The 272641-nt window shown below is 37.6% G+C and overlaps 43 protein-coding genes and 1 non-coding gene across 54 annotated transcripts; 30 read left to right on the forward strand and 14 right to left on the reverse strand.

The window, feature by feature from the left end:
• Positions 1 to 7173: 7173 nt before the first annotated feature.
• On the forward strand, positions 7174 to 9877 carry LOC147284674 (uncharacterized). Its single transcript, XM_086244982.1, has 4 exons — positions 7174 to 7940; positions 9206 to 9295; positions 9438 to 9505; positions 9742 to 9877. The coding sequence occupies exons 1-4, from the start codon at positions 7293 to 7295 to the stop codon at positions 9875 to 9877; spliced, it is 942 nt and encodes a 313-aa protein (XP_086101108.1). The 5' UTR covers positions 7174 to 7292.
• Positions 9878 to 10255: 378 nt separating this feature from the next.
• LOC147284675 (DNA glycosylase superfamily protein) lies at positions 10256 to 11408 on the forward strand. The gene has a single exon (XM_086244725.1). The coding sequence runs from the start codon at positions 10378 to 10380 to the stop codon at positions 11224 to 11226; it is 849 nt and encodes a 282-aa protein (XP_086100851.1). The 5' UTR covers positions 10256 to 10377; the 3' UTR covers positions 11227 to 11408.
• Positions 11409 to 20031: 8623 nt separating this feature from the next.
• On the forward strand, positions 20032 to 22365 carry LOC147284676 (zinc-finger homeodomain protein 5-like). Its single transcript, XM_086243606.1, has 2 exons — positions 20032 to 20152; positions 20272 to 22365. Exon 2 carries the CDS (start codon positions 20982 to 20984, stop codon positions 22107 to 22109), a length of 1128 nt encoding a protein of 375 aa, XP_086099732.1. The 5' UTR covers positions 20032 to 20152; positions 20272 to 20981; the 3' UTR covers positions 22110 to 22365.
• Positions 22366 to 26793: 4428 nt separating this feature from the next.
• On the reverse strand, positions 26794 to 29341 carry LOC147284677 (late embryogenesis abundant domain-containing protein / LEA domain-containing protein). Its single transcript, XM_086245721.1, has 3 exons — positions 29229 to 29341; positions 27591 to 27700; positions 26794 to 27479 (listed from the first exon to the last, which is right to left on the reverse strand). Exons 1-3 carry the CDS (start codon positions 29339 to 29341, stop codon positions 26794 to 26796), a joined length of 909 nt encoding a protein of 302 aa, XP_086101847.1.
• Positions 29342 to 31707: 2366 nt separating this feature from the next.
• Positions 31708 to 36681, reverse strand: LOC147284678 (uncharacterized). Its single transcript, XM_086243660.1, has 8 exons — positions 36276 to 36681; positions 35850 to 35945; positions 35258 to 35368; positions 34556 to 34865; positions 34144 to 34234; positions 33139 to 33481; positions 32739 to 32887; positions 31708 to 32420 (listed from the first exon to the last, which is right to left on the reverse strand). Exons 1-8 carry the CDS (start codon positions 36546 to 36548, stop codon positions 31892 to 31894), a joined length of 1902 nt encoding a protein of 633 aa, XP_086099786.1. The 5' UTR covers positions 36549 to 36681; the 3' UTR covers positions 31708 to 31891.
• Positions 36682 to 38579: 1898 nt separating this feature from the next.
• Positions 38580 to 40094, reverse strand: LOC147284679 (protein RADIALIS-like 4). Its single transcript, XM_086243661.1, has 2 exons — positions 39670 to 40094; positions 38580 to 38813 (listed from the first exon to the last, which is right to left on the reverse strand). Exon 1 carries the CDS (start codon positions 39941 to 39943, stop codon positions 39695 to 39697), a length of 249 nt encoding a protein of 82 aa, XP_086099787.1. The 5' UTR covers positions 39944 to 40094; the 3' UTR covers positions 38580 to 38813; positions 39670 to 39694.
• A 6272-nt stretch (positions 40095 to 46366) lies between these two features.
• On the forward strand, positions 46367 to 52088 carry LOC147284680 (ARM repeat superfamily protein). Its single transcript, XM_086245329.1, has 6 exons — positions 46367 to 47069; positions 47715 to 47792; positions 48264 to 48449; positions 48934 to 49041; positions 49498 to 50660; positions 51031 to 52088. Exons 2-6 carry the CDS (start codon positions 47736 to 47738, stop codon positions 51797 to 51799), a joined length of 2283 nt encoding a protein of 760 aa, XP_086101455.1. The 5' UTR covers positions 46367 to 47069; positions 47715 to 47735; the 3' UTR covers positions 51800 to 52088.
• A 675-nt stretch (positions 52089 to 52763) lies between these two features.
• TRNAN-GUU (transfer RNA asparagine (anticodon GUU)) lies at positions 52764 to 52837 on the forward strand. Its single transcript has one exon. It is a non-coding gene; the product is annotated as a tRNA-Asn (tRNA).
• Positions 52838 to 53044: 207 nt separating this feature from the next.
• On the forward strand, positions 53045 to 55081 carry APC10 (anaphase promoting complex 10). Its single transcript, XM_086244803.1, has 6 exons — positions 53045 to 53339; positions 53446 to 53506; positions 53582 to 53674; positions 53825 to 53895; positions 54501 to 54605; positions 54688 to 55081. The coding sequence occupies exons 1-6, from the start codon at positions 53161 to 53163 to the stop codon at positions 54755 to 54757; spliced, it is 579 nt and encodes a 192-aa protein (XP_086100929.1). The 5' UTR covers positions 53045 to 53160; the 3' UTR covers positions 54758 to 55081.
• A 729-nt stretch (positions 55082 to 55810) lies between these two features.
• On the reverse strand, positions 55811 to 58590 carry TLP2 (tubby like protein 2). Its single transcript, XM_086243301.1, has 5 exons — positions 58261 to 58590; positions 57335 to 57691; positions 57161 to 57248; positions 56727 to 56856; positions 55811 to 56636 (listed from the first exon to the last, which is right to left on the reverse strand). Exons 2-5 carry the CDS (start codon positions 57689 to 57691, stop codon positions 55967 to 55969), a joined length of 1245 nt encoding a protein of 414 aa, XP_086099427.1. The 5' UTR covers positions 58261 to 58590; the 3' UTR covers positions 55811 to 55966.
• A 16461-nt stretch (positions 58591 to 75051) lies between these two features.
• Positions 75052 to 77449, forward strand: LOC147284684 (laccase-11-like). 2 transcript variants are annotated; one of them, XM_086243019.1, is made up of 5 exons: positions 75052 to 75188; positions 75305 to 75456; positions 75652 to 76025; positions 76208 to 77131; positions 77311 to 77449. In XM_086243019.1, the coding sequence occupies exons 1-5, from the start codon at positions 75075 to 75077 to the stop codon at positions 77439 to 77441; spliced, it is 1695 nt and encodes a 564-aa protein (XP_086099145.1). In that variant the 5' UTR covers positions 75052 to 75074; the 3' UTR covers positions 77442 to 77449. The 2 variants fall into 2 exon arrangements, with proteins under 2 accessions (XP_086099145.1, XP_086099146.1); XM_086243020.1 differs by having other exon boundaries at positions 75305 to 75444.
• A 41-nt stretch (positions 77450 to 77490) lies between these two features.
• RUG2 (Regulator of chromosome condensation (RCC1) family protein) lies at positions 77491 to 80145 on the reverse strand. The gene is made up of 4 exons (XM_086243021.1): positions 79823 to 80145; positions 79002 to 79218; positions 78542 to 78854; positions 77491 to 78458 (listed from the first exon to the last, which is right to left on the reverse strand). The coding sequence occupies exons 1-4, from the start codon at positions 80143 to 80145 to the stop codon at positions 77974 to 77976; spliced, it is 1338 nt and encodes a 445-aa protein (XP_086099147.1). The 3' UTR covers positions 77491 to 77973.
• Positions 80146 to 81347: 1202 nt separating this feature from the next.
• On the forward strand, positions 81348 to 84744 carry LOC147284686 (Galactose mutarotase-like superfamily protein). Its single transcript, XM_086243783.1, has 10 exons — positions 81348 to 81479; positions 81558 to 81692; positions 81863 to 81976; positions 82286 to 82337; positions 82771 to 82908; positions 83049 to 83147; positions 83525 to 83622; positions 83847 to 83954; positions 84049 to 84130; positions 84461 to 84744. The coding sequence occupies exons 1-10, from the start codon at positions 81412 to 81414 to the stop codon at positions 84524 to 84526; spliced, it is 960 nt and encodes a 319-aa protein (XP_086099909.1). The 5' UTR covers positions 81348 to 81411; the 3' UTR covers positions 84527 to 84744.
• A 644-nt stretch (positions 84745 to 85388) lies between these two features.
• Positions 85389 to 86285, reverse strand: SYP112 (syntaxin of plants 112). Its single transcript, XM_086244894.1, has one exon. The coding sequence runs from the start codon at positions 86283 to 86285 to the stop codon at positions 85389 to 85391; it is 897 nt and encodes a 298-aa protein (XP_086101020.1).
• Positions 86286 to 87461: 1176 nt separating this feature from the next.
• On the reverse strand, positions 87462 to 89887 carry COAD (4-phosphopantetheine adenylyltransferase). The gene is made up of 6 exons (XM_086244895.1): positions 89532 to 89887; positions 89364 to 89435; positions 89115 to 89174; positions 88292 to 88386; positions 87905 to 87974; positions 87462 to 87807 (listed from the first exon to the last, which is right to left on the reverse strand). The coding sequence occupies exons 1-6, from the start codon at positions 89649 to 89651 to the stop codon at positions 87700 to 87702; spliced, it is 525 nt and encodes a 174-aa protein (XP_086101021.1). The 5' UTR covers positions 89652 to 89887; the 3' UTR covers positions 87462 to 87699.
• A 1098-nt stretch (positions 89888 to 90985) lies between these two features.
• Positions 90986 to 93073, reverse strand: LOC147284689 (alpha/beta-Hydrolases superfamily protein). The gene is made up of 4 exons (XM_086244781.1): positions 92410 to 93073; positions 92227 to 92329; positions 91556 to 91770; positions 90986 to 91445 (listed from the first exon to the last, which is right to left on the reverse strand). The coding sequence occupies exons 1-4, from the start codon at positions 93045 to 93047 to the stop codon at positions 91181 to 91183; spliced, it is 1221 nt and encodes a 406-aa protein (XP_086100907.1). The 5' UTR covers positions 93048 to 93073; the 3' UTR covers positions 90986 to 91180.
• Positions 93074 to 93312: 239 nt separating this feature from the next.
• On the forward strand, positions 93313 to 99005 carry LOC147284690 (alpha/beta-Hydrolases superfamily protein). Its single transcript, XM_086244377.1, has 7 exons — positions 93313 to 93450; positions 93553 to 93654; positions 93745 to 93883; positions 94262 to 94432; positions 97739 to 97985; positions 98224 to 98315; positions 98569 to 99005. Exons 1-7 carry the CDS (start codon positions 93351 to 93353, stop codon positions 98840 to 98842), a joined length of 1125 nt encoding a protein of 374 aa, XP_086100503.1. The 5' UTR covers positions 93313 to 93350; the 3' UTR covers positions 98843 to 99005.
• Positions 94499 to 97647, forward strand: LOC147284691 (uncharacterized). Its single transcript, XM_086245196.1, has one exon. The coding sequence runs from the start codon at positions 96201 to 96203 to the stop codon at positions 97026 to 97028; it is 828 nt and encodes a 275-aa protein (XP_086101322.1). The 5' UTR covers positions 94499 to 96200; the 3' UTR covers positions 97029 to 97647.
• Positions 99006 to 100164: 1159 nt separating the features above from the next.
• On the forward strand, positions 100165 to 104190 carry LOC147284692 (uncharacterized). Its single transcript, XM_086243438.1, has 11 exons — positions 100165 to 101502; positions 101674 to 101784; positions 101875 to 101907; positions 102243 to 102420; positions 102513 to 102694; positions 102992 to 103128; positions 103212 to 103307; positions 103689 to 103758; positions 103846 to 103920; positions 103996 to 104041; positions 104132 to 104190. Exons 1-11 carry the CDS (start codon positions 100165 to 100167, stop codon positions 104188 to 104190), a joined length of 2325 nt encoding a protein of 774 aa, XP_086099564.1.
• A 1927-nt stretch (positions 104191 to 106117) lies between these two features.
• Positions 106118 to 108939, reverse strand: LOC147284693 (Rer1 family protein). Its single transcript, XM_086243439.1, has 4 exons — positions 108786 to 108939; positions 107931 to 108307; positions 106608 to 106788; positions 106118 to 106453 (listed from the first exon to the last, which is right to left on the reverse strand). Exons 2-4 carry the CDS (start codon positions 108275 to 108277, stop codon positions 106433 to 106435), a joined length of 549 nt encoding a protein of 182 aa, XP_086099565.1. The 5' UTR covers positions 108278 to 108307; positions 108786 to 108939; the 3' UTR covers positions 106118 to 106432.
• A 1452-nt stretch (positions 108940 to 110391) lies between these two features.
• On the forward strand, positions 110392 to 114139 carry PPA2 (pyrophosphorylase 2). Its single transcript, XM_086242992.1, has 9 exons — positions 110392 to 110517; positions 111333 to 111488; positions 112094 to 112122; positions 112336 to 112401; positions 112572 to 112679; positions 112785 to 112850; positions 113147 to 113267; positions 113531 to 113612; positions 113720 to 114139. The coding sequence occupies exons 2-9, from the start codon at positions 111347 to 111349 to the stop codon at positions 113760 to 113762; spliced, it is 657 nt and encodes a 218-aa protein (XP_086099118.1). The 5' UTR covers positions 110392 to 110517; positions 111333 to 111346; the 3' UTR covers positions 113763 to 114139.
• A 2705-nt stretch (positions 114140 to 116844) lies between these two features.
• Positions 116845 to 118973, forward strand: LOC147284695 (gamma carbonic anhydrase 3). Its single transcript, XM_086242975.1, has 5 exons — positions 116845 to 117184; positions 117365 to 117508; positions 117703 to 117828; positions 117942 to 118093; positions 118329 to 118973. The coding sequence occupies exons 1-5, from the start codon at positions 117070 to 117072 to the stop codon at positions 118605 to 118607; spliced, it is 816 nt and encodes a 271-aa protein (XP_086099101.1). The 5' UTR covers positions 116845 to 117069; the 3' UTR covers positions 118608 to 118973.
• Positions 118974 to 124454: 5481 nt separating this feature from the next.
• LOC147284696 (Chaperone DnaJ-domain superfamily protein) lies at positions 124455 to 130924 on the forward strand. Of its 2 annotated transcripts, none has more exons than XM_086242973.1 (8): positions 124455 to 124973; positions 125767 to 129382; positions 129472 to 129538; positions 129674 to 129756; positions 129845 to 129910; positions 129996 to 130085; positions 130330 to 130506; positions 130683 to 130924. In XM_086242973.1, the coding sequence occupies exons 1-8, from the start codon at positions 124588 to 124590 to the stop codon at positions 130716 to 130718; spliced, it is 4521 nt and encodes a 1506-aa protein (XP_086099099.1). In that variant the 5' UTR covers positions 124455 to 124587; the 3' UTR covers positions 130719 to 130924. The 2 variants fall into 2 exon arrangements, with proteins under 2 accessions (XP_086099099.1, XP_086099100.1); XM_086242974.1 differs by having other exon boundaries at positions 129481 to 129538.
• Positions 130925 to 131423: 499 nt separating this feature from the next.
• LOC147284697 (Tetratricopeptide repeat (TPR)-like superfamily protein) lies at positions 131424 to 133720 on the forward strand. The gene has a single exon (XM_086245179.1). It carries the CDS (start codon positions 131711 to 131713, stop codon positions 133322 to 133324), a length of 1614 nt encoding a protein of 537 aa, XP_086101305.1. The 5' UTR covers positions 131424 to 131710; the 3' UTR covers positions 133325 to 133720.
• Positions 133721 to 135663: 1943 nt separating this feature from the next.
• Positions 135664 to 137195, forward strand: LOC147284698 (auxilin-related protein 1-like). Of its 3 annotated transcripts, XM_086242978.1 has the most exons (5): positions 135674 to 135790; positions 136024 to 136085; positions 136261 to 136396; positions 136633 to 136809; positions 136910 to 137195. In XM_086242978.1, the coding sequence occupies exons 3-5, from the start codon at positions 136265 to 136267 to the stop codon at positions 136943 to 136945; spliced, it is 345 nt and encodes a 114-aa protein (XP_086099104.1). In that variant the 5' UTR covers positions 135674 to 135790; positions 136024 to 136085; positions 136261 to 136264; the 3' UTR covers positions 136946 to 137195. The 3 variants fall into 3 exon arrangements, with proteins under 3 accessions (XP_086099102.1, XP_086099104.1, XP_086099105.1); XM_086242976.1 differs by lacking the exon at positions 136024 to 136085 and having other exon boundaries at positions 135664 to 135790; XM_086242979.1 differs by lacking the exon at positions 135674 to 135790 and having other exon boundaries at positions 135894 to 136085.
• Positions 137196 to 139300: 2105 nt separating this feature from the next.
• LOC147284699 (uncharacterized) lies at positions 139301 to 143824 on the forward strand. Its single transcript, XM_086245877.1, has 4 exons — positions 139301 to 139632; positions 140068 to 140864; positions 142027 to 142467; positions 142937 to 143824. Exons 2-4 carry the CDS (start codon positions 140072 to 140074, stop codon positions 143110 to 143112), a joined length of 1410 nt encoding a protein of 469 aa, XP_086102003.1. The 5' UTR covers positions 139301 to 139632; positions 140068 to 140071; the 3' UTR covers positions 143113 to 143824.
• Positions 143825 to 143984: 160 nt separating this feature from the next.
• On the forward strand, positions 143985 to 153023 carry LOC147284700 (GTP-binding protein Era-like protein). Its single transcript, XM_086244983.1, has 9 exons — positions 143985 to 144431; positions 144531 to 144676; positions 145149 to 145289; positions 145363 to 145479; positions 145595 to 145720; positions 151729 to 151827; positions 151966 to 152067; positions 152421 to 152501; positions 152684 to 153023. Exons 1-9 carry the CDS (start codon positions 144032 to 144034, stop codon positions 152768 to 152770), a joined length of 1299 nt encoding a protein of 432 aa, XP_086101109.1. The 5' UTR covers positions 143985 to 144031; the 3' UTR covers positions 152771 to 153023.
• A 994-nt stretch (positions 153024 to 154017) lies between these two features.
• On the forward strand, positions 154018 to 156962 carry MAN7 (Glycosyl hydrolase superfamily protein). Of its 2 annotated transcripts, XM_086244023.1 has the most exons (6): positions 154018 to 154264; positions 154401 to 154777; positions 154869 to 155063; positions 155260 to 155382; positions 155788 to 155990; positions 156245 to 156962. In XM_086244023.1, exons 2-6 carry the CDS (start codon positions 154454 to 154456, stop codon positions 156699 to 156701), a joined length of 1302 nt encoding a protein of 433 aa, XP_086100149.1. In that variant the 5' UTR covers positions 154018 to 154264; positions 154401 to 154453; the 3' UTR covers positions 156702 to 156962. The 2 variants fall into 2 exon arrangements, with proteins under 2 accessions (XP_086100149.1, XP_086100150.1); XM_086244024.1 differs by lacking the exon at positions 154018 to 154264 and having other exon boundaries at positions 154372 to 154777.
• A 2869-nt stretch (positions 156963 to 159831) lies between these two features.
• LOC147284702 (putative pentatricopeptide repeat-containing protein At3g47840) lies at positions 159832 to 162754 on the forward strand. Its single transcript, XM_086243630.1, has one exon. It carries the CDS (start codon positions 159832 to 159834, stop codon positions 161962 to 161964), a length of 2133 nt encoding a protein of 710 aa, XP_086099756.1. The 3' UTR covers positions 161965 to 162754.
• A 202-nt stretch (positions 162755 to 162956) lies between these two features.
• Positions 162957 to 165018, reverse strand: LPPEPSILON2 (Phosphatidic acid phosphatase (PAP2) family protein). 2 transcript variants are annotated; one of them, XM_086243631.1, is made up of 4 exons: positions 164619 to 165018; positions 164206 to 164431; positions 163335 to 163408; positions 162957 to 163242 (listed from the first exon to the last, which is right to left on the reverse strand). In XM_086243631.1, exons 1-4 carry the CDS (start codon positions 164949 to 164951, stop codon positions 163015 to 163017), a joined length of 861 nt encoding a protein of 286 aa, XP_086099757.1. In that variant the 5' UTR covers positions 164952 to 165018; the 3' UTR covers positions 162957 to 163014. The 2 variants fall into 2 exon arrangements, with proteins under 2 accessions (XP_086099757.1, XP_086099758.1); XM_086243632.1 differs by having other exon boundaries at positions 164206 to 164373; positions 164615 to 165018.
• Positions 165019 to 176993: 11975 nt separating this feature from the next.
• Positions 176994 to 178114, forward strand: LOC147284704 (tRNA-methyltransferase non-catalytic subunit trm6MTase subunit). The gene has a single exon (XM_086245217.1). It carries the CDS (start codon positions 177016 to 177018, stop codon positions 177928 to 177930), a length of 915 nt encoding a protein of 304 aa, XP_086101343.1. The 5' UTR covers positions 176994 to 177015; the 3' UTR covers positions 177931 to 178114.
• Positions 178115 to 184995: 6881 nt separating this feature from the next.
• Positions 184996 to 187638, reverse strand: LOC147284705 (putative methyltransferase TCM_000336). The gene is made up of 4 exons (XM_086245091.1): positions 187441 to 187638; positions 186943 to 187347; positions 186321 to 186593; positions 184996 to 185466 (listed from the first exon to the last, which is right to left on the reverse strand). The coding sequence occupies exons 1-4, from the start codon at positions 187591 to 187593 to the stop codon at positions 185134 to 185136; spliced, it is 1164 nt and encodes a 387-aa protein (XP_086101217.1). The 5' UTR covers positions 187594 to 187638; the 3' UTR covers positions 184996 to 185133.
• A 2064-nt stretch (positions 187639 to 189702) lies between these two features.
• Positions 189703 to 191950, reverse strand: LOC147284706 (putative methyltransferase TCM_000336). Its single transcript, XM_086244286.1, has 4 exons — positions 191561 to 191950; positions 191070 to 191474; positions 190715 to 190987; positions 189703 to 190353 (listed from the first exon to the last, which is right to left on the reverse strand). The coding sequence occupies exons 1-4, from the start codon at positions 191633 to 191635 to the stop codon at positions 190021 to 190023; spliced, it is 1086 nt and encodes a 361-aa protein (XP_086100412.1). The 5' UTR covers positions 191636 to 191950; the 3' UTR covers positions 189703 to 190020.
• A 3413-nt stretch (positions 191951 to 195363) lies between these two features.
• LOC147284707 (heavy metal-associated isoprenylated plant protein 43-like) lies at positions 195364 to 196572 on the forward strand. The gene is made up of 2 exons (XM_086243596.1): positions 195364 to 195633; positions 196243 to 196572. Exons 1-2 carry the CDS (start codon positions 195549 to 195551, stop codon positions 196530 to 196532), a joined length of 375 nt encoding a protein of 124 aa, XP_086099722.1. The 5' UTR covers positions 195364 to 195548; the 3' UTR covers positions 196533 to 196572.
• A 1229-nt stretch (positions 196573 to 197801) lies between these two features.
• Positions 197802 to 202259, forward strand: LOC147284708 (TIM-barrel signal transduction protein). Its single transcript, XM_086243593.1, has 9 exons — positions 197802 to 198084; positions 198167 to 198817; positions 199211 to 199417; positions 199539 to 199754; positions 199866 to 200067; positions 200419 to 200666; positions 201105 to 201283; positions 201373 to 201626; positions 201899 to 202259. Exons 1-9 carry the CDS (start codon positions 197950 to 197952, stop codon positions 202048 to 202050), a joined length of 2244 nt encoding a protein of 747 aa, XP_086099719.1. The 5' UTR covers positions 197802 to 197949; the 3' UTR covers positions 202051 to 202259.
• Positions 202260 to 202375: 116 nt separating this feature from the next.
• On the reverse strand, positions 202376 to 206251 carry LOC147284709 (abscisic acid 8'-hydroxylase 1-like). The gene is made up of 9 exons (XM_086243595.1): positions 205918 to 206251; positions 205123 to 205447; positions 204815 to 204964; positions 204098 to 204349; positions 203679 to 203765; positions 203452 to 203530; positions 203094 to 203200; positions 202885 to 203003; positions 202376 to 202686 (listed from the first exon to the last, which is right to left on the reverse strand). The coding sequence occupies exons 1-9, from the start codon at positions 206226 to 206228 to the stop codon at positions 202593 to 202595; spliced, it is 1524 nt and encodes a 507-aa protein (XP_086099721.1). The 5' UTR covers positions 206229 to 206251; the 3' UTR covers positions 202376 to 202592.
• Positions 206252 to 216086: 9835 nt separating this feature from the next.
• LOC147284710 (AAA-ATPase At3g50940-like) lies at positions 216087 to 218760 on the forward strand. The gene is made up of 2 exons (XM_086245109.1): positions 216087 to 217229; positions 218064 to 218760. Exons 1-2 carry the CDS (start codon positions 216213 to 216215, stop codon positions 218553 to 218555), a joined length of 1509 nt encoding a protein of 502 aa, XP_086101235.1. The 5' UTR covers positions 216087 to 216212; the 3' UTR covers positions 218556 to 218760.
• A 2542-nt stretch (positions 218761 to 221302) lies between these two features.
• Positions 221303 to 224081, forward strand: LOC147284711 (AAA-ATPase At3g50940-like). Its single transcript, XM_086243985.1, has 2 exons — positions 221303 to 222348; positions 223405 to 224081. Exons 1-2 carry the CDS (start codon positions 221359 to 221361, stop codon positions 223924 to 223926), a joined length of 1512 nt encoding a protein of 503 aa, XP_086100111.1. The 5' UTR covers positions 221303 to 221358; the 3' UTR covers positions 223927 to 224081.
• Positions 224082 to 224617: 536 nt separating this feature from the next.
• On the reverse strand, positions 224618 to 227747 carry LOC147284712 (HECT-like ubiquitin-conjugating enzyme (E2)-binding protein). Its single transcript, XM_086243984.1, has 5 exons — positions 227303 to 227747; positions 226754 to 226844; positions 225871 to 226644; positions 225392 to 225652; positions 224618 to 225138 (listed from the first exon to the last, which is right to left on the reverse strand). Exons 1-5 carry the CDS (start codon positions 227709 to 227711, stop codon positions 224979 to 224981), a joined length of 1695 nt encoding a protein of 564 aa, XP_086100110.1. The 5' UTR covers positions 227712 to 227747; the 3' UTR covers positions 224618 to 224978.
• A 2666-nt stretch (positions 227748 to 230413) lies between these two features.
• On the forward strand, positions 230414 to 232176 carry LOC147284713 (AAA-ATPase At2g18193-like). The gene is made up of 2 exons (XM_086245722.1): positions 230414 to 231397; positions 231733 to 232176. Exons 1-2 carry the CDS (start codon positions 230414 to 230416, stop codon positions 232174 to 232176), a joined length of 1428 nt encoding a protein of 475 aa, XP_086101848.1.
• Positions 232177 to 250330: 18154 nt separating this feature from the next.
• Positions 250331 to 252134, forward strand: LOC147284714 (AAA-ATPase At2g18193-like). The gene is made up of 2 exons (XM_086243400.1): positions 250331 to 251354; positions 251506 to 252134. Exons 1-2 carry the CDS (start codon positions 250332 to 250334, stop codon positions 251932 to 251934), a joined length of 1452 nt encoding a protein of 483 aa, XP_086099526.1. The 5' UTR covers position 250331; the 3' UTR covers positions 251935 to 252134.
• Positions 252135 to 260112: 7978 nt separating this feature from the next.
• On the forward strand, positions 260113 to 263552 carry ZAR1 (HOPZ-ACTIVATED RESISTANCE 1). The gene is made up of 2 exons (XM_086244654.1): positions 260113 to 260307; positions 260775 to 263552. Exon 2 carries the CDS (start codon positions 260786 to 260788, stop codon positions 263327 to 263329), a length of 2544 nt encoding a protein of 847 aa, XP_086100780.1. The 5' UTR covers positions 260113 to 260307; positions 260775 to 260785; the 3' UTR covers positions 263330 to 263552.
• A 412-nt stretch (positions 263553 to 263964) lies between these two features.
• LOC147284716 (thioredoxin domain-containing protein PLP3B-like) lies at positions 263965 to 266167 on the forward strand. 2 transcript variants are annotated; one of them, XM_086244656.1, is made up of 8 exons: positions 263965 to 264248; positions 264367 to 264568; positions 264681 to 264728; positions 264811 to 264953; positions 265057 to 265129; positions 265289 to 265350; positions 265732 to 265829; positions 265911 to 266167. In XM_086244656.1, exons 2-8 carry the CDS (start codon positions 264410 to 264412, stop codon positions 266015 to 266017), a joined length of 690 nt encoding a protein of 229 aa, XP_086100782.1. In that variant the 5' UTR covers positions 263965 to 264248; positions 264367 to 264409; the 3' UTR covers positions 266018 to 266167. The 2 variants fall into 2 exon arrangements, with proteins under 2 accessions (XP_086100782.1, XP_086100781.1); XM_086244655.1 differs by having other exon boundaries at positions 263971 to 264248; positions 264405 to 264568.
• A 1022-nt stretch (positions 266168 to 267189) lies between these two features.
• On the forward strand, positions 267190 to 272142 carry LOC147284717 (phosphatidylinositol/phosphatidylcholine transfer protein SFH12-like). Of its 4 annotated transcripts, none has more exons than XM_086245904.1 (15): positions 267190 to 267462; positions 267637 to 267810; positions 268074 to 268326; positions 268424 to 268523; positions 268661 to 268927; positions 269188 to 269265; positions 269367 to 269468; positions 269548 to 269597; positions 269823 to 269922; positions 270039 to 270101; positions 270260 to 270352; positions 270645 to 270798; positions 270908 to 271293; positions 271610 to 271696; positions 271810 to 272142. In XM_086245904.1, exons 2-15 carry the CDS (start codon positions 267783 to 267785, stop codon positions 271819 to 271821), a joined length of 1773 nt encoding a protein of 590 aa, XP_086102030.1. In that variant the 5' UTR covers positions 267190 to 267462; positions 267637 to 267782; the 3' UTR covers positions 271822 to 272142. The 4 variants fall into 4 exon arrangements, with proteins under 4 accessions (XP_086102030.1, XP_086102032.1, XP_086102031.1 ...); XM_086245906.1 differs by having other exon boundaries at positions 270911 to 271293; XM_086245905.1 differs by having other exon boundaries at positions 267656 to 267810.
• Positions 272143 to 272641: the final 499 nt, after the last annotated feature.

The following is a 272641-nucleotide window of genomic DNA, read 5'->3' on the forward strand; positions in this document are numbered from 1 at the left end:
GAGTAATCTAGTCTGTGAGTCAGTCTCAGTGTGTTATATACTTTATATATATAACTTATAAAGGGTAGGGCATGAGCAACAGAGCAAGTGTGTGTGGATGTGTTAACTCTTAATATTGAGGCATAATATATATAAGGTGGAGTTAATTATTTGGCAGATGAGGTGCTCGTAACAATGGGTGAGTGGTGGGTGTAGTCATTGGGTAGTCAAAAGAGTCCCACGTGACTAGCGGGAACAGTCTTCCATAGATCTGCCTTCTCCGATCACGAGGCGGCCCTATTAGAGAAGTGAGTCCAGTCTGGTCTCAAACCCAATACATCAAAAACCTCTGTCCGTATCCGTATCTCTGCCTCTCTCTCTCTCTCTCTCCTCTGTCACTGCCACCTCCCAAGGAAAATGGAATAGTATTAATCAGTACCATTCGCACTCCCACACACACTCCCTCTCTCTCTCTCTCTATGACTATCCCAACCCCCCTAATCCCAATTCTGAATTCTCGCATATACCCCTCTCTGCTCTCCCTGCCACGGTATATTCATTTATAATTTATTCATATCCATCAAACCCTTTGTCAATTAATCCCTCTTAATCTCTACCTTAACTCTCACGCTCGATCTCTTCTCAGCTTCGACTACAACTATTTTCAACAAATCAATGACTGGAATATACAATGACCATAACAACATCTCAAATGTGGAGAGAATCTATTTCATCTGAATGTAAGGATAAAAAACATGTCCACATAACATGCAGTGTTTGAATATATAACCATCATGAAAATATTTCAGCGTGAATATTATTCTTGTAAGTTTGTAACATATTTAATGATGAAAAATTTATAGCATAGAATAAAAATGTAAATTCGTTTAAATCTAAAAATCGAAACTTATTTACACATTCACTGTTTGCACCACATTATTTGCGAATGCACCACGTAACATACTCAGTACTCCGTTTAGGGGGGGTCAAATCCATCAAAATCGATCTATACAAAACAAGCTCCTAATATTGGTCCAATACCACAATAAGAGGCAGTTTTTGAGCTTACCGAGTACTTCTACAATTGTACTAGCTAGGTAGCCGTACAATGGAGTCACGTGAAGTAACCAAACAAAGCCAATTTGGTCATGATAAGCACCTCAAGGCTGAAGGGCTATCCGAATCAAGAATACCCATCACAATAGCTAGCTTTTGGTAATAGTAGAAGATCTGGGATTTTGATGATATCAGAGACAGAAAAAAATAAAGCTAAAGAGAGAGACTCAGAGAAGAGTGATAAAGGTGTACAAATATGACACTCCGCAATCATCAAAGCAACACTCTTACTCTTGCTTGCTTGTGTATGGGGGAGGGAGAAGTATTTGGATTTTTTTTGTTGGGTCAAACCGTCAAAGATTGAAAACTCAAAAAAGGAAAAAAAAAATGAATTACAGTGAAAAAAGATATGGGACCCACATCCATGATGGGAAGCAAGCCCCAACAAACTTCTCTGGAAGCCCGACCCCATTTTTTGATCAAAGATTCAAAACGACACCGAGACGCAGAGAGAATCAGATCGTCTAGAGATTGGTGAGAGAGAGAGAGAGAGACCAACAACAACAGTTGGACAAACGGGACGACTACCGCTTTCCAAAAGATGCTCTCTCTACCTATTCGCTTTGTAAACTACGAGACCAAACAAAGAAGCAAGCAAACTACGATTAGCCCAAGACAATATAACACATAATTACACATGCATTTCTCCCATCCCCACGCGACCTCACTCAACGTGGGTTTCAAACTTTGTCTTTTTGTATACGTTAATAAAATTTTATGAATGATCTTGACACTTCATAAATTATTTTTCTAATAAAAATGAGATTTGTTGTGTGAGTTTCTCTTCTTTAAAAGAGATGGTTTACAAAATAGTCAGGCTTCTATAAAAGAGATGGTCTATAAGATAATTAGTTGAGATAATTTTCAAAGTGGTCAATTGAATTAGTCAGTTGCACGATCGTAATAACATTATTTAGGTAACTGAATCTTAGAATTTGTGTTTGATTTAATTACACGCTCTGTGTGGAGTGTATGGGATTAGAAACAACTGTGCTCTGTTGCCTATAAATTCGAGTAATTAATGCGGATCTCTGATTATACTCTTTTTAATGCAACTCTGGGATTTGCTCAATCATCCAAACCAAAGAATCTAATTAATGTTTAATTGGTCACCGCCTCTCTGTCTCTCTCTGTCTCTCACACAATTAGTCACATAAATGAATAAAATGATGTATACGTGCACGGGGTTCTGGGTACCATGCTCGCTCTCGTTAATCATGATCGTCGGATTTGGTGGGACCCACTAGCCTAATTATGTGACTAAATAAGGTTCCACTTTTCCAAGGTACCCAAAAAAAATACAATCCTATATCGTATGATCGTATCCATATTATCTGCAGACATTAAATTAATTATAATAAATAATCATCACTATCACTAATGGAGCTGCCACGTGGGAGTCGTGGAGGGATTTACTTGCATGCATGCATGCAAATGTTGTGGTTTGTAGGCTAGCTAGCTGCTGTGGCCTTAAAATTATTATTATGATGAGCTTTGCTTTGGGAACCTATAAAAATATGCACATTCCTCAAAAGAACCAAGATACAACTGGAATGTCTGTCCCTTAGATATATATTTATTTTTATTATAAAGTTTTTTTGAATATGATTTCTCATAAGGTAGTGAGTTTGTGGTTGACTAGAGGATCTTGTTGGCTGCCAGGTAAGGTTAAAGTAATGATATTTAAATGGGTTTGGGAGAAAAAAGAAAAAGTAAATAGTGATGGCCGGATAGTAATGGGAAAGGAGTAGTTGTGTCACTTGTGTGTGGAAGGAACCCCTAATAAGCCGTCCTATGAAATGAAAATTAAATCCTTGTCAGTATCATATGACATGTATGGGGGACACTGTAACCTCTAATTGTCTCCTCTAAGGAGGTCTATCAACTACATAAAGCCCAAATATAGTACCATTTTTCCTTTATTTTTTTAGGTTTCTTATGTTTTCTTACAGATATGGAGCATACCAATAGTTGATTCAACAGTTCATATTCTAGAATCTGGAATAGGATTCCCTATTCATCTTTTTGGTACCCATAAGAATTGGACCTTTTTTTTTTTTTTGTGTGTCCAGGATAAGAATTAGACGTTTAAATCATATAGTTTTAGAGATAAATATCAATTATGGGAGTGAATTACATAACCGTACCTGATATATGTGTATTTATATATTGTAATTGAAGTGTATTTTATTTAGGGTGACGATTTTTGTACTCAAATTTTGTACATTTGTATTTTTGTCTTTATTTTTTTGTTTTAATGATTGAACAAATAAAAAAAGAAAAATAAAAGAGAATAGTGCAAGTGTACAAAATAAGAATACGAAAATAACTACCCTTTTATTTATACATATATATACTTACATATTAAGTCTATTAAATATAAAATTATTTTATATTTTAAACTCAATCCATGTCGCATCTTTTGTTTTCTTTGCAAGTTGCACATCTAAGTCTATGTAATTTAACAACTGATTAATATATTGTACCGTACAACATCAACATGAAATATGGTACAAACACAAACAATAGGCTTAGAAATATACCTTAAGTCTTTGAGATTAGTTCAAAGTGGTAAAAATAAATGAAGTAGTACGTTAGTTAAAATTAAGATAAGTCCATAATTTAATTTTCTCCAAAAGCATAGTGCATAAAATAACATTTGTTTCCAATTAAGCAGCTTGGTTTCTCAACATCAAGTACGTACTATATAATCTAAAATCCTTTTATTATTCAAAGATTCAAAGAGGGAATATGTAAACAACTTTTCTCAATATTCTACCTTTTTAGTTAAGCGAATAGTACACTGATTTGCAACATAAGGCACCGACATGATGCCGAATGCCAAAAACAAAGGAGTAGATAATACGTTATTGGCTCAGATCTAGTCAATTCATAATATGCATCTTCTTTACGGCCTTATAAACCATGCTTTTTTCATTCTTCTCTCTGCCTCCTATAAAATCTTCCTCCTCTCTGCATACACTTTGAATCTCTTTTGAACCTTTTGCAGAACATCAAGACTAAAACATGCATGATACGTTTCTTTCCAAGGAATAATAACATTCCTGATCTGGTCACTGTTCCACTTTTCATTTTGCTGAGGAAGATCTATCGTCTTGATCTAGATCTTGACTGCTGAATCTTCTTTACATCCCCTCGGAAATTAATTAAATACTTCAATTTTCTTCATAACTTGTTTGTGAAGCCCTCTAAGGATAAAAGTACCATTTGTAACACATTTTCTTTTAAGTAGTCATAGAGGCGGGATCCACCTATACACAGTGGATCTTATTACATATATGGTATAAGAAATATAGTAAAAAAATTTAATGTCACCATAGGTGGTGTTATTAAATTAAGTGTTATAACATGCGTAAACAATGTTTACGAGTTTATACTTTTAGAATATGGTATTAATAGATATTTACATATTATAACATAAGTTGATTAGTAATATCACGTATTATATGCGTCTTGAGTATTATGGTCGCACCTAAAAATTACTCAGAAATATGGTATATTAATAGTTGGTGCAACTCCTTTGTGCTCAAGACGGATGCCCAAGCTAATATATCCAGGCCCATGTTGTGGGCCTAGTTCTTTCCAGCTCCCATATATGAGTGAATTCATCTTGGGCTGTTTTTACTGGAACCTTTAGGAAATAAGACCATATATGGATATGGGCTCTACTGGACTCTCCTTTTTTCAGGGGATGCTTCTAAATGTACTCAGATACCCCCATTATTTATTTTTTTTCAATTCTGTCTTACCTTCAATTTTTAGAAAAAGGAAAAATTGTTTTTAAAATGATAGAAATCTCACCAGTTTCTCAACTACGGGTGGTCCATGGTTGCCTTTGTAGATGTGGGTTTTATGGTTAGATCGAAATGACTTTTTTTGACTCCTAAATTCTCAATATTAATGAGTGGTTGAGGTGAACATAGGTCATCCCCTAACTTAGATCACCTAATACGCATTTTCAGGGAGGCAACCTATATACTCCGTCAAGCTCACTTTTTTTGGTAAATATGACCACCATGTCGAGCCCACTCTTATACAAATTAATGAGTTAGGTAAGCTCTAATTTTCAATAAAGTTCTCAACCACCCTAAAAACCCTAACACATGGCATGGATAAAGGATTACAGAAAAATGATTGGTTAAACTATATTTTTGTTCTTCAAAGATGACCTTTTTTATGTCTCATACCATGCACATGCTAGTCATTTTATTAAGAAAACCAGAAAATCAATTAATTCATAAAAGAAGAAAAATCAATTAATTCGTGGTAGCATGGTTGCAATCGACCGGAGAGAGATTCACAAAGAAGAGAACCAGAGAGAGAAAGGGAGAGAGAGAGAGAGAGAGAGAGAGGGGAGGCTGGCGCCCACTGGAGACAGTGGCCGGGATCTGCATCGACGTTAGGGTGGGGTGGCTGGGTGTGAGGTGATAAATGAGTGTGTAGTGAGAGGAAAAGAGGTGTGCATTTAGCAACCCTCAAATATAAAAAACTCGAGTCAAAATAGAATATGTAAAACCTTATTAAGACACTAACAGATAAAAACATACATTACTATCTATTTCTATTCACGCATATATGTAAGAGGCGGATCCGTGACACCATATTTTTTACATAAGTTTTGACACAAATTTTCAATGGGGTCTATTTCATATAAGATTTTAACGATCCGAACTATCTATTTATTTATTTTTTTCATTAAACGATTATCCTTATAAAAAATTAGGTAAATCGGAAACTATTTACCTACAAAGATTAAATGGTCAATATTAGTCAACAAAATAAACATTTGAAATGTTGACAATTTAATCTTTGTAGGTAAATGATTTTTAATTTACCTAATTTTTGTAAAAATGATTTTTTAATTAAAACATAACAAATAGACGGTTCGAATCGTTAAAATGTTATATGGAATGAGCCCTATTAAAAACTTTGAAAACTTGTGTAAAAAAATATTGTATCCTGGATCATCTCGTATATATAAGATCAAAATACATTATTTACTTGACAAAAAAGAAGAAGTACATTCTTAATCCGCTACAGTTTTAGAAGGTCCATTCCCACTCGAAAGATGACGTGGTCCACACTCGACAGTAGTAGGCGGTGCAGTTTATCAAAACTCAAACAACCTAGTTGTACCTGAATAGGAATAAATAATCCATATATATCCTACAAAATAATGAGAATATTATAAATTTATAATTATCTACATATTGAATCACAATCAAATAATTGAATAGTTTATTCATTGTCGTTAAAGTCTAAATATAACCTAAAATAAAACATTCGTATCCTCAAAGCACATTGTATGATGGATGAATTCACAATATGATCTCAATAACCATAAATATTCATAAGTATTTTCTAATTGTTGGATCAAAATCCAACAACTAGTGATACAATGCTAACCGTTAGATAATTTTATTACAATGGTTAGTGGCCATACATTTTCATGGTTGCTAATGCTCATATAATGAAGAGTTAAATAACATAATATTCTTTGATTATAAAATATCTTATGTTAATTTATATCATATATTCAAGTAAAAATTTATCTAATTATTAATTTAGATTAGTAGTCTGACAACATATAACATGTCAAAACAACATTTTTGTATGCGTGTCAAATGACAAAATAACATTTTTTATTCATAAAATTAATTTGAATGATCAATTAGTATATTATTATTTTTTTTTTTAGAATGATGGATTAGTGTATTCTTATTTAAATGTATGATTTAAAATTCTTATAACATGAAAAATTGTTTAGCAAAGAGAATCCAAGGGTTGATTAAACAAAATTTGCACTTTGCACTAAAATAGAAGTGAGATTTCGTGCAAGAAACCATGGCCTCCGAATCTGCTTTATAGATTCATACACATGGCCAATGGGGCCTTAACCCTTTGATCTGGCTCTCATTCATTCACCTACAAATCAAGAAAATAAGAAATTCATATTATACTAATATGGAGACCAAGTTTCCAAAGCTGGCGTCCAATACTAATAATAATACCAGCCTTCGTGTTCAACTTCACATTCCACTACTGACAAGCTATAACAACCCAGCACCAACCCTCAATTCCCACCTCCTTTTTAAACCCTTCTGAGGTGTGAAGCCAATTTATCAAACACATGGTGTGCGTCTCTGAGAGAGGCTGAGAAAAAAAAAAGGTCGATCATGGTGAACTTAGTAGCTCTACAGAGGCCATTGTTGCATGGGCTAATGAAGATGGCAGGAGTTCAACCCTACACGGTGGAGATCGAGCCCGGGACTGCCATGAACTTCTGGGTCCCAAACGAGACCATTGAAAAGCCTAAAAAGGCCCAAAAGCCCAACATCAAAAAGCCCACTAAGCCCGTGGTGGTCCTAATACACGGGTTCGCCGCCGAGGGGATAGTGACGTGGCAGTTCCAGATTGGCGCGCTGACAAAGAAATACTCAGTCTACGTGCCCGACCTCCTCTTCTTCGGCGGCTCCGCCAGCGACAAGGCGGACCGTTCGCCGAAGTTTCAGGCGGAGTGTTTGGCTGCGGGGTTAAGGAAGGTCGGGGTGGAGCGGTGTATTGTGGTGGGGTTTAGTTACGGTGGGATGGTGGCGTTTAAGATGGCGGAGCTGTACCCGGAGCTGGTTGGTGCCATGGTGGTCAGTGGCTCCATCGTGGCTATGACTAGCTCGGTCCGCGATGCCATGATGGAGCGGCTCGGCTTCGCTTCGTCTTCGGAGCTTTTGCTGCCCAGCTCTGTCAAGGGTCTCAAGGCGCTTCTCTCTGTTGCCGTGCACAAGAAGCTGTATTTTCCTGATCGCCTTCACAAAGACTTCCTCGAGGTTGGTGCTATTCATTTGTATGTGTTTAATTATTGATATTTAAATTTTTAACAAAATAGGCTCTAAATTTAACTGGTAAAATAATATGTCGTTAACTACATTTTTACACTTACTACACAACTTAGATCCAATAATTTAAACTGTTAATTTAATTTGTAGGTCCACATTCAAATATGAAATTATTTAGCTATTTTAATTATCAGCACAATTATTTTAAAGGTCTATTAATTTTAATTAACTACTAAATTTCAATAATTTTTTAGTTTAAGTATCAAAATTAAATAGAATTTTAGATTAGGTACTAGTTGAAAAGTTAAACAAAATAATAAAGTAAAAAGTATTAAAATTTACAAATATATTACATCACATGCTACTACAATAAAAAAATAAAAATAATATTACATCACAAATATTATATTAATTTATACTATATTGTTTTGGTAAATTGAAAGAGACAACTCACACCACTATACCATATATTATTTTGAGTAAAAGTATTGTTTTGACCTCTATTTATACTATATTGTAGTATAATTTCTCTAAAAAAAATTTAATTAAGTCACAATTTAACTGTGACTGTCTCACAATTTATATGTAACTGTTGTTCAGTCACAACTAAATTTGAAGTTGTGAATGTCGTACAGTCACAATTTAATATGAAATTGAGATTACATTAGCAAATTTTCAAGATAATATAAAAGCCTCAAGGGCAATTTTGTCAAAATCTTATAAATTTTAACTAACACTCATCATATGTGGGTAAAAGGACAAAAATGTCAAATGGAAAAGACTCAAAACAAAGGGGTCAATATGTTTGTGACATAATCTAAAAAACTACATTTAAATTTGGTAGTTCAATTAAAATATTATATGGTCTTCATGCTATACCAAAAAATTATTAAGATTTGGTATTTAATCCTAATTTTCTATTATTTTAATGTTTTATCAAAAATTGTGTTTGTTTATTTATTTGAACATAATTAGCTTATTAATAGTTGATTAAACGATTTTCGATTTAGTTGATTTTTTACAAGGATGATAATTTGAATGAAGATCTAAAAAGTGAACCATTTATATTATGAAATTACGTTATGTAGTGGGCCCAAAAGGATAATTAGTATCGTATTATTTTACTAACTCGTTAATTCTAGAACACTGTTAATTTTTAACAACTGTACACATATTATATAATTTGGGCCTTTGTTAATATTATCTTTAAAGCATAAAATTTTTGGGCCTTTGTTAATTGTTATGCATGTTCATAGGTGATGTTCAACCACAGGAAGGAGAGATCAGAACTCCTTGAAGCTTTAGTCATTGATACAAGAGACCCAACCATCCCCAAATTCCCACAGGTAAAACCCCTGCATTCTGTTCAGCAAGCTAGATGCTTCCATATTTTTGTTTCAGTTAGTATTCTTTATTACATCATCAAATTTATCCTCTCCAAAAGTGGTAGCGTTAATTTTCATGTTTTTCTTAAACATATCTTTGCAGAGAATACATCTCTTATGGGGTGAAAATGATCAGATATTCAAGCAGGAGCTTGCCCATAACATGAAAGAGTAAGTGAAAGTCCAATGAAACTACATCATGTGTCAGGGAAATCAGGCTGAAAATTAATGCATTATATTTATATTTTCCGAAATGTTCATTTGCTAGATTAAATCATTAATTAGATTGATTCTTAAGGAATGTGTGGGCTGAATTCATAGTCCAACAATATAACATTGTTAAGTGCTCGATCATAATATAGAGGTGCTAATTGATGGCTCTGAATGGTGTTTATATATATATGCAGACAACTAGGAGCAAATGCAACATTTGAGAGCATAAAGAAGGCAGGTCATTTGGTTCACTTGGAACGACCTTGTGTTTACAATAGGTATCTCAAGCGATTCCTTGCTTCCCTGCATGAAGATGGAGCCCAAAAATAAGACTATCATTCCTCACTATCTCATATACTATATAATATTTCACTGCCTATTGTTTGAAGTAAAATGAAAAACTGTATTATTGTTTAATGTTTATGAGTTAAATAGCTTAATCTTGTCAGCTGGTTGATTAAAATTTAGATTTAAGATGATTATTCTGAGAATTTGAATGAAGTTTCTTCTCTTCCATTAATTCATCTAAGCAAAGCTTTCATAGAGACCTTTAGATGATAATAATCAAACAATAAATGGACACTACAGCCTATTGGACCCGAAAGCCCAATGAACCGAAGGCTTTATGATGGCATTGGGCCATTTCCCACCTTAAAAGAGGCGGTTACTAACAGATATTTTTGCTTCATAAAAAAAAAAAAAAAAAAAGGACATTTTTGGTAAACCCATTCATAGAATTTAGAACATCGTCTCTTTGGTCTTTACCGCCACCAACCGTCGTCGCCATCATTGCTTATTCACCTCTCCGACTCTCAACTCTCACTCTCTTCATGGCTAAGCGAACCAGAGCTCAAACCCGAACCCGAACCACCCAAACCCAAATAACCCAAGCACCCGAACCCGCCACCGCTTCTATTTCCCAAAACCCCTCCACTTCCCCCAAAATCCCATTCCGACCCCGAAAAATCCTAAAACTCGCCACCACCCCCTCCCCCACCGCCAAGCCCAGCGACCAACCACCCTCCTCTACTTTCCCCAAAACCCTAAACCCATTAACCTCTCAATCCGAAATCAACCTTGCCCTCCACCACTTACGGGGCTCCGACCCGCTTTTAGCGGGTCTGATCGATTCCTACAACCCTCCGGCATTCGATTCAACTCGCTCGCCATTCCTATCCCTCGCGAGAAGCATTCTCTACCAGCAACTCGCCACCAAAGCCGCCCAATCAATCTACACCCGCTTCGTCTCGCTCTGCGGAGGCGAGGCCTTGGTCCTCCCCGCCGCCGTGCTCTCGCTCTCGGCCCCCCAGCTCCGGCAGATCGGAGTCTCGGGCCGAAAAGCTTCCTATCTTCATGACCTGGCAGACAAGTACAGTGATGGGACTCTATCGGATTCGTCGATTCTCGAAATGGACGACGAGGATTTGCTCACAATGCTCACTGTGGTTAAGGGAATTGGGGTTTGGTCGGTGCACATGTTCATGATTTTCTCGCTTCGCAGACCAGACGTGCTTCCGGTCGGCGATCTCGGTGTGAGGAAAGGTGTGAAGCTGTTATATGGTCTGAAGGAGCTGCCAAAGCCTTTGGAGATGGAGCAGCTGTGTGAGAAATGGAGGCCTTATAGGTCTGTTGGGTCTTGGTACATGTGGAGGTTTATGGAGACTAAGGGGATCTTATAGCAGCAATTCTGGTAGTTGCTCTTTTGCTCTGAATTACACTTTTTTCACATTATTGATGAATTACTCTGCATATTTGATGGTTTTCCACTTGTTGTATCATTATTGAATTTCTGTACTAGTTCACTGAAACTTGAAATTTAGTTCCGCAATCTTCAACATTATGTTCCTGTGTAATCTATTGTTTGTAATGAAGCATAGACTTTTAGTCTTTGCTAGTTATACTTCAAAGTTGTTCCAATTGAAGCTTCACTTTAAGTAATGACTAAGGTTTGATTGGGGTTCGTAAGAATCATAAACAAAACACCAAGTGTGGATTATGCCATGAAGATATAAGTTACCATGATACCATCTTAATCATATGGCTTACAATGGGAGTTTTCAGCTCCTTCTTTTGGTAATTTTGGTTGTCCTGATATTAACTTATCCTTTTTGTGCTTGAGCTCTTGAGTCTTGACTGAAACCTCAGTTGTCTTCTAGCTAGGTTCTGGGTTGATTTCAGTTCTTTGATTCTGGTGTCTTGATATAACTGATCCTTTTTGGGATTGAGCTCTATACTGAAAACCTCAGTTGTCTAGCAAAACTTGACCTTTATACTTGCTGGTATCTTAGCTTCTTACCAAGGCCCTGTTGGTCTAGTTGTTAGTGGGTTTTAAAAGTGGTCTTAAGAGTAAATGCTCGAGGGAGGTGAGAAGAGGTTTTGTGTAAGCTGCCTAATGGGTAGTTTTTGGGTGTTATCTTCTAAAATTCCATTTTTCATGTTGTTATGCTGTTGAGAGAAAAATCTCGCATTGAAAAATAATAGCCTTGCTTAGTGGTTTATATGGAGTTGAGCCTCTCCACCCATCAACAATTCGTTTTTGGATGAATGCCAAGATTTTTTCACGGTTTCAGCATACGTGTCCCAATCTAAGCGCAACTTGACTATTCGGTTCTAAGACACAAGTTGTAGGATTTATCAAGTTCTATAGTGAAGTGGGGATTGATCTACAATTCGGAGTTCTTAATAGTTTAAAGTTTTTTTTGTTACATTGAAGATATGAGTAAATGAGTAGGTTGTTTCATATAAACCTTCATAGTTGATAATGCTCTTAATCTTTTCGTATTGAGTAGTGAATTGACTTTGATCATGTGTATCTTATCATCACTAGTTCACTACATGCTCGTAGTTGGGCAATCTACTTCAAGGCATGCAGGACCTTATAGAGGGAATGTAAGTCACTTCCCTCTTATGGTAGCCAGTCATAGGACACAATACTCGGCCTGGGCCTTAATGACCTAGGATTGGTCTAGACCGACTCATTTTATACTCACAAATTGTATGCCGGCCGACACTTGTTAGTAAGTGTCGGTTTGGGCAAATTTCAAACCGATTTTGACACCGTCAAAGACGGTTAACCGACAGTCGATTGGGTCGGATTGGTATAGGCCTTGACCGACATTGATATTGGGTCACTTTTTGGCCCAATTTTTAAGGCCTGCATTCAAATTCTCACTATTGAAAAAATATTGGCATTGGCAAGCTTTCAAAAATGGGCAACAATGCATTATTCATAATATTAGAATTTAAACCTGATTATAATTACAAATTGTTAACTACTTAACTTTAAACCTACTTACAATTACAATCCAAATTGAAAAAATAAGGCCATTATAAATTTATAACTTATAAGACCATTAAAAATAAGAAATTATTGTATGTATTTGATACACCGCCACGCGATGTAACTAATTCAACGTATTATAATATAGGTGGATGTTATGAATATTATATACCATACTAATATAAGTATATCGTCCAATAATACTCTCACACATTTGATTGGTTACATCACGTGACGGTGTATCGGATATACACAATAATTTTTCCATTACAACCCAATTACAACCTAATTTTAAGACCAAGAATTTGAAATGCCTTCAAACTTCTCTCTCTCTCTTCAAATTCCAAATATGAAGAAATGCGAGATTGAGAGCATTTTGAAAGGGTTGGTTGCGTTTTGGTCCAAAATGCAGACATCAAATGGTGTATGGTGCATGATAATGATCATGCACCCTCTATTTAACGACCCACATTCAATATAAATATAAATAATAATTAAAAAACATAAAAAATAATATATTGGTTCGATTCGGTAAATTGACGGTCTATGACTAACAGAATTGTTACCGTGAACCACAATGGTTGATTCGATTCTCGTACCAACGCTGACTCTCTCGGACAACCGCCCAACTCAATTTTTTGCTAATCGTTGGTCTGCTTGTCAGTTATTTCAACCCAACCCTAGTTCTGATGAGGCTGGTGCCATGGCAATCGTGTTTGAAGAAATTTTTTTAAAAAATAATGTAAAAGAAACATAGGATTATAGTGTAAGTGTGTTTTAGGATTGAGGAGTTGAGTAAAGCTATTTGTTTTTTAAGAGTACTAAAAATCAATGAGAATAACTTGACTGCCTGCCCTTGTGATAGGGGTAGGGTTGTGTAATGGAAGAGAGAGAAAGAGAGAAGGAGGAGAGGAGAGGAGAGGGAGAGAAGAGAGATAGAGAGGTGGTATCCGTGTTATGTAAGTTCCTCTAATTATGGAAGGCTAATGAGTGGAACTGTGGAATTCTTGTTATACAGGAAGAGAAAAATATAAAGTTGAGGCTTTGAGGCAATTGGTGGGTTCGCACTTGGCACTTGGCACTTGGCACGATTCACGCCTTTTGTTAGATGCCACATTCCACCACCAATGACCATAAAACTATAGACTACTCATCACACCATTAAACCGTGCATGCGGTGATGATGTGACTGATTAATCTATCCGTACGATTTGCCATCTTTATTCTCCGCACAATATTGGTGCGAAGAATATTGGTGTCCAATGTTCCTCCAAATTGGAATGGCCATTCCTCACGAGAATTTTTTTATTTGACTGATTGTTCCGTGATATTATTAATTTACTTCAATTATAAGATGTGTTCAAATATTAGAGAAATGTTATTTATTTATTTTTTCTACATTCTCTTTTGATAGTTTTCTTCATTATTCTTATTCTGTAGTAAATATATTCATTCTTTTAAATCACCCTTTAAACAATATTCTTTAAAAAAAAATTAACCAAATCAAAAATTATTCGATTAAATAAATAAATAATTTTGATAACAGTTAAATTTATCGTCTATTTATTTTATATCAGTTACATAATTAAATAATTTTTTATTATGCAAATTTTATAGATGATTTTTAAAGGGTGATCTTAAAAATGAATAGTTCCGATCATAATACTACACTTCAGAATCAGAAAAATAAAAAAGATGAGAAGGTCAAAATGAGAAAGTAAATAGTATTCCTCTATATATTAATATCTAAATCTTACATCTTAAACTCTTACCCTTATAAATTGTATGTGTTATAATTTGAGTAAATCAGTAACACCACGTTAGCATGTCATATAGTGTTTTGATCACACCAAATTTTTTTTTTTTCTTTCGTCACGGTAAAAAATTATTGCATATAATGATATTGTATTAATGTTGAGAGAAATATCCCACATTACTTAGTAATTTATAAAAATTTTGACATCTCCATCTGTTGCTAATTGAATTCTATTTAGTCCTTTGTAAGAAGTTAGGTTTATTCACCTAAGTCGTGCAAATTCACTCCAATAAAAGATAGGAGTGTCATCACATAAGATAATTCATCACTCACCTAACCCGCCAAAAACAGAAACACAGAAACGAAAAGGTAAGATTATCTCTGTTGGGAACTTGGGATGAGAGAATATTGACTTTTACTGCTACTTTCTTTACCACAGGATGGAAAAAGAAAAATACAAGTAAGCCTTCGATTTATGGTCCTGAATCTTGATCGTATGGAAGCAGAAGCACCTATTCCAGGCTCAATTATTTCTTGTCTGTACTTGTGTATGCCATCACTTGGGAATCTAATTTTTTGAGATGGCCTTTGGAGCCTCGGACATATTTCAATTTATTTCAATTTTGGCAAACTTCATATTCAAATTATCACGAATTTTAAACAAACCCAACCCAGAAGTTGGTTGGTTAGGGATCCAAGTTAATAAGAACGATTACGTAGCATTAACTCAGCAGATTATGCCTTACGAAAAGAAAAAAAAAAATATATATATATATATATACAAATTCAATTAGGTGTGCACAAACGAACATGCACACATATCATTGAACGCTCGACAATATTTTTTTCACATGGGCGAGCACTGCAGCGCTCGACCCTGCTTCCTCCTCAAGTTTTAAGGGTAAACCCTCATTTTTTCACATCATTCTCTCTTAGGGTATATAATGAGTTTAGTCCTCTCAAAATTTTGCATTACCAAGTGCTTGGCGACCACCGCCAAGTACTCGACGTTTGTACCTGAATGTAACTATGGGCCAGTTTGGTATTGCTGTGAGGAAAAACAGATGTGAAGTAAAGTAAGCTGTAAAGTAAAACAGTTGAGTGTTTGGTAAACTATGTTTTCAAAAGTACTGCGAGTATAAAAAACAGTATCAAAGTGTTTAATAAATGTTAATGTAAAAGTGCTGTGACATGTATAATTGCTAAAATGGACATGATGCTGAAAGTGTCTTTCATTTATTTATTTGGTAAAAATAAAATGTTTTTTTACTTGTTTTTGAAATTTTTATTAGCATTAATTTTTCTAAGAACAACATTATTAAATAAGTATGCCTATTATTTTTTAGGTATATTATAATTTTAATTGTACAAATAAAATATCATAATTAATTATCATAATATAAAATATAATGAACATTTTTTTAATTTAAAATAAACAAATAAAAATTATAGAAATCAATGAGGGTATTATGGGTAAAATAAAATATCCATTATTGCTGTGATTCACTGCAATTTTCAAAAACACCTACCTGCTTTTTGTTTTTGTTGTGGGGAATAGAGAATTGTAGGGAAAAACAGTTTTTAATTTTTTTACCAAATACCAAAATTTGTGTAGGTGATTAAAAATTGTCATCCACAACAGCTTGTAGGTCCTTCACCGCAATCCCAAACGGGGCCTATATATATATTCTACTTAATAGTTACAAATTGAAGCATTATTTGGCCCACACTAATAACTTATTTTTCAGTCAAAACACTAATAACTTTAGGACAATGCTTGGGTCACCCCTAAAGGGTACCTGCAGGTCACCTCATTCCCTAAAAATGCTTATTCGGTAGTGCATACTCAGGATCAGAATCATTTTTTTTTTTTTTTGATCACCTATTAAAGATCATCTCTATAAAAAATTAACTTAATTGAAAATCGTTTGATTATATAACCGTTATCGAATAAATAGATGGTTTAGTCAAGAAACTACTATTTAAATATAAATTGTCCATTTATTTTATTTTTTCGATAACAATGATGTAACCAAATGATTTTGATGAAATTAATTTTTTTCAGAAATAATTTTTAATAAGTGATCTAAAAAATAAACGGTTTCGATCTTAAATCTGTACTACCGAACAAGTATTTTCTGAGAATCAGGTGTATATGGATCGAGGTCATCCTGGGTGGACCCAATTTAAGTATTGTCCATAACTTTATGACCTCAAAACCATGAATCACTCTCGCGAATTAGAGCAGCTCCACCCAACCTTGGGTCCCTAGCTGTGAGATACCAGATTTGAAAAGAAAAAAGGAGAGAGAGAGAGAGAGAGAGAGAGAGACTTGGATGGGCTTCTGCCACGTCTCCATAATCCTAGCAATTACTATGTGCATGCACTGATTAGGAAAGAAAAGCTCGTCTGATTAGTTTAATCATGCATATATCTTGTTCCATTAATTTAATGAAGCTTAATATTACTTGAAAATTGTTGCCTCAAACACATCAACAAAGAAGGTGGCTTAAAAAATGTTATAGAGGGATCAAGAAGCTCACGAAATATTCTTCCAATATATAAAACCCAACCATAAACCATTATCATATATAGTAATTAATTAATTGATCAAAAGAAATATAGTAATTAATTAAAATTAACAATGAAGATTGCAGAGGTCTTGTTTCCTAAATTGTCAAACAAAACATTGTGTCAGAGAGACCAAAGAAGGTGCATGCAACTGACCCAAACACTAGACTAGATTAGATGCTTAATTGATAATACTCGATCCATTAAAAATTTTCTTTTTCTAATTTTGGCCTTTTAAAATAGTATTGGGATCTAAAGGACATTAAAACTTCGATGAGGTTGGCTTGTGTCATCTATCATCATTTTAAATGAAGTGATATGCATTCTAGGTGCAACATTTCCTAAATTTAAAAAGATAAAAACCCAAAATGGAAATTCAACTAGAAGCTTGATTTGATTAATTATATACTAGAATTTATTTAAGCTTTTACTATACAACCGATCAAATTGCTGAGGACTAGCTCTTAAGTGGCAACCTAACTGATATAAAAACTATGCAAATCATTGTTAGCTAAGCATATGGTAATTATACAATTTAAGAACTATCGGATTATTAGATATAAAGTGATAACTAAGATCGATCTCAAGTAAGGCTCCCACATCATACTATTTAAATAGGGATATCTTTTTTTGTCAAATAATTTAAGAGAGGGAAGATTCGAACTCATACCTTGAGTATATTAACTAGTAAAATTTTAAACCCCACATTTTATTAACAAGAGATTTTTTTTATTAGCTTCAATTAAGATAGAAAAAAAAAAAACGAGCCTAGCACTCTCTAGAATTCCCAAACATATTTTGCACTTTGATATAAAAGTATCAACATTACTACAATGACAATATTAGTGTTTGACCAAAAAAAAAAAACAATATTAGTTGTACTCTGCCATAAGAGTGTATTATCTCGAAATCATCATAATAGTAGTCTTATTTGATGAAATTTAGAGCCTGTTTGGTATTCTATTCAAATTGTTTTTTAAAAAAATAAAAAAAATTAAGTTTTAGTCAAGAAAACGTGTTTGGTAAACTATTTTCAAAAACAGTTCTTAGAAAAAAAATTCAAAAACATGTTTTTTTTTTTAATGATAAAACATCGTTTTTCTTATTTTTTTTTTTACACTTCTTTCTTTCTTAGCTGTCATCATTTTTTAAATTTAAAAATTATTTTCAAATTTTAATAATTGATTTTGAAAACTCACATTTTTTTAAAAAAATTTGAGTAGGATACCAAACGGGTCCTTAGGTATTCATTTCAAAACTAATTAACAATATGAGGAGTAGTTCAAGATTATTATAAACTACTATGCAAGGCCCCACATTGATCTTTTCTCTCAACATGTCCATGCTCCGCATGTGTGTCGTCATTCAAGCATAACACGTGAACATCATATTAGGTGACGTAGGAGTACACGTGACCGTTGGGTATAACACGTAGATAACCTGCTTTGATACGATGAAAAAATCTAGCTATTTATCGAAAAACCAATTATTAATACGAGTAAATCAAAACTCTTATAAATCACTATACAAAGCTAAACATTAATCTTTTCTCTCAATATTGTTTACACTTTGCATAAAAGTGAGAGGCCAATTGGTGCTGTTCACCAAATAAGAAAAAGAATCTCTAAGCATACAATTATTATATGCAATCGCACATTCAACTATTTGTTTATTCATATATAATTTTATTAATTTTGTGAGAGAAAAATCGTATATAATTATTATTTTGAAAGGATTTCTTCACAAAACAAAGGTTAATGTAAAATGTAAAATAGTTGATGAAGTGTTGTGGACTAGAAGGAAAACAATGCGGGGCCTAAAAAAACAAGGGAGTCAAATATCACAGTGTTTTATTTGAGAAAATGAGTTTTCGATCTCTTTAGATCATAATATGTGCAGACACAGAAGCAGCAAACAACCACCTTAATAGTGCAGCACGATGGATGTCTGTGGAACAAGTAAAAGAGAAGAAATGCCAATAATGGCAGCAAGAAAAAAAGAAAAAAAGAAAAAAGAAACAGCATCAATTTGCAATGGGAAAGAACGAAAGACTCTGCAGCAGGCGCACAAACAGCGTCTCTGATAGAGAGAGAGAGAATCTGACACACACACACTACACACTAAATGCTGTGATGTGGACCAGCATTCTCTCACTTTATTAGTTCCCTCTCACACCCACCCAGAGAAACAGAAAGGAAACAAAAAAGAAGAAAATCTAACTCTCTGACCCTTTCATTATCTTTGCCTAATCCCTCTGACTCTTTCATTATACTTGGTTAAACACATAAACCCTTGTCTGAGATCCGTTTAATTGGTAAAATTTTTAGGTAGGAATGTAGGATATATATTCATTATGTTTGCCTTTTTCTCTCATCACGTGTGGCAACTGTTAAGAAAAATGGACACGTAGGAACTTGTTTTTGTAATTGGACTTTTATGTAGAAAAGTTTCACCTTGTAGACACTACATATTATATAAACTTAAAATGTTATATAGACGCGTTTTTAATCTTTTAATCCAGATGGGTTAACTTTTTTTTTTAGTAAAATATAAATTATTCACCATTAAATTTGTAGGCCACAAAAAGGATGTTATTAATATACATGTTCTCATTTATCTCTCATTATGAAAATACAAAAAACAGTTTTATGCTGGGAATTTGAGGTGTGCAGGAAGATTCCAAGCAAGGCAGAGTGGGCAGAGAGAGTAATGTCAAGTCTGACAAATTTCTTTATTTTTCTTTTCTTTTTGCTTTCACTCTCTCTTTCTCTCTTTTTCTCTCTCAGTGTTGCACATAAAACACATTAATTTTGTGGTGGTTTAGGGTTTCAGAGAGCAATAATTAGGAGCTGGACCAGGGTGCAGGGTGTGGGAGAGGACTAACGTGACCCTGTCGGCTGTTCTGCAAATTGAGTAGCAGGTGTAGTCATTCACTCATTTTGAGTACAAACCAAACCACCTGTTCCTTGATCAATAGATTTTATGGGTTGGATGGGTGGTAGGAAACACAAACCATTCTCTCTCTCTCTCTCTCTCTCTCTCTCTCTCTCTCATTTCTCACTCCCCATCTCTTTATTGGCTCTATCTTCTCACTCTCTACTTTCTCATAATCTTCAGATTTTAGCCAGCTACTCTCTCCTTAATCAAATTCCAGAGCCATACTCTCTCCTTAATCAAATGCCAGAACCAACTGCTGCTTCTTACATATTTGATTTCAATGGTGGTGCAACTACAACAATCTTTCTTCAATTTTACAATCTTACTAATTTATAACTAAGGTAACATTTATTTATTTAGTTCTGGTTGTAGGTCCCCCCCCTCTATTTTCTTTTCCTGTTTGAGTTCCAAGATCTTTATATATATATATATACATATATTTTTTCATTTGGGCGTTTCTTCTATTTGATTTTTAATTAATACATCAATCTTTTTATCCATCACTCTATCTAGCACTGCTCAATCACCTGCTTGTGTCTTTGGAAATAGAAGGGTTGAAACGGTTGGTGGGTTTAGCACCCAAAATGTCAAAATCAGATAATACAAAAAGAAAAAAAAAAGAATAATTAATCTTAAGCTAGTGATTATTTTTTTGATTAAGTTTTCAATAAGGTTAGATACATGGTATGAATTAGGGTTGAGGAAATTACAAAAAGATCCATATGTATAATTTGAGAGACAGATCATAAATAGGATCATGATGAAGAAGATAGTTAATGAAAATACCTTTGTTTACCTTTATTAAAATAAAAAAGAATAAAAAATTAAAGGAGGCTGGCTGAGGCTGAGATCAAAGCCCTGTATAATAGAAATCATCATCAGCTGATTTAATGGAGGTGAGAGGCCAAGATAAGGTAATAGGGATGCCAACCACTCTGGACTACAATCCAGCCAATAGGGACTCTTCATCCAAGTTGTCTTCTCCAGCTCTACCATCATCAGAAATAAGAGGAATAGACCAAACTGGTCTTGGTACTCTTGCTCATGGTAACAATACAATCTTCATCCAATCCCAAACCCTAGACCCCCATCATCATCCACTTCATCTTTCATCTAAAGACAACCACCACCACCAATATCATCATCAGCCTCAGCAATTGAATCCACAACCACCACCACAGAAACCCAGAAGAGATCATCCTGACCCAAACCCAGATCCAATCCCATCTCCAATAGTTGTCTGTACCCCAAGAGCAACACCAACAACAACCCCAATTGCTGGTGGATCAAACAGCTTCAAAGCACCGCCAGCACCGCCAGCACGAGCTTCCAAATCAGTGAGGTACAGGGAATGTTTGAGAAACCACGCGGCCAGCTCCGGCGGGCACGTGCTGGATGGCTGCGGAGAATTCATGCCGAGCAGCAGCGCAGAAGAAGAGGTCGACACCCCAGAAGCATTGAAATGTGCGGCTTGTGAGTGCCACAGGAATTTCCACAGAAAAGAGGTGGAGGGTAGTGGTGGTGATCATGATCATGATCATCAGTCTAATTACTACATCTATAACCACAACAAAAACAACATGATCACCGGCCGTAGAGATCATTATTCAGAACCTGCAGTAGCACCCCCACCCCAACATCCTATCCGTCATCATCACCAGCAGTACCACCGCCACCAACAAATTCCCCCTATGATGATGGCCTTCGGGGGCGGCGGAGGTGGCGGCGGGGCGGCGGCTGAGTCCTCCAGTGAGGATCTCAACATCAATGTGTATCAGTCAAATTATGCGGCCGCGGTGGGGCAGCTGCAGGCAAGGAAGAAGCGGTTTCGGACCAAGTTCAGTCAGGAGCAGAAGGAGAAGATGATGGGGTTGGCTCAGAAGTTGGGGTGGAGGATCCAAAAGCATGATGAGGAAGAGGTGCAGCAGTTGTGTGCTCAAGTGGGTATAAAGAGGCAGGTCTTCAAGGTGTGGATGCACAATAATAAACAGGCCATGAAGAAGAAAGAAGCAAATTAATGTAAGCCAAGACTAAATTAACTTACTTTATTATCATCACAATTAGTACCCTTCTTCAGATTGTTGATAAATTTAATGAATAATTAGATCAGAGATATTAATGTATGTTCATAGTCAAATAGCTAGAAATTGGTGGTAGATAAATTCAGTGACCACTACTACTATTTTTACTTCTTCTTCTTGGATCTTCTTCTCCTTGTTTGGTTGGTTTCAAAAATTAACATTTGCAAATACAAACAATTACTTGTGCTGGAAATTAATGAGTGGGTATCTGTCTCATTCTCTCGCATGCATGCTGCATATATAGTACCTTTTCTTTTTTTTTTTTTTCTAGATTTTTTTGCTGATGAGCTCGATCTTTCAATAGGAAAAGATATAAAAGGAAGAAAAAGAGAAAAAAGAGAAACCAGCTTTTGGTCGTGTGGTGGTCAGGTGGTGCATACGTTAGTTCAGGGTCTCTTAATTGTTTCATTTCCTTGTTTTTATGCTTTTGTTATAAGTTATAACGTATGATGTTAACATTAAAAGTCAAATAATACTTTTAAAAAAACTTGAAAAACCGGTGCGTTTCTATATAGGAAAAATTAGAGTTTAATTACTTTAACATTTTAAATAAAGTTCTTTGACCATTGTCTTGTCAAATAAATATATCATTATTTTTTTTATTTTTTGAGAATATAGGGTACGAGTTTACCTATTCATATCTTTCTAGGGTATAGAATGAAGTTTATGAAAGTTGCATGTTAGGTCCGCCTAAAATCTTAGAGTTGAAATTTAATATAAAGTCAACAAACCAGCACTTAAGAAAGAAATAAAAATGCACTATCGAACACTCGAAAATGACCGCCGAGCGCTCCGCGCTTGGTATGTGTGAAAAAAAAATATAAACTAATAAACTAATATTATGTAACATGAAATTGTCACAATATTATTAGAGTTTAGTTAGAATTTTAAAGGACATAAGACTTTAGTCAATAAATTATAAATTAAAGAATTTGAATGAAAGTCTCCCTATGTATTATAACATGACCTACTGAACATATAAGACTTCTATAATTTCAAAAACTAGGTTTCATATTAACATAAATTAATCAGTCTACTACATGATTTATATAAAATTAACAGTAGTGATAGATATATGCAGATTTTGGATAGATAATTTTAGTAATTTTTTTAATATCTATAATTTTTCGGTAGTATATATAGCATTGCACTGTATAACAGTGTCTACCTTAGTTTGGACGTACAGTTGTTCCTTACATTCGCATTTGTATTATGTTCAAATGTAAAATCCTGTATTCCTAACAACATAACATATTAAATTGTCTGTGAAGTAATTATACACTGACACTGTATATGAAACTTTACCAAATGGTAAAAATATACATGCGGCGTTTTTGTGTTCAGTGATTTGTAGTGAGAAATTGTTTCTGAATTGTCCATAAACTCTAGCTCGAGTGACATTGAAAGATTGAAAGCATGAATGCTGAAAACATTGTACCTTGACGGGCAAAGAATTAATATACACATTTCTAAAGCCCCAGCAGGCAATTAGTAACAAAATATATATACAGTACACAGATCGATTGATTTATAACATTTTTTTTTTTTGCCATGAGATTGATTTATAACATTAATTGTGAGCCTAGAAGGATCGAGGGGCGTTGGTCAAACCTTCTCTGAACAGCCATCTGGGGAATATTAATGATGAAGACAAACAAGAGTAGCTAGCTAGCACGTGCATGAATGATCAGAGGACTTGGGCCGTATATGCAGACTTACTAGAAATTATTGTCGCAAAGCTAGATTAATTCAACATCACCAATTATTTTAAACTTTTTTTCGACCCAAAAAAAAAATATATATATATATATATTTAAAACTTTTCAAGTCACTCAAAACTACAGAGCTCCTAAGGGGAAAAAAGAAAGAGAGGGTCAACTCATGTGTGTTGGAATAAAAGAGAAATTCAGATGCAACTGCATTTGTACACACTTCAAAATTTGAAAATGCATATGCCACATATGAATGACTAAGCTGATGGAATAGATATTGATATTAAGAGTCCAAAAGAAGAAACTTGTTCTCTTGACTACGTAGAAAATTTTGTATAACTGAAAAATGCTTATGATATTGATTCAGCAGTAGCATACAAGACAAGCTTTAAATAGCTAGACTCTCTAACAGATAAGACTGCCCACACAACATTAAATATTACATAGAAAACTGAAAAGACACATAAAGAAAAATAAAAACACAGCTAACACTTAATTAATTTCAACCATCAGAATAACTAGAGAAGTCTAGATTATTCTCAACAGCCCCCCTTAAGCTAGACTTTTTTAACTCCAATTAAAGTCCTCATCTTGACGAGCAGGTCCTTCTTCAATGGTTTAGTGAATAAGTCTGCAAGCTGGTCTTGAGACTTGCAAAACTGAACTTCAACTTCTTTTCCCTTGATTAATTCTCGAATAAAATGGAACTTAATCTTGATGTGCTTACTCTTGCTGTGAAACATTGGATTCTTGGATAGACATATGGCAGATTTGTTATCACAAAACATCCTGGTAGGACCTTCTTGAGCTTGATCCAATTCTTCCATGATGCTTCTTAACCACCTAGCTTGACAACCAGCAGAGGTAAGAGCAATATACTCTGATTTTGCAGATGAGAGAGCCACAACAGGTTGTTTCTTGGATGACCATGAAACTGCACTTAAACCAATGCCAAAAACGTAACCTGAAGTGCTCTTGCAATCGTCAACACTTCCAGCCCAATCACTATCATTGTAACCTATCAAATTTGAATTTTTCACAGAATAATAATGAAGGCCATAATTGAGAGTTCCCTTCACATATCTCAATATCCTCTTTCCAAGCTCCCAATGAACATCTCTTGGTGATTCCATAAACCGACTAAGGAAGCTCACAGAAAATGCAAGGTCTGGTCTTGTAGTAGTTAGAAACATAAGACCACCAACAAGACTACGAAAGAGTGTTTGATTCACTTTTGAATCTCCATCATTTTTCCCAACTTTAACACCAACTTCCATAGGAGTACTGACTGACTTAGCATCTTCAAGTCTGAATCTCTTCACCAATTCCTTGGCATATTTCTTTTGAGAGATACAAATACCATTTCCATTTTGTTTGACTTCAATTCCAAGGAAGAAATGAAGCAAACCCAAATCTGTCATCTCAAATTTTTTGGACATGGCTAACTTGAAATCATCACACATTTAAACACTACTTCTAGTAAAAATCAAGTCATCCACATACAAGCAGACAAATAAAATCTCACCTTGGGAATTCTTCTTGCTGTAAAGAGTGTGTTCATATGGGCATTTGTGAAACCCATATTCTTGAAAGAATGCATCAACTCTACAGTACCAAGCTCTTGGAGCTTGTTTTAATCCGTACAATGCCTTCTTCAATCTGCACACTTTTCCTTCTTCACATTTCTGCACATAACCAGGAGGTTGCTCGATATATACTTCCTCTTCCAAGATGCCCTGCAAAAAGGCTGACCTCACGTCCATTTGAAAGACATTCCACTAATTTTGGGCAGCAAGAGCTAACACCATACGAATGGTGTCAAAGCGAGCAACTGGAGCAAACACTTCATTGTAATCCACTCCATAATTTTGCTTGTAGCCCTTAGCTACTAAACGAGCTTTGTATTTCTCCACTTCTCCTTGGGCATTCAACTTGGTATTATACACCCATTTCACACCAATGGGCATCTTTTCTTTAGGAAGATCAACCAGCTCCCATGTGTCATTCCTTAAAGAGGAATGACACAAAACCACTTTCTGGCTCCACAAGGCTGTTGAGTGAGGTCTTCTTGATTTTCTGGCTCCACAAAACCACTTTCAACAATCTCCCATAGATCTTGAGCAGCATACAACACCTTCATTTGAATGCTCCACTGGTTATAATTCTTCCCAGTGAACTTTGGAAGTTGGGGCTGCATCATGTTGTTGTTTGAAGCCATGGATTTACTACTGAGCTCTAATACCACTATGATGGAATAGATATTGATATTAAGAGTCCAAGAGAAGAAACTTGTTCTCTTGACTACGTAGAAAATTTTGTATAACTGAAAAATGCTTCTGATATTGATTAAGCAGTAGCATACAAGACAAGCTTTTTTTTTTTTTTTTGGTTACAAAGGGAGGAGGCCAAGGAAAGAGGCCTAGAGGGGGGAGGGGGGGATCGAAACCCGGTGAGGTGGGGGCAGCACAACTGCTTGGCCAACTGGCCTACCCCAAGTCCTCATACAAGACAAGCTTTAAATAGCTAGACTCTCTAACAGATAAGACTGCCCACACAACATTAAATATTACATAGAAAACTGAAAAGACACATAGAGAAAAACAAAAACACAGCTAACACTTAATTAATTTCAACCACCAGAATAACTAGAGAAGTCTAGATTATTCTCAACATAAGCATCTTGTGTTGCACTTGATGGTTTTCGATCGTTTCCCAATTTTACCACAATCAGTTAGGAAACCCAAGAATTTTACATTCAACAGATCAAAGAGAAGAATAGGGAAAAATAGAAAAGAAAACAAAAGTGAAGTGTCTTTCATTACAAGATCCAAAACTGCGGAAACTCATTAATTACTGCTTTGGAGAGCAGAGAATGAGAAAACAAGAAACATAACAATAACATAAATAGCTTAAAGCTCTGGACGACCAGTATTCCTCATCTCAACCCCAAGATCACCAGCAGCCTCATAGTTATGCCTGGTCTTGCTGCTCAAACTATCTTTAGCTGAGCTGTAAGACTCCCCCACCTTCTGTTTCGCTTCATCATATGAATTGGCTGCTGTTTCCTTTCCATAATCAATTCCTCCCGTCACCATATCTTTGGCTTCATACGCTTTATCTGAGGCCATGTTCATTTTCTCCTTGGCTCCATCATAGGCATTGGAGGTTCTCTCTTTTCCATATTCCATTGCATCATAAACCTGATCAGAAGCTGTACTCGTAGCCCTTTGCATCGTCTCATAGGTATTCGCCGCTGTGTCCATTCCAGACTCCATTGCCCCTGTCACTCTCTCTTTGGCATCATTAGCCTTATCTGAAGCCATGCTTGAAGCCCAACTCATTTGCTGCTTTGCTTCCCCAAACATATCGGCTGCTGTATCTTTTCCATACCTCACAGCTCCTGCCATCATGTCTTCAGCATCACCGGCCCTATCTGAAGCCATGTCTTTCGCCGTGTTCAGTTTCTCTTTAGCAACATTGTAGGCATCAGCTGCTTTATCTTTTCCACCTTCCATCGCTTCTGACATTGTGTCTTTAGCATTGACAGCCATATTCGTAGGCATTCTTATAGTGTCATAAGCATGCTTGGCTATGTCTGCAGCCATATTTGTAGTACAGAAGCATGAAATCATATAATTGTTTGTAGAACTAACTTAATAATTAACTTAATTCATCAATAAAATAATTAAGTTAAATTGATAATTACTAGATCCAGCAGAGTTCATTCCTTCCGCGACCTTAGAGGCTGCATCCCCAGCTTCGTCCTTCATATTCTCAGCTGCCTGTATTGCATCCTCCTGCTTAAATCCAAGTCCCCTAAATAGCACCATCACATAACATAAATGATCACAACTATTCACACACACACACACACACAAAGCTTTTATTTTTGGTCAAGACACTCAAAGCTTAAGATCGAAGTCAATATAAATAAGAGAGCGGCTGAGATTATTGAGAGAATAAAGGGCTTTCGATTTCGATCCCCTAATGTGTAAAAGGGAATTTTGTTTAACTGTTGTAGCAAGTAAATAATGATTTGCACAAAGGAGTTTGACATGTTATTAAGAAACATACAACATTTAATAAGGCATACAATCATTTCCCTCCCTAAATCTACTCAATGGAGTTCCCAAAAAGAATTAACATATGTTATTATTAAACGACCCTCACAGATTGCTGCCAAAATATGAACATCTATTACAAAAAGAAATACTGCATGTCTCTATGATTATTAAGGAAAAGGAAAAGATAAAGATACCACGACCATCTTATGAAGAAAAAAATGAACTGATAAAATATCACCACCAACTATGATTCAACTATCAGAACGTAGGAATCATGATTGGCCAAATTCATGCATCTAGATTTTTTTATTTCAAGAAGGGAAAATGACGAGAATGGAACCCTTGCCACAATGGATTATATCTACTTTTAGAATTAAAGTTTTAAGAGAAATGTCACCAATAGAAACAAAAAACACTAATTGACCTACGTATTTAATTTTATTGAGAGGTTTGATTTTTTTTCAAATGTATGAATTGCGTATAAAATATTATTGACTATCAATAATTGTTGCTTCTGCAAAAAGAAGTTTTTCAAAATTAAAACTAATAAAACCTTATTTATGGTAAATTATATAACAAGAAAGATTAAAAGATTAATTAAATGGGTTAGCCATGTTATCTATTGAGAATTTTGAACGAGGGTGTATGCTGTAAGGCTGAAGATCTATCATTGAAGCTATAAGTCCCGCATACCCGAAATTCTTGTTATCATGTATAATTAAAATTAAAATATCAGACGAGTAGTTTCAACTCCTAAATATATGATCAAACATCATACATTATTAGAAAAGTATTTAAAAGTTACAAAATGACAAAAACCACTGTTTTCACAAACTACAAACTCTAAGAAATAGTAAATCCAAAGGAAAAATACATGGTTAATCAGAAATACTGAGCTTCTAATACTTAGTCAACTTGCACGTGAATATAAATAAATCAAGACAGTTTTTCTATATAAACAACTGCATAATGTGAGAGAATCCGCAACAGAAAATTGCACCATATACACACATATATATATATATATATAGGTAATCTCTAAAAAGAATGTCCGCACTTATTTTCTCCTAGACATCAATTATTTCATCCTATACGCATTAAAAAAAAAAGTGCATATCATTCGCACTGAGAATTTTCATATATATATATATATACCTGCATAAATGAAATGCATGGTGGGTTTGATCAAAAAGCAGGGGATGATTAATTAGATGTAAAAGGGAAAGAAATTACAAAACTTTTATAATAGAAAAAAAAAAAGCAATGATTTTGTAAATTACTCTGAGAATTTGCCAGTGGCCCAATCAGACCATGTATCACTGTTTTCCATAGCATTATGTTTGGCATTCCCGGTGGCCAAGTTCATCTCATCACTCCAAGTCCTTACCGACATAGTCAGCCATAACACCACCACCAACAACGCTCTTCTCATTCCCATCTTTTAATCTCTCTCTCTCTCTCTCTCTCTCTCTCTCTCGGAGACTAAATTCTGGGTTACTGATCAGAGTATGAAAAACCCAGTTCAGATTTTTTTTGTTTTTTTGTTTTTGTGGTCGGTGCAATTGAGATTGACAATTTAACAGTAATGGGACAACGAAACACGCCTACGAATTGTTTGTATATATGTCAATCAGAATGTGAGAGCTTCTTTTGTGGAGGATCGGAGAGATGATTTCTCAACGTGGCGCGTAAGGGGGTCAACGTGTCAGTTATTCAGACCGTTATGGAAGAAGGCATTGCTGCATTCGCTCCACGTGTTGCATGTTGGCCGCATCTCGCGTGGCTTTGGCAAGAGGCCATTAAAATAGGTGAAATAAGTACGGAATCAATGGGCAAGGCAATAATTAATAATGCTTGTTTAAGGTTAACCTTCTTCTCTTGGCCAAAAAAAAAAGGTTAACCTTCTTCTACCCCAAAATCCTCCGTCGTTTCCTGTTCTTGCACATAATTTTCTGAGAAACTGAGAGTGGCCAAATGCTTAACATAAATATTTTTTTACAAAAAAAATATAAATATTTAGACTTGAGATTTCTCTATTATTACGAACTAAAATATCATTAAATTAATAATATAGTAATGACTAAACTAATAACTAATTGACTAGTTTGATCACATTTTCCTAATAGGAAATTAGATGCATAATGCACGTAATATGTGTGTAATATAATGCTAACCACCGAGAAAATGAACTAGTTTAGAATATAAAATGTAGGATAAACTACTTTTTTTGTCCAGTGTTTTAGTTCGATCGAAATTACATTTGGTATTCGTGGTTTTAATTTTTTCAATGTGGTTCATGTGTTTTATGTTGTTTGCAATCTTAGGACAATTTTAACAAAACTCAAATCTTCAATTTGGGGATAAATTATACACTTGCTTTTAAGAAAATTTTGTTGGGGGATTAAAGACCATCTTATGAGTTTTCTAAAACTAATTTCAATTTTTATGTTTGTATTTATTTGCTAAAAAAGTTAGGGCTCACAAAAGTTTTAGGGTTTGAACTATAAGTTTGTGATTTCTTTAAATTTTTGTTTGAAAATTAAAAATTCAAGGTTGTATATATGATTTTTAGTCATTCTTGAGTAAAACTTGCTACTTTAAATAAGTTATTAATTTTGCTTTGAGAAAAGTTTTCATGTTAGGTGCATAATGTCTTAAGATTGTAAAAAATATAAAACACAATGATCAAATTGGAAAAATTAAAACCAAAAGGACCAAATGTGCTTTTAGGTCAAAACACAGTGACCAAAAATATAGCTTACCCTAAAATTTATAATAACTAGAGCAACTTTGGTTTATAAATATAAAGTAGAGATATAGTTGACATTTCTTATATGATGGTTGATTTATAAATATGTTACTGAAATTGTTTATTGAAGTAAAGACATAGCTGACATTTCTTATATATATGACTGTTGACAAGCAGTATTCTCAATCAATTTGAACATATATGTATGTATACATCCATTCAAGTTATAAATGAATTATACTTTATTATAACACAAACAATTTCCATTCAACGGATGGAATGAGAAGAATAGAGAAAAGGAAAAAAAAAAAAAAATTATTATAGATACTGGTATTTGCTCTTGAAACTCCTTTTTAAGGAACAAGTGAATGAAGAAACAAAACCGAAGTGACTTGAATAGAAGATCCAAAATTTTGGAAATTATAGCCACAAAGGGCAGAGTATGAGAAAACAAGAAATAACAAAAGTTGATCATCACATTCACAGATGGATGGAAGGCTTGATGGAGCTAACATAACATATTTACGAAATCTGCAGGGCGGGGTGCAAAGTGCAATTAGCTTACAGCTCTGAACCAGAAGCAGTCTTCATCTTACTTGCAGCCTCCGCGGCCTTGTCCTTGGCTTCCCCTGCCTTTTGTTTTCCCTAATCAATTCCTCCGGCCACCATGCCTTTGGCTTTATCTGTCACTGTCCCTTCGACTGCTTTTCTCCATTTGCTTCTATTTGAATGCAAGTAAAAATCCCTCGCAAGGCACCTGCAGTTTTTCTTGATTGTCTTGTTGCATATACTTCTCAGTTTCTTTAATTAAGACTAGGATGAGAATTAGAGGCCAAAAATAAAAAGACTAGGATGAGAATTGATTGATTTGAAGGGAAATGAGAGAAACTAAGAAGAAGAAAAAAACCTTGTGTCTAACCCTTCTTAACTTCTTGTTGCGCTTTCATGCCATTATCAAGCGACTACAAAAGTAATGAGTTGATACCAAGGGGAAGAATAGACCAGACAAGGAAACATGAAATTCAATTCTGTTAGACAATATGCTTCATCAATTAACAAAGACTTTTGAATCAATGACATATATTCCAATACATGGACTGTAAAATATAAATTAATTAACACGAAAAAAATATATTCTACCATATGGGATTTTGATAGATGTTTAATTCCTACTTCTCTATGATCTCTATCCACTCAAGCCAGGGCAAAACTTCCATCTGGTATACCACCTTCAGCTGCTAGTTTCATTCTCTGGTGGTGCTCTGCAACTTTATAATCTACAATTTCCTTGAACAACTGGGAATCCAATACACAGTCTGGGCGCCCATACACAGCTGCCTGGACACCAGCCATGAGTTTGGCTATCTCACGGCCAGAGAACCCTTCTGTCTTACATGCAGCCTCTCGGATCAAGTCATCAGACACATCCTTTATTGTTATTTTTTGTGGCTTCTTCTTGAGAACAGATCCCCACTTGGAGTCGTTGCCTTCCTCAGAGGAAAGATACTTGTTCAAATAGAGCTTCAGAAGTTTAAATCGTTCCTCTTCCCCAGGAAGTGGGAACTCGATCACTTCATCTATTCGATCGGTGATAGCACTGTCAAGGTCACCTGGCCTGTTTGTGGCAAGTACTAGAACTATGTCTCTTGACTGGTCTCCAGTTCGGAAGAGCAACGCATTTAGAGCACTGCGCTGAGCTTCGCTCATGTGTGTACTGTTACGCCTGCATGGGATCAAAACATTCATTAGAGGGTTGAACTTTCTCACGTATGATATATGACACTAACAGAATATATGAGCTTCGCTCATAAAGTAATGAAAATCTTGGTTGTACTATAATAACGATGAGAAATTTGGTTGTAGACTATAAATTATCCTTTGTTTTTTGAATGACTCTGAAACCATAAATTAATGAAGTTAACTAACAACCTTTGTCAACAAAAAAAATTTGACCTCAACAGATAAAAAAACCAGACAGCCAAAAAACTTGATATAACAATAATATGTAGAATACAAAAAAAAAAAAAAAAAATTTACTTACTCGCATAGAAAAGCATCTGCCTCGTCTATAAAAAGCAGTAGGCCTTTCTTTGATTTTTTTGCCCAATCAAATATCTGATGGATCTTAGTAACAGCCTCTGGACCCAAGGGTGCAACATCTCCTCCAGTCATCATAGCATAATCCAAACCCTGTATTCAAAGGATCAAAAATTGTCACGTTAAGAAGTTACAGTTTCCTTCAGAATAACCCCCATATATAAAGTAATAACCATATAGTCATTTATATCCCTTAAACACTTTGATACAAAGTATAAAGAAATTCAATTGCTAAAACAATTTAAAAATTTGATGAAAATAAGCATCCTTTTAATTGATAAAAATATTAACCTCCTAATTGTTAAAGCAGTTCAAATGTGCAAGGCCATGAATCAAGATAATACCGATTTTCGAGCTATTTCTCTTGCAACCATGGTTTTACCAGTGCCCGGGGGGCCATAAAACATCATGTTGCGGAAGGGTGCCTGGTGAGACTTGGTGTTTGCTGTAGCCCGAGCAAGTTGCTCTATTCTCCTCTGCAATGAAGGATGGAGAACAATATTTCCAAGACCCTTCTTACCGTGCAGAGATCTAGATTCTGCAGCAGCTGTACTATAATTTAGAACTTTATTCTTTGCTTGAGAAATTATCTCTGAACCTGGAAATCTTGCAATGGATGATTCTCTAATCAGAGATGGCTGCCCTAGTATCCTGTTGACATAACCCCAAATAACTCTAGAACCTTCTCTGCAAAGAAATAAAAGACAATTAGTTGGCACATCCGATAAACAATACAATCATCATTAATCATGGATGAAAAACTTGATATCAGTTGTGTAATTCCATTAAAAGTTAGATCAACAAATTAAAAGGCATTATTGAGTAACTTGATATCTTAATTAAGAGAGACTTGTCATCTTTTCTATCCATCTGTTTAATTGGACACAACATATATAATGGTAGCAGTGCAATGATTACTACAAAATCTAGCAAAAACGTAGCATTTCCGGAAGGTACCAACTGGTTTAGTTGGTAAAGTCTCTTGTTGTCATACAAGAGGTCTTGGATCAAATCTCATCTTCACCATAGGTTAAAGAGGGTTTATGGGATGGGAGGGGGCTACCTCCCGCTGTAGGCCTCCAATAGACCCAAAACACAGCATTTTCCATTCCCCCGCTTTAAGTTTGAGTGAGGAGGTTATGGAAGTAGCAGTATCAACCTATATACTCTGTTCTTCTTTTCTTCAACATAAAACCGATTTGCATCCTAATTAACTCAATATTTGCCAAGAAAAAGAATATATATGGCAATAAAATAATATCACATGCATAAAGAATTGCAACCTGAAGCATCCTTGTTTAAGAAACTCAAAGTTAAATTGAATGAAATGAAAAGAACAGCGTACGAACCTAGTTGTATAAACACCTGCAGCCAATGCTGTAGCACCTCCAACGGTCATAACCAACTTATTCCTATCAGTCAGTAAAGTTCTAAATCCCCCTGCATACAGCAGATGAGAAATGATAATATCATCAATATTCACCTTAAGTCAAAAATATGAGCTCAACCAAAGTTTGTGTACCAATGACGTTAATCTAAAAATGGCGCTAATATCACCACTCTGAAGATAATGATGCAGAAAACAGAGGAATTTAACACCAATAATCTGACTGGCCAAACAGAAAAACCGGGACTGTCTTATGCAACAGTTGCTTATTCTTTTTATTTTTTGACCTGAAAACAGTTGCTTATTGATGTAACATAAAATGAGAATCAATTTTTGTTCTTATAAAATAAAACAAAGCTACTGATTTTGCATACCTTCAATGTGACTAAAAGCTGTATTGATTGCGGCAAGCCATTTTTCCTTTTCACCATTCATCCGCTCTATAAGCATTCTCCTGTTGTGGTCCTCCGTCAATTTTGCTTCATGGGCCCGACCTTCAGCCTCTGCTATGGCCTTCACTCTTATGGTCTCCCGTTCTATTTCAGCTCTCTCTTTTTCGGTTTGGCGCTGCTGAGCTTGGATCTGTTCCTCAGTAGTCTGTCTTGCTCGCTCTTTTCGCATAGAGGACTCCTCTTGCATCCTAGCCAACTCAACATTATTCTTCCTCTGGGCTTCATGCTCTGTCTGTAAACAACAAGACAATGAAATGCTCAGACTTTACCAAGGTTTCACTAAGCGAGGAGCTAGAATGCATTGGACTTTTTATTACAGATTTATGTAAGAGAAAACAAGCCTATCAATTTTCTTTCTCCACAATTAGAGAGTAGCTACTGACTTGACCAAGTTTCATTAAGAGAGAGAGTAGCAACTGGTCCCAAATTCAAAGGAAAAAACAAAAAATATAAGCAAGACTAGCCAATACTTATATAGATACATTTTCAAAATGTTCCCACCATCATTGAGAGCTATCAGTGACTCCCTAGTCCCTTCACTGACAGCAGCAAACTACAACTTGTCAAGTCTTAATCCCATAAATTCTTAAATAAAGAACATATAATTTATTTCACATCTTGCACCTGCATTCTTTTCCTAGCCAGTTCATCTTCATATCGCAGCATTTGTGCCTTTGCCTGTGCTTGTTGCTGATCTAGATTTCTTTGTTCCTCAGCCATTTTCCTCTGTCTTTCCTGTCAATTACAAAATTACGATAGTATAAGTTAAAATGCATAGAGGACTGGTAAAAGAAAGCAAACCACATTTATTCTCTTACAAGATTGATCAGCCTGCTGGCTTCAAAAATTTGCTAAGCTAAATGCAAAAAAATCTAGAACATTGTCTGATTCATTAATTGACAAGAGAAGACCTAAACCATGCCACACAACAGCAAAGGACCAGGGTCCCAATCAAGTGATATTATTGTGCACATACAGAAAATTCCACACGGATGCATACGTCAACCATGAAATCCAATACAGTGAGAACACCAACTAAACCTTCTTACAGAGAAATATTCCCACAAGATAGTTATTATCACATTTTAAACATAGAAAATGCTCGGGAGCTACAACTTTTTACTATGTTTATGTTAACAATAATCTAGTTTGGTAGTTGTGTTTAAAAAAATAATAACAGAAAAAGAATTAAGTTCCAATATAGATATTAACTTACAATATCAAGTTGAGCTTGTATTGCATCATGATGAGCCTTCTCCGCCTCCAACTCGGTAAGGCGAGTTTGTTCCTGCTTCCTCATCACTTCAAAAACCTGGGGAACAAGACAACATATGACCAATTTAACTCCTCTAACATACTCCAAATAAAGATTCATCTCGGGTCCATAACTCAGTTGCCTTCAAACCTCAGGCACAATAAAAATGAAAAATAAAAAACATTTTGATTCATATGCCTCTTGTCACTTTGGTTCCAACCATATTACAGGTCGATATTAAAGCTTAAACTGAGCCAAACATAGAATCGTGAGTATAAGTATTGTATGAACTTATACAAATAAAATTTAAGGTCCTATCAAATTGCAATTTTTTCTCAGAAAACAAACAGCAAAAATAAATTCAATTTCAGCACAAAAAAAAAAGACCTGCTTGGCGTATTTAGAGCTATTGATTTCCCTGAGAGCTTTGGCGCCTCTTTCTAAAGACTCGGGATCGAACCCCGAGCCTCTCGGCTCTTCGGCTTGAGAATCCGATTTGGCATTAGAGCTCTGGTCGTCTGGAGCAGCAGAAGAAGGAGAAGAAGACGAGAATGGATTAAAGCGAAATGGAGAGTCGGCGTAGGCGCGGTTGGAGAGCGTGGGCATGGAAGCCGCCGCGACCGCCATTGCGATGCACGTAGACAGTTTGGAGGCAGCCATTGGTTCAAGATTCGAGCTTTGATCGGATTCTTAAGTTTGAGAATTCATGGATGTAAAGCTCCACAGCATAAACCTTGTTCAGCCTTAAACCCTGTGTCTAGGGTTTAAACGGAAACATTGAAAGGGGCTCGCTCGCTCGCTCGCTCGCTCGGGCTCTTTCTAGGATGGACGGCTTGCGTGGAGAGTAAACCAAATGAACCAATCAACAAAATGGGACTTAAACGTGGACCCCACTGTAGGTGAGGTACTGCTTGTACACTACAGTATTGAAACGGTGCCGGTTTATGCCTAGATAATCAAGAGTCCAAGACTTAGGTCCGGCATATTCATTCATACTCATAATGTGCCTTAATCGGATTGGACTTATGAACTTGTTTTTTTTTTTTATTCCTTTCTGGATTTGGAAATTCTCTTATATTAAGCTGCACAGCCTGCACCTACAACATGCAGATGCGACCTCACACTGCGTCCTAAAACAAGCATGTATAATCTAAAATATGTCCTTAAAATTTGGATATACAGATACAGATAGAGGATGCACCAAGCGCTCGATAGCTTATTTATGACATTTGGGCCCTCGCATGCGAATAAATTGAGTTTAATTTAATATTTTATTTGGCTGGATTTTTACTTAAAAGTTTTTGAAAAAATTTTAGCAAAATGATTCTAATTATATCTCATGTTTCAGTTGAGGATGCTGAATAATTTTTTTCCAATTGAGGACTCCAACTTTCTATTTTGTTCAATAAAGGATTTTTCGTCAAAAATTGATCATGTGCCAATCACATAACCAATTTTTGGCACATGATCAATTTTTAAGGGTAAAAAATAAACGAAAAGAAAAACAAACAAATAAAGTGCAGAAACCCCCCACATCCCACCTTCACCTCCCTCCCCTCTTCGGCGAGAGTTTCCTTTTTATATGTTTTTCTTTTATTTTGATTTTTTAGATTATTTTATTATTTTAAGGTTTTTTTATTTTTTATCTTTATTTTTGTGGTAAATAGATATTTTTGTTCCTAAATATTGGTCACGTGCTTGGCACGTCATCAATTTTTTACGGAAAATTCTTTTATGAACAAAATAGAAGTTGGAGTCATCAATTGAAAAAAAAATTAATTGGCACCCTCAACTCCAATATGAGGTATAGATGGAGTCATTTTGCTAAAATTTTCTCAAAATTTGTTAACAACTGGACTTGGGAGTGATCTATTAAAAAAAATCATTTAATACATGCTACCTTATGAAAAAGAAATATTAAAAAAAAAAAACTTACGAAAAAAGAATTGATTTTTTTTTATAAAAAAAATACATGTTAAATTGTGATTGATTTGTAAATATAGGTGACTTCATATATGCACGCAGCCAAACATTTCTGTTATGGAAAAGACTATCATACATTGTGGTAATTAATGAACACTTCTATAATTCAGTTACTCGGATTGCCATAGCCCAAAATTATTAAACATTTTGTTGTTACGGTAATCAAATTCTTAAACTTAACTTAATCCTAACTCATTACTGCACCCAGCCTCACTACTTAGACTAACCCCAAGAATTTTAAAATTACTAAAATATAGATTCCTCACATGACCACATTTCTTGGTTGAATACTTTAGTCCAGAATCTATCAGGTCAGCCATCAAACTTCCACAAACTTTTAGTTTTTTAGATTCCATGAAGTTCCATTAGAGGTCATATTGTCATTAATTATCATGATTATGTTGATGTTGATGTATTAAGTAATAGATATTAGTCATTTCCATGTTCCCTCTTTAAATTTAGATCAGTTAATTGCATGCTTGATTGTTTTGTAGTTCAAGTTTTTGTTCTCCTAAAATTCGAGGAGAACATCTTCATTTTCTAGCAAGGAGTACAAATATGCTGTTTGCAGTACAAATCTCTTGATTCCCATCCCTAAAGGATGGGGAATTCTAGCTGGACAACAATATTAGGAATGGATGGGATTTGGAAAGGGAAAACTAATCCATTTGTGGACTAGATTACAGATTAATAAAAAGGAAAATAATATGCTTAATTTGATAAACATCATAATCATAGTAGTATTTAATTTCATAGACAAATAGATTACACTTGGTACAGTGATGAAAGCCATAACAAATTTCACCAAAAAAAAAAAAAGCCATAACAATGGTTAACTTAGTTGCACAATACCCAACTGGTTCCTTTACATACATATCTGCATCTGCTACTTTTCACAATTTGCTTCTTCAACTTCATTGAAACTTCAGATACTTCAAGAGCCTGCAGTATGGAAAAATTATTAAAAATAAAAGATAAAAAGTTTTTGTCTGCAGAAATGTGAAAAAGCTTTCTTTCAAGGTATCAGTCCAGCCAAAAGTGTTAGATGGGTTGGAAAACTGGCTCTGAATGAAGACAAAGTAGTAAATAGAAAAAGGTTGCTAGGAATGTAAAGAAAGGATAAAATATTGAGTTGGGTTTGGCAGAGAATCCTCATATCAGGCCAATGTATCTCACATGGCATTTGTTTCAAGTAGTAAATATAGGTCCTATAGGACCGTTGGCATATTATCCTATATTTTAGGATCAGATCACATGTGGGATTTCTTTGGCCTAGAGAGACAGGATAACAAGTTGAACCTAGTGTGGTGAGGTACTTCCTGTTTGCTTTAAATATTTTATAATGATAAGTAGTTAGGTGAGTAGGATGTTAGCCTATTTGATCAGTTGCAGAAACTGATTATGGACCACACAGAAGTAGCACTGCACAAGTACTTCTCAATTTCACTTTCCTGGACTGTTCCAATGTCCCCACAGAAAAAGTTGTAGGGGGACCAGGCAATGGAGATTCACAACTCAACCCTTTTCCAGGGTTAATGGTGCTTGCAGCCCATCTTGTTCGTGTGGACGAGTAATCTTACATACAACTGGTGTATACAACTTCCATCTCATAATAATAATAATAATAATAACTGGTCACGTGACCACCACGTAAAGAGTTATTATGAGAGGAGCGTTGTATGTATATAAGAATATGGCATGCCGAGTATATAATAGCATAAACTTTTACTTTCTGCATATAGTTCTTTTATGGATTACTAAAGCATAGGCTGAAAGGGAAAAGTAAGAGTAAAAGTACCCATTTGAGCCTCAAACTTAAGGACTTAGTCGTTGTTCCTGTAATCAGGACATGGGACTCTTCCAGACTCGATGTGCTGGACATCCTCTAGGAGGATCTCATAGTGCCTCTTCACCTCCTCTGCAGATTTTCCACCCACAGCTCTGGCAACCTTCTGCCAGCGGTCGGGGGTATCCTTATCATACAAAGCCAGGGCCTTCTCGAACTGTTTGTTTTGCTTAGGTGTCCAGGAGGAGCTAGAGCTACGCGAAGAAGTGAGTGAGTTGGAGGCCATTACAAGGTATATATATCTAAAAGCACTTCTAAAGAAGAGGTGCTGGATATATTGAACCGAAGAAGGAAGGGAAAGAAGGGAAAAGAATGGTTGTTTTTCAGTCAAGAAGAGTTACTATACTTGAAGTCAAGGAATGGCTTGGGAAAAGAGATGGCCAGAGGAGCTCCTTATAAGCAGGAGGAAAAGGGGTGGTGGGGTTTTGCCAGTTGGGAGAATTCAGAATATATCTTCCAAAAGGGCAGAATATGAAGTGACCCGTTCCCTTAAGAGCCACAAGATGAAGCAGGACAAGGAACACCAAGCGCAAGAGGAGAGAATCAGTATGAAAGGACACTCCCTTTATTGTTTTTTACCGGAACAGTCGATATTCCTTGATTAAATGGACAGCAAGTTGGACTCCCTTTATTAGTGACTATGGTCAGTGCTTAAAAGTATCGAATGTACCATGAAGCAGAGTTGTAATCTTCTAACAAATGACATGTTTTGCATTTACTCTTCATTGTACTGGTAATTGCAGCAACTGAAAACATAATCACTTGGCTGGTGTAAACTCAAAGCAACTCAAAAGGAGTTTCTGGCTGGTTAAAGAGTGTTGTGGACCTGTGGTCATTCCTATCAACTGGCAAAGATATTTCTCTGTCATTATCTCATTATATTGCTTTTGTTTGACACCTCAATTGGAAAGCCTGACTGACCTTTTAGCCATAAATTACTTCAGCAGCTAAAAGGAAAATGGGCCTCTTCCTAATGAAGATATAGTACTTAAAGCATTATTAGTGGTGCCAAAAGCTGTATATATTCCAGCATTGCTCCCAAACAAGGATAAATGAATAAGCCCAAGCTTTGAAGATTTTGATAGCTGCATACGTTTTTAGTAAGCAATAGCCCTTGTCGGATAAGGTGGCTAGTGGTCTCACTTCCTTGTCACTCTTAAATGTTGATTTTGACATCAATTTGTTTGCCATCGAGTGTTAATTAATGGCTAATAGGATTTTAACCATTGTCCATAAATGGGAAGCTTGTGCAAGAATATTAGATAACACCTACTTGAGATTTTGGAAAAGGCAAGGAAATTGACATGGCTTGGTCAGAAATAAATGTCAATTTTGCAGAATCATTAAAAAAATACAATAATTGCTTTCAAGGCCAGTATGGATGATTCGACAGAGACAACAAGGTAAGATTTGTTTCTGGTATTCATAACTTCATAAATCTAGTTACACACATTGATCAAAGTTTTCATGTTCTGCTCTTTCTCTTGCTGTCTGCCAGGTGAGAACTTAAGAGGGACAAGTTGTGACATTCAGTCATAATGTTTTACATTGTAGTTTAAGCTCAACTGCCATTTTGAAGTGCCTTTTGCAGGTGCTAATGGAGCCATTGTCCTGCTTGTACGAGTCTTCTTCGCGTCATTAAAACAATTAAACCTCAGTAAGCAAGCTTAATTTGGGTGGACAGATCACTCTATTCCATGAAGAATTAGTACAGAAATGCATCAATACATGGTTTAAAGCATAGCTATTAGTTCACATTTTGTCTTTTGGGTTTAGATTCCAACATTGTCTAATAACTTACTACGAATATGGTGGTAATTAACCTGCTATACAATCCATGACTCTGTACATTTTGAGTTCAAATGCTGATAGCAACTTATTTGGGTCAATGTGCATTCAATTGGACCAAATTGGAATCTTGGACAACCTCATTGCTGATATTGTTTCTTATGGTATTGTGCTCCTTTCTCATTTTCATTTCTTTGGTGCACATATCTTGGATCTTGATTCTTCCACTTGCTATTATTCCAAACAAGATATGGAAATTATTTTATTGTAGCAAAAGGTATGGTTGCTTGGAATGTTTGGTATATTCTTGAGATAAAATTGCTAATTGGCAGATACTAAGAATTCACTTTCCTGGCTACCAAGCAAGTTGGTTGCAGTGACTGCCCTTTTGCATGCAAGTGGAGTGGGGATATTTTTGTTTCATTGCTAGCAATAGAATCTGCAATTGTTTATTTAATCTCTGGGGACTAATTAACAAAGCAGGCTGGGAAGAAGTGAAGAACGAATTTCAACTCTCAATGACCAATGTTATATATATGACATATTTTTTTATGGTTTGTCGGTTGATGCATATTATGCATGATTTTGACAATTTGACTATGTAATTAAGCATCATCTGATTAAATAATGCAAACAGATATATATGTTTTGGTTGGTTTGTTTTGTCACACATGCCTAGAGCTTTTGCTGCAGTCTCTCAATTAATTATCCTCATAAAACTGCCACAAAAATCTAGTTCATTTGATTGTTGAGGGGGATTTTGATATCATTGGTTGAGACTTGAGAGGGACTTTTGGAAAAGTAGAGGGAATCTTTAGTACTACTGGCACTGGTCCTTGCATTCAAATAGTACAGAAACAAATCTTGCAGATTTATATATTTGGAATCCTTATCATCATCAGTATTCAGTAGTTCTACTTCAAGTCTACATCTATCAAAGTAATGACAATTATAGATTCCTTTTCTTTTACCCCTTCTTGTAGTCTTGTAGAGATTGTTCTAAACTCCATTGATTTTAACTGATAGGGGTTAACAAGTTTTATGAATGGAAAATGTCTCAATGGAGTCCCTGAATTCAAACTTGATTTTTCCTTATCCTTTAAGCTTTGGTTTATTATGCTGCTTGCTCTTGGTCGAGGCATTTGCTATATAGCATAAGCATGAGAACCACTTTTTAAGGGGAATCTTTGACACAATGATAATTCCCTAAAAAATATTATATGACCTGAATCTGCATCTGGTGATTTGGTTGATTTGGTTTCCTATGGAGAGATGGTAGCGGATAGATGTATGTATGTGTAAGTTCTACCATGATAGAACAAATAGGTGTGTCGCGGACAACTATTATGCTCCAAAACCTTAAGCTGTTATAGAATGGGCCAATAATATACGTCAAACTAACAATCTCTAATTTTAATTTTAATTTTGGTGCGTTAAAAAAAGTGTTAAAAGGTATATGGCTTGAATGAGTTGGATAAGATAAAATACAATTATTGTGAGGATATGATATTGAACTTGCGGAACCTGACATGAAAGTTGAAGATAGTTGAATAGTTGAATTGAATCATATATCGATGGATATGATGAAAACCAAGACAAACCACTTTTGGGTACCGACTCAATCTAATTTCAAACCATTATTAATGCTTCTGTTTTGTAAGTTCTAGAACCATATCTAGCTAGCTTTTGAGTGGCTGGTTGATTTTGGGTTCTGAACTGAAGTTTGGCTTCGTCGTATAGCCTACATGTGCTGATTTGTGGAGCCACCAAATTTTTGCTACTAGATACAGTCAACTCACATTGACTGTCTATAGTTTCTTAGAATTGCCAAAGATGGAGGCCCATCCATACTAGCTTACTATTGGATCTTCACTTTGGGTATTTGGGCCTGGCTCTTTAGGCCTAATTAACTGTCACCTCCTTTCTGGCAAAAAAAAAAAAAGACTATCACCTCCTTTTTTGGGCTTCCACAAAGGCCCAAACATATATGAGAAATGGAAAATAAGACAAGCTGGTCTTTGAGTTCAGCTATAGTGCTACCATGTCAACCTGGGCATTTTTTATTTTATAATTTAGACTCAGTAGTCTCAGTCAAATCTTATAAAGGTGAGCTTGACCACTGTCTAACTCGTGAGAAATGCTATTATGCTAGCAATGAGTTTTAGTGAGGATGAAGTATGATGAAGGCCCCTTTGTAAGCAAAAACAAGGTTGAAATACCGGGTTGACCAAAACAATGGGTTTTGGTCATAAGTCATAACTATGCATACCAATTGGTTTTCCATAGGATATTCATTTTTATAGTTTCTCAAATCAAACCCTAATCTCAATAAATGCTGATCATTAGATTAAGGATTGGGAAATAAAAACATTATTCTTTTACATAATGAGAAAAATTTCATAATTCATTTTTTCATCAATGATAATGTTTTAAATTAAATTTTAAATACACGCAATCTTTCAGATACACAATCTTTTACGATTATATATACATAGCATTAGCATATGCATCATCATCATTAGCATATGCATTAGCTAATGTTTGGGTGGACCAAGGCTCTTTCCAAGAAAGGTATATGGCATTAGCATATGCATCTTCACCATCATCAATCACCTGTTCCCTCTACGTTATCATATTTATATTATGTCCATATGTTGGGCCTAGAATATCTTCTTGAGCTCAAATTTTCTTCCACTAAACTTTCAAGTAGACCCCACATGTTGCGAATAACTTCTTCACTTTTATAGGTTCCTTTTGCTTTTGATAAAGCTACATGGCCCATCCAAATGAAAAATAGAATGGAAAGAAGAATAAAAAACAAAAACAAAACGATTAGAGAGAGGTTCCAAAGACTCCCAACAAGGGATGAGTCTCATCAGCATCATAATTCCCTTTTGGCATTAAATATAGGTGTGTAACAAACATACGCTACAACCAAATCTTTTGGTTTATCCTAAATTAAAAGAGAATAAGTAAATTAGCAAAAAAATCACAAAAAATTGCAAATTTCACTCATAAATTTATGTAAAAGATTTATTTATTTTTAAGCCACAAACAGTAACTTAAAATTAAATTTTTTTCCTGACGACGTATGTAACTCTCACAAAGTTACAATTTATTTGTTATGATGTAATATGTAAAAAGTTACATTTTATTATACTTTATTGAATGATGTAATATTGTTTTAAGATTTAAATATTTAGAGTTTAGATTTTATGACTTCATATTTACGGTTTTAGGGCTTTAGTCCTAAATTCTAAAAACTATACCATAAACCCTAAGCTCTCAAAAAAATTTAAAAATTAATTTAAGTAAAACTTGAGAATGCTTGAATACATTATTGGGTATGCTTGAGTTTTTTTTAGAAGTAAATGAGAACTTTTATTAACTTAATGTTGGATTACATCATTAAGTAAAAGAGACTACTGCCATGTAGGCTCGTCTTCAATCCAGACAATGAAGTCCTCACATGAAAGGGCATTTTTAGCCATAGCATGAGCAACCTTGTTGCTATTTCTAGGCCTCCATTGGCAGCTGGCAATAGGGAATTGCTGGAGAAGATCACAGACATCAACTGCTAGCAACCCTCACAGTATTCAATGCTACATACTTGATTTTTATTGAATTTTGACTTAGAAATATATTTTATGGCTTAAAAATAAATAAATTGGAAATTATGTTCGTTGACTTTAGGTTCCAAATTACAATATTTTTTCATTTTAATTACCAAAAAGTTTATGTCATTTTACTTTGGATATTAAAATTCAGTTTAAGTACTAATTTTACAAAATACGATTATATCGAGCTGTGACTGTTTAACAGTCATAATTTTTTTATTGATTTGTTGTTTTTTCAATATTTGTAAGGCTTAAACTTTAATATTTAGTTTTAGGTTATATGACTTTATCCCCCAAACCTAAATTAAAGTATTAAATTCTTATAAATTTTGAATTTTTATGAGTTTGAAACAATTACAACTGTATAGCAAACTGATTTGTAACCTAATCCAAAATGTCTTGGTCTAAGTTAGTACCAAAACTAAAAAAAAATTAGTGTATTGTTGTTTTGCTGAAAAACTATTAATATTTGGTATTTAGTCATAATTTTCTATTAAAAATTTGAATTTATGACTAAAAAAGGTTAATATGAGCCTTTGATCGATTCAAGAGATTATTTAGTGCACGAAAACTAATCCAGAACACCCTAGGTTACAAAAAAAAAAAAGGGTTAATATGAAGATTATATATGCTACCTAACATATTGGTGCAGTGTATGAATTCGGTCAAGTTACAATATTGCATATAATCGAAAAAAAGTCAATATTTAGAGTATAAGATGTATAATATGAATATATGATTGTATACATGTTATAATATAATAAAAAATTTATAAATTTATAATATTAGGTCAGCCGTCAGCGTACTATAAGTCTATAACACGTAATATAATTTTATGTTGAAATGGGTCCCACTAAAATCAGAAATATACTAGAATGGACGACCCATGTTACTTAGATTAGTGGGAGCCGCAAAATTATTTGATAATTGATATTTTTTTGAGATAATAATTTGTGCCAATATTTTCATAACGTGTTTTCCTTTTGACTTTACTGTTGGCCTTCAATATAGTTGCGCCATTGAAATGTTAGCTTCTTTTTACATTTTACCAGTGGTCAGCTTCCCAATAACCCACCATCAAAGGCATAAACAACCCCTTTGATTGCAATTTACAATCAGATTCCAAAGTGGAACCCACAATACCACCAGTATCACCATCCATTTCATATGCTGAAAATCATCACAGCCTTCACAGACCGGTGAGAAAGCCATGTGATGATATCTGAGTCACTGAAGAGAGAGTGAGAGAGAGACCCAATTGAGCGTTTTTTTGCTTGGAAGACCAAGAAAGCCCCATATTTGACTGGTCTTTCTATTATACCAAGTCTAACACTACCAGATACAGGTTCTGTTTTTATTTGGGTTTTCGTTTTGTAGTGCAAAGACTTGGTTGCTCCAACTGTTGCTCTCCTTTGTGGGCATGCTTTACTTTCTGTAATAATTATTTTCTTTACTCTTCCTTTTTCTCATTTCTGGGTCATTTTCTGCTTTGGATAGACAATCTACGTGCTTTGATTGGTGTTCCTTTGGGGTCTCTTGCTATTCTTGGCTCTGCTCGACTAGGTGGTTGTATTGATTGTGAGGAACCTATTCTGGGTTTCTGGGGCTTTGTTTATCTACAAAGTTTGTGTGAAACTAAACTACTGTCTTCTGTTCTCCTTTCTCATGTATGGGATGGCTTCACTACTAGAAGCTGAATTCTGCTTGAAATTGGACAAATTTGTGGGAATTCTTGTAGTTTAAATTAAGAGCTAGGCTGTGGGCAGGTAGTTTGTGTTAGTATAGGGTCTTGGGATTGCAAGGTATTGTAAAAGTGGATATATTGGAGGTAGTATTTTTTGTGGTGTATTGAATTGGGTTGTGGTTATTTTCAATATTTAGCCTATCCATCTGGCTGAAGACTGAGGAGGAAGCTTGTGAGCATACTTCTGCTTTCTGTGTCACTGGGTGAGTCCCTTTTTTATTCTTCTCTTCTTCTTAAATTGTTATTATCAAGTTTGGATTTAAATGACGACTTTATAACAATAGTTATTTAGGTGGGAAATAGAAAATCTTTAATATAACGGCTAGTCCATAAAGAAAGATCGGCAGAATAAGATTGCATGTAGATAAAATTGACAGGCACGATTACCAGTGGTATTAGTATAGGAATCTTTGCGGTGAAAAATGATTCCTAAGGGGGTCATTAAGCAGTTGAAGAAATCAAGTTTGGTCCTCTGTAATGATTGTTTTGTTCCCAAAATCAGTTAGTGGTAAACAATTCTTTTATGCTGCGTATAAGTGAATATGTTTTTATTAAGACCTCTGCTAAACTCGGCACGTATGGTTCTTGATATGGCAATACTATACAATTTATAACCTAATCTTATGTTGGGTGCTTCTTTGATGAATTCTTGACCGTTCTCAAACTCTGCAATTTTCAGTTTGCTTAGAAACTTGTTCCCAAACTCATCGTTTTGCATACAGAATGCTCATTTACAGAGTGTTAAAATGATGCAGTATCCAAATATTAGATTTTCTTCATAATATGGATGGATAGTATGTCAGAAACACATTAAATTAACCATCTTTTTCTTGTTATTGAATGCCCAGATATGAGATAATTCCTTTTGAATGGGTACTGATGCTGCTGAAGTAGTGGAGACAGTGAGAAAACCTCATTCCTTTAAGGTATAATGCACAGCTGAAGTCTCTTATTTTAGTTTCAAGTGGAATATTTTGAACTTGAATATGCATTTTTTGTAGTTATGGCATCAGTGTCTGATCAACTCTTATCATATACGACAAGAGACAACTCTTTTTTAACAGAACCAACAACTTGTGAATTTTCTAGTTTGTATTTGATGTGAACTTGGGACAAGAAAAGCCACGTGAAAGCTTGTTCTAATCTTTCTTCAAGAAGATAGAATCTGACCCTAATGCTATTTCTGTAGTTTGGGTGAAAAAATGTTAGGATGCATTGAATTGATAACTACTTTTAGGAAAATTACAAATGATAATGTTCCCTTGTAAATACTAATAGGTACTCGGTAGAATCTCAGACATGAAGCTGTTTTGTGTCCTTGAACTTTTTGAGTGCATTAATTTAAATGTGTTGTCATAGTAGTTGGATTACCACATAATTGTTATTCATGATAACAGGTTCATCATTTAATGTGCACGGAACTTATGAAGTTGGTGGATAGAATCTCAAGGATATTTCCAGAAATAGAAGCTGCAAGGCCTCGGTGCTCATCGGGTATACAGGCTCTATGCTTGGTAAATCGTGCAATTGAGAAAGCGAAGCTACTTCTTCAGTATTGCAGCGAGTCGAGTAAACTCTACCTGGTTTGTATTTTTGGATGATTCAGTATAAGAAAGTACACAGAGTGAGAAGAGTTTTTCTGAATGTGTCAATATGGTAGTCATTATTCAAATAAAAATCAAAGAAAATAATGGAGTATATTTCTAAATTTGTTGTTGGAACAGCAGCAAAGATTGCTCATGCTGCCTTGCCAAATAAAGGATAACAATATTTGGTTATCCTGCCTGACTAAATAAAGTGGGAAGAAACATAAATAACTGCGTCTTTCTTTTTTTCTCTCTAAGATGACTTTTTCTAGGCAACCTATACACAGCTGTTTCCACGTTAGATAGTCATTTTCTAATGGAACTTGACCTTTGAGCAGCTCTTGCTCCAATGCCTACAGGTTAATTGTTATGTTACCAAGGCGTTTTTAACATTGTCGTAAATACTCAGTGCATTTGTGCATTATGAACTCTGTAGAAAGCTGTCATTCTATGGCTGATGGTGCCCTTGAATCACTTGCAGGCAGTTACAGGGGATGTGATAGTCACAAGGTGTCAAAGATCAAGGAACTTGTTGGAGCAAAGTTTACTCCAAATTCAGAATTGGGTTCCAGTGATGTTGGTAGCAGAGGTTTGTCAATTTGCATGCCTTCTTTCCTATTAAAAAAATTTACTTACCCTTTTGATATTTTCCTTTTTCTCCCCACCCTACACTCTCCTTTTATGGGACGCTGGAAATAGACCTGTATTCCTCCTTATATAAGTAATTACTTGATCAACCTATTGTTCAAGTCAAACATTTATATCAGTCCAAAAAAATAAAATAAAGTCAAGCATTTATAGGTATTCTCCATGAGATCAAAACAATGTTGAAGATTATATATCCTCGGCTTCTAGCAGCTTGTCATTTATGAGTCTTCTTCTTTTTCCAGCAGCATGTTCTGTTAATAATTTGGGGTATATAGTTTAAAAGTGATGTCAGCATCAACATGTTTCTGAGTCAATTTTTGCCATGTAATTTCTTTGTTAGATTTCATTCCAAAGTCACAGCTATTTGGTTTAGCTGCTAATGAAATGTGATTTGCAGATCTCTCAAATAGTTGATGATCTTAAGGATGCAACATTTATTCTGGATCCATCTGAAGAAGTGGCTGGGAAGGTTATCCGAGAATTGCTCCAACAAGGTACTCATGCATCAAATTCAATAGAAGATTCTGAAATCAAGGCTCTCCAACTTGCATCTTTGAGGCTCCATATTACATCATCAAAGGAAATCTTAGTAGAGAAGAGATCCATTAAGAAGTTGCTCGAAAAATTTGGTGACAGTGATCCTCCAAAAAAGAAGATTTTGACATATTTTTTGTATCTATTGAAGACGCATGGAAACTTAATAATGGCTAGGCAAACAGAGAGTGCCTCTGTGCGGCAACAAGGATCGTTTGCATTTGAGAATTCTGGAAATGGTTTTGAATATAATAAAAAAGCAGAAGTGGAACCTCATGTTGGATGTGGCAAGTATGAGGCACAAAGTAACATGTGGCATAGATCTGTACCTCCTGAGGAATTTTTATGTGGAATATCTTCCAGGTTGATGTACGACCCTGTTGTCATTGCTTCTGGACAAACATATGAAAGGATGTGGATACAGAAGTGGTTTAATGAGGGTCATGATACATGTCCAAAAACTAATATGAAACTAACACATCTGTCATTGACTCCAAACATTGCCATGAAGGACTTAATATCAAGGTGGTGTATAAAGTATGGAGTCTCCATTTCCAACCCAAGTATGCAACCAGAAGCCCTTTCCTCATGGGAAACCTCTTCCACTTCCATTGCTAGTTTAGGCAGTTCTATGAATGATCTACGTCTGCAAATGGATCTCAGCAATATATCACTTGGATCCATAGATGCTAGTTACAATTCAGATTCTTCACGCACTAAGACAGAAGATGGCTTCAGTTTGTTGCAGAGTGCTGACAATTTTTTGAAATACCAATATGCTAAAAAATGTGAGACAGATTTGGAATTTCTATCTAAGCTTGGTGAGCTCCAATGGGAATCCCAATGCAAGCTTGTTGAAGATGTCAAAAACCATTTGAAATGCAATGATCAAGCTTCTCATTCTATGTCATCTCAGAATTTTGTTGAACCTCTCATCAAATTTTTGAGGGATGCACATGACCTGGATGATGTAAAAGCTCAGAGAGATGGATTTAAATTATTGTTTACCTTTGTGAGCAAAAGCAGGTAAATTTATATTTCATATCTGGGAATTAATTACTTGTGATATCTTAGTTGTGGCTCATTTCTTTAACTGTTTAAAACTGTTATGGCAAGTTTGACATGATTTTTGTATCCTTCTCAGTATTGGGTTCAAAATAGGAAAGACTCAAATTCCACCTTTTTTTCTGGTTGACATAATGTGATTTCCATGAAAATGTTTTGGCTTTAAGCTCATAGCCACACACTTTTGGGTTGTTTCTACCATGGAATTGCATAAAGTTTGATAGTCTGAATCCATATTTTCTTTTCTATATGCCTGTGCTCTCACTCTCTTGTTGACTCTGTACTTTTGCTTGTGGAAATTTTTTAATTTCTGTTTTGTTACCTATTGTAGAAACGGAATACCATATCTACGTGAAGATGCATATAGTTTGTTGGCATCTTATCTTGATTCAACAGTAACTGAAGAAGTTCTTGCCATGATGGAAATTCTGTCTGGCCAGCAGCACTGCAGATCTAAAATCTCAGCATCTGGTGCACTTACATCCATTGTAAAACTCCTCGACTCCCAGATCAGAGATTTACAAGGACAAGCCATTAAAATTTTGTATAATTTGTCCTTGAATAGAGACATTTGTTCACAAATTGTTTCTTTGGAGTGCATCCCAAAATTGGTTTGTTTCTTTAAAGATAGTGATTTTACAGGGAACTGTATATCTATATTGAAAAATTTATGCAATGCTGAAGAGGCCAGGGTTTCTATTGCTGAAACTAATGGATGCATTGCTGGTATTGCTGAAGTACTTGAGACCGGCAGTAGTGAGGACCAAGAGCATGCTGTTGCTATCCTTCTTTCTTTATGCTCGCAGCGTGTTGCATATTGCCACTTGGTCATGCACGAGGGTGTGATCCCTTCTCTTGTCAGTTTATCTGTCAATGGGAAAGAGAGAGCAAAGATAAGTGCATTTGAAGTGCTACGGCTCTTAAGAGATATCAGTTATGTAGATGAGCAAGAATGCTCTGGATCTTCTGACCTTGATGCATCAAGAGACACTGGCAATCACTCTAATGGAAAGAAATCGTCGAAAGCAACGGGATTTTTTGGAAAGAAGATGTCGATGTTCTCGAAGCCAAGTTCTCTTGCACCAAAAAAGAAGAAATGAAAGCCTGTAGGATCTGCCTGGTAAGATCCATTGCTTCTAGTCTGGAGAGCTTTTCGGTTTCTTAAATTTAGGGAAGGTAGCATAATATCACAGGTAAATATAGTTGGGGGTTTATGGGTTTTTGCTCTGATACTAATTTCAATGTAGTTTTTGTCAGGTTTTTAGGTTTCGGCTAAGATTGTGAGCTTTTATTCTTCGTTCATAATGTATCTTCTCCCCACTTTACTTGCTAAAGATGTATAGCTTTATGTGATTTGATGTGATTCTGAAAATTGAATCCCTTTTCTCATTGCTTATGCTTATATATATATATGTGTGTGTATCTGTTACTTGGGATTTTGCATTCATTTGTATTGCTTGATTTTGTGAAGTTTTTATGTTTGTTTCCGTTAAACCAATGAACAGTCAACATCCCAATTGTTAGGAGTCGGCAAGTACAGACCTGCTGAGCTCAGTGTATCAGAACTGCCCCGATAACATTTGATCACAGGATTTGACTTATCCATGGTGCAATCACGCAACGTTTAAGGTTTTGACATGGTGAAGAAGGATTTTTTTTTTCTTGAACAGTAGATAATAACCGTGGATCTAAAAATGCAAATGTTAATAAAGTTAAATGAAAAAAAAAAAAGATTAGAAGAAGATGAGCTAATTTTCCTCCCATTATGTGACATAAACGAATTTTACGTAAGTTTAATAATATCATGAGTTTGGTTTACGCCGTGCAAATTGTAAAACAAAACAATAATAATAGAGAGAAAAAGTTGGATTGTAAAACAATTTTCAAAAGAGAATATGGTTGTAGCTTGGGTCCCAACTCCCAAGTGTAATTTTTTCTTTTTTGGGCCGAAAATCAAAATCCCAAGTGTAATTCAGATTGAAAAATAATAAAACTCCAAACTGTTGCAAAAAATAACAATTTGTTTACATTAGTAAAATATTATTGGGAAATCTAGCATCAAAAGCTGGAGTAGCTCAGTTGGTTAGAGCGTGTGGCTGTTAACCACAAGGTCGAAGGTTCAACCCCTTCCTCTAGCGCTTTTTAATTCTAATATCTATTCTTAAAACTTAAAAGCGCTAAATTAACCAGCGTCTTTACTGTCAAATATGTCTTCGTAGAACCCGCTAAATTGGCCAGCGCCTTGAATGTCCAATGTCTTTTTAGAACCGCTAAAGTAATCAGCGCCTTTAATATAATGATTTGGTATTATGCTACCCGTCACTGAGGCCTGAACACTACGAAACCAGAAATTCAAAATCGTCAACTGCAGGATGCTCTAGCTAGGGTTGGGGTTTTAGGTACTTGATCGAATTAGGGTTTTTTTTTGGTTTTTAGAGTCAGAAGAGAAGAAGAAGAGGCAATGGCGACAGAATCATCAGAGGGAGAAGAGGAAGGGAAGCTGACAGGAAGGAACCAGGTGCTAATGGTGGATGATGATCTCAGAGAAATGGGCAAAAAGGCCGCTTGGAGTGTCAGCTCTTGCAAGCCCGGCAATGGCGTCTCGTCTCTCCGTGACGACAATCTCGATACTTTTTGGCAGTCTCTGCTTCAATTCTCTCTCTCTCTCTCTCTCTCTCTCTTTTTTCCTCTGTCCCTCAATAATGAAAATTTAATTTTGGTTTTTTTTTTTTTTCTTGGTTTTCAGATCGGATGGTGCGCAACCCCATTTGGTGAACATTCAATTCCAGAAGAAAGTGAAGCTCCAAGTATGTGTGAAAGTTCAGCTTTTAGCCTTTGAAAATCCAAAATTTGATTCTGATAAATTGGTTTTTTTTATTCAGCTTGTTGTTCTCTATGTGGATTTCAAGCTTGATGAGAGCTATACGCCCTGTAAGATATCAATTCGTGCTGGGGATGGCTTTCACAACTTGAAGGTAATGTGTTTATCTCATCTTGGTGGTACCATGCTTGGCTTTAACAGAGAATTGTTACATATTTTCTTTCGTATTGTTACTGCTATAATGCTATGTGGTCTTGGATAAGACCCCATTTGGTTAATTTTGGCTTTGTTGCTGCAATTGTAGGACATAAAAACTGTTGAGCTCGATAAGCCGACCGGTTGGGTTCATATATCATTGTCTGGAAATGATCCAAGGTAAGCAGTGAAAGTATTATTTGTTTTTTAAGCATTAGTAAGTCACCTGCATGTTTCTCCTTGTTGTTCCTGGGTTGTAATTTTGACTACAATGCATTGTTGTATCATTGCATCTGTGCACGAATTTGTAACTTAACAAGTGGTAGCTCAACAAGGTTTCATGTCAAGAGCTTGCATGAATAATAAGAAATTCAAAACATGTTAGCTGTTGTATTCATCTTCTTGATCTGATCTTTAATACTTAATTGTAAAGACTTTCAAATCCAACTGTCTTAGATTAGGTGGAGCTATGATACTGTGGGACCCATGTTGACTTACTCTTTGTGAGAGAGTTGAGAAAAATGTTGGGTATATAACATCTTCCAATTTCATTTTATTATATCACAAGTAGATGAATCAAAGACATACCAGTTGAATGACTGATATTTTCTTTTTCCTTTAGATGTAGTTCAAACAGATGGTAGTGAAATATGCTTAGTGTTTGAGGAATGGTGAAGATATGCTCGAAGAAATCATTGGAAAAATAGATCCATATGGTGATGCTGTTTTATTTCTTAAATTGAATTTCTTGTTTTGAAACCTTTCATGCTAATTTTGTTTGGCAGGGAAACTTTTGTCAACACTTTCATGTTGCAAATCTCTGTGTTATCAAATCACCTTAATGGCAGGGACACTCATGTGCGCCAGATCAAAGTTTATGGCCCCCGACCGTGCGTCTCCTTATCTTTTCTTTCTTGTTGATTGCTGATGATGAGGAATATATTGTGTGATGTTTTAAATTGTACACTGCAGGAACTCTATTCCGCATCAGCCATTTCAATTTACTTCAAGGGAGTTCATTACCTATGCTTCTGTTAGATGAGAAATGTGAACCGGCCGAAAAAGAAATGAGAAATGTTGGACCTTGAACTGAAACTGGGGCTGCTTCTTTGAGATGAGAAATGTGACCTTGAACTGAAACTGGGGCTGCTTCTTTGAGATGAGAAATGTGACCCGGCAAAAGAAAGACTGAAAGAGATGGAAATGTTGGACTTCGAACTAAAAATGGGGTTGAATCCACAACCCAAGGCACTATGAGGAAGTTTCTCTATGTAATATTTGTAATGATGATGTATTAGTCCACTGCCAAAACAAACCGAGTTTTTCTATGTAATATTTGTAACATTTCCATAATATGTTGTGCGTTTATTCCATGGTTTCAAGTTTCAACTGAGTTCTCTAAAAACAAGCTTTGAACTTTTGTTTTCTTCTTTTGGTGGGGGGTGACTGTGCACAGGGCTGCATTGCCCGCATAAATATTGCCTTGCAGCATGTTCGTTGACCAATAGTAGTAGTGAAAACATCGTTGACCATCAAGCTCTGACTTGACCTTGAAGTAATGAGCTTTTGGATCTACTATTAACGAGATGCTAAACCACAAGATAAAGCAAGAATCCATGTCAGTTTCCAAGACAGAAGTCTATGTCACCTAAAGTGCCACGCATAACGCATAACTCATATGCAAATCTTCCTGAACTTTTCAATAGTGAATTTAATTTACACAATCCAACCAAAATAAAAAATTAATTTACACAATAAAATACCACATTCTTGCACCATAATAAAATACCACAGTCTTGTACCATATTGTGTACATCACTAATAGATTCTTGTACCGTATTGGGTACACAACTAATAGAAGTAAAACTCACCATTAAAAGTGAATCTTACCTTTACTAACTATACAATATGACAATTCACCGTATTGTACCATGCTATTTATGGATAACATTCATTCAACTTCTTTTTCTTTTAAGTTTTGGCCAAAAAAACTTCTTTTTTTAAGTTTAATTGCAGTCATGCCATTCGCCAAAATAAAAGGAAAAGAAGAAATCAGTTGTGCACTTGTGCCACATAAAACAGAAAACTAGTTAAATACGTGAGCTCTCGCTATCAGAAGAGTCAATGGATTGCATAGCTATGATTTTCAGCAGTACATGATCAAGCATAACGAACTTGTATGTAGAACATATATAGTTCAGAATTTAATGACAGAATTCAGAAAATGATGATCATGTTCTACAACCAAGTTTCATTCACAAGCTGGTTTAGTGTCAAAGCTGCTTAAGCAGATTGCAAATGCTTGGAAGCATGAGAGCGGGTAGCAGTAATCCATGGTGAAGATGTCTTTTCCAATCTTTCCAAACTGTAGGATTACCCTGTCTTGCTCTTCAGCTGAGACATTGTGGGACGGATTAACAGCTGCCACAAGCTGGAAGTTCTTAACAGAGGCCACTGTAACACGTCCTCTAAAATTAAGGCACCAGCACTGTAGCTGCTCATGCCACCTAGGAGACTTGTTTTTCAAAACCAGCGGTTCTGCACCCTGGGCTGATACATGTGGCTCCGAGAGGCATGTAGAGCTGAAATCTTTGACCGACTCCTTTTCTTTTAATCTTGGCGAGGGAGAAAATTGTTCCTCATAGGCTTGTGGTGACCATGTTGGTGTTGGGGCGGTACCCCCCTCCTGAATAGAAGAGACAGGAATAGAGTGCATAGCACAGTGCATTCTTCTTGGGCCTCTTGTTCGGAGAATATTAAGCTCATAAAACATGGTGCCAACATTGTAGTTACATGCTGGTACTCTTGGGGATACCTGCTTAGAATGGAACCTCCGAGATGATCGATTATTTGGTTGAGCTGCTGTATCACATGGAGGCTGGCTGTCATATATGGTGAACTTGGTACCCAAAAAGTTGGACCTGGCAAAAAATTTGTCGAAAAAGTTGTCAAGAACACAAATAAAGAATGGAATGACGAAGATAATTGCAGGTATAATAGGGTACACTTACTTCAATTTACCAACATATGCACTGCTGGCTCGAGAAAAATCATCTGCAACCAAAGATATAACGAACTCTGTGCTTGTTGCCTTTCTGAACCTTTTGGCTGCTAACAGTAATTTATCTTTCTCGGCCTCCGCTGTCAATTTAATAGCATAAATTAACACCACATAGCAACTGATAACAATTTCTGTTCATCAATATATTTAAGTCAATTTGTAAGTGGCTGATATTTTAAGACTAGAGAATGTTGAAAGGAACAAAATTAACCCCTAGATGAGGTCAGCCTAAGAATTGTCACTAATATCCCGATTGTACAATATATTTCTATGTGTTTGGGAGATAACATATCCTTAGAAATGCTACACAATTTAACTAGCTCAGTTCTTACCGCAATCAACCAACAACAGGGTTACAATTTCTCTAATAAGAAAAATACTTACCAGGCACCAGACCCAAGTACAGATAAAATGTGGAAGTTGCTCTATCCCTTTTAATGAAGCACTGTATTGGAGACTGGCGAGGTCCCGGCTACACACACCAAAATAACATTAATTCAGAGAAGGCAATCAGTAAAAGAAAACACAAACTTCAGAGAAAGAAGAATAAAGCACTACCTGCTTCAATGAGATTGGAAAAGTGAGCCTTCCACATTGCTCAGGAGTTTTGACGATCTCCCTCGTAACAGCCCTCCATGACTTACAAACTGAAGCACAAGAAACAATAACTTTTCTAGCAGGCCAGTTGGTTTCACTTTCTTCTACCCTCTGAATTATGTCCAAAAGCAATTCCGGAGGTAAATTGGCCCAACGACCCTGTTGAATCAAAAGAGTTGGAGGCTTTGGGGCCTGATCAGGAGCAATATGCGACATTGTCCGACTATGCCAATGCTTCCTTTCACCCACTCGCTTTGAAATGCTCCCCATCCCATCTTTCATCTCCCTCAGCTCACGAACAATGCCTTTGAACGACATCTACACATAGCATATCAATCCTTCTCTTCAATACTCAAACCAAAAAACAAGAAACAGACAATAAAATCAAACCAAAGAACCTTAAAAAGGCCTTCAGCACCAAAACCTTAACCAGCTGGTAGATTTGATATTGGTATCCTAATATTCGTATTGTATATGACTATAAACCCATTAGGTTATGAAGAAACTTGGCTCAAATTCAAAATGAGAACAAAACCATATACTTTTAGGCTTTTAGCAATAACATTGCATCAGTTCTCTACATCCCAAAATCAAAGCCTTTTTTCCAATACCTATTAAATTTCTCTCAACCATTCCATAACCTCTTGAACAATAAACAATATCTATACAGATTATATGCATTTTTTAAAAAGAAAACAAAAAGGCTTTAACCATCAAAATGCTGAAATAAAAATCCATAATTTTTATGAATAAAAATAAAAAGTTCAACAAAAAATTATATTATTTTATCTTTTTCACTGAAAGCTACAAAGCTTCGGCGATCTGCAAATTAAACAATTCACAAAAAAAAAAATCTTTCATCGCAAATGCGGAGAAGAAGAACCAACCCGATGAACAAGCTCGGAAAGCTCGAAGCTTTATCGACGAATACTCCAGAAACCGCAGGACCGAGAGAGAAGGCTCTTCTAGAACGTTGTTCGTTTCTGGATCGCAAATCGGAGAACCACGGCCACGGCCAAAGCTAGACGACGGCGACCATGTGTTCTCCGACTTGGTCTACTTCACGTCCATAGATCACCTTCGCATTGCCGCCACGTCAGCACCGCTACGGCCACCGGAGAGCTTCGATCCGCGCGGCCCCCAGAGTATTCGGTATTCGCTCGCTTAAATCGGATCCAGGCGCTTTTTTTGCTTTTCGCATTTTGCCTGATTTTAATAGTCTGTTTAAAACGAACTCAAATTGTTTTTTTTTTTTTTTGAGCTGTAATTTTGTGTATTTTTAATGGAGGGAAATCTAGTGTGGGTTACTCGTATGCTGGAGCCACTGCTTTTCGCCCACGTGGCAACAAATTCTCCAGTTGTGATTGATTTGACTTTATGGGAATTTGTTCTTTCCTTTTTTTTTTTTTTCCTTTAAATGGATTTGTTCTATTGTTAGAAACTTAGAAGTTAGAAGTAGGACATTAGGAGTTACAGCAAAGAAAAAGTTATTTCAGGAATTTTGTTTCCTAAATATTAGGGGTGTAAAATAAATATTATGGAAATTTTAGTACACCCTAATCACATGCAAGTATGCAACTACGTGAGGATTGAACCCTTTTATGTTATGCTTATCCACCATAATCCAACAAGTTATAGCAAATCTAATTGGAAGAAATCCAAATAGGGACTTAATTAGTATACATATAATTACAATTTTGTCAAGTTATTAATGTTTGATTATTATCTATTTCTCATGATAACGAATACAAAATTCTCAAAATTGTTCTTATCTTTAATATACATTGTATTTATCTATATTTTTAAGGATTGTTTTTGGTCAAGTTAGAACATATAATGGTTTTTAATTAAAAAAAAAAACATATAATGGTTTATCATTCACTACGCATCCTGTAATAATACATCCTTAATTTCAATTTGTTCCAACTTTCATTGTGAAGCAACCTTTTTTAAACATGGGATTTTTTCAAAAAAAAAAATATTTGTGACATTTTTTGATAATAAATTTTGATAGAAAGTATAAAATCATCATAATTATGGAATAGGATTAACCGTTCAAAGAATGCCATATCTTGAACATAGAAATAGTACAATTTTAATTTCTATACACATCACTTTTCATAATGAAAGAATGAATATTCAAATTTTATTGTAAGGTATGAACATATATATGATCTTCTTCAAGTGATTAGGCTAACTCGATGTGCGTGGTATGATAGTAATGTCAAAGTTTTTTATGTAACTTTTTGAATTAGTTTAAGTGGGGATGATAGATATGATAATGAGTAAAGATTATAATAAGTATAGAATTCGATTTCTCTTATATATTGTAGTAAAAAATATTGTTCACGTCGTATAGAATACACAATGGGCCCCCATTCCGGGTAAGGGCCTACCGGGTCACACTTTAATTATCTGGTGTGACACTGCTCAATGGATCGTGGAACATTCAACATATTGATGTACACAGTAGATGTCTATGCCTTATCTCTTTTATAAGTACTTGATTAATTAGGATTTAAGTACCGTAGAGAACTTCTTGTAATACGTTATAAACAAAAGAACAAAAACAAGTAAACAAAAAACTTCTGATGACCGATGCTGGTGAGTTTTACTTGTACTTGGTCAACAAACTGACTTCGCGAACTCCAACATTGAAACTTGAAAGGTACTACAAGTCTACAATATATAGTGGCAGGCAAGTTTTAACTTAATATGCTTTGGCAATATCGAACAATGAGAATAAAGTAAATTTAAATGTACAGTTTTAATTCAGATAACATCAGATGTATAAAATACAATTAATTTGATATATCTTATTATTAAACTATTTATTATAAACATCGATTTAATACAATCATGTTACACTTAAACACGTGTGATCCTAGTTGACAATTTGCAACATAGTATAGAGTTTTTGGGAAAAAAAAAATCACTTATATATCATATATGTAATTTTAATCTATTACTCATATACCAAATCTATGTTCATCACCACATGATCAAAATTTACTTGTTAATATCCAAATCTCAATAAAGTAGTTTATTTCTTTAGAAAATGTTATAACTTTGGCTTCTATATCGATGGACATGAAATCCAAATTCAACTTTTTTTTTTTGGGTAGAAAATTAGGATTAAATATTAAATATTAATAATTTTTTAGAATAGTATGAAAACTATATAATATTTCAATTGAACTACCAAATTTAAATATACTTTTTTAGGTCATAAACATGTTGACTCATTTGTTTTGAGCCTTTTATATTGTTTTGAAAGTTGGTTAATGTAGTCTAATTGTACTTGTGAGCATAAAATTAAGTTGCCCTTAATTTAGTTTAGGGTATAAAAATGTGATGTATGATATAAAAATAAGGTACAAAGTATATAAATGAAGTTTAAGGTTTAGAATTAGGGTTCCGAGAGCTAAATCTTAAACTGTTTTGCTAAATAGCAGTCAAATACAAACCTAGTATTTTTTTATTTGTAATTAATTATATTTTTTATTGTAGTAGCATGTGATGTAATATTAGTGAATTATAATACTCTTATTATTATATTTGACTTTTTAACTAATATCCAATCTAAAATGTTATTAAATTTTAACATCTAAATTGAAAAACTATTGAAATTTGATAATTAAAGTCAATAAATTTTTTTTATATTTATTTTGAGAAGGCAAATTAAACGATTTATATTCAATTTTTTTTTTAAATGCCAACCATGATATTTTGTGGCAACTGGCAAGTAAGAAATGCACTATTATAACACGTGTTGCACGGTAAGCTTTGTGATTAGTGGATTGATGAAGTGCAGCCCAAGTGTGTAAAGCAAGAATGTTCTTGGCCTGTGGTTTGTTTGAATTAATAGGAGGAGACTGGTAATTAGTTGGATATGGGGACGACAGGCCTCGATCATTGGGCATGCCGCGTGTCAAAATTGATTGACTTGTCGTTTGTCGTATTGCATAAGTGTTTCCAGCCGCTGGCCAGCTGATCATCATTATCGACGGAACTCTATTAGGCCATCTGCCTTCTTTTTTTTCTTTTTTTTTGAACCATCTAATCTGATCTGTCTCTCAGATTAAATTCTTCTAGACCCAAATGGGCCTAGTAAACTTCTCATCCTTGATTAAGTCCAATCCATAAAAGGAACCAATACAGGCCCACTAAGTCGTGCGATCTCATGCGCGACCATCATTAATTAATTGGACGGAGTGCTGCTGTTTCCATATTTTTTTTTTTCTTACACACCCTCTACTCTCTTATAAAATTTAAAATATCTCTTACCACACTCCTCCAATTACCCTAATGCCCCTATTTTATCCATTTCAAAAAAGAAAAAAACACACACACACACACCCAACCCTTCCTTCTTCCTCACCGACCACCTCCCTGTGAAATTGTAAATTGTTTATTAATCTGTCTTACATCCAATACTACAATTTACAAGATTTTATATACAACCTATACATAAACTTAGAAGAAAATATAAGAAATACATAGCCTTAATTACAGGGATTTCCTGGTCTAAGAAAGGAAGTAAATAATCTACATCAATCTTCTAATATCACAGAGATATGATATCGTAACACTCCCTCTCTCCCTTTTTGTCTATGTCCAGCTTTGGCGTCAATTTCGGCCCACCCCTTCCATGCCCCTCCGGCGACCACCTTCTTCATTTATCTCTTTCTCTCTCTCTCTCTCTCTCTCTCTCTCTCTCTCTCCTTCCATCTCTCCTCCAAACATCCACCGTAAAAAAAAAAAATTTGCAAGTGGTGGTTGGTTTGGCGGGTCAGTGCCGAAACCGGTGGTTTCACTTGGCATGTACTCGCCGAACAGAACAAGATATTTCGGCAGGTACCTGATGAACGAAACCATAGGTTTTGGCATTGGCCCGCCGAACCAGCCACCATCTTCTCCGATGAGTTCATCGTTTCTGGCGGCGTCGGGAAAGAAGAGAGAGTGGGTTCGGGAGAGAGAATGAGAGTGAGAAAAGAGACTGGGTTTGGGAGAGAAGAGAGTGAGAAGAAAGATGAGGCTGGGGAGGGAGGTGGTCGGGGTGAAATCTACACCAAATATTTGCAAACATCCCTATGTTTCTTCCTCTTTATTATTATGTATTTTTTCTTGCAATATTGTCTTTGGCTCATCAATTCTCTCTTATACATCTAGCAGTAAAATGGCGTGAATGAGACAAGTTCAAAAGTATTTGTAAATCAAAATATCCAAGATTGAAAACAAGTGCAAGTGTAGTTGTAGATGATTCTACATATTTAGAATTTTAATTCTAATTTAATGAGGCTGTGAACTTATTATCCAAAAAAGGTGATGGGGAGGTGGTGTCGCGGTGACGGGGGAGGGGTTGGGTGGTCCGATGACTGTGAGGCAGGGGGGAGGGAGCTTGGTGGGTCAGGTGAATGGGTGTGTGTGTGTGTTTTTTTTTTTTTTTTTGTCTTGAGTGTGTAAGGATTGTCCTTTTAAGGTATTTTTCCTTTGTGTCAATTAGGTAAATTCACAAATTAATTAAGTTTTGAGGGTGTGCAAAAAGAAAAAAAAAAAGTGCAAATAACAGCTCTCATTGGACGATGTCTGCAAGATGTTATAAGTTTGGATTGCTGTTGTGGGTGTAAGGTTTGGCCTAGTGTTTTTATTCCATATTAAAAAGGTTAAACATGTGTTTATAGAGAAATTTCAAGTGACATCTGTTCTGAAAATGCTCATTCATTAGCAAAACTCAACAGACTGTATAAGTAATTTGGGAACAATCTCCATTTTCAAGCATGATTAATGTACTTCTCTACCTTTAGATGCCACTTGATATCACCTTCTCTTCATAAACATACGTGGGTTTTGATAGTAATTGCCCCAAAATAAGATTGATGTAAAATAATTATGAGCATTCACAAGTTCTAAGATTTACTTATATGTTAAATTGTGGGGTTGATAATTTGTTCATGAGCTCAATATCTATTTGAGTACAGAGTACCTGAATCTGGAAATGTCTTAAATCATGAGATATCTGCAGAAAAAGAAGAAACAAAAAGATCAATTCAGCCAATGACCAAGGAAAAAATTTCAAATTTATTGCATGCATCACCATATGTTTCTCTTAGAAAAGCCATTGCTAGAGCTTTTTTCCCAGAACCAGATGGTCCAGTAAACAAAATATGGGGACAGGTATTATCAATTACCTACAAATTCAACAAAGTATGAGATATAAATTATGAAGGAAAACTTATATATATGAACAAGGCCTGCATGCAGAATACACAAAGCAAATGAACCACAATGCATGCATTAATAAGGGAAATCAGCTAATATATAAGAAAAGAGAATTTTAGAAAATTGCATCCCAAAATGACTCACAAGTTGCTTGAGAAGTTGAGCTTCTTGTTTGTGGCAAGTGAATCCATTCAAAGAACCCGGCCGATGCTTATCAGCCCAAAACTGTCTGACATTTTCAACCACAAATGCCTTCTCAATGTATGCAGTTTCATTAAATGTAGGAGGACGCTCAGGTGATTTTGTTTTCCTGCAAGACCCCTTTCTCATACAAGCAAACCATGCCTGAGTTTCGCTCTCTAGCTGCTGAGGCTGGCTAGAATATGCAGCAACTAATGACAAATATTTTGAAAAGGGATGCGTGGAAACAAAACTTGTGAACGACAAACATTGGCTTTGGCTTTGTGTTGTATACAGATTACAAACTTGGATATATAGATTAGATGTATTTTCGGATTGATCATTTTGAGTTCCCTTTTCTTTTACCATTTATCAAAAAAGAAAAAAAAATCACTTTTACCCAAGTTTATTTGGCAATGATGATCTCTTTAGCCATTTAAAAAATGTATGAATTTTGTGAATGTGACATATATTTTATTTGGATATTTTTTTTAATAAATGGGGAAGAGAAGATTGAACTTGGGTGCTTAGGGAGTAATTATATGGCCCTTCTAATTGAGTTACTTTAAAAACTGCACATTTCACGTAGGCTTGAAATAACCAATGTTAAATTTTATAATTACAATGGATTCATATTAGGTCATAGGGAGGTCAATGTGTCAATTGTCACAATAACTTTTTATATTTATCTTTAAGCATATAATAAGTATGAGTTAATTACATTTACACCCCCTGAGGTTTATCGTCTTTTCACATACACCCTCTGGGGTTTCAATAATTACACATACACCCCATGAGGTTTTAAAACTGTTACATATAACCCCTTATAGTGAGACGAAAATGATGAGAAATTATGCAAAAAAACATGCTAAGGGATTAAATAGCCTAATAAGATAATTCAAGGTGTAAGGTCCAACCTGAATACAAATATTTTCTTTTTTATTTATTTTTTTTCTTGTAGGGGTTATATGTAACAGTTTTAAAATCTCAGGGGGTGTATGTGTAATTATTGAAACCCCAAGGGGTGTATGTGAAAAGATGATAAACCTCAGGGGGTGTAAGTGTAATTAACTCTAATAAGTATTAATTAATTTTATATGTTGCCTCTTTTTTATAGGTTGCATTCATGAGATTTAGTGAAATTTTTTGAAACTCTAAAAATATCATTTATTTAATAAAACTAGCTATTAAAAGTGCATTATTTCATTAAATTATTTCATAACAAAACAGCTATAGTTTGATGTCATGTTAATTACATGTGCCATTAAGTCCACTAAATTGTGCAAGATTTTTTAACACTTTAAATGTGATTTCTTAAAGAAAAATTGATCGTCAATCACTTTTACATGATATGTAAGTCATAATAAACTTATTTTTCTAACTTATAATAACTAAATATCAATTTGTGTCGCGATGAGCTAACGTAAAAACTACCAATATAAGTGCTTTTAAAAAATACTGTCAATTAATGTAAAGAAAAACTTGAGTTGATATGAAATGATTCATTATTGATATATATACATATATTTAAGATATTGGAAGAAATTAAAATAAACTATAGTTAGGAGTTAAAACTCGCTTCTAATGAGTAAAATTCCTAGCTACGCCACTGACTGTGAGTGCTGCACTCACAGATAACTGTTATAACTGTGAGTGCTCATTGAAAGAAAGATAGAACAAGATAGAGATAGAGAGTGCAAAGAAAGAGAAAGAGAAAGACAATGGCAGACCGAGCTGCTGAGAGTCGTCGCCGGTGAGAAATTAAGAAGAGCCGCAAGACCCACCTATAGGCACCTTGCCAACTACATTGCACCCGCCGTGCTAGCTGGAGGAGATTGCAAAGGCGCCTTCAAAAAACAAATCACTGTTTGCGATGCCGACCGTCGTTGGAGTTCTCTGGTTTTGTGGCGGTGCGACGTTGAAGCTCATGTCTTTCCACTCTTGACTTCGGCTGAGATTCAAGCCGGTGATGTACCGCTTCGCTTGTTTGATGTCACCGGCCGTGAGTTCGTTGGAACTCGACTCGTCAGGTGGAACAATCCCCATGACGAAGACGATTTCGTGCGCGTCATCTCCAATGTTTTTTACCTCAACATGTTGCACAATGGATCCGTCTATGTCGTCGAACACCAACTTGTAAACCTTGAAGAAGCACTGTATTTTCATCTGCAACCCCTCCTTATCATGACGACCTTGCTTTGGTTTATTAATTAAAAATTTTCTAATATGCAATATCTCTCCCTTGGTTGATCCACCATATATGCCCTCTTACAATAATTAAACAAATCATCACTTATAGGCTATACCTTTGCTTTGCGCTGCTTTCCGCATTAATTGATACAATTGTTCCTTTATCGGATTCAACTGTGTAGACTAGGCCTTTATAGAAAATAGCATCAGAAAACACAAATTTAGGCTCCCTGATGTAAGTCCAATTCTTTTGTCCTCCTTAATTTAATGAAAACAAAATCAAAGTCATTAATGCAGAGTGGGATCAGCAGACAACATAACCTTGACGATATATCTTAGACTGAGGCCTTTCACGAGAAGGAGACGAATGACCACTGATCCTTTTATTATACGACATCGAGCATGGTCAATATATATCTTTGGGGATCACCATATCTAAGATGTAGCACTAGCTAGTTTGGCCAACCAACCATGGCCACAGCCACAACAGTAGCTATTGGTTATAATCACACATTGCTAACTCAATATCATCGTAAATTTTGGTTCAGAAATGCTGCGCATGCAATACTCCTCTTAGCTTTTTTCGGTCGTTAGTACTAGGATTATTTCTTTTGGGTATTATTTCTTTAGGGATCATGAGCATGGGAAGTACCTTACGTCAGCGTCTAGTCGAATGATTATAGTACTTTGCAAGAAAAAGCCATTACTTACAAACGACAGCAAATCGAACAAGATCAATGGGTTCCAACAACTTGTCCAAAATCGAAAATACGACTGGTGCGGCTCATTTTGAATCAACATGAGACTGTATCTTCTTACGGGAGGCCGTGTATGATACTATGATGTATCAATCTTCTTAATTAGAGATGGAGGCAATTTTTTTCTGGTCCAAGAGATGGCTGGTTGGAGACAGTTTGTGAATATTGAAAGAAAGTAAGAAAAAAGCCAGAGAATTAAGAAGAAAGCTTAATGAATTGCAATTGAAAGGGAGTGACCTTCTTATATAAAAAATTTAGAACAAAATTAGGGATTAGGAAATTATAGTCTCATAAATACAAGGACAAGAATTCGATCTCTATATGGATGTTACTTCCTAGATGACTATTGAGGAGGTTTGTGTGGGCCGAAACGAGCCTAGAACACTTGCCGTCCTTGGCATTATCAACTTGAAAAGTGAATTCGGTTAATTGTGGAACTCTTATATCTAAGATAGAGGGTTGACCCAAAAAAAAATAAAAATGGGACGAGTTAATTACACTTACACTCCCTGAGATTTATCGTCTTTTCACATACACTCTCTGGGGTTTTAATAATTACACATACATCCCCTGAGGTTTCAAAACTGTTGCATATAACTCCCTACAAGAGAAAAAAAAATAAATAAAAAAAAATATTTTTATTGAGGTTGGATGTGAAAAGACAATAAATCTCAAGCAGTGTAAGTATAATTAACTCAAAATGGGGCATGATTCCCGCTTCAACTGCACTTGGGTAGACTCAATCCGTAGTGCTATATATTACTACAAGAAATGTGAGACAAACTCCAAAATTAACTAAATCGTAATTTAATAAAGAGGTTTTGACTAATAGGGTTTAATAGACTTTTAAGCTACCAAAAAGACAGCCTGCAGAGGTTTATCAATTTTTTATTTATTTATTTATTTATTATTATTTTTTTTTTGTAATAAGAGATGCATTTTATTAAATTAAGAGGAGTCTTAAGTACAACGCATCAGAAAGCCAATTAGGCAACAAATCCATCCATAAACTTACACCAACATGCTTCAGAGCATATTGAGCAAGAAGATGAGCAACCCTATGTCCCATGCAAGCCTGCGTGCATTCTGGAAAGTCGCCATGCAAGCCTTGACTGGACGTTTTCCACCAAAAACATGCACCATCTGCAGCCATGCATAAGGAAGCGTCATTGATAGTTGGAACCGCCGCTTCTGCATCCATCTCAAGATGCAACCCCAAATCAGAAGCAAGCTGTAAAATCCGCTGTGAGCTAACCACCCCACCATCGACATTTATCTTCGATCAGATTATTCACCAAACCCGGCTCAGGTTGAGAACCAATGCATTCGTAGCTCTAAAATCAGCCTCATACTTCACTAATCTGGTATAGGAATCAAGTGGCTCTTCAACGTATAACACCATTATGCTCTCATTCATACGCAAATTCCATACCCCCCAACAAACATAAGCAAAATCTTGTAATTCAGATTGGCAGAGAACCGTTTGTGCATACCTGCAAAGGTCCGTGAAGGTGCCGCAGAGACAGGCGAGCAACTCCAGACCTTACGAGCAGCAGAGCAGCCCCAGAGTGTGTGAAGCACCGACTCCGGTTTTTTACTGCATCTGATGGATTGATGCTTTGGCGTCAATTCCGGCCCACCCCTTCCAAGCCCCTCCGGCGACCACCTTCTCCATTTATCTCTCTCTCTTTGTGCATCTCTCTCTCCTTCCATCTCTCCTCCAAACATCCATCGTAAAAAAAAAATTTGCAAGTGGTGGTTGGTTCGGCGGCCAGTGCCGAAACCGGTGGTTTCACTCGGCATGCCAAACATAACAAGATTTTTCGGCATGTACCTGACGAACGAAACCATAGGTTTTGGCATTGGCCCGCCGAACCAGCCACCATCTTCTCCGATGAGTTCATCGTTTCTGGCGGCGTCGGGAAAGAAGAGAGAGTGGGTTCGGGAGAGAGAATGAGAGTGAGAAAAGAGACTGGGTTTGGGAGAGAAGAGAGTGAGAAGAAAGATGAGGCTGGGGAGGGAGGTGGTCGGGGTGAAATCTACACCAAATATTTGCAAACACCCCTATGTTTCTTCCTCTTTATTATTATGTATTTTTTCTTGCAATATTGTCTTTGGCTCATCAATTCTCTCTTATACATCTAGCAGTAAAATGGCGTGAATGAGACAAGTTCAAAAGTATTTGTAAATCAAAATATCCAAGATTTGAAAACAAGTGCAAGTGTAGTTGTAGATGATTCTACATATTTAGAATTTTAATTCTAATTTAATGAGGCTGTGAACTTATTATCCAAAAAAGGTGATGGGGAGGTGGTGTCGCGGTGACGGGGGAGGGGTTGGGTGGTCCGATGACTGTGAGGCAGGGGGGAGGGAGCTTGGTGGGTCAGGTGAATGGGTGTGTGTGTGTTTTTTTTTTTTTTTTTTGTCTTGAGTGTGTAAGGATTGTCCTTTTAAGGTATTTTTCCTTTGTGTCAATTAGGTAAATTCACAAATTAATTAAGTTTTGAGGGTGTGCAAAAAGAAAAAAAAAAGTGCAAATAACAGCTCTCATTGGACGATGTCTGCAAGATGTTATAAGTTTGGGTTGCTGTTGTGGGTGTAAGGTTTGGCCTAGTGTTTTTATTCCATATTAAAAAGGTTAAACATGTGTTTATAGAGAAATTTCAAGTGACATCTGTTCTGAAAATGCTCATTCATTAGCAAAACTCAACAGACTGTATAAGTAATTTGGGAACAATCTCCATTTTCAAGCATGATTAATGTACTTCTCTACCTTTAGATGCCACTTGATATCACCTTCTCTTCATAAACATACGTGGGTTTTGATAGTAATTGCCCCAAAATAAGATTGATGTAAAATAATTATGAGCATTCACAAGTTCTAAGATTTACTTATATGTTAAATTGTGGGGTTGATAATTTGTTCATGAGCTCAATATCTATTTGAGTACAGAGTACCTGAATCTGGAAATGTCTTAAATCATGAGATATCTGCAGAAAAAGAAGAAACAAAAAGATCAATTCAGCCAATGACCAAGGAAAAAATTTCAATTTTTTGCATGTTACAGAAAGAAATTAACTTAATTACTTCCCAGCATGCATCACCATATGTTTCTCTTAGAAAAGCCATTGCTAGAGCTTTTTTCCCAGAACCAGATGGTCCAGTAAACAAAATATGAGGACAGATATTATCAATTACCTACAAATTCAACAAAGTATGAGATATAAATTATGAAGGAAAACTGATATATATGAACAAGACCTGCATGCAGAATACACAAAGCAAATGAACCACAATGCATGCATTAATAAGGGAAATCAGCTAATATATATGAAAAGAGAATTTTAGAAAATTGCATTCCAAAATGACTGACAAGTTGCTTGAGAAGTTGAGCTTCTTGTTTGTGGCAAGTGAATCCATTCAAAGAACCCGGCCGATGCTTATCAGCCCAAAACTGTCTGACATTTTCAACCACAAATGCCTTCTCAATGTATGCAGTTTCATTAAATGTTGGAGGACGCTCAGGTGATTTTGTTTTCTTGCAAGACCCCTTTCTCATACAAGCAAACCATGCCTGAGTTTCGCTCTCTAGCTGCTGAGGCTGGCTAGAATATATATGCAGCAACTAATGACCAATATTTTGAAAAGGGATGCGAGAAACAAAACTTGTGAACCACAAACATTGGCTTTGGCTTTGTGTTGTATACAGATTACAAACTTGGATATATAGATTTGATGTATTTTCGGATAGATCATTTTGAGTTCCCTTTTCTTTTACCATTTATCAAAAAAGACAAAAAAAAAAAAAAATCACTTTTACCCAAGTTTATTTGGCAATGATGATCTCTTTAGCCATTTAAAAAATGTATATGAATTTTGTGAATGTGACATATTTTATTTGGCTTTTTTTTTAATAAATAGGGAAGAGAAGATTGAACTTGGGTGCTTGGGGAGTAATTATATTGCCCTTCTAATTGAGCTACTTTAAAAATTGCACATTTCACATAGGCTTGAAATAACCAATATTAAATTTTATAATTACAATGGATTCATACAAGGTCATAGGGAGGTCAATGTGTCAATTGTCACAATAACTTTTTATATTTATCTTTAAGCATATAAAAAGTATTAATTTTATATGTTGCCTCTTTTTTATAGGTTGCACTCATGAGATTTAGAGAAATTTTTTGAAACTCTAAAAATATCATTTATTTAATAAAACTAGCTATTAAAAGTGCATTATTTAATAATAAATTAATTCATTAAATTATTTCATAACAAAACAGCTATAGTTTGATCGATGTCATGTTAATTACATGTGCCAATAAGTCCACTAAATTGTGTAATATTTTTTAACACTTTAAATGTGATTTCTTAAAGAAAAAGTGATCGTCAATCACTTTTACATGATATGTAAGTCATAATAAACTTATTTTTCTAACTTATAATAACTAAATATCAATTTGTGTTGGGATGAAATAGTGTAAACACTACCAATATAAGTGCTTTAAAAAAATACTATCAATTAATGTAAAGAAAAACTTGAGTTGATATGAAATGATTCATTATTGATATATATATTTTAAGATATTGGAAGAAATTAAAATAAACTATAGTTGTTAGGAGTTAAAACTCGCTCCCAATGAGTAAATTAAATTCCTAGCTACGCCACTGACTCACAGATAACTGTTATAACTGTGAGTGCTCATCAAAAGAAAGATAGAACAAGATAGAAAGAGAGAGACAGAACAACAGAACCTTGACGGCATATCTTAGACTGACGAATGGCCACTGATCCTTTTATGAAAGGTTTGAGTAGAGTTATACAACATCGAGCATGGTCAATATATATCTTCTGAGGATCACCATATCTAAGATGTAGCACTAGCTAGTTTGGCCAACCAACCATGGCCACATCCACAACAGTACTTATTGGTATCCTTCTAATCACACATTGCTAACTCAATATCATCGTAAATTTTTGTTCAGAAATGCAGCGAATGCAATACTCCTCTTAGCTTTTTTCGGTCGTTAGTACTCGGATTATTGCTTTTGGGTATTATTTCTTTTGGGATCATGAGCATGGGAAGTACCTTTGTCAGCGTCTAGTTGAATGATTATAGTACTTTGCAAGAAAAAACCATTCCTTACAAACGGCAGCAAATCGAACATGATGTATCAATCTTCTTAATTAGAGATGGAGGCAGTTTTTTTCTGGTCCAAGAGATGGCCGGAGACAGTTTGTGAATATTGAAAGAAAGTAAGAAAAAAGCCAGAGAATTAAAAAGAAAGCTTAATGAATTGTAATTGAAAGGGAGTGACCTTCTTATATAAAAAATTTAGAAAAAATCCATTAAGGATTAGGAAATTATAGTCTCATAAATATAAGGACACGAATTCGATCTCTATATGGATGTTACTTCCTAGATGACTATTGAGGAGGTCTGTGTGGGCCGAAACGAGCCTAGAAAACTTGCCGTCCTTGGCATTATCAACTTGAAAAGTGAATTCTGTTAATTGTGGAACTCCTATATCTAAGATAGAGGGTTGACCCAAAAAAATTAAAAATGGGGCATGACTCCTGCTGCAACCGCACTCGGGTAGACTCATTCCGTAGTGTTATATATTACTACAAGAAATGTGAGCAAAGTTCATCCTCATTGGTGATATAGAATGAGATGACAATTGGAGTAATAGGGACTGAAGTGCTTCGATTTTAACAAAAAATGGTAGCAATTGAGCAATAGGGACTAAAGTTCCCAATTATCACCCCATTTTGTGCCATCAATAAGAGGTGCTTTACTTATATTTCTTGTAGTGTATCCTAGGATATTGTTGTGGGTGTAGGGTTTTGCCTAGTGTTTTTATTTCATCATAGTAGAAAATTAAATTAAAAATGTGTTTTATAGGCCAACTGTTTTTGTCATGTGTGTTTCAAATGAAAGTATATATATATATATATATATATTTTTTTTTTCCTATATGGTCATATGATCGATATTATACAATGCATGTAAGCGGCTGAATATGGTGGAGGTCGGATAAATGGCTGCAAATTATACTGTCATTCTCAAATATATAAAATCTGGATCTATGCACCTTAATTTTATAAGGGTTCCACTCCATTTGACAATGAACGTATTAGAAGGAATTGAACTCTATTCATTTTTTAATTCTCCTTCACCATTTTGACAAACTCCAAAATTAACTAAATCGTAATTTAATAAAGAGGTTTTGACTAATTAATAGGGTTTAATAGACTTTTAAGCTACCAAAAAGACCGCCCGCAGAGGTTTTTCAATTTTTTATTTTGTAATAAGAGATGCATTTTATTAAATTAAGAGGAGTCTAGTCTAAGTACAATGCATCAGAAAGCCAATTAGGCAACAAATCCATCCATGAACTTACACCAACATGCTTGAGAGCATATCGAGTAAGAAGATGAGCAACCCTATTTCCTTGACAACGGCGAAAAGAGCAACGTGCATTCTGGAAAGTCGCCATGCAAGCCTTGACTCGACGTTGATAGTTGGAACCGCCGCTTCTGCATCCATCTCAAGAATCACCTGCTGCAACCCCAAATCAGAAGCAAGCTGTAAAATCCGCTGCGAGCTAACCACCCCACCATCGACATTTATCTTCGATCAGATTATTCACCAAACCCGGCTCAGGTTGAGAACCAATGCATTCGTAGCTCTAAAATCAGCCTCATACTTCACTAATCTGGTATAGGAATCAAGTGGCTCTTCAACAACACCATTATGCTCCCATTCATACGCAAATTCCATACCCCCCAACAAACATAAGCAAAATCTTGTAATTCAGATTGGAAGAGAACCGTTTGTGCATACCTGCAAAGGTCCGTGAAGGTGCCGCAGAGAGAGGCGAGCAACTCCAGACCTTACGAGCAGCAGAGCAGCCCCAGATCGAGTGTGTGAAGCACCGACTCCGGTTTTTTACTGCATCTGATGGGTTTTCACCACATGGGAGAATTTCATTGCAACCTCTCCACAAAAAAGTTTTAATTGTAAACCCCATAATTAATTTCTTCCAAAACGAGCTATTTGCCCGCGAATAACGTAAGCCAGTAGCCACTTTTAACATTAATTAATTATAACAGCCATTCTTTGTATAGTGCCAGATTAACATATATATCTCCTTGCTGTAAGTGACCCAGGGGATACTTGCTATCGTATCGGCCTCATCAATCCTGAAATGGTTGTATAGAATCTCATAATTCCACGACCCCGACGGGCTAATCAAATCACAAACTATCAATTATACATCAAAAACCCATAAACTCTAAAGCATACTCTTACGTACATTATCACACACACAAATAACCCCTAAAAATAGGAAACAATTATTGTAATATATTGCACCTTTTAGTTTTATTATATTAACTGCAACTGTGGTGCAAGTGCAACACTGCAGTGCAGTTACACAAGAAAGAAAGGAAGAGCTAGCTTTTGAATGTTTTTTAGGATATTTGTCAATCCTTGCTGAAGTTTTAAAAAAAAAAAAATTACAAAAGCATTTTTACCATCTACAGTAACAAGTACATCTACAGTGCAAGATTTCCTCTTGCTTTGGCTAGAAGCAAGAGGAAATCGCTTTCCGAAGTAGCTTAATGAAAACAACTTTGAAATACGCAAATCAGCCACGTACAAATCTGATTACAAAGAATCAACTATATATATATATGCCAGGGAAGCTTACAAGTAAGCTCTTTTCTGAATTCAATAATTTATTCACTTTCATATGTGATATAGTTAAAAAGTTAGGTTCTGAAGTCCTCTGCTATAAGACTGTAAGAAACTCCTTTGGAGAATGACATCTGACCCACAAAAGCATAGCAGTAGTAAAGCATTTCCATTGCATAGTTGTCACTTAATTTGCCAAAACTTCATTTTACTTTGATGACAAGGAGAAGTACCTTAGGTGGTCTCATATATTTTAAAGCTATATATTCCTTTTTCTTAACGGTAAAGCCTAGCAGTGCATTTGGGGTTTAATTAGTTGGTGCATATATGCATGTACCTTCCAAACATACCCTTTATCCATTTTAAAAATATGAGGTTTCTGAAATCCTCTCCTTGGTTTATAGCAATCCCAGCCTTTAAGTCAGTCAAAGGCAATGTGAGTCCCTATCAGTATTTTGCTTCCAAGGTTTCATGTACAACCCCTTCACTACATGCAATTCCTACCTAATGAGCCACAACCCATTTAACAAATTAATAGTAGTGCACCCTTTACAAGTTTTCATATGCATATAAATATTTGACATCTTTGATCTTCATGCCTCATCTCATAAACACCACAATTGAAGTTGTGAAATACAACAGAGAAAATGGCAAGCAGCTGCAGGAACAGATTCTTCACTTGGTTAGCGTTTGTTTTCTTTGGGTTTCTTGGGTTAATCACTTCCCCAGCAGAAGCTGCCATAAAGAAATACCAGTTTGATGTGAGTTATTTCAATGCTTTTTGTTTTTGGAAAAAAAAAAAAAGAAGAAGAAGAAATTGAAAAAGTTAGAAGTCTGTGGTTTCCATTTGATGATAACATCCTTTGTGTTTTCACAGATCCAAGTGAAGAATGTGAGCAGATTGTGCCATGCAAAACCCATTGTTACTGTAAATGGAAGGTTTCCGGGGCCTACCATCTATGTCAGGGAAGGAGACAGAGTTCTTGTCAATGTTACAAATCATGCTCAATATAACATGTCAGTTCACTGGTAAGAATTAAACTAGTTAACCAATGGAATCATGGAACTGTTCTTTTGGGTCACATTGTTTAACATGTTATATTGTCAGACTCTCAATCTAAACCATTGATCATGTAGAACCAATCTGCAGACAACATAAGGTGTCATATATCTAGTGAAAATTAACATGGTATATCTCATTGACATTGGTTTATATTCTTACAGGCATGGATTGAAGCAGTATAGAAATGGTTGGGCTGATGGACCAGCTTATGTAACACAATGTCCCATCCAGACTGGAAGTAGCTACACCTATGACTTTAATGTAACAGGCCAAAGAGGAACCTTATGGTGGCATGCGCATATTCTTTGGCTAAGAGCCACCGTCTATGGTGCAATTGTCATCATGCCTAAACCAGGCACCCCATTTCCTTTCCCACAGCCAAACAGGGAAGCTGAAATTATACTAGGAGAATGGTGGAATGTGGATGTGGAAAACGTTGTCAATCAAGCAAACAACATGGGCTTGCCACCAAATTCCTCAGATGCACACACCATTAATGGCAAGCCAGGGCCATTGTTTCCATGCTCCGAGAAACGTAAGCAAACCCTTTTAAGCAAACTCCAGATGATTTTTATTTATTTTTCATTTTTTTTATACTGATATTGTGCTTATGTTCAAAACTATGTCGTTGTTTTGGACACAACCACAATATCAGCCCAAAGGTGGTTGCCATGCAAAAGTTCTAATTCCAATTTTGTTCTGTTTTCCTTGGTTTAGATACATTTTCAATGGAGGTTGAGCAAGGGAAGACATATCTCCTGAGAATCATCAATGCTGCTCTCAACGACGAGCTTTTCTTTGGCATCGCCGGTCACAACCTGACAGTGGTGGAGGTTGATGCAGTTTACACAAAGCCATTCACAACCCAAGCCATACTAATTGCACCAGGCCAGACCACAAACGTTCTGGTCCATGCCAATCAAGCGGCAGGCAGATACTTCATGGCTGCTAGGCCTTTCATGGATGCTCCACTTGCCATAGACAACAAGACAGCCACAGGCATACTCCAATACAGAGGCATCCCCAACACTGTTCTTCCAATCCTTCCCCAATTGCCTGCTCCTAATGATACAGCCACTGCTTTAAGCTACAACAAGAAACTCAGGAGCTTAAACACTCCAAGATTTCCAGCAAATGTGCCTCTCAAAGTTGACAGAAACCTCTTCTACACCATTGGTTTTGGCAAGGATTCTTGCCCAACTTGCCTTAATGGAACAAGATTTGTTGCTTCCTTGAACAATATCTCTTTTGAGATGCCCCAAGTTGGGCTTTTACAATCCCATTACTTCAATGTCAAAGGGGTGTTCAAAACTGACTTCCCTGATAAGCCACCAACACCTTTCAATTATACTGGTGCACCACTCACAGCCAATCTTGGGACTACCTCAGGCACCAGACTGAGCAAGATTGCCTTCAATTCGACAGTTGAGCTGGTGTTGCAGGACACCAATCTTCTTACAGTGGAGTCACATCCATTCCATCTCCATGGATACAACTTCTTTGTTGTTGGAACAGGGATTGGGAATTTTGATCCTGCAAAGGACCCAGCTAAGTACAATTTGGTTGATCCTGTTGAGAGAAACACAGTTGGAGTTCCCACAGGTGGTTGGACCGCCATTCGTTTTAGAGCTGATAATCCAGGTACGATGACTACATTTACTGACCATATTACTAACTACATTATTTTAAGTAATGCTGAATGTGTAAATAGTTCAATAAAACTATTTACTAGCTACATTCTTGATCACATCTATCACATAAATAGAATCCATGTTTATTTATTTTATTATTATAACTTTGATTCTTGTTTGAATTTCTAGGGGTTTGGTTCATGCACTGTCATTTGGAGCTTCATACCGGCTGGGGATTGAAAACAGCATTTGTTGTAGAAGATGGACCAGGCTCAGATCAATCTGTTCTGCCTCCACCTACTGATCTTCCACCATGCTGATGATGCATGGACCAGGTTCAAATTAATCTGGTTTACATTGGAGTTCCACCTACTTACACTTCTTGCAAAAAAGTTGCGGAAGGTTTCTTGAGGATACAAACAAATACCAAAGCAAATCAAAAATTCAATTTGTGCGCTGAAATTGTAACAAATACACCCATACTATGTAATAATTGTTTTCTTCCATTATATTTCTTATAAATGATCCTGGAAAGATTAATATAACCACTGTGCATTTTCATTCTGGTGCATCTTTACATTGCCACTTTCTTGAATTTCCATCTGGACCAAACATGCATCTGATCGTAATGCAAAAAGGGATAAGCTTTATCCTCTTCAGTTCATGCAGGAGCTGCACTTCTTAGAATGTACTATTCAACAATTCGTATCCGGAATAATGCTATCCTAATGGATGCATTAATGTTAAAGCTCAGATAAACTTACAAATATATGCGAGCATAGAAGCTAGAAAAGAGAAAATCATAAGCAAACCCACAGAAATGATGCAATTACAATAATTCTACCATGCACATCATTCGGCTATTAGGACAAGATTATGATCAAATCCTGACACAGCTTGTAAAACTTCACAACCCTCTACAGAGTCTAGCAAAATTGGTTCAGCTTCATCACAGGAGCTTCCTAACCCAAGCCTTCCATTCTTGCCACAACCCCAAACCCACACTTCTCTCTTGGATGTGAGAGCAATGGAATGCACACGCCCTCCCGACACTGATACAGGAATTTCCCCTTCCAATCCTTCAACCATCAATGGAATATTATGTGGCCCACCCCTTCCGAGCTGAGAGGTCTGATTCCACCCCCATGTAATAATGCCTGTGGCCCCTCCTATAAAATGTGATGATGGAACCTGGCAAATTGCCAAAGAATGGCCAAGCCCTGATGCTATAGACGTGGGACGGAAGCTTATGTCAACAGGGAACAATCCCAAATCTTGTTTTTCCCTGCCCAACTGACCATATATGTTGCTCCCACAGCTTAGTAGTGTTCCGTCACCTGAAACTGTAAAGTTAGAACATGCATGCACACATAAATATCTATATCAGCATAAGCATATGAACGCACACAACACTACCTACCACAAAGAATTAATGAATGATCAAGACCACATGCAATGTCTACAACCTCAACACAATGTAGTTCTCTCACTAAACTAGGTTCCCAAATTATTGGCATGTTATTCTCCCTCGCCATTCCTTCTAAAACCAGCTTCTCAGCAGCTTCCAGTGTTGAACTTGACAGTTCCCTATTATTCAACTCTGCAACTGATTCCAGTGGAGATGTCTCCAAAGATTCTGTGATGCTTCCTAACCTACTATCAGCTGAATAACCCCAACCAAACAATTTTCCGTCCTCAGTCAGTGCAAGAGCATGCCCCCAACCAAATGATACCTGCCAAAGAACATTTGTGCTCCAAAAACTTCCTTCTTATGAAGTAAACAACATTCAAGCAACCTAGACAAAGCTCTTACAATTTATTATCTATTTCTGGCCAATTGCGAGTCAATAGTTGTACATAGCTTAAGCATAAGAGTGCACCTTAATTATTTTCTCTCCTGCAAGTGCTTCGACTCTTGAAGGCACCACAGCCTCCATGACTTGCTTTCCAAGACCAAGCTGGCCACGCTTTGACTTTCCCCAAACCCACAAAGAACCATCGTCTCCAATGGCCACAGAAACGACACCAGATGCAGATGCAGCACAAACTTTGACTTGATCCAACCCGGTTACTCTCTTTGGTTCATTCCATGAATCTCTGCCAATAACAAAAGCTTAAAATGCAGTAATTTACCATAACATAATTCATATTAAAGGCTGATAGGAACTAGTTAAACAAAAACTCTAAGTACGCTCATGATCATTCATTAGTGAGACAACTATCACCAACTCCATTCAAAAGAGGCTTCTCATTAGAACCCGAAAAAAGAAAAAACGCATTTTCTTGGTTACACATGGCCATACATACAAAACATAGTACTGCAGCACTGTTGCAAATTATCATAACTATGTCCATTTACTCTTATTTTTCAAAGTCTTTTCAATATAAGACTCCTTCAAAACAACACAAGCAAAACATATGGATTCATCATTCATGGAAATGGTTAAAAGGGTCCATCTGAGTTGTTTCTTAGAGCTCAAAGAAGCTGAAATGTTTCAAGCTTTACAAAGCATAGCACTGCACTACTGTTATAAATTAACATAACTATGTCCATTCACTCTGATTCCTCAAAGCCATTTTCTCCATAAGACTCCTTTAACACAACACACAAGAAAAACATATGTATTCATGGAAATGGTGAAAAGGGTCAATCTGTGCTGTTTCTTAGAACTCAAAGAAGCTGAAAAGTTTCAAGCTTTACCTGGGAGAAGGAGACCCGCGGCCGAGCTGGGCTTCGAGGTCTCGGCCCCAAGCCCAGAGCTGGCCCTGAGAAGTGACGGCGAGGGAGTGGTAGTGTCCGGCAGTGACGCTGGTAATATCAGATGGCAGAACGGGGACCCGAGTGGGCTCGTAAGCGTCCACGCCAAGGCCCATTAGGGAAGTGGGCAAGCCCAGAGCGCCATGGCTGCCATCCCCAAAGCTCATCACTACGCCGGTTCTGCTGCTCATGCGACATCTTTGTAAGCTTTGGACGATCACACTGACTGCACGCCGATCCGTCAGCAGCGATCCCAGTCCCAGCATCGATTACATATGAAAGTTCGTTTGAGAAACTCGATTGATTGGTGGTTTTGTTCGGCAATTGTTTTGGCTGATGTTGGGCTGATGGAGCCTAAAAATCGTGTAGGTGGCAGGCCTTGTTCATCATGGCCCATGGGCCTTGCAACACACCACCACTAAGCTAACGGTGGTGGTCTTTGGACATCCCATTTCTTTGAACACCAGTGCAACACCCATATTCCACAAAAAAAAAAAAAATGCCACCCATATTTACAAATTTGCTCAAATGAAGGACAAATTTTTGAGTAATCATGAGACACGGGAAAAATTATTTTACGTAACCGTAACACCACATGACATAATGACGTAGTGTTACCAATCTACTAAAATTATAACATGTGAATTTTTTCTAAATTTTATGGGGTTTTTTTTTTCTTCTATATTTTAAGGATTTTCCTAAATTTTAAGATTTTAAAAATTAATTATTATATACGTATTATAATTTGAATAAATTGATGACACCACGTAATCATGTCACGTAGTGTTACGGTCACACATTACTCTTAAAACAATTTAAACTACAAAAGCTAAAAGATAAAATATAGAACCAAAAATTACAAAAGGGTTGCAAGTACCTTCTTCTTGCCTCACCCCAACTCCCTACCCTATCCTACCCCTTTCCCTCACCCGACTCTCCTCGCAAACTCCCCTCTCTTTATTTCTCTCTTTGACCTCGGCGGTCTCTAGATTGAATTATATGAGTCAGGCTAATGGTTCAGGACTGGTCTTGAGGTCTGAAGGTAGGCGAACGAGGCAGCGACATTAGACTCCTAAATGTTGAGGACCAAATATACTTATATACTATGTTAGGTTCAAGTAAATATATATAAAGGGTCAAGGGTCCCATTCTTGTGGTTTACCTCAGGCCATCAGAATCACAAGCCGGTCTTTACTACCATACTTGGGAGAGTTGGAAATAAATTAATTGGGTCGGCCAACGGGTCGATGTTGGGCCAAAAAGGCCTGAACAATAGAAAGTCCAAACTTGCCCGACCCACTACCACACTTGGACCGACCATTTGAACTGGATTTGAAGCCCAACAGGTCATGGGCCACGGTTCAAATGGTGAGGTTGACATTAACAAGCAGCCGACAAGAAGAATATCCGAATTTTGATTTGGATACTGGGCTTGGGTGGTGGTGGCGCCCAGTGAGTCTCACGAGCACTCATCGAAGATTATATGCAATGGAACCACACACTCAAACCAACAACCAAACCGCTCGAACAAGATGGCGATGGTTTCTATGCTCATTTCACTCCCTACCTTGTCTCCTCCAAATGTTCGCCGAGTCAACCGGTGAGTTTCTTCTCTCCTTGTACTCGGTAATTCTTCAGCTACTTGTAAATGTAATTCACAAAACACACTCTCACACAGGAATTGGCAGGCCCCAAAGAGGTCGTCTGCTATGGCTCTTGCAAGCGCCAGCAAAGAGGGTGCTACTTCGGGAGTGAGAATTGGAGAAGGAGAAGGCAATTTGCCCAAGGTTGTTTTGACTGGAGCTAACGGCAGGTACATTGTAGCTGAATTCACATATGCAAAGGGAAATTTGACTTTTTGATTCTAATCGATCATTGAATATGTTGCACAGTGTACTGATTGTTGGTTGTAGCTGAATTCTCATAAGAAATGGAAACTTTGACTTTTTCATTCTAATGGGTCATTGAATATGTTGCTTGCAGTGAGGCAGATTTATATCTATTTGGTGGGTGCATTACATCGTGGAAAGTCCCAAATGGGAAGGACCTCCTTTTTGTTCGACCTGACGCTGTGTTCAACAAGAAAAAGCCAATCAGGTTGTCTTGGATGTGTGGATTTATTTTCTAATATAATTTGGTTTCCTTTTTGTTTAAATTTGAGTCATTTAAGGCAATGAACTTAAATTCGTGTAGAATATGTGAGCTAAAATGAGAACAATTTAAATGATCATTCACAAACCTCACTTGGGTAGTTGTCTTATGCTAAAAATTAAGGGTCTGAAATTCCTTTGATTTATTTGTTAAAGAGCACGTCTTGGATGAACAAGAGCATGTGTCTTTGAATGATCTTGTTGCCTAAAAGCTTGGGATTTTCGTCAGATACTGACTATATCTCTCTTGGGATAGTGGAGGCGTTCCACATTGTTTCCCACAGTTTGGACCTGGCCCCATGCAGCAGGTACGTTCCTCTGTTTCTGTTCCTATATCCACTAGTAGTATCCTCATTCTTTGTGTCCTTTTTTTTTTTGGCCAATTCTTTCTTTGTGTCTTTAAAGTTATGAGTTCAGTCAATTTTTAGTGAGCTATCGGATACGTCATTCTAATGCGTGCAAATTAAAAATCCCAGACGCTTAAACCTTAAGCAAAATGGATATTTCTTTGATATAGACTACTAGGATTTAAAGTTTGATAATAGGTTTGATTGATATCTTGGTAAATGTTGTTACAAAATCACACTGCTTAATGTGATATGGCAGTAGTGACTTGTTGCTGTCATTAAGGATTCCCTTCTGGAGATCCAGATCTTTGTTGTGGCTGCATTATATATATCACTGCATTGTTCAGTCTTTTGATATTCTTCTGAGGCTTGGAGATGTTTATTCAATTAATAGCATGGATTTGCAAGAAATCTGGACTGGTCCATCATTGATTCTGAAAATAAGGAAGGAGATCCTGCCGTAACTTTAGAACTAAAGGATTGTCCTTACAGTCGTTCCATGTGGGATTTCAGCTTTCAAGCTTTGTACAAGGTCAGTTGCACAAAACTATGTTAGACTACATGCATAAATGGTAATTGGGTAATTGATTTTCTTGACTACTCCATATAATATTGCATTCTGCATAATGCATATTGGAAAACAAAACTTCTAATGCGTTCTACTGGTTGCAGGTCACTTTGCAAACAAAGAGCCTTGCCACCGAACTTGTAATTAAAAATACAGACAGCAAGCCATTTTCATTCAGTACCGCATTGCATACATACTTTAGTGTAAGTATAATCAATTTATGCTCAGGGATTCAGTTATTATTCTGGCATAACCAAATTACGATATTATATTTTGTACTTTGGTTGAAAATTAATTTTTTTTTTTAAAAAGAGGCAGGGTTGAAGTGTCATTTGGGAAGGAAATAATTTAGATATAAAAAAAAGGCAGAAAGAGAACTAAAGATTGATAGAATCTGGAAGGTAATGAATCATAGAACAAAGATTAGGGTAAATTCATATATTGTTTCTAATAACTCCAAAGTCTGAAAATAACTAGGAATCATACCCTCAATATACATGAAGACATTTTGAAATTGGTTGCATTACATTCCACGGATGAATGATTGTAAATCATTAACAGTTTAGCCTTTATCACGCAGGCTTCTGTATCAGGGGCATCAGTTAAAGGTTTGAAAGGCCGCAAAACACTGAATAAAGATCCTGATCCTAAGAATCCACTTGAGGGAAAGGAAGAAAGGTCTGTATTATTTTCATGGCATACTTTCGCATGACAAAAGTGAAATGAACTCAAAATTTGCTTTATGTTATAGTCTATTGGTTGGGTAAGATAAGGTATTTGGGCAGTAGGTTTTATAAATAACATGCTTTTATCCTAGCTTATTCATTTTATGAAATATCTTAACTAATGTTTTGGCAAAGGTTATTATGCATTTTCTGATTGTTATCTTAATGATGACACAGGGATGTAGTCACTTTTCCTGGATTTGTGGATTGCGTATACCTGGAAGCCCCTAGTGAGTTGCATCTCAATAACGGCTTAGGTGATATAATAACTATCAAGAACACGAAGTGAGTGTGAATCAAAGTTGATTGGTTGGCAAGATTTTTATCAACGTGTCTTTGTTTCACATATTTGGCTCCCCTGTCATTTTTCCCCATGTAGTTGGACGGACGCTGTTTTGTGGAACCCACATCTGCAGATGGAAGCATGCTACAAAGATTTTGTTTGTGTGGAAAATGCACAGGTAATATACTTCTCTGTTTCTTCGGTAGTGACTATATGAACTTGATCAAAGAATGGGTGTGTCAATGTGATACTGTCTGCCTGCATTGCTAATGTAATTTAGACAGTACTCATCAGAGTGCTAAATTTATTCTATTTTTCTGTTAAACTTAAATTGTCCATAATTTAACAGTTGGCAATGCACTGTTATGCTAATTGAACAATCTTTAAATATTCTCCCTCATGCATCATATCATAAATTATATACTGACTGTACCTCAAAAATAATCTCTCTCTCTCTCTCTCTCTCTCTCTCTCTCTCTCTCTCTCTCTCTCTCCATGGTCATTTCAGATTGGAAACGTCCAGCTAGAGCCCGGACATACTTGGATTGCTACACAACATCTTAGTGTCAACTGAAGAGTGGCCGATCACTGTTATTCAATTTTGTAGAAATAAGACATCATATAATTTTTATTTGAGTCTTTTATTTGGTGTTATGCAAAGCTTTGAAGCTACAAAAGCAAGTAAGGCTTACTAATAATGGTTGATCCTGTATATGCTTTCATTCTGAATATAATGTTTCCTTTTCAATTGATGGAGAAGAGCAAGAAGGGTGCCATTATGTTTCCTTTGAATCCAAGAATTGCTTAGTTGCCATTATGTTGCTAATTAAGTGGTAGAAAATATATGAACTTTTAAATTGAGGACAGTGAATAAACTTGTGAACGTTAAGGCTTCAGATGATTTATCAGTTTGACAATAGATAGAATCATAATTTTCCATTTCATTTCACGGCTTTGAAGTTGTATTATTGTTTGGACCAGAGACTCATAGTTGGAGAAAGTTCACACTGATTTACTGATTTTCTTACCTAATTCACTAGAGGGACCCAAAACTGAACGCAAATGGCAGAGAGAAAGATACACATAGAAGAAACAAACCAAATAAGCTTAAGGGAAAAATAACTCATCAGAAGAAAGTTTCAAATGCTTAACTCAGTTAAGCAATTCTACCTCATTAACATGTGCTGTCAATTACAGAACCTCACAATGCATTAAGAGAAGTACTCTACCTATCTAGACCTATGAATCAAAAGAAACTATATCCAACAAGGCAACAAACCTAGAACCCCTCTATGAGCAATAAAGCAGTATCTAAACCACTCTATGAGCTCAGAAAGCTCAGTAAGAAGACGTGTATTCACAGACCTAGAATCCCTCAACACTACTCAGCCACTCCAGTCAATCAGTCATCATAAAATACTCTGACTCTGCTCTGTTCAAGAAGCTAAAGTAGAAATGACACACACCAGAAGTATAATCAGCACAACAGCCCAAACCCAGTAAACCCAATTCTTATTCTTCTTCTTCATCTGGCTTGCATAGTAAAGACTGTTTGTGCCACCACTGATAAAATTTCCTGCAGTGGCAACATTCTCTTCAATGTTGTCTATCTGTTCACCTTGTGTCTCAACCAGAACAGCCATGTCAAGAAACACCTGATGAAGCTTAGTCAGACTCCTCTGAATATCCATCACTGCCTCATGTCTAACTTTGCTCCCCATATCCAACTCTGTCTTCCCCTCAAACAATTGAACTTTCACACTACCCGAAATCATCTTTTCGATCACCTCCTCGGAGGGTAACTCACCCATTGCGCTGTAGTACCTCCTTCTGAGATCCTCCTTGTGATCCGAAACAATCTTTTCTCTCAAAGACTGGAAATCGTTCATCATATCCCTCAGCTTGACTCTCAAGCCAGCAGTGATGGATATCCTAGTCCGGTCAACAGTGCTCCCTTCCTTATAGTCCTCGGACATTTTTCGACTGATCACATTGGACTTATCAAGCGCTTCAAGCCTTGCCTTGACAATCCTGGCTTTGCGAAGCACTGCAACCATGTCGGACTCCATCCTGTCTCTAAGCCCGCGAAGAATCTTGGTACTGTGAGTGGACTTTGCCTCTTCATTCAGGCTCTGAAGATCATATAAGAGATTGGTGATCTCTTCCATATCTGCCTTGACTGCATTGACTTCTTGAAAAAACTGAGAGAGGTTTTCCTGGTCTGAGGGGTTGAGTTGGCCTGCTTCAACATCAAGGTCCGCTTCCAGGTCCTTCTGTGCCTGTTTCTTCAGTTCCACATAATTTAAGAACGACTTTGTCATCAAATCATTCATCTTTGCAAAAATATTGCAAAACCCACCTGCAAAATTGTTCAGAAAAATTAAACTTTGCATAGAAATGCGCTTATTGATAAAGCAAGCAATACGAAAACCCAGTAGAAATTGAAGAAAGATTCACTGAGTAGTACCCTCATAAAATTCAAGAATCGAATCCGCTTCTCAAGATGACCGCACTTCTTCTTCGTTACTACTCCAAGAGATCTAAAATTCACAGAGAACGGCCATGAGAAGTGAGACAGAAAAAAAGTTAATGAAAAAGCGCAACAAGAAAACGCATCAGCGATAGAAACCCATCAGTTTCAGAGCCGTAAGAATTTAATAGAAACATTAAAAACCAAAACCCACGAAGAATATGTACAGGAATCCACCAATTTTTTAAAAACCCTTGAAATTTCAAGGTTTAAGACCCATTAGAAACCAAGAAATGAGAGTGGAAACAAAGAAATAGAAAGTGGGGTTTCGTGAAAACCTTGATATGATCGATGGGTCTCTGTTTCTAGCCGAAAATCTTTTGTCTCGAACTGTCGCTGTGATATTGACGTTCGGGTTTCGGGGATGAGTGATCCGAGTCAGAGAAGAGAGAAGAAGGAACTCGCCGATGAATGCGCGAGAGAGAGAGTGAGTGAGAGGAGGGTTCGCAATCGTTCGGGTGGGTGGGTTTGTTTGACGGAGTTCCTTATATAACCGCCTAAAATTCAAATTCTCGTCGATGATATATAGCCGTTTATTTATTTTTTGAAAGGCGGTGGGCATGGTTGTGCCCTACGTTCAAACGATGCCGTTTTATGCAGGTGTTACTTTGTTAGTTAAAACGGTTTTTATCATTTCCTTTTTTTGTCTTTATCTATTCCTCAAAAAACATGATATATTAATCAAAATAATTACAAGATTGGTTAAGCTTTAATTTTCTCCCACCTATGATGATGGACCTCCAACTCATTGGCCAATATTTATATGCTATCATTTACTAGAAATCATATTGCGCATCAAATTATTGATTGTTCTTAACCCACTGCCTAATCGGCTAATCCCACTCTAACCTTTTTTTTTTTTTTTTTTCTCAATTGGTATGAATCGTATGATTAGTGTTCTTTTTATCAATATTAGTATAACACTATTGGATAATCATAATGCAGTTTATCAAGCCTTCATATTATAAGGAGACCAGTGTTTTCATATTAAAAGAAAAAACCTTCATTATTTTTTCCGCAATTATAAGGAGACCAGTTTTTTTCTCAATTTTTCTTTTCTACAACCTTTACAATGTGAATATGCCAAAGTGATTGCTACAAAAGACAACTTCAAGGAGCCTGTTCTTGATCTTATTTCCCGACCTGTTCACCCTCAAGCCTTCCATGTGACACATTACAACTAGTTTCAAGTACATTTACAGAAATAAGATCTTGGTTTATGCCGGCTGTTGATTATTGATCTTCTCTGCCTCAAGCTTCCTTAATGTTGTTGAACTAAGCTTATCTCCACTATACTCTTCAGAAACTAGATCTACAACTTCAACCTGCACAAGGGGATGCACAAAATTAAGGCCTAATCATCATAATGATTTTAAATAAAAAAATGTCTACTTTTGATATGTTAATAAAACCAACTCAAACCTTAAGTTGTGAAAGGCCTCTGTCAACTCTCTTCTTATTAACAGACAGCCCACCTGGTAAAGTCTCCTTGCTGCCAGAAACCAAATCTAGAATTAATGAAGAAAAAACTCCTCTACGAAGGAGACTCAACAATGAGTTTTATGCCCGATACAGGCCGAGGTAACTCAACATATTCCCTTTTTCAAAGGTAATCAACTCAGCCCAGTTCAGAGCCAGACTGATCAGTTTTAAATATTAAAGCAGGTGATGATCTACTTCAAAGTGCACCTCAAGATTCAAGAGAAGACAAACATGTCAAGCTTTACATGTACATTTTGATACAGTTCTACACAAACATAATCACAGAAGTAAAAAGACCAAAAGAAAATATGTAAATATGGAACAAACCTGACAACAATTGCCTCCAAATTTTCATCAACTATTGAGGGGCCATAGGGGTCTGTGATGGGTTCAACTTGCACTGCCAACCCCTGCTTGACAGACTGTGTTCATATTGGCAAGAGATTGAGGACCAGAAGTATCAGTATAAGACATAAGAGGAAGAAAGGGTTTTCTATGACACAACCATGCCATGGGAAAACCTTACAAAAATTATTCAATGCATCACCCCTAAGGTAGCATGGTTGATGGTCCATGTGTTGCCACCTAGTCCATTTTCAATAAGCTTTACCAACAATGAAATACTTGCAAAGGCCACCTCCTGAAATTGAGACATAATGAGATGGGTATGGGTATGGACGTATGGTGGCGGATCACATGAACCTGTTCGAACCCACAATCTCAGCTACAACAGGGTGAAACACATTGTATAAAGGAATAAATTCATGAACTGCTTGCTGACTCACTATAACAACTACAATAAGATAAAGTTGCACTTGGATATATGGATTTAAACTGAAGGATTTAGAACTAATTAGTTTTAAATTGTTTGCATCAAATGTTTAAAAAAAGATATCTAAATATCTCTAGATAGATGGAGAGTTATGATCCATTTTAGTTATGGATTGAGAAGTAAACTTTATTGATTATACTACTGAGTATTTGAAATCCACCATATTTCAAATAGTCAACCACATGTGGATTTCATGAACCTAAAAATTAATACTTCTGAATTCTCATTAAACCATTTCTACTAAAAGAGCAATCCAAATATCTTCTTCTAAATTCACTAATCCAATTCGAATATAAACAAATTCCTTGAATAGAATACCTTGATGTAATTTTCAACATTATGCATCCTTTCCTCAATGGGTTGTATCATATCAGCAAACTGCCAAAGTGGAAACAAAAACCACAATATCAATATCAAATCTACTTTATGACCTAAACCCATGTCTTCCAATCTCCCACACACTAGTTTAGCTTGCCATATCTTACATATATGAATTAAAGTTTTCAAATTGCAATTCAACATAAACCCACCAAATTCGTAAAAAGCTGAATGAGTATTGAATCAAACCTGTTTTTTAGCCAACATGGGTCCGTCGCAAATTCCAATCACAATCCGATCCCTTGCCAACTCCGCCGATGCCTGATTCCAATTTCCACCACACCGTTCATTTTCAGCATTTTGAAATTCACAGACCCAACCATGAAAACCGAAAGAAAAGATGGAGAAAGAAGAAACCTTGAGAAAAAGGCGGTGACCGTCGTGCAATCGGTCGAAGGTGCCGCCGAGAACCACCGCTCCATATGTATTCGGCGGAGAGAGCTTGGGACTGACCAGCGAGTCCTCCAAAGTCGCCATTTTGACGCGCGAAATGGGTTTTGGGAAGTAGTTGGGGAATGAAAATGCAAATATTTTTTTTTTACCGGGAAACACAATTAATTGTTGCCTTTTCAATCTCAGGATATGTTAGGCAACTTAGGTTAATCACAACCATTGATATGTCTGGAAAAACATCACTTGTTTTGTTTAGGACAAATGGCTCAAAAACATTACTTTATGTACAATGAACCTGGATGTTTTGCTGAGAAGTGGGATTTTTATTATTTTTTTTCTTGAAACATATTGTTATAAAATAAGAGAGCAGAGATGAGAGAATTAGAGTGATTTTTCTATTAGCATAAGACCTATAAAAAGACCTTTATTTATAGGCACTATGATAATAGAGATATGCTCCCACCAAAGTCCCATGTTTTACATGGGATTAAACTATATAATTATCAACATAATTATTTTCTAGACAAAGTATTTACACTTAAAACGACATAATTGAGAGTCAAATTTGGATCTAAAATAACCTATTTTTTAATATAAGTACAATAACAGCGTAAACAATAAGGAACATGACTCTTTTCTTTTGTTGGGTTGTGACTTGTGAGTTCAAACTGAAATTTATCTTAATTTATCTTTTTTTTGCTGCCTCGTTACTGTTGGAACTTAGAATACATTTACACTATAACACATTACCTGTGTTATACCCAATGATTCTCACCCCTTTTTTTAGTGTTTGTGTTAGGTAGAACTAGAACAAAGCTTCCCTACCAGAAAAGCAACTCCATTGTCCAGTTTGATTAGGCCTCGCTATCATAATTTCACAAGCCATCAAATAGTATGTCATGAACTTTAGGGCAATTGTGCCGCATGTACGTAGTATGTGTGCTTATTTCAAATAAAGTTTATAGTTTATCAAAGCAAATAGAATACATAGCACTATAGCACTTGGTCACTATATACGTGGTACAATTGCCCATTCAAAGCAAACTTTAGAAGATGCATGAAACAACCTTTGTTTTCAATGTGATACATATTTTGAGTTCTAAAGCTTTTATAAAGATAGGATTAAATATAAAAATGATCCACGAATTTTACATTGATTTTCAATTTGATCCATTAATTATAAAAAGTGTCAATTTTATTCACGAATTTTCCAAGTTGTACTTAAGCAATACAAACGACAACTTCCATAAAAAAATTAACGGAATTGGTCACATGAAAATATAATGAACAGACTAAAATGCCCCTCAAAATGTGGTTACTTGCTGTACACATGACGAGTTTCTATTAATTTTTTTGATGAAAGTTAACGTTTGTACTGTTTTGATACAACTTAAAAAGTTCGTGAATCAAATTGACACTTTTAAAAAAAAAAATAAACTTTGTTATTGACATTTGCTGCACTAAGTGAACTGAAATGTCAACTCATTTATAACCTCATAATTTGGTATGTATATACCCTGGTGAAATTACTCAATGAGGTTCCCATTGCCACAACACCAGCAGGTACAGACATCAAGTGACGATGCTACAAAAACAATCTGCATTTGCAGAATTTACACCTGCTTAACTGTAGCAAAACAATCTTTCAAGAAATAGTCAAGCTGTGAAGAGTATAGGTCGGGGAAAGTCCTGAAGTGGTCCACATGGGGGGATAAGCCGAAATTAAAGGACCTTACAATTCTACCCATCCTCCTTTGCTCCTCCATGAACAACTCGATTGACTGATATGGAACCATTTTATCACCAGTACTATACAAGTAAAGCTGCGGACAATAAGGAGGGTTTTTTGAGAGGATGAACTTTAACTTTGTGAACCTCCTGCAAAAAAAACAATAAATAATCACTAAAGTCAATTATCTAGGAATTACAAGCTGTCTAATTCAAAACAAATATGGAGACAAATGTTAGAACACTTAAAGAATACCTACTTATTCACATGAGGCAACTTTAGAGTAACTGAGAACAGCTTCTCTAATACCAATAGAAGCATGGTTTCAATTATTAGAGGTTTCTCTTCTTCTTGCATCTTTGACAAGTTTATTGCACGTCCAGACTCATCATTTAATTCTCCAGCCTTAACCGCAGGGCTTATTAAAGAGCTGCGTTTCATCAAAATTGCAGCAGAAAATCCCGCTGCCCACACCTGACAAAGTTAAAGAGAGTTATAGTTTGCACACATTACCATCAATGCTAAGCAAACAGCATCCTCTTAATTAGAGACACATAGCTCAAGTTGAACTCAAATTGAAAAAATAATCATAAGAACATAAACAGTCTATAAAAGCAATTTATAGTTGACCAATTAGATTAAAATACATTCCTCAGATTCGATTAAGTACAGTACAAATTCAAATGAAACATGACACACAACTGAATCACCAAGAAAAACTACATTGCAGGGTGCTATGTTCCATCTAATGAGGAGTGAGCCATTCAGCTTCTACCAAATTGGGGTGATGCCATACAGCAAATAACTCTATTTGATTAAACGTTAACCAATCAAAAGCATATGAAACATTCAATTTAAGCAAACAAAACCATTCAATTTCCAGAGCATGTCAATATTTCAAATTTCTGATAAAACCATGAACAAAAAGACCTTTGTATCAAAAGGGTCCCCTGCTCCTGAATCAACAACACACCCTTTAATCTTCTTCACCACATCTTGTCTACCCTGCAGAATGTCAAGAATGGCACCATACCTGCAAACAATTAACAACCATAAACAAAGAGTAATACAAAGCACATTTTCAAAGCAAATACATGAACAAAGAGTACCTACACAAGCCAACCCGTATAGCTAAAAGTGTGAAAAAGCAAACACCGTTCTCTGCCATCCTCTACCCTCTCTGAGACCCACGAAACGAGCTCGTCGGCCAAAGCCAAAACCCGTTTCTCAACTCGGTCCCCAAAATCGAACCAGAGTACCTCCCTCACATCGACAACGAAGGTCACAGCGTGAATGCCCCTCGAATTGTACCACTCCACGTACCTCCTCAGGTGGTTGGTCTTGGCCCCGAGCCAACCCAGCAAGACCACCGTCACTTCACGCTTTTGGGCTCCGAAAGCACCCGCATTACCATTAATGCCACTCTGGAAAGCTCGGTTCCATGCGAATACGCCGTCGTTTGAGTGAGAGAGAGAGTGGTTGAAGTGGCTGAAATGGTTGATCAGGAATGGAGAGTAAAGAGGGAAGATTAGGGATTTGAAGGGGTTAGGGTTCGTGGAGAACGAGGACTGTGAGTGTGCGTGGGAAAGGGAAAAGGGTGCTCTTCGAACGACGCCGTTTTGGGGGAAATTGGGAAATGAAAGTGAGGAACTTGAGGAGCGATGAAGTTTGGGAGAGAAAATGAGAGCAGGCGACATCGTTTTGGTGAAGAGGTGGCGATTGAGACTGAGAATTCTCGCGGGGTTTTCCATGGCGCAAATCTCCGATTCGGAGTCTGAAAAACGGTTGGAGTTGGCTTATAAAGTTATAAACGAAGGGGTCGCTTCGGGATTATCGACAAAACGACGTCGTATAACTGGAACGACGGACTTATAGCTTTTCTATCTTTGCTAGAGATGCAAACGACAGACCGTTTGATCATGAGAGCCTCCTAGTCCTGGTTTAGCGTCCTCCACATCTCGAAACGTACACCAACCACAGAAAACGACAAAACGTTTTAAATTCAAGAGTCTCCTCCTTTAGCACTCATTCTGAGAGCTTTCACACGCATTCCAATGTCTTCCTCGTGTGCTGTACCACATTCAGTTAGAAGAGAGCTCTTCAACCCCATAACTGAGAGCAAGTTCATTGCCCCCACAAGACCATTTCACCACAGTAAGCTCATGCTGCACTTTATCTTTGCATTTAATCAAAAAAAGTTTCAATTTTTTTTTTTTTCTGGGTATTGATTGTTGGGTGTGTTGCTTTACTTGGAAGCAAGCAAATGTGGAATGAACAGGAGGGGTTTTGCTTTTAGAGGAGTTGCAGCTTCGGGACTGTCAGTCATGGGCTCTTCTTTGACTGCTCAGCCTGTTCAAGGTTAGTCTCTTTACCATCTATTTCATTTTTTTATTCCCTGTGTTTTAGCAAATGGGGAGTTTGGTTTAACTGGGATTGTTTTAACTATAGGTATTGAAAGACTGCCATTCAAACCTGAGGGGTACAATTTTTGGTCATGGAGGGGTCACAAGATTCATTATGTGGTGCAAGGAGAAGGGCCTCCGGTTGTTCTAATTCATGGTTTTGGTGCTTCTGCATTTCACTGGAGGTTTGCTACTTTATGCTCATCAACTTCTATTTTCTCTTCAGTTATATGTTTATGGTTGCTTGCATATTGCAAAGTCCTTTGGCTTCATCCACCATATGGGGAGTTGGTGGTGTACTGGTGTGCATCTAAACTGAGAATGAGAGCTTTAAAAATCTGTATCGAGTATGAAATTCAAGAAACCAGGGGAACTTTCCTTTTTCCTTTCGTGATTAAAACCCAGTTGTCCCCAATGAGCCTTAAGTTGCATGAAGTTGGGCTTTTTTAACCGTTAAGTTTTGTATTTTCCATGTGAATTTAGCTAGACATTTATGCTAATGGTGGCTGTATTTTTAGTATAATTTTATGCTAATAATTTGTTCTTTTCTCCCATATGCACAGGTACAACATACCAGAGTTGGCTAAAAGATACAAGGTTTATGCTATAGACTTGCTGGGATTCGGGTGGAGTGAGAAAGCATTGGTTGAATATGATGCCATGGTTTGGAGAGATCAAGTAGTGGATTTCGTGAAGGAGATAGTGAAAGAACCGACAGTTTTAGTTGGAAACAGGTGATAATCTAAAATTTAAATGAATACATATCTTTTTATAATTCATCTATGACCTAGTTTCATAACTAAAAGACTTGTGAATGGGGATGATCAATTGATCATGGCTTTTGAACCATCAAACAATGTTATCCAAATTTACAGGCTCACAAAATGAGTATGAGGTTTTCATGAACTTTTTCCAATTAAGGACTTTTCTTTGACATCTGTTCTTAACTTAAGAAGGCTAATTTGCATCAACTTCATCATTCCAAGCTGGACAATGTGAATATCATCCTATTTTCTTTTGAGATGACATTTGAAATATGTTAAGTATACAGCTGTCAGAATTCTAGTGGCTCTAGTTGTTAAAAGAATTACTCAGTTAGAAAGGAATGAGTTAGTTGGAATTATTGTTAGTCTTGTTAGTCTGTTTCGTTGGTTTTAGCTGGCTCTTGATATAAGCTTTTTGTACTTCTCATTCTCTGTAACTTCATCTCATTAATCAATCTAAGAGCTTCATTTCTTTCTTCTTCTTCATCCATTTTTCTTTGCTTCTTGAATATTCTTTTGCTTCTGTTCATCTCGTGATCATGGTATCAGAGCCCCTAGCTCACGCTTTTGGTCCATGGGTCTTGAACTTCCCTTTGCCTTTTGCTTTTGTTGCGAGCTTCGACTTCATTTTTGTCTTCGTCTTCCTTTTTGTTCATTTTTCCTCTCCGTCCGTGGGTCCATGGGTCTGATCGTCTGATCTTCTCCGATTGTCTTCTCCGATCGTCCGATCGTCTCTGGTTTCTGCAGCGTAGTAAAGGTGTTGTGCTTCGTCTACTAATTTTGCAATTTGTTCAGTGCTTGGTTCTCTTCGCAATATGGGTTGTACTTTGGATTTTTCGAGTTCTTTAAATTGTGATTGCGAACTTCGTCATCTGTGTTATCGTTCGTCATTGGGTATTGTGTCTCTCTTCTTGTCTTTGTTAATTGATCAGAGACTTGTGATTTCTTGGAGTATGTTCTTGTTTTGCTCAAGTAATTGTTCTGATTTGGGATCATATTGTTCTTTGTTGCTGTGATTGATCTTGGTTGTGTCAATTTCTAATAAATTCGTGACCGTATTGATGTTTCTTGAAGTATTGTGCGTTTTCTTGAAGTGTTGAGTTTTCTTGAGTGTTGGAGTGTTGAAATATTGTTGTAAGTGTTGTGAGATTGTTATTGGAATAGATCTGTAGCCATGGCGATTTCAAGTAGAGTTCATGGTTTGTTTCCTTTTCTGACCTTGAGGTTGAATGATTCTAATTACCTCAAATGGAGTTTTCAAGTAAAAACAGTATTATGAGGTCATGGTCTGTTTGGATATTTAGATGGGTCAATTGTTTGTCCACCAGAATTTGTCCTGGATGAGAATGGAATTAGTACACTGGAGGTTAATAGAGCTTTTACTGAATGGGATCAGACAGACAAGGCTTTGACTAGTTTGTTGATGGCATCTGTTACTGAAGAGTCTATGGAATACATCTTAGACTGTTCTTCTGCTCATGAAGCTTGGATAAATGTTAGGGAGAGGTATAACACTGATTCTCGAGCAACCATTATGCAACTCAAGACTGACTTTCAAACCTTGTAGAAAGGTGTTGATAGTGTTGAGAGGTTTTTACTGAAAATTAAACATGTCAGGGCTCAATTAGCTGCTGTGGGGGTGCAGGTTACAGATGATGATGCTTATGTAGTTGCCTTAAATGGTCTCCTTGATGAATTTGATCCTGTGAAAGCTGTACTGCGTGGTCATCAGGGCTCTATGTCTATGAAGGAGTTTCGATCTCAACTTCTTGCTGCTGAACAAGACATTAATAAAAAGCTTTCTCTTGCCTTGATTTCTAATCACACAATATCTGCTATGGTTGCCAAACTTCCAGTGCCTAAATCAGGTTACATTGACAGTTCTAATGGTCACACTGATCATACTACTCTTGGTTCTGGTGGTTCTCATACTGGTACTGGTAATTCTGGGAATTCTACAGGGAATGGTTCTCATAGAGATGGTGGTTATGGCAGTCATTTGAGTAATGGGTATTCTGGAGGTTATAATAACAGTGGTGGAAGTTATAATACTGGTGGTGGAGGTTATATTAGTGGTGGCAAATTCAATTCTAATGGTGGTAGAGGTTGGAATTCTGGAGGAAATGGTGGTAGGCATATCAATTGGGGTAACACTAATGTCAATAATTGGAACAATGGGAGTAGACAGGTTCCTGAGTGTCAGATTTGTTCTAGGAGAGGACACACTGCTGTGAACTGCTTTGATAGGGATACGACATCTCAGAATACTGCTTCCTCTGTTGTGGAATGCCAAATTTGTGGCAAAAGAGGTCATGTGGCTTTAGATTGCTTTAATCGATACAACTATGCATATCAAGGCTCAGCACCACCTCAAACTTTGAATGCTCTTACTGCTCGGGCCAATGTTGGTTTTGCAACTGAAGATGTTTGGATTGCACATACAGGAGCTACTCATCATATGACAGCTGATCTTACCAATCTCACAATGGCTGAACCTTTTGAACCTGGTGAGAAGATTACAATTGGAAATGGTGAAGGCTTGGGAGTCAAGCATATTGGATTCTGAGTTGTAGTTGATTGGGTTCTAAGTTGTAGTTGTAGTTGTAGTTGTCATGTGGTGGTTTCTTGAAGTTGTCTTGCAAAGGAGTTGTAAAAAAGTAAAAACAAAATAAAAAGTTGAAGTTGTCTTGCAAAGGAGTTGTAAAAAATAAAAACAAAAATAAAAAGTTGAAGTTGTGCAAAGGAGTTGTAAAAAATAAAAACAAAATAAAAAGTTGAAGTTGATTGAAGTTGCAAAGGAATTGTAGTTGTAGTGGATTGTGTGGTAGTGATTCTTGTAGTGTAAAAATTGTTGGTCAGGAGTGTAGTAATGTTGATTGAAAGCAAGGTTGAAGAAGTGGAGCACACAATTCTTGCTGGTAATCCTGTGTCATGGCAACCTCAGACTTGGTCCCCTTGCTGAGGTTGAGGGAGGATGTTAAGTATACAGTTGTCAGAATTCTAGTGACTCTATTTGTTAAATGGATTACTCAGTTAGAAAGGAATGAGTTAGTTGGAATTGTTGTTAGTCTTGTTAGTCTGTTTCGTTGGTTTTAGCTGGCTCTTGATATAAGCTTTGTGTATTTCTCATTCTCTGTAACTTCATCTCATTAATCAATCTAAGAGCTTCATTTCTTTCTTCTTCATCATCCATTTTCCTTTGCTTCTTGAATATTCTTTTGCTTCTGTTCATCTCATGATCAAAATAATGATTATATGATTGCTGTAAATTTTCAGCCTTGGAGGTTTTACTGCTTTGGTTGCAGCAGTTGGGTTGCCTGAGCAAGTAGTTGGAGTTGCACTACTGAATTCTGCAGGACAGTTTGGAAATGCAAATAATGAAACCGAGAAGTCTGATGATGAGGAAACAGCCCTGCGGAAGTTTATCCTAAAGCCACTGAAGGAAATTTTTCAGCGGATAGTACTTGGTTTTTTGTTCTGGCAAGCAAAGCAACCAGCTCGAGTTGAATCCGTCTTAAAGAGTGTGAGTCACTTTCTAGGCTTCTTCTCCAAGTCTGATTATAAATGGGCAGGCTTTTCTACCATTCTTGAAATTTTTCTCTCAGAAAAGAGAGCAACTTCATCCCAATCCCCAATTCCCATGATATTGCAAGTTGATGTTTAATAATGCTAAACTTCTTTAATCATTATACATTTGCCTACCCAAATTCATGATAAAATTTTATGACTGTATGTTTAATGTTCTTATTTTTGCAACACAGGTGTACAAAAATACCTCCAATGTGGATGATTATCTGGTGGACTCCATAATAATGCCCGCAGCTGACCCCAACGCTGGAGAAGTCTACTACAGGTATATGAGATCTCTTCTCATATACCCTTCATGTATCAAACTTCTGTGTATGCTTCACAAGTGTGGATTTATATCATTTTTCTCTTTCACCATTAAAGTATCTAATACAGATGCACTGACTAAGAATGATGCAGATTAGGGAAATCTTGAAAATTTGGTGTCTGATCCTTTAGTATTGGTGGTTAACATTGTCTAGTAATCTTGGTGTCTGATTCCTTTCTATTTACCATGTTCCCTTATTTGTTTTGCGCAGATTGATGACCCGGTTCATGTCAAACCAGACCAAGTATACTCTAGACCGTATCTTAAGCAAGATGTCTTGCCCACTATTGTTGCTTTGGGGTGACTTGGACCCATGGGTAGGTCCTGCCAAGGCCAACAGAATCAAAGAGTTTTATCCAAATTCAACTTTGGTAAATTTACAGGCAGGGCACTGTCCACATGATGAGGTTCCAGAGCTTGTCAATACGGCTTTATTAGATTGGTTGTCAACTTGTACACCTGAAGCCTCTCTCCAAACAGTCTGAACACGTACAAATTTCGTATAGCACTACTCCTTATACTCAGCTTTGAGGTTATACTTGTAATAGGATCGTAAATTCATTTATCAAATAACTACTTAAGGTGGTCTTACCTACCTTCATCTATATGATACAGTTTCTGAACTTGTAAGTTCAGATAAGAGCTTCCTTCCTTGCTGTTTAGAGCATTGCACAAAGTGTTTTAAAGCTCGTTTCATGGAAGAGGAAAATGTGAGAGGGTGAGGTTAGAGAGATCCGTGAGTTTAAACCCAGAGTACTGTGCATTTCTTGAGCCTATAAGTAGGAAGGCATTTTCTCTGTGAAAAGAGGCAGTTCATCAGCCAGAAAGACAACATGGGAGGAAACATACAAAGAAAAACCTTCAAAAGTCTCCAAAACTACCATGAGTTTTCCAACGACTTCCATTTATGCTGACCAGAGCTACCCCATCAACACCCCTTAAGATTTTAGTCACCGAACACCCTACATTTATTGTCTATATTTCTCAAAGGAAAGGCCCACTTATATAGACATGTCTAGCCTTTATAAAGATTTGGTCGATAAATTTGATAAAGATAGTTTTATCATAAACAGTAGAATTCTTCGTAAAGAAATAAAACTATTTGGATCAACTTTCCCGATCACTTCTCTAATAAAGATGGAGTCCGCCTATGTTTGGTCCACTCATATGTGTCTCACCTCTAATTAAAAAGATTATTAACAAAGTGGGTAAATGCAATCCAAATAGCAACGCTCTTCTTATTAATATTGGGAAATAAACGACTTATGGTCTAACCTGCAGAGGCCATTCCGAAAGGACGATTTCTTGTCCAAACGACAAGTCGTGTATGAAGGAAAAAAAATACTTAAACAAAACGTTACATGCCGTTGTAGCCGCCATGCCGCGCAATTAATCCATTCAAAGTTCCACCGGTAGACAGGAAGAGAGAGGAGACACGACAAAGACAAACAAACCCTCGACAGCCCAGCTTAGAAATTGCAGGAAAAACAAAGACCTCTCCTTTTCTTTTCTTTTTCATAGCTGTAGACTTAACAATCCCACCATATTCATCGACCTCGTTACCATCACCAATTATTCTTCTTTGTAACCATCGCATATTCTTACGTTTTAAGCCTCTCCCTCTTCATCAACACCTCGAATGCCACTTTCTTCAGATTCCCATTTCTTTCATCTTCTTGTTGTCTCCCATCATTATAATAATACATGTCAACTCCTACAAACTCCAGAAATTCAGCTTCAATCAGATTCTGGACCTATTATGTGTTCAAATCAACCTTGAAATCAGCAGAATACTGATAGTGTTCAAATGGAGAGTAATTTGTCACGGCATAGTAGAAATTATCAGAGCTCAGTGAAGCAGAGGAGGAGTGGTTATGAACCGTCTGATGCTGAGACTGAGTTCCCAGGAAGTCCTTGGCATGGCGGCAACATAAAGATTGCAGAATCGGATTTAGCAAGAAACATAAGCCCTTTGAAGCAGAGCCGGAGGCACTCTTCAAGATTTGAATATGATGGCCCTTCTCCTATAAACAACTCTGCAACAAGCCCCCTGGTTCGAAGGCGAACCAGCAGTAAGTCACCCTACAAACCAAGGAGAGATGATGGTAATGTTCAAACTTCGCCGCTAGCAGGTTCTGATTTTCAGAGAAATATCAGTCCCTTGTCAAAGTCTGAGCGCAGGAGACATGTTTCTTCTTACAAGGCTGAGAAAGAAGAGCATGATCTGAATGATGTCGATGGGGTTGAAAGCTCAAACAGAAACCAACATCACAGAAGGCTTAGCAGAGACGAGAAGAAACAACCAAGTCACAGCAGGAGATCAACAACTGCCCCAAGAGTTAGAGCAAGATTAGAAATGGATCAACTAAGCAATTATGATCGGACACCAACTAAAGGGGAGAGAACCCCATCACCATTGTCAAAGGGTATGGTTCAGAAACAAAGACACATGAAGTCACCCTCAGTTGGTGAAATCAATGAAATGATTGCCAGTGCAAAGATCGCGAAATCTCCTCCAACGTCTAAAGCTCCAATGTTTGGAAGTTCAGACTCTATTGCCCCAGGTGATATCTTCTTTTCTCGAGAGTGCACAGTCATGGCACTGCCTAAAAAATTAGAACCAAAGAATGGTGGTTTTGAGAACCACCCTTTTATTCCCAAGCCCAAATTGGTTTCCCTAAGAGACCAATTTGGGAAACCAATTGCCTCTCAGCAGAGAAGTAGAGCAAATGGTAATTTTGATCATAATGTTAATGCCCGCGGAGGAGGGACCACTCCATCCAGCTATGGTTTGTCACAGACAACCACCACCTCCAGCTCTGCTGTGAGCAGGCAGAGCAGTGGTAAGCTCAGCACTGGAAGCAGCAAAACGAGTGATGCAAGTGGGAGGACAAGCACGAGTTCGAAGAAGTTCACAGTCAACTTAATGAAGAGTGAAACTCAGGCATGGTTTGCTTGTATGAGAAAGGGATCTGGCAGGAAAACAAAATCACCTGAGCGTCCTCCTACATTTAATGAAACTGCATACATTGAGAAGGCATTTGTGGTTGAAAATGTCAGACAGTTTTGGGCTGATAAGCATCGGCCGGGTTCTTTGAATGGATTCACTTGCCACAAACAAGAAGCTCAACTTCTCAAGAAACTTGTGAGTCATTTTGGGATGCAATTTTCTAAAATTCTATTTTCTTATATATTAGCTGATTTCCCTTATTAATGCATGCATTGTGGTTCATTTGCTTTGTGTATTCTGCATGCAGGCCTTGTTCATATAAGTTTTCCTTCATAATTTATATCTCATACTTTGTTGAATTTGTAGGTAATTGATAATACCTGTCCCCATATTTTGTTTACTGGACCATCTGGTTCTGGGAAAAAAGCTCTAGCAATGGCTTTTCTAAGAGAAACATATGGTGATGCATGCTGGGAAGTAAGTTTCTTTCTGTAACATGCAATAAATTTGAAATTTTTTCCTTGGTCATTGGCTGAATTGATCTTTTTGTTTCTTCTTTTTCTGCAGATATCTCATGATTTAAGACATTTCCAGATTCAGGTACTCTGTACTCAAATAGATATTGAGCTCATGAACAAATTATCAACCCCACAATTTAACATATAAATAAAGCTTAGAACTTGTGAATGCTCATAATTATTCTACATCAATCTTATTTTGGGGCAATTACTATCAAAACCCACGTATGTTTATGAAGAGAAGGTGATATCAAGTGGCATCTAAAGTTAGAGAAGTACATTAATCATGCTTGAAAATGGAGGTTGTTCCCAAATTACTTATACAGTATTTTGAGATTTACTAATGAATGAGCATTTTCAGATGTCAATTACATAAACCTAATATGGGGATAAGCTCACATTGTCATATACTGATAGGAACAAAGGCCAAAACAAGTAGTGGTTCCATTAACATCCAGTGGTCACCATGTAGAGCTAAATGTACACTTGGAAGCAAATGCTAGATATGCAATAATGGGTTTAGTCAGGGAAATAAACAATGAGAATGCAGTTGCTCCTGAAGTCAGCACTCTGAATTTCAAGGCAAATCATAAAGGTCCAGTTCTCTGAACACATGCATAATCCTCCTTAAGCAAGTTTGACCCAATTCACTCAAAGCTAATATGGTTCCATCTTTTTTTATTCCAGTGATGATTCTTTATGACATTGACAAAGCAGGAGAGCACATTCAGCATTTGATCAAATGGATAATGGACTGTTACTCTGAAGCTTGTAAACTCATACTCTGCTGTGAAAATGATGCAGACATCATTGAATCAGTGAGAAATCGGTGCAAAGTAATTAAGGTTGATGCTCCTGTAACTCATGAAGTAAGTATTACATTGATTTTAGAGTCTCATAGTTGAGAAAGATACTGTTTTAATTAGGATAATCTTAAAGGAACCACGTTTTTTTACTACAATATTAGCTGATCGATCATATGATGTATTCGGTTGATGTGTACTTATTACACTAACATTATATATGACTGATTTTTAATTAATGGATCAACTGACACATTATGTGGTCAACTAATGTGATATTGTGTCTCTAGCATTACTCTTAATTTTAATTATGTTTTAAGTTCTGACTTTTTTCTTTACCTTTACCCCCACGTTAATTTCCAGATTATGGAAGTTCTTATTCAGATAGCAAAAAAGGAAGGCTTTGACCTATCTATGAGCTTTGCTAATAAGATTGCTATTAAATCAAAGCAGAACCTGAGAAAAGCAATCATGGGTCTTGAAGCATGCAAAGCACACAAGTGAGAACTTATTAAAATTTCAGTGTCCGAAATTTGATTTTATTGTATGTTCAACTTACGTGGAGCTATACCCATGCATGCAGCTATCCTTTTGAAGATGACCAACCAATTCCACTTGGATGGGAAGAGGTACTGCTTGAACTTGCAGCAGAAATCCTGGCCGATCCATCACCTAAGAGGTAATTATAATTTTATTTTATTTATAATTAATTGCTCATGCATCTTAAAATAAGGTGAAATTGACGTCAAAAATGCTAGTGTCAACCAACCACATGAATAGATGATTGAAAATCGTTGATTGGTGTAAATTCACACGATCGTTGATTAAGATAAACTTCATAATGAAGTTCACACCAATCAACAAATCATAATCGCCCACACGCACACATATGGATGTGGACGATCAAGACTAGTAAAGCTTTTAACACTGATCACCCATGGAGTCCCTTGAGTGAGAAGATTTTCTAATTGACCGTGGTAGAATTGATTAACATGCAATTAGCTTTCTTGAACTGCTAGTAATTAAAAGAAAACTGATGCTCCAATCAATGGTTTCTCAGATTATTTTTCCTCCGCGGAAAGTTTCAAAAGCTTCTTGTGGATTTTGTGCATCCGAAATTGATTCTACTGGTAATGCATCCATACCTCAGAATTGTTCATCTACTTATTCACCAAAGAGTACAATTTTTTGATAGAGTAGCATTTTCCAACATGCAGAAACTGGTGGAACAGTTCCTCAAGGGAATAGATGCTAGTTCTAAAAGGGAAGTTTATTATTGGCATGCTTATTATGTAAGCTAGCTTTCTCCCTCAATCCTTATTTTGGCTTGTTGGGAAGGTGAAACTAACTTAAGGCTGTGTTTACAGGATAAAAGACTCCCAGCAGGAGCGAGCGCTTTGCTAAAAGTCGAAGGTAACACATACAACCCACCAAAAACCCCTATTTAAGCACATCCATGTTGTAGTTTACTGCTTAATCAATAATCATGCACTTCTTTTGCAGAATTTGTAGCCAAGTTCATGAGCATATACAGGAAGAGTTCTAATCGTCAATATGTGTAGTTTACATGGCCTCGTTGAGAGTTGATCGTTTCTTGCAGCTCTTTGTCAAGACTGTCTTGCTGCAGAACTGGGAAGATTAGAATGGGACAAAGACATATGCCCTATGTTTTTGCCTAGGGTCACAATCAGCGACGGAGATAGGATTCTACGTTAAGGGGAGGCTGAAACATAACTATTGAGTGTTCACCAATTAATATCTCAAAATACTTTACAAATAAGTCTCAACAGTATTTAAAAGTTAAATTTTATTCTCATTATTAAAAAAAAGTTGTGTACATTATATTTATATTAAACCTTCGTATAATGAGTATAAATAGTATGACACACTTTTTTTAGAAGAAAAAACTAAAGCTTTTTAAAAATTAAGATTAGTTACAGGATTTACAGATTGAATACAATTTGTAAGGCATACAGGGTCATCCTCTAACCAAAAGAGCTAATATTCTCACCTCTTCCGTTGGACTACTAACCATTAAACACGCTTGAAGACAACAAAAAAAAAAAAAAAGAGCATTCCACAATAAAAGACAAATAATTTGAATATACAGCAAATTGCACATCATTTTTACTGCTAAGCAATCCAAAACAAAAAACCCTTGAATCTTCAATCGATCACGTAGTTTCCCCAATTGAATTGCATTCATTCTTGATTCAATAGGAAAAACTACAACAAGCTTCTTGTCAATATGCTCCATACTCAATACATTTCTTCGTTCTCACTTCAAGGCTACAGAATACGACGTAGGCTTAGGAAAAGGCATAACCACACAACACTCAAACAAAACAAAACTAGAGTTTATGATAAAACTCTAGACAACACTTTCTAAGATCAAGGAAGGACAACACTTTCTCTCTCATTATGGCACATTTTGTGTATTCATCTAAATATCTAAAATTAGAGTTTATTCATTATAAGCATGTTAAAAAAAATTATTGTTGATATTAGATTTCACACATTTGGTGCACAAATCATCATCACAAATTGTCAGTTGATGTTTAATTGTATAACATGCATTAATATTTAGGTCAAGAGAGTTTTAAACTAAGAAATTGGGCTTTACAGAGGTCTGGGTCAAGAATAAGATATAAAAAATTATAGGGTTTATTTCATATTTAGTACCTAAACTTTGACCATTGTTTTAATGTGGTACATAAACTTTTATTTGTCTCAATTGAATACCTAAACTTTTATTTTGTGTCTAATAGGTACCAAAATGAATTTCTGTTAAAATTGTCAATAAAAGTTAGGGGCAATATAGTCAAAGTATATTTTAATTATTTTCTTTATATGTTTAAAATTATTTTAAAAAAAAACACAACAAACAAAAAAAATAAAAAATTATAATTAAAATATAAATATAAATTTTTTGAAGTGACTATATTACCCCTAGCTTTTGTTGACAATTCTAACAAAAATTCATTTTGGTACTTATTAGACACAAAATAAAAGTTTAGGTACTCAATTAGAACAAAGAAAAATTTAGGTATCACATTAAGACAATGGTCTAAGTTTAGATATTAAATATGAAAAAAAAAAAATAAACTCAAAATTATATAAATAAACCAATTCTTAACCAAAAAAAAAATGCAATATTAATCACTTAAATATAAAAGAAAAATAAAATCGTATACTCTTAATAATAAAGATCAAGTATCTAAACAATGTCCTAAGGTTTGAGTTAAATGGTATTTGATTTAAGGAAATGCAAACTACTTTTCCCTCTAACTTTCTTTCTTATTATTCTCATTATACGATATAATCTAATAATCTAAACCATTCATTTTTTTCTATCACCTTTTAAAAATTATCTCTACAAAAACTGAACGGTAGTATTTAAAGGGTGATCTAAAAAATTAATGATTTCAATCATAATATTACACTGCAAAATGATTAAGATAAGAAGAGAAAAGGTTGGAGGGGAAAATATATTGGGAACTATAACTAGCATTCCTCTGTGCATTTTAAATGACACATATGCTAGAAGAATTGAATGGTATTCTTTTATCAAAAACTTTGCCCTTAAATGTTCCGCCCCTGCATCAGAGCATCCGGCATCCCAATAAGTCCTGTCATCCACTTCTTCTAAACGAGAAAATCTAACCCATGTTACAAATACACCATTACGTTCAAAAGCATTAAGAGCCCTAACTTTTAACATTTTCTTTGGCACAAGGTCTACAAATCAGCAGCATCTTTCTTGGTTTTGTTAATAGATTTGTAGAGAAACCGCTCCCCTTCTGATTACTTCTTCCCAGTGTACCGCTGTCAAAAAACATATGGAAACAGTATAATAGCTTAAATCCATGATAAGCGATGAAGGACCTACATATGAGAATATCAAATATGGACCTACATATGAAGGACCTAAATCTAAACCACAAAGATGGAAAGAAAGCACTAAAATATGTTTACTCACCTGCTTTCCAATATCAAAAGGGACATATTTGTATTTGATCATGTGTAGGATCTGCCGTTTCATTGTGAGGACAAATAGAACGATCCAGTAGCATAGCAATATTGGCCAGAAAACAGGTACATCCAACACAGAGAAAAAAGTCAAGACAAATGCAACAATGAATGCCTTTGTGATGGAATACCTGAAATCATTAAACAACTTCATTTTTTAGGAAAAGAAAAGGTCAAAATCAATACAACATCAGTACATTAAACACTCCAAAATTCAAACATTTGTGTATATAAAATCAATAAAGAACAATTGACAATTCACATCCCTACCTGCTTGTCATTTTATGAGGTGAACCTGCTAAAACAACCCTCAATCCCCCAACGTATTAGGACAAGGAAAGAAAGTCTCAACTCTCCTATATAAAACAACCCCAATGCCACTTTGAAAGGGAAGAAGGAAGAGAACACTCTAAAGTCACCTCTCCAACCTTGGACAGGAACATCATTCTTCTCTTAAGCTAAATAAATTCCTTGTAATAAGAAACTCCGTGAACGTGGTCCAAATTGGGGTGACTAATATCTTTGTTCTATAGCTTCAGTTTGGTCCTGAAGCTAAGGTATAGGACCAATGCAGGCTACTACCCAGGAAGGTGAATCAGGTTGCAGCAAGATATCTGAAATTTATTTCTTAATTATATTAACTAATACTCCATGGCATAAACACCTTGTCGACTCGAGGCATTTAATAACTCCCACAAACTGATGGCTATAAACCATGTTAGCTAGGAGATCATTTCAATCAGCAGAGCCATCCTTCTGTAGATCAGAGCTAATCCCACAGTCAACTGAGGATACAGTTAAAATCCGATACTCATTATTCAAAGATAAAACGATTTTCTACCACTAAATTAAAACCCATCAAAATCCTTCAGTAAAGAGGGAAATATATGGTTTACCAACATTCTAAATAAGTTAAACTAAATACCCACAGGGAAATTAGTATACAAGCTCCCCATCCCCGCTGCTCAACAGTCAACAATTCCATTCCATTCCAGTCAAGGACAAAGGGCACTATTAGAAGATACTCCAAACATTTATGACTACTGAGAGATGTATTTCTATTTTCTACAACCATTCACATACACACAAACAAATGGAAAGAGGGGGTTCCATCACAATGAGGGGCAGACCAAGCATGCCGCACACCAAGCCCCATGGGAAACATAAGGAAAAAGGAAAAGAATCTTCAATAATGTATCTACAGAAATGGATAATACTAATTATTTAGATGCCATTATTGCACATATGAACTAAAAGAATGAAAGATATTTACCAGAACTTAAATTCGGGAAGGCGGCGAACAAAAGGCCTAAACTCATCAGCACCTTTTGTTGGCAGCGAAGCCCCATCCAAGGCTTCAAGCTCCGGGTCAACCTTTGGTGAGAAAAAACCTATCAAGAGATTCAAGACGTAGATCCCCAAACCATAGGAGATAACATAGAACCCCTGGACATAGTACACACGCAATATGTAAATCATTGCCACAGCAAGGGTGCCTAGCCACCTATGAAGTGTGTGAGGAGTGGACCGATCCAAATAGTACTGGAATGCTCTTGAAAAATCGCTTTTCCATTGGGCAAGTGGTGCCACAGCTGCTCCATCACTTCCAAGTCCCTCCATCAAAACCGGAATGTAATTTGTGACGGAAATCTCCATAAAACCAAAAACATAACGTCAAGAAGAAAAAATTGCAACAATACAAAAACTAAAGCATGTCATGGACCAAAATGACACTCATTTTTGCCTGATCAGGAAAAAGCGTGTGAATCAATATCCCAGTTCTTCTACCTCATTTTCTCAGAAACCAAACGGAGGGCTACAGATTGCTCTTGTACATAAATGAATGAATAGTTACAGTAAGATAAACCTAAGATTCCAACGTAACACAAAGTCCCGACTGGTTTGAGGGTTATTAAAATTCAAGTTACATTGGATTATCAATGGCTTTCGTTAATGAGCATATTCTACAGTTCCCACCAGTTTTTTCCTAGTAACCAAACAGCGGATTAGCAAAATTTACAGAAAACCCAAAAATAAGATACGAATTATCGTTTGGCCAAAAAGATTAATCAGGGTCTAGGCTAAATTAAGAATAAGTGAATATTCGATCAGCGAAAAAGAGAATTACCTGGTGAAGATTGAGAACCGTTCGTAACTCAGTATTGGAAGTAGGGTTTCGAAAGTAGACAATACGAGGAAGATGATGAATTTACGACGGTTGATGCTCAGCGATTGGCTTGTGGTCTCTTTTTTGGTTTTTCCCCATAAAGCTCTGGGTCCGGATCGTGAGATTCACCCGCGTCCTAGATTCGTCAGCAGGCCTAACAACGGGTCGGGTCGGGTCAAGCAATTCAATATGAAAAACTTCATTAAATATACTTTTTAAATACAACTCTAACTTTTTTTAACTCTATTTAATGAAATTTCCCGATTACAAATAACTGATTTGATGTCAGTATGTCACCAATCTTAGAAATATGACAACCACTTGCAAGGGATAAAAGAGGTATATGCTAAACTGCTAAAGACAATTAGAGGGGATCTAAAGATTGAAATAAGACTGAGGATGGTAGTTAATGTCCAACTATATTTGGCTTTAATTTGAAATCAAATAATTTACATCAATCATAGCGGACTCTTACCCACTCAATTATCATTACCTAAACAGGCTAAACTATATGTCATAGTATTATGAGGTCTATATTGAAAGGAAAAACTAGTAAACTGGAAAAATAAAGTAAGGTTTTATTAGCCTCAAGGTTCATGTTTTCATCATGAAATAAATATAAGTAGATGATCTACTTTTTTTAGACTAGTAAATTGCCAAAGCAACTCATTTTAGTGTTAACTCATTGTGAATACAAATAAATATAAGTAAATGATCCATTCTCTTTTAAATTAATAGAGATATAATATATAAAACATATATAAAAAAATTTAGGCATTTATTTCAAAATCAATTAGCAATGGAAGGAGTAACTCAAATCCTTATAAACTACTATGCAAGGTTATATTTTTTCTAATGTGAGATAACGCTTTACATTCTTACACGCTTCCGCACGTGTAGCGTTACTTAAGCTAAACACGTAGACAACTCATATTGAGTGACGTGGAGCATGTGTGGCCACTCGACCTAACACCTTTGAACAAACCTGCTCTGATACTATGAATAAATCTTGTCATTCATCCAAAATTAATTGGTAATGAAAGAAGTAGCTCAAATCTTTATAAGTCACTATATAAGACTATATTTTTTTTTCAATAACTTCATATTCTTACAATATAAGACTTACGAGAATAGAAAAATGACAGATAACTGAGATAAGAGTAAAAAACAAATAAATGAATTTCGTATATATTATAATTAATTTTCTAAAGTTTTATCAAAATTATTTAAACAAGTACTGTATTAAACATTTTATAAAGCAAATTTTTAATTAATAACATAAGTTAACAATTATAATGTCCCGGAACGTCTGGACAGTTGCAAGTGGTGCTGTGGTGGATAGCAAGTTTACGCAAACTTCATCGAAAGAAGAAAATTCCTAAAACTTGTCCACGTGTAAGTTTATTATTGGTTGTTCATTTTGTTTAGTGAACGTAAGAGAAATACTCATTTCAACTCTCGCTGCCAATCATATGTCATTTCGACACATAGCCGAAAGAACAGCCGTTGGATTGATTCCGTCTCAATCCAACGACTCGTATTGACTTATGACTGACCGCTGCAAGAAGTTGACAGAAGCGTCTTCGTCCATTCTCTCTATAAATTAAGCTCAAGAGCTTTCTCAGTCTCCTTCTCACACATAAACAAACACAAATCTATAATCCATTTTTGGCTGTGCATTACTGGTAGCTATGTAAGTTCTTCTTATCCCTTCTTCAATGGCTTCAGAGATTTTCGTTTTCGTTTTCGTTTTCGTTTATTTCTCTTTTTCTTCCAGTAATCTATGTGTTGTATGCTTGATTTTCTGTGACAGAGCAAAATTAAGTGATACCCATTTGATTAAAATATTGATGACTGCATCTGGATGAAGATTAGTAATGTATCTGTTTGATTTTTTTATATGGGATTTGCTGCGTTTGAAAAAGCTTGATGGTCTGCATGTGGGTTTCTTTGATTTCTTTGGGTCCGTTTTGAGTATGCATGAACACTTCAATTTCGTGGGTTTCTTTAATCTTATTGAACGAGTGTGATTTTTTTTTTTTTGTATTGATTCTTTCATTTTCGAGACTTTAATGGGTGGTAATATTTACATGCAATGAGTATAAAGTTGGGGAGTGCCGGAGTGGGGTCATCAAACAAACACACTACTGAAGTAACCTTGCCATATCTACCCTTATCATATCTTTCTGTGTTGTGGATCATCAAATTTGACGTGCCTTCTGTGTCTTTTGATTTTGTGTGAAAAAAATTTCCATCTAATTTTCGCTTGTTTTCTAAGATACTTGTTATTGTTTTTGTATGTATATTTTATAAATTGTCCCCTTGATTTTGAAAGAAGTTCCAATTTGTTGATAGCAGATCATCTTCTCACCTCTAGGTCCTTATTAGTTCTTTGTTATGATTTCCACCAAGTGTAATTCACTATTTCTCTGTAATTATTCACTGGAGGAATTATGATTAATTTCAAGAAGATTATGTGGTTACCTTTTTGTTTTTCTTCAATGCTAGTTGAAGTGGTGAATATGGATAACGATGCTGGGGAAGGGAGTGCAAAGCATTCGGGATTCCCTCATCCTCATCCTCCAGTTAAACTCAATGAAAGAATCCTGTCTTCAATGTCCCGGAGATCTGTTGCTGCTCATCCCTGGCATGACTTAGAGATTGGTACGATTTCCTTGCAATTTTTTACCTTCTTTTTAAAACTTAGTGTGCTTGCTGTTGTAAGTTGTGGTGTTATCTTGTTAGAGAGATTCTTTCATCACTGACTCTTTCTCTAGGTTTTTCTAGAGAGATCTCTCTCTAGAACAGACACACACTCTCTCTGTCTCTATCAAATTCTCTAGATTGTCTCATCTGGAATGTTTGACTTAATCCATGATTGGATAGGTTTAAGCTGCCACTCATTTTGACATCATTAGCTGCAAATCTAGAGATCTCTCTTGCACCTCTCATTTTGATTGACTGAGCATTCCTTAAGTCAGCAAAATTCAGACCCTATTTCTTTATGTATAGATAGAGAGAGAATTTGGGTTCTTGTGTTACTTACAACATGAGAGAAAGTGAGGTGCAGTCAGTATAGGTACTAGTGAAGTGAGATGAATATTTGTGAATGGGTGTGAGTAGCTGAGAGAAGCTTAGGTGCCCTGTGTGAGTATGGTAGTTAAATGTGTTGTGTGTGAGAGGCTATTGTTAAAGGGTTCCGTGCAAGAGTTAAAACTTAAGAGAAACTTACATTTGGTTAATAATGCTTGCTTTTTTCATCTATGCAGGACCTGGTGCGCCAGCAGTTTTCAACTGTGTAAGATGTTGTTTCTATTAGTCTTTATTGTTGATATCTTTGCCAAAGGGCCTTTAAAAATTGATAAATCCAGGATAAGGTTGTGTAATGCTTCTCTTACTGGATGATGAACTACATATTCTACCTCCCTTATTTAAATAAATAATTATATACTCTAGCTCAAGGTTATTTATTACGCCTGTATGCAAATCCAAATGTGAATTTCTGTGGCAGGTTGTTGAAATTAGCAAAGGCAGCAAGGTTAAGTATGAGCTCGACAAGACAAGTGGCCTCATAAAAGTGTGACTCTTATACTTCTTTTTTGAGCCATGTTGAACCATGTTTATTCTTTATATCGTTACCTTTGTTTTATATACATTGTTATCATTGTGTTTGCTAGGGTGCTGGCATATGATGTGAAATTTATGCCTTTCATGGAAAATTCTAATGCATGAGGTTCTTGACTGTAGGTTGATCGTGTTCTTTACTCATCGGTTGTTTATCCACACAACTATGGTTTCATCCCACGAACAATCTGTGAGGATAGTGATCCTATGGATGTCCTGGTACTGATGCAGGTAATGTCATTTGGATACATAATTATTTCCACAACGAAATAACATCCAATTTTGTATATTCGGCTGAGATTGTTAGCCACAACCTTGGATTTTCCTCCTGTACAGGAGCACGTGTTACCTGGTTCTTTTCTTCGTGCTCGTGCTATTGGATTAATGCCCATGATTGATCAAGTAAGAGTTTATCCTTTTGTCTCATGTTATCTTATTTGACTAGAAGATCGGCACACAATTATAGAACCTTTGGGAATAGATAAGATCTTGACATCACTCTTTGGGGGGAAGCCAGGGATTTATTGTAGAACAATTGAAGTTTTAATATAATAAACAAAGGAAGTTTTGTTTATTCCACTGGTTTTTCACTAGCTTCCAGAATTTCAAATTCACCCACTTGTTTTTCCCTCGTGAGGATCTGATTCCATACCATCTAGAAGTGAATGGAGCTATTGATAACATGAGTTCTATTGCAGGGTGAAAAGGATGACAAAATTATTGCAGTATGTGCTGATGACCCTGAGTTCCGCCATTACAAGGACATCAAGGACCTTCCTCCACATCGCCTTGCAGAAATTCGTCGATTCTTTGAGGACTGTATCCAATTATCTCATGCTTGCTAATAATATTTCCTTTTGGCTAGCTTTTAGTCCTGAAAAAATTAATTACATTGCATTGAAGCAGTTGGGACTCCTATTAAGATAAATTACCTAATACCCTGTTACATCTTCTAAGTTCTAACCACCCAGTAAATTGATTGCAGATATTTACTGGATACTTAAATCTCTTTTGTAATCTGCTCATCCTTTTACAATATTTACTGGTTTTGCTGTATGCCCTTAACCTCTGCATCATTATAGACAAAAAGAATGAGAACAAAAAAGTTGCTGTTGAAGACTTCCTACCCGCTGAGGCTGCCATTGATGCCATCAAATACTCCATGTGAGATAAAAACTTTAGTTTCTCTCTGTTCATGATCACCTATAAATTTTGCAGATGGAACTTGAATTTCATTTTATTTTTTCTTAAAAGGATGCATTCTGTTGCAGGGACCTGTATGCATCTTACATTGTGGAAAGCTTGAGGCAGTAACTAACCTGTAGACTAATGATTGATATGGCTGGAACCACGAGTATTGAATAATATGGTGAGGCTGATAGACTTCTTGCTGAATGCCTCTATATACAAGTTCAAATGCTTGGAACCATCAAACTGTTTTTCTTGGTTTGAATTGATCTTATTCTGCACTTTTGACCATATATCTCTTGTACGGGATACCATGTGTTGAATGTTGTTTCTGGAAGGTAGACTTTTTTTTAAGATAGGTTCTCAAGTGGTAGTATGGTTTTATATACTACCTTTTAGGTGCCATTTCAATATCGGCTTCGTCAGTAGCAAGGATGAATATTGTTTTCCCCCACAAATGTGGGGAAAAAAGAAAATTGAAATGGTAAAAATAATTTCGTGCATTTTTTATGCAAAGATCGACTTTCCAAGTTATTTCCCATATGCATTCTAATTGAAACAGGAGATATTATCGAAACTTAATTTGATCTATATATTAAAATTCCTATCCACCTCACTCGTCAAGTAAAATGTCTATTTCTTCTTAAATGAATAGAGATTTAAAACATGATAAGAGTTAAAGCATGAGAATAGGAAGAGAGATGAAAGACGAGAGTAAAAGACAAATATCGATTAGAAAGTAAGTACATTTAATGAATATATTTTAATTAATTTTGGCTAAATTTCACCTTTAGTCCTTGTAGTGTGAGTTAGGTGTTACTTTGATTCTCGTAATTTCAATTGTTCTGATTTTGATCATGTAGTTTATAAATCGTTGTAATTTAAGGACATATTAACATTTTTGTTCATTAATTTGTTAAATTAGTCATTAAATCACTAACGGTATGTAAAGTACACGATAAAAAACACAACAAATTTAACGATTTGATAAATGAAAATATTAACATGTATTTGAATTGCAGCTATTTGTAAATTACAGAATTAAAAACATAACAATTGAAACTACATAAGTCAAAGTGGAATTTGTCTCAAACTATAGGCACTAAAAGTGAACATTGACCATTAATTTTTTGAAGTATTAACATGCACGTATTAAAATTTTTCTAAATCAACTTTTTATTTAATAATATACATTTAACAATAAGAGTAAAACTGCATTTGTTGGGTAATCCAGTTAGAAGGACCGTAGAATTACTCATAATGCACCCAAGTTCGATTTCCTCTCTCCCAACTAAAAAAAACCAATAAAAGTAAAACTTTAATGTAATAGTTGTACATACCTTATATGTATATTTATCTCATATCTCATCATATGACTAAGTGTCTATTGCTCTTCACGTGATGAGGCATGTACACTGGAGTAAATTTTTCTCTTAACGATTGTAATGACCCGAAACACTTGTAAAGTCGTAAGTGATGTTTGTTGTATCTAGAACAAAAAGGCCCATGAAGCTTGAAGAATGTGTTATATGGTATATAACTCCAATTTTGAAGTATTTCTCTCTATAATATTGATACCAAGTTTGAATCTCATTCTCCATACCAGACATTTTTTTTTTTGTTACATTGTAAAGAATTAAACTTGTATCTATATTAATCATATCCTAGTACCCCACAGAGTCACACACCTTCATCATTTAGAGCTAATCTCAAATCATTGACTCAAAAGTGACCGTAATTGTTAACTAGACGTTTACTCTATCATTTAATAAAGGGTTTTTTTTTGGTTTTTTTTTCATTTTTAGTAGCTAAACTTTGATCATTGTCTCAATGTGGTACCTGAACTTTTATTTGTCCTAATTGAGTACCCAAATTTTTATTTTGTGTCTAATAAGTACCCAAGTAAATTTCTGTTAAAATTGTTAACAAAAGTTAAGGACAATATAGTCATTTCAAAAAAGCTATATTTTAATTATTTTCTTTTATATATTTAAAAGTAAAAAAAAATACAAAATTACAAAAAAAAAAAAAAACAATGTACCTTTTGCTACTACCCACTCACCCACCACTCTCTCTTCCATCTCTCCTCCATGGCCCTCCCCCCTTGCTTTCTCTGCAAATTGTGGAAAAGTGAAAAAACAAAATCAAACCTCTCTCCTCCTTGGACAACCCAGCCTCCCCAACCTCTCTCCACCATCGGCAACCTCTCTTAACCTACCCACCTTCCCTCTCACCACCATTTGCACTGGTCGAACGCCTTCTCTTCCCCTTCCCTTTTTTTTTTTTTTCTTTCTATCCTTCTATTTCTCTCCCCCTCTCATTCTGGATTTGTACCAGCCTCCTTCCCCCCCTCTGCATCGGCTAACTCCGACACCATCAACGGCGACAACCCCCTCTTCCCCCTTCTCTCTTCTCTCTTCGCCCTCTCTCTTTCCCTTTCTCCTTTAAAATCTGCAAATTCGATTCAAAAACAAAAATCTAAACAAAAACCCCACAATCAACTTGCCAAAATAAAAAATAGAGAAAGAGAGGGGCGATGGAGGAGAAAGGAAAGGGAGACTGGTGGGTGGGTGGTAGCAGAAGGTGGAGAGAGATTTAATTTTTTTTTTTTTACTTTTAAACATATAAAAGAAAATAATTAAAATCTAACTTTTTTGAAATGACTATATTGTCCCTAACTTCTGTTAACAATTTTAACAGAAATTTACTTGGGTATCTATTAGACACAAAATAAAAATTTAGGTACTCAATTGTGACAAATAAAAGTTCAGGTACTACATTGGGACAATGGTCAAAATTTAGATACTAAAAATGAAAAAAACCCTTTAATAAAAGATAAAAAGCAATAATTATAGGCTCAACATGAAACATGAAACATGAACCATGACTCATTGAGTCATTGACCTCAAGCATCAAATAACGAACCGTGATCCATGGGTTACATTTCATGGTCATGATGCACCATGAACCTGACAAACATGGGCTAAGAACGACTTCCCCAGGACTCCACCCCAATGCCCAAGCCCCAATGGGCCCAATCCCCGAGCCACAGTTTCGCGAGCCTCACTGTCTCAGGTACTAGGCTCAAAGCCTTAAACCTTGAACCTTGGACCCGGATTTCATACCCGGACATTTTACATTTGTCAGCGACACGTGGCATAAAGTGAGAAATGAGCATTAGAAACTGTAGGCAAAGCTAGCCGTAGACAAAAACTCACTCTGGTGGTGTTGCAAATTGCAGAAGTTTGGATAGCGAGTGAGTGAGTCCAGCAAGCCCTCCCTGTGTTCCCCAACATTTCCATTTGTCACCGCTGTCTCTCCTTCTCCTCAAAACTCGATGCTCTGCTCCCACACCCTCAGCTGAGAGACTCTCTGAGACTGCCTTCCCCAACACACTAACACACACCACCGCCTCAATCTCCGAGAGACCAAGATGGGGACCTTGGGAAAAGCAATCTACACCGTCGGAATCTGGATCCGCGAGACCGGCCAAGCCATTGATCGTCTCGGCTGCCGCCTCCAGGGCAACTACTACTTCCAAGAACAGCGTACGTCTCCTCCCTCCTATAATTACCCTCCTTCTCCAGCTCCAATTCAATAAACCCTAGCTTTATACACACGCATTACACACAAATTCACAATCTCGATTCTGGGTTCTGCTGCTTTGTTTATCGAATCGAATTTTGAGACTCACGGAGGTTGTATACTTTGTGATTGCTTTGTTTTAGTGTCGCGGCATCGGACGCTGATGAACGTGTTCGACAAATCTCCTGTGGTTGATAAGGAGGCGTTCGTGGCGCCCAGTGCGTCTATTATAGGCCAGGTTCAGGTGGGACGAGGTTCTTCCATATGGTATGGATGCGTTTTGAGAGGTAAGCTCTCAGTCATCGTCTGTGTCTATGTCGCAATTCAAAGCATACCCATCAATTAATTTGATCATTTGCTCTATAATTTCTGATTCTTGTTGTTATCAGCATTGAAAAGTAGGCCACGTTGTTGTTAGGATTAAAACAATAATTATGTATTTATTTTTTGGGTTTCTCTGATTGTGATTCCTGGTGTGAAGGTGATGCTAACAGCATCAGCATTGGCTCTGGAACCAATATACAAGACAATTCCCTTGTCCATGTAGCAAAGTCTAACTTGAGTGGGAAGGTTTTGCCCACTATAATTGGAGATAATGTTACCGTAGGTGAGTTACATGTGATCATGTGTGTGTTTCCGGTGATTTTAGCGTAGTCTTGATGTGGGTTTCGTGTAAGGTTCTTATTCTCATGGTTATGGTTTTCGATATGAACTATACAGGTCACAGTGCTGTCTTGCATGGATGCACCGTGGAGGATGAGGCATTTGTTGGTATGGCTGCGACCTTGCTTGATGGGGTTCATGTTGAGACACATGCCATGGTTGCTGCTGGAGCCCTTGTAAGGCAGAATACAAGAATCCCCTGCGGAGAGGTTTGTCGACCCTCCTTTTATTTGCTTCAAATTTGACAGTTCTACATCTAGTTAGACTAGTCTCTTGCTTTATCTCATATTGTTAGTACAAAACAAAAGCTCACATAGGAAGTGCATTCGAGTGACTCAGTGAGCTGACATCTTTTAAGTGAATGCAGCTTTCAGTTTGTTTATCCTACATTTGTGACCAACTAGAAATTTTGAAAGTGGTTGGTTACTGATTATTTAATAACAGGTATGGGGAGGTAATCCCGCAAGGTTCCTGAGGAAGCTCACAGAAGAAGAGATGGCCTTCATCTCCCAGTCAGCCATAAATTACTCCAACCTGGCTCAGGTTCATGCAGCTGAAAATGCAAAGAGCCTTGATGAGATAGAGTTTGAGAAGGTGCTGCGAAAGAAGTTTGCGCGCCGTGATGAGGAATATGACTCAATGCTGGGTGTCGTTCGGGAAACACCGCCAGAGATTACTCTTCCTGATAACGTACTGCCAAAACAAGTACCTAAGGCTGCTTAAAAGTGTGACTATAAGGATGCTGGTAATGGTACCTTTCTTGAGATTTAGTGTGAGTATTTTGTTTATGTGCGGATTTATGGAGAATGGCTGCTTTACATTTCCAATAATTTTGGGGGCCATCTAAAATGGAAGGTCAAACATGGAGTATATTTCTGGCCTATGGCTCTGCTCATCCTTTATGATTGGTCAGCAACTTCATTTTTTATTTCCGAGAAAAGAACTGCGATAATGGAACATATATGTTTGGATGTTTTCAAAGCATCCTGGAAGGTCCTTTTAGATTTGTAGTTTTGGAGCTTACTGTCATTTTGCATTTGTTTTATGAAATAAAGAAAGTGAAATCAGGCATCGGAGCCTGCTAGAACCTTTGGTTGAGTGCTATATAGTGGATGGCTGGATGCGTTTTCTCACTTCTCAGGACCTGTGACTCAAAATCAAAGAGGTCTCTACCTCTATTAAGAAATGAAAAGAGACCTAGACCAAATGAAAGTTTCTCCCTCTATTAAGAAAATAAAATAAAAACCAGATACGATATATATTCTTTTCTTTTGGTTATTTTTCCCCTTTACCCAAACTTGCTTAGCTTAGAAAGTGACCTTGGTAATAGGTTTGAAACTTTGAACAGCAATCTAGGAGAAGCAATAGGTTTTTCTCCTGGTAATCGGGAGAGAGTTTGTGGCATTACATTTATAGCTGATTAAGCTTGATACAACTCAAATATGAATAACTTGATATTTGACTCAGCTCGACTCATTTTCACATCTCCATAGCATTGTTTGATAAAATGATATTTGCTCGTGTGTGCTCAACTGCTTATGGGGAAGAGTTGGGGCCTTGGAGCTAATGACCTAAGAGCTTTTGCAGTAACTGGGGTCTTGAGAGAGAGAGCCATGTTTGCACTGGGTCGATCACCTGGGCAACATGGGCCTTTCTCTAGAGTTGGGCCTCCCCTGGGTCCTTACCTTAAGGAGTGTTTTCCCATTCTAACAGAGCCTGCTAGACTACTTCTGTGGGCTGGTTTCTGTAGAGCTATTATTGATAACATAGTCATAGTGTACGGCTATCATCATCGTTAAGTTAATAATGACCTTGCTTAGAGAAAACGAAAAAGTTCAAAAGACCTATTCTATTCTACTACTACTTGCTAACGATATAATTATTACATTATAAGAAAACTAAGGGGCATCTGTTTTCAAAACTTGAAAGTAAAAGGTGTCCAAGGCCCCTTATGAGTACTGCTACTACTTCTAACATCATGTCTAATTTTTATTGCAATTACTTCTCCAATCCAAAAATGTAATAATAAGTTGACAAGTGAGATTGTGAGAACCCAACCTGGTGATCAGAACTTTGAAATGGAACTCATGAGGTCTTGATTCCACACAATGCTCTTCTTTTCCGCCAATTTTGAATTCTTGGTAGTTGGTATTACACTATTACTTGTACATTTAAACTGTTCCATTTTCAACTGGTCAGGTTAATAGTATTCATTTGTTTTTTGAACAAAACCCGCTCTCTCTGTTAGTTGACAATCACTTGTAATCTCATTTTCACATAAACTACTTTTATACGATCAACCTACACACACATATATATATTGTAGAAAATGTCACATATGACTATCACATAAAAAAATTCTTTCAATTTAATAAATATTTTAAACTCTTAAATCGAGTGTCTACTATACCTTTTGAGAACTGCAAAACTTTACTATTACAAGTATATTATATCCTTCTGTAACTAATCACTTGATCTAAAATGTGAGATTTACCGTCATTACATGAAATTTTTACTCACAACTTTCCATTTGCTTCTTTTTATAAGCCATTCTTCACTATTTTTTCAATAGATATACGACATTCTAAATTTATGTGTCACCCACTAAGCATGCCAACCAAGATGACTAGCACGTCTTATACAGACTTCACTTTGTAGAGAGCACCAAGCCTGTATTTGCGCTCTTATTACGGTCTTACCCTCTCTTGTACATTAATATTTCATACTATAATGTGTATTCATTAGTATATGCATATTTTTGCATGATTACAAACAAATTCATTATTTAAGAGCAAGAATGATGACCTTTTGTGCTTTGCTGAATGTGACTGTCATAAAGTGGCAAACACAAGGGCCCAAAAAAGAGAAGAAGAGCCCCCTTCTTTACTGGTATTGGTAATTGGCATGAGGCTTATGGGAGAGCCAACCCTGGGTTTAATAATTCAAACTTTTGAACAAGATAAAAGAAAAATGTGTCAGAAGTTCAGAACCACCATGCAACTGTTCGAACTTCAAACACATTGTATACAACTCGTTTGATAAAGAATTGAAGCAACCCCACATTTTCTTTTCTAATTGTTTAATTATGCTCAAGACCGGACTTGAGATTCAGATGGCCGAAGTAAATCATACAAATACTGACCTCGAGTCTGGAGATGAATATTAATGTGATTTTATTTTATAAGGGATCGATAAAATTTAAGAATTCTAAATATTTAAAGAACCAAAGTGTTTGTCTCATTTGTTAATTTTCATGAATCACGAGTCATGAGCCTCTTATGTAACAAATGGATATCGTTTTAGTTTTATTAGTAAAAAAAATGATGAACATAACAAAATAAAAGTAATTTAAAATATATAACGTAATTTAAAAAGTAAAATGAATTAAAATAAGTTTCGAAACAAAATCCGACACACACGATATAATGATATAACTTAGGTGATATGAGCATAATTAAGGCTTTTATTAATTTGCAACATTTCTTTGAATCTTTGAACCAGGAAAAGCAATGAATTTTACCTGTAAGAAAAGGAGAAGCTGCTTGACAGGCCATACGGGGACAAGTGCCAAAGTAATCAAAAGAAGATACGGTCCATGTTTGGCTAATAAATTACTAAATTCACATTCGGATTCCCAGAACCTTGTTTTATTGTTTTAATCCTTTTTTTTATTTTTTATTTTTTATTTTTTTTGTCCTGCTTTCAGACAGAGAGAGACAGACAGTGTTGTTTCTTTGGAATATGAATCTTAGGCAGGTCTTCAAAAGAAGAACATGGTTTTCTTTATTTTTAGTTGGGTATCTTAAAAATAATAATATTTGCTGCCCAGCAAGCTTTATGGGTCTTTATAAAAAAAAAAAAATAATAATAAAATATAAAAAAACATATTCAAGTAACAATGGGAGCTTGTGCTTGCTTCTTTGTAAAGATTGTATTTCATTAACATACTCATGGGCCAAAATTCCACTTTCGCCCTTACCTTTATGGATCGAGATTCCTTATTTGTTTTCATTTGATTCTTAATGTTTTTTTTTTTTTTTTTTTTCATCTTTTGATTCTTAATGTTAATTCTGTATTATAAATCTAAGGACATGTAAGTAAAAGAAGAAATAAATTCAAAATATTTTTTGAGTGTGTAATTATATTTAAGGATATGCGTGGTGTCATACTCATAGTTATTAAATTTTTTATACATAATTAGGATTTTTTTTTTTTTCTGATTGGGATAATTAGAATTGGACAAGTATATCAAAGAATCCAAAAAATGTCATCTTGGTGATAAGTACTTAACTACCAGTGACAATTGAATCAAGTAGTACAAAACTTTTATTATGAAAATTGTTAAAGCGATTTATTGTCAATCTACACATCAACTAGTGATTGTCTGACAATCATTCATGTGTAAAATTCATTATAAGATCTAAAGACAAGTAACACTGTAACAGTGCTAGCTTGTGATTGTCCTCATTTTCTGTTGCAGGAGTGAGCAGTTGAGCTTAATGCTTCTACTGCTGCCAGGGCCATGTTAATAATTAGCCCCAAGGTCAATTTGAAGGCAAATTGGTGCAACCAATTTGAATGATTGGCTTTGGCCCCCCACAACATTGAGCCAGGAGGACTAATTGCCTCACTCTCTGTGAACAGCTTGGCTTATAATTAATGCCATAATCTAATGTCTCCATCAAAACCCTTCAAATTGTGGGGAAAGCATCAAAGCACACACATTGCATGCATATAAATTATCCACATTAAATTGCTCCAACTACCACTCTTTGATGGGTTGTTTATGCATTTTTAATGTTGACACCTAATTTTTGCTTGCAAGCTGTTGACAAAACTTTATTCCTTGATGATTGGATGAATTTAAAAGTGGTGGATTAGGTAGAGAATATAAAAACAAAATTGGGTTTCAATGCTTTTCTTTGTTGCAATTTGTGTTGGGAATATTATTGTACATGAGCAATTTCCAAAGTTGATGATGATTTTTGTGTCAAATTATGAGAAATATCTAAGACAGTTTTCCATTTTCTAAGTGAAATCTTCTCAATCACACCTTAAAAAAAAAGAAAATCCAATGCCCAAAACTCATACATCAACTCTATGGTTTATTAACAAATTCATTCCAATTTCACGTTATCGTTGATTGCTTGATTAGCAATCCTCTTGTAAACCATGGTTATGCATTAATGTTTTTACACTATTGGAAATCTGCATTGTAAATTTGATGTTTCTCTTTATGCAATATGAAAGCTCTTTTCTAACCAACATTTTTTACACTATTGTGAAAGCTTGTCATGTGACTCATGTCTTAAATTATGATTGTTATATTTATTCAAAGAGGGGAAAGTGAAAAGTTGAACTTTATTCTTAGATATATAGCCTATGAAAATGTTCTAGTACTATGTACCCTACTAAATTATGAACGTATTAACTCTTTTGAAGTTGGTATAAGTGGTGAGGGTATGTAAGATAATGAGGTAGGTTTTGAATATGTTGAGAGTAAACTTTAAGCGCTCTACTTTAAAGTTGTACTCCACTAAATTACAATTGTACAATTAATTATTAGTATTTCAATTGAAAAGACTGTAAATTATCAACAATGCACTCAAGTTCGATCTTTCTTTATAACTAAAAAAATATATAAAATTGTACAAATAAATAAAAACTTCTAAATGGCCCATGTGTAACTCTCTCTTAAGTATTTATTTTTGGATTAAAAATCAACCGTCCACAACTATTGATCAATTGACGATGGACTAAAGCGTGTTGTAAGATCATCACAAGCAAACATCTATTCTATTTTCTTCTCAACTTGACTGTTGTAAACTTGTAACAATAAAAAAACTCGTTAAAGTACATTGTTGATTGGTGTAAAATCTACGTAAATCGACAGCCCGCACTTAGATTACTGACCCATGATATTCTCCTCCAAACAAAACATGACAAACCATCTTTCGCCAAATCGAATCAAATGATGTCATTTAATACCTAAAAACTCCTACCACTACCTCAAACTACAGCCTCTACCATTCCTAAAGGGGCAGTCTAAGAGAAAATCTCAAAAACTCAGGACCACCACCATTCGGTCCATTCTAATAATTTTACAAATAGAAGTAGCTAGTTGCTTGTTGATGGCCAACTTTTTTGCCATTGAAGTTGATGATATTTACAACCTCACCCCACAAATAGTCAAATACCACCAAACAAGGGGTGTCCACAAGGCACAAGCGTACACATACCCAAGTCCTTGCCAAACCATGAAACGACCCTTGTGTGGGGAACCAGGTTAGGTCTTCGTACCCAAATTGGGACAGTTCGGTTGGGCACTTGGACGCATAGGACGATATCAGAGATTCGAACCCAATATAAAAATACCCAAATTCCCAATGGCACTTTGTCACCGGTTACCGGATAAACCGGTCATTCCAAAATTGAAAATTTCAAAAGGAAAAAGAAAATTCGTCATGCAAAAAATGCAGTACAATTATACGAGTCCTTTTCCGTCATTTCACACTTTTCCTTTTATTTTCCTCTTTCGTCGTCCTCTTTCTGAGTTCTGAGGAGTCCTCAGACTCTGCAGCAGAGACTCAGCTGCAGTAGAGAGAGAGAGAGAGAAAACGGAGCGAAGAAAGCCAAACGGTTCAAAAAGCAAACCCTAGGAGGCCAGGAGTAGGAAATTTTTTCATTTTCATTTTTTTTTATCATGGAGAATCTTTCGCATACTCGCCATCCAAACAGGTCGTCTTCGAAAATGATCAACAATGGCGGCTTTTTGGCCAAGACGCTTTACGACGACGTTTACGGAGGCCCGCCAAAGTTTGGCCTTTCGTCTCTCTCGCCTCGCCTGGAGGACTACAGCGAGATTTTTGGGAGCTTCCACGCGTCACGCGCTTCCTCGATTCCGGTGCTGGATGTTCCCGCCGTCGACGAGAACGAGGTCTTCTTCGATGTGCGGAGCTCCGGCTTCGACTACAGCGAGGTCTTCGGAGGCTTCAACGGTCTGGATTTCGCGGTCTCCTACGATGACTTGGTTAGCCAATCCAAGGGTGGAGATTGTGATGTTGATGATGATTCCTCTGACGAAGCTTGGTATGATCATGCATTTATTTGCTCTTAAGTTGTTAGCTTTTGGTACTTTCATTGCTTAATTCCTAGTCAAATGTGTGGAGAATGTGTTTTTAAAGTAAATTTTTTTACCTGAAATGTGTGGATAATTACTGTGTAGCAGCTACATGTGAGCTCGTTGAACAATGTCTATGGTTTTTAGCATTTTGGGGAACACATATATTTGTTTCAATGTTTTGGGTTTTAAGTCGAACTAGGTGACCAAAACAAAGAAGCCTTGTAGATTAAGGTATATGGGCAAATTTTGACGAGGTAATTGACAGCCAGTGAAAACTGTGATCTGGGGCTTTTTGGGTTCAATAAGTTAGAAAAAATGTCTAAAGGGAGGTTTTTAATTTAAAAAAATTGGGTTGTAAGTAAATTTTTGACCTCTCTGATAGTAAATGAGGCTAACTAATGTGTGTAACTGGGCTTCGAGATTAACTTTTCTGTTGGGATCTCTGGGTGGTTTTGGTTCAAGGTTGTGACACAAACCTGGGCTCAACACCTTTGCTCTACTCCTCTTCTTGAAAAACTTCTTGATCTTAATGGCCATTGCAGACCGGAAGTCTAACAATTTACCACCTATACAAAAATATGTACCAATCTTGCTGAATGAGCGTCTTTACACATGAAAATGTTGAAGAATTAAGAAACCTAACTGTTTTGTCTATATTTGTTTTATTAAATGAGGAAAAGAAGTTGTTTTACCTAATTTGAGCGTAGCAATGTTAGAATTTGATGTTAGAATATGTTTGTCTTGCTTCCTCGTTCATAGGACTCCTGCAGAATCTGGGTCTCTATCAGAAGGGTCAGATCATTCTGGCAAGAACCAGTACCAGTGCTCTTCAAATGGAGATCCTTACCTGTCCTTTGATGGAAGTACAGAGTTCAACATGTCATATCATAAAGCTCAACAAAGCAATGAAGGTTCTTTGAATGGGATGAAACATGTAAGCCAGGTACATGTCGTCCCTGGGTATTCATTTGTGCTAGATGAAATCACTCCCTCGCAACAGACAGAAAATGAGAATCCAATCTTCCACGTGATTGATGATAGCAAGTTATATATGAACTATAATGCGGAAATGGTGAATGAAAAGCATCTCAAAAAGACTCTGTCACACCCACCTAATGGTAGTTCTGGTGGACACACATTTGGAGACAACCGTAAACCTGAAAGAGGATATGTTAGAAACAGTCCTCATCAAAAAGAGCCGTTTGTAACTATATTGGACATAAATCTTAGAACTCAGCCCTCTCAATTGCCACCACCCTCTCGACCACCGCCCATACTCGATGGAAGCAGTGGAGATTCTGGTAGATTGTCTTCAAATTCTAACACTGTTGCTTCTGACAGGACTACAGGTGATAGTTCTCCCCCTTTCTTTGATGTACAGGTAGATGCAAGTTCATCTGCTGCAGCCTCTGCAGCAGCTATGAAAGAAGCAATGGAGAAAGCTAAAGTACAATTGAAAAGTGCAAAAGAGTTAATGAAGAGGAAGAAAGAGGGTTTACAAAGCCATACAAAATCGAGGTCAAAGAAAGAAATAAAAGAGAAGGAAGGAAAGGTGGGTAAGATTGTTGATGGTTCCAATAGTATGAAAGATGATAGAGTGCAGGGCAGTTCTAAAAGGGAAGACAGTGGGATGAAATTTTCTGTTAGGGAGGGAAGGCAAAAGGTTTTGAAGGCATCCAGAGAAGTTCCAGAAGCTTTAGAAGATGAAAAATCTCTAAACGTGGCTGGAAATTTTTCACAAGAGAAGTATGGGAAGGGATCCTGGTCATCTCAAGGGTCTTTTAAAATTGATGAAGCTAGTGAATGGCAAGAAGCGACGCAATATTTTGAATTGGTGGCATTACATGAGTCCAAAAAGGCTTTTGAGCAGGCAAACAAAGAAAAGATTTTGATTCAGAACACAAAAAGTCATGAGTCTAGGCAGAAAGATAAGGCAACCATGAAAGCATTGGAGCAGCAAGAAGAAAATGGTAGGAAAGTAAGAGCAGTTATAGAAGATCACAATGTGGAAGAACTTGAGAAGAAACCTCATGGATGGGAGGAATGCAATGTAAGATCAAAAGCTACTAAGGAGGCACACAGGCGAAAAGAGCATGAGAAAAAGGTAAAAGTGGCTCAAGAAATTTGTGAGAAGGCACAGAATGAGATGAGCTCTATAATGGGCAAGCTGCCTGCGGAACCTGAGAAGCAAAGAGATGGATCTGAAAAGTCAGAAAAACATGGCAACATGGTAGAGGTTCAAGATAAAGAAAGTAAGTTCAAACTTAAGCAGGCTAGAATGAAGGAAAATGAAGCAAAGTTGAAAGAAAATGATAAAAGAATTAGAAGTGAGAAAAGACTCGAGGAATCTTGTGGAAGGGAAGACTTTGAAAATAGACAAAAAGAAGCTTTGGAGGAGGAAGAGAATGAAAGAAGGCTTGAAGAGGCATTTAAACAAGCAGAAAATGAGAAGAGACTGAAGAAGGTTCTTGAGCAGGAAGAAAATGAGAAGAGGTTAAAGGAGGTTCTTGAGCAGGTAGAAAATGAGAAGAGGCTGAAAAAGGCTCTTGAGTTGCAAGAAAATGAGAAGAAATTGAAAGAGGCTCTTGAGTTGCAAGAAAATGAGAAGAAATTAAAAGAGGCTCTTGAGTTGGAAAAGAAGAAGAAACAGGAAGAGGCTACTCAAAGAGAAGAAAATGAGAGGCGGCTGAAAGAAGCTGTTGAGAGGGAAGAATATGATAAGAGGCAAAAGGGTGCCCATGAAAGAGAGGAAAATGAGCAGAGACATAAAATGGCTAATGCTTGCGAACAGCAATATGACATAACAAGATTAAAGGTAGCTCAGAACAAAGAAGGAAATGAGAGAAGATTAAAAGAAGCATTTCAGCAAGTAGAAACTGAAAACACATTAGAAGAGGCTAGAGGGTCAGAAAAGACTGAGAAGACTGTTGAAGGTGCTGGTAACTGGGAAGAACTGAAGGTCCTAAACAAGACACATGTGGGAACAGAGTGGAATGAAAATGGTCAGGAACTACGTTCGGTTAAAGGAACACTGCCCATGGAAGGGGAGCATCTCATGGTATCTGATGAGACATGTAACCAGGATTGTAATAAGAACTGTCAAGCAACTCGAATGGCTAACAAGAAAGATGAAAACAGTGAAGCAATGGAAGTAACTCAGCAGGCCCCTGCTACTGGAAATAATGGAGGGCAAAGGACTGAATACAAAAATAGTGGTACACAACCAGAAGTAGTTGAACCAGTTAGTGTGTTGATTGATTTAAAATTCAAAGCATCTGGTGTGTCCCACGAGGATTTGGAAAATGGAGAGAACCAGTTCAGAAGGGGAGATGCTAATGAGTCTCTTCCCTTAGATGACAGTGAGGAGAAAGCAGGGGAAGAAATTAGTACTGAACCTAAAGTTAGCAAAAGGGAATTGGAGGGATTTGAAGTGGCAGATCTTCCGGTTGTTGAAAAGTTCAAAGCATTTGTCATGGTCCAAGGAGATATAGAACATGAAAAGAGCCAATTAAGAATGGAAGATGCCTATGAGTCAATTCCTTTAGACAACCACGTGAAGAAGGCAGGAGATGCTGGCACTGACATTGGACAACCACATATTGAGAAATTTAGGAGTACCTCTCGACTGGACCTTGATCATGAAACTCAAAAGAAGGAAGTTGCTCAGGAATGGAAAGAGAGAGAAAAGGACTTGAAGCAAGCAGCCTCAAATCGGGAAGAAAACTTGACACCTGAACGGGTAAAAGAGTTTGTTGAAAATAAGAGGAAAACAGACGCAGCTCATCCAGCTATGGCAGAAGTAAACAGCCAGAAATCATCTCAGCAGGTTAATGCAGGCCAGGTGCCAGAGAGAAAAGAGAAGAATGTTAAAGAAACCCTTAAAAATGGGGAGAAAGAAATTGAAAGGTTGAAAAGAGAGAGAGAGTTTGAAAATGATCGCCTCAGAAAGATGGAGGAAGAAAGAGAAAGGGAGAGGGAAAGAGAAAAAGATAGGATGGCTGTTGATAAAGCAACACTTGAAGCTCGTGAATGGGCATATGTGGAAGTTCGTGAGAGGGCAGAAAGGGCTGCTGTGGAGAGAGCGACAGCTGAAGCTCGACAAAGAGCAATGACAGAGGCTCGTGAAAGATTAGAGAAGGCATGTGCAGAGGCCAAGGAGAAGTCATTGGCAGGGAAGGCAGCTATGGAGGCCAGGCTCAAGGCAGAACGGGCTGCAGTAGAGAGAGCAACTGCAGAGGCTCGAGAGCGTGCTGCAGAAAAATTAATGGCTGACAGGGCTGCTTTTGAGGCAAGAGAACGAGTCCAAAGATCTGTTTCTGATAAATTCGCTGCTTCTTCTAGAAATAACGGGCTGAGACAGTGCTATTCATCCTCGGTTAGTATTCTTTTGTCCACTGGATTTCTCCCCCTTTTAATGAATGCATTTTCTCTAACAGCAATCTGAAATGGCTGTTAATTTCATAGGATCTACAGGACCCTCAATTTCAGAGCACCGGGGGTTCAAGATATCCATATTCCTCAATTTATGGTGGTATGTGTTTTTTAATGCTCCAAGGGTTATTTCATGCAAATATTTTTCAAAATTCTCATCAATTTCCATCGATGTTTGACTTAAGCTTGGTTGGTTCTAGACTAATGGTCTTTTCTGAAACTTTCTATTACACAGAGAGATATGAGGGAGTTGAAGGTGAATCAGCTCAAAGGTGTAAAGCTAGACTAGAGAGGCATGCTAGAACGGCTGAACGAGCGGTATGATTTTAAATCATTTATAATCTGTGTGTGATATTGTCTGTCTATACATACCATTATAATTCCGAGCTTTCTGGCACTGGTTCAGGCAAAAGCTCTTGCAGAGAAGAATATGCGTGATCTACTTGCACAAAGAGAACAAGCAGAGAGAAATGTAATTATTCTCTACACTAATTTCTGGAACATCAAACTGTTGTTGCATTTCTATCTGATTCACTTGGATCTAATTCTGTTTGTAGAGATTTGCTGAGACTCTGGATGCGGATGTCAAGAGGTGGTCAAGTGGAAAAGAGGGGAACTTGCGTGCATTACTTTCAACCTTGCAATATGTAGGTGTTTTTTAACTGGATGTGTTTTGGCATCATGGCATCATGGCATCATAAAATTTTAAATTTACCTCAAATTCTCAAGTGCAACTTGTCTGTTGATATCTACTATATAACTATTGTAGTTAGAAATAAATGCATTCTTCATGAACCTCCTTTATTGTTTGAACTTGATCTTAATAAAAATTCAGTCTATAGAGTGAGGCTCTAGCGGGGGTTACTTGAACTAATTTTTATTCACTGGCAGATCCTTGGGCCTGATAGTGGTTGGCAGCCTATTCCCTTAACAGAAGTCATAACTGCTGCTGCTGTAAAGAAAGCTTACAGGAAAGCCACTCTTTGTGTCCATCCTGACAAATTACAACAACGGGGTGCAAGTATTCAACAGAAGTACATATGTGAAAAGGTTTTCGATCTTCTAAAGGTGTGTTAAAGTCCATTTTCTTTTGTGGCTTGATATATGAGTTTAGAACAAGAACTGGTGGGACATTTTTCAAAGTATTATATGTGTGTGTGTGTGGGTGTGTGCAAAAGCTTTATAACCAGCTTGACTTCCTCCTTCACTTGTCTTATTTGGTTGGTTGGTCTGTTTCACTACAGGAAGCTTGGACCAAATTCAACTCAGAAGAGCGGTAGCAGCCTCTTGTATGTATGCTGAGAAGCTGCATATTATATATGTAATTTGATACGCTAGTAATTATCTATATATCTATATATATTTATATTCATCAGTTGATTGTAGTCATCCATGTAGTTTCTGATTGTGAGCTTTAAACTTTAAAGCTCAAAAGAATAGTTTCGCGGCAAATATAATTGAAAGAAATAGGGGTGTTATTTGTTCATAGTCACGTGTTACTGTCGAGTAAATTAAGGACAGAAGAAGGCATATAAAACTTTCCTTCCATCTCGACCGGCAAATATAGAAGGGGTTTGAAGGGTGATGTTCTCTTGCTAAGAATTCATCATATTGGGTTATACATTTATATAAGAATTCATATAACTAATGGCCGACATTGATAATTTTAGTACATCAACTTATTAAATTGTCTATACAAGAGAACATTTTTCAGAATTTTAATCATTATTATGATGACCTAAGATTCTAAGAACATGTTATATACTTATATGAGAGGAAAATGGATTATCTACTTGTGTTTTTTTTACTTTCAAGAGTTCTTATTTAATGCACATAAACAAGGGAGCTGCTTCCCATTGGAATAATAAAACTCCCTAGTATTTCCCAGAAATTGTTTATCAGTCACTGTCACAGAGTGTCACTGTGTGTAAAATACAAGAGGGAAAGGAATAACAGGATTTTCAGGGTTGAGCCGAAGTCTTTTGTTTGCTTGTTGCTCTGTTAGTTTTGGCTTTTTGTTTCTTGGTGGGGTGAGCCCTCCGTATGTACCTTTCAATAAGATTTTTTTATTTACTAAAAAATAAAAGACATCGTACGACACTTGCACCATCTGATGAGCTGTGTGTCTCTTCCTAGTATTCTTCGACCAAACGCATGTTCCCTTCCACCACCCTCTCTAATAATGACGGAGCAGAGACTTAGCTTACGTTTATGGTTTTCTACTTTTCTAGTACCCAACCCATGATTTTGTAGTTCGGACCTTTAATGCCCCATGACCCGATTCATGACCACCCTAACTCGTCCTATACGTTTACTTCACTTTCCCGTCATATGTGGTTGTTTAAAAGGCTTTCACTCACGCACCTACCACTTGTTCGATGAAACAGCTCAAAGAGACCTCTACTCCCTCAACTCACTTCTTGCCTCATATACCCGAAATGGCGAATTTTCCACCACATGGGATCTCTTCTGCTGCATTCACCGTGAGAAACACGACCTGAATGCGCACACTTTCACTCCAGTATTGGGTGCGTGCAGGGCGTTGCCATGCCCTGAACGTGGCAGGCAAGTCCACGGTCTTATGGTCAAAACGGGTAGTGAGTCCGGAACTGTAGCTAAGACTGCTGTAATGGACATGTACTCCAAGTACGGGTGTTTCGAGGACTCCGTTCGAGTCTTTGAAGAGATGGAGTTCAAGGATGTTGTGACTTGGAATGCTATGCTCTCAAGTTTTTTACGCCATGGGCTTGCGCGAGAAACACTGGGTATGTTTGAAGCAATGAGGAGGGAGAGAGTGGAGTTCAGCGAGTTTACTTTGTGTTCTCTGCTTAAAGCTTGTGCCTCTTTGAAGGCCTTTCCACAGGGTAAGCAGGTTCATGGGTTGGTGGTTGGGATGGGCCGTGATATGGTAGTTTTGGGTACTGCTTTGGTTGACTTCTACTCTGGTGTTGGGTGTATTAGGGAAGCCATGAAAGTGTTCTCCAACTTGAAGTGTAGGAAGGATGATGTCATGCTCAATTCTTTAATTGCTGGGTGTGTTCGGAATCAAAAGTATGAAGAGGCATTGTCGATTTTGTCTACCATGAAACCCAATGTAGTTGCACTCACCAGTGCTCTCGCTGCTTGCTCTGAGAATTCAAATTTGTGGATTGGGAAGCAGATACACTGCTTGGCAATACGCCATGGGTTCACATTTGATACTCAAATGTGCAATGTACTGTTGGACATGTATGCAAAGTGTGGGAAAATTTCGAATGCTCAATCTTTGTTCAATGGAATTTGCAATAAAGATGTAATTTCATGGACGAGCATGATTGATGCACATGGAAGTCATGGGAACGGGCTTGAAGCTCTTGATCTGTTCAAGAAGATGGGGGAGGAAGGAACTGGAGTCTTGCCTAATTCTGTGACTTTTCTTGCTCTTCTCTCAGCTTGTGGGCACTCGGGGCTGGTGGAGCAAGGCCGAGAATGTTTTAATTCAGTGACAGAGAGGTACGGTCTGGACCTGGATCCAGAGCACTATGTCTGTTACATAGATATGTTAGGCCGTGCTGGTCAGATAGATGAAGTATGGTGTGTGTTTGATGATATGGTTAGGCATAGAATTAGGCCTACAGCAGCAGTATGGGCAGCAATGGTGAATGCTTGTAGCCATAACCTGGATGTTACGAGGGGCAAGGTTGCTGCAAAACAGCTTTTGCAGTTAGAGCCAAATAATCCTGGGAATTATGTGCTCATATCAAACTTTTATGCAGCCATTGGAAGGTGGGATTCTGCAGATGAATTGAGAAGCATCATGAAGATGAAAGGACAGGTTAAGGAAACTGCAAGTAGCTGGGTCACTGACTCGCACTGCCATGAAAATGCCATCAGGGTTTCTGTTTGAGAAATCAAGAGTAGTAAGTACAACATTTTTTATACGGGTTGTCGAGAAATCTTTGCATGGTTGAATGCAGTAGCATAGCTATGACGCTGAGGGAGAGAAGGGACATATTGTTTTGTGGACTGTGTACTCAGGAGGCTAGGCATCGAACTTTTTTGAAGGATAGTTGAAGAGGGCCATGAGCTTGCTGGCTGGCGTATTTGGTTCATCAAGAAATTCAACGCCAGGTGAAGCACAAAAGAATGATCTGTAAGATTGATTAGTTTTGGTAATATTGTGTGTGAATCAGAATAAAAAAAACAAAAGGGTTAGATCTGCATGCTTTGTGATTCTGGGAATGTAAATTTTTGATTGGAAGCAAAGATAATCATATTTCCTGTGACATATTGTATAGAAAGAAGTATCTGCAGCTGCTCTATCTTTTTATTTGTTTGTTTAATCTCTTTCATCTTCCTCCATGGTGCTATAAATATTACAAGTAATTCATTTTTAGTGCGCTGACAGTTGACACAGAGAAAGGTGAATGTTGGTCCAACTTGAGAGGTTGCAATCAAATTGAGTCTCGCTGAGATATTTGGAAAAGTGATATGAGAATCTAAGCCCCTCCACGGCTCCACTTTAAGATTCAGAATCTTTGTGATTTGTGGCTCTACTTCAACATGGGAAAAGTAATGGTACACAAGAACCACATATATATAAAAAAAAGGTTGCATTTTTTAATGTGAAGGAAGACTTTGCCTTTGACACTTCATACACGTGTCAGCAAACCCCTTTGGATTATTTTTGGGTGGCAGATTTCACTTATGCTGAGACTGGAGTTGCCTTAATCCCTTTTTTATAGTTTATTTAGGGTCAGATCAACATTCAATAGCCACATGTTCTTTACACAAAGCATGCGTGAATGAAAGCTGTGGAAACTTCCATTGTAGAAGCAAAATATATCCTCCATGGTAAAAGGTGATTAGATTTTCATTTCAACTCTTTTATAAAAGAGTTGAAGACAATTGGAGTTTGAGTTGGGCTCTAGCATTGCTGTTAATGCTATCTTGAACCAGGTGGATAATTTCCACCCTCTCTTTAGTATTATCAGCAGCTGCAAGGCAGTTCTCAATAGACAGTGGTGTGTAAAGATTAGTCATATCTACAAAGAGCAAAATGCTTTGGCAGATGGTCTTGCAGGGTGTTTGGGCCTAAAATCCTGAATTGGGTAAAGACTGGTTCTTTTGGGTTTACAGGCAAGGGAAATCAGAGAGGAGTAAAAGAAGCCCGAAAAAGCCCAAGCTAAAAAGATGACTTTGGTTGATGATCAACCAAAGGGAAACAAAGCCAAAATAGGGAAATAGAAGCAGACGACTTCGGTTGATGACTAACTGAAGGAATATGATACAGGTTATCAAGATAAGAGAAAAAAGAACAGCTGGCAATGGATTGGCATGAATGACCTGATAGGGCTGACGTCAAAGAGGGCAGAACATTAAAATTGCATCTCATTTGTTGGCCTATGTTTCTTGTCTATTTCTGCCGACTGGTTAAAACTTAGTTTTGGTATCCATTTTGGGATTTGTGTATCTCAGTCTGTTTATTTTCAGTCATAATATTTATGAAAATGAATTATTATTAAAGTTGTTTCTAAATCTATTCCCCATTGATCATCTGAGTTAAGATTTATGCTTATTAATATGAAAAGTTTTTATGGCCATGATTTATGTGATTGATAATAGCATTTATATTCATTTTTAACCGGTAAAAATCCTAATAAGATCTAGACAAAAGAATAATTTGTATTGAGTTAGTGGTTCTTACTTAGTAGACACTATCGTTTTTAGAGAAATTATTTCTTTGGGCTATCAAAAAATATAAAATTCCGGCATTGGACCATCAGAGGCCCAAACCGGTGGCACGCCCGCAAAGCCCAGATTAAAAAGGTCCAAACATTAAAGCATGAAGACCAGCCTATAATGCGCCGAAAGTTTTGAGCTATAACACAGGGTTGGGTTATTCTAGGAAATTTAGGCTTTTAGTTATTCTCAACTCCTCCCCCTCCTGTTATTAGCTTATTACTCAAAAAGAAATGTTATCTATCTTTTTTTTTTTTTTTTTTTTTTCTAATTTGGGATCATTTTTTAAAAATTATTTCTATACAAAATTAATTAAATTACAAATCATTAAATTATTCATTCTTTGATAAATTGTATATCGTTATCAACTGAAATTAGTTATTAAGCATGGGATAAAAATAAATTAATTAAATGGTGAAAAATAGAGCATGGCCAAAAAAAAAAAAAAAATTGGTAAAAAATAGAAAATGTTCATAATTCAAACCTTGAAAAGCAAGGAAGGTAAAACCAAAATATCATCCCCCAAAATTATGGTGCTTTCAACGCACTCCTCTCTCATCCCTCCTTCTCTTCCCAACTACTAAATCGCCTTCGTTTCGACGCTTCGAGTCACTTCCTCTCATCGTCTCTGGTATTTTCCTTTTTTTATTTTCTTCAATATTCCATTTCTCTCTCTCTCTCTCTCTCTCTCTCTCTCTCTCTCTCTCTCTCTCTCTCTCTCTCTCTCTGTTTGCTCTTTTTTGTATCTGGTTTTTGTTTTGTTTTATGTTTTGGTTTCTGGGTTCTGTTGCATCTCTGTTTGCTTGCTGAGAATCGGCGTCTCCGAGAACCTTGGAGGAGGATTTCTCACTTTTTTTTTCTCAGCAACCAAACAAAGCGTTAGGGCTCTTCCAGATTCGGGTTTTATTTGATTGTTTTTGTTTATGGTAATTGACGGACCGCATATTTATTTCTGGAGGATAAAAGTTTTGTGCCTTAGGTCTCTACTAGCTTCATATCGAATGAATTGTACGTGTTTAGTTTTAGGATTATTGAATTGATTGTGATGAAAACTAGGGTTTTGTTGTGTTGTTTATTTTGGGTGTTTGAATTGATGATGCAAGCCATGCCAACTTTCACTTTCACTGCCATACCGACTTTCACTTTCACTGCCACGCCGACTCTGGATGCGGTTGTCAAGAGGTGGTCAAGTGGAAAAGAGGGGAACTTGCGTGCATTACCTTCAACCTTGCAATATGTAGGTGTTTTTGATCTGCATGTGTTTTGGAATCATGGCATCATAAAAATTTAAATTTACCTCAAATTCTCAAGTGCAACTTGTCTAATGATATCTACTATATAACTATTGTAGTTAGAAATAAATGCATTCTTCATGAACCTCCTTTATTGTTTGAACTTGATCTTAATAAAAATTCAGTCTAGAGAGTGAGGCTCTAGCGGGGGTTACTTGAACTAATTTTTATTCACTGGCAGATCCTTGGGCCTGATAGTGATTGGCAGCCTATTCCCTTAACAGAAGTCATAACTGCTGCTGCTGTAAAGAAAGCTTACAGAAAAGCCACTCTTTGTGTCCATCCTGACAAATTAACACTACGGGGTGCAAGTATTCAACAGAAGTACATATGCGAAAAGGTTTTCGATCTTCTAAGGGTGTGTTAAAGTCCATTCTCTTTTGTGGCATGATATATGAGTGTAGTTCTAATTCTTCCTACACTTGTCTTATTTGGTTGGTTGGTCTGTTTCACTACAGGAAGCTTGGACCAAATTCAACTCAGAAGAGCGGTAGCAGGCTCTTGTATGTATGCTGAGAAGCTAGCTGCATATTATATATGTAGTTTGAATCATTTGATACGCTAGTAATTATCTATATATCTATATATATTTATATTCATCAGTTGATTGTAGTCATCCATGTAGGTTCTGATTGTGAGCTTTAAACTTTAAAGCTCAAAAGAATAGTTTCGCGGCAAATATAATTGAATGAAATAGGGGTGTTATTTGTTCATAATAAACAACTCCCTAGTATTTCCCAGAAATTGTTTATCAGTCACTGTCACAGAGTGTCACTGTGTGTAAAATACAAGAGGGAAAGGAATAACAGGATTTTCAGGGTTGAGCCGAAGTCTTTTGTTTGCTTGTTGCTTTCTTAGTTTTGGCTTTTTGTTTCTTGGGGTAAGATTTTTATATTTACTAAAAAATAAAAGACATCGTACGACACTCGCACCATCTGATGAGCTGTGTGTCTCTTCCTAGCTTCCTAGTATTCTTCGACCAAACGCATGTTCCCTTCCACCACCCTCTCTAATAATGACGTAGCAGAGACTTGGCTTACGGTTATGGTTTTCTACTTTTCTAGTACCCAACCCATGATTTTGTAGTTCGGACCTTTAATGCCCCATGACCCGATTCATGACCACCCTAACTCGTCCTATACGTTTACTTCACTTTCCCGCCATATGTGGTTGTTTAAAGGGCTTTCACTCACACACCTACCACTTGTTCGATGAAACAACTCAAAGAGACCTCTACTCCCTCAACGCACTTCTTGTCGAGAAATCTTTGCATGGTTGAATGCAGTAGCATCGCTATGAAGCCGAGGGAGAGAAGGGACATATTGTTTTGTGGACTGTGTACTCAGGAGGCTAGGCATTGAACTTTTTTGAAAGATAGTTGAAGAGGGCCATGAGCTTGCTGGCTGTAGTATTTGGTTCATCAAGAAATTCAACGCCAGGTGAAGCACAAAAGAATGATCTGTAAGATTGATTAGTTTTGGTAATATTGTGTGTGAATCAGAATAAAAAAAACAAAAGGGTTAGATCTGCATGCTTTGTGATTCTGTGAATGTAAATTTTTTGGTTGGAGGCAAAGATAATCATATTTCCTGTGACATGTTGTATAGAAAGAAGTATCTGCAGCTGCTCTATCTTTTTATTTGTTTGTTTATTCTCTTTCAACTTCCTCCATGGTGCTATAAATATTATGTAATTCATGATAACAAGTCAAGTAATTCATTTTTAGTGCTTTGACAGTTGACAGTGACACAGAGAAAGGTGAATGTTGGTCCAATTTGAAAAAGTGATATGAGAATCTAAGCCCCTCCACAAGATTCAGAATCTTTGTGATTTGTGGCTTAACTTCAATATGGGAAAAGTAATGGTACACAAGAACCACATATATAACAAAAGGTTTCATTTTTTAATGTGAAGGAAGACTTTGCCTTTGACACTTCATTACAATATTACATGCGTCAGCAAACCCCTTTGGATTATTTTTGGGTGGCAGATGTTACTTATGCTGGAGTTGCCTTAATCCCTTTTTTATAGTTTATTTAGGGTCAGATCAACATTCAATAGCCTCATGTTCTTACACAAAGCATGCGTGAATGAAAGCTGTGGAAACTTTCATTGTAGAAGCAAAATATATCCTCCATGGTAAAAGGTGATTAGATTTTCACTTTAACTCCTTTATAAATTAGGTGAAAATAGGCAATTACTTCTATGTTGATATTGGGTTTGTAGCAATTACTCCAAAAGAAATGCTATTTTTTTTTTTTTTTTTCTCATTTGGGTTCATTTTAAAAAAATTATTTCTATACAAATTTAATTAAATTAAAAATCGTTAAATCATTCATTTTGATAAGTTGTATATCGTTATCAACTGAAATTAGTTCTTAAGGATGGGGTAAAAATAAATTAATTAAATGGTAAAAAATAGAGGATGTTCATAATTCAAACCTTGAAAAGCAAGGAAGGTAGAACCATATGATTCCTAGTTACCAACCATCTATCTCATCCTACGTTATTGGACAAGGCAAATTTCTCCTTTGACAAGTAGCAGCAGCAAACGTCAAACGTGGGCCCATTAAAATATTCAACAAGAAAACGGCGCCGTATACCCAACGAAACCCACATATGAAGGAGCTTGAAAGTCCATACTACCCTTGAGCAGTTGAGCTTGCCTCCTAAACCCCAAGAACGTCTAGGAGTATTCTGTCATAACACACAATAAAGCGAAGAAACCCTAACCGGTTACGGCCACGGCAACATTAATTGATATTTATGTTTGGGGTTTTTTGAAAAAGCAACAACTTGGGGGACACTTAAAACCGAGAATAGAAAAGAAAGGGGGGTTTGAAATATTTGCGGGGATGTGACCGAGTGTGTGTAGTTTGATAGTTTCTGTGCGACCAAATTGAGAGGAAAAGAGGCGGTCGTTGCGATACAGAGAGTTTTTAAGTGATTGTTAGATTTAAAATAAATAAATAAATAAAAAAGAAAAACCTGGAAGGGCTCGTAATGGTGAGAGGGAATGAAGAAGGGTGGTGGTGACGACTGGTGAAAGAAACCAAACCAAAATATCATCCCACAAAATTATGGTGCTTTCAACGCACTCCTCTCTCATCCCTCCTTCTCTTCCCAACTCCTAAAACGCCTTCGTTTCGACGCTTCGACTCACTTCCTCTCATCGTCTCTGGTATTTTCCTTCTTTTTATTTTCTTCAATATTCCATTTCCGATCTCTCTCTCTCTCTCTCTCTGTTTGCTCTTTTTTGCATCTGGGTTTTGTTTTATTTTATGTTTTGGTTTCTGGGTTCTGTTGCGTCTCTGTTTGCTTGCTGAGAATCGGCGTCTCCGAGAACCTTGGAGGAGGATTTCTCACTTTTTTCCTCGGCAACCAAACAAAGCGTTAGGGCTCTTCCAGATTCGAGTTTTATTTGATTGTTTTTGTTTATGGTAATTGACGGACCGCATACTTATTTCTGGAAAATAAAAGTTTTGTGCCTTAGGTCTCTACTAGCTTCATATCGAATGAATTGTAAATGTTTAGTTTTAGGATTATTGAATTGATTGTGATGAAAACTAGGGTTTTGTTGTGTTGTTTATTTTGGGTGTTTGAATTGATGATGCAGAGCCATGCCGACTTTCACTGTCATAGCTTTGGATAGGTTGCTAGAACCTGGAGGGCCTGGAGCTTCCAAATCTGTCGACATGTCTCTTCCTAATTCTAATTCTAATTCCATTTCCAATTCCAATTCCAATTCCAAGTCTGTTTCAAATTCAATGCCTGTTCGTGAATCGAATTCGAAGCTGGAGAGGAGGAGAAGCACGCCTCTTATGGACAAGAGACTCAATCGAATGACGCCGGCGCTCTATGCAACTCCCCAGGCAACCCCGCTTCCTGATTCGCCCACTTCCTTCACTCCCTCGCCATACATCATCAACCACAAGCGCCGTGGACCGCGCCTTCTCAAGAGCTACTCGGAGCAGGATGTGTCCTTGCACCAGAAAGCTGGAGATGAAGAAAAGGTGAATGGGGACGTCAAGAATGATGAGGCCAAGGTGGCAGAAAATTCTTCTGCAAATGATGATTCGTGTACTTTTACTTTTCCCAGCCCTATTGAAGTGAATTATGTGAATGGTGTTCATCATTGTGAGAGCAGCAATGGCAACCTTGGGGCCAGTACTGGGCAACTTAGAAGCAGTAATGTGGAGCTGAGCAGTAGTAGTGCGAGTAATGGTTCAGCAAGGGAAGATGATTTGAAGCCAGCTGCCACGAATTCAGAAAGAGATAGCGATCGTGACGATTTCTTTGAACCGAAAGACTCCATGAGTGTCGCAAGTAACACAGACGGAGAGGTAAATGCTGGGACAGAGCGTTCTGCTCAGAACAATACACCCATGGGAGAGTTTTATGATGCTTGGGAAGGTACTTAGCCTTTTCCCTTTTGCTTGTTAAATGTATTGGAGTTTCCTTTGTATATGTAATTCTCTTCATTTTGTTATGTGCATACCATATATACCAGAATTACTGCATATTTTGGCTGATGATGGAACATACTGGTTTTTCCAGAGGTTGGTGTCTTAAGTACATAGAACATGGTGTATGTTTCTTTGTAGGGGTATGCAATCAAGTGGTGTCGCTTTTTTTTTCAGCTCTATGTCATTTTGGATTTACGTTGAGCACTAGTCAACTCTAACTCAACCTATATTTAATTAATCGTGTTAGATGATTTGACATTAACTTGACGATGTTGTGTTTGGGTTGACATACATATTTCATAAATTAGAAACTCAAAGTTTAGAATCCTTTTATCTTAAACCAAACTCATTACTCATATACTCCTCATAAAATAAAGTCCACTCAATCCAAATACTAGCAAAACCAAGGAAAAAAAGTCATAATTCTACAATAATCCATGATACCAAATTAATGGAAAAAAAACTTTTTAAGTATCAAACAATAACTTTTTGTGTCAAAATTGTGATATATGTGTTTAGAACCAATTTGGTGCATTTAGTATTTGTGTTTATAGGCTGTTTTTCAATTGGGTTATTTCGGATTCATGTCAATTATTAGTTAACCCTAACTTGTCCTATCAGAACAATTATTAATCTAACTTTGTAATTTTGTATTGGGTTTGAGACGCGTTACGTTGCCACGTTGAAAGTTAATTCAAACTTGTTAATTTTATATTGAGTTCGAGTCTTGTTGAAAATTGATATCCGTATCTATATGTGTCTTATAAATGTTGCAATATCTATGAGCTTAGTACTAAGTTGCTAATTATGATTATAGAGAAATGAACACACTGATTTTCCAAAGAAATGTTCGAGTGTGTCAATGTTTGAAATAGTATAGAAGGGGAAATGAAAGTATGAACTTCTGTGCATGTTCTGTGTGTTAGATTATGCTTTAAGAGCCCACCTAGTTTCCTCTTCAGAAGTTTGGTTATAAATATGAAATGATTTCCAAAATTTGTAAATTTAATATTTCAGTTTTCTGTAACCCACTTTGTTCTACATATGCACTCTTAGTTATGGTTTTTCAGCAGTAATGGGCAGCTTACTTTTATTGTTACTTTGTATAGAACTTTCATCTGAGAGTGGGCAAGGGCAACAGCTTTCTGCTTGTGATTATGAAGCTGAATGGCGTGAAATGAGATTGAGTCTATTGATGGAGATAGAGAAGCGGAAGCAAGCAGAAGAATCCTTGAATAACTTGCGAAGCCAGTGGCAGAGGATTAGGGAACATTTATCTCTTGTAGGATTGACACTTCCTGTAGATCCCACCTTTGCAACAGTAAATGAGCAGCAAGATTCTGATCCTGCAGAGGAGCTGTGCCAACAAGTTTATCTTGCTAGGTTTGTATCAAATTCTATTGGGAGGGGCATAGCAAGGGCTGAGATGGAGAAGGAGATTGAAGCTCAGATTGAGTCAAAGAACTTTGAGATTGCTCGGTTGTGGGACAAACTCCGTAATTATGAGGCTATGAATCAGGAAATGGTTCAGAGGAACCAGGACGTTTTTGGTGAGATTTCTATACCTTATACCATTGTTATTTATTTCTTGATCCCTAATTCTTCTAGAGGTAACATTCTATTATTTGTCAAATCAAAAGCATTCCTGAGGTCCACCTCAGTTGAACTCTGTCTTTCTCCCCATGTTTAACCTGTAACCCTCAATTTTGTTTGAACAACATGTTGATTCATCAGTATGTGGGATGAAAGTAACAAATAATGCGACAACCCAGTCCTTGATGGGAACATAACTGGAAAGCTTCCTTATGGAAGCTATTTAACAGTTTTTTCTCTGTGCCCAAATATTGACTAGCATGCATCTGTACACGCATATCCTACTCTAAATGTGCATGAGCAAAGAGCGTTCATGTTTTTTCTGCTTGTGTAAATTCTCCCTTTCCAGCTTTACTTTTAGGTCCTGTTGGATCTACTTCCCATCGTTGGCCCATCTAAGTATTTGGGTTCTTTGTTTTTATGTAGAGATGGCACGGCGTGAGAGGGAGAGAAGGGAACGAAGACAGAGGTGGGTCTGGGGCTCCATTGCTGCCGCCCTTTCACTTGGTACTGCAGCCTTGGCATACTCTTATTTCCCATCTGGAAGGGGATCGGCAACCTACCATTCTGAGGCTCCTGAGGTTCACGATGCAGGCAAATGATAATCTCTTTATGTAGTAATGGTGATGCCATAGAACGAAGGCAGAATAAAAGGTCTAAGATGCCACACCCTTTGTGGATAACATTCTTGCTCTTTTATCAGTTTAGATTTTTCCTGCGATCTGAGGATGTATAGTTCTTAAAAAATAATTCCAAGTTTTGTTCGTTACTGGCATTCTGGAAGGTTATAGATCATGAAAGTCATTTCAGCTTCAGTATGTTTTGAAGCCTGCATACTCCATTTCTGCGCACATGATTTGTTTGCTGTTAAGCATCGGTCTAGTTTAATAAATTTTTTGTTAAGATTATGGTACTTTGAAAATGCATAATAGCCTACAGTCGGTCACAGGAAACTGGGTCTTGGTACCCTAGTCACCTGAAATGTGCTTGGCATTGTGCTGCACAGCCCTATCAAATTCCTGCTTATGAATGGATAGGACCTACAGGCCAAGGGACAGTCTCAGGTAGACAGTGGGCGTAGGCCTCCCAAAAGGTAATGGAGGCGTGCAAAGACAGAAGGGACCTGCTTGACTGCAAGACCCACCATTTGAGTATTATATATCCCGCAGTTTTTGTTTGTCCACAATGTTATTGCCATTCCCGTTTAAACTGAATTGGGTTTCAGTTCTATCTCATAACAGAAATTGTAAGCATTTCTTGTACCCAAAAACAATGTAAGCATTTCCAAAGAAGAGAAAATGGTTGATTGTGTTCTCTTTCATGCTATGGTAGAACACTATGTAATTATTAATTTAACCTTAATGCTATATTACGTGGATAATTATTAATTAAAAAACTAATTTAAAGAAAAGGAAAAATAAAACAGGGATCAGAAAGAGGAAACGACACCGTTCGAGAGGTTTATCCATTGGTAGATAAAAACAGAGAAGAAGAGTCATCAGAAACACTGGAGCTCCGACAATGGAGCTAGCTTTACACATGCCCGCAACTCTTTCCAGAGAAAACTCCCTCACCCATAACTGCAACCCGAAATTCTTCGCAACCCAATACTTTCACAGGACTCACTTTACTCATTTTACCAGAAAACCACAATTCCAGTCTTCGAGTCCAAGAGATAGGACCCGAAAACTTGTGTTGTCCGCCAAAACCCGACAGCTTCGTATTAACGAACAAGAACATGCCCAAGAAGAAGAAGACGATGGTGATGAAGAAGAAGAAGAAGAAGAAGAAGAAGAGTCTTATTCGGACGACGAGTCTTCACTGTTGTCTCTGAGTGAGAAGCCTGACAGGAACATAGCTTTGCTTGATGACTACGAGATGGAGGAGCTTGACTATGCTGCCGACCCAAACCATCGAAGTGGTAAAAGTCTCTTTTGGGCTCTCTTTAATTTTACCAGAGAAGCTTTAGGGGATGTGTGCTTCTTTCCCAGTGTGAATTTCATTAAGTCAATTAATGCAGGGTATGTGGCTGTTCTTGGAAAGCCAAATGTCGGAAAGAGTACTCTTTCAAACCAAATGCTTGGTCAGAAGTTGTCCATAGTTACTGATAAACCGCAAACTACAAGACATCGAATTCTTGGTATATGTTCTGGCCCAGACTATCAGGTTTGCTTTTCTTTTATTGTTAGCTGATATTATTATTATTTGTTTTGTTTCAGTTGCTTATATGTATTAGTCATTGACTTCTCATTGAAAACCTGTTAGACAATGTTGCAATTCATAATAGCCTATTACTGTTACATGTTAAATTGAGAAGAGAATGGTGTAGTTTGTTTACCTGGTTAAATGTTACTATAAAAGGAAACATAGAGGAAATGTTGCATTTGATAAAGTTTCGAAGGTCGGGGGGAATACCCACTTAATGGTTCCCCAAACAGTGTTTTTGCTTCAGGATTCATTTTGTTGTGTTCGAGATTTGAATTTTGTAAAAGACAGTTACTGGTAATGGAGCTGAATTTATCTCAATTAAATAAGAGCTGTATCTAGTCAAATCTTCTTTTGGACACAAGTAATACTTTCTTGTGCTTTCTGAACTTTTGGTCATGCATGTGTTTCTGACATAAGGATGTGTTTGCAGATGATACTTTATGACACACCGGGTGTTATGGAGAAGAAAATGCACAAGTTGGACTCTATGATGATGAAGAATGTCCGCAGTGCTGCCATTAATGCGGATTGTGTAGTGGTTCTTGTTGATGCATGTAAAGTGCCTGAAAAAGTATGCTTCTTCATTTGTAGGATTGCATATGAAACTTTGTCCTCTTGTCCTAAGATCATTTTCTTGTTTCTAGATTGATGAGGTGTTGCAAGAAGGTATGGGTAGCGAGACAGATAGCCTGCCGCCCACTTTGCTGGTTTTGAATAAGAAAGATTTGATTAAACCTGGTGAAATTGCAAAGAAACTAGAGGTCAGTATTCGTTTATTGATATCTCTATTGGCAATTATAGTTACATGTGCAATTCTGCATATGTTGTTCCAGTTATTTTGTTAAGCCTAAGTAAGCATCACGTCTTTTTTTACAGTGGTATGAGAAATTTACAAATGTTGACGAGGTCATACCTGTGAGTGCCAAACATGGTCAGGGAGTGGAAGATGTTAAGCATTGGATTTTATCAAAACTTCCTTTTGGGCCAGCATATTATCCGAAGGTACTAAGAATGTCATATTTTAGGCTCATGGTTGCCTTCCTTTTCATTTGAATATAAAGTCTTTAATGGTGTTAATTGAGAATTATAATTAGGCTGAATGAATAATCTTCATTATACTGTGTATATTTATACAGGATACAAATACCAAAGATGGTAAGTCAACTATACAATTAAAACTGCTAACTTATTGCTAATTGACAACTAATTACAGCTAATACACGCTAACTAATACACGCTAACTCTCCCCCTCAAGTTGGTGCATAAATATCGCACATGCCCAACTTGGATAGCGATGTATGGAAAGAACCACTAGTCACGGCATGAGTCATCATATCAGCCAGCTGATCCGCACTCCTAATATAAGGAACCTCAATCACACTAGAATCTAAATTATCCTTGATGTAGTTTCTGTCAAGCTCAATGTGCTTGGTTCGATCATGCTGCACCGGATTATTAGCAATTTCAATAGCCGCTGTGTTATCACAAAAGAGCACCATCGGTTTTTGGGGACCATACCCGAGTTCATCCAAGAGAATTTTGAGCCAAGCAAGCTCAGTAGTCGCATGATGAAGGGCACGGTATTCCGCTTCTGCACTAGATAAAGATACCACCTTCTGTTTCTTACTCCTCCAAGTTACCAAGTTGCCCCCAACAAATGACACATACCCAGAAGTAGACTTTCTATCCAATTTGGATCCAGCAAAGTCAGAATCAGTATATCCCACAATATCTAGGTGACCATGCCTGGAGAACATAACACCTTTACCTGGAGAGGATTTTAGATAAGCCAAAACACGATTCACTGCATCCATATGTCTATCACTCGGATTATGCATAAATTGACTCACAACACTAACTGCATATGATATGTCAGGTCTAGTATGAGCTAGATAGATCAACTTCCCTACTAACCTCTGATACCTCTCCTTGTTCGTTGGAACCTGATGAGCGTAAACAGCTAGACCATGGTTCACCTCAATAGGAGTATCCACAGGTTCGCAGGCAGAGTTACCAGTTTCGGCCAAGAGATCTAACACATACTTCCGTTGAGAGAGAAAAATTCCTTGCTTGGATCGAGATACTTCAATGCCCAAGAAGTATTTTAGAACTCCCAAGTCTTTCATTTCAAACTCCCTGGCCAGATAGCTCCGAAGCTTCTCTATCTCACATATGTCACTGCCTGTAACAATCATATCATCAACATAAACAATAAGCAAGGTAATGTTATCACCATCCCTTTTATAGAACAGAGTGTGATCTGCCAAAGCTTGCCTAAAGCCATACTTTCTCATTGAGTAGCTAAACCTGCCAAACCAAGCCCTCGGCGACTGCTTCAATCCATACAACGCCTTCTTCAGCTTGCATACTTTACCTCCTTTTGGTGTAAATCCTGGAGGAGGATCCATATACACCTCCTCTACCAGATCACCATGAAGAAATGCATTCTTCACATCAAACTGTCGTAGCGGCCAGTCCAGATTAACTGCAAGAGAGAGTATGACCCTAACAGTGTTCATCTTGGCTACAGGGGCAAAGGTCTCTTGATAGTCAATCCCATAAGTCTGGGTGTAACCCTTGGCTACTAGTCTAGCCTTGTACCTGTCCACTGTCCCATCTGACTTATACTTCACCGTAAATACCCACTTACACCCTACTGTCTTCTTTTCTCGAGGTAACTCGACCATCTCCCAAGTAGAGTTCTTCTGGAGAGCCTCCATCTCCTCTACCATAGCATTCTTCCACTTGGGGTCTCCAAGGGCTTCCTGAAAATGACTAGGAACAGACACAGAAGACAACTGAAGGGCAAAAGCTAGATGAGATTTAGACAACCGATGATATGAGATGAAATCAGACATTGGATAAATGACATTAGAAGATGACTTGGAAAAACCAAACCTATCAGGTTCTTTACGATCACGAAGAGGATATTTCCTACCCTGACCACCGACTTGTAAATTCAAGTCAGCAGAATCTGAAGCTACAGTGGTAGGATCCAAATAAGAAGAATCTGAAACTATAGGATTAGAGTCCAAATCATTATCAAAGGTTATAGGAGAAGAGACATGTACCTCAGAATTAATCTTGGAAGAGTCATTCGATGGCATGGTAGTATCATCAAGAGAAGTACTGGAATCAGAATGAGGCACGGCAGTAGCATCTTTGTTCCTTCTTGTATAGTGTTTTTGGAACAACTGTGCTGGCCTTTCACCCCTACCTTCTTCAGGTTCGGATTCAGTCTCCATAAGATTTGGGGTATTAGAAATCTCCCCCTCACCCAAAGTAGCTGAATCCTCCCCCTTACCTGAAATCCACAATCTTTTTTCTGCCAACCATAATTGTTCCTCTTCCTTACTATTAATCTCCCCCAGAAGAGGAATCAAAGACACATCCCCAGAAAAATAAGACACTCGTTCACAGAATTGAACGTCCATAGATACATAGTATTTGCCCGTAGGGGGATGAAAACACTTATATCCCTTTTGGGAATTAGAGTATCCAAGAAAGACACACCGAATAGCACGTGGATCAAGCTTATCCCTATGAAGAGAATGAACATGAACATAACACACACAACCAAAAATCTTAGGACAAAGATTAAGGGTAGAAGGAATAGAGTGGAACCGTGATAACATCCTCAAAGGAGTTTGGTAGTCAATGATACGGGCAGGCATTCGATTGATAAGAAAAACAGCAGTCATGACAGCATCTGCCCAGAAACGTTTAGGAACATGCATAGTAAAACATAAGGCCCTAGCTACCTCTAGGAGATGCCGGTTCTTACGTTCTGCTATACCGTTCTGTTGTGGTGTGTAGGCACACGTTGTCTGGTGAAGGATGCCATGGAGTTTGAAGAAATCAGCAAGAGACTGATTCACAAATTCACGACCATTATCAGAATGAAAAACCTGAACCTGAGTATGAAACTGTGTGACAATCATTTTGTAAAATTGAGGAATAACATGGATAACGTCACTCTTAGACTTTAGCAAATACACCCAGCTTACCCTAGTGCAGTCATCAATAAATGAAACAAAGTATTTATGACCCGAAGCAGACGGGGTAGAAAAAGGACCCCAAACATCAGTATAAACACAAGAAAAAGGTTTCGAACTTTTATTGGAACTGAGTTTGAAAGGAACACGATGATTTTTAGCATAAATGCATTGTTCACATCTTAAGCTAGAAATAGAAACATTGCAAAACAACTTAGGAAATAAACGTTCTAAGTAGGCAAATGAAGAATGACCTAAACGACAATGCCATAAAAGAATTTTTTCCCTATCAGACCTCTCTCTCTCTACGTGAAAGCCGCGACTAGATTCGGATTGCAATGCCGTGGCCCCCTCCAAGTAGTACAGACCTCCTCTCTCCTTACCAATGCCAATCGTCGTCTTCGTGAGATTGTCCTGAAACACACAATGAGTAGAATGAAAGGTTACAGAACAGTTGAGACGCTTGGTAAGCTGGCTAATAGAAAGAAGGTTATTAGAGAGAGTAGGTGCAAGTAAGACAGAAGACATGGAGAACGTGGGAGAAAGTGAGACATTCCCGGCCCCTGTAACTGGCATGGGAGTCCCATCAGCAACCTGAACAGACTTAACAGGTGGAGATATTAGAGAATCAAATAAGGAAGAATTACTAGTCATATGATCAGTAGCCCCTGAATCAATAACCCAAGTGTTATTAGCAGAAGAAATAAAGGCTAAACCAAAATTACCTCCTTGAGAAGACACTCGTGAGACATGAGAAGCAGAAGAAAGAGATGTGTCAGCAAGGGCAGCCTGAGAAGATTTCTTGTTCTTCCTCTCAGCTTGCTTCAGCTTATACCACTCCGGGTAGCCATGCTTCTTCCAGCAAACGTCGACGGTATGTCTGGTACCATTGCAGTGAGTGCAGCGACGAGTAAGAGGGTCAGATGGACCATAAGTAGGAGCAGGGGGTGAGGCTGACCGAAGGCTACCCTTCTGGACTACCAGGGCTGATGCCTCAGAAGAAACTTCAGTTCCCATTGTAACCCGTCGTTGTGCTTCACGACGAACCAGTGAGTATGTCTCTTCCAGGCTGGGCAAAGGAGAAGTTGCCAAAACCCGACTGCTAACTTGATCCAAACTGTGATCAAGACCTGCAAGGAACATATAAACTCTATCTTCGGCGATGCGCTTCCTTTGCTTTTCAATATCAGCCGTACACTCCATGTCATTAGGCCTCCGATAATCTAACTCCATAAAAATGGAGTTCATCTCATTGTAGTATTCTGTGAGAGTCCGACCATCTTGACGTAGCTGAAAAGTTTTCTTCATCAGTTCATAAACTTGAGAAGAATCAGAGACATCCAAATAGCTCCTCTTAACAGCATCCCAAACCTCCTTTGATGTTCCACACTGAACAAAATGAGACATAAGGTTAGGTGTCATGGAATTAATAAGCCATGATTTTACCATAGCATCCTCAGCTTCCCATTCATCATAGGCCGAATCATCAACAGCAGGCGCAACTTTCCTTCCAGTAATATAGCCTTTCTTTTTTCTACCTGCAATATGCATCTCTAGAATTTTTGACCAAACACGATAATTTGTACCATCCAATTTCATATGGATTTGAGAGGAATTATCCTGAATGGTCACAGCAGTTGGCATCTTGCTGTCAGGAGTCATTTTTCCGTCAGACATATCAGATATGCTTAATTCTGTTAACCAGAAGGGTGAAAAACAGAAGTTATAAAAGTCACTGATTTAAAAAACAGAAATCACAAAACCAGCCACGCAGAAACAACTTCTGGACCCTGTGCAATCTGGGTTCTGTTATAAGCAGAGAACAGAAACCACTTGTTGGAACAAAGGATCGGCGTCAGAAAGAATCGTGGAAGGATCGGCGGCGCTGCAGGCAGGAAGGATCGACGGCGCTGCAAGCAGGAAGGAACGACGGCGCTGCAAGCAGAAGGGATCGACGGCGTTCCTGGATGGCGGCGGCGTCGTTATCTGGGCAGCGTCGTCGTCGTCTGGTCGTCGTCTTCTGGGCAGCAGCGTCGCCAACTTCTGGGTGGCGTCGGCGTCAGCTGGTCGTCGTCTTCTGGGCAGCAGCGTCGCCAACTTCTGGGTGGCGTCGGCGTCTGCTGGTTGTCGTCGTCTTCTGGGCAGATGAATGTAGGTACAGAAAATACTAGTATTTGTATTTTCTAAGTATTTTGTAGAATTTAGGGTTTGCTTTCAGCAAGAATAGAGATTAGGCAGCGGAAGAAAAATCTTTAGCCATCAGCTCTGATACCAAATTGAGAATTATAATTAGGCTGAATGAATAATCTTCATTATACTGTGTATATTTATACAGGATACAAATACCAAAGATGGTAAGTCAACTATACAATTAAAACTGCTAACTTATTGCTAATTGACAACTAATTACAGCTAATACACGCTAACTAATACACGCTAACTGTGTTCTTGCTTTATGGTCGTAAATGTTTTATTTTGGCCTTATCCCAAGCATTAGGTGTCTTCTAGTGCAGAAATTGCACAAAGGTTACAAATATCTTAAGACCATTTCTGCAAGCAGGCATCGCTTGCTTAGGGTTAAAAAACTTCAATAAAAGCTAGTAGATTCAATTGTAAGTTTTCTGGCTTCGGTTTCACAATGCTTTATATCCTAAAGAAGAAAGGTACATTAGTGTTAAACTTTTGAAAATTAGTTCCTTTTAAGCATGTGTAAAGAATTGAAAATCCATTTTTCATATTCGAATTCCTTGTGTGAAATTAATACCTTTCAAAAAAAATCCAATTGTGCTATTTTCATGCTTGCAAGTCAGAGGGGGTTTTGAGTTCAGTTGGTATCTGTGGAACACTTTCACCAAATTTCTAATATGAATTCAGTTTGAGTTCTCTTATTCCTTTTCTACATGCTATTGTAGTATCCTGAAACTTTTCTTTCTTAAGTGTGAACTGTGTAATGCAAGGAAATCAATGTCTTCCAGCAGAAGAATAATACTTATCTTGTTGTCTATGAGTTCTCAGGACATCGTCAGTGAGCACCCAGAAAGATTCTTTGTATCTGAAATTGTTAGAGAAAAGATCTTCATGCAATACCGTAAAGAGATTCCTTATGCATGTCAGGTATGTGATTGAGAAGCTCAAAAGATTTGACTTGTGAGGAATGGTGCTGATTCCCAGAGGGATTTAAAAAAAAAGAAAAAAGAAAAAAGGATGATAATGTTTCTAGTTGCTTTACTCCTCATTTTCTTTAATCTACAGGTGAATGTTATGAGCTACAAAACTAGGCCAGCAGCAAAAGATTTTATACAAGTGGAAATTGTCGTTGAAAAAAACTCACAGAAGATCATTGTTATTGGAAAAGTAAGTGATCTTCAATTGTAAGGTTTGTTGGTTTGCTCAATAGAAATTCACTGCAATATGATGAATAGGTTGCTTATAGATGAATTTTTATGGTTTTGGGAACCCTTTTGGCATGATTCAAGGAATGTTATAAGCTATTATGGAATAACAAGCTGGAAGATGAAAATTTCAAATGTTCAGTGCATATGCTTTCAAAAAGACATGCAAATACATATTTATGTTTTATTTTCTTGATTGAAGATTTAACATGGAGCATATGTTTGCACAAAGACATGCATCACAGCTACAGAGCTTTTGATGTGCCGTCACTGTAGGAAGGGAGAGCTCAATCACTGATTTTGTATCCTTTGCAGGAAGGGAGAGCTCTGAAACTACTTGCAACAGCTGCACGGCTCGACATAGAAGATTTCTTACAGAAGAAAGTTTTTTTGGAGGTGCCAAGTTATCCCATGACTACTCTTTGGGAATCTTTTGTATAAATTATGTTAATTTTACTTTTATTGTGTGGTTCAGCTATTGCAATCTGCATTATCCTCACACAGTTACTGCCTTACAGGGTTCATTGTGCCTTGTTTGGAAAACATTTACCTTATACAGTAACTCGTGCTTTTAACAGGTTGAAGTGAAAGTTAAAGAGAATTGGCGGCAAGATGAAGGGCTTTTGAAGAATTATGGCTATGGGGGTCAAATTCGAGCGTTATGATGACTGGGGCATTTGTAACTTGTTCATATCCATTGGAGAAGCACAAGTGAGGATGGCTCTAGTCACATGATTGTCTGTTATCACTGAAATGGTTTTGATGCTGTTGATGAACATGGAAGCCTTCCATTTCTTTTTGTTAGCTGGAGTCGGGTATAGTTGTAATCTCATTGGGAAAATAGTCTCAAGCATTCCTGTAAGCATGGCATTTTCCCAAGGCCAAGGTTTTGTTATGTGTAGGAAGTACCTTCAGTAATCTCTTTCTGTGTCTCTGTCCCTCTCTTTCCATTGTTAGCCCATCAAAGAACTTGAAGCCCACTTCTGGAATCTGATTCTGTTCAGCCCAGGCTTTGTGAAGCTTAATGGGCCCTGACTTACCCTTCCAGAAGTGAAGGATACCTCTATGCGCATGTTAGTTCGTGTTGTGCAAACATACGCACAATGGCCCAGAACATGGATGCTTCATGTAATTGAATGATGACTAGCCTCTATCACTTTGATTGCATGAATAATCATACATGGCATGCCACGTGTCGCAAGCATGTCAAGACTCAAGATCCACAGATGGCGCCAATTAAATGTCGGCCAGGGAGTAAAGATTAGGTGCTGTTTAAAAAAATTACCAAATAGAATGAGAAACTTACAGAAAGATTTGTGGTATCCCAGTCCCACCTAGAAACACCAAAAAGAGAGGGAGAGTGGGACCAAGTAAAAGGGCATTAGGTGCTTCTCCGGCCCTCAACTATAGGATCCACAAAGTTAAACCCTTTGGTGGATTAGATTGATTGATACATTAGAAGCAATGGGAAATTGAAGAAGGAATAGTAAATTTTGGCTTTTTACATATTGTTCTATGCAATTGCGAAAGGGGGTCTAAGGTCATCCATGGTCCAAGGTCAGAAGTTCTCAAATGGGTAACTAGCCATGGACAGAAAATTAAACAAAAAAGGGAAACAAGGTTGGAATTTGACCCCACAACCTAGGTGAGGAAAAGATTGAAACCTAAACACAACACTATGAAACCATATAGTGAATTAGAGGATGAGATTATTGAGTAATCCCCTAAAAAATTTGTTAAGTTTCAAGGAGAAAGTCTGTGTTTAATGTTGATTTGAAAACTTTTCGTAACTTTCTTTTCCAAGGAACCCCACATGTTTGGCATGGGACAGAAAAAAAAAGGAGTCTCTTTGATAACTTGGTATCACATTAATTATGACATGGTACAATAGCATTGAACATCAATGGGGTCTAGCAAGTAAATGTTGAGGATCTCACCATGATCTTTTGTGCATGGTTGGAGCTAGGCACAGTCAGCTGAGTTAGTGACTAGGATGACCATTTGTTTGGTGTGTGTCTGTAATGTTGGATTGGTTAAACCAAGCACAGTAGGAAAAGGCCTCTGTTTACAGTAAATTTGGGTCAAGAAATTTACCTCGAGGCCGAAGGTACAGGATGATCAATTGTTTCATTTTCAGGGCTTGGTTTCACCTCAAAGGGGTATGCATCAGTTCCTCTCATGTGTCGGTTACTGTTGTTTTTTTTTTCTTATTTATTTATTTGCAGTTGTAAGAAGACAAATTTAATTTTCAGGCTATAGACAACCGCCTTTAATAGCCTCTTCTTTCTTATGCAGAGGTTATATAAATCAGCAAAAGATTCATCATTCTTTACTTTACATTAAGAAAAATGAAGCATCTAGCTTTGGCTCTTCTTTTGGCCCTTTTGATCCACCAACAATGTTCTCACATCCATGTTGAAGCAGGTGATGGGTTCATCAGAACCAGGGGAGTGCATTTACTACTGAATGGAAGCCCCTACTATGCAAATGGCTTCAATGGCTACTGGTTGATGTATGTGGCTTCTGACCCATCTCAGAGGTACAAAGTTTCAGCTGCCTTTCGTGAAGCAACTAGCCATGGGCTGACTATGGCTAGAACTTGGGCTTTCAGTGATGGAGGTTACAATCCTCTTCAGTACGCTCCTGGCTCCTACAATGAGCAAATGTTTAAGGTTTCTCTCATACTAATTCATTGTTTATTCTTTTAGATCTTTAAAGTTCTCACTAATGGTGTGAATTTTGGGTTGGTTTGAAACTTTGAAGGGGTTGGATTTTGTTATAGCTGAGGCCAGAAGGTATGGGATTAAGCTCATATTAAGCTTGGTGAACAACTATGAGAGCTTTGGTGGAAGGAAGCAGTATGTGAACTGGGCAAGAAGTCAGGGGCAGTACCTGACATCTGATGATGATTTCTATAGGAACCCTGTTGTTAAGGGTTACTACAAGAACCATGTAAATGTAAGTGAAAGTGCACATTACCTTATTTTATTACTATAAGAGTTTAGAAAATCATGTTTTATCCAGTTTCTTTTTTCCAAGTCTGGAAATGATTTATGTGAAGGAATAACGGTCTATGATGGTGATAAGCCTTTCCTTTTTTATGAGATGTGATGCACAGGATTTTCAGTTCTAATTTGTATCTACCATTTTGCAGACTGTTCTTAACAGATATAACAGCTATACTAGAGTTCACTATAAAGATGACCCAACAATTATGGCCTGGGAGCTTATTAACGAGCCTAGATGCCAATCAGATCCTTCTGGAAGGACTATTCAGGTCAAAAAAACAAGCTCTTTATCTAATTTCATCTTTCTTATCAATAACAGGACATTATTTTATAATCTTCAATTTGCTTTCTTTTTGAGTTTAATCTATATATTCTTAAACCAGTTTCTAGAAACAAGGAAAAGTGCAAGATATTAATCTGTCTTAACCAATAATCAGTACTTGCTTTGTTAGCCATTAAGGTGTTCATATTCCCACCCACCAACCTTTAAGCCTCTCTGTGAAAAACATAACCTATGAATAAATGCTACAGATGGAAAAATATTGATGTATAAAGCCTAATTACTCATTGCAGCTACCATTTCTTATTTATGTATGCATTTTTCATTTTAGGATGGCTTTTCCTTTTATTGCACTATTTTCATGATAATTTTTACTAATTAGTGCTCATAACAGGCTTGGATAAAGGAAATGGCTTCTCATGTGAAGTCAATAGACAGAAATCACTTACTGGAAGTTGGTCTGGAGGGATTTTATGGACACAAAACACCTCAGAAGATGAGACTCAATCCTGGTGTCAATTCAGGAACAGACTTCATTGCAAATAATCAAATCCCTGGCATTGATTTTGCAACACTTCACTCTTATCCTGATCAATGGTAAATCTGCTCTTAACTTTCAGGACCACTTCAACTTTCGTCAAAATATTAAAGGAAATATCCTGACTAGAAAGCCATAGTCAAATTATATAACTTGATTGTTGAGCAATTCTTCATGAAACACTCTCTAATTATAAAGCCATTGCAAATGCCATTAGTACTGAATTTCATAAGGCTTAATGTTGCTATAACATAGCATTCCATGGTTCAACTTCTTGACTGGTGTTGTTATACCATTTGTGTTGCATGAGCAGGTTGCCTAGCTCAAATGATCAATCCCAACTCTCTTTCATGAACAACTGGCTCAACACCCACATCCAAGATGCGCAGTACATTCTTCGAAAGCCGATATTGATCACAGAATTTGGGAAATCTTGGAAAGATCCAGGCTTCAGCACCTACCAAAGAGATCAGCTCTTCAACACTGTGTACTTCAAGATATACTCTTCAGCCAAAAGAGGAGGAGCTGCTGCTGGTGGCCTGTTCTGGCAGCTTCTCACTGAAGGCATGGACCCTTTCCGTGATGGGTATGACATAGTTCTGAGCCAGAGTCCCTCAACTGCAAATATAATTGCTCAGCAATCTCACAAACTCTTTCAGATTCGAAAGATCTTTGCCAGGATAAGAAATGCTCAGAGGTGGAAGAGGGCAAGGGCCATTAGAAGGGCTGAATGGTTGGCTAGAAACAAAGGCAAGCGTATAGGAAATTGATCAAATGCATCATTACCTACAAGTGCTTGAATCATGTTTCAGTGTCAAGTAGATTCAGATTAAGGTACCTTGTGAGGTTAATTCCTGTTATGGTTTCCCTTTTAGAGATGATTCAGATGAATGTATTTTGTCCAGGAGGGTAACTTGTGTTGTAAGTTTGATATATATTGTTGGTCCATTTCTTGACAGCTTAAGCTTTTGGGGGCAGTGGTTGTCTAACAGTAACAGTGTCACCTAGTATTGACGTATTGTGTTTTTCTTTCCCTTGAATGTCTGTATTTATGCTGTCAAGTGTGAACTGAGTTGTTTAGGAAATCTTCTGGTTTGTAAGAAACTGGATAGCCTCGAACTGGTTTATTTCATTCCATCAAGTTGGTGACCAAAATGAAGCAGATAACTTGTTCTTGTGTTACTTGCTCTTTGTGATCCGACAACTTACATATAAGCGGTAGACTGGATCAAGAGCAAAACAACATCGAAGGAAATGTCTATTCTTAATATTGTAATATACCCTTTACAAATAACAAGGGGCTCAATTAATGTGACTTCCATTTAAGGCTATTCAATCACAAATTTATGTCATGAATAGTAACAGGGTTCACACAATCAACATGATTACTTTCTAGTCTTTCTTCATCAGTTAGGTATAGATCATATTTAAGGAGATGATCAATACAATTATCTGCATATTATTAGAACATTTAGGGCTTATTCGGTAGCCGTATTGGAATTATACTAATACAGTCTAGTCCGGCCAATACGGTTTATCAAATCAACCCTTATTAACTATTCTTTAACACTAGCCGCCACCCCAAAAGAAAAAACTCTTTCTTCTCCTCAACCTATCTTTGGGGGAGGGGTGGCCCTTGTGTTCTCACAGACTGCTCCTCCCCTCACCTTTTTCCTTTGTTTTTCTTTTCATTTTTCTGTGTTTTTATTTTTGTCCTTTGGGATACTTTCCTCCCAATAAGTGATAGCGTTTTCATCTCTCCTTACGAGAGTTTCTCCACCTATCTTCGTGAGAGTTTTTTCGATTTGGTTTGTTTTGTGTTTTGATGCTTTTAGATTTTCTCTGGCGCTCATCACAAGGTGTTAGGAAGTCACTATTTTCGCTGGTACCGGTCATGTTTTCACCGGTTACTACTGCCTGAATCCACCACTTTGCGCTATTATTAGCCTCGACTTAGAGATGTTGGTAGGATCGTGAACCCAAACGCGACTAGTTCGCTAATTCCTACGGTGTCTCTCTGGCTCCGTTTGGTGGCTATAGTGTCTGCTCGATACCGATGTTATGAGATCTTGGATTTTCTGTGGGCTTTTATGCTCCATTTTTGTGCGTTTTTGTTTTCTTGTAAGCCTTTGGGCTCATATTTTGTATTTTTTCTGCCTTTTTGGCTGTTTTAATGCAATGATATGCTTTATTAAAAAAAAAACTATTCTTTAACATATAAAACTAAAAAATATATATATAGAAGTGCTTTAAAGCTAACTAGTTACTAAGTTAATACGAAACTAACCATGCTTTTGGGCCCACCACATAATTAATCTCATAATCCGAACCATCCATTTTTTAGGTCATACTTCAAAGATCATCATTGTAAAAAATTAACTACATTAGAAATCATTTGATCATCTAATTGTGATCAAATAAATAGACGGTCACTGTTTTCGATAAAAGCATATACATAATTGTTATCATAATTAAATGGCTAAATGACTTTTGATTTTGGAGATTTTTTATGGAGATGATCTTTGAAGTAGGGTCTAAAAAATGGATAGTTCAGATTTTAAGATTACATTGTGCAGTGGGCCCAACAAAGTGGTTAGCTTTATATTAATTTACTAACCAGTTAGTTTTAGAGCATTATTAGGGAAGTAGGAGTTTAGATTCGGGATCTCAAATGTATGGATAAATACTTTAACCACTACACAATGTCTACACTTACAAGCCTCCACCTTATCAATATTCAATTAACACACTATTACCAATTAAATTTTTCTTTAGCTTAAAGAATAAAATTTAATTTAAAAATAATTAACTAATTATTAGTTTAGTGATATTTATAGAAGGCTGCTATTTGCATACCCTTTTTGAAAAAAACAAAAATCCAAGTGAAAAGACCACCTTGGCTCTCCCTTCTTTGCCTCTTTTTCTCATTCCCTCACCCACACACCTCATCTTCATCTCCCCTCGTACACACCTGATTCTCATCCTTATCTCTTTCTCTTTTTTTTTTATTCTTCACCGTCGAAGCCCACCCCTACCCCTTTCTCTTCTTCTTCTTCCCCCCATCCCAACCACTTCCCCTTCTCTCCGGCTCCTCTCTCCCCATCGCCTCCCAACCCCTCCTCCCTCTCCTTATTCTCTCTCTCTTCTTTCTCTTTCTCCTTTTTCTCTCTCCCCGAAAGCTAACCCAACCTTTCCTCTCTCTCTCTCTCTCTCTCTCTCTCTCTCTCTCTCTCTCTCTCTCTCTCCTTCCCTCTCTCCTCTTGCCTTGCAGACAACCACAACTTAAAAAAAAAAAATTGCAGGGAGAGTTGGACAAACAGACAGAGAAAAAGAGAGAGGAGAGGAGGGAGGAGAGAAAGGGAGAGAGGAGCGAAGGGCAGGGATGGGTGGGGTGGTCGCCGAAGGTGGTGGGCTGGGCTGCTCGGCATGGTCGGGGATGAGGTGTGTGCCGAAGAGAGGAGAGGTGGTCGGGGGTGGGTGTGTGCTTGTATGTGTTTTTTTTTTTTCTGTTTAGGAAGGGTGTGCGAAAAGAAAAAGGGATGAGGGTATAAGGTCTTTTCCATTGAGTTTGTTTTTTTTTTTTTAGGAGATGTGTGCAAAAAGAAAAAAAATGTGTGGAAATAGCAGCCCTCTATTTATATCAGCAATGTCAGTCCAATTTCGAATCTCCCACCCAAATAAAAAAATTAATTTAAAAATAAAAACTTTTCGTAGATAGTGCTTACCATTTTTAAGTCCACATGTGGTGAGGCCAGTCAAATCCAACCCATGACCCATATCCTTGGACAACCATGGGCCTAGGGAGGCCCATTAGACGAAATAACCGGGAAAAAAAGAAGACATTTCTCACTTCTAAAACTTAGGCGCCAAATGCTTCGCATGGTCACTCAATTAACAGACATGGTTTTATCAATTAGACCTCATATTCGAAGAATATTTACATGTTCAACCATTGCTCATACAGAATGTAGGAACCTTCTGCTTTGGGAAACGAAACCAGACCAGCTAGAGCAGAAAACCCATTTGGGTAGTTATGTAGATATGCTTGAACTCAACGCTCAGTTGAAGCAGCTAGTTAAAATCGGTAATGTTGGAGAGGCTCGGAAAATGTTCGATAAAATGCCTCACAGAGATGAGATTTCATGGACCAATATGATTTCGGGCTATGTAAGTGTTTCCGATGCCTCTGAAGCATTGGCTTTGTTCCCGAACATGTGGGTTCAGCCTGGACTCTGCATGGATCCCTTTGTTCTTAGTGTTGTACTCAAGGCTTGTGGACTTAGTATGAACTTGTCTTATGGGGAACTAGTACATGGGTACTCGATAAAATCGGGTTTCGTGAATTCAGTCTTTGTGGGTAGTGCTCTTCTTGACATGTATATGAAGATTGGTAAGATTGAGCAAGGCTGTAGAGTCTTTGATCAAATGCCGATAAGAAATGTGGTATCTTGGACCACCATTATAACAGGGCTTGTTCGTGCCGGTTACAATGTGGAGGGTTTGATATATTCTTCTGAAATGTGGAAGTCAAAGGTCCAGTATGACGCATATGCATTTGCCATCTCATTGAAGGCGTGCGCTGATTTGGGTGCTTTGAATTATGGGAGAGCGTTTCACACACAAACATTGAAGACAGGGTTTGATGAGAACTCATTTGTAGCTAACTCTCTTTCTACTATGTACAACAAATGTGGCAAATTAGATTATGGGTTGCAGTTGTTTGCAAAGATGAGGACACAGGATGTTGTTTCATGGACATCAATCATTACAACGTATGTTTGGATAGGTCAAGAGGACCGTGCAATCAAAGCATTTAAAAGAATGCAGGAGTGTGGTGTGAGTCCTAATGAATACACTTTTGCAGCTGTTATCTCTGGATGTGCCAACCTTGCTAGAGTTGAATTGGGTGAACAATTACATGCCCACATTTTACGCATGGGTCTAGTAAGTTATTTGTCGGTGGGAAATTCCATTGTAACCATGTATTTCAAATGTGGGCGTTTGGCTTCAGCTTCAATCGTGTTTCATGAGATGGGCACAAAAGATATTGTTTCATGGAGCACTGTAATTGCAGGGTATTCTCAAGGAGGTTATGGGGAAGAAGCTTTTCAGTATTTTTCGTGGATGAGAAGGGAAGGACCAAAACCAAATGAGTTTGCTCTTGCTAGTGTATTGAGTGTTTGTGGAAGCATGGCAATGCTTGAGCAAGGGAAGCAACTGCACGCTCATGTCCTGTCTGTTGGTTTAGAGTGTACATCTATGGTACAAAGTGCTCTAGTCAATATGTATTCAAAATGTGGAAGTATAAAAGAAGCGGAAAAAATATTTGATGTGACAGAACATAATGATATAATTTCATGGACGGCCATGATTAATGGATATGCTGAACATGGGTACTACCAAGAAGCCATTGATATGTTTGAGAAGATTCCTAGGGTTGGTCTGAAACCAGACTCAGTGACCTTCATCGGTGTTCTTGCTGCTTGCTGCCATTGTGGATTGGTTGATCTTGGTTTCCACTACTTCAATTCAATGAGAAATGACTTTGGGATTAATCCTTCAAAAGAACACTATGGCTGCATGATTGATCTCCTCTGTCGAGCTGGACGGTTAAGTGAGGCAGAGCACATGATCAGAAGTATGCCATTTCAACAGGATGATGTTGTTTGGTCTACTCTGCTTAGTGCATGTAGACTCCACGGTGATGTTGACTGTGCAATACGCGCTGCAGAGGAGATTCTTAAGTTAGATCCAAATTGTGCAGGGACTCACATAACCCTGGCTAATATATATGCTGCCAAAGGAAAGTGGAGGGAAGCAGCAGATGTAAGGAAAATGATGAGATCAAAGAGGATAATTAAGGAGCCGGGATGGTCTTGGATAAAGGTCAAGGATCAGGTTTCTGTATTTGTTGCAGGGGATAGGTCTCATCCACAAGGTGATGATATATACAGTGTGTTGGAATTACTAGCTTCAAAGGCAGAAATTGCCATTCAGGAAATGGGCTCTTCATCAACTGATGTTGAAGATTAGTATTTAATCCATTGCAATTTGAGGTTACCTCTCCAATTTGATGAAGTTACTATCTGAGAGTTGCATATCAAAAATACTGAGGAGATGTTTCAATTGCATGAAGTTTATATTGGACCAAGGATGTGAATCAGGATTTTTTCGAGATGCATCTAGTAATTTGGAGATCCTCTCAAGGCATAGTTGTGTTTTATGGAACCAAATGAAATTGCATCTTTGGCTGCAGCGCAAGGATAGGAAAAGCATATGCAAAACTGGACCAAGGGTGGGATTGAAGGTTAAGCATTGCTGAAGCCATGGAAACTTAGTTATGAACTGGTCTCTTCAAAGAAATTGCACGCTTTTGCGGAGTTTTGGACTTTTAACACTAGAGGACTAACTTATAATAACATCTTCTAATTCAGATGACTAACTGGTAGCTATATTCGTGAATTATTTGTTTGCATTAGATTTGATATCGGCTCAAGCAGGTTTTCCAGATACCTGTGCTGCATCATTCCAATGCAAAGCATGTTGGGTCCAAAGGCTAATCTCTCTTTGGTTGCTTTGATAGTTAATATACTTACCTTGATTAAGTATTTTGAAATTGTTGGAATTTTTTTATCTTAAGTATCCTTGCCATATTAGTTGGAAGTGGTCCAAGATAGGAGTTGGAACTTGGAAGGATGTAGCACCTGATGGAAAAGGCTTCTTAAGGAGTTCTCCCTATCTTAGCTCTGCTGTTATCACAATTCAGTTCCGAGCTTTTGAGTAGATGCTCTCCAGTTGACAGTTCTGGACTTCTGATAATGACCTTGAAGCAAAACAAGATTATCGGCCGAGTCTTTCAGGAAAGTTTCGGCAGTTTTCACTCATTTGTATGCTTTTTTATTTTTTTTATTTTTTTATTTTGATAATTTATACCTTGTAACTGGATAATTGGAAGGCGCTCAATCCCATGCATATTGAATCCACTACCAGTTTACCATATAGAGAAGCATTACATGAGATCCATATGTGGTGGAACTGAAGAAGATTTGCATCTTAATATTATTGTTTATCAATTTACATGCTTCATGGTTCATCCCAAATCCAATAACAAATTACGTACAAAAGAAATCCTAGGCAAAATACAGCAGCACCCAAAAGAACAACTATTCGAACCCATAAAGTAGAAATAAATGCTTTATGCACACCAGCATTCCATAACCAGTACCAAAAAATGGAGAAAAGGAATCCCAATGTAGCACCAACAACCACTTGACTAAGTGTATGGAGTCGTTGTGAGACTCGCAACCATGACTGCAAACACAAATAATAAAAGATATAAGTAAGCGCCAAAGCATAGATTCTATGGTGCATTTAACTGAAAGCAGATCGAGATGGAATCTTACAAGATATGAACCAAATGCTAAGGCAAGCCCACCAATGATCAGGGTAATCTCATTTATCCCTAGCCATTCCACAACTGCAACAGCACACAGAGCAACAGCATTAGATGCCTAAATAAAGCTAGCAAATTGATATTTGACTAACAAGAACAAGAAAACTACATGCAGATTCTCATTACGACCAACAAGAAAACTCCACTCTCTTGCTTAATAAGAACTTTCAGGGTGTATTTAAGTGTTCCACAGGAATTCCAGACAGAATTACAAATTATTTGGTGGCACAAGTTTGTGAAAAGGAGTGATGAAGATGGAGTCATGGCCTGAAACTGAGACAAAGTCGTACGACAAAATCCTAAAGATGTACCCTTCCTCATGCTACATGATAAATTAATTTGATATCCCATGAAAAATGATTACACACTGGTTGCAGATGTGATTACAATCCTATGTGGCTATAGCTCACTGTCTTCTGGAATGAGTCTCTTGCCTGACAAAGTCGTTGTGGGAATTCCTAATAATGTCATCTTCCACAATGAAACATTATAGATGAATTCAATATCCCACGAAAAATGATTCATTAAACCTCTGAGCAATAATATTTTTTTCCCCAATATTTCACTGACTACAGTATAAAGTATGACAATTCATAATAGTTATACTGCAAACTATTTCTACAGCAACATGCTCATGGTAGTTTCTTCTACAAGACCTTGCAATATGATCCAAAGTCAACGCACTACACCAATCAGCATCTTATATCTTACAGACTTAAATCCCAACCTAAAGCATTCAGTCATTAGAGAAATTTATGAACTCCAAACCATTTTCATTCGTAAGTGCTCCTAAACACAAGAAGAATAAAAGTATCTCTTACCTGAAACAATAATGAACACAGAAATGTAGAAGATGGATTGGGCATGTGAAGAAGGCATTCCAGGCTCAGATCTCAACGAGTGAGCAGGTCGCTCTTGGTTTAGTATCCGTTTGAGTGTAACAGAGAGCAAAGTATTTACAACAGACCCCATGACAGCCCACATGGCTTCTGCATCATGCCTCCATAGAATCACAACAACAAAAAGAAGGGACACAACCCACTTGCTCTGTGTCCAAACCAAGACACAACAATTTACAGAAGGCTCAGAAAACATGTTTATAAAATGTTAATCCAAATGCTACAAAATTCTAATAGAACTCTCATGGTTCATCAAACAAACAAAATGAATGCAAAACCCAGAACTCTCATGAAAGCAAAAACCATGACTGAGAGGAAAAGTAGATATTACCAACCAGTCGATTTAGAGTGGATTCGACCGTATTATCCACAATCAAAGGACTCAACTCTGAAGACCCATCAATGTAATCTTCTTGTTGAAGCACTCCAACGCCTTCATCACCATTAACGTTCCTAGGGACCATTTTGATCAGCTCAACCATGGAGTTGGGACCCATGACTCTGCTCCTCCCTAAACCAGCTTTCTTGGGGGATAATCCACCGGAAAAGAACAATTTTGAGGTGGGAAATCTTGGAGGAGATATGGGTTTCACGGATTTGAGGCTACACGAACGGCGGGGAAATAGTTCGAGGTTGGGATGGTGAAAATTGGCGGTTGTTGATGACATGTTTTATCCAACTGGGTTAGACTTTAGAGTACATGGACTAAAACCAACGGCCATTGGAGAAAGTTTTTATGAAGGAGTGAAGGACCATTTTTTATTTTTTGTTCTATCTGAAGCACTATTTTGCGTGGACGAAATAGAGTTGACTGTTGACTCATATAATATGAGTCACCCTCTCACATAAGTAAAGTAAAACTTAGTAACTTACTCATGTTAGTTTGTCCACATCACTTTTGTGAGAGGCTGAGAGCGAATCACATTGCAAGAACTACATTTAAAATGTGTATACGTTTTTTTTTTTTAGTCTAAAGTGTATACGTTTTTAATATAAGCTTAAAATAAGGTATTTGGAGTCTCCATTTTCATACACTTTAGACAAAAAAAAAAAAACATATGCACATCATCATACACCACGAGGGCACAAGGTCCACGCCAAAAACCAACCACAACAAAACGCACGGTCAAACAAAGCAGCACTGGCAACGCGCACAATTAACAATAAACAAGAAAACTCCCAACTTCAACACTAATGAAACGTACCATGGCCGATTGGCCCCAAAAGATTCCAGTTTTGGCACAGCCTCCTAAGTCTCCTAATTTATTGATAATCTTCGTTCCATGCAAGTAATAAAAGGATAGCAACAATAATCTTTAGAAGAACCACCCACTTTTAATGTTTTGGATGGCAAATTTTCACTAATGCAATAAGTGTGTACTCACTCACATCCCACAATGTTTATGTACTTGTATCCCACATACAAGAAGCCCTATATGCATATCTATTTGCATATTATAATGCATGCAGTTGCACAACAATTTAATATATCATCGATAAAATTATTCATATTACAATTATGAATCACATATCCTCCATACAGATAAAATTTATTTATAGATCATATCTATCAATTCTATGACCAGTCAATATAAACATTATTTTCAATATATTAATTTGTAATATAATTTTCAATACGTATATATATGTAGTATAAGAGAAACATCGAGAGTCTTCAGGTTTTGTTATCACTTAAGTCTTTGTTGAAGCGACAACACTGAGTTGGAGTCAATTTAAGGGAGATTCTTCGTGTTGAGTTTAAGAAAAGTGGAAGAGACAATTGTTGGGGTTTTCTAAATTTTATAATATTCTTTTAAGTGGTTCTTTGTCAGTCCATGGTTTTCTCACTAACATGGATCTCCAACCATGGTTGGCTTATTTATTTTTAGTTTTGGAATTTATTTTTTTAGTTATTAAACAAAGGAAAAATGATGATGACAACATCTAAGAATAGTCTTAATTTGGTAGATCAACAACCCTACAGCACTCTTCATTTCCCATGAATAGAAGAGTAATGATGGGGAAATTTAAAAAAATAGCCCCTTTTTTTGTTCCATTAAAGATTTTGTTTTTTTTTTTTAGTGTTGTAGAAATCTAACTCTTAAGTAGTGCTCAAACTCTAATTAAAAAGTGTTTAGAACCCTTTAGAATAGCTCTCGGACTCTCATTGAAAAGTGTTCAGATCCTTTTTGAATAGTGCTTAAATAGAGTCGTGCTCGAGGGTCACTCCAGCATAATTCGAGGAGAACTCAAATACCTTAGATAAGCTTTAACATTTTTTCAATGACAACATACTCCTTCACAATATGAGCCTATGAAATTTGTAGGTGTCCTTAGAATACCCCTTTTCTAGATACCAAACCTTTAAATTTCAGAGTTTTATCTCACTGAATAGCAATGCGAGCCCATCAAACTCTGAGATCGCTGATACCTTCATACCTTATGATTTTGGTCCGTTAGGCCCGAAAAAAAGTTCTAAATTTTAAATCTAGTGGGCCGAAAAGAAGAAAAGGAACAAGAGCCGATGTAATATCTCCTTTTAGATGGCGGCCCATCTGATTTTAAAAGATCATGATTATGAGTGCACAACCATTTCACAATTCAAAAATGTTTTTGTAAAACCAAAAGAAAAAAATTTATGTTGCATGCTTGAAATCAAACAAATATGCTGTTGATGCCCAAAAATGGTAGAGCAGTCAACGTCGAGTCGAACCACGTAGGCCCGTTGACCCACCACTGAGCGGATGACACGTCGAAGTGGGGCAGGAACGGGTAGCTGGGTCCGACTGGTGAGGAATTAGAGAGAATGATATCCAAAGCACCCTGCGCAAGTACACAAAAGTGAGCGGGAAGGGCACCGGTGTGGTGCCGGCCAAAGCTCCTCCGACGCTCAAGTCAGTGTTCAGAGAGATCTGAGAGCAGAGTGAGTGAATAGTATAATAATGATTTCAGTTGTCCTTTTGTGACAAGAAGGTACCTCTTTTATAGTACCTTTGGAAGAGTGTCAACCAATCCGGTGATGACACGTGTCCCTTGTGATGACTTGCACTGTAGGAGCGCCACGTGTCACCGGTCTCGAGGATCCGAGTGAGTTGACACGGGTCGGGGCTTAGGAGGCTGGAGCTTAGGAGGCCGGAGCCTATGGGGCCGGAGCCTATGGGGCCGGAGCTTAGGAGGCCGGAGCCTATGGGGCCGGAGCCTAGAAGGTTAAGGCCTAGGAGGCCGGAGCCTAGCGGGGGCTTAGTCTTTGGGTCTAGGCCCAAACGACATGATGTCAAGCCTTCTGTCACTTGTCGTTATGCCGAGATGATTAGTCATACGAACAGAAGTCCCCCAAGTTTCCGAGCAAAAGATACTTCTTGGTTGGGAACTTTGCACACAAAGAAGTCCGAGCAGAACGACAAGTGTCCACATACTTGTTCCTGCTTAAGATACTGTCCAGAAGTCCCCCAAGTTCCTGAGCAAGAAAAGCTGTACTGTAGGAAAGCTTGGGGGGTTACATATGAAAGATCCTTTTTTTTTTTTTTTTTTTTTTTTTTTTTTTTTTTTTGGTGTCTGATCACCCTGTACTCCGAGCAGTAGACGCTTCGTGTAATCCCAGTGAATCTCATCCGATTTTAATGGTGGGATGTCGCCCTTTGTAAATGAGAATCTAGCATGAAACGGTAGAGCCCAAATATAAAGATTGCACACCCACAACTACAACTCTCCCTTTTTTTTTTTTTTTTTTTTTTTTTTTTGGCTGTCTTGGAGAGAGTATGTATTTGCTTGGCTGTGTTTGAAAAAGAAAAACAGGGAAGCCAAAGGGGGCTCGGGTCGGGGGAAGAGCAACTCGGGTCGGAGGGAAGAGGCCGGGTCGGAAGGAAGAGGCCGGGCCAGATCTGTGCTCGGGGCGGAGGGAGGGAGCGCGCGGGTCAGAGGCTCTGCTCGGGTGAGTGCTGGGCTCGGCTCGGGTGGGCTGGAGCGCTGCTCGGGTCGGCGGGTCGGGAGGGTGTGTGGCCGGATCTGCCGAGCTCGGGTCGGAGAGGAAGCGCGCGGGTCGGAAGAGCGACGGGTCGTGCTGCGCGTGGGTCAGAAGAGGACCGACTTGGAAGAAAAGGGGCGCGGGCCGGACTCGGGGCTCGGGCGGAGGAGCTGAGAGGGTGCGCGGCTCGGGGGGGGGGTGGTGTGGGCTCGGGCCGGACCTGCCGAGCTCGGAAGTCGCGCTGCTGGGGGGGTGTGTTGCTGCTCAGCTCGGGCCAAGGCTGTGAGGGGGCTCGGATCGGGGTGGTGCTGCACGGAGCTGTGATGTGTGCAGAGCTGGTGTGCAGGTCTGCTCGGGCAGAAGGGTTGCGTGGACTGCTCAGCTCGGCTCGGGTGTGGCTGCTCAGTAGCGGCGCAGGGGGGGCTGCTCAGTAGCAGCGCAAAAACCACAGCTCGGTTTTGAGCTGTTCGAAGCACTAAAGGTAAAAAATGTTTGGAATCCTGTCAAGCTCTGTGTTGTGAAAATTGTTTTCCTTGGAAAATTGAGAAATGTGAGCAACTGTGGTTGTCCAGCCTGAGGCGGACCTTGGAAGTCTGTTTGTGAATTTGTGGATAATGTGAGTAGAGGCAGGTGGAGGGGCAGGTGGGTATGAACCTTGCCGAGCACTGGGTAGGCCACACGCCTACACTTTGGACTTTGTAATTTATTGGGTATTGTTGTGATTTTTGCCAGGTACGTAGGAAACAAGATTAGTGGGTCGGAACCCGTCCGAGCTGTTGAAGCCGCGGAAGACTGGTAAGGCATGGGTTGTCATGGCTCTTCCCCTTGAATTGATTTTTTGAAGATTGGCTTTGATAAATGGTTGGTGGCTGAGCATGTGAAAAGTGATAGGGTGAATGTTGTAAATTTGGGGGTGGAAGAGCACATATGAGGGGTGGGAAACCAGTAGCGACCTTGATATGTCCATGGTGTTGTCATGGTATTCCGAGTACTTCCCATCTTGATTTTTGTTGTTTTTTTTTTTTACGGGCAGGTGTGCGGGGCGGAAGCCTGGGCTCGGGCCGGGGCTGGTGGTGCACTGGGCGGAAGCTCGGAGAGAGCTGGCGTCAGGGGCGCGGAAACCTGGGTGGGTGCGCGGCGAGGAAGCCTGAGTGGGTGTGCGGCGCGGAAGCCTGGGTGGTGAGCAGGGCGGAAGCCTGGGCTCGAGCCGGGGCAGGAAGCCTAAGCAATGCATTGCAGGCCGAGCTACTGCAGGCCAGGAGGGAGGCAGACCAGGCTAGGCAAGAGTTGGAGCAGTGCGAGGAGGAGCTGAGCCAAGCCAAGCAGGTGGTCTGTTAGGGGCTGGCAGTAATGATGGACATACCAACGTTCCAGAGGGAGGTGCCCAGGGGGAAGAGCCCGAGGATGGAGCATCCACAGGTGGGGAGCATGACATGGGAGAGGATCCCAAATAAATGCTTGAAGCAAACAAGGCCCGGGGGCAGGGGTGGGCGGACCATCGCCCTATTTTTGTTTGAATTATATGGTCGGGTCGGATGTAGCCCGTGCCAAATTACAAACTCTTTCGATTATTCCCTTTGTACTTTATGATATTTGGATGGTTTGGAGGGTGTCCAACCCGTTTATGGGGTAGGATGCCCTTCCCTTTAATACATGGTATTGTGGGATTTTCTCGAATGCATGGTACTTAGTTTCCCTTGAATGCATGATATTGATTTTTCTCTGAATGCATGGTACTTAGTTTCCCTTGAATGCATGAGATTGATTTTCCCTTGAATGCATGGTACTTAAGTTCCCTTGAATGCATGTGCCATAGCCGCGCCCTGAATGCATGGTACTTAGCTTCCCTTGAATGCATGGGCGGATATGGGCAGGGTCGGATGTCTGATGGCCCGGGGGTCCATACAGCCAATTAAGACTTTGAATAAAAATGAAGAAAAAGGTGTCCGTGGTAGGACTTCCGTGAATGCATGGTACTTAGTTTCCCTTGAATGCATTTGCCATAGCCGCGCCCTGAATGCATGGTACTTGGCTTCCCTTGAATGCATGGGGCGGATATGGGTAGGGTCAGATGTCTGATGGCCCGGGGGTCCATACAGCCAATTAACACTTTGAATAAAAATGAAGAAAAATCTGTCCGTGGTAGGACTCTCATTTATGAAAGCGATAACATAGATGAAATTGAAAAAAGTCCCCGGGGGGTACAACATGTGTCTACTTGTAAAAGTAGCGGAGGTGCTCGGCGCGCCAAGGGTGGCCGAGTTCCTTGCCGGTTGTGGCGCGGAGCCTGTATGTGCCTGGACGGACGACCTCAATGGTTTTGTAGGGCGTCTGGGGTAGGGCAGGTGTTGGAGACACAAACAGCCATAGAGGGCTTGACCTCTTTCTTCTTCTTGACTGAAGTTATATAGCAGGACCTGGCTGACACTTGATTGCCTTTGACTACCCCTGTTCCACATGGGGTCGGGAACTTGATCAAAAGTAAGTGAGTGGAGATCATAACCCTTAATTGGTTAAGGGCCGGTCGTCCCAGGATGACATTGTAAGCTGTGGGGCAGTCGACCACCAAAAACTGAGTAGTTGTGGTAGAGGACGAAGGATATCTCCCGAGGGTGAGGGGAAGGTAGATACCACCAAGAGGGGTGACCATGTCGCCCGAAAAGCTGAGTAAAGGAGCGACCGACCGGTCAAGCCTCTCCTGGTCGATTCCAAGAGCGGTGAAGGCTGGGGCGAAGAGGATGTTGACGGAGCTACCACACTCGATAAGGATCCGAGCCACATCAAAATTAGCTATAGTGGCTTCGATGACCAAGGGGTCATCGTGTGGGAAGATCAAATCACGTTCCTCTTCCTCAGCAAAGGAAATGGGCGACCACCCGAGCTTAGGAGTCTTTTTGCTACGGTGGAAGTCTACAGCCATAACGCCGGAGCATGGTTGAGCACTTCGGGCGTATTCCTTCCTAGCTCTGTTGGAGTTGCCAGCGAGGGTCGGGCCCCCACAGATGGTATTGACCCGCCCCCGGCGTTGTCCGTCGGTCTTGGCCTTCTCGGTGGCCTCCTTGTCTATAAAACCATCCAACTTTCCTTCCTGTACCAAAGTTTCTATTGCCTCCTTAAAAGCTATGCATGCCTCGGTGTCATGGCCATGGTCGTCATGGTAAAGGCAAAAGAAATTCTTGTTAGCCCGGTATCGTGTTTGTGGTGGGCGGGGTGGGAGCTTAGGAAGTATGTCCTTGATCTGGGGATACAACTCTGTATAAGTAACAGTGAGAATTGTATAGACTTTGAACCTGGAGGCATAGGATGTCTGATAGGTTTCCTCCCTTCGTTGTCCTCCACTTCTACCATCACCAAATTGTTTCTTGGTGAACTTATTGAACTTTTTCCCGGACCCCCCATGCTGGTTACTCGAGTAGGGCTTGGGCTGGGGTGGCACTATGATGGCCTGGTCGGTACTTGGGCGATCCATGGTAGGCGGCTTCTTCCCATATGTTTTGAATTCAGCCGTGGCATAGGCAATGGCCTCGTGCATGAGTTCCTTGTAGGTGTGCGGATTGCGGCGGTTGATTTCAAACAGGAAGTCCCCCTCTAGGAGACCACCTTTGAAAGCAGCGAAGGCTACCTTCTCATCACAATCGCGACACCGAGATCGTTCTAGCTGAAATCGAGTGATGTATTCCCGGAGGGATTCCCTGCTGCCCTGTCGGACTCGAGTCAGGTCATCCGTGGTGTAGATTCTATCGGTCTGGATGATATACTGGCCTAGGAAGAGCTCTCGGAGCTCGTTGAAGCAATCAACCGAGCCCGGAGGAAGTTGGTAGAACCAGTCCCTTGCACTGCCAGAGAGGGTGGAAGGGAAGATTCGACACTTCGTAATGTCATCAGCACCTTTAGATTCCAGAGCGGATCTGAAACTCATGAGGTGGTCATATGGGTCTTCCTTCCCTGTGTATGGAGTGATTTTGGGAGGTCGGACGTCGCCAACCGGAGGAGTGGATAGGATGCGAGCTGTGAAAGGTCCAGGCAGCTCCCTTGTTTCTAAAGATGGGTGCCCACCCCGACTTCCTTCCTCCACTCTTTTCAGGCGCTCACTGATGTCCATGAGAAGTTGCTGGAGCTGGTCTGGTGGAAGAGAACCGCTGTTACCGGAGTCAGCGACTTGTTCACTTGTGAAAGTGTCATCTTCTGCGCGGCGCCCAGCCGAGAAAATCTGCTCTTCTCCCCGTCGTTGCTTGGAACGAGGAGCCTGCTCTTCCCCCAAGTCTTGGGGACGCGGGTGGGATTCGTCCCGGTTCGTCCGCTGCTCTTCTCGCCGAGAGCGGTTGTCGTCGAGCAGATGACGACAGTCCTGATAAATGTGGAGCTCTTCAGAGCGGGTAGGATGCTCGCCAGATCGAGCCCGGTTGACCGGGTGGACAAGTCTCTTTTGGAAACCTGGGGGCGGATGGCTACCTTGCCCTACATCCAATTGGCGCGGAACATTTTGGTCCCTTCGGAGGGGATCCCTCCTCTCACCACTCCGGAGAGTGGTGTGTTCGTCCCTGTCATGGGGGTTCCTCCTCTCACCACTCCGGGGAGTGGTATGTTCTTCCCTGTCGCGGAGGAGTCGCTCATACAGCTGTGTTGCACCTTTTTGGAGGTCGAGCTGTTCCTGGGTTCGTCGGAGCTGAGCCTCCAATCGCTGGATGTACTCCTCCTGATCAGATTCGGCAGTCTTCTTGCCCCGCTTGTCAACCAGCGGGGTGTTGTCGACTTGTTCGAGGATAGGACCTCCTTCAGACATTGCAGGGGTTGGAAGGTTGGAAGCTAGGAAGCTTGGAAGCTTGGAAGCTAAGAAACTCGGAAGCTCGGAAGCTAGGAAGCTCGGAAGCTCGGAAGCTCGGAAACTAGGAAGCTCGGAAGCCTTTTGCACCTCAACTGAGGGTAGAGAATTCAATGGGGAAAAGTTGTAACTTTCCCACAGACGGCGCCAAACTGTTGATGCCCAAAAATGGTAGAGCAGTCAACGTCGAGTCGAACCACGTAGGCCCGTTGACCCACCACTGAGCGGATGACACGTCGAAGTGGGGCAGGAACGGGTAGCTGGGTCCGACTGGTGAGGAATTAGAGAGAATGATATCCAAAGCACCCTGCGCAAGTACACAAAAGTGAGCGGGAAGGGCACCGGTGTGGTGCCGGCCAAAGCTCCTCCGACGCTCAAGTCAGTGTTCAGAGAGATCTGAGAGCAGAGTGAGTGAATAGTATAATAATGATTTCAGTTGTCCTTTTGTGACAAGAAGGTACCTCTTTTATAGTACCTTTGGAAGAGTGTCAACCAATCCGGTGATGACACGTGTCCCTTGTGATGACTTGCACTGTAGGAGCGCCACGTGTCACCGGTCTCGAGGATCCGAGTGAGTTGACACGGGTCGGGGCTTAGGAGGCTGGAGCTTAGGAGGCCGGAGCCTATGGGGCCGGAGCCTATGGGGCCGGAGCTTAGGAGGCCGGAGCCTATGGGGCCGGAGCCTAGAAGGTTAAGGCCTAGGAGGCCGGAGCCTAGCGGGGGCTTAGTCTTTGGGTCTAGGCCCAAACGACATGATGTTAAGCCTTCTGTCACTTGTCGTTATGCCGAGATGATTAGTCATACGAACATATGCAATGGAAGAACAAAGAAGAAATCAAATAGAAAGAAGAGTCTATTTGTTGTTACCACAAAAAGGTGGTGGTGAGCATTACCACTATGGTGGATAGATGATACATGTTTCAAAAAGGTAGTCAAGTGACATGTGTCACTTTTTCCACCATGATAGTAATGCTCACCATGGTGAGTAAAAATGAATCCTAGAAAAAAAAAATCATATTCAAAGAATCAAAACTTTTTTGAATTTTAAAATTCAACCAATGTAGCTGATAAAATAGATGTTGGTATTTAATAGAATTAAAAATAGAACCAACTATGAATAAATAAAACAATATCGCATCAATTGATATCTAGAATTTTGAGATTCTTTTTCTTTTATTGTTGCAGTGTTACTTCTATTTAAATAAAAAAAATGGAAGCAACAAAGGGGGTCAAAATATGTCATGTTTATGTGGAGGTTACTAGGACCACATAACCCACCCACTAAAGCCAAACCAAAATTCATTATAAGAGTTAAACTCAAAGTTAAAGTTGCATCTGAAACAGCCTTTACATATATTCTGCTAGTCTTTACAGGCAAGAAAGTCCCATTATGTTCCTACAAAAAGCTTCTACTTTGAAAAACATAATTAATGTTGCAAACTGCGAGAACAATGGAACACTTTCACTGACAGCATGCAGATTCCGGAGAAGCAATTTTCTACCACTAAAGCTCCCTTTATCTGTTTTGTTTATTGATTCCATATTTCCATCCTAATGCTTTATGGATAATATAAAAGATATTCAACTAGCTCACTGCTCATATATTCCATTGATAATTGATCAAAATCTGTACCTCCCAAGGAGAAAAAGAGAAATCTAGCCTCAATAATAAAAATAATAACAATAATAAAAATCTAGCCTCAACAAAGAGAGAGAAGACGGTCAAAACTCAAAAAGAGAAGAGTGAAAAGTGGAGATGAATGCTGGAAGACTAGAAGCTCGAAGTTGGGTGGGGGTCTACCATAAACCGTGTATGTGGGTGTGACAGACTGGCACGTGTTACCAAAAAGATAGAAACGGTGTCGGATTTGGGAGAAAGAGACGGTGGAGGACTCGGTCTCTGTCAAAACTCTTTGCTATCTGAAAAACCTACAAGTACAAAAAGCGAAGATTCAACTCCTCATTAATTCATATGAACGCATAATGCAGACTCATTCACGGACAACCTAGCTACCTCTTCCTTATTAAGTTATTAGATCCTCTATATTTAGTCCTATAGCTAGCTAGGAAGCAACTTCATCATCCATTAATTCACTGCCCGGGTCCACGTGGACCACATCCAATGCCACAAAAAACTGAACCCAGTCAACTAGCACTGACAAAAACAAAAAAAAAAACTTTTTATAAAAGTGACGTGTAATTTGAGCATTCAACCCGACTCTTTATAAAAAATAAGGTAAAATTATCATTTTGCCGATGTGGGACACCGTCTCACAGACCAAACAAATAAATAACTCATAATAGGTGACTAGGGCACGTGTAACTATTTGGCTCAATATGTGGGTGATTCTAGCTCTAATATTATAAAAAAAATTAGAATATTTAACTTAAAACGAATTAATCATGATTAAAGAGATTCAACCAGCTCCTTATAAATCATTATATAAGATTATCATATTTCAAATGTGAAATAATATATATTCCACATTTTCACATATTTTATATATCTATCTATTTTATCGCGTAATTAAAATACGTGATGAAAATAAACAAATAAATATATAAATATGTATGCTTCTATATTATTTCACTATTATACAGAGCGCGCAAAAGAAATCTAAAATCTACAATAAACATGCATTTCAATTGAAAATGGAGGAGTACACCAGAAGCAGTCCACACTCCACAGTCTATTTTTTATGGTCATACCCACTTCTGAGTCTGTGACTAGTGACTAGCTGGTAGCCTGGTACTGAGTCGTCAATAATGCATTTTCATAAGGGTTAGGATATTCGATATTAATGTTTGTTTACTACCCTCAACACTTCCCATTCGGCATTAACATATAGGGCTATGAATTTCAGAAGCTGTCTTCTTGGGAAGTAAATTCGATCGCGTGTTTGTCAGGCACCCTATCTTCTTCCCCTGCGCACTCTGCAGCAGATCGTTTTCTACTTTTTCTGTAATAGAAAAATCAATATTTTTCTACGTTACTTACCCGCAAACCATGGCTATTTACTAGCTTAGCTCTCGTACACTGAGTTTCAGGTGATAACATTATTAAGTTATTAACTCACTCACGCATACTGCTGAGTGCTCTGCTACTGTGTACGGACATGATGATTCACTGATGCAGATGCACCCTACTTTGTGCTCCTAAAGTAGTTTTGTCCCCCATCCCCCTATACACATATATAACAATTCAATATATTATTGTTCAAACTTCAAATTAGCAATGGTTCTTCACCAAAAACACAAATGCTGAATGTTTTATAATACACATTTACAACATAAAGGGTACGTAAGAAGCTAAAATGAGTAGCATGCAATGGCGTTGGTCTTAATCAAAGAGGTTAATTATTCTACAAATCCTCAGGACCTAACCACAAGCCAATGCTAGCTCCCAACACATATATACTTATAGAAATTGTGACATAAAATTGGGAAAAAGAATAAAACAAAATGGGATTTTTTTTGGATAAAAAAAAGAAGAGACAAATGGGATTTAAGTGAGAAAAATAGAAGAGAGGAAGAAGTTGTAACATGTTTGGAGCAACAGAGACCATGGAGAGAAAGAAAAGAAAAAAGAAGCTAGTGGAGTGGCATAGAGGATTAGAGGGGGTGTTGAATTGGTACACCACTCAGTCACTCAGTCACTCAGCACATGAGGAATTTGTTCCAAGCAACAGCAACAGCCAGAACGCACGAGGGAGCGGACGACTGACTGAATCTTCTTGCAACTACACCTCTCACGTGAAACTTACTGCCCCGTCTTGTCATCCTCTCACAACTTCACACAAAATGACGCCTAACTCCTCCTCTCCTATCAACCTTGGAACCAACAAAAAAACATAAAAAAAATATTAAAATATTCTCGCTCCTAGTTTTTCTTTCTTTCTACACTTTATTCTGTTGGCTAATTAAAAATATAAATAATTTAATTTAAATGAAAAGTGTATGTTTTGCTTTTGTAGTCTATAAAACGCAAAAGCATGGCCCGGACAAGCGGTTCACTCAACTCCTTCACTCCTCTCTCTCTCTCTCTCTCACGTACTGTACAGTCTCTATATTCAGCAATCTAGCTCTTAATTCGAATATGGAGTCGTTCGATTTCGACAACGTGAAGGTGGAGAAAGCAAGCGCGATGCGGAGGTACAACCGCCTCCGAAGCATCGCGAGGCTGTTCCGCTTGGCGGAGCTCTGCGCCGCTCTGCTTTTCCTCTCCTGGACCTTCGCTCGCCTTCCCTTCCTTCTCCACATTTCCCGCGACTACTTCCTCCTCCTCTCCGGCGTCGTTTCCAGCCCTCTCTTCGTCTTCGCCCTCTGCAACGCCATCGTCCTCGCTCTCCTCGCCAAATCCCGCCATGCAATGCCTCCTCAAAACGACGACGTCCAAGCTCAACTCTACGACCAGTTCATCCGCCGCGAGGACCGTACAATAAAGTCACACTCCGAAAACGACGCCGTGTCGGATGAGCCAGTAGAGGAGCTTGTCTACCAGGACAAGCAGATCGTCTCTGAGACCAACACTGCCGCTCCTAAAGCTGACAGTACGGACACCACCGACGCGGACTCGGACGAGTCAAACCAGTCGGACTCGGAATTTCTTCCGAAAGTGTGTCGGAGGACGAGGTCGGAGAATTTCGGGAGGGAGCAACCGGAGAAGCTACGGCGATCGGAGACTGAGAATTTCCGGAAAATCGTGAGGTCGGCTGGCGAGGAATGTTCGCCGGAAAATTTGTCGCCTCAGGACTCGTTGAGTAACGAGGATTTTCAGCGCGCTATTGAAGATTTCATTGCGAGGCAGTTGAGGTTTCGTCAAGAGGAGTCTCTAGCTGTTGTTCTTCAAAACCAGAGCTAATAATTAGAAAAAGAAAAAAAAAAACCAAATGTGGTTTATAGGATGTACAGTAATTAGTTAGTTTTGTGTGTTTATTGATGTGAGCCGTCGGATTGAGAGCAATCCAACGGTGGAAGGGATCAGGGAATTTATTCTGAGCGGGAGCAGGTTTTATTATTAAAATTGAGAAATGAGATAAATGGTTTGGAAATCTGGACATTATGCTTTATTAACCGTGTACCAAGTGGGATACATAAGTGAGGAAAGGAATATATGATACATGCATTATTTGGTATTTTCTGGTATAATCAAAATGGTGGAATTGTAGAGGAATAGAATTCAATTCCAAGTTCCATTGTTTGCGTGTGAATATGCTTTATAACCTTTGCTTGATACATGCATTTCTTGAAAGAAAAAAATCTATTGCTTTTCTTTTTGTTTAATAATTTTCTAATAAATATGCAATGCCATGATCCGGACTTTTGTTCATTACTATATAATTTAAAATAGTCTAGTGTAGTCTAATCCGGCCACTTCTAGACTTCTAGTGTAACAAAATGTGTAAATAAGCCCATATATATGACTTTCTTTGGGTTAAATAATGGAACTATTTTCATTGGTGTTTATGGAATAAAATCATAATATTCATTAGTTGATTTGGATCATGCACAGTCTATAGGCTCTTCTGGTTAAATAAGAATGAAAGCTCCAGAAAATTATGGTTGTTAAAGTTGAACCCATGTATTCAGAATATTATGATAATTGAAATCCTGTTTTTATAGCCACTAAGTGGCTTTTCAATCCTTTAACTAATAAATAACAAACTTGATTCTTGTGAAGAAAAACTCCTTTTCAGAAAGGTTCCACAGTTGCTTCTAGTAGGAAGGATTCATGATTGATAATGTAGTCAGTCACACCAAGTTTTATCAATGGTACCATTTAAGCACTGTCCCATACAAGGAAATCGATCATATTCTTCTTCTTAAGTAACACACAATTCTCTGGTGGATAAACAGCACCAATCATCATAATATAATATGACAATGATTTTCCAAACCAAAGTGTACTTTACTTTAACTACTACCTCTGTAATCTTTAGGGAAAAAGTCACTTTTACTTTTTCTACCAAGAGATTTGATTCTTAGTGAAGTGATCTTTCTTATTCACCTACCTTTTTTCTCCACCGTAAATAATTTTAAAAGTAAAAATTCATGTATCACATTTATTGAGTATATTTCTCACAAATGGTCCAGCTGTATAAGATAGGAAATTTTGTCTATGGGAAGAGAGATCATGTGGTTTCACTCTAACTTATACATAATATTAGAGTCAATAATTTACACGTCATGTTCAACATCCACACCGACTCACGCGCGCGTTACTCAATATAAGTTATATATCTATATATTTTACTTAAATCATCATGCAACATATAAGAAAGGGTGTTGAGAATATATAATATATTAATTAGAAACGCACAAGCTTGTATTGTAATATATCATATCACGAGTCTCCTTACCTATTTCTAATTAAATTTAAGTTGAATATTCTAATATTTTCAGCCTACGTACGTACAAATAGTTTTAGTGTACAATTTTTTTATTTGCCATCTTGGGGCAGTGATGATTAAGTCCACCATGAGTGTGGCAATTTAATTTTTGTGGTTGAAGTAGTTAATCTCATGCATGCCTTATAACAACTTTTGCTTCTATTGACAATTCTCCAAAAGAAGACATGCCAAACAGTTTAGTTTTAGTCATAACTTCAATTTAGACACATAACTATATATGTCATTTCAACGGAATCTATAAACTTTAAAATATTTTAAATATATACCCGATTTATTATCTAAATTGAAAAATGAACTTCCGTCCATCGATTTGTTAAGAGATCAGTTAAATGTTAATTTGGCTTTTGCTGACGGGGATTAATTGGCGATGTGGTGCCAACTCAGCATACATTTCCCGCCAAATGAGCGACAAATGTCCACCTGACACGGGCTCACACACCCATCACCTCTTTCCTGCTCGTCGAACGCTCTCATGACCATTTAGTCTTCCAAAAACATCACGTTTTCCCCTAAATTCAAATATAAATCCTCACTTGTGTTCGATTAGCGAGAAAGAGATGATGAGTTTGTGGGCCCGTGTCAAGGGTTAGGTGGACAGGTGTCACCGTGTCGCTCATTTGGCGAGAAAGGTTTGCTGAGATGGCGCTACGTCACCAAGTAATCTCGGTCAGCAAAAGCCAAACTGACATTTAATTGATCTCTCAACGAATCAATGGACGAAAGTTTATTTTTCAATTTAGATAGTAGATCGGGTGTATATTTGAAATATTTTAAAGTTTGTGGACCCTGTTGAAATGACATATATAGTTATGTGTCTAAATTGAATTTATGACTTAATTTTATATTCAAGTGATTAGGCAGAGGAGAAAATAGTGAGTGGTGGGTGCCAATAAGGTATGTAAATTCTATATTATTTAGAATTCTGCAGCTTGCTCTTTCTATGAGTTTCAGAAGTCTTCCAAAACACAGTGTTTGTTAGAAGAAATTCAAACCCACAACTATTTGCCAAAACTTGAAGACCTTCCTGTATCTATTGAGATTCCGAAAGGTCATACAGTCTACTTACCTTCCCATGGTTATTTATTTTGTTGCTGCCAAACTGACATAATTTATAAAACATGAAATTTGTAATATAAATACATAATAACTGTAAATGGAGGTTGATTATTGGTGCTTCTGTAGAACTTCATCAACACTTTTCTTCAGAATTAGAACCTTAGATTTACAGTTTAGGAGAATCCTGGAGTTACTGAAGACGATTAGAAAAATGCCTTTGTCCACAAGCAGTAAATTCATAATCATGGTTATCCTTTGACAGTCAAATTAATATTTTATGAGTTTCATTTTCTCTTCTTTACTGCTAATATTAAGGTCTGAAATGGATTTTTTTGTTGTATTGATCAATCTTAATAATGTATTATAAATCTAAGAGTACGTTCGCATTTGATTTTATACATATATACTCAAAAAGTATTATGAATTCGATCAATACTCTTATACTAACACAACTCTTAATTTATAATATAGTACATCTAAAATCAAAAGTCACGAAAAAATAATTAAGTACATAAAAACCCACAGAGGATCCGGATGAGGATGGTCCCACTCACTTGGAAAATATTCTTAAGCTCATCTATAATCACCAAACCACACTTCTTTCATGAAAGCAGAGGATTAAACAATATGTATCAGAACAAATTTAGGTTCAAACTTTAGATACTTTGTCTACCAGCATAACAAAATCTAATTGATGTCATAAGTAATATGCGGTTCCTTTGCATTTCAATCAGTTTTTTCATGACGATATCCACCATAAATGAAGGCATCGATTCTCTTTAAGTCATCAACCAGCACCATTGCCAATTATTCTGGCATAAAATGGGGATATGGCATTGCACAATATCCATTTTTGCTAATAAATCTGTTGTCTTTTGTTGGTTTAGATAAAAACTGCTTCATTGCTTAGTCACTAATATGCTTTTCATTGAATCAGATTCCAGCATATTAATTACCATACTATCACATGATCAATACTAATATTGTAGCTTTTTTTCTTTTTGATTCAATCTTCCCAAATGGTACTTATATATTGCTTAGAGTATATTCACATTGAGAATGTAAAATTTTGCATTACAATATATAGTGTGCTAATCCCTTTATTTATTACCAATTAATTATGACTTGAATGCTCTAACTTTTATATAGTATTAGAACAAACAATCTACATTTCAAGTCATATCTGATATATAAAACTTTGCGTTACAATATATAGAATGCCCGGTGAGACTCGTTACCAATTAATTTTTTGTTTGATATTCTAACTTCTAACTCATAAGTGACATCATTAACTCATTGTGCAAGTTGAAAGAGTATAGTGATCGAGTTCAAACTCAGATTTGAAACAGAGAGGAAATGTTACACCAAATAAGATGGTCAAGATTTTGTCATTTCACCTTATACTTAGCTTTGTGTGCCCACCGACACCAATTATGGGAAACGATACAGCCAGCCAGCTAAATGTACATGGTATATGTGAGCCATTATTGATTCATTGAAGAGGTGATCACTGAGAGCCAGAAATCCTTGCTCATCATCTTGCTGTGGAAACTTGGAAATGTATTTGCATCAAACACATTATACATTTCCCAGTGCAACTTGCAAGTGACAAGGTATCACAAAATAGAAAAAACAAAAAACAAAAGACTTAAATACTTAATAGGCAATAGGTGCAATGCTACGTGTCTAGCAGAAAATGAATTATAAACTCAAGCAACTACCAAAGGTCCCCCGGACAAGAATGGTCACAAAAGAGACTAAAGCAAAAGCCAATGTAGATTGACAGATATATAGGGTTGTAGGCTTGTACCTAGGCATGTACGTTTGTTAATGGGTGGACTAGAATTAGTGCACGTACGAGGCAGTGCATGCATCACAAATAATTCGTGAATTGTGGGAGTTTGTAACTTCAGTGGTAGAGAGTATTTAAACTAAACTTAGAGCTGGACTTTCGTCTTTCCCTTTCTCAAGTCATAACCCTTCTTTATACCGAGAAAAATTCCATGTCAATTTCTCTTTTTCTTTACATTGAAAGTTAAGCCTGAAATGGTTAGAATTTTATTAGAAATGGGGCATTTTTATTATTGCAAGATAGCTAAGAATATGTATATGCTTCAGCAAATAGCTAGGTATACAACAATGATTAACAGGTTCATCAGTTCTGACTCATAAGTATGTTATTTTCGTCGGTATAAAAAATATGGTATCCTAACATTACGTACTTCTGAGGAAATTATGTGTAGGGGATGACAATCATTATCATAAGGGTGGTACAAGAGAACTTTTCCTGAAGATAGGTTAGCTTGGATCATATATATATAGCTTATTAGCTGGCTTCTGTAATTGACAAGCTTGTCTCTTATATGATTTTAGGGCTCTGACCCATCCTACATAGGGGGACCTATCAGACTATATGGCTGTCTGTATGCTGGTCATGAAGTCAAAAACCCATTGCCTTCTCTTCTTCAATAATTGCCTATGTACCTTGCAAAATAAGATATCATTGTTGTTTTAAATAGATATTTATGTTGCATCCAAGGGGGTAAATTGGAGAAACAATAGCAAGATTTTTTTTAAAAAGGAAAAAAATTGATTTTCTTGATTACTACACCCAAGGAAAAGTTAGAATTTTTAGATGTTGAGTGTACTTAATCAAGTACATTAATGCATTTAGAAATCATCCCCTATGATTATCACAACCCAAAACCGACCTAAATGATGTAAAAAGCGACCCAATCAAGCTAAATGAAAACGATTGGGTTGGGTTGGCAATTTAGTTTTTAAACTTGGGCTTAGAACTTTGATGAATGAAACAAAAAATCAATTGGCCCATTTCAAAAAGCGCACTCATCCCAAATGGGCTTACAAGCGGTAGCAAACGAGTGGAATGCAATACAGGAAAAAGGAGACGGCATTGTGCGTTCTTGTATCAGTAATGGCTTGCATCAAGCAAGCTCTTAATTATGAGAGGTTTAGATTTTGATTTCTTCTAATGTAACAAAATAAAGGATAATTATACCACATCATCACCACTAAAGGTGAAGCTGGAATTGAAGCTTGGGGTGAGCTATGCCGAAGTGGTGGAGTGGGTTACCTGCATAAGGGTGTAATGTCCCATGGCTTGTAGCTAAAATACAAAGTTACAAATTTTATTATTTAACTATAATAAAATATTAAATGAAATGAGAGAGAAAATAAATCAGAGTGAAAAGGAATGGTTGTAATGTCTCATAGCGTTGCCCTCATCTCCAGTTTACTAATATGGAATGGAAGAGAAAAGAAATTGGAGTGAGAAAGAATGGGTGAGAGAATGAATTGGAGTAGGAAGGAGTCCTTCTCATTAATTTGTTTACTAACCATCTTGAATAAAAATGAAAATAAAGTTGATTCGGAGGTGTAGTTATAAACTCAGGCATTCGAGTTCGAGTTTTCAGTTCGACCCTTTGAACTATGCAGCAAGCTAGGGGGTAAAATCTCTTGTGAATCCCTTAGGCTGACATAAATTGTCTGCCTTTGACCGGCCCAAGAGATTAGTCTGGTGCGCGAAAGCTGGCTCAAAACATCCTAAGTTACCAAAAAATAAAAAATAAAGTTGATTCACAATCTTGTGTTTACTAATGATCATGAATTAGAATAAATACTTGTTAATTACTAAAAAGTTTGAGTGTTGTTGAAAAAAAATTATTTTCTTAATAGGTATTTTGGAATTATTAAAAAAATTGATGGTACTTTTGGTATAAATTAATGACTCCTCAAAGAATGGGAGTCTATACCATGTCCCCTCTAAGAAATAAGATTGGGGGAGTGATTCCTCATTTTAGAATGAACCCCACTTACTTTTTTGATTTTCAATACAAATAAACACAAGATTAGAGTGGAATGAAAATGATTTTCATTCATTCCACTCTCATTCCATTTAAGTAAATGTGTCTTAATTGGTTTACTTTTCTTTTTTTAGTTTTTATTTTATTTTTCTTTTAAGTTTCAAATAAATAAAAATGTATTAGTAGATCGAAGGAAAAATAAGAGATGTATTGTGTGTTTTTTAAGAAAAAAATTTCGGTGCAACTATAACACCGATAGGTGATGGCCGCATGAGAGAATGGATTTACATCTCCTTTGCCTCAAAAAATTGTTTTAACTTTTTTACATTTTTCCAAAACTGACAAAATTAACAAAAAATTTGTAAAAAATTGGCGATATTTCTAAAACCTCATCGAAAAATTAAGCAAACATCTACCATTTATAAAGAACCATAAGTTTTTATTCGATAAATTGCTGATAAAATGAAAAAACAAATCGTTGAAAAATTCGAAAATATTACAAAAAACTTTGGGAGTATTCCAAACAATCCATACCCCCAAAAAATGACAATTTTCACGAAATTTCATCAAATTTTTTGAAATTTAATACTACGGTGCAAACTACAAGCAGAAAGAACAACCCACAAGTTAATCATTCTACATTTAGAATTAAAAACCACCACATGATGCAAGAGTAAAACTATTATCCCGGGATCGGAGTACTTGGGCCACATGAGTCACATGACCATGCATTTTATTTTGCAGAGTATTTGGGCCACATATCCATGCTTACATTCATAATTTTCTGAGTACAAGCCCCAAAGTGATGGGCTTAGTGATTTCCTTAGCAATTTCTTCACTCACCAATCTTGCAAAAGTCTGAAACAAACTGTCCAAGATTCCTTTTCCAAAATGCTGCACAATCATTGATTCTTGAATAGCCCTAACAGCCATTGCAAAACTTTTACCATAGCTCTCATTATCCTGGTGATCCATCTCGAATTCAAACATCTCCAACCGGTCCAATTCAAAAGAACCCTCTTTCCTCACTTCTTCTTCTATTTCATCCTTCGATGGAGCATAGAAATGCACCTGATATGAATCAAACTTTTCCTCCTCAATTTCACCCTAACAAAAGAAGTTGGTAATTGTAAGAGTAATGCTAGAAAGACTAGATCTTTTGATCATATTAATTATCTATTACATGATATAAAAATTTTATTTAAAAGAATTTTGTGGAATTTAAAAGTCATGTGGTATTCAACTAAGACTTTTAAATGCTTTTTAAAAGTCTGTAAAAGTCTATATGTATTCAATTAAGAATTTTAAGGAGTTTATAAAAGTTATGTGATATTCAATTAAGACTTTTAAAAAACCTGTAAAAATCTATGTGTATTTAAAAAGTCATTGACTTTTATGAAATTCATTTAATGATGGATTTTAATAGACTTTTAAAGACTTTTATGTGTATTTTAAAGTCATTATAAATCCAACATCTTTCTTGCGGATTTCTATAGACTCTGTAGAACTCCGTAAAACTCAGTGAAAATTTGTAAATTCTGCAAAAGTCTGTCATTTAAAAAAAGTCTACAAAAGTTTTTATAAATTTATATACACTACACCCCCTAGCCAAAAATTTTGGGCCATATTAATTAGAAAATTATATTGTATATATATATTGTAGAGAGAAACTGCTCTGTAATAGGGATATAGCTGATTTGGTATCTCAACCCAATTACATGATGACACATATGCTACTATACTTCATCACATAAAACTTTCTCAAATTTAAAGATTAAACATATCTCATGGGATGCCAAGTCAGCTCATATCCCTGTTATAGGTAAGTTTTTTCTGTATTACTCTTAAATGTCAATGGGTTCAGTTTTCTAATAGATTCAGACACTTACTAATTATATTTGTATGACATCCAGACACTCTAAGGTAGGCGAACTCTATTAATTGACCACATGATATAATACCTTGGAAACCAAAATGGCAAAGGAGCGAGATAGAAGATGCCAGAAAGCATAGTTGCCTCTCCCAAAATGATCTGGGCCTTTCCTCCCATGCAAGAGAAGCACCATTCGTCCTCCTACAGCCAATTCTTCAGACCGTGATTGAAGGAACAAAGTGAAGTCTTCCTGGAATTGCTTCAGGTATGCTTGAGACACTCCCACAGGGCTGGATTCAGAAATGTAAATAGTGCCTTTGTTTATGGACTTCCCCTGCTCGTTGTAAATGCCTGGTGGAATCTGCAAGCATGCATGGGATTATGGTCCAAAGTGAGAACCATGATCTACAGTAAAAAGCAAATCAAATAGGAAGGAATGTGACAGTGCGAGAAATTTCCAAAACAAGCTCTTAATTTTTGCTTTCAATAAAGACATTTTGCCCATTTTTTAGAATCTCAAAAATATAACTGTGTATGGTGTAGTGCTCAGAAGTCAGAACTTCCTTTGAGCCCTGCTCAAACCCATCGAGTACTACTCAACATGGGTTGAGCAATATTCAAGGAGGGTTCGAGTATTACTCGGTTAGAGTTCAAGCACTATTCATTGATTATATTTTTGAGACTTGGCCTAGAATTTTCCGGAATCTCACCCTAGAAAGCCAGTGCACACTGTAGGAAGAATAGACAAAGTGCAAGCAATTATTAGGAAAAAGTCTTCCATAAAATGAGCCAGGATAGGCTCCAATAAAAATAGAGGGAGGCCCATTGACTCTTTGTTCCTTAAGATCTCTAGAGAAGTCTGGCAAGGCCTTGAAGATTGAGTTGAAGTCATTGGTTGGAAGATCATTAAGGTACACTCTAAACTCTGGTGCAGGATGAAAGATCTTTTCACTTGTCTCTTGGACTGCTTCAATGATATCTTTGATAATTGATAGGGTATTGGGACCAGATGAGCAACCCAAATCAGCAATGCCTAAGCTCTTTGGAGTTGTTGTAAGGTAAAGCTCTTGTATTGTGTCTACTGTTATGTGCTTGAAAATACCAGTACCCTTCTTCTATCAACACAGAATGAAAAAACATGTAAGGAAATTAATAAATACTATGAACAGGATTAATAACTTGGAGAGAGAGAGAGAGAGAGAGATGACCTGGACTGAAGAATTATTGGCATAGCTAGTAAGGCCGATGCCTCCAGTCATGTGGAAGACTTTCTCCACATTCATGCCTCCAGTCATGTTGATCGAAAACCTTTCTCTGCCTTGATCTTGGTGGTGCTTGAATGCGGAAGACTTTCTCCACATTCATGCCTCCATTCATGCCTCCACAACTACTCTTTTAAAAGCAAATGTTTTATTAATGGACTTGGATCCTCTGCCAGACTGTTTGGTACCAGACTGGTTCCAGACTTCTAATCTAAACCCTTTAATTTGTTTTAATGGTTGAGATCTTCCCACATCTTAACTTTTATATTTTCATCCAAATAATATTAAAAAATTAGGAAAAAAAAAAAAAACTCATTAGCCCACTTCCCAGTGCATACCCCAGCCCCGCCTCAGGCCACCTCCTCCAACTTCTTCCTCCCGATCACCCTCCCCATCTCCTCCCCTTTCTTTCTCTCTACACTCTCTCTTCCCTCCACGGTCTTAGGTGCTGGATAATTTTCTAGCCCTCCCTCTCTCGCAGGTTGTCCTTTTCTCCACCAGAACACAACTCCATCTTCTTCTTCCTCTTGTAAGCCTCATCTATTTCTCTCCAAATTAATGGAAATTATTCCTTTGTAACCCCCACTTTCAACACAAGTTGGAGATATACCCATTTTGAATATGAGAAAAGTTTTGGTTGAAGCAGAAAAGATACCCAAATTGGGGCAAACTTGGGCTAGAAAATTATCTAGCACCTATCGTGGAGGGAAGAGAGAGTGTAGAGAGAGAAAGGGGAGGAGATGAGGAGGGTGATCGGGAGGAAGAAGGTGGAGGAGATGGCCTGAGGCGGGGCTGGGGTATGCACTGGGCAGTGGGCTAATGAGTTTTTTTTTTTTTTTTTCCTAATTTTTTAATATTATTTGGATGAAAATATAAATAGAAAATTAGGATTAAATATCAAATATCAATAATTTTTTGGTATAGCATGAAGACTATATAATATTTCAATTAAACTACTAAATTTAAATGTAGTTTTTTAGATTAAGTCACAAATATGTTGACCCCTTTGATTTGAGCCTAATCCATTTGACATTTTTATCCTTTAGCCCACATATGATGTGTGTTAGTTAAAATTTATAAGGTTTTGACAAAATTGACCTTGAGGTTTTTATATTATCTTCAAAATTTGCTAATGTAGTCTCAACTTCACATTTAGTTGTGACTGTACGACACTCACAACTTCAAATTTAGTTGTGACTGAACGACAGTCACATTTAAGTTGTGAGACAGTCACATCTAAGTTGTGAGACAGTCACAGTTAAGTTGTAACTTAGTTAAATTTTTTTTAGAGAAATTATACTAGAATATAGTATAAATAGAGGTCAAAACAATATTTTTACTCAAAATAATATATAGTATAGTGGTGTGAGTTGTCTCTTTCAATTTACTAAGACAGTCACAGTTAAATTATGACTGGATTGATTTTTTTTTTAATACAATATAGTATAAATTAATGTAATATTTGTGATGTAATATTATTTTTTATTTTTTTTTATTGTAGTGGCATGTGATGTAATATTTGTAAATTCTAATACCTTTTACTTTATTAATTTGTTTGACTTTTCAACTAATACTTAATCTAATATGTTATTTAATTTTGATACCTAAACTAAAAAGTTATTGAAATTTAATAGTTAAAATCAATGAACCTAAATATAAAAGTTAAGATGTGGAAAGATCTCAACCATTAAAACAAATTGAAGGGCTTAGATTAGAAGTATGATACCAGTCTGGCACCAAACAATATGGCAGAGGATCCAAGTCCTTTATTAATATACATAGAGTAACATATATTAGTTACATTAAACAAAAAAGTCAACCAAAAAGATACCAATTCGATCTGACAACACTTAAAAATATTGAAAAAACCCTAGGCACGAATACTAGTTAAGTAGTGAAACTTGGACAAGGACACTAAATTGAAAAGTTTACTATTAAGTTCCAGAAAGATGAAAGAGAGTTGTCGGGGCTTATAATTTTCTGGCAAGTCATATGTGGTTCTTTGTAAATTCATAGTTGACAACTTGACATGAATGCAAATAACTCATAACTCATAGATTTCTACTTGAAATAAATAAAGGAGAGGTTTTCTTTTATCAATAAATGAAAGTTAAAGTAGTTCAAATATGAATCATTAAAATATTGTCACATTAATTAAAATTTAAAAATTCAGAATAATAATAATATGCATCTCTAGCATCACTTTTCTTTGATAAGAGACTGAGACAGGAAAATTGGGGATAATTAATTTCAACTCATCCCAAATTGAGCTGATTCATGGTGCAAACCACCATCAGAAAGAACAACCCAGAAGTTTATCATTCTACATTTAGCATTAAAATGCACCATAACAGTGGAATAAGACTTCCATCTAAATTTTAGAATTAAGAACCACCATATGATGCAAGAGTAAAACTATCCTCTGTGGCATCAGAGTAGTTGGGCCACATGATATGCATTAGTACATGGCTGCATAAGACTTGTGCAATGCAACAATATGCCATTGCAATCTATCCATGCTTACATTCATAATTTTCTTAGTACAAGCCCAAAAGTGATGGGTTTAATGTCTTCTTTAGCAATCTCTTCATCCACCAATCTTGCATAAGTCTGAAACAAACTGTCCAAGATTCCCTCTCCAAAATGCTGCCCAATGATTGATTCTTGAATAGCCCTAACAGTCATTGCAACACTTTTTCCATAGCTCTCATTATCCTTGTGATCCTTCTCTAATTCAAACATCTCCAACCGATCCAATTCAAAAGAGCCCTCTTTCCTCGCTTCATTTTCTATTTCATCCTTGGATGGAGCATAGAAATGCACTTCATATGAATCAAGCTTTTCCTTCTCAACTTCTCCCTAGTAAAAAAGAAAATTAAGAATCCAAAATTTACACGCATGCAGAGAAACTTGGTTAATTGTACGAGTAATGCTAGAAGAGTAAAATTCTTTGGCACATGTGTGACATACAAATAAATTTTGAATCTTTGGTTTTTGATGGGTTCAGTTTCCATATCCTAGGCTATAGATTTGTTATTAGATCTGTTGTACGTATGTCATACGGTTTTCATATCATAGACGAACTTGCCATAATGATCATAATTTTTTAACCACATTAACCGACCTCATTGTATGACATTTGATGCGTTAATTAACAATTGATGAGTAATAAGTACGAGCAATCATAGAGGTACGACATTAACTCATCACAATGAGGTACCTTGGAAACCAAAATGGCAATCGAGCGAGATAGTAGTTGCCAGAAGAAAGAATTGCCTCTGTCAACATGATCTGGGCCTCTCCTTCCCAACAAGAGAAGCACCATTCTTCCTCCTGCAGTCAGCTCCTCAGACCGTGATTGAAGAAACAAAGTGAAGTCGTCCTGGAACTGCTTCAAGTATGCTTGAGACACTCTCACCGGGCTGGATTCAGAAATGTAAACACTGCCTTTGTTTATGGACTTCCCCTGCTCATCGTAAAGTGCTGGAGGAACCTGCATGACATTATGGTCAATAGGTATAAGTGTATAACCATGCTCTACAGTATAAGGCAAATCAACTAGGGAGGAATCTGACCCTAGAAAGCCAGTGCAAACTGTAGGATGAATACACAAAGTGCAAGCAACTGCTGGGAAAAAGTCTTCCATAAAATGAGCCTGGATAGCCTCCTATAAAAATAGAGGGAGACCCATTAACTCTTTCTTTGTTAAGGTCCCTTGAGAACTCTGGCAAGGTCTTGAAGATTGAGTTGAAGTCATTGGTTGGAAGATCATTAAGGTACACTCGAAATTCTGGTGCTGGGTGACAGATTTTTTGACTTGTCACTTGGACTGCTTCAATGATCTCTTTGATAATTGACAAGGTATTGGGTCCTGATGAACAACCCAAATCAGCTATGCCTAAGCTCTTTGGAGTTGTTGCAAGGTAAAGTTCTTGAATTGTCTCTACTGTTATGTGCTTTACCATATCAGAGGCCTTCTTCTGTCAACACAGAAAATGAAAAACATTTAAAGAAGTAAACATTGCGAGACTAAAATCAATAAGCTTGAGAAATACAGAGAGATCACCTGGAGTGAAGAATTTCTGGCATAGCTATTTTGGCCAATGCCTCCAGTCATGTGGAAGACTTTCTCCACATCCATGCTAACTGGTTGAAAGAAAGTTGGTCCCTTCCTCCTCCTTGAACCTGGTGGTGCTTTACTGTTATTTTAAAGGCAAACTTGAATGATGTATGTGGAGCTTTACTCTTTGGGGTCATCCACTCCTTTATAAATATATATTCTCTATCATGGCAGTTCACATTGCACACAATTCAAGTGTCATGATTATAGGTACAGTAAGTACTACTGGTGGCTTAGGCAATATATGGTGCTAATTAACCCATCTGTTATATGGACCATATATATCATTCCACTGCTCAATTTTGAACCAGCTGAGAGCAAACTCAGAGCCCATTGGAGGTACTATAGCTATTGATGCAGTGTAGCATAAGCTGCTACAACAAGCTCTCTCTAATTAGTTAAGCAACTTGGTTAGCTATTTAGCTGCTGAGTGGATAAGTTTGTTTGTGTGACTTGAAGTCATTGATTGATGGGGATAGTTCAATGCTGGTGTGCCCATGCCCTTTAGTGCATGATGATAAGGCAAGCAAGTGGTGTGCAATAACTTTTTCCCCATTTGTCTGGAATTGAGACCTCCAAATCAATGCATGCTCTCTACTGCTGCCACTGCTCAAAATGGAGGTACTTGCTTCTTGTCTATATCTTGTCACAAAGCTCACGCCTGCTGGACACATGTTGGCTGAGGGGGCAGTCACTGCTGCTCATCATCAATTGGCTACTTTCAGCTACACATCCATGAACTTCAACATGAGGACCAGTTGATTTTATCCTTGTTGCAATTACAGATTCAAGAAACAGGTAATCAATCACTATGTATGCCCGTTATTGGAATAGTATGGAGTTATGGACGGATGCAAATAAGTTCTGCCAAATGCTGTTCATATGCTAAAATTATTTATAAAAAGTGAAAATTTTTATTAAAGTAATTAATTTTTATGTAGATTTTATTAAAGTAAGTTGGACTTCTGAACTCCACTCTACTAATATTTTAGGGCAAATTACAGGTTAGTACTTTTCATTAAAGGTTAAACATGTTCTTCCTTATTTTATCTTTAATCCTCTTCATGGGCCAAACCTCGGTTGAGTTGATCGAGATTCATATGAACCACATTTTGGGCCTAAAAACTTTGTTTGATATCTGTCAAAGCAGGCCAAACTCAAAATGAGCTCACCCAAAAGAATCCAAACAAATTGAGTTTTGTACCATCTCAATCTAGAGAAATTATTCTGTATAACCGATATATTGACACGTGATATAATCAGTTTATGTGTTATAATATGAGTAAATGTTATTAATACTATATTATACTAATATAAATACATCGTCTAATAATACCCTTACACGTTTGATTGGTTATATTACGTGACAGTATATCGATTATATCTTATAATTTTTTCTTAAGCTAATTGGCAGTCTTCTTTTTTATTAATAAAAAAATATCCTATTTCCAAATGGTGAAGGTAGATAGTGTAATGAATTAGAATTATGATAATTAAACTCCGGGTTCAATTTTTTTCAATGTAACAAAAAAAATCTCATTTTCATACTTTTTCACTTCCTGGCAACTGTGACCTCCATAACATGTACTTGAAAATGTTATAAAACAAAATAGGTCCTTGAAAACCAACCAAGTTTTCTTCCCACTTACCATGCACTATAAAAAAGATAGACTAAAAAACAATGGTATGGGCCTATGGTAGCTCATCAATCAAGTGGTGAAGTGCTTGAACAATAATGTGTTTTGTCATTGAGTTTATGTCCATTACACAAGAATTACAATCATTGAGGCACGAGGACCGCAGGGAGAGGAGCAAAACAAGGAGCTAGAAAAGGCAGATTTTGTGGGCTGACACATATATGAGCCCTTCCATTCTTCCTTTTGTTTGCCTTTTACAGTTTTACTTCATAGCTTTTGCTCCTCCAACATTAATGCGTTTTGGAATCAATGCTTTTCTCTTTTCTTCTTGGCCTTAACTCATTATAACCTAACCAGTAGGAGAGTACATTTTATAATGCACGGAATCATCCAAAGGAGAGTAACTAACAAGAAAGCTATAGCTAGTTTTTTTTTTTTTAACTAGAAAGCTATAGCTAGTTAAGTCTTGGAAAAGATATGTCATCTGTCCCAACTCCTGTTCCAAGAGCTTTTTTTAAGTTAGATCATTATGTAGTTTAGCTGTATCAGAGTCTCAGAGACAACAATTTATCTTTATAGGAGCGTGATGAAGAAGTCTTTAAGTCATTTCATCAAACAATTTTTGTCTCACCTTTTAAGATAAATAAAAAGATGGAAGGTCAAAAATTCAAATTTAACAAGAAAAATCAAATGAGTTAGGAAATAAAAAAAATTATCCATTGGGGATGATTGACCCACTTACCAACCCTTGTGGTGGGGCTTATGCATTCGGTGGTAGATCGAGCGAGTATTTATCCCACATTCACTTTAAGAAATTCAATTTCACTCTAAACTTTTGTAATTTAATTCTTATTTAACTTCTAATATCATAGATTTTTCATGTAAGAAACTCTGATTCATTTTGTCCTATCGTGTGATTTACTCATATCAATCGAATAGTTATGATCTCACTTAATAATTTTTTCCAAGTTTCCATTCTACCTGGTTTAAAACATGAATTGTCTCAAAAGTTATGTTGTTCATGATTAATCTCCAGAGTTCCAGGCATAAATGTGCTTAGAAAGGCTGAAATATTGTTGAATGTTGTTATAATTTAATGTACAAAGAGATATAATATGAGCAAGCTGCACACTTCATTGCTGTGAGCTTAATTAGATATTATATCTTGTATCCTAGAAAAGAGAAACAGTCGAAAAGATTTCTTTTTTGGTTTTAGTCTTTGGAGTTATGGACATATATCTTGAAAAGACATATATCTTTTCTTTTTGGTGGATTTAGACATTACATCTTTCTTTACAAAAAAAATTAGTTGGGCTATACTCCACCTGCTATTATTAGTTTGTTATTGCCTTATTGGTGGTTTGTGCTCAGTTATTTTGCTGGAAAATATTCTTCTAAGAATACTAGAATAATCACTCGGAAATATTTACATAATTGATAGCTGCTTAATGAAGCTATTGGAGACGTTTCCATATCCATGACAATATGTCCAGAGTCCAGACAAAAATGAATTATTCCTTTGTCAATTGTTAAAATATCTCACGACCTATAAAGACAGGCTAATTAATTATTGTTCATTTCTCTGCTCGTTTGAAATATTGTGAACCTGGACTAGTTGGACTTGTTTACAAGTGTACCAAAACTTAATAAAAACACTTTATTTGGCCAATGGCACAATTCTCTCCACTTTGTTTGAGAAATATGTCATCTTGATGATTTCATATATAATATGCATTGAACTATATGTAAGCTATTTTGGATGCATTATATGAGAAAAGAGGGTTATAGAATAATTTCGGCTTATTAGTCAAATTAGCCCCCTATCATTTGATTTGATTGAATTACTTGTTTGTTAGCATATACTTCTGTTTTATATTTTTATATTTTTCTCTTGCTTCTTTAATTTCCTCACATTGGTGTAACCTCTACTCCTTTTAGGTTAGAACTAATTAGACTATTGGGTATTTGGATGTGGGTGACATTTGGTGCATGGTGGTTGATCGCATGGGGAATCAAATTGTCAACTAAAGACAAATTAGTCGAATTGAACAAGTCAGTGAAACATTGGTTTCATCTCCAACAAAAGATAAGATGGACAATTAAGGGACCTACTCTAAATGACAAGCCTAGCAAAGCTAGGAATTGTCAACCACCCAATTCAAAGTCCCATTTATAACAACCAGTTCTAGCTCTACCCAGCTGAGAGGATCGATCTTCTTTAAATAACATTATGCCAATGTCTAGCTAGTTTATGAGATACTGAAAAAGAGAAGGTGTTCGATCTAGCTGCCTCTTCAATGGTACAAAGGACTGTACTGAAGGTTGATATTTCATGCCTAAAATGCAGGAAGAAGCTTCTCAAGGCAGTGACTGGCGTAGAAGGTAACATATATATAATCATCATCATCATCAATTAGTGGTTTATATCAAACTCTGGCGCTTGTATGAGTGACTGATTGAACTATCCGAGCATGTTATTCACGTGATGAGATGAGCCTAACGGTCACACGTGCTCTCACGTCACTCAATTGAATTGTTCACGTGTTAAGTTTAATTGATACCACACTTGTGGGGGGCGTGTTGAGAAAAATCTCACATTAAAAATGTGAAGGTCTTGCTAGTGACTTATAAGGGTTTAGCCTTGCTCACGTACGTACCCCAAAAATATATAATGCACATGTATATATTAGTCATCCATGCATGCATGAACGATTGTTAATCATGAATTGATATGAGTTTCACAATAAACTACACATCAATTAGTGGTTTAGATCAAACTCTGGCGCTTGTATGCATGATTGAGTGATTGAAACAAAACACAAGAGTAGATTAAGGCTCACAAAACGTACCCCAAAAATGTATAGCTAGCGCATGTGGTTGCAAAACTCATTGATGGAAATATTAGGATCATGATCTCTGGCTAATATGAGATTGTGACTGGTTTTGCTTCTGTTATTGTGATTTTAATCTCTAATATGTTGTGAAATGCAGGTGTGGATCAAGTTGAAGTTGATGCAGCCAAGGGAACTTTGACTGTAACAGGCAATGCAGATCCATATGAAATAATAGTTCGCAGTAGAAAAGCAGGCAAATATGCTGAAGTAGTGAGTATTGGGCCTCCTCCTGCTCCACCCAAACCCAAACAAGACGATGAGAAGAAGCCTGAAGAAAAGAAACCAGACCAGAAGGCCCAACAAGTCCATATGTCCCATAATTGTGCAGTATGTGAGCCTGTCGCCATTGTAAGGATGGAGCCCAACCAATCATGCTCTATCATGTGATAGACTCAAATATAGTCAACTCATCATTTGTTCTGGTCAATGGCGTTGTATAATTTGTATTGCATGTGTTAGGTCTTGTAAAATTCCGCATTGCCATTCTCTACATATCTGATATCTTTCAGAAAAGAAGAACTTACCTACAACGTGGTATCCCTAACATGAGAAAAAGAGGGGTTGAAACATTGGGTCATGGGACTCTTGCTTCTCTTATATTGGGATACAATGTCACTATCCCTATTATAAGTAAGTTATTTTCCTTCTAAAAATACTTTTGTTTTAATTGATAAAGATGAAGTATCTTCATCTCTATAAACAATACCTATGGTATTGTATCATTAGATGATCGTATCATATACGTCCAATCTAAAAATTTCTTTTTATAATTCGAGTAAACTAATGTCATAATTGTACTGTTTATTTTGTGACGCTTAAAAAAAAGGGGAGAACAAATTACACTCCACCCTTTTGAGTGTATTATTCTTTCTTTTATTTTTTCGTTTGCTTGAGACATTGCTCGAATTATTTTCATATTTTGGGCATTATATTACTTGTAATGTGACTAGCGTGAAAGGTTTCAATGTTTCATAATTAAATTTGGCAGTAGACAGTCTGGACTCAGCAACCATTGCCACGCACTATTTTACCATGCGGTTGCGTGGCACCAAAACTGAATCACCCACTGCCATCTTCATTTATCGTATTGGATCGAATAAAAAAGTTGCCAACTAAGCAATGTGTCATCTTATCCAGAACCAGAAGGACCAGAGCTGACTATAGATTCTGTTGTTATATACAGATGCGAGAATCTCTACCGTAATAATTTCTAAACCATAAAAAAAATAAGTGAAAATACAACCAAACAATGTATTGTGATTATTAATTCAGATAGCGATGACCCATCTTGAAAGTAAAATAATATAATTGTGTATTTCAACTATAAATGTGTAACCATATAACTTATTCTGTTAGATGATATTTATGGCGTTTCTTATGTAATTTAACTAAGACTGAAGCTAAGTACAGCTATGATTTATAAGGCAGTCACCTCGAACTCCGAAATGTCTATAGTCTCGAAAATTTATATATTAGTGTTAGGTCCCTATTAATTGTAACCGAAACAAAAATAAAGTTTAATTTTTTTTGACGAATTGCCGTATTTGATTGTGTTGTGTTAATATGAGGAATCTACCGTATATTCTTTTATTATGTATTTGCAAGTTTTTTTCTTTAGATTGAAATACACATACACAGATTGACCAACCACGACGTGTAATTTGCTTGAGAAGACAGAATGCAGGACGTTTTTTGCTTCAGTCTTACTTGGGCTCTCTGATCTTCTTCATCCGCAGTCCACACTCTGCAAAACCAATCCTTTAACAGATTACTTCATCTCAGAATTCACCACTCAGCACCCAAAATGGCGGCCGGCCACGACAAAACTCCCCGAGTTTTCTGCATCGGAACCGCCGACACAAAGCTTGAGGAGCTCCGATTCCTCGCCGACTCAGTCCGCTCCCATCTCAACGCGTTCTCCACAACTTCCTCATCCAAGGTAAATCCTTCTTCACCTTCACTTACGTAGTTTCAACTCCAATGTGGAAATTCAAATTCAATGTTCGCGATCGAAACGACAGGTCCGAGTTTCGGTGGTTGATGTCTCGGTAAGTCAGACCGAGACCGATACTCATAGAACCGATTTCGCATTCGTTTCCCGAAATGAGGTTCTGTGTAGCGATCCTGAAGCAGCTGCGGGCCAGCAGCTTCCCGAGGACAGAGGCGAAGCGGTGGGTGTAATGAGCAAAGCGCTCGAGAAATTCTTAACCAAGGCTCGAAATGATGGCGTTTTGGCCGGAGCTATTGGCGTCGGAGGCAGTGGAGGCACGGCGCTTATATCACCCGCCCTTAGATCGCTCCCAATCGGAGTGCCCAAGCTGATCGTATCGACCGTAGCGAGCGGTCGAACGGACCACTATGTGGGTACTTCGGACCTGGTGTTGTACCCGTCGATAGTGGACGTGTGTGGTATTAACAGCGTGAGCCGGGTCGTTTTGAGCAACGCTGCTGCTGCTTTTGGTGGGATGGTTAGTGGGAGAGGCAGAGATTCTTATGTTGCGGTTGAGAAAGAGAAATCTACGGTGGGGTTGACCATGTTCGGGGTTACGACGGAGTGCGTGAATGCTGTTAAGGAGAGATTGGGTAAAGAGGGGTATGAGACTTTTGTTTTTCATGCTACTGGGGTTGGAGGCAGGGCCATGGAGTCTCTGGTTCGAGAGGGGTTTATAAAGGTAATGTCTTTCTTGGAAATTTCCTTCATATCTCTTTATTGATACACTGGATTGCAAGTTGAGTACTAGTGGAATGAACAATTGAACATATAAAAATGTCAACTTGATCAAGTTTTCTTCATTGTTGAAGCTCCAGATATACTTGAGTAAATGTAGGTATTTAAAAGCTCATTTCTAAGCCTAGGCCAAGGTTTGATATCAAGTTAGGTGACCTTACAAGAGACCTTTACATTGTTCTGTCTCTCCCGGTGTTTGCTATGTCTCTAGTTTGAACCGTTGTTCAATTTGGTTTCCTATAACTTTAATATGGTGTCGATGTTTTTGTGTGACTTCATGTATGTTTGTTTTATTTCCATTCTTCATATTCACTCCTTTGCTTATGGTTTTATATAGGGTGTTTTGGATATCACAACAACAGAGGTTGCAGACTATGTGGTTGGAGGTGTCATGGCTTGTGATGCTTCCCGTTTTGATGCAATTATAGAGAAAGGGATTCCTTTAGTCCTTAGTGTCGGAGCTTTGGATATGGTAAACTTTGGAGCTAAAGATACCATACCATCCAGTTTGCAACACCGAAAGATTCATGAACATAATAAGCAGGTGATAACTGATAAGTCTCTGACTCTCTGTAGCCCTCCCTTTCGTCCCCTCCTCCCTCTTTGATCTTTGGCCTGCTGTTTTCCATGCATTTTTTTTGGCATTAATACTTATCATTTTTCAGGTTTCACTCGTGAGAACCACAGTAGATGAGAACAAGAAATTTGCTAGCTTCATGGCAGATAAATTGAACAAGTCATCATCAAAAGTTGTTGTTTGCCTGCCGCAAAAGGGTATTTCTGCTTTGGATGCACCAGGGAAGCCCTTTTATGATCCTGAGGTCACTGCTTCTCTAATAAATGAACTGCAGAGGCTGATTCAGACAAATGAAGATCGACAGGTACTGTTATTACCCATCGAGTCGTTTGTTTCAAAGTTCCAACCTTCTCTTGTTGCTTGGGTTTTATGTGCAGGATCAACTTTACTACTGAAAATAGTGCATTTTTAATAGGTAAAGGTGTACCCTCATCATATAAATGACCCTGAGTTTGCAAATGCTTTGGTTGACTCATTTTTAGAGCTTAGTATGAAGAGTTCTATCCATTCCACTCCTCTGCATGTTGCTGTTCCTGAACCCAGTCAACACAAGATGAATATATCAAGCTATGAGACCATTCCCCGTAGCATGAATGACTTCCCAGATGCAAGGCCAGGTTGTACTTTGAACTGCATTTATTTTCTTTGTAACATTACCAATCATCAGTAGCTTTAAGTAAATCAGAAACACATTGATATCCAATATGTGCATGTGCTATATTGTATTATGTGTATGTTGGCCACTTGATCCATGATTGTTTTGCCAAGCACATAAGCCATACCAAATCCATATTAAGTTATTTTGACATAGGAACCCAATTATATTAAAATATCCATTTGCTTAAATCCCTTATAATAGTTTAATATTCAAATATGTTATGTTAAATGGATTTGGGGCATGGACTTGAGATTTTGTTTTATCACTGTTGGAGTCAGATATAACCAGTAACCTGTTACTTCCATGACAGAAACTTTGCAAAGAACTAGGGTGATATTGCAGCAACTACAAGATCAAATAAATAAAGGAATGCCAATTATAGGGGCAGGTGCAGGGACAGGCATATCTGCAAAGTTTGAGGAAGCTGGTGGTGTTGATCTGATAGTGGTCTATAATTCAGGGCGCTTTCGCATGGCAGGAAGAGGTTCATTGGCAGGCTTATTGCCTTTTGCTGATGCAAATGCTGTTGTACTTGACATGGCCAATGAAGTTTTGCCAGTAAGTTTCAACTGCTTGCGTGTTCTCAAGCATCCTTAAAAGAGTGTTTTTTCACGAATTGTTGATTTAAATCTTCTGGAAGATTGTCTTTGTATAATCTAAATTTCTGTGTGCTTTCATTTATTTCTCCTGCAAATGCATTTAAAATAAAGATTCAAGTATTCAAATTCTTGGTTTGAAAGGACTTTGAAGAAATGTGGCTAAACAATAGAATCTTCTAAATTAATTTTTAAAATATTTTTGTTTATCTTTTAATTTCTTGAAATATTCTGATCATCTTTAAATTTTATAACCTAGTATCAAGATATATTATGGAATGACCAGTGAAACTAAAATGTAAAACTCAAAGACCTGAAGAGTCAAATTAGTAGTGCAATACCTTATCTGCTCACTTTTAGAATCATTTTTGGCTGATGTGGAGCTGATGAGAATGTATAGGTGGTGAAGAAGGCACCTGTTCTTGCTGGAGTATGCGCCACTGATCCTTTTCGCCGTATGGATTTCTTCCTCAGGCAGGTGGAGTCCATTGGGTTCTGTGGGGTTCAAAATTTTCCAACAGTTGGGCTCTTTGATGGTAATTTTAGACAAAATCTTGAAGAAACTGGAATGGGATATCGGTAGGTACTACAGAGAGATTGTTTTAAATCTTTCATATTAATTAGTTATGCATTCTGTAGTTGTTACTTTTTCTTATTCTATTGATCAGATTGGAGGTCGAGATGATCGAAAAAGCACATAAGATGGGTCTCTTGACAACTCCATACGCTTTCAATCAAGATGAAGCTGTGGAAATGGCAAAAGGTGGTGCTGATATCATAGTGGCCCATATGGGGCTCACTACGTCCGGCTCTATAGGGGCAAAGACGGCTGTTTCAATGGAGGAAAGTGTAGTCCGTGTACAAAAAATTGCAGATGCTGCACATAGAATCAATCCCAATGCTATTGTGCTCTGCCATGGTGGTATGATCTTGGGAGCTTTTTGTTTCTTGTTGCAAAGTTTGAGTGGTCCTGAAATTATGAATTTGGCATGGAAAAGTATCTATAGATATTTTATGTGACAGTCTTTTTGGTTTTTAGCTACCCACTTATAGCATCTTTTGTTCAGTTATTGATTCCTTTTCTTTAAGACAATTAAAAAAAGAAAATATATGTTTTATCTATCATTTGTAGTTTCAAATTCTTGGTCTCTTGATCAAAATAATCAACATAAGATTACTTGGTGCAATTTGCAGGTCCCATCTCTGGTCCAACAGAAGCAGAATTTATACTTAAGAACACCAAGGGAGTTCATGGGTTTTATGGCGCATCAAGCGTGGAGAGGTTACCTGTTGAACAAGCTATTACCTCCACGGTCCAACAGTACAAATCAATTTCTATCAACTGAAGGAAGGTTTGATCTGCCATTCTGCCTGTTCTTTGTAAAGCCAAATGCTTCATGTTGTGCTTTTCTTTTTCTTTTTGTATTTGCTTGGTTAATCATTCAAAAAAATTGGCTTTGATGTACAAGTTGATGTCAATATTGTTGTCGCAACAATCTTATACGACTTGTAAAATTGTATGATCTGATCAATAATAATAATTTGGTATGAACAACTGGTATATTGTTCTACAAACGACATGATATTATAAATATCACAAAGGTAAATGCATTGATATTCCATACAATTTCATCAAACAAATTAATCCTGAAAGTTCTATACCTCTATACTTTATTCAATCAGAAAATCATCCTCATAGTATTGCATATGATGTGGTTCAAAGTAGAACCATCACATATTCTTTTACATTTGTTTCTGAAATTTTTGACAACCATAACGGTTTAAGCATACCAGGTTCTACTCAGAATTTCTCAAACGCATAATGCTTTTTTTATTTACTTTTTTATTCCCTTTTACTTGGGCAAATGCATTATGCTAATTTTCCATCTTATAAGGCCCTCAGGGTAATGGGACAGCCACATTTTAATCTAGGAATGTGTGCCTTCTTTTCTAAGCTAGTATCCAGATCATCAACTGTCCAGCTGCACGGTAATGGAAGAGTTCAAGAATCACCAATAGAATTAAAAGATAAGAAGAATGTAAGTCTTGCTATTACAAGCTTAAATAACACTGTTTGTACCATCTCAACTGACCATGTTTTGTATCATCTCTCTTATTAATGACCTATCATGATCAGTTGAGATAGTACAAATAGCAGTCCTCTGCAAACTTTCACTAACCTGTATCCACTGGTCAGACGGTGTAAAAAGACCAACATTGTCACCTTCGCCATATTGATTCCTAAGCATGTCCTGGGTCCTGACCCAAATGGTATAAAGCTATATGGCTTTTGCATTTCCTGGAGAAATGACACAAGGATCACATACATCAGTCAATGCTAAAACAACAATGGCAAAATAAAGAGTTGGGTACGTAGAGAGCTGGTTACATCAAATCTAGATGGGTTGAATTGCATTGGGTCTGCGTACAAGTCTGGATCGTAGTGTATGCAAGTGGCATCAATGTTCGCATGCCACCCCTTCTTTATCTCAAAACCTGCAATCACAATTGGAGTACAAATTGATTAAAACAAGTTTTGTTTAAGAGTTGATAGAGAATCCATCCACTGTATTCTGGAAATTCGAGTAATTTTTTGTATGTGCCGGTTATATATAACTTTTCTTGTGCGACGTGTATATAGAATCCGCCATGTAATAGTAGGGCCTATGTGCATATTGTACGAGATGAGCTTATACGGCATAAAAGGGGTTTAAATTCAATGTACTTGGCATAAGTAGATAACATGCCTTGTATAGTGCAGTCACTAAGAGCAACTCGAGGAAACCAGAGCAGGACATTTGACATCCTTAATGTTTCTTTGACAACCTGGAAAAACATATTGAATAATAGAATGTCAACATTGTATACATCATGTCACCACTAATGTTTAGTACAGGTGAAAAGATGAAAAGATGATCCAAATTGAAATGGAAACAGTGTCAGAATAGAACAATTCAAATTAGGATGTGCTAACCTTCAAACAGTAGGACATGCTTTTAGTCTCTTCAAGGGTAACTGATGCTCCATCTGGTTTAGATCTGACTATTGACAACTGTTCCTCCTGTATTTTCTCAAAGACACATCAGTTACTACAGAGATTTATGCAAGAACAATGCTTAGGTACTCAGATTTGATGCAATTTGCAAATATGGTGCATGGTTTGAGGATCTGCTATGAAAGGTCTGCATGATACAATTGTGAGTAATATTAGAGAACCACATTTTCTGATCCCATTGACTCATCGCATGATATGACAGTTGATGTGTAAATTAACAGTTGGTTATAATAATTTATGTTATAAATAGTTAAAACGTACCTATCATGTGATCAGCTAACATGGTAAAATGTGGTCCTTTAAACTTTTCTTACAGTTTTTTTTTTTTTTTCACTTACCCTGAGTCTGTCCTGGGCTTCTCTATTCTGATCCAGAAACTTCACACTCCACATCATTGCAGCTGCAGTGGTGGTCTGCCCTGCAATTATCAAAGTCAATAGGTTGTCCATAATTTCCGAGTCTTGGAGCTTTTCATTGGGTGGATATGAATCTCTTTCTATCATGGACTGTAGGAAATCTTCTGGAGACTCCTTTCCACCTCGTCTTCGGGCAATGATGTCTTTAAAGGTTTCCATTAGACGTCTGCGTGCCTGCTTTAACTTAATGCTGTTAGTACACCGTTTAAGGTAAAGAAATCTTTCTTTAATAAGATAATATCAAAGATTTATGAACATTATTTTCTGGTTGTGCTCTTGGTTTGTCATTCAAATATCACTTTTCTTCTTCCTCTTTTTGATTTCAATCCACATTATATTGTCTAGGCCTTCCAAGTGTTAGAAAGTATCCTTTTGGCCTTAAAAATTTCAGTTATGAGGGAATAGACTAATAGTGTATATCAAGCTAACACCCTCCCTTACATATAGCCACATGTTATGGAATGAAGCTCAAGCTCAAAACCCTTTGCAACCGGAGCTCTAATATCATCTTAGACAACTACTGAACCCCAAATACTGTTGTTAGAGAATGAACCAACAATATATCAAGCTAACACCAAGGACCAGACCATTGCACTCTTAGCTTATATTCCCTTCTTGCTCTTGGCCAGGCTGCATTACCTTGATGCCTTTGTAATATCTAGTGCCAGGGATCATGACTGGAAAGGATAGCATTGCATCCGAGACTGCAGTGCAGTCTTTCTCAATCTTCCGTAGTAAGGAATCATCAGTGATACTCATGAGCATGCTGCACATTGCAGCAAATGTCATCTGCACATCATAATTATTCAGAGAGGTCAGCTACTATATATATATATTTAACTACTGTCTTATCTGGGCTATAAATTATTAAATTCTACTGTCATGCTATCAATGTTATTATTGTGAAAAGTACCAAACAAACTTAAGTGATGGCTTTGCGTTGTTACCTTCATACTGAAGTCAAGAACCACAAAGCTTTTCCCACTTTCTTCTAATTTCTTCAGCTTTTGGCACAGCATTTTATCAAATTTTTGAACAAATTTGGATAAAGAATCCATGGAGAAAGGATCTGATAGAAGCCGCCTTATCCTTTTATGGTTCTCATGTGGTACACAGAGCAAGCTCTTCTCTCCAACACAATCTGCCATTGATTTCACATACCCTTTGTTGAATTTTGCAAAATCATTCGAGAAAATCGTTCTCGCACCCTCTGTACTTGGAACAAACACATGGGTCTTGCCAAAAATCCTCGTCTTGAACCACTTTCCGTGCCTAGTTTCACCACAAATCATAAATTCTGTGTTCTATCATATGAAAAACAAATAAATGCATACACTGCATCAACTTAAAATACTTTTTTTTTTGGTTATAAGTCTGAAGTGGATTCTAAAATGTATAGATTAAGTGACTAAAGTGGGTCAAATGTGGTTATAGGACCAAAGGTTAAGTGAGAAATCTCACAGTTTGGACAATACCATTTTCTGGTGCACTAGCAGCCTAAGCATCACCTTAGGCAAGTTCCCTTTGCATGAATTTCTAGTATGTTTTCTTGGGGATGAAAGGCACTTAATTAGATTCATGTTGTTGCAGGCTCAACACCAAAGGAGAAGATCAAATTAGCATCATGATTGATGAGAAGGAAACTTGTGATCATCATGGATTCTGACTACTTGGAATTTAGAGTGGATGATAAGTCCTACATGTACCTTCTAATAAGATTGCCAGGAAATAGAATAACTAACCATATCCGTCGGAGTCTGACAAAATTGTAGCATCCTTTTGTGCTGTTATTTGCTGATAGAAAAGAAAGGGTTTCACCTATAAAGGGTAAACCCAACCGGCCAGGGATGTCACCACCGGAACTTGTGACCCTTCTCCAAAGTATTCTTGATACCAAAAATGATACTCCAATAGCAAACACTGCAACAAGTATAGTATCATAATAGTTCTGCACAAGGAAGAGGAGCTCTTCCTTTGATGGACTCAGCATCTTTAGCTTTGCTAAACCAGTCCACTGATCAAGAATAAAAGTTCCTTGGTTGTGAAGCATCATTGCTCTAATGGTGCATTTTTATACAGAATGGTACAAGATGATGTTTCCAATGAGACAAAATAGTTTAGGAAGTTTTTTAAGGAGCATCTTAGGAGAAGGCTTAGACACATTTGGCTAGAATATTCACATTGGTAAAAGACAAGTGTTAAGCTAGCTATAATATCCATGCTGGACCGTTGCTTCACAAAAGTTAATTAACTCTGAGTTGTGCTTGGATTATAGCTGAATAATAATTATAATATAGTGGACTGTTAAACTGACCTTTCATTATCTTGGTATAATTCTAATGCGGACTACAAATTCAAATTGGTCAATGCTTTATTGAGCCCAAGATGCCTGCCATGGCTATTTGAAAGTTATTGTACATGTTGCCCCCCATTATATGTTAATTGAATGGTGACCCAATTACAACGATTGAGATTTTACACTACACCAGAGCACTCCAATATAATTGACCAATGAAATTTTTGGTTTAAATGGATAAAACCCACCTCTAATGGTTTTAAGGATTCTGACGTACTAAGTGGTCCATGAAAGCTCGATGATTGGAAAGGAATGAGATCATTAATATCCTGATATATGTGTGTTGATGGATATTATACAATGAGGGCTAAAAGGACAGCTTGGAGTGGTGTGGCTGGTCATGATTATTGCAGATGCTATTGCTCAAAATACCAATTAAGTAGCTGGAGCCTGGAGGAGGAGGAGGTCAATGCTTTACATTGTTGGAAATATTGTTGGAGTTCTTGTGAGTTGTGGCTGCTGAAAGGATGATAGAAACTTGCTTCAAGGCACGTTGAACAACGCTTTCTTTCAGACAATATTTGCCCCCACTTCTTGTGTGTAGAGGGATTTGCAAATATGCCTTGTGGATACAATGAAGCCTAGTAACACTATTGTTTGTTAATGTCCTACACAACCAAAAACAAACCAAACACACAAATGGATATAACAAGAATACTCAAGTTTCACAAAGAACTAAAACTGCAGAAATTAGTTTTTTGTATTTGATTTGGTGAAAAGATGGAGAATGAGATAATAGTTGTTTTTTCTGTAAAAAATTATGTAGAGAACTTCTCTTTTTATAATGAATCCAATGTGCCCTTTCTGAAATGGTATAGCAACCATTCATTTGAAATATTTATTCAAGAGGTATGATACCATTTGAATTATACCTTTTCATGAAAGGTTATGACTCTATGAATATAAAACACCTCTACAGAAAGTTTAGTAACCTTTCCCAAAGGACACATTGATTCAATTCAAATTACAAATATTTGAAAATTATCTAACAATCCTCCACTATTTTCAAAATATAAAACGACTCAAATTTTAAAAACATTTAAAAACTTACTTGAGCAATTTCTTGAAAGCGTTGTGCATAAATTAAAGTGTCTTTTGGACTTGAACTTTAACTTAGTGAAAACATATCAAAGTTAATCAAGATAGAGAAGTAGCATTGCTTTGAACTTTCGATCTTATATGATTAACCGGACATAATTCACACAAAAAACTTTGCAACCCCTTTTGTGTGTTTATAAACCAACACGTGGATTGGCCTTGTGTCTATACCCACTTTCATGCGTGCTCTAGTGACAAGTCCTTGTCTCATAGGAAGCGGCACCACCTCCTACACGCATATAGGTAGACATGTAGTACCCCTGTAACTCAAGTACTTTCAATCATATCTATTAAGAGTTGTAACTCACCCTCTTTCATACATTACAGGTACCAAGCACTTTAACCTTGGATGGAAAAATAATTAGAGTGTGTCATTCAAAATGACAACACTAAATGCTTGCGATTACAATCATATGATGTACTTTGCTCATTGAACTCAAAGACTTGATGTTTCAAGAGTTCGAGTTGAGTTTCCACCATTGGTAATCATATAGGAGTGGACTTTAACCCCATCCCTTTTGATGTCTTCCACACCATATCCCTTGCAAGTCCTTTGGTTAATGGATCAGCCAAGTTTTGACATGATCTTACAAAATTGATGGTTATAACTCCATCAGTAATCATTTGCCTCACAGAACTATGCCTTAGGCCAATATGCCTAGATTTACCATTATAAACTTGACAATAAGCCCTTGATAGTGTTGCTTGACTATCACAATGAATAGAGATAGGAGGCATTGGTTTAGACCAAACTGGAATCTCTATTAATAAGTTTCTTAACCATTCGGCTTCTTTACTACAAGAAGCCAAGGCTACAAATTCGGCTGCCATGGTGGAGTCCGATATGCATGTTTGTTTCTTTGAACCCCAAGATATGGCTCCTCCACCGAGTAAAAAAATCCAGCCACTTGTAGACTTATGATCTTCAAAATCATTTATCCAATTAGCATCAGTATATCCTTCTAATACATTAGGATATCCACTATACCAAATTCCATAATCCAAAGTACCCTTTAGATATTTAAATATTCTTGTAATTGCATTCCAATGCAATTCACTAGGACAACAAGTAAATCTACTTAGTTTACTCACTGCGAATGCAATATCCGGCCTAGTACATGTCATTGCATACATTAAACAACCAATCATTTTAGAATATTCTAATTGATTCACAGCCCTACCTTTGTTAGGATATAACTTTATATTTGGATCAAAAGGTGTTGATACTGGATTTGAATCAAAGAAATTGAATCTCTTTAGTATCTTTTCTATGTAATGTGATTGTGTCAACATCAATCCATCATTACATCTTTTGATTCTCATGCCAAGAATTACATCAGCGCTGCCCATATCTTTCATATCAAAGCTTGATGACAAAAATTCTTTTGTTTTGTTTATAGATTTCATATCCGTTCCAAAGATTAACATGTCATCCACATACAAGCAAATAATTACTCCTTTATCTTTTTGGAACTTACTATAAACGCATTTGTCTAATTCATGTATCCTAAAACCATTGGATACAATCACTTTATCAAACTTTTCATGCCACTGCTTTGGCGCTTGTTTTAAACCATATAATGATTTAACCAATTTACATACCTTGTGTTCTTGTCCAGTCATGACAAAACCTTCGGGTTGGTTCATGTAAATTTCTTTATCCAATTCACCATTTAGGAATGCAGTTTTAACATCCATTTGGTGAATCTCAAATTTGTATATAGATGCTAATGCAATTAGAATTCTTATAGTTGCAGTTCTTGCAACTGGAGCATAGGTATCGAAGTAGTCTATGCCTTCTTTTTGTGTAAAGCCTTTGGCAACTAATCTTGCCTTGAACTTGTCAATAGTTCCATCTACTTTCATTTTCTTTTTGAAAATCCATTTACACCCTATAGGTTTTGAACCAGGGGGTAAATCAACCAACTTCCATGTTTGGTTTCCCATGATCGAGTCCATCTCATCATTTATTGCTTCCTTCCAGAAAGCAGAGTCTTGAGATTTCATGGCTTCCTCAAATGTTAGAGGATCTGACTCTACACTTGGTGTAATCATAGTTTGTTTACTATGAGAGTCTCTTGTACCTTCGACAAGGTACACGATAAAATCTGGACCAAAGGATTTTTCAGTCCTTCTTCTTTTACTCCTTCTAGGTTCAAACGATTCTTCATTATCAATTGCTGGTGTTTCAGTTGATGGTGTTTCATAAAAATTTGGTAAAATATTTCCATTCCTTTGTGGATCCTCCACCACTTCATTCGTATCCTTTAAAATAGACATGAATCTATTTTCACAAAATTCAGCATCTCTAGATTCAATCACGGTATTGACCCCTATGGAGTCATTAGGTTCTATGACAAGAAACCTATAGCCTTTGCTATGTGCTGCATATCCCAAAAATATGCATTCAATAGCTTTAGGTCCTAACTTCTTTATTTTTGGTTCGGGTAACCTTACGATTGCTCTACACCCCCAAACTCTAAGATAACTTAGATTTGGTTTTCTTTTGAACCATAGTTCATATGGTGTGACCTTTAGTTTCTTGGTAGGAACTCTATTCAAGAGATGGCATGCCGTTAGCATTGCCTCTCCCCAATAACCTTTACTAAGGTTTGATTTCAACATCATGGCGTTAACCATTTCCACAAGAGTCCTGTTTTTCCTTTCTGCCACACCGTTTTATTGTGGTGTATATGCAATAGAAGTTTCATGCACAATTCCAACGGATTCACAATAAGATGGAAAATAAAATTCTCCACCTCTATCGGATCTAAGATACTTGATTTTTGTTTCACAAATGTTTTCTACTTCATTCTTAAAAATCTTAAATTTTTCTAACACTTCATCCTTAGTATGCATAAGATAAACATAGCAAAACCTACTAAAATCATCTATAAAAGTAACGAAATATTTCTTATTTCCTCTTGTGGGTGTACTATGCAAATCACAAACATCACTATGAATAAGTTGCAATAAAGTAGAAGTTCTTTCTATCTTAGGAAAAGATTTTCTAGTAATCTTGGTATGCAAACATGTAACACACTTATCATTCAAATCATTCACATGCTTTGAAATCAATTCAAGATTAGACATATCATTTATCTTTTTAATATTAACATGACCTAATCTATTATGCCATAAAGATAACGAATCAAGCATATAAACAGAACCAATAGAAATTTTATTGAGATTGAGTTTGAACATTCCATTATACATATAACCTTTTCCAACAAAGGTCCCACCCTTGGTCAAGATAAATTTATCTGACTCAAATATTAACTTAAACCCAAATTTGTTGAGGAGACTTCCAGAAACCAGATTCTTTCTAACATCTGGAACATGATAAACATCATTGAGAGTAAGCACCTTTCCGGATGTGAACTCTAGTTCTATTGTGCCTTTTCCCTTAATAACAGCAGTAGAAGCATTTCTCATGTAGAGAACATCGACTTCCTCATTAGGAACTTAAGTCTTGAACATTTTCTTGTCCATGCACACATGCTTGGTTGCCCCAGAATCGACCCACCAAGCATCATTGTCTTCCATCATATTGATCTCAGAAATCATAGCAACAAATTTGTCTTTGGAGTTTGACTCTTGTTGTTTCTTGAGATGACGACAGTCTCTCTTGAAATGGCCTGGTTTACCACAATGGAAACAACTCCCTTTTGTCTTCTTTGTGTTGTGGTGGTCTTTGTTGAAATTTCCCTTCCTCTTTTTGTTCCCTTGGTGGTTGTTGGATTGTTTAGATCCATTCTCCATCATATGAACCTTTGAGGATGAACCATCATCAACTTTCTTTCGGACCCTACACTCTTCATCAATCCGAAGGTGTTGTCCCAATTGTTCTATGGTGAGATCCTCCTTCTTGTGTTTGAGGTTCTTCTTGTATTCCTTCCATGAAGATGGTAATTTCTCCATAATAGCAGAAACAAGGATAGACTCATCCATAGACATTTTGTATTGAGAAAGTTGGTTATGCATGTGTATAATCTCATGAAATTGCTCAATAACATTTCTATCATCAGTCATTTTATAATTGAAGAACTTTGAAACAAGGAATTTCTTACTTGTTGCGTCTTCAGTCATGTATTTAACCTCAAGTGCATCCCAAATTTCCTTAGAGCTCTCCATCTCATGGTAGATGTCAAACAAGGCATCGGTCATAGCATTGCAGATGTGTCCCTTGCAGATGTAGTCGTCTTGATCCCACTTGATACGTTCACGTTGGGCAGCAATTAATGGACTCATCATCATTTTCCTCAGGCCTTGGAGTAGTCAGCACATATACCACTTTCAAACTTGTAAGAAGAAAGTGTAGCTTCTTCTGCCAACGTCTGAAATTCCCTCCTTCAAACCTCTCAAGCTTCACGAAATTAGAAGTAAAATCCTTCATGGATGACATAGCCACAGCAGATATATTGTCTGAAAATTGTTGGAAATATTGTTGGAGTTCTTGTGAGTTGTGGCTGCTGAAAGGATGATAGAAACTTGCTTCAAGGCACGTTGAACAACGCTTTCTTTCAGACAATATTTGCCCCCACTTCTTGTGTGTAGAGGGATTTGCAAATATGCCTTGTGGATACAATGAAGCCTAGTAACACTATTGTTTGTTAATGTCCTACACAACCAAAAACAAACCAAACACACAAATGGATATAACAAGAATACTCAAGTTTCACAAAGAACTAAAACTGCAGAAATTAGTTCTTTGTATTTGATTTGGTGAAAAGATGGAGAATGAGATAATAGTTGTTTTTTCTGTAAAAAATTATGTAGAGAACTTCTCTTTTTATAATGAATCCAATGTGCCCTTTCTGAAATGGTATAGCAACCATTCATTTGAAATATTTATTCAAGAGGTATGATACCATTTGAATCATACCTTTTCATGAAATGTTATGACTCTATGAATATAAAACACCTCTACAGAAAGTTTAGTAACATTTCCCAAAGGACACATTGATTCAATTCAAATTACAAATATTTGAAAATTATCTAACATACATGTAATGCCATGTGTTGCCTTGCAGAGAGGTCCCCATTGACCAAAATCAGATTTTTTTTCAACTGAGATTGAAGGGTGAAAATTTGATCCCTTCTAATCTAACAAAAAAATAATGACTAGGTCTCAATGCTACCATGGTTGCGTTTACATTGTGGGATGTGTTATCCTTATTTATTTGCTTTTCTTAAGAAAAAAATAAAAAGAAAAAGAATGTGATGCATGAAAAAAACAATTGCCAAATTGGATGAGGCGAGTAGGATCAAGGTGGAAATAAAATACTCTAATCTAGACTTGCGATTACGCAAATATTGGGCCCATTTTGGGCCGAAGAAGGCTTGTATTTCATAATTCTCAAAACCTGTACGAGTTCATATGGTTCCACTTCACTCCTAAGTCCTAACCTTAGATGAACTCAAAGGCGTACGCAATAGGGGCCAATGGGCCATTGACTGCAAGTCAACTTAATTGATTAGCCAATGACAATTGATAACCAAATTCTTTTTGGTGTACGTCTCTCACTCAAGACTAACTAGGGGTGTGATTTGGATTGGAAAATCCGAATCCGACCGATTCCTATCCGAAAATTTCCAATTTTATTCCGAATCCGAAATTGCCGAATCCAAAAATGCCGAAATCCGAAAATTTCGAAAAAAATTGGATTGGAATTGGAATGTTTATGTAAATTCCGATTCCGATCCAAAAAATTCCGAAATGTTCCGAAGGCATTCCGATTCAATATTTCCAAAATTATGCCAATTTATTCCATATTATATATTTTATCATTTATTTAGTATGATACATATAACATATATTTTAAAAAAGATGACTAATACTATTAATATAAACATATGTACATTATAAATATATGTGTATCATAATAACATAAATGGTAAGTTGGTAACACAAACACCCACATTTTTCCGTACATGTAATTACTATTTTTTTTTATTAGGGAGGGGAATTGAAGATATGGAGCAATTCTACAGTTATTCCAACTGGAATATCCCACCAATTGTAATTACTAATTACTAAATAGTTAAGCTTATTATTTTCAAAATTTCAAACATGATATATATATATGTGAGTAACATGTATCTACTAATGACATTTATTCTAACAATGTTGGATGAGCTCCAAAGATTAATCCCCCACCTCTAAGATATGTGCTATTAAGCCTATTATACATTCATAGTGACATTTATTTCTCTTATATATTATGTATGTTATAATATATAATAGATACCATTAAACATACACAATATATATCATACATAATTTATTTCTTAACATACATAATCTAGCAATGAAAAACTTGCTAAATTGCATATTTCTTTCTTTCTTTTTTTCCTTCTTTTCTAGATTTTTTTTATGGTAATGGTATGAGATGGTATGGTTCTAAATGTTATTTAAATTAATATTTTGAATTTTCTTTTTAAATTGGACATATATTTTAATTACATTTTAATATAAATATTGAAATGCATCATAATCTATTGTCTTTTAATTTTTGTTTGTTTGTTAATTTCATCATTATTCTAAAAAAAATCCAAACATGTTCTAAAAAATATTATGAAAATGTGAAAATTTCGATTTTTTATTCGAAAATTTCAAATGTTTATCCGAAAGTTTCGAAAAATGTTATATTCCGAAAAATTCCAAAAATTCCGAGAAATCCGAAAATTCCGAATCGGAATGAGATGTTGAAATTCCGATTTTTTGGAATGGAAATTGGAACATAAATTTCATTCCAAAATTTTTTGGATTGGAATTGGAACACCCTATTTCCAATCCGATCCGGCCGAAACACACCCCTAAGACTAACCAACTGACAATTAATGGTCATAGAGGAGTTGAATGGGCTTTTGTGCAAACCATATATACGAGCTGGGCCGGTCCGAGGATTTAGGTGGCCGTAGGCAAAAAAAAAAAAAAAATTGAGGCCCTTTGCCCATTCAATAATTAAAATTAATTGATCAAAAAATCAATAAACAATTTCTAACTTGATACCCATCAATTTAGTAAGAGAAATTAAAAAATAGAACTGATTTGAATTAATTGAGAATTTTTAAGTACACAAAAGCTGGAATCAGTTTTAAAGATAACTAATACATGTAACAAGCTTTAGAAGCAAACTTCTTGGCAATCTATATATATTTCAAATTCTCTACTAACAAACTTTTGTTATCAAATTAGAGAGCTTATTACTCCTTGATATTAATTAAAGGAGGCAAAGTGTAAAGCAACTAAGAGAAATAATCGAATGGATGAAGGAGGCTCTGGACTCTGAGACTGAGAGTGATGAAGAGGAATGAATAGTTGACAAGGAATAGTTAGAGAAGGAAGATGATTAGAGGAATAGTCAATCGATAAAGGAGACCTAGATTAAAAGTAGGAATAGTCAAAACGATTTTTTTTTTTTTTTAATTAAAAAGCCCAACTTAGAAGTTGGAGGCCCTTTGGGTGGGTGGGCCGCGGTCAGAGACCTACTTGGGAACCAAAGTGTTCCCCTCCACGCACAGAATCAAAGTCAGCAAGCTCCACGAGGAGACGACCTACAGCATCACCATGGATCTTGCTGGTCAGTAGGCATGTTTCAGATTTCCACAGTTTATATCAATAAATATACAATTAACGGAAAAGAATTTCGTGTGTGGAAGTAATATAATCTGACATGCTCACGCAGGACCAAAGAAGACTGGTAGCTCATTCATGCGCCCAAGGGATACGCTATATATATATATATATATATATATATATATATATATATATCTAAGTCTTGACACTTGACTCTTGCTGTGAGAATGAATTTAATAGTTTATAATAAATTCAAAGGTTCATGTCTAATAGAGTGTATCTGGGGTCACATATACGTGTTGTTTACACCCAAATTTGACACTAGGATAAAATTATGAAAAATAGCAGAAAATTAAAATAATTATCATTAATTTCAGTATTTTTCTCAATTCTCAATCAATTTCTGTTGTTCTTGATTTTTTTTAGGTACGTTGTTTATGCTACTAAACTCTTTTAATTTTCACAGATAAATTCTCGTTCCTTTACTTGTTGTACACTTGTATTGTTAGAATTCAGATTATTTTGAGCGTGATATTTTATTTTTATTAATCTTTTTTAAGGCTATTCTAAACTGAATAGTGGCACCAAAAAGACAAAAAACTCTACTAGACTTGCGGCCTTGACATTTTTCAAAACATATTCAAAATTAAAATTTAGACAAATAAAAACCCTAAATTCTCGGTCTAAAAGTATCGGTGTTGGTTGTTGGTCTCACTATTCCATATTTTATATAAACGAGTCAAAAATGGTATTATCATACAATCTGAGGTGAGGCTGTAGTTTTGCGAGATTTCCAAGTGTTTAGATGAGTCAACACAGGTACCATCCACGAAGAAGAAGCTGTGATGCTTCCTTGTTCAGACTTTAGAGTTGAATTCCACAAATACCCATCACACCAGACTAGACATTTGGCTCTACATATACACATTTGACCCCAAGTTTTGAGAAGCAACCCTAACAAGTAGTCATAAGATCATACCGAAGCATACAGAAATCAATTAATGGCCTCCTCTTCCTCTGAAAGCAAGCTGGCGACGGCGAAGGTGGTCCTATCAACGGCGGCCTCTGTGGCCGCCACGGCAATGCTAGCGCGGTCCATAGCGCAAGACTTCCTGCCCCATGAGATCCAAGACTACTTCTTCTCCGGCATGAGAGGCTTCTTCAGTCGCTTCTCGAACCAACTGACGATGGTGATCGAGGAGTTCGATGGGCTTGTCTGCAACCAAATATACGAGGCCGCAGAGACCTACTTGGGCACCAAAGTCTCCCCCTCCACCCACCGAATCAAAGTCAGTAAGCCCGACAAGGAAAAGAACTTCACCATCACCATGGAAAGCAACCAGGACATTGTTGACGTCTTTCACGGCGTTAAGTTCAATTGGATCTTGGTCTGCAGGCAAGTTGAGAGCAAGAGCTACAACTTCCACAACCCTCGTGACCTGAATTCAACATTGAGATCCGAAGTTCGATCCTTCGAGCTCACCTTCCACAAGAAACACAGAGACTTGGTGCTCAACTCCTACCTCCCCCACATCGTGCGAGAAGCCAAATCCATGAAACAAGAAAAGAAGACACTCAAAATCTTCACCATGGACTACGACTGCCTGTACGGCAACATCGCCGACGTGTGGGTCCCAACAAACCTGGACCACCCGGCCACGTTCGAAACGCTGGCCCTGGACTCCGATCCCAAGAGCTTCATTCTCCGAGACCTCGAGAGGTTCGTGAAGAGGAAGGAGTATTATAGAAAAGTGGGCAAGGCGTGGAAGAGAGGGTACTTGCTGTACGGTCCGCCGGGGACTGGGAAGTCGAGCTTGATTGCTGCCATGGCCAATTATTTGAATTTTGATATCTATGACTTGGAGCTCACGGAACTGCGGTGCAACTCCGAGCTCAGGAGGCTGCTGATTGCGATGGCGAATCGCTCCATTCTGGTGGTGGAGGATATTGATTGCACCATTGAGTTTCAGGATCGGATGGCTGAGTCAAGAGCTTCACACGGGTCCCAAGACAAACAGGTTGCCTTTTATTCTCTTCTCTTCCTTTTTTCTTTTGCTGGCTCACTACACTATGCTTTCTACTTAAGTTCTACTCAATATGCAATATGCAATATGCAATATGCACGTGAGATTCCATCCACATTCATATTGTTAAAGAGAAATTATATGTGACCAAATGCTTCAAAGAAACCTGATATTTTTAAATATGGCTATGTTGGAGAGATTACATATTGGAATCTTTCCTTCCTAAATAATAAAAAAAAAAATATTTAATTTGATGCTGCAGGCCTGTAATTCAGACTTCCGTTCATTCTTACTTTGGTGCTTTATTTGTGAAAATATATGTTTTTTTTGTTTGATGGAAATAGATTTGCTAGTGGATTTTTGTTGGGTGATTTCATGATTAGAAATTTAGAATAGCATAAATGCACCAAGGACAAACAACGCACATGTGATACGATTGGGGAAATGTCCAACCTACCCTTAATCTTGTAGAAAACTAGACCTCGTTTGGTATGAACTATGAACATGGACTAGCTAGTAGCTAGTCTAGATTGGATTGGATTCTTAGAAATGTAGTGCAGTACAGCACGCCATGACAATGACTTTCCAGGCAGCTTCAAGGAAAGTTCCTTTGGATGCATAAAAAAGCCAATGCGTTTCCACCCCGTTGATGTCTCACTCATGTTATAATCTCCATGTTGATTTCAGACGGCCACATTTTTTCAACAGGTCAAATCATGTCTGGTTGATTGTGTAAAAGTGAAACTGTTTTTCTTTCTTTTTTTTTTACAATATATATAGCATATTAGATATATTTGACAAAATGAATTGATTTTTGTTGTGGCACAGGTGACACTGTCAGGATTGCTGAATTTCATCGACGGGCTATGGTCGAGCTGTGGCGACGAGAGGATTATAGTGTTCACGACCAATCACAAGGAGAAGCTCGACCCGGCGCTCTTGCGCCCGGGTCGCATGGACGTTCATGTTCACATGTCCTTTTGCACCCCATCAGGGTTTAGGCTTCTAGCGGCCAACTACCTTGGAATCAAAGACCACACATTATTTGAAGACATCGAACAGAAAATCGAAAGCACCCAAGTAACGCCCGCAGAAGTTGCGGAGCAGCTGATAAAGAGTGACCACCCGGACATTGCTCTGCAAGGCCTCATTGAATTCATGGATGTGAAGAAGAAGGAAAATGAGGAAGCTGAGGCTAAAAGGAAACAAGAAGAACTAGAAGCTAAAGAAAAGGAAACTAGTGCTGCTAAAGAGGAAGAGACTAAGAAGGATAAGAAACAAGATGATGATGAAAACAGTAGTAAGAAAGTAGATAATTAATGATTAAAATCACTAAGTCACAATTAGATTATTAATTTCTTTTTGGTGTCCCTTTGGACATATCAAATTACATCACATTTCTAGTTTCTATAAACTATACAATATACATGTATGAGTTCTTATAAGGCTTTAGTTTAATCGTTTTGTTGAGCTTATGCACAATATTTTATATCAATATATATATAGACCCCATTAACTGAGTTTATTTGGATTGCGAAGTTGACATCTCAAGACATGCATTTTCGTTTTTATACCTGAGTTAGTACTGTCGATGAATGGATGGTCTTAAAATATGTGACCTCAGTGGGAAGTTGTTTAAAATATGATCTTTTGGTCCTGTGATTGTATAGCTCTTTTTGGTTATTTATTTGAATGTTCAATTAATATAGTTTGCTGCTATTTGCACACCCTTTTTTTCTTTTTGCACACCCTTTCTTTACTTTTTCTCACTTCACACTCCCACATTCCTCCTACAATTAAAATTTCTCATATACACACCTCTCCCAATTATCAAAATATCCCAACTTATACACACCCTTCCCAAAACCCAAACAACACACACCCCACCCCGACACCTCCCTCAGCCACCCCCACCGCCGGCAAGGTCGCCGGCGGCTCAACCCTGCCGAAAGGTGGTGCGGCTGGGGGATGGCAAAAGGAGGAGGAGTGGTGGAATAGGTAGAGGGAAGGAGGAGTGTTGCAGAGGGAGGTGGTGCGGCAGGGGGAGGTGGTGCGGCCGGGGAAGGTGAATGGGAAAGGAGAGAGGTATGTAGTATATTTTCACATTATGGTAAATTTATAATTTCACTAATTAAGTAATAGGGGTGTGCAAAAAGAAAAAAAAAAAAGTGTGCAAATAGCAGCACTCTTAACATAACACAAAACCCCATAGGAAGACCTTGTTACTATTTCTATGTAGTTACAAGGCTCATTCCCCATTTTAATGTGGCCAAATTTCTGCTCACTATATATACTTGGTAAAATTTGAAAACGACAAAAGAGGGAGTGGGTAGGAGCTAGCAATGAATATATGTCTTTTAACAAATTGCAAGCCTGGTTGAGTTGTAAATTGTGATGCAATGGTATGATGTTCAGAGTTGTCTTACCATTCAAACATGGTTAAGTGGTTATAGCTTGAAAATTTTATGGAACAAAAGTCGTCGCCAAAAGTATTTAGAAACCATGTCACATGTCTGCCAAGGCCTTTCGCGGCAACTTCACCTCTATGTCCATCATTTTTGCTTTTAGCGGCAAGATTTAAAGTTGCTAATAATCTAATATAAAGCAACACCCTATGGTCATACTAAGGCAACTTGGCACAAGTTTGAGCTTTTGATATATTTGTCGCAGTTAATTAAAATGCTTTTTTTCTCTACAAACAAAGTGTTTCAATTTAAAAAGTAAGTATTAATTATTGAATGAGGTATGCCCCATGGAAAAATTGCTTAAAAGTAAGTCATGAATACAATGATGAAGAAAGCAAAGACTTTAATTAAGTCACCAATTATACGATAAAGTGTGTGCTTGAACGACTGGAAAACTTTGCCAGAAACTTTTCTCTTCCACGCGGAAAGTTAGCAAGCATGGGTGATGGGCCAATTTTGTGCAGTATAATATTAGAGTTGGTTTGTGGATTGGTGGATTAAGACACTAAAAAGACAAATCCAAGCTAATAAAGAGAAAAGAAAAAGGAAGCTTAGCAAAAACCAACTTGTTCAAGTGACGCATTAAACCAAAAAGATTAGAAAATTAAAAAAAGAGACTGATGGACTGCTTTGTAAGAGATGCGATTTCAGGTTGAGATTCCACTGCTGAAAGAAGCAATGTCCAATTCTGATTCCTGAGAAAGTGTGGGTTTCATGGGACAGTCTCACAGACCCTCTTTTAATGGGAACTAAACCAGTGATTGTTGATCTTTTTTTGGAAAGAACCCAATAGCGTGGAGTGGCTTTTCAAAGATATGCATGAGATTCCTTGATATTCTCTATACCAATTGAAGTTGGCTGTTAGCCTGCAACTCAAAATTTATTCAAGTAACACCACGATACAACCCAAGTCCCTCCTCAATGAAAAAGTTGGGCCATGATTCGCTGTTGCATTGTCCCTGTCTTTGTAGTGGGTGTATACAATATGTGACTAAAGGTTATCAGAAAAGATGTATACACCAGTTACAACTTACAAGTAAGAGAGTAAGTTTCTCTCTTATATTTGCACCATAGTGACTTGTGTATACAACTTTTTCCTCACAAAATTGATCACATCACCCACCGACAGGTGACAGATGATAGAGAGAGAGGTTGTATGTGAGATTTCTTTTCTTGGATTCCGATGTGTAAAAAGGGCATGTACTGAAATGGACCACATCATACCTCGTGGCACAAGTAGAGGTCAGCAACTCACATAGCCCCATTGCTTGCGCCTGAAGCTTATTACACTTTGGCCTCTTCTGATCTCTCAATTATTTTTTTTTTTGGTCTGATTCTGATCTCTCAATTATAATACTTAAAGTACTGATCAAAAGGAAAAGCAAGAGCTAGCAAATTCAAATACGAAAAACATATATATGGAAAGAAAGCATGAGTCTCTCCCTTTCTCTTTTGGACTTATTACAGTAGGACTCCACTCATTCAGTACTAGCTAATTATGTCCAAGAAAAAGGCAAAAAAAAAAAAAACAAAAACAAAAACAAAAAGGCTCAGACTCGTGCTTATATATCATTCACTCCTCTACTAAACACTCTACAAACCTTGAGACTACAACACCATCTCTTCAACATCCAAAGCTTCTAATCATCATCATCATCATGTTCTCCACCAAAGAAATCCCCTCTCCATCATCAATGTTCTCTGCCTATGCCTCCATGGCAGCCTCAATGATGCTCTTTAGGTCCATGGCCAATGAACTCATACCTCACCCAGTTAGGGGATACCTTTTCTCCAGCCTCCGCTACCTCTTCAAGGCTCACTCCCCAAAACTCACACTAGTCATAGAGGAATCCAATGGCATATCCCGAAACCAAGTCTATGATGCTGCAGAGATATACTTGTGCACAAAGATCAGTTCCAACACTGAGAGGCTCAAGATCAGCAAAAACCCAAAGGGGAAAAATTTGACAATTCGGCTCGAGAAAGGTGAGAAATTGGTGGATTCCTATGATGGGGTTGAGCTTCAATGGAAGTTTGTTTGTGCAGAGTCAGCACAGAACAACCCCAATGACCCATTTTCTCCTCCAAGGTCTGAAAAGCGTTTCTTTGAGCTAAAATTCCACAAGAAGCACAAAGAGAAAATTATGGATTTTTATGTGCCTTATGTGCTTGAAAGAGCCAAAGAAATCAAAGATGAAGAAAGGGTGTTGAAGATGTACACACTAAACAATTCCCACCACCCTTATAATGGGGTCAAGTGGGAGTCCATCAATCTTGAGCACCCTTCAACATTTGAGACCCTGGCCATGGATGCAGAGCTCAAGAATGAAGTTATTGAGGATCTGAACAGGTTTGTGAAGAGGAAGGAGTTCTATAAGAAAGTGGGGAGGGCATGGAAACGTGGGTACTTGCTGTATGGTCCTCCAGGCACTGGCAAATCGAGCTTGGTTGCAGCCATGGCTAATTACCTCAAGTTTGATGTGTATGACTTGCAGCTTGCGAATATATTTCGTGACTCGGACCTGAGAAAACTGTTGCTGGCCACCGCGAATCGGTCGATTCTTGTGATTGAAGACATTGATTGCAGTGTTGAGTTGCCTGATCGTATTAGACATGGGGATGGAAGAAAACAAGTACCTGATGTACAGGTTTGTCATCATGCTCTTCAAGTTCATTCAAGTTTTAACATTTTTGTGTCTATTAATTGGGTACCATTATTAGGCAATGAAATACTAAACTTATGTAATGACTCCAAAAGTCTAATTTTGCTGCTACACTTACCAACTAATTGCCAAGAAAATTATCTGCAGAACATGGAGATGCTAATTTCTGTTAGACACATAATATAAACCTATATTGGGAAGTTTTTTTTTTTGCCTAAGGTTTGCTCAAAGTCTGTCACATTCTGAATTAATAATTGGTTTCATGATTCATCATATAATAATGGGTAGCATAATTTTTGTCATGCTTTTTTAATCCATGTTACTCTTTTCCATTCTTATATAAATTGTTGTGTTCTACCTTTTGTTTCTTTTCAGTAGCTATGTGAAGTGCCATGGGTTAAAGGTGCAGGGTAACATGACTTGTGGGCCGGAGTGAAATGCTTTGAATTGGTCTTTGTGATTTGGTGAATCTTTAATTTGGGTTATATTAGCTTCTGATTGGGTATATTAGCATCTACTTACCTAGAAGGCTAGAACCACTAGATCAGCACTAAGCATTCCATGTCACCTCACAACCCATAAAGCATCCTTTACACAATCAACCAACCCCACCTCATGACCCACTCTCTTTTTGCTCTGCCATTTTTGTTTTTGATTCAAAGGGGGTAGAACCTACATAGTTGGATAGAAAGTTGCCTTGTTGCTATCGGGTACCAAACTAGTAGCTTCTTCGCATGTAGTTTGTCTATGATTCCCTGTCAAAATTATTTTTTGCATTGGATTGGACAAAACATTTGCTTGTTTTTCCTTTGGCCCCAGCCTAAAAAACAAGACCTCACAAAGTTACAACCTATGTTAGAAAGAATAAGGCTAAAGGAACTACATTAGCGGACCTCACTAGTAATAATAATTAATTAACAAGTAGACCTCACCTGCCACATGACTGTAGTTCAGAAATATAATCCATTGTACTAGATTTTCTACTATATCTTTTCTTATTTGAAGATAACTTTTAACTATTGTACCTTTGGCTTCATGCAGTTAACCTTATCTGGACTTTTAAACTTCATAGATGGCTTATGGTCTAGTTGTGGAGATGAGAGGATTATAATATTTACCACTAACCACAAGGACAGGCTAGACCCTGCTCTCTTGCGCCCTGGACGCATGGACATGCATATTCACATGTCCTATTGCACTTACCATGGGTTCAAACTCTTAGCCTCTAATTACTTGGGCATCAATAACCACCATCACCTCTTTGGAGAAATTGAAGGCTTGTTCAAGGAAACAGAGGTGACTCCAGCCCACGTTGCAGAGGAGTTGATGAAGAGTGAAGAGGTTGATGTTGCACTCGAAGGACTTGTCAAGCTTTTGAAGCGGAAAAAAATGGAAGGCGATGAATGTGAGGCTGAGGCTGAAAAGAATAGTGGAGCTCAAGGAGCAAAGAGGCAGAAAACCGAGAACAAACAAAGGAAGTCTGCGAGGAACAATAGAAGAAACATCACCAGAAGAAGCAGCAACCGTTTGTCAGCTAAAGCAAACCATTTTGCATTTAACTAATCTGTTTGGATAGAATTCTACTTGATCCTAATACAAAACGTAATGCTGCTAGATTTTGGGGCTTAGTTTCTTATATTGTAAAATAAATGAGTATGGTCATGTAAATATGTGTCAAAAAGTTTTGTTTAAGCTCTATTTAGTCAGGCCAACAAAATAAAGGCTCTCTCTTTTGAGGGCATTCCTAAAAAATCTGAATGAAATTATTGATTCTCTAACCCCACCCATGTGTGTCCTGAAAATAAATAGCAGCCTTCACTTGCCAAGAAAGCTCTCATCTAGGGTGTATACAGGCTCTCCTCAACCATGGTTATGGGCTGTTTTGGGCTGGGGCAATTACACAACAACCTAGCTATTCCTACCCACCTCAATCCCTAGGTTCTGTTCTTGTCTTCCAGCACTGCCATAGCATTAACAGAAAGTGTAGAGCAAGATTTGAAATTTCACATATTGCTCATGAAATGTTTGAAGCTCATTCCATCAGTGGCCATGATAGGCTTCCTAAACTAAATCAAGTTTTAAAAAACCCAATTTCTATGACTTGCATCAATTTTTTAAATTATTCCATAACAGCAATTACAGCTCATTCCTTCATCCTGTCAATAAAAGTAACTTTAATAAAGAAAAAAAGAAGAAGAAGGTATTACCCAATTATTTAAGTACTAGTAGCCAAGAAAGGAAAGAAGGGAAATATATGGATCCAAGCTCTGTTGCTTTCAAAAACATTTTTCTACTTCCCTGGATAAGTTTAAAACAGAGGACAATCTGATAGAAACTCAAATATCTATATCACAGGCTACACAGCTCCAAAACTATTCAAAATTGATTTGTGCTATTTGACAGTAGTAACAAAATCACTTATGCGTGTGTCCCATTTTATGCATCATCAGCTCTTTAACATGTTTCCATCCCCCTCTATGTATCAAGTTGAGCTCAGCCTAGACTGAATCTGTCACTCTTGGCAAAGAACAGGTTTTTTTCCCATACATCGGTTATCCAAATGAGATAGAGCTACTTCCCATATATCTGGAATTTTCAGAAGACCTAGAACATTGTTACCTCAGCATGGACGACAAAGATAAACCCTGGAGGGAAGAATATGAAGGTGGCAGAAGATCCTTTCTTGCTGACAGAGACTCGATTAATTCTTCTATTTGATGTGTCAGCATAAAAACTTCTTCAGCTACATGCTTTGTTACCGAATCTTCTAACATCCTACATAAGTTCCCGTTTTATAACAAATGAGAGAGAGAAAAAAAAACAGAGGAAAAGGAGAATTTAAAAGAAAAAAAAAATGGACATGGATCAGAATTAGATAGAACCTATGAAGCAAACACACAAAATCTTACTGGGAGAAAAATGCATTCCTGCTAATCTTACGCCTACTCTAGTAACACTTTCCAAGATGCGCATTGCATATTTTGCATGACTCATCTAAACACATAAAGAGCAGAAATGATAAACTGACCTTAATTGACATTCTGTACTGCTGCTGCACTGGGAAAATAGCACCTTGATGATAGGATGTAGATCTATCTTTGGTACTGGTTCTGTATTGCCCTCTTTGGCCACACAATAACCAGTACCGGACCAAGAATTTGTATTGATTAGAACAATTTGCAGCATGGGAGATTTGATTTTCAGGTCGCTGACCACGGTCCTAAATGATAATTCATCTTTTGCACATTCAAGTAGCTGATTTGCAAACATTCTTTCCAAGGTATACTTCCTGTCCATGAAATAAAACTTTGAAAATAAGCATATATCCACTATATGAATACTAGAAGAAATTTCAATACTAAAAAGCAGAAAGGTATATAAGCATCCCAAAGTAACAAGGTGGAAAAGGCAGAGAAAGCAAGCATGTGAGTGCCCATGGAGAGTGACAGATTTTCTTCATAGAATCATATAGCAATTACATGAATTGTAGATCACTATAATGCTAACCTGAAAAAGTCTCTGGTCCCACCAACTGGCAGACTAGTGGAAACATTACATTTAAACAATCGAACTCCACCATCTACAGGCGCACAACCGTTATCACAAGGGTAAGCTCCAAGAAGAGTTGAACATTGAGGGCACAAAAATTCAATCCACTCAACATCTACTGAAAGGTTGGAGGACCTAACCATGAAAATATTCTCAAGAAATCCATTTAGGAGAGATTTGTGATTTTTCAGAATCTCCATATTGCTAGTAGGATTTTGGTCCTCTGCAGAAGTTTCAGGCAAATGATGTGCGCAGCCTTCACCAACATGATTTTGAACATGACTTCCCATATAGTTACAACATCCTTGTGTTGATGCCACAGCTATAGAGCAATCTGATTGTGAACACCTATGAGGTACAAGCTCACTATTGCATTCATCCTTACTAGCTTCACATTTATCCTTAACTTGTGTGAACCTTGGCATCTCATGACATGTGAGATTACTTTCAGGATTAAGTTCAAGTTTACCAAAACCATAGTCACCGCTGACATCTGATTCACTATCATATCTTTGACATTCACCCCGGTCAGGAAATTTACATCCAACAACATCATCCTTGCAAAGTGTAATAGTTGTAGAGTTCAACAGGCACACACCCTTCGCACATGTATAATTTTTTGCATAGCTGGAAACTAGCTTCTCACTAATGCCTCCAAACGAACAGCAGCAAGCCCCAAACCAGTTATCAGCCACCTCTCGCCAGTTGACTGAAGGCATTTCCACAAAATGGCTACATTTATAAATAAACGTTGGAATATGACAACTAAACGTGAAAGAGACTTCTAAAAGTCAAATGAAATTTAATGAACTTGTAGGCATAGAAAGTAAATACATCTTACCTTAAGGAACTTGCAGTCAACTTGAATGAACAACTTCTGCAGTAAAAGTGAACTCCTCCACTAGATGATAGACTCTTTACATCTGAACTAACTGTCAAACAAAGAATTACGGAAAATAAGCAACCATTTGTATATTCAAAGAATAGGAAAAGAAAACGACACAATCAAAATAGATGAAAACAGAGGCAAGTGCCTTTAGATTCTTCTAAAACACATTTTGTTTGGTAAAAAAATTGATCATAATTACACATCTAAAAGACTCCAAAAGAAACTACATAAACATGGCAAAATGTGCACACTTTCCACATGTTAATTCATCTTCTTAAATATCTGTATCAGCAATAGCACAGAAATCCATGTATTGAGTGCAAATTAGCAACAATGGTCAACTAATTAACCATAGAAACAACCACAAATTCTCAACACCACTTTCTTCAGTCACATATTGAACTACGACAGTTAAAGATTTCCCTTTCATTTTCTTTCTCAGAAACCAAACAAACAAACATTGAATTAAACCAAACAGATTAAGCAACAATTTCATCTCACCGGAGTCCAATGACAGCGGCTTCAACGCATCCGCAAACACAGTCTCTTTCTCTTCTTCCAAGCTGATTATAGAATCAAAGCTCAAAACAATAGGGTGGTCAACAGGGAGAAGAAGGACGAGCTTGACCTCAATGTGGTCCTCCATGGCTGTGAAGCTCACAGGAGACTCAGAATCCACCAAAACCCTAGGAACCGGAACCCTAAGCGAGAGCCGAGCGTCGTCCTCGGCCCAAGTCACCAGGACCACAGACTCTGAGAGGGTTAGGTCGACCCTGAGGTTCTGGCATTGAATGGAGGGCTTTGTGAACGAATCGAATAGGAACAAGCGCAGGGTTGGTATGTGAGATTGGGCTTCCCATGCGAACCGCCATTTTCTGGGATTTTCGGCGGTGCGAAGCTCCGAGGACATTTGTTTGCTGAGCAAAGGCTGCTTTAGCTAGCTCTACCCTGTATTACGGGTATTCTCTGCAAATAGATATTACCGCCTCCTGTTTTTAAAGGTTTTCTTTTTCAATTTTTTTTTTTTTTTTTGGTTTGGACCGTTTTTAATTTGGTCCTCCTAGGTTTAATTTTTGCAAACCAAATCCATAAGTAAATTAAGTCATATAAAATGACTTAAATAGTCTTGCATAAGAGCAACAAGAATGGATCCATCGATTTAATGAGAATTTCTAAATACACATTTTATTATTTTCTTAACAAAAAAATTTCAAACTTAGTGTCATTTAAAAAATTTTAGCATTTATTTTCTTCAAAATTTTAGAAATCTAACCACAAATAATGTTTGAGCTCAAATAGAGTAATGCTTGAACCGAGGGGGTTTCAACGCCATTCGGTAAAGTTTGAGCTATTTAATGATAAGAGCATTTCTAATCTTTTTCCTATATATATATTTTTTTCAAGTTTGATAATAAACTTGAGTAAAAAGTTAAATTTATGGAAGACCACACTAGTAGTAAAGTTAAATTTTTCTCTAAATCTTTAAAACCCACTACTGTTCTTCTATTTCCCAACTCGTCATCGATTCTCTATGAAACCCCAATCGATCGATGTTTTCTCTCAAAGACATACCCGCCTCAGCCTCAGCCTCCGCCTACGCCAACTTCGCCGCCTTCGCAATGCTGCTCCGTTCCTTCACCACCGAACTCATCCCCAATTAACCCGCTCTTCTCCTACATCCACTTCTTCCTCCACTACCTCTTCGCTCCTCTCATCTCCTCTCTCAAAAAGTTAATTCATTGTAATCTGTTGATGCAAACTCTCGTAAGGTAGATGCAACAACTTAGAAAAGCTGATCTGGCTGATCAGATGCTTTGCTGGATGATGAAGTGGATGTTGGTTGAGATCTTCCTGCAAAAGAAACAAGATCAAAGGAGATGGACCGGTGTGGTGCCAGCCAAACACACTCCGATGATGAAATCAGTGATGGTGTTTGATGGTGGATGAGGAAGAACAGAGGATGAACTTGGGAGAATGGGAAGAACAAGGCAAATGTTCTGGGTTATTCTCAGCAAGTTGGGTAAGCTCTTTGGTGAGTGGAAATTTTGTGTAAGTGTTTGTGGGTTGATGCATAGATGCCTCATTTTGTGCATATATGGTGCTTTATATAGGCAAAGGAAGACTTAATGATTAAGTTACCTGCATGTGAATGAATGGTTGCCAGAGACCCACGCATCTGGCCAGACCTAGTTGCATGTTCAGCTGCTTGCTTCCTCAGCATTCAATGCTGCATTGAATGCCCTATTAAATGCAAGGTTGGAAGGTTCAGGCAAACTCCCCCAGTAGTCATGAATGCAGGCCTGACATTCTATCTGTCAGAAGATTTGTGTCAGGTGCATTTAAGTGTGGCGGTTCGTCCCAGCGTGATCTTCCCGGGAATGGCGGCGGAGATCCGAGCCGAGCCGATACGAACACATGTTCTTATGCGTAGACATGAAGTCCATGTGTGGTCGGATCGGACATGGGATTCCAGACCGAGCCGGTCCAGTAGACTAGGGTCTTTCCGAGCCCTAACTGGCCGACGTCAGAACTCGAAAAGAGACCATCCCCTGCGCCGAGCCGAGCCGAACCGGGATGACCGTGGAAAGATGGACACTCGATCCCTTGGAAGATCGTCGGTTCGGCTCGGACCGAACATGGTGGGCCCGGCGTGGAAGCTCGGTCTGAGCTGGCAAAGGAAATGCTGATCAGTGATGATGTGGAGGTCAAAGTCTGACCACTGAGAGTCAACTCCGAGATGGGTGTTGACCTGCCACGTGTCGAGCCGTCATTGGCTGTTCGGATCGATGTGGATTTTCCCACAAACATAATCAAATTAAGAGTCATCTTACTAAAAACAAAAAAGGGTCTAGTTTTTAAAATTTCTCCTTTTGTTTTAGTAAGATGATTCTTAACGTAATGATCCATCATTACATTAAGAATCATCTTACTATAACAAAAGGAGAAATTTTAAAAACTAAACCCTTTTTGTTTTTTAAAAGACTATTAATCATTTTTAAAAAAAATTTATAAATTTAACCATTAAATAGTGTTCAAATTTTCATCAAGAAATGCTCAAAGCATCACGAATGATCGATCACGACCAATTAGCACATGGCCGGTAAAGCAAAATTTTTTGAAATAAATGAATATTGTTATAAAAAAATTAAAACTTAATTGTTTCTTAATGGTAAAGCAAAAAATTTAGAAATAAATGAATATGGGTGAGCAATTGAGCGTTTGAAACTTTGAATAAAATTTGGTATATGTTCAGTTATAACTTATAAGAAGTGTTTTTATTCGATATATAGTACTGTTTTTGGTGAGAGTGTAAAACACTTATTACAAGTGCTTCTCTTCTATAACCATAACCTAGAAGACACATTCGTTGTCAGACGTTCGTAAATAAAAGCGATTTTCAGTATCTGAACGTGATTTTAACCATAAACACACTGCCAAATGTACCCTTAAACTTGGAAATCAAGCAACTCCAAATCTAGCTGGTAATTAATTTCCTTGGTGGACAAGCTGGTCTCCGGCTATATAATGACTACCTCCTCATCAGCATTTCCTCATCTCCCCAACTCATCACCAGTTGTCCGAAACCCGAATCCCGAGTCGAACACAAGAACAATGTTTACTCTGAAAGACATGCCGGCGACAGCCTCCAGCATGTTCTCAGCCTACGCCAACTTCGCTGCATTCTCAATGATGATTCGTTCCATGGCCACCGAACTCATCCCCGACCCAATCCGGTCCTACATCTACTCACTCCTCCACTCCCTCTTCGCCTCCTCTCACCACCACCACCACCTCACTCTCGTCGTCGACGAGCATTCAGGCAACATGGCCCGCAACCAAGTCTTTGACTCCGCCGAGGTCTACCTCCGCGCCCACATCAGCCCCGCCGCCGACCGCCTCCACGTCAGCAAAGCCCCGAGGCAGAAGTCCATCAGCCTCTCCATCGACAAAGGCCAAGAAATCTCCGACACCTTCGGCAATATCAACCTCAAGTGGAGTTACGTCTGCACCGAAAATAAGAACGGAAATTACACCGAGACTCGGCGTTACTTTGAACTCACCTTCCTCAAGAAGCACAAAGCCCAAGTGGTGGACTCGTACCTGCCCTATGTCATCGATCGCGCGAACGCCATTAAAGAAGAAGCAAAGGTCGTCAAGCTTTATACCACTAATTCGGTATATAATAATTCGTATGACGACGACAGCCATGGAAATTGGAATTCGATAAATCTGGAGCACCCATCAACGTTTGAGACAATAGCAATGGACCCAGATCAGAAAAAGATGATTATGGAGGATCTGGATAGGTTTCTGAGGAGGAGGGAGTTTTATAAGAAGGTTGGGAAGGCTTGGAAAAGAGGCTACTTGTTGTACGGTCCACCTGGTACTGGCAAATCCAGCTTGATTGCCGCCATGGCTAATTATCTCAAGTTTGATGTCTATGATTTGGAGCTCGCTAGTATTTACAACGACTCTGCGTTGAGGAGCACATTGCTGTCTACTACAAATCGTTCCATTTTGGTCATTGAGGATATTGATTGCAGTGTGGAAATGAAAAACCGGGAAGGTATTCATGAGTCTCAACCTTCTAACAAGGTCAGTATTTTTTTTTCTTTTCTTAATATCTATTAATTTGTTTTTCTTTTGGTAATTGTTTGGATTCGATTGCCTTTTGAATTTTGAGCATTTTAATTTGTGACAGACATTATTAAGTCATTCTTTTGTTACGAAATAAAATTATGTCATATAGTCATTATTAGCTAGTTCACTTTTTGTCCTATTCGGGTTTAAACTTTTTACTAGCTATCTGATGTAAGATTAATTGTATGCCACACTATGGACGAACTCCAAACATCCCAATTGTGTTCAACATATATTGATGTACATAGTGAATTTGAGGACTGACATGGTGTTATATATGACAAGTGCAGTTGACACTCTCAGGCCTACTGAACTTCATAGATGGTCTGTGGTCAAGCTGCGGTGATGAGAGAATCATAGTGTTCACCACCAACCACAAGGATCGGCTTGACCCTGCTTTGTTGCGCCCTGGCCGTATGGACATGCACATTCACATGTCGTATTGCACTCCAAGTGGGTTCATGATCTTAGCCTCTAACTATCTTGGCATTCATGACAGCAACCCTCACAACCTCTGTGGAGAAATTGAAGGCTTGATAGAGAGCACAGAGGTCACCCCTGCAGAGGTTGCAGAAGAGCTCATGAAGAGTGATGATGTTGATGTTGCACTTCAAGGACTTGCCAGTTTCCTCAAACGTAGGAAGGTTGAGAGCAGCAATAAAATTAAGGATGAAGAAGTGACTAATCAAACTGACCAAATTAAAGAAGCAGAAAATGGGGAACAATGTAAATGATGAGGGTCAGAAGTCTTAACCCGAACAACCCCTTGAGATAGCTTTTAGGCTTAGTTCTTGTATTTGATGTAATCATAGGTTAGATGTGGGTGTCAATGTGTCATATCGTCTGATGCAATAACCTTGGTTATATCAATAAAGGAATGAGGGTTTTTTTTTTTTTTTTTTTTTTTGAAATTTTATTAAATAATCCATTTTAATACAACTCGATCTATTTTTTTTAACCCTTTCTTTCCAGCTTTATTTTTTATGACTCTTTGTCCTATTTTTGGACAAATATATTCTTGTGGTGTGATTGGATGGAAAAAAAACTTAGAATTTAAACAAAACTCAGCATTTAAGAAATTACATGCTCTAATTTATTTGTTTGGGTCCATAAATACAGAATTTTGTAAATTCTATGTGGAAAAAAAACTTGGAATTTGAAAGCTGTAAATTTTAAGTTTAAATTCCATATAAATTGGTGTTATTTTCAAAATTCCAATTTTTATAAAAAAGAAAAAGCCATGTCCACCCATCACCTTGCCAATTAATTACAATACCACCACTATTACCACCATGCCGCCGCTACCACCACCACCATCGTCACCACCACTGCCATCGCCACTGCCATCGCCACCGCTACTGCCACCGCCACTGCCGCCGCCACCATCACCACTACATCCATTGACACCACCTCCGTCGCCACCACCACCTCCGCCACCACTACCACCGTCACCGTCGCCACCACTACCATCGTCACCGTCACCACCACCACCACTGACACCGCCACCGCCGCCACCACCACCGCCACCACCACTACCACCGCTGCTGCCACCACCACCAACACCACCTCCGCCGCCACCACCACTGCCACCACCGTCACCGCCACCGTCACCACCACTGACACTGCCACCACCACCACCACCGACACTGATACCGCTGTCGACGCCGCCTCCATCACCAGTGCCATCACCACCACCATCGTCGTCGCCGTTGCCGCCACCTCCAATACCCCAATTTTTGCTGCCACCATTTCTCCCACCACCTGTGGGCCATCACCCCTATTACCATCGTTAACTCACCACAAGCATCATTTTTATTGTTGCCACCATCACCATCACTCTTTTATAAAATTACTATAAATTTCATATTTAAATTCTATTATGATTACATTTATCCAAACAAGAGAATTTACAAATTCTAGAATTTTAAATCACGTCATTTTTAATTCCGTCATTTGTGAATTCCTTAGTAGTTTTCAAACTACTTCATCCAAACGCATCATTGTAGTCGCCACATTGTCGATATGTCGACACTATGTCGACCAAAAAATTGATTTTAACAAAAATGTAAAAAAATGTAGAAAATGATGAATATGATGAACTGGCTGCAGCACTATTTAAAGTGGCTGTAGCACCATATGTCGACCATTTTTCGACTATGTGTCGACCATTATTTGTCGACAATTTTTCGACCATTTGTCGAAACAACAAACCCAGGTCTAAATTTCAGATCTAGAACATCAAATCCATATCAAAATTTCATATCTGGAACAATAAACCTAGATCGAAATTTTATATTTGGAACAACAAAACTATATCTAAATTTTATGGAACAATATATCCAGATCGGAGTTTGTTAAACTCAAATCTAAAAATGAAGAAATTGATAGAAAAATATGAGTTTATTAAAGTTTCTAAGTCTCAATCCAAGCTTTTTTCTTTTTGTTGCTCAATAATAAATACAGTGTTCTTGATAATCTTTTTTCCCGATTACATCCAAAATCCACAAAATTTAAAAGGGAAAAAAAATGATAAGAAAGTAAACAAAAGAAACCCGGCCAATTGAAAGGAGATGTAATATGAGATCAAGCGAGGAGCTTGGTGACGACGACGACGGTCTGGGGAGAGGAGGAGGAGGTGGAGGCGAAGGAATTAATGGACACGGTGGTCGCTAAGGTTGACGAAGCGAGACTTTCGCTGGTTTTGTTGGGTTATACTTGGATTTTGGTGTTCCTTCTCTTTGTGGAGGATTGCAGAGAAGTGGGAGGAAATGGGTTTAGATCTGTGATCTGTGGAGATCACAGATGGGGAGGATGTCAAAGTGGGTGGGAGAGACAGAAGGGCATTTTTGTCTAAAATTTGGCTAAAGAGTCATAAAAGATAAAGTTGGAATAAGAGGGTTAAAAAAAATAAAGTTGGAATAAGAGGGTTAAAAAAAATAAAGTTGAATTAAAAGGGTTTATTTAATGAAATTTCCCTTTTTTTAGGGGAAAAAATGTCTGAACTTGGTTTCTTAATTGTAGAATAAATAGACGATAGTGAGGGAGGTCTATAGGATCGCACTTGCCATCCATGGTGGTCTGGTGAAAGAGGGAGGACGAGAAATAAATGAAGGGAAAAGGGAGGGAGGAAGGAGGGAGAGAAAGGAAACATGGTGGTCTGGTGAGGGAGGGAGGAAGAGAAAGATATGGAGGGAAGAGAGGGAGAGAGGCACACCCATGGTGGTCTGGTGGCTGGGTTGGGTAGGGGTGGGATCGCGTCGGCCACCATGGTGGTCCGGTGATGGAGGAAGGAAGAGAAAGATATGACTTTTTTTTCTTTAATGCAAGGGTAAAATAAGAAAAAATGGGAAAAAAAATCATGAAGTGGTCAACTTAGTATTTTAAGGTAGTCGGAATAGCCCCACCCAAAAAGAAATTCAAAGCTGGGAGTGACGCGCAATGGAAAAAAAAAAAATTGACGCTACAATGCGCGGCAGTGTAGCAATGAGCTTTTTTAAAAGAATGTGGGACGGATTCAAAGGAAGTGGACCTGTTGAGAAGCTCAATAAAAGGTGGACTTTAAAGGAATTAAGTGGCCCAAATTGGGGCTATTAATAATTTACTGTAAAACAAATAACTCTTTACATAAAGACTCCATATTTAATTACCTTATGGCAAGATTAGCTTAAATTCAAATAAACAAACTTATACCAACAAATCGAAATTCAAACTGGCCGGATATAAAATTGTCTATAAAGCAGAGGTAACACTCTCAACTGGCCTAAGATCCTTTGAAAACACACTTATATAACATTTTAGCACATTATGTAGTAACAGAATCAGAAATTTGAACATGATAAGAAAGCTATCGTATCTTTACGGGCTCATGCACTATCGTATCTTTATTCTACTGTTGAGAAACCAAGTTCAGACATTTTTTCCCCCAAAAAAATACCTCATTCCTTTATTGATATAACCAAGGTCATTACATCAGACGATATAACACCCACAGCTAATCTATGATTACATCCAAATACATGCAAGATCTAATCCTAAAAGCTATTTATCTCTGAAGAAGTTAATAGAGAGCAGTGAGAGATCGACTTTGGTCAACAAGTCAAGGAGAAACACCCACCAAGATTAATTCATGGAACTTTCTTTAGTTCCATTTTAGAGGATGCTGTCATTTGGTTTAGGCCCAAATGATGCAGGAGCATCCAATGAGAGACCCAAGAGGATCACTAAGAGGCCTGAGTACCTTGATGAAACGCCCCGAACCTCGGCCTATGAAAATACTAAACATCAAACTGTTAAATATGTTTTCTCTTACTTTTGAGCCATGCACAACAACATAAGTAAATATAATTCTGTCAAAACATTTTAAACAAACCACTGAGTAAAAACAATTAAACAAATCTCTCTGGGTCCCACTGCCTCGTCTTCTCCCCACTGCTTCCTCAGCCTGCTCAACCTGCAAACATTCACATCCTAATTAATAACCTCACGACATAACCACCCTCGCTTCCCTTCTCAAGCTTCAAGCCTAAACCTTACCAAGTTCTAACCAACCCAAGTCCTAACGAACAAAAGCCATACAATACACGGTATAAACAAACATTTATCTAATTTCGCTCACGACGCTCTTTGAAATCCTCCTAATCTCACTCACGTCGCTCTTTGAAACCCTCCAACTTTAAAACTATTTCTCAAATCCATCTCTTCTTTCAAATCCATTTTTAAGTCATCTCAAAACTGTGATTCGAACTCTGAAGAATAAATAGTATTTTCAAGTTGTAAAACTGTTAAAACAACTGAAATAAAAACACAAAGCTCTACTGAAACTGTCATTAAAATATTTACTGATGTAATTTCATTTCTCAAAATGCCCCACAACTGAAATCTCACGCCACACTAGTACCCGGGAAACTGCTGGTCATACACTGCCGAGTCATCTCTAGGCAAGTGCAGAGCAAATATACACCTGTGCTGGTCATACACCGCCGAGTCATCTCTAGGCGAGTGCAGAGCAATTGTATACCTGTGCTGGTCATACACTGCCGAGTCATCTCTAGGCGAGTGCAGAGCAATTCTATACCTGCTGTGATGCTGGTCATACACCGCCGGTTAGGCAAGTGCAGAGCGAGTGCTGGTCGTACACTGCCAACTAGGCAAGTGCAGAGCAAATGTCATGCTGGTCATACACCGCCAACTAGGCAAGTGCAGAGCGAGTGCTGGTCGTACACTGCCGACTAGGCAAGTGCAGAGCAAATGTCATGCTGGTCATACACCGCCAACTAGGCAAGTGCAGAGCGAGTGCTGGTCGTACACTGCCAACTAGGCAAGTGCAGAGCGAGTGCTGGTCGTACACTGCCGAGTCATCTCTAGGCGAGTGCAGAGCAATATATACCTGCGTACTGGGGGTACTAATATGGCGGTTTGAAACCGCTTCTATATATCTCAATTAACCACATCTCAAGACTATCCTCCAGATAAAAACTGAAATTTAATTCTTTCCATAAATTCGCTTAAATAAAATCATTCTCAAATTGTGAAAGCTGCTCGATCAAAATCATTTTCTAAAAGACATAAATTCGTTAATAAAACTTCTCCAAAATAATACCAAAAACCATTTCCAGAAACTGTCCATACCCAATTTAAATCAAGAAGATAGTTGAATTATAAAATGTGCAAAACATTTCGGAAACCAGAGATCCACTCACACAGTCTACCCCGAGCTATACCGAATCCTTCTCCGAAACTGATTCCTACTCACGCCTCCTCACTTGTTTGCCATTCTTACTCACAGTCTGCTGTATAATAATTGCTTAATCCTCACTCATATACCTCGACCATAAACATTTCTCAAATTTCTAATCAATCTCTTAGCCTCAAATCCTCGTCACTTCACTCTCATGATTCACATTCTACACTTTGCTAATGGTACTCTACAATAAAACTAGAAAGTTTCACTCACAATTTAACTACGTAAAAGACCGAAATACCCTTCACGGTGCCATTGCTCGGATACCAAATCCGGCAGCATAACGGCATCGGGAATGAAATTTCCCGAGTCCATGTACCTGTTAAGACCAGACAACCAACAATATACAATAGATTCTTTAACTAGCTGTTAAACAACCGAAACAAGCGGCCAACCACCACACACGGTGGCTGCCCGGCCATAAACAACACACAAAAATAATCTCAGATAGTCACCGAACCTAAAATTAAGCTACTAGAACTCTAAGGAAGTGGAAAAATACAAGAAACCATCCAACCCGCCGCCACGAGTGGCGAAGCCGACGGTGGCAGGGGCGGCACAAACCTAGGAACACCCAAATTCAACTCCAATTAATCCTAATTGCATAATAAAACCTTCAATTGCACAAAATCCACTCAAATTCAAGTCCAATTTCAAGAAATCCGAAATATAACAAACACCCTAAAATCAATTTTTCAATTTCTCAAAATTGAACAACCACACCTTAGGGGAAAGATTACCCGTACCTAGAGGGTCATTTTTGACAACTGGACCGACGGCCAACAGTCGCCGGAAACGCCAGAATCGACGGCGGAAGTCGCCGGCCTTCCCGGCCTTCACAGCGTCGATTCGTCTTCGAGAGGCGTCGGATGGACGATCGGAGCACACCACTATGCTAGACTCGACGAGGGGAAGCTTTCTGGGCTGGTGCTAGGCCGCGAAGACGCCGGAAACGGCGAGTCAACGCCGGAACTCCAATCGGCGAAGTCTGGGTTCTCGGGTTCTGAGGTGTTTCTGGACTGCGCCGACACCAGGGGAGGAAGAGGGAGGGACGGCGACAAGATCTGGGCCAGTCCCGTCGCCACCCACTGCCGGACGCGCCGCCACGCGCCGGTGGCAGGCGCGGCAAGGTGAGAGGGCCAGAGAGAGAACAGACGCGAGGGAGAGAGAGAATGTCCGAGAGAGTCCCCCGAGAAAAAACTGAGTTTTGGGTTTTAAAACCCCTTTTGCAAAAATTACAAGTTTGCCCTTTACTTCAAATGCCCGTAACTTTCAAACCATAGCTCCGATCGACACGTGCTACGTGTCTACGAACTCGTGGACTCGAGATCTATCAAACGGACCCAAGGTCAAAGACGAAAGTCTCTTAGTTTTAAAAGTCAACTTTGGGTCGGGTCGTTACAACCTTCCCCCCTTACAAAAATTTCGTCCTCGAAATTTAGCATATATCGTAACAGACAAGTGATGCCCAAACTCGTACCTCCTATCAACCTCGCTGATCCCTCTATTGACCACGTGCCAACATGATTTGTTTAAGTCTCACCATGCTTCCGCTGCGCCACTCTGATTGACCCTCTGACCTCTTATTAATAAACTTACTAAACCTTCCAACTTCCCAAAACTTGCTGAGGAGCAGAGAAGTGATGGCAGTGCAAAGGACATTTCTCAAAACTTTCTCAAACTTTCTGTAACATCACCATTCCTCACCCGGGCAGTGTGGGATCACTCACTTCTCCTCACCTGGTAGCTCACCACTGCCTCGCGCAGCCGCCCACTCAGGGTCTTGGTCCCTGGGTCTTGCAATCCACACACTTCCGGCCGGGTCTTGCTCTGATACCATCTGAAACGCCCCGAACCTCGGCCTATGAAAATACTAAACATCAAACTGTTAAATATGTTTTCTCTTACTTTTGAGCCATGCACAACAACATAAGTAAATATAATTCTGTCAAAACATTTTAAACAAACCACTGAGTAAAAACAATTAAACAAATCTCTCTGGGTCCCACTGCCTCGTCTTCTCCCCACTGCTTCCTCAGCCTGCTCAACCTGCAAACATTCACATCCTAATTAATAACCTCACGACATAACCACCCTCGCTTCCCTTCTCAAGCTTCAAGCCTAAACCTTACCAAGTTCTAACCAACCCAAGTCCTAACGAACAAAAGCCATACAATACACGGTATAAACAAACATTTATCTAATTTCGCTCACGACGCTCTTTGAAATCCTCCTAATCTCACTCACGTCGCTCTTTGAAACCCTCCAACTTTAAAACTATTTCTCAAATCCATCTCTTCTTTCAAATCCATTTTTAAGTCATCTCAAAACTGTGATTCGAACTCTGAAGAATAAATAGTATTTTCAAGTTGTAAAACTGTTAAAACAACTGAAATAAAAACACAAAGCTCTACTGAAACTGTCATTAAAATATTTACTGATGTAATTTCATTTCTCAAAATGCCCCACAACTGAAATCTCACGCCACACTAGTACCCGGGAAACTGCTGGTCATACACTGCCGAGTCATCTCTAGGCAAGTGCAGAGCAAATATACACCTGTGCTGGTCATACACCGCCGAGTCATCTCTAGGCGAGTGCAGAGCAATTGTATACCTGTGCTGGTCATACACTGCCGAGTCATCTCTAGGCGAGTGCAGAGCAATTCTATACCTGCTGTGATGCTGGTCATACACCGCCGGTTAGGCAAGTGCAGAGCGAGTGCTGGTCGTACACTGCCAACTAGGCAAGTGCAGAGCAAATGTCATGCTGGTCATACACCGCCAACTAGGCAAGTGCAGAGCGAGTGCTGGTCGTACACTGCCGACTAGGCAAGTGCAGAGCAAATGTCATGCTGGTCATACACCGCCAACTAGGCAAGTGCAGAGCGAGTGCTGGTCGTACACTGCCAACTAGGCAAGTGCAGAGCGAGTGCTGGTCGTACACTGCCGAGTCATCTCTAGGCGAGTGCAGAGCAATATATACCTGCGTACTGGGGGTACTAATATGGCGGTTTGAAACCGCTTCTATATATCTCAATTAACCACATCTCAAGACTATCCTCCAGATAAAAACTGAAATTTAATTCTTTCCATAAATTCGCTTAAATAAAATCATTCTCAAATTGTGAAAGCTGCTCGATCAAAATCATTTTCTAAAAGACATAAATTCGTTAATAAAACTTCTCCAAAATAATACCAAAAACCATTTCCAGAAACTGTCCATACCCAATTTAAATCAAGAAGATAGTTGAATTATAAAATGTGCAAAACATTTCGGAAACCAGAGATCCACTCACACAGTCTACCCCGAGCTATACCGAATCCTTCTCCGAAACTGATTCCTACTCACGCCTCCTCACTTGTTTGCCATTCTTACTCACAGTCTGCTGTATAATAATTGCTTAATCCTCACTCATATACCTCGACCATAAACATTTCTCAAATTTCTAATCAATCTCTTAGCCTCAAATCCTCGTCACTTCACTCTCATGATTCACATTCTACACTTTGCTAATGGTACTCTACAATAAAACTAGAAAGTTTCACTCACAATTTAACTACGTAAAAGACCGAAATACCCTTCACGGTGCCATTGCTCGGATACCAAATCCGGCAGCATAACGGCATCGGGAATGAAATTTCCCGAGTCCATGTACCTGTTAAGACCAGACAACCAACAATATACAATAGATTCTTTAACTAGCTGTTAAACAACCGAAACAAGCGGCCAACCACCACACACGGTGGCTGCCCGGCCATAAACAACACACAAAAATAATCTCAGATAGTCACCGAACCTAAAATTAAGCTACTAGAACTCTAAGGAAGTGGAAAAATACAAGAAACCATCCAACCCGCCGCCACGAGTGGCGAAGCCGACGGTGGCAGGGGCGGCACAAACCTAGGAACACCCAAATTCAACTCCAATTAATCCTAATTGCATAATAAAACCTTCAATTGCACAAAATCCACTCAAATTCAAGTCCAATTTCAAGAAATCCGAAATATAACAAACACCCTAAAATCAATTTTTCAATTTCTCAAAATTGAACAACCACACCTTAGGGGAAAGATTACCCGTACCTAGAGGGTCATTTTTGACAACTGGACCGACGGCCAACAGTCGCCGGAAACGCCAGAATCGACGGCGGAAGTCGCCGGCCTTCCCGGCCTTCACAGCGTCGATTCGTCTTCGAGAGGCGTCGGATGGACGATCGGAGCACACCACTATGCTAGACTCGACGAGGGGAAGCTTTCTGGGCTGGTGCTAGGCCGCGAAGACGCCGGAAACGGCGAGTCAACGCCGGAACTCCAATCGGCGAAGTCTGGGTTCTCGGGTTCTGAGGTGTTTCTGGACTGCGCCGACACCAGGGGAGGAAGAGGGAGGGACGGCGACAAGATCTGGGCCAGTCCCGTCGCCACCCACTGCCGGACGCGCCGCCACGCGCCGGTGGCAGGCGCGGCAAGGTGAGAGGGCCAGAGAGAGAACAGACGCGAGGGAGAGAGAGAATGTCCGAGAGAGTCCCCCGAGAAAAAACTGAGTTTTGGGTTTTAAAACCCCTTTTGCAAAAATTACAAGTTTGCCCTTTACTTCAAATGCCCGTAACTTTCAAACCATAGCTCCGATCGACACGTGCTACGTGTCTACGAACTCGTGGACTCGAGATCTATCAAACGGACCCAAGGTCAAAGACGAAAGTCTCTTAGTTTTAAAAGTCAACTTTGGGTCGGGTCGTTACACTTGATGACTACCAGACTTGATATGTTTAGTATTTTTATTTTCATTATAAATTATTTATTTGGAAGGATTATTTAGTATTCCTAATTTGTTGGTAGTTTCCTTTCCTTTTAAGGATTCTAGGGTTAACACCCTATTTAAGTTGTTTGTGAACGATGGTTGAGGGCTTTTTTTTTATGGAATAAGAATATCAATTTATTTAGCCTAGAGCCACAGAGGTCTCTAGATAGCCTTCTGCGATCTGCTGTTGTCTTGTGTGGTTTGGCTACTGATAGTGCAGGTCCATCCTCATCAGTTGGTATCAGAGCACGGCTGGCTGTGGGGAGTCGAGCAAGCGATTTCCATGGCTAATTATAGGCGTGGTCGGGGCTATGGACGGATGGACTTTCGTCAGCGTGATAACCCACATAACGACATGGACGAGATGCGAAGGATTGTTCAGCAACTATCGGAACGGTTAGCCCGTATTGAGACTCACAATCTTGATAGCGAGAGCGTCGCTACGGATCGAGGATGAGAACCCTTTCCATCATCGTGCTCCGCGGGGTGAGCCGGGTGAAGGGGGACGTCTTGATCGACCGTTTTATAACGAGGCGGCAAGGAGTATTGATTTGAAAGTTGATCTCCCAGAATTTGAGGGGAAAATTCAGCCAGATGAGTTTATTGATTGGCTCAATTCGGTTGAACGTGTTTTTGATTACAAAGATGTCATGGATGAAAAAAAAGTGAAGGTTGTGGCAATCAAGTTGAAGAAGTATGCGTCGGCATGGTGGGAACAATTGAAGGCTCGTCGTGAACGGATGGGAAAGCCTAAAATCACATCTTGGGAGAAAATGAAGAAAGAATTAAAGAAGAAATTTCTACCCGAGAATTACCTTCTGAATACTTACTTGAAGTTGCATAATCTGCGACAAGGGGGTCGGACAGTAGATGAGTATACAGAGGAGTTTGATTTGTTAAAGATGAGGAGTACGGTGACAGAGTCAGAGGAGCAAACAACAGCACGTTATCTTGGGGGCCTACGACGAGAGATTTCTGATGTAATTGTGTTACAGCCATACTGGGGTTACAATGATGTATACAAGCTAGCCATTCAAGTTGAAAAGCAGCAAAGGCAACGTTCAAGACGACCTGTCAGTGAAGAATTTGAATCAAAGTTGGGTGGAAAATCTTCTTCAAGCAAGATGCATGGTTTTGAGCAGGGAAAGTTACAGCCACGAGACATTAGACCGAGCTTAAATCCAAGCAATACACAGAAGAGTGTAAAGTGTTTCAAATGTTCAGGCATCGGGCATATAGCTTCGGAGTGTCCTAATCGAAAGATGGTTAATCTTGTTGAAGAGCTAGGTGGAGCATCGGTAGTAGCGTTGGAAGAGACCCCTGTGTTTGATGATTACAATGATGATGAAGGTGAAGAGATTACCTGGAGCGATCATGGAGAGGCTCTTGTGATTCGGAGGGCCATGAATGCATCCAAAGTGACAGAAAACCCATATTGGCTGCGACATAATATCTTTCACACACGTTGCACGACTAACGGGAAGGTGTGCAACCTCATTATTGATGGAGGAAGCTGTGAGAATGTGGTTGCTCAAGAAATGGTCGATAAGCTAAACTTGAAGACTGAACGAAGGCCCACATCCTACAAGCTCGCTTGGTTCAAGAAAGGAAACGAGGTGACTGTGAATCAACGCTGCCTGGTATCATTTTCCATTGGTAAACATTATAATGATTCTCAATGGTGCGATGTTGTACCAATGGATGCTTGCCATCTGTTATTGGGTCGGCCGTGGCAATACGACCGAAAGGTAATGCATGATGGGTATAAAAATACTTACACTTTTTGCAAAGATGGTGTGAAAATTATTTTGGGCCCATCCAAAGTGGAACATAATCCTAACCCTTCAAAAGGGGAGGGAAGTAATTTTTTAACTATGGCCAAATTTTTGGAAGAGGCGGAAGGGGGTGCCAATATGTATTTGCTTCTTATGAAAGAGTCAGGTCCAGAATATCTAGTGCCTTCTGAGCTTAAACCACTTATACAAGAATTTTTGGATGTTATTCCTGATGAGCTTCCTACAGGTTTACCTCCCATGAGGGATATACAGCATCACATTGACCTTGTCCCTGGTTCTAGTTTGCCAAATAAAGCTCACTACCGCATGAGCCCTCAGGAGCAAGATGAACTTAACAGACAAGTCTTGGAGCTGCTAGACAAAGGAGTTATTCGTGAAAGCATGAGCCCATGCGCCGTTCCAGCGTTACTCACCCCAAAGAAAGATGGAACGTGGCGGATGTGTGTAGATAGCCGGGCGATTAATAAAATTACAGTAAAGTACCGGTTCCCAATTCCTCGCCTGGATGACATGTTAGATCATTTATCTGGTTCAAATATATTTTCTAAGATTGATCTTCGAAGCGACTATCACCAAATTAGAGTGCGATCGGGTGATGAGTGGAAGACTGCATTCAAGACACGTGATGGGCTGTATGAATGGCTAGTGATGCCGTTTGGTTTATCAAATGCCCCAAGCACGTTCATGCGATTGATGAACCAAATTTTTCGGCCGTATATTGGAAAATTCGTAGTTGTCTATTTTGACGACATCCTTATTTTTAGTCGGGATTCAAAGCAACACATGGGTCACCTCCAGACAATATTTGAGGTTTTAAGGGAGCAAAAGCTTTATGTCAATTTGAAAAAGTGTGAGTTTTTGACGGACAGCTTGATTTTCCTGGGCTATGTTATATCAGCAACTGGAATTAGAATGGATTCAAAAAAAATTGAAGCAATTTTGGAATGGCCAACGCCTCAAACTATCCATGAAGTTAGAAGCTTCCATGGGCTAGCCTCATTTTACCGCAGGTTTATTCGAAATTTTAGTTCACTTGTTGCACCTTTAACTGACTGTTTGAAATCTGGTGTGTTTAAGTGGACAAGTGGAGCTGAAAGCAGTTTCCAGGCAGTGAAACAAGCCATGACTGAAGCACCAGTGTTGACACTCCCAGATTATCAGAAAGTTTTTGAAGTCGATTGTGATGCTTCTCGTGTTGGGATTGGTGCAGTCTTGAGCCAGGAAGGGAGGCCAATAGCTTTCTTCAGTGAGAAGCTTAATGACACAAGGCGCAGGTACTCTACGTATGATGTAGAATTTTATGCCATCATCCGGGCCTTGCGTGAGTGGAGGCAATATTTGATTTTTAAAGAATTTATCCTATATTCCGACCATGAAGCGTTGAAGTATATAAATGGCCAACAAAAGCTCAATCGTCGCCATGCCAAATGGGTGGAAGAACTCCAAGAATATAATTTTGTCATTCGACATAAGGCTGGCACTCAAAACAAGGTGGCTGATGCTCTAAGTAGAAGATGCACCTTGCTGGCTATCATGGAAGCCAAGTTAATTGGATTTGAGCACTTGAGGGATCTATATAAAAATGATGCAGACTTTGGCCACATATGGGTTGAATGTGTAGACCAAAAGCCAGCTCAAGATTTCAATTTGCAAGAAGGGTATTTGTTCAAGGGCAGTAGGCTTTGTATTCCAAATTGTTCTGTGCGACGTTTAATTATTGAAGAACAGCATGGGGGTGGTCTAGGTGGACACTTCGGTCGAGACAAAACTGCAGCATTGGTAAAGGAAAAATTTTATTGGCCGAAAATGAATAAAGAAGTGGAGAGGTATGTGCAACGGTGTAGGACTTGTCATGTGGCCAAGGGGCATCACCAAAATACGGGACTCTATACCCCACTGCCTGAACCACACAGCCCTTGGGAGGATGTGAGCATGGACTTTGTGCTAGGACTCCCTCGTACGAAGCATGGGCATGATTCTATACTAGTTGTGGTGGACCGATTCTCAAAAATGGCACATTTTGTTCCATGCCACAAAACTATGGATGCAAGCCACATAGCCAAGCTGTATTTTCGTGAGATAGTCAAGCTCCATGGTATTCCTAATACCATTACCTCAGATCGGGATTCAAAATTCATTGGGCATTTTTGGCGAACTCTATGGCGAACTTTGGGTACGAAGCTTCAATTTAGTAGTGCACACCATCTGCAAACGGATGGCCAAACAGAGGTGGTAAATCGCTCATTGGGAAACTTGTTGAGGTCTTTGGTGGGCAAAAACAAGGCCAGTTGGGGTGATGCTCTGCCACAAGCAGAATTTGCCTATAACAGGTCCAAAAGTCGAAGTACAGATATGAGTCCATTTGAGGTGGTGTATGGGCGCAACCCAAAAACCCCCTTAGACTTGGTTCCCTTGCCTACCAGGGATCGTTTTAGTGGGGATGCAAAAGACATGGCCGACTACATCAAGAAATTACATGAACAAGTTCGTCAAAAGCTGGAAAAAAGCAATAAGAAATACAAGGAGCAAGCGGACAAACACAGAAGACCAGCTGAATTCAAAGAAGGAGATCTTGTGTGGATTAATATGAGAAAAGAGAGGTTTCCAAGAGGCAAACATGGAAAATTGCAAGATCGAGCTGATGGACCATTTCGAGTATTGAAGCGTGCTGGTGAGAATGCTTATGTACTCGACCTTCCAGGTAGTATGAGTGTATCTGCAACCTTTAACGTGGCTGACTTACAAGCTTATCATGGGGAAAACAGTGATGAAGAACTAGACTCGAGGACGAGCCATTTTCAACCAGGGGAGCCTGATGCAGGAGCATCCAATGAGAGACCCAAGCGGATCACTAAGAGGCCTGAGTACCTTGATGACTACCAGACTTGATATGTTTAGTATTTTTATTTTCATTATAAATTATTTATTTGGAAGGATTATTTAGTATTCCTAATTTGTTGGTAGTTTCCTTTCCTTTTAAGGATTCTAGGGTTAACACCCTATTTAAGTTGTTTGTGAACGATGGTTGAGGGCTTTTTTTTGATGGAATAAGAATATCAATTTATTTAGCCTAGAGCCACAGAGGTCTCTAGATAGCCTTCTGCGATCTGCTGTTGTCTTGTGTGGTTTGGCTACTGATAGTGCAGGTCCATCCTCATCACCAAACCGTGTGAAGAACTGAAGAAGTGTTCAAACACGTCTAGCTGACTTGGGGTCTTCTTTCAGGCGTTGACGAGTGACTTGTGAGAGGAATTACCATGTTGCCCTTTTTGAAATGAAATCCACCAGTGACATGCGTTTGTCTAGTCACACAACTCAAGGATGGTTTTGTAAATTCATTTCTGAACCTTTCTCAACTTTTCATTTCTAACCTTTCTCCTCCATTTGAACCAAGCTTGCAGCATCAAGTTCTTGGAAGCAGAAACACAAAATATTAGTCAAAATTCTGGTGTTCTCTTCTCTCACATAGTTCATCTGTAAGTGTCTCTGTAATCCTAAAAATTTTGCAAATTGTAAACTGTTGGGTTTCTTTTTTATTTATTTATTTTTTAATTATTGGGTGCTGATCGAGGTTTTGTTCTGATTAATTAATCATAATCCCATGGTGTGCAGAGAAAATTAACAAGTGAACAAAAGCCAATTAATGCAAGTTTTACATACCCCAACTCAACTCTATTGTTGTTTCTTGCATCTTATTATCTTAATCAATCAATGCAATTAGATTGCATTTCTATGAGTTCCTGTCATCATTAGGATACCTTAAATTCATGGAACACCAAATAATTTTCTTAATTTTAATTTTGTTGAGACCTGGTTATTCAAAGGAAGAAGGGGATTGGGAACAGTTAATGTTGAGGAAGGAGCTTTAGTGGGCAATTGATATCAAGAAAAAACAACTGTGAAAGAGTCTACATGTTGGGATGGGCTTAAGAGCTAGACTAAATCAACCATAATTGTAAAATATGATTGATAATTTATTAGACTGCAAGAGTCTATATGCTCAAGTGTTCAAAAGTCATGACATCTCTTTTCTTTTAATTTCTTACTAGATTTGTGTATTAAGAAATGGCTTAAGTTGAGTCCGGTTTGGAGGGTTGGGTTTGTTATTTTTGTCTTTGTCATAAGCGGTTGGATGTTAAGCCTTCTAGCTAGAATTTGACCTGGGAGTTAAAACACTACTAGAATTGATCAACTAGAATTTGTGGAATTGAGTGCTTTTAATTAATTTTTTGAGTTGTCAGTACCTTAAAGTTAATGGATTCTATAACAAATTGACCCAAATTATTGGATGAAATGCTTCGTTGAGACACGCTTCATGTTGTTTAATTTCATAAGCTTCCTTATATATCATGTTCAAATTTCTGACTCTATCCCGTTTGGAATTGTAGTTGGACAACTAAAAGTTGTTGTAGATAATAATTCTACATCACTCACAACAGTTTTGGTATTTGGTAATAAAACCAAAAGCTGTAGTGTCTTACAATTTTAATTCCCTCACTACAATTTTAAAAAACAGTTATCCACATGTTTTTCAAAAATGTTGTAAATGAAAGTTGTGGACCCCATTAATAAAAATTTTGAGTTGCCTAATATATCCTCAATTTTTATCAAATTGACAGAGGGCCGATTATCTATCATTTCAGACACTTTCAACATCATGTCTATTTTATAAACTATACACAGTCACAACAGTTTTACATTAAAATTTACGAAATACCTTGATACAACTTTTTGCACTCATAACACTTTTAAAAACATAGTGTATCAAACACTCAACTCAACTGCTTTACTTTATAACTGACTTTACTTAACAGTTATTTTACTTCACAGTTATTCTTTTTCACAACAATACCAAATTAAGCCGACATTTTGTGCTAAAGTCTTATTAACTGTATTTTAGGTCAGTTGACAGTGTTACCTTTGCTTTATAGATACTTCTATATCCGGCCAGTTTGAATTTCTATTTGTTGCTTTTATATAAGTTTGTTTATTTGAATTTAATGTCATAAGGTAAATATGGAGTCTTTATTTAAATTGAAGCATACATACTCTCACTGTATGTATTCATGCACACTAGTATATAAATATTCTACTCTAATCATAATCATGTGAATGATGTGACTGTGTATTGACTTTTAATATATGCATTTCCTTGCCGCACAAGTTTATAATTTGTCACCATCTGAAAGCTTTTTTTCCCACTATCTGAAAGTCATTTTCACCGCTCTAAAAGTAGTGCCAAAAATGTACCATCAAGCTTAGAAATTAGGGTTATTACTACTTTTGTTACTTTTGTCCACTGACATTGTAGTGAAATCTCAATTCACCCTCTTTTATTTTAATTGTCTCAATTTACCACCTAATAGTACGCATCGGGTTCCAATATGCTCCTTCAGCTCAATTTCATCATAATTTATGTTAGCCTTGCTGACGTGGCGCCTACGTGATAGGACATATTGGTTATTTCGACCGTCCTAAATCACTCAGTACCTTTCATTTTGCCACATAGATCCAAAGTGGGACCTACCCCTTTAATTTAATACAAAACTTAAAAATTAAAACAAATACTTAAAATAAAAAAAAACAAATGAAAGAAAAAAAAAAAAAAAACCCTTCCCTTCCCTTCCCCTCCCCACCCCACCCCACCCCACCCAGCCCTTCCCCCTCCCCGTCGCATTGTCGTACCTCGCCCTTGGCCTCGTCACACCCCTTCCCACCCAACAGTAGAAGCATCAACAGCAGACGCCGTCGTTTCAACAACAACCTCTCTTTGCCGGTGCCGCCTTTGGGCTTCAAAGTTCGTTCCCTGCGCCACAATAGCCACAAACTCCCTTCCCTAATTCTCAATTGATTATTCAGATGGCTCCGGTGGCTACTTTCCCTTTCTCTCTCGCCGATCACGATATTCAAGTCAGGCTTTTTCCTTTTTCGTTTTGTGCATTTACTGCAAATCCCTAACCCTAGCTCCCAAGTTTTGATTTGATTCGAAGTACTTGAGTTTTTAGAGAAAGAAAGAGGACAGCTAGGAGGAAGAAGAAAAGCTCTGCTTCGCTGTGTTTGGTGGGGAAGGGTTGGTGTTGGGGTTGGGTGGGACTTGGGAGGGGGGTGCGACAGGGTCAGGGGGGTTGGGTTGGGGGAGGGGGAGGGTGTTTTTATTTTTATTTTTTAAGTTTTGTATTAAATTAAAGGGGTGGGTCCCACTTTAGATCTATGTGGCAAATGAGGGATGCTGAGTGGTCTAGGCTGGTCGAAATGACCAATATATTCTGCCACGTAGGCGTTACGTTAGCAAGGTTAACGGAGGTTATGACGGAATTGAGCCGAAGGGGCACATTGAAACATAATGTGTACTATTAGGTAGCATAATTGAGACAATTAAAATGAGAGGGAGTGAATTAAGATTTCATTGTTATGTTAGGGGGCAAAAGTAGTAATAAGCCTAGTAGCAACCTCCAAGTCTAAAATATTAATTTCCATGTTGCACAAACTTTGTCTCTGGCCCCCTGCTATAAATTCAGCAATTGTTGGGGTTGAGTCGAACGTACACAACACAATGTTGTCTCTGAAAGACATGCCCACAACAGTTTCCAGCATGTACTCTGCCTATGCCAATTTCGCTGCATTATCAATGTTGGTTCGTTCCATGGCCAACGAACTCATCCCTGTCCCGATCCGCTCATACATCTACTCATTCCTCCACTCCTTCCTCCACTACCTTTTCGGCCCTCTCCTCTTCTCCCACAGCCACCACGTGACTCTCATCGTCGACGAGTCCTCCGGCAAGATCGGGCGCAACCAAGTCTTCGACGCCGCCGAGGTCTACCTCCGAGGCAACATCAGTCCCTCCGCTGATCGCCTCCGAGTCAGCAAAGCACCGACACAAAACATCATCAGCATTGGCTTCGACAACGGCCAAGAATTTACCGACACCTTCGACAACATCAACCTCAAGTGGCGTTACGTCTACATCGAATCGTCGCAGAACAAGGGCGACCCCACCAAGAAACAACGATACTTTGAGCTCACGTCCCATAAGAAACACAGAGACCAAGTGGTGGACTGCTACTTGCCCCATGTGATTGCTCGCGCGCAGGCCATTAAAGAAGACCAAAAGGTTGTTAAGCTTTATACCCGTCACTCATCGCGTCGTTCCTACGATGATGACAGCAATGGTGAATGGGGTTCGATACATCTGGACCACCCAGCTAGATTTGAGACATTGGCGATGGACCCAGATCTTAAAACGATGATAAAAGACGACTTGGATAGGTTTCTGAGGAGGAAGGAGTTTTATAAGAAGGTTGGCAAGGCTTGGAAAAGGGGCTACTTGTTGTACGGTCCACCTGGTACTGGTAAATCCAGCTTGATTGCAGCCATGGCTAATTATCTCAAGTTTGATGTCTATGATTTGGAGCTTACTGGTAATGTCAGCGACTCTTCCTTGAGGAGGACAGTGCTGTCTACTACAAACCGTTCCATTTTGGTCATTGAAGATATTGATTGCAGCGTGCAAATGAGAAAGCGCCAGTCTACTGTTGATGATGCTGAAGAGAAGTTCGACCCCTCTAACAACAAGGTCCAACATTTTTTTTTTTAAATATATCTAAGTTTTATTAATACATATTTAATTAACTCAATCAGATTCAATATTCGCGCGTCATGTCAAGTTTATATGATGATTATTTCGTAATAATTTGGGGATTGACATGGTATTATGATGAGTGCAGCAGTTGACCCTTTCAGGCCTACTGAACGTCATAGATGGTCTGTGGTCATGTTGTAGTGATGAGAGAATCATAGTGTTCACCACCAACCACAAGGATCGGCTTGACCCTGCTTTGTTGCGCCCTGGTCGCATGGACGTGCACATTCACATGTCCTATTGTACTCCAAGTGGGTTCAAGATCTTAGCCTCTAATTACCTTGGTATTCATGAAAGCAAACCTCACCCTCTCTGTGGAAAAATCCAAGGCTTGATTGAGAGCACAGAGGCCACTCCTGCAGAAGTTGCTGAGGAGCTCATGAAGAGTGATGATGCTGATGTTGCTCTTAAGGGACTTTTCAATTTTCTTCATCATAAGAAGGTTCAGAAACTTAGAATTGAAGAAGAAAAGAGGCGCCAGGGAACGACCTACACAATCAGATTTCAAAGGTGATCTAAAAAAAGAAATGTTCTGATTATGTGCTTACAAAGTAAAACTTAGAATCCAGATCTTTTGTTAATTAATTAGTTCTTGTATTTAAATTTTGGTCGTAATCGTAAGTTATGTGCTGTCTCTTTTTTGTTGGTCCACGTGGATATATGTTAGCTTATCTAAAGTAATGACCTTGGTCTATGTCAATAATAATAATATTTATAAAGACAACTATTTTTTTCGACATTTGTTCTGTATCAATTCAATATATGATCGACTATTATATAAGTTAGGAAACTCTAGTCGTTGAAACAAGAAATGATACATATTATTAAGTTTTCATTAATTTTTCATTTACAATAATGTTGAAGAAAACATATATTAGAAAAACAATCAAGCTAAAACTAGTATGCATGGCCCTGGAAGGCTGGAAATCTGATTGGGTGATGATGGGTCAATGTTTTAATCGTATGGAACGGAAGAGAATGGTAGGAATACATGTGCACAACTATGCAATAAAAAAAGTCTTGTTTCTGACATGGGGTCCATGGACGATGAATTATTACGAATTGGGCTGGGGGAGAAGGGAGAAGACAGATTTTGAAGAGTCAAATAAAGCTACCATTTTTTGCTTTTAAAGAGCTGAGTATGTGAACCAGCATTTAACCGGACAAGGGATCATGTCATTGTAACACTATTCAAAAATATAAAGGTTGGGTGGAGGTAGCAAGGAATCATTTTCATGCTTTTTCTTAGGTTTTTGTCGCTATGTATTTCGTGTCTGTAATCAGGCAGCATTTGTTATTGCGCATCTGCCTCAATGATGTATCTGCGTTACTAGCTGCTTTTGCTATCTTGTCTTGTTATGCTAGCATGTACATTGGTAATTGCAAAAATTCATAATAATGCCCTAAGGATCGATCAAAGCATACCAATCGCAGCAAGGATCAATTTTTTTAACAAATCTTCCAGCTCAAATTTGCCAGATCTGGTTGTGTTGGGCGCGGGCGAGCGGCGCGGTGGGCGATCAGATGGCTGAGGAATTGACGATGATGGCGATGATGCCTGCAATCTCCACAAAACAAAGAAGCAAAAAAGGCAGCCACTTTTGAAAACACAAGGCTGGATTTACGGGTCAAAAGGAAGCAAAAGCTTCCCTTTGAAAACAAAGGCAGCTTGAGACACGGCAATGAAAAAGACAGAAGGATAATGGTGGGTCAAACAGAATGATGATACCAATTTATGATTCGACCAATAGATCCTTGGCTGGGGAAGGGAGGGAGGGAGGGAGAAGGTAAACTGGTAAAGTAAATTTTTTGAAGAGAGGGTCAAAAAAGCTTAACGGTATTAAAAAAAAGCTATCTAATTACAGGGTAATGCCCTAATGACATATTAATTAAAATATTTAAGCATAAATTCAATTTAGACACATAACTATATATGTCATTTCAACGGGGTCTATAAACTTTAAAATATTTCAAATATACACCCAATCTACTATTTAAATTGAAAAATGGACTTATGTCCATTAATTCGTTGAGAGATCAGTTAAATGCCAACTTGACTTTTGTTGACCGGGATTACTTGGCGATGTAGCGCCATCTCAACAAACTTTTCCCGTCAAATAAGCGACACGGTGACACCTGTCCACCTAACCCCTGACATGGGCCCACAAACTCATCATCTCTTTCTCGCTCGTCGAACACAGGTGAGAGATTTATATTTGAATTTGGGGGAGAACGTGATGTTTTTGGGAGACTAAATGGTCAGAAGAGCATTCGACAAGTGAGAAAGAAGTGATGGGTGTGTAGGTCCGTGTCAGGTGGACTTGTGTCGCTCATTTGGCGGGAAAAGTATGCTGAGTTGGCGCCACGTCGCCAATTAATCTCCATCAGCAAAAGCCAAGCTGGCATTTAACTGATTTTTCAACAAATCGATAGACGAAAGTTCATTTTTCAATTTAGATAATAAATCGGGTGTATATTTGACATATTTTAAAGTTCGTGGACCTCGTTGAAATGACATATATAATTATGTGTCTAAATTGAATTTATGTCAAATATTTAACATACTATAATTTATCTGCCACATTATTTTTGTAAAAAGACCATTTTAACACTGTTGATAAATCTTTAAAAATTTTCTTAAAAGTTATGTAAAACGAAACAAACCCCGATCTAAGAAAGTATTTGAACCCTAACATTTACTCCAATCGAATATACTATTTTGGAACAAATCTTGCCTCCTATTGACACTACTCGATCAGCGGGTTCTCCCGCAGCCCCATTGATCTGCAAATCCTATTGACTAGTTCATCTTTAATTATAAAGATAATTCATATATATGTAATTTTATTAATACATTTTACTAAGCAAATAAATATCTTCGCTCATTGCAGACCTCTCTGTTGAATTCTTATTAGCACAACTAAAAGTAATTATAAAATAGTGACTTACAATGACGTATCTAGTTCAACGGAGCTTTAATTCACAAAGCCATTTTAAATGACGCATCATGTTTTCCCAAATCTACTTTTTTGGACCCTAACATCTATTTCAATTAAATCTATTATTTTGGAAGAATTTTTTCTACTCATTCACTATTTTGTTTATCAAGGTAAGATAGCCAAAGCTGATAATCAAATCACACAACACCAATCTCACACAATATATTACTGTAATTGGCAGAGACATTTGATATTAAGGTATTGGATGAAACTCAGAAGAATGATCAGAGAGAGAGAGAGAGAGAGGGATTTCTTGTTGAGAGAAGTACGTTGTTGATGTATTTTAAAGGAGTCATGGGAAAAGATAAAGGCTGATTCAGGGCTAATTAAGTAGTAATAAGAGAAGAATTGATTTGGGTTGGATAAAATAGTCTTTTAATAATAAGGAAATTAACATAATGTGGCAAATTGATATGACATATGCAAATTAATTTTGCCACATCAAATTAGGGCACATATATGTTGTGCCCTACTAGGGCATAAAATCTTTTCCTTTAATTAAATTACTCTAAAATAAAGCTACAATTTTTTGCTTTAAAAGAGTTGAGCATGTGAACCAGCATTTAACCGGGACTAGGTGTTGGCAATGGGCCGGGCTGCCCGGTCCAAATTTTTCGAGTTCGAGCCGGGCTTGAACTTGAATTATAGGAACCCAATAGGGCTTTCAGGGCAGGCCGGGCTGGGCAGCCCAGAATGGGCCCAAAGCCTGTTTAGACACGTATTTATGTTCAATAAAAAAAATATAGGATTTTGGCTATGTTGTGATTTAAACATGAAACCTCACATAACAAGCTTCAACTCTCAACCAACTAAGCTAACTAGTTTATTTGTCAAGTTTGTGAATCATAACATATTTAATAGCTTTTTCATTTATTTACTTCAATAAATTATTAATATACTTATTAAGTTATTATATAATACTATTATGTTAGTAATAGTGTAATATCATAAATCATAAACTTTTAAAATTATATATAACATTACAACTATAATAAAACATACATGTACATATGTTTTATTATATATTTTATTACATATTTTTATAAACAAACGATGCAATTATGTTTTCAACGATCCGAACCGTTCAAATTTTAGTTCCTCACTCAAGATAATTCGTGCCAATCGGAGATGTAAAAGTGATATAACGGTGGTCGAATTAATGAACGATCGTGGTTTTTCTAATAATAATCGAATGGATAGATGAATTTTGATTTGGCCGATTTTTTGTAAGGATGATCTTTGACTATGAATATAGAAAATGAACGGGTCAGATTGTTGAAATCACGTTGTGGTCTTCCTAATTATGGAAACGACAAGGTTTCAACGGGAAAGTTATTAGAATTACTCTTCAAGTGTATTTATATGTAGAAGTTCACATATCGATCGTGTTTTCAACGATCCAAACCGTTCAAACTTTAGTTCCCCACTCAAAGAGAATCCTTGCAAAAAATTAGCTCAATCGGAGATGTAAAAGTGACGTAACGGTGGTCGAATTAATGAATGATCATGGTTTTTCTAATGATAATCGAACATTCGAACGGGTAGATGAATTCCTATTTTTTTGATTTTTTGTAAGGATGATCTTTGACTATCAACATATAAAATGAATGGTTCAGATCGTTGAATTAATGAACGATCGTGGCTTAATAACTTTAATTATAGTTGTATTATAAAAGTTTATTATAATAACTTTAATAACTATAGTTGTAAATTTGTAATGTTATATATAATTTTAAAAGTTTATTATTTATGGTATTACACAGTTTACACTATTACTATTTACTAACATTATATGATTGTAGTATTATATTATAATTTAATAAGCATATTAATAATTTATAAGAGTATACAAACGAAAAACTTATTAAATAAGTTATGATTCATCAATTAGACAAATAAATTAGTCAGCTCAGTTGGTTGAGAGTTTAAGTTTGTTCCATGAGGACTCATGTTCGATTCACAACATAGTCAAAATCCTATATTTTTTTATTGAAGATATATTGTGTGTAAATGGGCTTTGGGCCGGGCCTAAGCGGGCGGGCTTCGGGCGACCCGTGGGCTTCAAGGGGATGGCTCAAGCCCAGCCCAATGACTATTCGAGCCGGCCTAAATTTCAGGCCAGAAATGGCTTCGGGCCCAATGGACCAGGCGGGCTTCGGGCCTTAGGCTTTTTGGTGACCCCTAACCGAGACCATGTCATTGTAAGTTTGTAACACTATTAAAAAATATAAAGGTTGGGTGGAGCCTTGAAGGTAGTAAGGAACAAGGAGTAAAATTTTGGATTTTGCAAAAATTTCAATGAATTTTAAATTTTGAGAAAAAATAGACAAAAATGACGAAAATTACAATCCAAAAACAAAAATTTTGAATGAAACTTTATCATATGTTTATTTAACATATTATCTACTATATTGATAAAAAACATTGAAGAAATCAAATTATATAGCAGGTTTCATGTGATATAAGATGAATATAATGTGCGCTGAAGGCAAAATACTGTTAAATAAATCAATGACTAAACCCTATATATATACTCTATATATCATAATACTCTTTATACTCTATAATCTATATACTAAATTCTATATACTCTATATTCTTTAGGATATGATATAAGATATTAGACTTTAAGCCCTTTAAGGTATTTTTAATTATTTTTTTATATAGAATGTATTAGGATTTCAGGTTTAAAAACAACTAAACGAAACCCCAAAACCTTTTTTATTCCTTCTAATTGCCCAAAGGCCCCAAACCTCAATCAATCATAAATTTTTTTTTTTCTTTTCTTTTCTTCCTTTTCCTCCCGTGACTCTCTCTTCCTCTTCCCTCTCATTTCTCTCTCCCAGCCCACTGTCGCAGACTCGCATCACAGTCTTCTCTCTCCTCCCTCTCCCTCCCTGATCTCTTCCTCCTTCCTCATTCCCCGATCTCCCTCTCTTCCTCTTCTCCTTCCCCGATCTCTTCTCTCTCCCATATCTCTTCTCTCTCCTCCCTCCCCAGTCACCCTTTGACTCTCTCTTCGATATGCCACCCTTCGGCGACAGCTAACGATGAGGCCAGCTCGCCTCTTCCTCCCCTATCTCCCTCTGGTCTTTGTCTCCCCAGCTCGAGCTGAAAGTTTCGTAGAAATTTTGGGTGAAATTGTCGAAATTTGAACGAAATTTTTTATTTTGGTGTTAAAATTTTCATACCCTTGAAAAGCAAAATTTTACTCCTTGGTAAGGAATCATTTTCTTCAGGTTTTTGTCGCTATATATTTCGTGTTTGTAATCAGGCAGCATTTCTTAGTGCGCATATGCCTCAATGATGTATCTGCGTTACTAGCTACTTTTGCTATCTTGTCTTATTATGCTAGCATGTACATTGGTAATTGCTAAATGTTATGGCTAAATGTTAAATTTAGAAAGATTTGTTAGTTTTAGTTATAACATTTATGTGTTTTGCTCCAATGGTTAAAAACTATAGCTATATGAGTTTAAAAACCCAACCAACCAATGACTGCCATGTGGAAACCAATTCACGTGGGAAGCAACCAAAACCAACCAACCAAAGCTGCCCATGACCCACATATGTACACAACAAAAAGGAAGCAAGCAGCTGACTCCATTCACTCTCTTTTCTTCAACTTTCCAGCAAATGGGTTCCTTTTTTTCTTGGCTTTGAAGCTTGCTATGCTAAATTTAGCACCAAAATTTAGCAATTGCTAAAATAGCATTTAGCAATCCTCCCCCATTGTAGCTCATTTTTCACCAAAAATTGCTATCTTTGCAATATCATTTAGCATTTAGCACTTGCATTGTGCATGCTCTTAAGAGGCTATTTCCAGCTATCTTGTCCTTTTATGTTGTTGCTGACTTGCTGTTTGGGAGTGGGGCTGTAGATTCACATGCTTTGTTGTTGTTTTTGTAGGATGTGTCGTCAAAATTAAATGGTACACATAAATATTTCTTTTTGATAATTATACACATCATTATTTGTCTATAATATCCCATTAATTAAAATTATTTTTAATAATTGACTATCTTATCCCTCCAAAATCCAGTTACCTTAATTTATCTTACCCAATTTTCTCTTTCAATTTTTTCTATCCAATCCTTCCAATCTCATATTCCTAATTCTTGTTTAAACTTCTCTTTTAATTCCTTAGATTTTTAACTTTTCATTATGCTTATTTCATCTTTTTATATCCTGTCTTATTTACTTTGTTTAATTGATTTTTCCATATTTTTATTTTTGCTGATTTTTCCATGTTAATTGAAAAAGGAGATAAGGAGAGCTCTTGCTTTCTCTTTTTGCCCCTAAGGCAACCCCACACTTAAGGCTGTGGCACCGTGGCGGAGGCATGCAAGAGACCTAGAATCGCTAGCTGATGGAGAAAATCCACAGCCACTTTGCATCATTTTCGTCGGAGTCCAACGACTTTTTCCTAAAACTTTCTAATAACATTTAACACATGGCAGCAACACCACCCCGACCCTCGACCCCCAACCCAGCAGCCTCACCACCTCCCATCTTCATTGAGGGGGCTCCAACACCGGCCACCCCCACAGCCGGCTCTAATGAGCCCAACTGCCGGAGACCCTCCCCTTCCTTCTTCTCTCTCCCTCTCTTCACATTATATTTGCTAGTTATAATGTGGAGCTATTTAATATAAAAACAATTAGGAATATCACATACTTAATAGAAAACAAGTTAGAAGAGTTTTTTTTTTTTTTTTTTTTTTTTGAGATTACAGAGGAGGGGGGAGGGTTCGAACCCGGGTGTGTAAGGAAAGATTTTATCCTCGACCAACTAGGCCAACCCCAATTCACATAAGTTAGGAAAGTTGATAATACAATGAAGAGTTAAAAGTAGACTTATTAATCATTTATCTATAAGTTTTGATCCTCTTGATGAATATTTTATTTAATTAATATACATGTCTTTTATTTTAGTGGATTAAAACCTTTGGTCAATTGCCAACTTAATATTTTAATTGTTTAAAAATAAAAATTATTGTGATTCTAAAATTAGGGGTGATAATTTTTGACACGATAACACGATTACAGAGTACACAAATATGACACGATACGATTACATTGTACATCATTTAGGTTCGTGTAGTTGTCGACCATGAACCCAAATATGACATAACACGAATACGACATGATAACACGAATTGTCACCCCTACCTAAAATGTCCTTAACACTCAGGTCCTATTAAGGCCTGAACAATTTTGGCCCAAAAAATTGGATGAATCAGACTGGGCCGGCCTATCCCAAATAAGCTAATCACAGGCCCTACTCAAGCGCTCTATTTAGCTTCTATTAGTAGAATTACTTTACATTATTTAATCTAATTTCTCTTTACTTGCTTTTGAATTGTTATGAACTGTAAGCTAAAAGTGGTGGAAGTGGTTTAGATTATAAAAAAGTAAAAAATAAAAGTGTTGAAAGATGAAAGTGGAAGTTAATAGAGAGCAGCTAGAGATCGAGTTTGGTGAACAAGGAAGTGTAGGAGAAACAACCAGCAAGATTCATGGAAATTTCTTTAGTTCCATTTTAGAGGATGATGCTGCCATTTGGTTTAGGCGCAAACCGTGTGAAGAAGAGAGCTGACTAGGGGACTTCTTCAAACACGTCTAGCTGACTTGGGGACTTCTTTCAGGCGTTGACGAGTGACTTGTGAGTGGAATTACCATGTTGCCCTTCTTGAAATGAAATTTACCACCGAACATGCATTTGTCTTGTCACACAACTCAAGGATGGTTTTGTAAATTCATTTCTGAACCTCTCTCAACTTTACATTCCTCCATTTGAGCCAAGCTTGCAGCTTCAAAGTTCTTGGAAGCAGAAACACAAAAGATTGTTCAAAATTCTGGTGTTCTCTTCTCTCACATAGTTCAGCTGTAAGTGTCTCTGAAATCCGAAATTTTGCAAATTGTGAACGGTTGTTTTACTTACCCCAACTCAACTCTATTGTTGTTTCTTGCATCTTACTATCTTAATCAATCAATGCAATTGGATTGCATTTCTATGAGTTCTGTCATTATTAGGATACATTAAATTCATGGAACACCAAATATTTTCCTAATTTTCTAAATTTTGTTGAGACCTGGTTATTCAAAGGAATAAGGGGATTGGGAACAGTTAATGTTGAGGAAGGAGCTTTAGTGGGCAATTGATATCAAGAAAAAACAACTGTGAAAGAGTCTACATGTTGGGTTAAGCTTGAGAGAGAGAGAGAGAGAGAGAGAGAGAGGGACTAAATCAACCATAATTGTAAAATGTAATTGATAATTTGCTAAACTGCAAGAGTCTATATGCTCAAGTGTTCAAAAGTCATGACATCTATTTTCTTTTAATTTCTTACTAGATTTGTGCAAGATGGTGGATGCTGTAGTGACTGTGTTCTTAGAAAAGCTGCTAGGAGCTTTATCAGAGGAGAGCCGCGTTTTTAGTGAATTCAGGGACCAATTTGAAACATTACAAACTGAGCTCCAACTGATGCAAAGCTTTCTCAAAGATGCAGAGAGGCTCAAGAGGAAGAATCAGACTGTTCGCAGTGTCATGGTTAATTTGCGAGAACTGATTTACGAAGCTGAAGACATACTAGCTGATTGTCAACTTCACTCAAGGGATGATGATCCATTTTCCGGGGGTTGGTTAATGTGCATCTACCCTTCAAAGCTTCCATTCCAATATCAAACTGGAAAGAGGCTTGGAGAAATCAACAAGAAAATTGCCAACATTAAGCAGACCATTTCATCCTATCTTGGAGTTCCATTTCTGAGTCAACTGGCTCCAATAGATGCACAAAATGACATGCTACCTAGATGGAGCTGTCCTGTGTATGACCATACCCAAGTTGTTGGTTTGGAAGGGGATGCGAATAAGTTAAAAGAATGGCTGTGTGAAGCTGACAAAGACATTCTAGCTATTGGAGTTGTGGGAATGGGGGGACTGGGGAAGACCACCATTGCTCAAAAGGTATATAATGACAGGAAAATTGAGGATCACTTTGAAAGAAGGATTTGGGTATCTGTTTCTCAAACATTTGATGAAGAACAAATCATGAGAAGCATGTTGCGGAACTTGGGAGATGCCAGTGTAGGAGACGACAAATGTGAGTTGTTAAAGAAAATACATGAATATCTTCTTGGCAAGAAGTATTTGATTGTGATGGATGATGTGTGGAGCTTGGATGTTGCTTGGTGGAAGAGAATTTATGAAGGATTGCCTAAAGGTAATGGAAGCAGTATCATAATCACCACAAGGATTGAGGAGGTTGCACAGAAGATGGGAGTGAAAGAAGCAAGATTGCATTGGCCCAAATGCCTCAGCAAGGATTATAGTTGGCTGCTATTTCAGAAGATTGCATTTGCAGCTGATAGAGGCCAGTGTAAGTATCCAGAACTAGAAGATGTAGGAAAGGAGATTGTTGAGAAGTGTAAGGGCCTTCCATTAGCAATCAAGGCAGTTGGAGGAATGATGCTCTGTAAACCATCACGCTATCACGAATGGAGGCGAATTGCAGACCATTTTCGTGATGAATTAGCAGAAACTGATAACTCAGTTATGGCTTCTCTACAACTGAGTTATGATGAACTTCCATCTTACCTGAAGTCATGCTTCCTTTGCTTATCTCTTTACCCGGAGGACTGTGTCATAACCAAAGACCAATTGGTGCATTGGTGGATTGGAGAAGGTTTTGTTCCTCTGAGAAATGGTAGATCAGCAATCGAAGCTGGGGAAGATTGTTTCTCGGGGTTAACAAATCGATGTTTGCTAGAAGTGGTGGACAAGAATTATCATGGAACAATCTTCACTTGTAAAATTCATGATATGGTCCGGGATGTGGTGATAAAAATGGCAAAAGATGATGCATTTTTCAGACCAGATGGTACAAATTGTCGCCATTTGGGTATTACAGGTAGTGTGGTTCAGAAGGCCAATCATAAATTGCGAGCATTGTTATCTACAACTAAGACCGGTGAAGTCAACAAGATTGCTTCAAACATTGCAAAGAAGTTTTCTGAGTCTCGATACCTACGAGTAATGGATCTGTCCAGGTCAATCTTTGATTCACCTCTCTCAGGTCTTTTAAATCAGGTTGGTTTTCTTCAACACTTAGCTTACCTTAGTGTAAGCAACACACATCCATTGGTTCAACTCCCACCTTCACTAGCCAAGCTTAACAACCTTCAGGTTTTGGATGTCAGCTACTGTCAGAACTTAAAGATACTCCCCTCTTTTATTGTGACTTTCAAGAAGTTAAGGGTCTTAGATGTAAGCCATTGTGGTTCACTCACATATCTACCTAAAGGCTTGGGAAGACTTTCAAATCTTGAATTGTTATTGGGATTCAAGCCTGCCAAACCAAGCCAGTTAGAAGGTTGCCGGATTGGTGAGCTCAGAAATTTAATTCGACTCAGGACACTCGGGCTTCAACTAACTTGTTCTGATGAGATTGGAGACACTGAGGTCAATGTATTGGTAACTTTACAAGAACTGCAGCATCTGTCAATAAGTTGCTTTGATAGTCATGGTAGTGACCTCATAACCAAGCTTGATAAGCTGTTTCCTCCTCAACAGCTCCATGAGTTAAGTCTCAAATTCTATCCAGGAAAGATGAGTCCAATCTGGCTCAATCCCATCTCACTTCCTATGCTAAGGTATCTTTCAATATCATCAGGAAATCTTGAAAAGATGACCGAAAGCTTTTGGAGCAATAACAATACTAAATGGAAAATTGAGGGCTTGATGTTGGAATCTCTCTCGGATTTGAAAGAAGAATGGGTGAGGATCCAACAAGTTATACCATCACTTCAAGTTGTGAATGCAAGTTGGTGCCCAGAGTTGGTGTCTTTCCCAATCGAGGAGGTTGGGTTTAGAGGTGGTGTCTGGAAGAAGGAAGAGCAGAGAAGCTAAATGAAAATCATCACTCATGTGCTATTCCTGAATTTTCGCAAATTTTAAATTCATATACATAGATGTTCATGGGTTGAAAAAATCATAGCATAAATTGTTTGATTTCTATTCATCTTTACATAGATGTTCAGTTTGCAGTGTTGAGGCTATTTTTTCACTTGATGTTGTACATTGTTTATGCTAATATGGTGGGTCTGCTCTAACAAGGGTATCCATTTGATCACGCTAACAATGCTTATTTTCCCCAACGACGTTTGATCACAGTCTTAACAGCATTTTGACATATATTTGCACTTATCATGTAAGCATGTTGTGTTGATGACACTCATTCCTGCAGATAAATTAAAAAAAGAAAAAACAATTAAAACCCCTAAAAAAATTGCATGCAAACTCAAAGTGGATTGGATTAGTACTTGAACGGTTCAAGTATAACACGAAGGAATCTCATTTGAGGAAAAAATCGAAAAGGGTTCGAGTAATGCTCGAACACCCTTCCAGTTCTACAACTCAAGTTCTTCATCTACATAACAATTTTTGTTTTTCCACGAATTCAAAATTTTTTATTTTTTTTATACATTTTATCCCCCAAATATAATGCGGACATACCAATAATAACACATTATGAAATTATTAGTTTGGAGAAAACAAAGATCTAAAAACTTCTCATACCTTTTCTTGAGTGTTTGTGGAAGAGTACTAGTATACTACTGATGGGCCTTTGAATTTTCAAGGGTGTTTTTGTCCATCTCTCACTATTTTTCTTTTCTCAAGTTATATTAAAAATTAATTCACTGATGTCCAACTGAAGAACAAAGAAAAAATACAAACACTGCTCTGCTCTGCTCTCTCTCTCTCTCTGCACCAGCCCAGCATCTCATTAGTTTTTCAATTCACCGCCGAAACCCCAAATCTGGTCAAGGTAATTTCTTTTCTCTCATTCAAAATTTCTATTCGAAACCCCAAAAGTTACGCAGAGAAACTGTAGATTTGAGGATTCAAACGCGACCCTAATTCTGTTTTGATTATTGAAAAAGCAGCAAGCGTCTATCTTTAAGTTTCAGATTTTCATTTCCAGGAAAGATGGATCCGGATTCAGTCAAATCCACTCTCACCAATCTGGCATTTGGAAATGTAATGGCCGCCGCTGCTCGCAATTATCAAAAGGAAGTTCTTTCCCAAGAAAAAGCAGCGGCGACAAGCTCTGTGAACCAGGAGGTCGACCTTGACGACCTGATGGATGTGAGCTCAATTTTCATTCATTCTCCATTTTTCATGTTCATTTCAATTTTCAGAGAAATTGTTTTTTTGTTTTTTTGGCACTTTGTGATTGGCAGTTTGGAACCTTTTTCAGGACCCTGAGCTGGAAAAATTGCATGCTGATAGGATTACTGCTCTAAAGGTACCATTTTTGTATGTTTCATTCATGTGGGTATGTGGAATATGGTAATTTATGTTTTTGGGTTTGTTTGGAATTTGAATAGAAAAAAGTTGAGAAGCGAGAGGCCTTGAAGAGGCAGGGACATGGAGAGTACAGGGAGATAACTGAGGGGGACTTTTTAGGTGAAGTTACCGGGTCTGAAAAAGTCATCTGCCACTTCTATCACCGCGAATTCTATAGATGCAAGTAAATATTTTACTCTACTACAATCTTTTATGCGCATAAACATGGACTGAGTGAGTGTATTGCAAAAATTTTATGTGCTCATGTGAGAAATGATTCTTTGTAGGATAATGGATAAGCATTTGAAGTCCCTTTCTTCAAAGCATCTTGATGCCAAGTTCATCAGGCTGGATGCAGAGGTCAGTGTAAACTTCAATCTCTATTTCTTCTGTTGTTGCAATTGATGCAGTTTTTCGTGTTTACTCGGGCTGGGCCTACTTGATTGCAACCTTCCTTTTTGGTCATTTAGTTAGGAAAGCATTGGGATGAGAAATTAACCATTTGGAAATGAAATGCAGAATGCACCCTTCTTCGTCACCAAGCTAGGAGTCAAAACATTGCCTTGTGTCATACTTTTCAGGTCAGGCCAACCCCATCTTATCTATTATAAATCTATATGCATGTCTATTTCCAGTATTAACAAGGCAAATCAGCATGCACTATTTGGCTGTTATATGAAAAAGGCAGGAGAACAAAGGAAGCTGAAACTATACCGCAATCATTTGAACCCTCACACTGGCAAAATGCAACAGTTATTTTTTACTGTTTTTGTGCAAGTTGATAACAATGCATAGGTTCTGGTTAGGCCGGAGGTTAACCTACTATTCAGGGCTTCTCTCAATGTTTAACCAAAGTTGTGTATTTGACATGCCTTGAGAGCTTGTGAACTGTGATGACTTTCAGCTTGCATTGAGATCTTGCATTAAAATTTATATTTACTGAAAAAAAGTTTGCCTTTCAGAAAAGGAGTTGCTGTGGATAGGCTGGTTGGATTTCAAGATTTGGGTGCTAAAGATGATTTCAGCACAAGGGCACTTGAGGTTGTACTAATCAAGAAAGGTAATGCTTTTTCAAGTGTATTTTGCAATTCTTAGCTTGTGGCTGTCTGGCAGAGTCTCTAAACTCCCATCATTTTAACAGGTATAATTAATGAGAAGAGAGCAGATGAAGATGAAGATGATGATTATCTTGAAGGTGGTCGCAGGACAGTGAGAACCTCTGTGAATCGTGATTCTGATTCAGACTGAAAACGATACCTGAGTTTTCAAATGCTTTCTGGTTGCATGCTTGTATACTTCTTGTTGTCTCGTCTAATTTATGTTACCATATGAAGGAATCTGTTTTCAGTGTATTTCTTTTTGAGAAACAAAATTTTTGAAATATGTTCTTTCCAGACATCCATATTGACTAGAAAATGTGTCTGCCTCCTTATCTCTCTAGTATACTTAAGTTGCTCAAATGGAGTTTGTAGCTCCAGTGGTAGAAGTATTAACCCCCACACTCAAGTCCAGAGTTGGACCTCCCTCTCCCCCTCCCCCTTTGGCCTTCTTTGGACGAAAAGATTAAAATAATCAATTACTTGCTATATTGGATTACCAAAGCTAAAATCAAAGCAAATATTCGTAATGAACAGAATTGCATAATGGGAATTGGTTTTTATTAGTCAAATTCATGGCATGTAGTTATTACGGTATTGCAAAGTTTACTTGAGAGCTAGTTTGAAGATCTAACAAGCCAAGCTTGAACGTGCAAGTGTCATATCATATAGATTGATATATCTTTACAATTGAGTCAATATGAGCAAAACAGGGTTCATTTATTAAAATCAAGCATTAGCTCACGTAGAGAGATAAACATATATATATATATGTATTATGTCACGTGATAAGAGAAATAAAAACACTCATTATATGAAAGTTATCATTTAGATAGCTGAAAGATAGCGTAAAAGAAAATAATCAATACAAATTTAGAAATGGAGAGAGATAAGAAAAAAATGACAGAAATAAGTAGGATCAACTTAATGTCAACTAATTTCAACATATCCTATGAGAGAGAAACTTTTTTAGAATATGACTGATTTGGTATTCCAATTCAATAACATAATGACACATATGCTTTCATATTTCATTACATAACAATTTCTCTAATTTCAAAACATAATCTATGTTTTGGATGTCAAGTCACCTAATATCCCTGTTATAAATAAGTTTTTCATCTAATCAAAACGAATTGAGGGAAAGTGGGAAACTAAGAAAATGATCTACTTTCTCTAATTATTTTTTGTTTAGGCTACGTGGACCAACGCTTATGGGCGAGAACACCGAATAAACAATGTCGGTAAGTAGTGGATAATTTTCCTGGAAACAGGGGAATGAAAAGACGTTGGATTCGTTAGTGGTTGGAGTCAGCCAGTTTACTCATATTCAGGATTTGAGCGGAGCTGCTTGCATTTCGCCAAGTTCTCTCATTCTTTGTATGCTTTTGGTTAATAATAAACATAAGCAAAATGGGCATCGCCTTGAGACCTTGTCAAGCTCTCAAGAACCCAATCCAACCTTTAAAGGAAGAAAAGACACTCAATCGTCCCTCTCTCACTGTCTCTCCGCCAATTCTGTCCCTCTCTGAGAATATTTGTACCCATTCTTGTCTCCCTGCCCCAATCCACAAAACCCTCTTCTGTTAACCAGAGGTAATCAATCTTCTACACCTTTGTTCTATTCGGTCCACGTCCACCTAATTTCGTTCATTTTTCTTGTATTTAATTTCACTTAGTTTTTGTTTTTTGTTTTTTGTTTTTGTGAATTGAGTTGCATTTGCTTACAAATTAGCATAATTGGTCTGTTTGTGATGTTGGTTCCCAAAGTGGGAATGTATTAATGCAGGCAATTGGGGAGGGTTTTGGTTTCTGGGTCTGCATCTGTGATATATGAGTGCTTCATTCTTCTGCCCTTTGGTTGCTGCCTTGCAAAGTTTTTACAGAAGCAAAGCTTTTCCTCAACCAGTGACACCATGTCTGGACCTCTATCTTCAAAACCAGGTAAAAGACCAATTCACTTTCATATTTACATCTTTATATGCTTGACAAATGTTGACCAAAAAAAAAAATATATATATATATATGCTTGACAAATGTGAGGAGTTCTCTTAAATTTATAGTGCACATTTCCACTTAAAAGGACTGTAAAATGTTGAACTATACAAAACCTTGGATGGATTGATCAATAGACTTTTAATGTTTGCATATTACGATGCCTTATGTTGGATACGTGTGGATATAATTCTCTTCATATATATTTCCAGCACCTGATGTCGAAATCTCTGAGGAAGAGACAAAGACTAGGATAGGGTCGTTGAAGAAGAAAGCAATGAATGCCTCTGCCAAGTTTAGGCATTCTTTAATAAGAAGGGGTAGAAGAAGCAGTAAAGTCTTGTCTGTCGAAATCGAGGATGTGCACGACTCTGAGGAGTTAAAGGCTGTTGACTCGCTGCGGCAGACACTTGTATTAGAGGAGCTTCTTCCTTCCAAGCACGATGATTATCATATGATGCTAAGGTTTCTTCCTCCTCTTGTTCCACTAACAGTTTTGTGGATAGTTTTTATGATTTATTTTCTTGGTTATCTTAATCTAAACTTAATTTTTGTAAGACAGATTCTTGAAGGCCAGGAGATTTGATGTCGAGAAAACCAAGGAAATGTGGTCTGACATGCTCAAGTGGAGGAAGGAATTCGGTGCTGACACAATTATGGAGGTATTCTTTTTAGAAATAGGTTCTTTTAGTTTAAATCAGATTTTCATTTTTCCCAGTAGTATACCCCTCCAGCAGAATTCCATTCCTCTATATTTATTCATCAGTTTAGTTACTCATTTATATACGTTTTCTTATAGGACTTTGAATTCAAGGAACTCAGTGAGGTCTTGCAATACTATCCCCAAGGACATCATGGAGTAGACAAGGATGGACGACCTGTGTATATTGAGAGACTAGGCCAAGTAGATGCGGCCAAGCTGATGCAAGTCACAACCATTGACCGCTATTTGAAATGCCATGTCCAGGAGTTTGAAAGGACATTTGCTGTTAAATTCCCAGCTTGTTCAATTGCAGCAAAGAAGCACATTGATCAAAGTACAACTATTTTGGACGTGCAAGGAGTGGTATGTAATAACTATAATCACTCAGGAAAAAAAAAAAGAAGATAAAATATAAAAACTAGAATCACTATTATGGGAAAATTAGGGATAATGATTACAATCAATGTTTAAGAGGCATACCCAATTCAAGCAGTGTGCATATTTTACATAGTGGTTGTGCTTTCCTTCTGTCTTTGAAGTGCATGCTTTTGTTTTTGCCATTTCATCGCTTAAGACTACTTGAACGTGGAATGATCTATTTCAACATTAGTTTAATGCCTCAGGGATTTAAAAATTTCAACAAAGCTGCCAGGGATCTCATTACTTGCCTTCAGAAGATTGATGGCAACAATTATCCTGAGGTACCGTCTTAACATCTTGTGGTCTATAAATCTCTTGAACTTTTGAAATTATTGTGGATGACAAAATTGTGTTGCCTTGAAATTTTTTGTCTTCACTACAGACCTTGAATCGCATGTTTATCATCAATGCTGGTTCTGGTTTTAGAATGTTGTGGAACACTGTGAAGTCCTTCCTTGATCCCAAGACAACAGCAAAGATTAATGTGAGTATACCTTTTATGCTAAAAATGCTAGTTCTTGCTAAGACCATACTATTAATTAGTGAAAGTTATTATCCTCCAGGTCCTTGGTAATAAGTATCAGAGCAAGTTGCTTGAAATAATTGATGCTAGGTAAGTCTCCAATTGAGCAGATTATTTTGCAGTCATACTTTATTCAGTTCCTGGACTTACTCCACATTATATGTCTACCTTTTTGCATTTTACTTTTTTGATAACCAATGATTGTAACCTGTATTGTTATCAAGTATTCCCACATGATGTCTGTTTAAACATGTTGACAATGCTGCTTCAGTTTGTTTATTTTGACATTCCCATTCTGTCTTGGTTTTGCTCCAGTGAGTTGCCGGAGTTCTTAGGAGGTACATGTATGTGTGCTGATCAAGGAGGCTGTATGCGTTCTGATAAGGGCCCCTGGAAGGACACAGAGATAATGAAGGTGAATAAAGACCATTTCTGTTTCTTTTTTCTTTTTTTATATCATTGCAACTGGGTATATTTTTGTCAGTTTGTAGTTTAATTAAAATTCATAAATATGTTATAATGTTCTTGCAGATGGTCCAAAGTGGTGCACACAAATGTTCAAGGAAATCTGGAATTCGAGTCACTGAAGAGAAGGTCTTACTTGATTTTTGAAGATACATCTGCTTTTCCTAGTAGAATCTTTTCAACTATAAACCTGCCATCTCAAATTTTCAATTACATGGTTTTCTTAATGTCTTTTGGTGCTTCTTGTACTAGACAAAAGCCGTAGCTTATTTATATAATATTCCCAGGGATGTGACACAGTTCCAAATAGGCAACCTCTCTCCCCTAAACATTCAAAGGACCAAATTGAGAAGCCACGACTTTCTTGCTTTCATGGCGAAGTAAGTATGGAAGACTTCCAAGTTCAATTTAATTGAAACCAATAACTCTTAAATTATGAGACAGTTGCTAGGTAAATTTAAATGTATGTGCGCACACACACACACACATATGTAGCTAGGAGTCAGAAAGTTTGCAGAAAGGATGGAATTGCATTGTTGTTTATGTATGTTTATAGTGCGCACACACACACATGTTATTTGTGTGACTGTGTGTAATGTATCGTGGTAGCTGAATTCTCCCTCCTCTGTTATTGTGACAGTTCTAACTTCCTCTGTAAAATAATCTTCACAGGTATCCAAAGCCAAAAATTGCCAAGGATCTCCCAAGCACAAGGACTATGTCCCAATGTCTGATAAAACTATGGGTTCAACTTGGCAAATGGCAGGGGGGAGTGGCAAATTTGACAAACTTGCCCTCACTAAGGGTACATCATTTAAAAGGAGAGGTGACCTTTTTTTTGTATTTTCTTTCTTTTTCTAAATCCAATATGAAGCTTTTCATTCTTTTTTATTTATTTTACAATAATTATGTTCTGAGTTTCCTGTAACTTGCAGCAGGAGATTGTTTTGCCAAGCATGATGCTGCCAAAATTCCTGATGGGTTCCACTCTCAGATTTTCACTGGTTTTATGGCATTTATTATGGGTATTGTCGCTATGGTCAGACTAACACGTAACTTGCCAAAGAGGCTCACTAATTCCACCTTCTACTCCAGCACCGTTTGCAGTGGTGACACAATGTTCAAAAGCCCTGGGCCTTCTCACTCTGCCATTGGTGGTGAAGATTTAGTGTCTGTCATGAAACGCATGGCTGAATTGGAAGAGAGAGTTAGTGTTTTGAGCAAGAAACCAGCTGCATTGCCACGTGAAAAGGAGGAAATGCTGAATGTTGCTTCAGGCCGGGTTGGCGCATTGGAGCAAGAGCTTATGGCAACAAAGCAGGTACCATCCTTGGTCTTCCTTAAATTCCGTTTTATGTAAATTTTGAACAGAGCTGTAAAACCTAGCTGACAAAAGCTAGTAAACTAAAACAATCATAAGTAGAATCAAACCACAGATAAGTAAATCTGTAATTTGCATTCAAATACTAATTGTCTATATAAAGCAACTTTGATCTCTAGTTTGATGATTTAAAAACTACTGCAAGTACTACTAACGCTAGGATGCCACTGCACAAATACTGCTGCAGACAATAAATGTTCAGTAGGCATGTTCAAAAGGCGCATATGATCTCATTTGAATTGGCTTCTTTGTTTAGGCTCTGGAGGAGTCACTCAACCGACAAGAGGAGCTCTTGGCATGTCTCGAGAAAAAGAAGAACAAGAACAAGAACAAGAAGAAAATGGTATGCCACCAAGACCATAACATCAGTTTCACTTAGTTTATTCATGACAATAATTAGCATTAGATATTAGGTGCAGTTTGTCTCATTTCTGATGTTTTTGGCTACAAATGCAGTTCATCTTTTGAAGGGGTAAAGAAATGTTGGACACAGAGGATGCTTGGTTGATTGTTGTTGGCTTTCCAAACCCACCCAACTGCACACCCCCTACTTATTGTTCCATTTTTCACATCATATATGAACGAAAAGTTTTGGCCAGTCTATCACTATTATGTATATATATTTATATATCATAATAAAATAGGAGGTGAGCACACCTACGCTTCGCAATGGAGTCAAAGCAAAGAATATTTCCTTATTACACACACACGTTACCTTGTATAAACACGCACAGCTGTCCTCAATTCGAATGGCCAATAAGGTCTTTGGAACGATGGTGCACTTTTTTTTTTTTAAGTTTTTGATACCCTAGCATTTAGAGTATACAATTTGAGACCTCAAACCCTAAATTGTTACGTTTTGGAGAAAAAAATGCTCAGTTCAAAAGGCCTTGCACCCGTTCAAACGGTATAAGAAATATTAAAAAAAAAAAAAAAAAAAAACTCTTCCAAATTTTATGATGGCCTTGCAAGAAACTGTCACTTGTGCATTTGAAAGAAAAATAAAGTTATGTGTCACAATTTTCTAATATTTTTTGGGATTTGTCTCTTATCAAAATTACCAAAGATGACTACCAAGTAGGAACTCATGCAACCTGCATGTTTCTGAGGAAATGTGGGTACAACTTGTAATCTCTTGGGAGTAAAATTTATGTTATTAAGTATAGTGTATACCACCAAATACAGACCAATTTTATTTTTTAACTTCAATTCTGACGTAAGATGATGATTGTTTTGTACATGTTCTGCACAAGCATTATTGCATTTAAGTGGAGTTCTTTGGCACAAT

The sequence above is a fragment of the Dryas octopetala genome, chromosome 5 (assembly GCF_963921425.1).
Source record: "Dryas octopetala chromosome 5, drDryOcto1.1, whole genome shotgun sequence".
NCBI lineage: Eukaryota > Viridiplantae > Streptophyta > Magnoliopsida > Rosales > Rosaceae > Dryas > Dryas octopetala.

What these genes read in the sequence shown, in the direction of transcription:
- LOC147284716 (XM_086244656.1), top strand. Translation starts at nt 264,410, where the DNA reads ATGGATCCGGATTCAGTCAAATCCACTCTCACCAATCTGGCATTTGGA. An exon ending in ACCTTGACGACCTGATGGAT is followed by an intron (nt 264,569 to 264,680) that starts GTGAGCTCAATT and finishes AACCTTTTTCAG; the next exon opens with GACCCTGAGCTGGAAAAATT. An exon ending in ATAGGATTACTGCTCTAAAG is followed by an intron (nt 264,729 to 264,810) that starts GTACCATTTTTG and finishes GAATTTGAATAG; the next exon opens with AAAAAAGTTGAGAAGCGAGA.
- LOC147284698 (XM_086242976.1), top strand. Translation starts at nt 136,265, where the DNA reads ATGCCAACTTTCACTTTCACTGCCATACCGACTTTCACTTTCACTGCC. An exon ending in TACCTTCAACCTTGCAATAT is followed by an intron (nt 136,397 to 136,632) that starts GTAGGTGTTTTT and finishes ATTCACTGGCAG; the next exon opens with ATCCTTGGGCCTGATAGTGA. An exon ending in AGGTTTTCGATCTTCTAAGG is followed by an intron (nt 136,810 to 136,909) that starts GTGTGTTAAAGT and finishes GTTTCACTACAG; the next exon opens with GAAGCTTGGACCAAATTCAA.
- LOC147284699 (XM_086245877.1), top strand. Translation starts at nt 140,072, where the DNA reads ATGCCGACTTTCACTGTCATAGCTTTGGATAGGTTGCTAGAACCTGGA. An exon ending in GTTTTATGATGCTTGGGAAG is followed by an intron (nt 140,865 to 142,026) that starts GTACTTAGCCTT and finishes TACTTTGTATAG; the next exon opens with AACTTTCATCTGAGAGTGGG. An exon ending in GAGGAACCAGGACGTTTTTG is followed by an intron (nt 142,468 to 142,936) that starts GTGAGATTTCTA and finishes GTTTTTATGTAG; the next exon opens with AGATGGCACGGCGTGAGAGG.
- LOC147284717 (XM_086245904.1), top strand. Translation starts at nt 267,783, where the DNA reads ATGTCTGGACCTCTATCTTCAAAACCAG. An exon ending in TTTTGGACGTGCAAGGAGTG is followed by an intron (nt 268,928 to 269,187) that starts GTATGTAATAAC and finishes TTAATGCCTCAG; the next exon opens with GGATTTAAAAATTTCAACAA. An exon ending in TACATCATTTAAAAGGAGAG is followed by an intron (nt 270,799 to 270,907) that starts GTGACCTTTTTT and finishes TGTAACTTGCAG; the next exon opens with CAGGAGATTGTTTTGCCAAG.
- LOC147284686 (XM_086243783.1), top strand. Translation starts at nt 81,412, where the DNA reads ATGGCGATGGTTTCTATGCTCATTTCACTCCCTACCTTGTCTCCTCCA. An exon ending in CATTGCATACATACTTTAGT is followed by an intron (nt 83,148 to 83,524) that starts GTAAGTATAATC and finishes TTTATCACGCAG; the next exon opens with GCTTCTGTATCAGGGGCATC. An exon ending in CTTGAGGGAAAGGAAGAAAG is followed by an intron (nt 83,623 to 83,846) that starts GTCTGTATTATT and finishes ATGATGACACAG; the next exon opens with GGATGTAGTCACTTTTCCTG.
- LOC147284706 (XM_086244286.1), bottom strand. Translation starts at nt 191,635, where the DNA reads ATGGATGTGGAGAAAGTCTTCCACATGACTGGAGGCATTGGCCAAAAT. An exon ending in CCAGAAATTCTTCACTCCAG is followed by an intron (nt 191,475 to 191,560) that starts GTGATCTCTCTG and finishes CTGTGTTGACAG; the next exon opens with AAGAAGGCCTCTGATATGGT. An exon ending in TTGCCATTTTGGTTTCCAAG is followed by an intron (nt 190,354 to 190,714) that starts GTACCTCATTGT and finishes CTTTTTTACTAG; the next exon opens with GGAGAAGTTGAGAAGGAAAA.
- LOC147284708 (XM_086243593.1), top strand. Translation starts at nt 197,950, where the DNA reads ATGGCGGCCGGCCACGACAAAACTCCCCGAGTTTTCTGCATCGGAACC. An exon ending in AGACAAATGAAGATCGACAG is followed by an intron (nt 199,755 to 199,865) that starts GTACTGTTATTA and finishes CATTTTTAATAG; the next exon opens with GTAAAGGTGTACCCTCATCA. An exon ending in CTTCCCAGATGCAAGGCCAG is followed by an intron (nt 200,068 to 200,418) that starts GTTGTACTTTGA and finishes CTTCCATGACAG; the next exon opens with AAACTTTGCAAAGAACTAGG.
- LOC147284692 (XM_086243438.1), top strand. Translation starts at nt 100,165, where the DNA reads ATGGAGAGTAATTTGTCACGGCATAGTAGAAATTATCAGAGCTCAGTG. An exon ending in ATGGTGATGCATGCTGGGAA is followed by an intron (nt 101,785 to 101,874) that starts GTAAGTTTCTTT and finishes CTTTTTCTGCAG; the next exon opens with ATATCTCATGATTTAAGACA. An exon ending in CGCTTTGCTAAAAGTCGAAG is followed by an intron (nt 104,042 to 104,131) that starts GTAACACATACA and finishes CTTCTTTTGCAG; the next exon opens with AATTTGTAGCCAAGTTCATG.
- LOC147284714 (XM_086243400.1), top strand. Translation starts at nt 250,332, where the DNA reads ATGTTGTCTCTGAAAGACATGCCCACAACAGTTTCCAGCATGTACTCT. An exon ending in TCGACCCCTCTAACAACAAG is followed by an intron (nt 251,355 to 251,505) that starts GTCCAACATTTT and finishes TGATGAGTGCAG; the next exon opens with CAGTTGACCCTTTCAGGCCT.
- LOC147284697 (XM_086245179.1), top strand. Translation starts at nt 131,711, where the DNA reads ATGACCCGATTCATGACCACCCTAACTCGTCCTATACGTTTACTTCAC.
- LOC147284679 (XM_086243661.1), bottom strand. Translation starts at nt 39,943, where the DNA reads ATGGCCTCCAACTCACTCACTTCTTCGCGTAGCTCTAGCTCCTCCTGG.
- LOC147284696 (XM_086242973.1), top strand. Translation starts at nt 124,588, where the DNA reads ATGGAGAATCTTTCGCATACTCGCCATCCAAACAGGTCGTCTTCGAAA. An exon ending in GATTCCTCTGACGAAGCTTG is followed by an intron (nt 124,974 to 125,766) that starts GTATGATCATGC and finishes CCTCGTTCATAG; the next exon opens with GACTCCTGCAGAATCTGGGT. An exon ending in GACAGTGCTATTCATCCTCG is followed by an intron (nt 129,383 to 129,471) that starts GTTAGTATTCTT and finishes TTAATTTCATAG; the next exon opens with GATCTACAGGACCCTCAATT.
- LOC147284695 (XM_086242975.1), top strand. Translation starts at nt 117,070, where the DNA reads ATGGGGACCTTGGGAAAAGCAATCTACACCGTCGGAATCTGGATCCGC. An exon ending in CTACTACTTCCAAGAACAGC is followed by an intron (nt 117,185 to 117,364) that starts GTACGTCTCCTC and finishes GCTTTGTTTTAG; the next exon opens with TGTCGCGGCATCGGACGCTG. An exon ending in GTATGGATGCGTTTTGAGAG is followed by an intron (nt 117,509 to 117,702) that starts GTAAGCTCTCAG and finishes CCTGGTGTGAAG; the next exon opens with GTGATGCTAACAGCATCAGC.
- LOC147284707 (XM_086243596.1), top strand. Translation starts at nt 195,549, where the DNA reads ATGGTACAAAGGACTGTACTGAAGGTTGATATTTCATGCCTAAAATGC. An exon ending in GGCAGTGACTGGCGTAGAAG is followed by an intron (nt 195,634 to 196,242) that starts GTAACATATATA and finishes TGTGAAATGCAG; the next exon opens with GTGTGGATCAAGTTGAAGTT.
- LOC147284705 (XM_086245091.1), bottom strand. Translation starts at nt 187,593, where the DNA reads ATGTGGAGAAAGTCTTCCGCATTCAAGCACCACCAAGATCAAGGCAGA. An exon ending in GTGTGCACTGGCTTTCTAGG is followed by an intron (nt 186,594 to 186,942) that starts GTGAGATTCCGG and finishes GCATGCTTGCAG; the next exon opens with ATTCCACCAGGCATTTACAA. An exon ending in TTGCCATTTTGGTTTCCAAG is followed by an intron (nt 185,467 to 186,320) that starts GTATTATATCAT and finishes TTCTTTTGTTAG; the next exon opens with GGTGAAATTGAGGAGGAAAA.
- LOC147284691 (XM_086245196.1), top strand. Translation starts at nt 96,201, where the DNA reads ATGTCTATGAAGGAGTTTCGATCTCAACTTCTTGCTGCTGAACAAGAC.
- LOC147284711 (XM_086243985.1), top strand. Translation starts at nt 221,359, where the DNA reads ATGTTCTCCACCAAAGAAATCCCCTCTCCATCATCAATGTTCTCTGCC. An exon ending in AACAAGTACCTGATGTACAG is followed by an intron (nt 222,349 to 223,404) that starts GTTTGTCATCAT and finishes GGCTTCATGCAG; the next exon opens with TTAACCTTATCTGGACTTTT.
- LOC147284678 (XM_086243660.1), bottom strand. Translation starts at nt 36,548, where the DNA reads ATGGCTGCCTCCAAACTGTCTACGTGCATCGCAATGGCGGTCGCGGCG. An exon ending in TACAAGCTCAACTTGATATT is followed by an intron (nt 35,369 to 35,849) that starts GTAAGTTAATAT and finishes TGTAATTGACAG; the next exon opens with GAAAGACAGAGGAAAATGGC. An exon ending in GAGAAATAGCTCGAAAATCG is followed by an intron (nt 32,888 to 33,138) that starts GTATTATCTTGA and finishes CTTTGAATACAG; the next exon opens with GGTTTGGATTATGCTATGAT.
- PPA2 (XM_086242992.1), top strand. Translation starts at nt 111,347, where the DNA reads ATGGATAACGATGCTGGGGAAGGGAGTGCAAAGCATTCGGGATTCCCT. An exon ending in AGACAAGTGGCCTCATAAAA is followed by an intron (nt 112,402 to 112,571) that starts GTGTGACTCTTA and finishes TCTTGACTGTAG; the next exon opens with GTTGATCGTGTTCTTTACTC. An exon ending in ATGTCCTGGTACTGATGCAG is followed by an intron (nt 112,680 to 112,784) that starts GTAATGTCATTT and finishes CCTCCTGTACAG; the next exon opens with GAGCACGTGTTACCTGGTTC.
- LOC147284700 (XM_086244983.1), top strand. Translation starts at nt 144,032, where the DNA reads ATGGAGCTAGCTTTACACATGCCCGCAACTCTTTCCAGAGAAAACTCC. An exon ending in GTTCTGGCCCAGACTATCAG is followed by an intron (nt 144,677 to 145,148) that starts GTTTGCTTTTCT and finishes ATGTGTTTGCAG; the next exon opens with ATGATACTTTATGACACACC. An exon ending in AGAAGAAAGTTTTTTTGGAG is followed by an intron (nt 152,502 to 152,683) that starts GTGCCAAGTTAT and finishes TGCTTTTAACAG; the next exon opens with GTTGAAGTGAAAGTTAAAGA.
- LOC147284702 (XM_086243630.1), top strand. Translation starts at nt 159,832, where the DNA reads ATGGTTTTATCAATTAGACCTCATATTCGAAGAATATTTACATGTTCA.
- LOC147284693 (XM_086243439.1), bottom strand. Translation starts at nt 108,277, where the DNA reads ATGGAGGGACTTGGAAGTGATGGAGCAGCTGTGGCACCACTTGCCCAA. An exon ending in CTTCCCGAATTTAAGTTCTG is followed by an intron (nt 106,789 to 107,930) that starts GTAAATATCTTT and finishes TAATGATTTCAG; the next exon opens with GTATTCCATCACAAAGGCAT. An exon ending in CTTTTGATATTGGAAAGCAG is followed by an intron (nt 106,454 to 106,607) that starts GTGAGTAAACAT and finishes GTTTTTTGACAG; the next exon opens with CGGTACACTGGGAAGAAGTA.
- LPPEPSILON2 (XM_086243631.1), bottom strand. Translation starts at nt 164,951, where the DNA reads ATGTCATCAACAACCGCCAATTTTCACCATCCCAACCTCGAACTATTT. An exon ending in TGTGTTCATTATTGTTTCAG is followed by an intron (nt 163,409 to 164,205) that starts GTAAGAGATACT and finishes GTGCTGTTGCAG; the next exon opens with TTGTGGAATGGCTAGGGATA. An exon ending in TAGCATTTGGTTCATATCTT is followed by an intron (nt 163,243 to 163,334) that starts GTAAGATTCCAT and finishes TTGTGTTTGCAG; the next exon opens with TCATGGTTGCGAGTCTCACA.
- MAN7 (XM_086244023.1), top strand. Translation starts at nt 154,454, where the DNA reads ATGAAGCATCTAGCTTTGGCTCTTCTTTTGGCCCTTTTGATCCACCAA. An exon ending in ACAATGAGCAAATGTTTAAG is followed by an intron (nt 154,778 to 154,868) that starts GTTTCTCTCATA and finishes GAAACTTTGAAG; the next exon opens with GGGTTGGATTTTGTTATAGC. An exon ending in ACTACAAGAACCATGTAAAT is followed by an intron (nt 155,064 to 155,259) that starts GTAAGTGAAAGT and finishes ACCATTTTGCAG; the next exon opens with ACTGTTCTTAACAGATATAA.
- LOC147284710 (XM_086245109.1), top strand. Translation starts at nt 216,213, where the DNA reads ATGGCCTCCTCTTCCTCTGAAAGCAAGCTGGCGACGGCGAAGGTGGTC. An exon ending in ACGGGTCCCAAGACAAACAG is followed by an intron (nt 217,230 to 218,063) that starts GTTGCCTTTTAT and finishes GTTGTGGCACAG; the next exon opens with GTGACACTGTCAGGATTGCT.
- TLP2 (XM_086243301.1), bottom strand. Translation starts at nt 57,691, where the DNA reads ATGTCGTTCAAAGGCATTGTTCGTGAGCTGAGGGAGATGAAAGATGGG. An exon ending in TTCCAATCTCATTGAAGCAG is followed by an intron (nt 57,249 to 57,334) that starts GTAGTGCTTTAT and finishes TGGTGTGTGTAG; the next exon opens with CCGGGACCTCGCCAGTCTCC. An exon ending in GCATATGTTGGTAAATTGAA is followed by an intron (nt 56,637 to 56,726) that starts GTAAGTGTACCC and finishes ATTTTTTGCCAG; the next exon opens with GTCCAACTTTTTGGGTACCA.
- APC10 (XM_086244803.1), top strand. Translation starts at nt 53,161, where the DNA reads ATGGCGACAGAATCATCAGAGGGAGAAGAGGAAGGGAAGCTGACAGGA. An exon ending in AGAAGAAAGTGAAGCTCCAA is followed by an intron (nt 53,507 to 53,581) that starts GTATGTGTGAAA and finishes TTTTTTATTCAG; the next exon opens with CTTGTTGTTCTCTATGTGGA. An exon ending in TTGTCTGGAAATGATCCAAG is followed by an intron (nt 53,896 to 54,500) that starts GTAAGCAGTGAA and finishes TTTGTTTGGCAG; the next exon opens with GGAAACTTTTGTCAACACTT.
- LOC147284712 (XM_086243984.1), bottom strand. Translation starts at nt 227,711, where the DNA reads ATGTCCTCGGAGCTTCGCACCGCCGAAAATCCCAGAAAATGGCGGTTC. An exon ending in TTGACTGCAAGTTCCTTAAG is followed by an intron (nt 226,645 to 226,753) that starts GTAAGATGTATT and finishes TTATAAATGTAG; the next exon opens with CCATTTTGTGGAAATGCCTT. An exon ending in GGGACCAGAGACTTTTTCAG is followed by an intron (nt 225,653 to 225,870) that starts GTTAGCATTATA and finishes TTTCATGGACAG; the next exon opens with GAAGTATACCTTGGAAAGAA.
- LOC147284690 (XM_086244377.1), top strand. Translation starts at nt 93,351, where the DNA reads ATGTCTTCCTCGTGTGCTGTACCACATTCAGTTAGAAGAGAGCTCTTC. An exon ending in GACTGCTCAGCCTGTTCAAG is followed by an intron (nt 93,655 to 93,744) that starts GTTAGTCTCTTT and finishes TTTTAACTATAG; the next exon opens with GTATTGAAAGACTGCCATTC. An exon ending in GCTTCTGCATTTCACTGGAG is followed by an intron (nt 93,884 to 94,261) that starts GTTTGCTACTTT and finishes CCATATGCACAG; the next exon opens with GTACAACATACCAGAGTTGG.
- LOC147284674 (XM_086244982.1), top strand. Translation starts at nt 7,293, where the DNA reads ATGGTGAACTTAGTAGCTCTACAGAGGCCATTGTTGCATGGGCTAATG. An exon ending in TTCACAAAGACTTCCTCGAG is followed by an intron (nt 7,941 to 9,205) that starts GTTGGTGCTATT and finishes GCATGTTCATAG; the next exon opens with GTGATGTTCAACCACAGGAA. An exon ending in CCATCCCCAAATTCCCACAG is followed by an intron (nt 9,296 to 9,437) that starts GTAAAACCCCTG and finishes ATATCTTTGCAG; the next exon opens with AGAATACATCTCTTATGGGG.
- ZAR1 (XM_086244654.1), top strand. Translation starts at nt 260,786, where the DNA reads ATGGTGGATGCTGTAGTGACTGTGTTCTTAGAAAAGCTGCTAGGAGCT.
- LOC147284689 (XM_086244781.1), bottom strand. Translation starts at nt 93,047, where the DNA reads ATGGAAAACCCCGCGAGAATTCTCAGTCTCAATCGCCACCTCTTCACC. An exon ending in AGCTATACGGGTTGGCTTGT is followed by an intron (nt 92,330 to 92,409) that starts GTAGGTACTCTT and finishes AATTGTTTGCAG; the next exon opens with GTATGGTGCCATTCTTGACA. An exon ending in AAGTTGCCTCATGTGAATAA is followed by an intron (nt 91,446 to 91,555) that starts GTAGGTATTCTT and finishes TTTTTTTTGCAG; the next exon opens with GAGGTTCACAAAGTTAAAGT.
- LOC147284704 (XM_086245217.1), top strand. Translation starts at nt 177,016, where the DNA reads ATGAAAAGTGTATGTTTTGCTTTTGTAGTCTATAAAACGCAAAAGCAT.
- LOC147284680 (XM_086245329.1), top strand. Translation starts at nt 47,736, where the DNA reads ATGGGTACTGATGCTGCTGAAGTAGTGGAGACAGTGAGAAAACCTCAT. An exon ending in GAAAACCTCATTCCTTTAAG is followed by an intron (nt 47,793 to 48,263) that starts GTATAATGCACA and finishes TCATGATAACAG; the next exon opens with GTTCATCATTTAATGTGCAC. An exon ending in ACCTTTGTGAGCAAAAGCAG is followed by an intron (nt 50,661 to 51,030) that starts GTAAATTTATAT and finishes TACCTATTGTAG; the next exon opens with AAACGGAATACCATATCTAC.
- SYP112 (XM_086244894.1), bottom strand. Translation starts at nt 86,285, where the DNA reads ATGAATGATTTGATGACAAAGTCGTTCTTAAATTATGTGGAACTGAAG.
- LOC147284677 (XM_086245721.1), bottom strand. Translation starts at nt 29,341, where the DNA reads ATGTCGGTAAGGACTTGGAGTGATGAGATGAACTTGGCCACCGGGAAT. An exon ending in GCCACTGGCAAATTCTCAGA is followed by an intron (nt 27,701 to 29,228) that starts GTAATTTACAAA and finishes GGTGCTATTTAG; the next exon opens with GGGACTTGGATTTAAGCAGG. An exon ending in AATGAACTCTGCTGGATCTA is followed by an intron (nt 27,480 to 27,590) that starts GTAATTATCAAT and finishes ATATGGCTGCAG; the next exon opens with ACATAGCCAAGCATGCTTAT.
- COAD (XM_086244895.1), bottom strand. Translation starts at nt 89,651, where the DNA reads ATGGCGACTTTGGAGGACTCGCTGGTCAGTCCCAAGCTCTCTCCGCCG. An exon ending in GTCACCGCCTTTTTCTCAAG is followed by an intron (nt 89,436 to 89,531) that starts GTTTCTTCTTTC and finishes AATTGGAATCAG; the next exon opens with GCATCGGCGGAGTTGGCAAG. An exon ending in TTGGAGGCAATTGTTGTCAG is followed by an intron (nt 87,975 to 88,291) that starts GTTTGTTCCATA and finishes GGTTTCTGGCAG; the next exon opens with CAAGGAGACTTTACCAGGTG.
- LOC147284709 (XM_086243595.1), bottom strand. Translation starts at nt 206,228, where the DNA reads ATGATGCTTCACAACCAAGGAACTTTTATTCTTGATCAGTGGACTGGT. An exon ending in GTCAGACTCCGACGGATATG is followed by an intron (nt 205,448 to 205,917) that starts GTTAGTTATTCT and finishes TGGTGAAACTAG; the next exon opens with GCACGGAAAGTGGTTCAAGA. An exon ending in AAGCCCAGGACAGACTCAGG is followed by an intron (nt 203,766 to 204,097) that starts GTAAGTGAAAAA and finishes GAGAAAATACAG; the next exon opens with GAGGAACAGTTGTCAATAGT.
- RUG2 (XM_086243021.1), bottom strand. Translation starts at nt 80,145, where the DNA reads ATGCTGGGACTGGGATCGCTGCTGACGGATCGGCGTGCAGTCAGTGTG. An exon ending in CAGGAGAGAAAATAATTAAG is followed by an intron (nt 78,855 to 79,001) that starts GTGCACTCTTAT and finishes GTTCTTTGGCAG; the next exon opens with GTATCATTTGGTTGGGGGCA. An exon ending in TCATTCATTAATTCTTTGTG is followed by an intron (nt 78,459 to 78,541) that starts GTAGGTAGTGTT and finishes TTACAGTTTCAG; the next exon opens with GTGACGGAACACTACTAAGC.
- LOC147284676 (XM_086243606.1), top strand. Translation starts at nt 20,982, where the DNA reads ATGGAGGTGAGAGGCCAAGATAAGGTAATAGGGATGCCAACCACTCTG.
- LOC147284675 (XM_086244725.1), top strand. Translation starts at nt 10,378, where the DNA reads ATGGCTAAGCGAACCAGAGCTCAAACCCGAACCCGAACCACCCAAACC.
- LOC147284684 (XM_086243019.1), top strand. Translation starts at nt 75,075, where the DNA reads ATGGCAAGCAGCTGCAGGAACAGATTCTTCACTTGGTTAGCGTTTGTT. An exon ending in TAAAGAAATACCAGTTTGAT is followed by an intron (nt 75,189 to 75,304) that starts GTGAGTTATTTC and finishes GTGTTTTCACAG; the next exon opens with ATCCAAGTGAAGAATGTGAG. An exon ending in TATAACATGTCAGTTCACTG is followed by an intron (nt 75,457 to 75,651) that starts GTAAGAATTAAA and finishes ATATTCTTACAG; the next exon opens with GCATGGATTGAAGCAGTATA.
- LOC147284713 (XM_086245722.1), top strand. Translation starts at nt 230,414, where the DNA reads ATGTTTACTCTGAAAGACATGCCGGCGACAGCCTCCAGCATGTTCTCA. An exon ending in AGTCTCAACCTTCTAACAAG is followed by an intron (nt 231,398 to 231,732) that starts GTCAGTATTTTT and finishes TGACAAGTGCAG; the next exon opens with TTGACACTCTCAGGCCTACT.